The 282485-nt window shown below is 46.5% G+C and overlaps 10 protein-coding genes, 3 long non-coding RNA genes and 2 pseudogenes across 55 annotated transcripts; 7 read left to right on the top strand and 8 right to left on the bottom strand.

Annotated features, from left to right (window-relative positions):
* Positions 1 to 3263: 3263 nt before the first annotated feature.
* LOC144580808 (uncharacterized) lies at positions 3264 to 12301 on the top strand. The gene is made up of 3 exons (XR_013530979.1): positions 3264 to 3600; positions 8045 to 8054; positions 11773 to 12301. It is a non-coding gene; the product is annotated as an uncharacterized LOC144580808 (long non-coding RNA).
* A 3010-nt stretch (positions 12302 to 15311) lies between these two features.
* CEACAM16 (CEA cell adhesion molecule 16, tectorial membrane component) lies at positions 15312 to 27594 on the bottom strand. Of its 5 annotated transcripts, none has more exons than XM_078360102.1 (9): positions 27482 to 27594; positions 26462 to 26611; positions 24911 to 25087; positions 24059 to 24776; positions 21762 to 22106; positions 21188 to 21466; positions 19700 to 19978; positions 17427 to 17753; positions 15312 to 16191 (listed from the first exon to the last, which is right to left on the bottom strand). In XM_078360102.1, exons 4-9 carry the CDS (start codon positions 24093 to 24095, stop codon positions 16061 to 16063), a joined length of 1398 nt encoding a protein of 465 aa, XP_078216228.1. In that variant the 5' UTR covers positions 24096 to 24776; positions 24911 to 25087; positions 26462 to 26611; positions 27482 to 27594; the 3' UTR covers positions 15312 to 16060. The 5 variants fall into 5 exon arrangements, with proteins under 5 accessions (XP_078216228.1, XP_078216232.1, XP_078216233.1 ...); XM_078360106.1 differs by having other exon boundaries at positions 15312 to 15729; XM_078360107.1 differs by having other exon boundaries at positions 15312 to 15535.
* LOC144580807 (uncharacterized) lies at positions 25950 to 32476 on the top strand. The gene is made up of 3 exons (XR_013530978.1): positions 25950 to 26159; positions 29356 to 29468; positions 32309 to 32476. It is a non-coding gene; the product is annotated as an uncharacterized LOC144580807 (long non-coding RNA).
* Positions 32477 to 36934: 4458 nt separating this feature from the next.
* On the bottom strand, positions 36935 to 56262 carry CEACAM19 (CEA cell adhesion molecule 19). Of its 4 annotated transcripts, none has more exons than XM_035285122.3 (8): positions 56024 to 56262; positions 55051 to 55419; positions 44582 to 44732; positions 42782 to 42865; positions 41576 to 41622; positions 40228 to 40307; positions 38633 to 38686; positions 36935 to 37867 (listed from the first exon to the last, which is right to left on the bottom strand). In XM_035285122.3, exons 1-8 carry the CDS (start codon positions 56076 to 56078, stop codon positions 37811 to 37813), a joined length of 897 nt encoding a protein of 298 aa, XP_035141013.2. In that variant the 5' UTR covers positions 56079 to 56262; the 3' UTR covers positions 36935 to 37810. The 4 variants fall into 4 exon arrangements, with proteins under 4 accessions (XP_035141013.2, XP_035141014.2, XP_035141015.2 ...); XM_035285123.3 differs by having other exon boundaries at positions 36935 to 37864; XM_035285124.3 differs by lacking the exon at positions 42782 to 42865.
* Positions 56263 to 60614: 4352 nt separating this feature from the next.
* On the bottom strand, positions 60615 to 84162 carry PVR (PVR cell adhesion molecule). Of its 3 annotated transcripts, none has more exons than XR_013530962.1 (9): positions 83520 to 84162; positions 81745 to 81986; positions 77728 to 78075; positions 75158 to 75454; positions 71991 to 72108; positions 68348 to 68496; positions 67091 to 67487; positions 65480 to 65511; positions 60615 to 65081 (listed from the first exon to the last, which is right to left on the bottom strand). XR_013530962.1 is itself a non-coding variant. In XM_078360084.1 (9 exons), exons 1-9 carry the CDS (start codon positions 83537 to 83539, stop codon positions 65019 to 65021), a joined length of 1395 nt encoding a protein of 464 aa, XP_078216210.1. In that variant the 5' UTR covers positions 83540 to 84162; the 3' UTR covers positions 60615 to 65018. The 3 variants fall into 3 exon arrangements, 1 of the variants encoding a protein (XP_078216210.1); XR_013530961.1 differs by having other exon boundaries at positions 65480 to 65723; positions 67362 to 67487; XM_078360084.1 differs by having other exon boundaries at positions 67362 to 67487.
* Positions 83889 to 93403, bottom strand: LOC144580803 (uncharacterized). The gene is made up of 2 exons (XM_078360101.1): positions 88171 to 93403; positions 83889 to 84330 (listed from the first exon to the last, which is right to left on the bottom strand). The coding sequence occupies exon 2, from the start codon at positions 84219 to 84221 to the stop codon at positions 83889 to 83891; it is 333 nt and encodes a 110-aa protein (XP_078216227.1). The 5' UTR covers positions 84222 to 84330; positions 88171 to 93403.
* On the bottom strand, positions 93041 to 168468 carry IGSF23 (immunoglobulin superfamily member 23). Of its 6 annotated transcripts, none has more exons than XM_078360089.1 (7): positions 168390 to 168468; positions 107765 to 120515; positions 101105 to 101446; positions 98892 to 99161; positions 95995 to 96145; positions 94386 to 94435; positions 93041 to 93902 (listed from the first exon to the last, which is right to left on the bottom strand). In XM_078360089.1, exons 2-6 carry the CDS (start codon positions 108105 to 108107, stop codon positions 94390 to 94392), a joined length of 1152 nt encoding a protein of 383 aa, XP_078216215.1. In that variant the 5' UTR covers positions 108108 to 120515; positions 168390 to 168468; the 3' UTR covers positions 93041 to 93902; positions 94386 to 94389. The 6 variants fall into 6 exon arrangements, with proteins under 6 accessions (XP_078216215.1, XP_078216214.1, XP_078216212.1 ...); XM_078360088.1 differs by having other exon boundaries at positions 93041 to 93432; XM_078360086.1 differs by having other exon boundaries at positions 95995 to 96134.
* On the top strand, positions 138757 to 165859 carry CEACAM20 (CEA cell adhesion molecule 20). Of its 4 annotated transcripts, XM_078360056.1 has the most exons (13): positions 138757 to 138838; positions 138919 to 139086; positions 142951 to 143097; positions 143926 to 144201; positions 144966 to 145247; positions 146830 to 147108; positions 149863 to 150141; positions 155534 to 155651; positions 155866 to 155951; positions 156742 to 156803; positions 157147 to 157182; positions 157657 to 157785; positions 162678 to 165859. In XM_078360056.1, the coding sequence occupies exons 2-13, from the start codon at positions 139035 to 139037 to the stop codon at positions 162729 to 162731; spliced, it is 1800 nt and encodes a 599-aa protein (XP_078216182.1). In that variant the 5' UTR covers positions 138757 to 138838; positions 138919 to 139034; the 3' UTR covers positions 162732 to 165859. The 4 variants fall into 4 exon arrangements, with proteins under 4 accessions (XP_078216182.1, XP_035139794.2, XP_054106006.1 ...); XM_035283903.3 differs by lacking the exon at positions 138757 to 138838 and having other exon boundaries at positions 138873 to 139086; positions 142951 to 143028; XM_054250031.2 differs by lacking the exon at positions 138757 to 138838 and having other exon boundaries at positions 138873 to 139086; positions 164847 to 165859.
* A 56-nt stretch (positions 168469 to 168524) lies between the features above and the next one.
* On the top strand, positions 168525 to 190243 carry ZNF180 (zinc finger protein 180). 17 transcript variants are annotated; one of them, XM_054250015.2, is made up of 6 exons: positions 171632 to 171721; positions 172341 to 172458; positions 181432 to 181506; positions 186244 to 186338; positions 186440 to 186563; positions 187714 to 190243. In XM_054250015.2, the coding sequence occupies exon 6, from the start codon at positions 188202 to 188204 to the stop codon at positions 189453 to 189455; it is 1254 nt and encodes a 417-aa protein (XP_054105990.2). In that variant the 5' UTR covers positions 171632 to 171721; positions 172341 to 172458; positions 181432 to 181506; positions 186244 to 186338; positions 186440 to 186563; positions 187714 to 188201; the 3' UTR covers positions 189456 to 190243. The 17 variants fall into 17 exon arrangements, with proteins under 17 accessions (XP_008986446.4, XP_078216132.1, XP_008986447.4 ...); XM_008988198.5 differs by lacking the exons at positions 172341 to 172458; positions 186244 to 186338 and adding an exon at positions 168525 to 168837 and having other exon boundaries at positions 171633 to 171721; XM_078360006.1 differs by lacking the exons at positions 172341 to 172458; positions 186244 to 186338 and adding an exon at positions 168525 to 168837 and having other exon boundaries at positions 171628 to 171721; positions 186482 to 186563.
* Positions 189452 to 213574, bottom strand: LOC118150084 (uncharacterized). Its single transcript, XR_004737920.3, has 4 exons — positions 212785 to 213574; positions 199071 to 199305; positions 194937 to 195050; positions 189452 to 192847 (listed from the first exon to the last, which is right to left on the bottom strand). It is a non-coding gene; the product is annotated as an uncharacterized LOC118150084 (long non-coding RNA).
* A 1067-nt stretch (positions 213575 to 214641) lies between these two features.
* Positions 214642 to 215516, top strand: LOC100399190 (ribosomal protein S11 pseudogene; annotated as a pseudogene).
* A 3582-nt stretch (positions 215517 to 219098) lies between these two features.
* On the top strand, positions 219099 to 231639 carry ZNF285 (zinc finger protein 285). Of its 2 annotated transcripts, XM_078360055.1 has the most exons (5): positions 219099 to 219151; positions 223041 to 223098; positions 224664 to 224790; positions 226710 to 226875; positions 229224 to 231639. In XM_078360055.1, exons 1-4 carry the CDS (start codon positions 219099 to 219101, stop codon positions 226799 to 226801), a joined length of 330 nt encoding a protein of 109 aa, XP_078216181.1. In that variant the 3' UTR covers positions 226802 to 226875; positions 229224 to 231639. The 2 variants fall into 2 exon arrangements, with proteins under 2 accessions (XP_078216181.1, XP_017823666.2); XM_017968177.4 differs by lacking the exon at positions 226710 to 226875.
* A 2733-nt stretch (positions 231640 to 234372) lies between these two features.
* On the bottom strand, positions 234373 to 240198 carry LOC144580801 (uncharacterized). Of its 2 annotated transcripts, XM_078360093.1 has the most exons (3): positions 240095 to 240198; positions 239203 to 239978; positions 234373 to 236077 (listed from the first exon to the last, which is right to left on the bottom strand). In XM_078360093.1, exons 2-3 carry the CDS (start codon positions 239696 to 239698, stop codon positions 235503 to 235505), a joined length of 1071 nt encoding a protein of 356 aa, XP_078216219.1. In that variant the 5' UTR covers positions 239699 to 239978; positions 240095 to 240198; the 3' UTR covers positions 234373 to 235502. The 2 variants fall into 2 exon arrangements, 1 of the variants encoding a protein (XP_078216219.1); XR_013530963.1 differs by having other exon boundaries at positions 239749 to 240198.
* Positions 240199 to 244583: 4385 nt separating this feature from the next.
* Positions 244584 to 249910, bottom strand: LOC128930506 (small ribosomal subunit protein uS2 pseudogene; annotated as a pseudogene). The gene has a single exon (XR_013530964.1). The product of XR_013530964.1 is annotated as a small ribosomal subunit protein uS2 pseudogene (transcript).
* Positions 249911 to 250071: 161 nt separating this feature from the next.
* ZNF112 (zinc finger protein 112) lies at positions 250072 to 282261 on the top strand. 7 transcript variants are annotated; one of them, XM_078359963.1, is made up of 7 exons: positions 250072 to 250132; positions 265393 to 265545; positions 266445 to 266492; positions 269426 to 269552; positions 271314 to 271409; positions 273564 to 273675; positions 278875 to 279013. In XM_078359963.1, the coding sequence occupies exons 3-6, from the start codon at positions 266478 to 266480 to the stop codon at positions 273623 to 273625; spliced, it is 300 nt and encodes a 99-aa protein (XP_078216089.1). In that variant the 5' UTR covers positions 250072 to 250132; positions 265393 to 265545; positions 266445 to 266477; the 3' UTR covers positions 273626 to 273675; positions 278875 to 279013. The 7 variants fall into 7 exon arrangements, with proteins under 7 accessions (XP_078216089.1, XP_035139769.3, XP_054105984.2 ...); XM_035283878.3 differs by lacking the exon at positions 273564 to 273675 and having other exon boundaries at positions 278875 to 282261; XM_054250009.2 differs by lacking the exons at positions 265393 to 265545; positions 273564 to 273675 and adding an exon at positions 253621 to 254041 and having other exon boundaries at positions 278875 to 282261.
* Positions 282262 to 282485: the final 224 nt, after the last annotated feature.

Raw genomic sequence — 282485 nt, 5'->3', positions numbered from 1 at the left:
CATCCACGTGAGACACAGTCAACAGGACAAGGAAAATACAGCCAATGGTGGGTATTTGCTATGGAGAAAAATAAGGCTAGTGAGGGAAAGAGGGAGGTGGAAGGGAGGAAGTGAAAGCTATTAAATCCAGTGGCCAAGGGAGGCCCTGCAAGGAATGACGTTTGCGACAAGACTTGAGTGAGTGGGGGGCATGGGCCATGCGGACATCTGAGGGAACAGTGCTCTAGGCAGAGGGAACAGCAAGAACAGAGGCCCAGAGGTGGGTGGGAACACGTGTTCGAGGCCAATGTAGCTGCAGCAGAATGAGCTGGGGGAGAGTGGAAGGGAGGATGGGGAGACGGGGAGGGTGGCAAGCAGACGGCTCACGATCGTATGAGCCACTGTAGGGATGTAGGCTTTTACTCAGAGGGAGATGGGCGCCATGGAGGGTTCTGGGCAGGGCAAGGGTCATCTGCCTTTTTTTTTTTGAGCTGAAGTCTCGCTCTGTCACCCAGGCTGGAGTGCAGAGACCCCATCTCGGCTCACTGCAACTTCTGCTTCCTGGGTTCCAGCAATTCTCCTGCCTTAGCCTCCTGAGTAACTGGAATCACAGGCATGTGCCCGCACGCCGGATAATTTTTATATTTTTAAAGTAGAGACAGGGCTTCGCCATGTTGGCCAACTGCTGACCTCAGGTGATCCACCTGACTCAGCCTCCCAAAGTCCTGGAATTACACGGATGAGTCACCGTGCCCAGCCCAGGTTTTAATTTAATCTAATTCATTACTATTATTATTATTATTTAGAGACAGGATCTTGCTCTGTTGCCCAGGCTGGAATACAGTGGTGCCATCTTGGCTCACTGCAGCCTCGACCTTCTGGGCTCAAGCGATCCTCCTGCCTCAGCCTCCCTATGATTTATGTGTTAACAGGATCCCTGTGGCTGCATGTGGAAGACAGACAGGTCCTTGTGGGGGTGCGGCAAGGACCCAGGCGGGGAGCCCCGTGAGGAGGAGACTGAACAGTCCAGGCCTTCAGTGATGGTGGCTGGACCATAGTGGGGACTTTTTTTTTCTTCTTTTTGAGACAGAGTTGGCTGGGCGTGGTGGCTCATGCCTGTAATCCAAGCACTTTGGAGGCCAAGGTGGGTGGATCACCTGAGGTCGGGAGTTCAAGACCAGCCTGACCAACATGGTGAAACCCCGTCTTTAAAAAATAAATAAATAATAAAAAGATTTAAAAAAAGGAAAGAGACAGAGTCTCGCTCCGTCGCCCAGGCTGGAGTGCAGTGGCGTGATCTAAGCTCACCGAAACCTCCACATCCCGAGGTCAAGCAATTCTCATGCCTCAGCCTCCTGAGAAGCCAGGATTACAGGCCTGTGCCACCATGCCCGGCTCATTTTTGTATTTTTTATAGAGATGGGTTTTCACCATGTTGCTCATGCTGGTCTCAGACTCCTGAGCTCAAGTGATCTGCCAGCCTTGGCCTCCCAAAGTGCTGGGATTACAGGCGTGAGCTACCACACTTGACCTGATTTATTTATTTATTGAGACGGCGTCTTGCTCTGTCACACAGGCTGGAGTGAGATCTTGGCTCGCTGCAACCTCTGCCTCCTGGGTTCAAGTGATTCTCCTGCCTCAGCCTCCCGAGTAGCTGGATTACAGGTGCGGGCCACCACACCCAGCTAATTTTTGTATTTTTTAGTAGAGACAGGGTTTTGCCATGTTGACCGGGCTGGTCTCAAACTTCTGACCTCAGGTGATCCACCCACCTTGGCCTCCCAGAGTGCTGGGATTATAGGTGTGAGCCATTGTGCCCGGCCTTTTTTTTTTTTTTTTTGAGGCGGAGTCTCTCTGCCTCTGGGGTTCAATTGTCATGACCTCAGAAGATCCACCTGCCTCAGCCTCCCGGTGTGCTGGGAATTACAGGTGTGAGCCGTAACACCTGCCGTACATCTTCAGTTCTTTTGGTGGTGGGGGCTTTTGAAGAGGTTCAGGGAGCCAGGAGAGGGAGGACAGAGAGGACCCGGAGGACCAGGCCTGGCCTGTTTGAGCTGAGACCTGAAGGGCATGGGGAAGTGTTTGAAGGAGGTGAACAAAAGGCTTTAGTAGACAACCAGAAAAAAGGCTGGGCACAGTGGTACATACCTGTAGTCCTAGCACTTTGGGAGGCTAAGGCAGGAGGATCGCTTGAGCCTGGGAGCTCAGGACCAGCCTGGGCAATGAATGAGACCCTACAAATGAGTCTCTACAAAAAATAAAAATAAAAAATTTACCCAGGTGTGGTGGCATGTGCTTGTAGTCTCAGCTACTCAGACTGAGGTGGGAGGATCTCTTGAACCCAGGAGGTCGAGGCTTCAGTGAGCTATGATGGCGCCACTGCACTCCAGCCTGGGGCCAGAGCAAGACCGTGTCTTTAAAAAAAGAAAAGAAAGAAAATACAAGCCGTGAGTGGTCAGGCTGAGGCTCTGGCGCGGCACTTGACTTTCTCCCAGGGGCACTGAGGAGCTATGGCAGATTCTGAACGGGGGTCAGGGTTGGGTTTTGAAAGACTCCTCTGGCTGTGGGGTGGGCAGGGAGACCAGCTGTGCAGCAAGACACCAGGTGGCCTGTGTTAGGTGGTGGGTCCAAGAGGGAGGAGTGAATGTCACCAGTCGTAGATTTAGGAGGCGATCTTCTTGGAAGGGAAGGGCGGGGTGCGTGCTGACTTGCTGGCGCCACTGTAGGCCGCTGTCCCAAGGCTTTCTTGTGTGTGAACGCACTGAGCCTTCACCACCGCTCAGTGGATATCCTCACTGCACAGCTGGGGAAACTGAGGCTGAGAGAGACAGATCTCACACAGCAGGTTATAGGAGGCAGCATTCAAACTCCTAGAGTCTGACTACAGAGCTTTGAAGTTTTCACGCCCCCTGCTCCTTAGAGCTGAAGCAGCTGAGGGTCCCAGTGGGGGTGAAGTTCCAGGTTCAAGGCAGCGGGACTGAACCCACACCTTACCGGGGGACATGGCCCTGCCCATCCCTTCGCCTTTCAGCAGCATGAGGGCTTGACCTCTGGGGACTCCCCGTTGTGGGTTGGCTGTCACTCCTCCCTCCCTGTCCGATTTGAGCCCCGAGCTCCCTCCGGACTTTAACCCTGGGCCGCCACCGGTGGCAATGCTGCCGATAAAGGGAGGTGGTTGGTGCAGAGGCCAGCAGGGCAAAATTCCCCTGCTCCCGGTGCCAGGGGAGTTACCCAGGGCAGGGGTGGGGGCGGGGGAAGGCAGGGGCAGAGGAGCGGGAGGAGGGGGAGACGAGCATCTGCAGCACGACGTGGTACTTTGCTTTTCTGTGCCTCAGTTTCCCTGTTGGTAAAACAGGCATGGTTTTTCCCATGGATGTAAGAAGGACCCAGAAACCTTTGAAAGGGTGGAGGAGTCTGACCCTCTGGTCTGACTGGGACACAAGGAGTCTCCCAATCTGATAGTGGGGGACAAGGTTGCCCAGCACAGAGGGAAAAATAAAAAAACTGAGGCGCTGTCACCAAATCCGATGAGGGAGACAAGACTGCCCAAATCCAATGAAGAAGATAAGAAGCCCCAGCCCCGAGCAGCAGGAACCAGTGTCCAGTCTGTATTTCCGGTGTGTTGGGGAAGTAAGGAGCAACATTCTGATGTGTGAGACAATGTATTTATTTATTTATTTTTGAGTCAGAGCCTTGCTCCGTTGCCCAGGCTGGAGTGCAGTGGAACAATCTCGGCTCACTGCAACTTGCACCTCCTGGGTTCAAGCGATTCTCCTGCTTCAGCCTCCTGAGTAGCTGGAATTACAGGTGCCCACTGCCATGCCTGGCTGATTTTTGTATTTTTAGTAGAGATGGGGTTTCACCATATTGGCCAGGCTGGTCTCAAACTCCTGACCTTAGGCGATCTGGCTGCCTCGGCCTCCCAAAGTGCTGGGATTACAGGCGTGAGCCACCGCACCCGGCCAAGAGTAATACTTTGATGGGTGAGACAATACATCTAACCTGATGGGGGAGATGGGTAGTCCCAGTCTGATGGGGGTGTTGAAGGGCTCCCAGACCTTTTGGGAGAGCTGATGAGCTTCCGAATGAATGACAGAAATGGGGAGCCCCTCAAACTGGTGGGGAGACAGCCTGCTAGTCTGATGAGGGAGGTAAGAATCCCCCCTGTCTGAAGAGGGAGGCAAGGTACCCCAGTGTGAGATTCCAGGGTCAGAAAAGAGACAAACAATATGCTCCTTGCAGCTCAGCCAGCTCCTTCCTGAGCCCGGGAGTCAAATGGCCCCAGGATGCCTGGCCAGGGCGCCAGGATCGAAAGACTGAGAGGGATTTGCTCTCCTGACCCAGGGGCAGTTCTGCCCAGCTCTGGGCCTTATGTACTTTTGGCAAACAAAGACCTGGCGGGTGGTGTACGGGCACCATCTAGCGGTTGCCTTGGGCCACGCCTTCCATCCGGAGCTTGGGGAGAGCGCAGCCCTGGAAGACCAGAGGAGGGCTCCTCGGACTCTCTCCCAGGGAACCAGGTCCAAGTCCCACACGTCCGCTGACACTGGATTCTGTGCATCCAGTTCACCAGTTCTCCATTCACCGTGCATGTGGCAGCGGGGGAGTCCTTAGGAAGTACAAGCCTACCCCTGCCTCTCCCTTGCTCCAGACCCTCCGGCAGCTCCCCAGTGCCCTGGGAGGAAGTCCATGACCGGCCACAAGGCTGGCCTCTTCTGAATGACCCTATGCTTCAGCTCATCAATGAGTAGTTTCTCAAAGGTGTCATATGCAGAAGTTACCTTCAGGCCTTTGCACAGGCTGTTCCCTCTGCCAGTAACACCATTCCCTGCCTCTTCCCCAGCATCGCTCCTACTCCTCCTTCAGGTCTTAGATGTCTCCTCCTTCATGAGCCCCCTGGTCTGCATCGCAGTCAAGGAGGGGCTGTCGTGCTCACTGCTGTGTTCCCATGGGGCCTGACACTGACAATGCACTCCAGGGAATGTTTATTGAATGAATGAGTGAGTGAATGAATGAATGTATACCAAGCTAAAGAGTTTGCTAGGGCAGCTGTAGCAGAGTTTAATCAGGGCCAGGACACGGTCAGATTTAGAAGCCCCTAGGTTCCCTCTTTTTTTTTTGAAACAGCGTCTCGCTCTGTCACCCAGGCTAGAGTGCAGTGGCGTGGCTCACCGCAACCTCTGCCTCCCGGGTTCAAGCGATTCTCCTGCCTCAGCCTCCTGAGTAGCTGGGACTACAGGTGCACTCCACCACACCCGGCTAATTTTTGTATTTTTAGTAGAGACGGGTTTCATCATGTTGGCCAGGATGGTCTTGATCTCTTGACCTCGTAATCTGCCTGCCTCAGCCTCCCAAAGTGCTGGGATTTGCAGGCACCAGCCACCGCGCCCAGCCCTCTTTTTTTTTTTTGAGAGATGGAGTCTTACTTCGTCGCCCAGGCTGGAGTGCAGTGGCGCAATCTCAGCTCACTGCAACTTCCACCTCTTGAGTTCAGGCAATTCCCATGCTTCAGCCTCCCGAGTAGCTGGGATTATGGATGCATGCCACCATACCTGGCTAATTTTTGTATTTTAGTAGAGATAGAGTTTCTCCATGTTGCCCAAGCTGGTCTCGAACTCCTGCCCTCAGGTAATCTGCCCACCTCGGCCTCCCAAAGTGCTGGGATCACAGATGTGAGCCACTGTGCCTTGCTGGAAGCCCCTTGGTTCCATCTCAACCCTGGGCTTTTGGACATGCTCTTCCCTCTCTCTGCACCATTTGCACCTAGTAACCTAGTATCATCTTTAGATATCGGCTGAGCTGTCCTCTCCTCCAGGAAGCCTCCTTGACCCCAGGGTGGGTCAGGTACCTGCTCTGAGCTCCTGCAGCCTCCTGGGGCTCCTCTGTCCCAGGCTCTGACCACGGCTGGGCCATTATGACTTGGGGACAAGTCTGCCTCCCCACTGGATCTGGGAGGGCAGGGCTCGGTTCTGTTCTCTGTCTCTGCCTTCTCTTCTGAGCTTACAGCATCTGCCAGGGCCTGGGTTCAAATCCAGACGCCCCATCTTTGGAGCATCTTAGGTGAGTGTGGGCCTCCCTGGGAGCCCCTGTTTTCTCGTGTGAAATGTGGGGAGAATGAGAGACGGGCATGGAGAGCCTCCCTGGGCTGTGGTGGCGGTGAAGAGATGAGACCCTGAAGTGCTGGGCTGACCATGGGCCGGGTGACCGTGGGTGACCCACTTCCCCTTTTGGGGTTCATCTGGCTAGATGAACGGTAGCAGCAGCCCCATCCTGCTGGGACATTCTGGGAGGTTCGCTCGGGGCTTCCCGGGGTGGGAGGGTCAGGGACCGGCGGAGGAAGAGGTGTCTGCTGGGTTAGGGGAAAACCAGCCTTCCCCATCATGAAACGGATGATGGGAGGGAAACAAACAAAGCTGGCTCCACCGGGGCATGAGGGGAAGTTGGGGGAGAGGATGAGGGGCCCATGAGGCGGGTGAAAACCACAGTCCACGACTTGTTGCCAACTTCCCGCCTGGAGCCTGTGTGCCTTCGGTGAGGCTCCCAGCTCATTAGCCTCAAACAAGACAGGTCTTCATCCCAACCTCCCACCCAGCCCTGCCTGTAGCCTTTTGGACTCAGAAATGACAGCTTCATCCCTGCGACTGCTCATACTCACAGCTCGGAGACCCCTGACTCTTCCTGTCCCTTGCGGCATAATTCTGCCTCCAGTAGTCTCTTTTCACCTGGTGGCCAGAGGGATCCTGTTAGAACCTCAATCAGGGCCAGGCATGATTGCTCACACCTGGAATCCCAGCACTTTGGGAGGCCAATGCGGGTTGATCCCCTGAGGTCATGGGTTCGAGACCAGATTTGCCAACACGGCAAAACCCCGTCTCTACTAAAAATACAAAATTAGCTGGGTGTGGTGGTGCGCACCTGTAATCCCAGCTACTCAGGAGGCTGAGGCAGGATAATCGTTTGAACCTGGGAGGCAGAGGTTGCAGTGTCCTGAGATGGTGCCATTGGACTCCAGCCTGGGTGACAAGAGCAAAACTTTGTCTCAAAAAACAAAACAAAGCAACCAACAACAACAAAATTACTCAGGTGTGATGGCACATGCTTGGAATTCCAGTTACTTGGGAACCTGAGGCAGGAGAATTACTTGAACCCAGGAGGCGGAGACTGCAGTGAGCTGAGATTGCACCACTGCACTGCAGCCTGGGGGACAGAGCAAGACTCCATCTCAGAATAAAAAAACAACAACCTGAATGAGAACCCCTCCAGCCTCTGTGACTCCTGCCTCACTCGGGGCGATGGCCGAAGTCGTCCTCACCATGGCTCTCAAAGCTGCTGGATTCCTTTTTTTTTTTTCTTGAGAGGGAGTCTTGCTCTGTTGCCCAGGCTGGAATGCGATGGGGTGATCTCACTACTGCAACCTCCTCCCAGGTTCAAGCGATTCTGCTGCCTCAGCCTCCTGAGTAGCTGGGATTACAGGTATGCGCCACCAGACCCAGCTAATTTTGTATTTTTAGCAGAGACTGGGTTTCTCCATGTTGGTCAGGTTGGTCTCGAACTCCCGACCTCAGGTGATCTGCCCGCCTCGGCCTCCCGAAGTGCTGGGATCACAGGCGTGAGCCACCGTGCCCGGTCGTCATTTGTTTATTCTTGCTTTTGTTGCCTGTGCTTTTGAGGAGGTATTCATAAAATCTTTCCCCAGACCAACGTTCTGAGGCATATCTCCTATGTTTTCTTCTACTAGTTTATATTTTCCGGTCTTACATTTAGGTCTTTCATCCATTTTGAGTTGATTTTGTATAGGGTGAGAGGTGGGGGTCTAGTTTCCTTCTTCTGCATGCGAATATCCAGTTTACCCAGCATCATTTATGAAAGATATTGTCCTTTCCCCAGTGAGAGTTCCTGGCACCTTTGTCAAAAACCAGTTAGCAGAGGTGGGAGAATCGATTGAGGTCAGGAGTTTGAGACCAACATGGGCCACATAGAGAGACCCTGTCTCTACAAAATATAAAACAATCATTCTGCCTCATAGGTTATAGGTAGAAAGAAAAAATTAAAAAGTATAAAAAAGGCCAGGCGTGGTGGCTCACGCCTGTATTCCCAGCACTTTAGGAGGCCCAGGTGGGTGGATCACAAGGTCAGGACTTCAAGACCAGCCTGGCCAACATGTGAAACCCTGTCTCTACAAAAATAAGTTAAGGGGCGTGGTGGCGGGTGCCTGTAATCCCAGCTACTCGGGAGGCTGAGGCTGCAGAATCACTTGAACCCAAGAGGGGCAAGTTGCAGTGAGTAGAGGTTGCACCACTGCACTCCAGCCTGGGCGAGAGAACTGACTCCATCTCAAAAAAAATTCTCTCTCTCTCTCTTTCTCTCTTTCTCTCTCTCTCTCTCTCTCTCTCTCTCTCTCTCTCTCTCTATCTATCTCTCTGTCTCTCTACATATATAACATTAGCAGGTAATGGTGGTGAGCACTTGTAGTCCCAGCTACTCAGGAGACTGAGGCAGGAGGATTGCTTGAGCCTGGGAGTTGGAGGCTGCAGTGAGCTCTGATTGTGCCGCTGTATTCCAGCTGGGGCAATAGAGCAAGACTGTCTCAAAAAAAAAGACAGAAAAAAGAAAGAAATATGAAATGTCAAATTGACTTAGTTGTGTAAGCGCTAAATGCTGTGAAGAATAAGGCCAGACAACTTTGGGTGTGTAGGGTAGCCCTCTGGGGAGGTGACATTTGAGCGGAGACCTGGCTGGACTGAGGCAGGTGTCAGGGAGCCCATCCTGGCAGCGGGAGCAGCCAGTGCAAAGGCCCTGAGAAAGGAGTTGCTTCATCTGTTCGAACAATAGCCAGGAGGCCAGGTGGCTGCCGTGAGGGAAGGAGAGGAGGGGGTGCAGGGGATGCGGGGCGGGCAGGCCTCAGGCCATCGTAAGGACCCTGGACTCTGACCCAAAGAGGGGCTGCTCCAGGAATTGTGACTTTACCTCTGGGCGCTCAGTCTCCTCTTCTGAGAAATGTGCCAGATGACACCTGCGTCTGAAGGTCACTGTGGGGACTCAGGGAGCTCCTGCTTCCACAGGCAGGAGCAGCCGCGCAGGTGAGGCCCTTTGGCTGCACTGGTCCTGTGCAACCTTGCAGACTTGGGCACCCTCTCTGGACTCTGCATTCTCTGTATGGTGTGTCAGGACGGGCTGAAGCTAATAGGGCTCACTCCTTGGTTCCCAAGGACCCCCCTCCTCCATCCTCCTTGACACCCCCTCCTCCATCCTCCTCTTCTGTCTCCTTCCTCTTTCTTCTCCTCTTCCTCCCCCATCCCTCCTCCTCCTTCACCCCCTTTTTCTCCCTTCTTTCCCTGTTCCCCTTTTCACCGTCCTCCACCCTCCTTCTACTCCCTTGTCTTTCCTCCTCTTTTCCCCCCTCTCTCCCTCCTCCCCTTCCCTCCTCCCTGCTCTTCATCCTGAATCAACATTCCAGTCCATGGAAAAAACCAGGGCAGGCTTCCTTCCTCTTGCTGGGCTGGCGGGGCTCCAGAGAGGGACTGGGCCATTGTCTATTCTGGCCTCAAGGTCACCCCCACTCCCTGCCCTCCCCATCGTGGTCATTTGAGCAAAGGCCGCTTGGGTGAGGGGTAAGGGATGGGGGCTGAGAGGGGCGTGGTCTGCCTCCCCACTCATGGCTGGTGGAATCTGAGGGCCCCCAGTGCCACCAGAGCCTCGTGGCTTTATGGGGGAGGAGAGGAGCCGCTGTGGACCTACTGGGGACGGTGGAGGGCCCCAGTCTCAGCCCTCATCTGAAACCCGCTGTGTGACCCTGGACTAGTTCCTGCTCCTCTCTGGGCCAAATCCTGGCCCTGCTCCTTTTTGGCCAAGTAACTCTGGACGAGTCACCTCCTCTCTTTGTGTCTCACTTTCCTTTTTTTTTTTTTTTTTTGTCAAACAGTCTCTGCATCTGAGTCCCACAGCTTCCCAGCTGACAAAAATCCCCTAAACTCTTTTCCTCGGGAGTAACTGGGATTACAGACGCACACCGCCACACCCGGCTAAGTTTTTGTATTTTTAGTAGAGACGGGGTTTCACGGTGTTGGCTAGGATGGTCTCGATCTCCTGACCTCATGATCCGCCCACCTTGGCCTCCCAAAGTGCTGGGATTACAGGTGTGAGCCACTGTGCCTCGCCTAGACTCTGTTAAAAATTCTGCTTTCCAGGCGTGCTGGTGTTCCCCTGTAATCCCAGCTACTCGGGAGGCGGAGGCATGAGAATAGCTTGAACCTGGGAGGTGGAGGCTGCAGTGAGCTGAGATCGTGCCACTGCACTCCAGCCTGGACAGCAGAGCAAGACTCCATCTCAAAAAACAAAAAAATTCTGCTTTCAAGTTCCCACCCTTGAGAGAGAGGTTTTTCTGGGCCCAGGCAGGAGCCTGGGATATATATGATTTTATATTTTTTGAGACAGGGTCTTGTTCTGTCTCATAGGCTGGAGTGCAGTGACACCATCACAGCTCACTGCAGCCTCAAACTCCCAGGCTCAAGCAATCCTTCCATCTCAGCCTTCCAGGTAGCTGGGATGACAGACACATGCTACCATGCCTGGTTGATTCTGTTCTGTTTTGTAGAGACAGGGTCTTGCCATGTTGCCCAGGCTGGTCTTGAACTGCTGGCCTCAAGTGATCCTCCTGCCTCAGCTTCCCAAAGTGCTGGATAACAGGCATTAGCTAGTGCTCCTGGCGGGGATGTATATTTTAATACACAGCTAGGAGATGTGGGAAATGCATTAGTCATTCCATTTCAAAGGGAAGCTTTGAGGAGCAAGTCAGAGAATCTGTGCTGCGAGCACCTTACCCTGGAACCTGTGATGATGAGGATCATGTTTCTAAAAGCTCATAAACACTTATTGTTATTATTATTTTTGAGACGGAGTCTCGCTCTGTTGCCCAGGCTGGAGTGCAATGGCATGATCTCTGCTCACAGCAACTTCTGCCTCCCGGGTTCAAGTGATTCTTATGCCTCAGCCTCCCGAGTAGCTGGGACTACAGGCATGCACCATGACACCTGGCAATGTTTTGTATTTTTGGTAGAGACGAGGTTTCAGCATGTTGACTAGGCTGGTCTTGAACTCCTGACCTCAGGTGATCTGCCTGCCTCAGCCTCCCAAAGTGCTGGGATTACAGGCACGAGCCACTGCGCCTGGCCTATTATTACTTTTTGTAAGCAATTCTCAGTAATTGCAACTTAAAGAGCATCATATATTACATAAATTGAGGCAAACCTGCTTAGTAGGATTAAGTTTGCCAGGACAAATGTTATCTTTGAGGCTGAGTGCGGTGGTTTATGCCTGTAATCCCAGCACTTTGGGAGGCTGAGGTGAGAGGATTGCTTGAACCCAGGAGTTTGAGACCAGCCTGGCAATACAGCAAAGACTCTGACTCTACAAAAAATTCAAAAATTGCCAGGCATGGTGGCTCGTGCCTGTAGTCCCAGCTGCTTGGGAGGCTGCAGTGAGCCATGATTTCGTCACTGTACTCCAGCCTGAATAATAGTAAAGCCCTATCTGTAAAAAAAGAAAAAAAGAAAAATGTTACCTTTGCTTTTTCCATCTGCCTGTTGCTAAAAGCTCACATCTTAGTCTGGATCATAAGTGTTTATCGAGCATGCATGCGCCAGACTCTTTACTCGTATTAACTAATATAATCTTTTCAATAATTGTAGGAGGCAGGGGCAGTATTATCCTCTCCATTTTACAAGGAGGAAAAGCAGGCAATGAACCCAAGTTCCCACAGCTGAAAGAGGCCAATTCAGTTCTGTCTGACCTCAGAGCTATGACCTGAAACCCCCTGCCCTGCTGAAGAACAGAGAGGACGCCCCAACCAGCACCTCCACCCAGGAGCCATGGGAACTGTGGGGCCTGGAGCAAGGTTTTTAAGTCTCTGCCTCAGTTTCCTCACCTATAAATTAGGGGAATGGTAATAACTTCTCTTAAGAGCTGCTGTGGAAATTCATTGAGATCTTGCATGGAAAAGGAACAAACCAATTGATAGGCTTTAGCTCTGTGTCCCCACCCAAATCTCGTGATCCCGAGTTATTATCCTCAGTGTAGGAGGAGGGGCCTCGTGGGAAGTGATTGGATCACGGGGGCAGTTTTCAGTGTTTTAGCACCATCCCCCTAGTACTGCTTGTTTAAGAGTGTGTAGTACCTCACCTTCCTCTCTGCTGGCCATGTGAAGACATGCTTGCTTCCCTTTCACCTTTTGCCACGACTGTGTTTCCTGAGGTCTCCCCAGAAGGAGAAGCCTGCGTAGCCCACAGAATCATGAGCTGATTAAACCTCTTTTCTTTACAAATTACTGAGTCTCAGGTATCTTTTTAAATTTATTATTTTTTTTAATGTTTTTATAGAGATGGGGTGTCACCATGTTGGCCAGGCTGGTTTCGAACTCCGGACCTCAGGTGATCCACCCATCTTGGCCTCCCAAAGTGCTGGGATTACAGGTGTGAGCCACCGTGCCTGGCCTTCAGGTATGTCTTTATAGCAATCTGAGAATGGACTGATCTCTGATATAGGAGTGATTATTATTTTGTGGTTATTGTTATTATTCTTTCCCAGACTCTTTTTTTTTTTTTTTTGAGATAGAGTTTCGCTGTTGTTACCCAGACTGGAGTGCAATGGCACAATCTCGGCTCACCGCAACCTCTGCCTCCTGGGTTCAAGGAATTCTCCTGCCTCAGCCTCCCGAGTAGCTGAGACTACAGGTGCGCACCACCATGCACAGCTAATTTTTGTATTTTTAGTAGAGACGGGGTTTGTAGTCTCTACTACAAAAGAAGGGGATTGTACTATGTGGGAGGATTCAGCAAGAGCACAGAGATGCCCAGAGGGAGGAGGACCTGGTCTTTGAGCCTCCACCACACCCTGAGGCTATGGGATCTGGCTCGACCTAGAAACCTGAGCTGCTTCTCTTTCCCTCCCTCTGCCCCTCCTGCTGGCCTCATTCTGCATCAGCTGCACACAATCGCAGCTCAGACCAGCAGCTCCCATATTTCCCAAACCCCTGCTGCTGGGGCTGTGACTCTTACTCCTTGGGCTCAGGTAAGAAAGGCCATTTTGCCTAGCTGAGGAGATAGAAGTTCCAAGGCTTGGAGTGGCCAGCTGCCCACCAGAGACCCAGTCTCTCTGCCTTTCTTAAGACAAAAACCTTGATGCTGATTGGGGCAGCAACATACCCAAGGCAAGGACTGCAATTCCCTGCCTCCTTTGCAGCTACGGTGGCCATGTGACTCTTGGGCCAATCTAAACAGGAGTTGTTGGATGGTCCTTAGGTAAAATTCCCTTAACAGGGGCACAGTCCGTAAACTGGCAAGGGGGATTTGTTTGTTGTTGCTGTTGCCCTTTGTCCCCTTCTTTCTGCCTCTTGCCTGGAACGTGGATAAGGCAGCTGTAACGTCAGCAGCCATCTTGAGCCATGAGGTGATGGAGAGGATGGAAGCCCCAAGCTAAGGCTAATGGGACAGAAAAATAGAAAGAGCTGTGTCCCTGTTGACACTGCAGGGCCTCCATTCCAGCTCTGAACAATCTGCTTCAGAGATTCTTTATGCGTGAGAAAAATAATCTATCCGCATTAGCTACTCTCTGCACATCAAGCTGGAGTGCAGGAAGGAGTGTGATCACGGCTCACCACAGCCTCGATCTTCCAACTCCTGAGCTCAAGTACACGGTGGTACACGCCACCACATCTGGCTAATCCCAGCGTTATTTAAATTTAAGGAATCTTTTTTTTCAAGTCTTGCTTGTTTCCCTAGAAATTTTGGGGGAGACGAGTATAGCTATTGAATTGATATCTATATTTGGTTTTATTTATTTATTTGTTTTTAAAAATAGAGATGGAGTTTTGCCATGTTGCCCAGGCTGATCTCAAACTTTCGGGCTGAAGCGATTCTCTCACCTTAGCCTCCTAAAGTGCTGGGATTACAGGTGTGGGCCACAGTGCTGGGCCTATATTTGTTGCATTGCTATTTTAAATATTAATAATAAATTGACCTGCATTTATTATTTATAAATTGAGCTGCATTTGAAGAAAGGGCTCCGTGGCTTTTAAAAATGGTTTGGAAAAGTTGGGTCTACCTCAAGTCCACACCGATTTTACTGATGGGCAAACTGAAGCTCTAGTGAATCCACGGCAAATGCAGGATTACGATCCAGATTTTTTTTTTTTTTTGAGACAGAGTTTCACGCTTGTGCCCAGGCTGGAGTGCAGTGGCGCGATCTCGGCTCACTGCAACCTCTGCCTCCTGGGTTCAAGCGATTCTCCTGCCTCAGCCTCTCGAGTAGCTGGGATTAAAGGCGCCTGCCACCACGCCCAGCTAGTTTTTGTATTTTTAGTAGAGACGGGTTTCACCATGTTGATCAGGCTGGTCTTGAACTCCTGTCCTTAGACAATCCACCTGGCTCAGCCTCCCAAAGTGTTGGGATTACAGGCAGGAGCCACCGCGCCCGGCCTATGATCCGGATTTTATAACCCCCATTCTGGAGGTCTTTGACAATCAGTCACCCCAACTCAACACAATCATCCCCAAAAGGCCCTTTCTCTCCCTTGCCCTAGCTTGTCTTTCTGTTCTAAGCCTGGTCTCTGCCATCACCACTCCAGGCCAATGCTAATGGCCTCTCTCCAGTGGGGCATTGTGGCTGGGTGGGGCCTGTGGCTCCCACTAGTGAGAAGAGTTAGAAAACATATTCATTCTGGCTCCCACTTCCCAGCTCTGCACTCCTCGCCTAGATCCTTGCCCTGCTTGCATTCATCCATCCTCAGGGCCTTTTCTGTGGCTAGAGAAGGATGGAGATATTTTCAGGGTTGTGAAGGTGATGTTCGAGGGACATCCAGATAATCCCAGGACAATGGAAGACACAAAGGTGTGTCTTTGATTAAATTGATGAGGACTGCCAGAAGGTGATGGAAGTCTTCTTGAGAAATATGGTCATTTCCTGAGCACAGGCAGCCCTGTTTCAGGGTCCAGGTGACAAAGTGAGGTGCATTGTAGTCCCACAGAGGGCCATGTCCCACAGAATGCTGGTGCCCCAAGAGGGGAAGTTCTTGGCCAGCTGGGAGCAGGACTCTCACATATAAACTGAGGCACTGTGGGAGGGGCCTAACCTGGGGTACTGTGGGAGGGGCCTAACCTGGGGTACTGTGGAGGGGCTCAAGGCCCTGCCATCCAGCAGTAGGGTGTGGAGCACGGCGATCTGGGCTCATCCTCCTGCACCTGCACACCCAGACTGAGAAAAGTCTTGAGCAGGAAAGGAAGTGGCAACTGGGAAGTGGTGAGGGCTAGCAGTGGTGGAAGGAGAGGCTGACACACGTGTGCATTAACCAGATGTTTATGGACTTGGTGGCTCCCCAAAAGCTCAGCGAGGGAGTGGGGCCCCGTGGCTCTAGCTCTAGGGTGGAAGCAGGAGAACAGCAGGACCACAACCTCCCCCAGGACCACTGGGGGAGGGGTCCCCACCAGTGGGGGGCAAGGACGAGAGGATGACGTGAAGAGTTCTTCTCTCTGGACGTCTCCAGGATCACGCTGCTACCCCAGGGCTGTGGGGGCAGATGGGGAGGGGGGCAAAGGAGGCCATCAGGGAGGTGGAGGACCAGGTCCCCAGTGCCCCCACCCATTCTGCTCCCCTGCCCAGGCCGGGCCACCCAGTGGCCGGTTCCGCCCCACGCTCAGCCTGTGCCAGGTTCAGGTTCAGGAAGGTAGCGTTGGTCCTTGTGCGAGGGAGGGAGGCTGACTGTGAGAAGAGAGAATGGGTGAAAAGGAATCCCAGGCTTTGTCGCGGTGGCCTGCTGCCACTGAACAGCATTCTCTTCTAACACTGACCCAGAAAACCAGGGTTTCATCAGTGAATGGATGAAAGTGGGTGTCTGGCAGTGGTTCAGTCCTTGATCCTGGAAGTTTCCAGTGATAGAGGAGGCACCATCCCGGACTCAGGGACTTGGCTTCTGAGAGTGCTCAGTCTGATGCCAGACTTGGGGAATGATCTCATCCCCAAGTGTCTGAGAGCTAATGGGGGAAACCTGGCTCTGCTATAGAAACATGGACTCACAAATCCCTAGGGATGCTCAGTCTGATGGAGGAGACATGGTCCCTGATTCTGGGAGCTCCTGGTCTGATGGAGGAGACATGGTCCTTGATTCTGGGAGCTCCTGGTCTGATGGAGGAGACATGGTCCCTGATTCTGGGAGCTCCCGGTCTGATGGAGGAGACATGGTCCCTGAGTCTGGGAGCTCCCAGTCTGATGGAGGAGACATGGTCTCTGACTCTGGGAGCTCCCAGTCTGATGGAGGCGACATGGACCCTGACTCAGAGCTCCAAGTCTGATGGAGGAGACATGGTCCCTGAGTCTGGGAGCTCCCAGTCTGATGGAGGAGACATGGTCCCTGACTCTGGGAGCTCCCAGTCTGATGGAGGAGACATGGACTCTGACTCAGAGCTCCCAGTCTGATGGAGGAGACATGGTCCCTGAGTCTGGGAGCTCCCAGTCTGATGGAGGAGACATGGTCCCTGAGTCTGGGAGCTCCCAGTCTGACGGAGGAGACATGGTCCCTGATTCTAGGACCTCCAAGTCTGATGGAGGAGACATGGTCCCTGCCTCTGGGAGCTCTCAGTCTCATGGAGGAGACAGGGACCCTGACTCAAGGAGCTCCCAGTCTGATGGGGGAGACATGGACCCTGACTCTGAGAGCTCCCAGTCTGATGGAGGAGACATGGACCCTCACTCCTGGAGCTCCCAGTCGGATGGGGAGACATGGTCCCCAACATCTGGGAACTCCCAATCTGATGGAGGAGACACAACTTCCACACCTAGAAGCCTCCATCCCAATGAAGCAAACCATCCTTATTTCAGTTTGAAAGAGAAACTCCACCATCTGATGGTAGGAACTTTGCCCTCGCAATAATACAAAGGAGGAAACATGACCCCTTTTACATAGGATCTCCCAGTCTGAATAGGGAGGTCTGATTCATCCTTACTCTGTGCCTGCAGTCTGATAGGAGAGGTAAACTTCCTTCATTAACCCATTTCCCCAATATGGCGAAAGAGGTAATGTCTCCTATGTTTTAGGGTCTACCTGACTGCAGGAAAAAGGAGGCTCTGCCATCAGTCTATGCCTTCTCTTTTAAAACCTTCAGTCTGCTGTACCTCTTATTTGAGAGAGAAGGCATGGGGGTCCCCTTTGTCAACCCCCAGTCTGAGGGAGGAGGCCTGTCTACCCACAGTGTAGGTCATTAGTTTGATAGAAGAGGCAGAGCCCTATCTGGGGACCTCCAAGTCAGATGGAGGAGACAAGGCTTCCTTCAGTCTGACGGGGGAGGCATATCCATCTTTGGTCTATGTCCCCCAGCCTGATGGAGGAAGCAAAGACTCCTTTTGGAACCCCCTGCCCCCATCTAACAAGGGCCATGCCTTTCTCCTTCCTGCATACTCACGGGTCACCTGCAGCTCCACGTCCAGTGTCTCAGTCTTGCCCTGCAGTGTGACAGTCTTGAGTGTGTAGCGGCCAGTGTCCGTGAGGTTCAGCTTCTGCACCAACAGCGAGCAGTTGGGGAAGCCCACCTCCCGGCCTGTGTGTGCAGGGCCTGCAATCCAGGTCCCTGAAGGCAGCTGGCTGAGCAGCCGGTTGGGCTCAGAGGCAGGCCCACGGTACCAGGCGTAGACCAGCAGGTCCTTGGGGTAGCCCTGCACGGTCAGCGTCACGTCCTGGCCCTCCATTGGCTTGGTGGGCACGGGCACGATCATCATGGCAACTGCTGCAGCTGGGGAAAGAGCGAGGGGGGTGGGTCAACTTGGCCTGCATCTGGCATGGTGTCCCCCTTCCATCCCTGGCTGGCTTCCCCCCACTGGCTGGCACTCCCCATGTGGGGTGCTGGGAAGGAGACTGAGGAAGGAGGTGACTTGTGTGGTGATGGGGGTGGATTCTGGGTCTGAATAGTGTCTGCTAGGGGTCTGTGTCTCCCCTATCAGACTACAAATTCCCAGCCTTTGAGAGGTATCTTCCCATTAAACTGGAAGACCCTGGAGGGTTGGGTCATGTCTCCTCCATCAGATTGGAAATTCCCAAAATATAGGGGCCATGTCTCCCCTATCAGAGTGGAAATTCCAGAAAATGGGGACCATGTCTTCCGCATGAGATGGTTGGGACTTGTGTCTGTCTCACCGAGAGATCCCATAATGTGTAAGCTATAACTCCCCCATCAGATTGAAAGATTCTAGAAGGTGGGAGGCCATGTCTCCTCCGTCAGATTGGAAATTCCTATGAGGTGGCAGCCCTGTTTCCTCCATCAGATTGAGAAATTCTAAATTGTTGCTGAGTTTTTCCATTCAAGTTGGGGACCCTAGAAGTTAGAAGGAAATGCCTATTCCATCAGACTGGAAATTCCTAGAAAGCGGGGGCCTGTACTCCTCCATCAGATTAGGAGTACCCAAAAGGTAGGTACCCCACCAGACTAGGAATGCTCAAAAAACAGGGCCATGTCTCCTGGAGACCAAGTCTCCCCATCAGAAGAAAAATTCTCCCCAAGTGCAGGCTGTGTCTCCTCCATCTGACTAGGAGCTCACTGAGGGTGGGTTGCCATCTCTCATCATTACTGACTGGAAGCTCATGGAGGTTGAGGCATTGCCTCTTTTCTTTCACCAGGAATTCCTTGAATAAGGGAGCCATGTTTCCCTGTCCCAGGATCAGCTCTCCAAGGACAGAGGCCATGTCTCCTCCATCAGATTAGTCTCCCAAGGTGGAGGGAGGGTGGTGTCTCCTTTTCTTCTGTCTCTCTCCCAGCACCTACCACAGAGTTGCTGACGTACTAGAAGCCCGGGGGGCACTGTATCCACTCCCTGCACATACCTGCATACCTTGGACACCCCCCATGTTGGCCTGCACGGGCAGGGCTTGGGGTAGCGCCTGAGGTCATCTGGTCCATCCCCCTGTCTCCTGTCAAGACCAGCTGCCAAAGCCCCAGGTGAGTGGGGCGGGAGACGCACTTACCTCTGGGGATGCCATTTCTGCTTTGGGTGAAAATCCACCCCTTGGATGAGACCCAGCCTGTTAGTGGGAGGGAGGGAAGGACCATTCCCCACTGTCCCCTGGGGATGATGGCCACTTGGGAAGGAACCGAGGTGGAATTAATGAGGCCTTAATGTTCAAAGCCACCATCCCCTGAAGATGAGAAAATGTCACCTGAGGATCCCAATGGCTCTGAAATGCCAGCTGCCCTCGGGTCATTTTAGGACAGAAGCCAGGTGACAGTGCCTCCCCAGCTGTTTCTCCATTTGCCAGCAACTGGCTGTGATTCTCCAATTGTGTGTGTGTGTGTGCCCATCATCTGGGTCAGATAACTAGGTAGTCTAGTTGGCTGCACAGAATTTCAGCTGTCTGTGTGGCATGGGGTGGGTCAAGCCCAAAGCAGCTGGTGACTGAATTTAGAACAGCGGCACCCACCTGAAGTGACATGTGAGTGGTTTTCCACTCTGTCAACCCACGGTGCTTTGCCATTTGTTCTCCAGGCCGACAGGACATGGGCTGTATGGTCTCCCTTTAGACCCAGATGCAAAGGGATCCACCTGCTATGCCAATCTGTCACAGCTCATGAATCAGCTGTGAATCTACCATGTTCCAGTTCTCTGTTGGGCAAATGGTGGCCTAACCTTCACAGCCTGATGAGGCCTCTGTGGGGATTGCAGGGTGGCCAGGCTGGGGGTGACTCACCAGAGAGCTTGACCACCACTGAGGCAGATCCGGAGAGCAGGGTCTTGGTGTTCTTCACAATACACGTGTACGTCCCCTCCTGGGCCGCGGTCATGCTGCTGATGTTGAGGTGGTCTTGGCCGTTCCTTAGGGCCTGCCCGTTGAAGGCCCACACATACTCGGGCTCTGGGCAGGACCTGGACACGCACCACAGGGTGAGGGACGTGTTGAAGTCAACTTTGATGGTGCAGCCTGTGCGGGTGGTGGAATCCTGGAGGATGGCCACACGTTCTGGGCCAACTGTGGGGGTAGGAGGGAGAGACACGGAGCAGTAGAAGGAAAGGGGAGTGGAGGTGGGTACTCCTGGCTTTCTCTCTGCCAGGCTAGGTCCCTGGGAATATCTTGACCTAGAGGAGGGAAAAAAAGCTCTGGCCTTAACTCTAACTTGCTCTAGGATCTCAAGAATCACTCCCTCTCAGAGGATCGCAGCTTTCTCTTCTGTAAAAAGAATGTGCTGGGCCAGATAACATTTCAAGATATTTCTGAAATCTATGGCTCCATTAACAAAGCCATTCTGAGTGTAGGATTTTAGGGCTTCAAGAATTGGTGCTTCTAGGTTCTAAGGTGCTAAGATTCTAGAAATCTATGTTTCTAAGACTCTAGACTCTAAGATTTCATGACTAGATTCTAAGATTCTAAGAATCTCTGCATCTAGAGGTTCTAGGATTCTCAGAGTCTGGAATCCAGTGCTTCTGAAGTCCAGAGTTCTCTGGTTGTAGGAGTCTGCGGTTCCAGGCGCTACATCATGGGTTTTTCTACATCATGGGTCCTCATGCCCGGATTCCACACTGCGCACTGCTGCCCCCAGAATGACTGCATGCTTCTGTTATTTGTTCACATTTCATGTTCCCTCCCATTACACTATTCCCTCCCCTGCTCCTTTTTCAAACCAACTGGTCCTGTTTTGTTTCTCTGCAGGTCTTGCCCCTAACTGAAGGATTATTCAATAGCAAAGATGGTCTGTGGAAGTCCTTTAGGATATGGGGCAAGTGCATTATTATTATTTTGAGACAGCATCTCGCTCTGTTGCCCAGGCTGGAGTGCAGCGGTGCAGTCATAGCTCACTGCACCTGCAGCCTCAACCTCCCAGGCTCAAAGAATCCTCCCATCTCAGCCTCCTGAGTGGCTGTGACTACAGGCACGTGCCACCATTCCTGGCTAATTTTTATATTTTTGGTAGAGATGGGGTCTTGCTATGTTGCCCAGGGTGGTCTCAAACTTCTGAGTTCAAGTGATCCTCCTTCCTTGGCTGCCCAGAGTGCTGGGATTTACAGGCATGAGCCACTGCACCTGGCCAGAGCCAGTGCACTTTAAGAGAGAACCCCTGGTCCCCAACCCCAGCTTGCTTGCTGACTCGCTGTGTGCCCTTGGGCTCCCTCTCCTGGCCTCGGTTTCCCCATGCATGAGGTTTGGACACTAGGTATCTCTGGCGGGGCCAGGAGGACTCACAGTACACGGTCAGGTTGACGGGCTTGCTGCGGCTGACACTGACCGGGTTCCACACCTCACACTGATAGGTGCCGGCCTCCTCCCGGCGGATGCCATGCCTGCTTATCGTCCTCCCATCGGGGGACAGTCCCAGGCGGAGAGCGACAGGCAGGGCTCCACCGTTGAAGAACCAGCGGACCTCGGCAGTGGGGCTAGGGCTGCTGCACGTCAAACGCAGGGTGTCTCGACGCTCCACCAGTGCTGTGCTGTTGGCCAAGACTGTGGGCTGGGCCAAGATCTCTGTGGGAGCAAGAGACAGAGGGGGAGGGGGCCGGGCACCGTCTGCTCCAAGGGGCTTCCCCTCCCCAGACAAGGGGCATATCCGGGTTGTGGCTGTGCCCCTATACCCTAAAGAATGGTTTAGGAGGCAGGTCTAATCCTGGCAGTCTTCCTGAAGGAGGTGAGCATTTTGATGTTATTTTATAACCCTTTTCCCTGATGGTTTAAACATTTTTTGGATTTTTTTTTTAAGAAGGATTGAGAAGGAGGTGGGAAGGCCTGGCTGGGCAGAGGGGTGCCTTAGGGGGTGTCTCACCATAGACCTGCACGTGTCCGTAGCCCACCTCGGTCTGAAACTGCCTGTTGAAGGTCTGTAGGATGTAGGTGCCTGAGTGCCCGGGCAGGACGCCCTGGATGTCCAGGCTGCCGTCGGGGCGCACAGCCTCCCGCCCCGTGTAGACGGGGCCAGGTGTCTCATCGCCTGTGCTCACGATGTAGCTGGCCAGCAGGTACGACACGCTGAGCGTGGGCCCCGCGTACCAGTTGTAGGCGAGCAGTTCCCCTGAAAGCCCGTGGACGACCAGCGTGATGTTGTCCCCTTCGGTTGGCTGGGCAGGCTCCAGGGTGATAGAGATCTCGGCCCCCACATTCACGAATGTGGCTGAGGAAGAGGAGTCAGAGGGGTTGGATGAGGCAGGTTTGATCAGAAGAGACTCAGGCTCATGGCACGTCCCCAGCTCAATGTCCTCTGTGTAAATGAGGAGAGGCACAGCCAGGATTTGAACCCGTGACTCTCTGACTCTCCACATCTTAGCCACCTGATCTTTCTGGGAGTTTATCTGCATGGCTTCGAGTACACTGCCTTTCTCTGTGTCTCTGTTCTTTCATCTCTTATGTGGGGATGACAGGTCTACCTGCCTCGTAAGGTTGTAAGGACTCTGTACACATAACATGTTTAGAATGCCTGGCATACAGTAAGTGCCCAATACATGTTAGTCATATGCCTGGCATACAGTAAGTGCCCAATACATGTTATTCAGATGCCTGGCATACAGTAAGTGCCCAATACATGTTAGTCATATGCCTGGCATACAGTAAGTGCCCAATACATGTTATTCAGATGCCTGGCATACAGTAAGTGCCCAATATATGTTAGGGCTCAGTCCCAGGGAGGGGTGTGTGGTGAGGACTGGGTTTGATAAACTGTGCAAGGATCTAGCATCTCATCTTGCATACAGCAAGTGCAAAGCAAGTGCTCAGTCCATGGGACGGTGGCTTTAAGCCGGACCCAAGGGGTTTTCCCATCGTGACAGTCACCAAACCAAGTCTCACGAGATCTGGCGGTGTTTCCAGCCCAGATAATTGCCTGGCCCCATGTAGGACGTCAGGGCCTGTCCCTGAGTCCTGACTCCCAGTCTGGGGCTCTTCCTCGGCCTCTCCAAGCTCGCCTGTGGCAGAAAGCACGGGTAAGATGAAAACACTCCGCGCCTTTCCTTCTCAACCAAGCAGATCAGCCCCAAGCCTGATGAGCTGGTCAGGCTGCTTGGGTTTGACTGGCGGGCAGTTCCCTGGAGCTGGTGGCTGTGACAATGCTCACACGCCTGGCCAGCTTTCCGGAACTTTCCAGGCTGTCAGAGCATGGCTAGGAGCGAGGGACTCTGGGTCTAGCCCTCAGTCCTGCCACTTTCTGGCTGTGTGACAGCGGCCAGTGATTTCACCTTTCTGAGCCTCATTTTCTCCCTGGGAAGTGGGGTTCATGCGTGGTCCTCTATCGTAGGTGGCTTGGTTTTTTTTTTTTTTTTTTTTTTTGAGACGGATTCTTTCTCTGTCACCCAGGCTAGAGTGAGGTGGCACAATCTTGGCTCACTGCAACCTCCACCTCCTGGGTTCGATAAATTCTCCTGCCTCAGCCTCCTGAGTAGCTGGGACTACAAGGCTTGTGCCACCACGCTCGGCTAATTTTTGTATTTTAGTAGAGATGGGGTTTCACCATGTTGGCCAGGCCGGTCTCGAACTTCTGACCTCGGGTGATCCGCCTGCCTCAGCCTCCTGAAGTGCTGGGACTACTGGCGTGAACCACCATGCTCGGCTCCTCATAGGTGGTTTTAAACATATGAGAAGCTCTCAGAACAGCTCTAGGCACACAGCAGATATGGGAACCAGTGCTGCTGATAGTGACCTTCACACGACCCTGTCAGTGAGGCCCACTTCATAGAAAGGTACGTGGAGGCTGAGAAGGGAAAAGCAGCTGCCCCAAGCTACATCTTCTGGGAGAAATAGCTGCTGGGAAGAGCTCAGCCTTGTCAAGGCTTCTACAGCTGATAAAACACAGAAACCCGCAGGATGGAGGAGCAACAGCAGCTCCCTTGTCCTGGCTCATGCCCTGGGCTTAGAAATCTCCAAAGCCCACCCTAAAAACCTCTTTGGGTGGCTGTCCCCAGCCTGCCCCATGCAGGTGCCTCTTGGAGGGGTGAATGTGCCGGTGTGAAGCAGGGCTGCCCTCCCTCCCTAGCATGCTGGGGCTCACACCTTCCCTCTCTTGGACTGGGGATCCCCTCCCCTCCCTGGGGCCCCTGGGGGGCTGAGGTGCTGGGGGGTGCCATTCTTGCTCACCACTGAGGAGTAGCCAGCTGTACCCAGTCAGCGCCATCTGTCACCCCAAAACGAGTCCTGGAGATGGTGGTGTGGAAGTCCCAGTGCTCAGACTGCCTTCCTGGTTGGGGCTCAGCTCTGTCTGCCGCTGGACCTGGGAGGGTTTGGTGATTTGGAGCCAGGGGAGATCACCTGAATTTGGAGGGATCGAGTCACCAAGGATCTGGGGCCCAGTTTGGGTACCAGGGTGGGTGTGGCAGGCACCAGGCAGAGGCCATGACCTGGCCAGGCCTCCTGGGGCAGCTGCCTAACCCTCTTTGTGCTGAAGGCCGGGATTTGGTACTGGGAGAAGAACCAGGTCACCAAGGAGAAGGGAGAAGCGGGGGAAGATTTTTGGGTAGTTCTTACCGACCACCCAGGCCCATGGCCTCCTGGGAGAGCTTGGGAGTCTCCAAGGAAGAAAATCAGTAAAAAGTGACTTCGCCTTTCCCGGCCCCACCCCGTGCAGGGGACCTACAGTGTTATCTCCATGGATGGCAAAACAAACAACCTGGGAAAGTGGGCATCTTTAGGACGCCCCTTTGCAGATGGAGAAACTGACGCCCCCGGTGGGGACTCCTGCTTGTCCAGTTCCTGCAGAGAGGGGGTTTGAGCCCTGCTCTGTGTGCAAACCCAGACAGAAGGGCAGGAAGCTGTATAGCCACATGCTTTCTTCAGGGCTCTGCTTCTTGTTGGCTTCCTGCAAAGCGGTTGGAAATTCACATTCTCCTTCTCCCTCTCTGGAGACCTTGTTTTCCCCTCTCTGTCAAATGGGTGTATTCGGAGGCTTTGGGGCCAAAGAGAGCTGAGTTTTGACACTGGTTCTGCACTTACCCAAAGTGGGGCTGGGGAGACCCCCTTGTTGAGTCCCCATTTATGATTCTGAAAAATAGAGATGGTGGCCGGGTGTGGTGTTCACACCTGTCATCCAAAGCCCATCCAAAGCGGGCAGATCATTTGAGGTCAGGAGTTCAAGACCAGCTTGGCCAATATGTCGAAACCCTGTCTCCACTAAAAATAAAATTTAAAAAGTTAGTGAGGCATGGTGGTGGGTGCCTTTAGATAACCTGAGGTGATGAGTTTGCAACCAGCCTGACCAACATGGAGAAAGCTCGTCTCTATCAAAAACACAAAAATTTGTGGGTCATGGTGGCCCATGCCTGTCATCCCAGCCACTAGGGAGGCTGAGGCAGGAGAATTGCTTGAATTCAGGAGGTGGAGGTTGCAGTGAGCCGAGACCATGCCACTGCACCCCAGCCTGGGCGACAGAGGGAGACTCTTGCCTCAAAAACAAACAGACAAAAAAAATAGAGATGATATGGACCCTACTTCAGGGCTGCCGACAGCAGTTAGTGAGATGCCTCAAGTCAGGAATGGAAGCCAGGGCCTGGCGGACGTGACCCTGAACGTGAGGTCTGATTGGTGTGGCTGCTATAAAAAGTATAGGTTCTGGGCCGGGCGCGGTGGCTCCCGCCTGCAATCCCAGCTCTTTGGGAGGCCGAGACGGGTGGATCATTTAAGGTCAGGAGTTCGAGACCAGCCTGGCTAACATGGTGAAATCCCGCCTCTACTAAAAATACAAAAAAGTAGCTGTGTGTGGTGGCGAGCAGCTGTAGCGCCTGTAATCCAAGCTACTCGGGAGGCTGAGGCAGGAGAATTGCTTGAACCTGGGAGACAGAGGTTGCGGTGAGCCAAGTTCACACCACTGCATTCCAACCTGGGCAAGAAGGATGAGATTCTGTCTCATAGGAGTAAGCATCGGCTCTGGACATAGTTCCCTGGGCAATTTGTGGAATCTGCCAGGCCTGAGTTTCCTTATTTGTAAAATGGGAAAAACACGGTACTCATGTTACGGGGCTGTTGTAAGAATGAAGTAGACACATGTGTAAAGTACAGCGTTTACCATAATGACTGGCGCAGAGCAAATGCTCGGTAAATCACTCATTCATTTATTGGACGAATATTGAATGTGCTCCTGTTGTTTGCCAGGGACTGTTCTAGGCACTGAGGATGCATTAGTGCACAAGACAGATGAAACCCCTGCCCTCGGGAGGCCGACATTTCTGGAGCAAACCAAGGAAAGGTAAATATCTTACACGTCAGACTGAAAAATAAAGTCAGAAAGGGGATATGCCATTTTGTTTTTTTGTAGAGATGGGGTCTCGCTATGCTGCCCCGGCTGGTCTCAAACTCTTGGCCTCAAGTGATCTTCCCACCTTGGCCTCCCAAAGTGCTGGGATTACAGGCATAAGCCACTGTCCCTGGCCTGGTTTGCCACTTTAAATTGGGGTGGAGGGAGGGTACCAGGGAAGGTGTCTCTGAGATGCTGCTGGGCGGGAACTAGGGAGGCTGCGGGGCCAGAGTTGCTGGTGGCTGTGTTCTTACCGCCCACATCCTGATGGCTTCTGGGTCCTGGTTCCTCTGAGGCCTCAGCAGCCTGCTTCCGGGCAGGGGGCCACACCTGTGCTCACCTGTCCTGGTTTGCTCCTCCTGCACCATGTCCTGGGCTGACCTCGCTGGGCAGGGCTCTGAGCTCTGACAAGCAGGGGTTGGGGGGAAGGCCCGGAGGAGGCGAGGGTGAGGCCAGGTGAGAGGCTCGGAGGATGTCCTGGCGCCTCCTGCTCCCCCTCTTCACCTGCGACCTCACCTCACCCTTCTCCTTCCTGGCCCAGAGCCCTGGGACCTTGTCCCAGTATCAGTCAGGATGCCTCCCCCATGTCCCTGGGCACCTCTCATTCACCTTGTCCCAAACTGACCTTGGCGTCTTTCCCCAGAAGTCTTTCTTCCCCTGTCCCCTTATCAGGGAAGGTGCCACTGCCCACCTCATCACTGGGAAGAGAGACCCGGGGCTTCATCCCTGATGCTTCCCTTACTTCCCGAGGACGCCACTCCCTCTGGCAACTGACTCTAAGTATATCTTCTCTCCCTGCCTGCAGCCCCTCCACCCCCCGGTCTAGGTGACCACCCACCACCCCGCCTTGCTGGGTCTCCTGTCTCCCCAACAACCTCCTCTCTAGTCTCTGGCCCTGGTTTCACCCCTTCCCATTGCCCCTCCACATGGCAGACAGAGGCTCTTTCTAAAACAGAAACCTGGCCCTGCCCCTCCCTGCACAGAACCTGCTGTGGCTCCCCAATGCCCTTGGGAGGAAGCCCAGGTTCCTCTCTGTGGCCCAGGAGGCCCTGCCCAGCCTGACCCCTGCCCTGACCAGCTATATAGAACACCCCTTGCTTCCGAGAACCCTCTGCTTCCGTTCTTCTGTCTCACTTGCAGTCTACCCAGAATATTCCTGCTTTCCTCTGCTCTATTCCACTGCTTTCCCCAAACCCCCTCCTTCAGGAGGCCCTCCTGGACTCCAAGGCTGGGTCATGTACCCCCTGGATCCCCCTGTCCTAGCCCTGACTGACCTGGGTTCTTGCTGTCTGGGGCTGGGTCTTTTTCCCCCACTGGCCTGGGAGCCTCAGCTGGGCAGGGCTGGGCTGTCACCACTGTGTCCCCAGCACTGCCCAGCACAGCGCCTGGCACGGAGCAGGGGCTCAGAGCATGTTTGTGGAACTGGACACCAGGTGTGGATGACACAGAGAGAGGAGTCTTCAGAGAGGCTCAGGTTCCTGGTGATCCGCTATCTGCCTGCAGAGTGTGACCAGGCTGGGCTGTAGAGGCCCCGCAGCGTCACCCCCACCCTTCCCAGCCTGCTCCCATCCTCCACCTCCCTGGCCCCTCCTCTGGTGCTCCTGGCTATGAGCCCATATCCTTGGTTCAGTCAAGAGCTGCAGGCTCTTAGCACCTGCTATGCGACAGGCCCAGGGCTGGGCAGAAAGCAGACGGGGTTCTCGTGGGCAGGGGCTTTTGCCCGTTTGTGCAGTGGGTGTGGGCGGTCATGTCACTGACTTCCCTGGGACTCTTCTGAGGATTAAAATAGGCACATGGGGCTGGGCGAGGTGGCTCAAAATAGGTACATGGGGCCGGGTGCAGTGGCTCAAGTCTGTAATCCCAGTACTTTGGGAGGCAAAGGCAGGTGGATCATGAGGTCAGGAGTTCAAGACTAGCCTGGCCAAATGGTGAAACCCTGTCTGTACTGAAAATACAAAAATTAGCTGGACACAGTGGCGGGCACCTGTAATCCCAGCTACTCAGGAGGCTGAAGCAGAAGAATCGCTTGAACCCAGGAGGCAGAGGTTGTAGTGAGCTGAGATGGCAACACCGTACTCCAGCCTGGCGACAGAGCAAGACTCAGTCTCAAAACAAAAATCAAAAAACAGAAAAGCAAAACAGGCACACAGAGCACTCAGTGCTGGGCCTGCGTCAGAGCACACACTGGGTGCACAGTGGCTGCTGTTCCTCCACCATTTGACAAAGGACCACCTACTATGTGCCAGGGACTGTGCTAGGTGCGGTGGGGTTACCATGAATAAGATAGACATAGAGCTGACCTATTGACTGCAGAAGACAGTGAATAGACACAGTATTACAACAGGTGGTGACGACGCTGTGGAGAAAAATAAACAGGGGAGGGATGGAGGTGGTCGGGCACTGGTTTATGCAGGGCCGCAAGGCGACACTGTCAGAGCGAAGGGGAGCTAGGCACAGTGGCTCACTCCTATAATCCCAGCACTTTGGGAGGCTGAGGTGGGAGGGTGGCTTGAGTCCAGGAGTTTGAGACCAGCCTGGGCAACATGGCAAGTCGTCTCTACAAAAAGTTTAAAAATTAGCCAGGAGCGGCATCGCATGCCTGTGGAGCCAGCTATTTGGCAGGCTGAAGTAGGAGGATCGCTTGAGCCCAGGAGGTTGAGGCTGCAGTGAGCTGTGATCACACCACTGCACTCCAGCCTGGGTGGCAGAGCAAGACCTTGTCACACACACACAAAAAAAGGACACACATACAATAATGTAAAACAGATCATTATTTTTTATGTTGATTCCATACTGGGATGACATTTTGCATATGTTGTATTAAATACATTCATTTCACCTTTCTTTTTTTTGAGATGGAGTCTCGCTCTGTCTCCCAGGCTGGAGTGCCGTGGCGTGATCTCAGCTCACTGCAATCTCCACCTCCCGGGTTCAAGCAATTCTCCTTTGCTAGTCTCCTGAGTAGCTGGGATTACCAGCACATCCGCTTATTTTTGTATTATTAGTAGAGATGGGGTTTTGCAATGTTAGTGAGGCTGGTCTTGAACTCCCGACTTCGTGATCCTCCTGCCTTGGCCTCCAAAGTGCTGGGATTACAGGCATGAGCCACCTCGCCTGGTCCATGATTCTCCATGATTCTTTTTGACAGCGTCAGCTTTTCCTGTTATCTAATCCAGCTCCCCGCTCTCCACCCGCAAGAAAACTCATTTTGCAGACAAGGAAACTGAAGCCTTGGGCCATTGCCTCATGAGGTTGGAGCAGGTGAGTCTTATGCTCAGCACAGCCATCTGGGGACACGGTCTATGACCTTGTTTGGTCAGGGTCGCCCCTTGCCTGCCCAGCCCTCTTATCTCACCAGTCACTTTGTTCCCTAGGGAGCGGGAGGAGGCTGGGACTCCTTTATCTCCTCTTCAAGACCCCGCCCACTATCGAGATCATTAATATGTATTAGATGAAACGGTGGACTTGGGCCTCCATGGCAGAATCCTTGTCCTGTCCTCCCTGGGCAGGGATGGGGAGGCCTCGATACTGAGGTGTGGCTGGAGCTAATCTCTTGGGCGGAGGCAGGCTTCTGGACCCCTTTCAGCCTCTCCTTATCTTGGGTGGGGCAGAGGGGGCTGTAATATTTGCTCAGGGATCTGACCTCAGGGTGTGGCTTCCTGTGCAGGCCTGGCAAGGCCTGGAGCTGACTCAGGCTGGTCCTGGGGAGGTTGTTCTTGGGGAGAAACGACCAAACATCCCCTTCATTCCTGACCCTAGAAGGAGCACCCAGGAGGCCGGGCGTGGTGGCTTGCGCCTGTAATCTCAGCACTTTGGGAGGCTGAGGTGGGTGGATCATGAGGTCAGGAGTTCAAGACCAGCCTGGCCAAGATGGTGAAACCCTGTCTCAACTAAAAATACAGAAAAAAAAAAAAAAAAAAAAATTAGCTGAGTGTGGTGTCAGGTGTCTGTAATCCCAGCAACATCAGGAGCCTGAGGCAGGAGAATCACCATGTTGCCCAGGCTGGTCTCGAGCTCCTGACCTCAAGTGATCTGCTTGCCTCGGCCTCCCAAAGTGTCGGGATTACAGGCGTGAGCCACAGCACCAGGCTAATGGTTAAAAAAATTTAAAAACCACTTTTTATTTTGGGAAATGTTACATATCCATCAAAAGCAGAGAGAAGAATGGTGGTACTCAGGCTGGGCGCGGTGGCTCACACCTGTAATCGCCGCACTTTGGGAGGCTGAGGCGGGCAGATCACGAGGTCAGGAGATCGAGATTAGCCTGACCAACATGGTGAAACTCCATCTCTACTAAAAATACAAAAATTAGCTGGATGTGGTGGTGCACACCAGTACCCAGCTACTCAGGAGGCTGAGGCAGGAGAATGGCTTGAATCCGGGAGGCGGAGGTTGCAGTGAGCTGAGATCACGCCATTACACTCCAGCCTGGCGAGAGAGGAAGACTCCGTTTCTCGCGCCCGCGCGCATGTGCGTGCGCACACACAGACACACACACACACACACACACACAGAATGGTATCTCCCTTGAAACCACATACCCATCACTCAGCTGATGGCCAATCTGGTTTCCTCTCCTCACCCACGGCCCGTGTTATTTGAAAGCAAATCCCAGCCATCAGATCATTTCAGTCATAGCTATTTCCGCCTGTATCTTTAAAAGATAAAGACTCATTTAAAACACCTATTCACAATGCCATTGTTTCACCTAAACAGTGAAAATAGAAATGAGCAGTCCCTCAATACCTTCAAATGCTCCGTGTTCCAGTTTTCAGTTTTTTCAGCAAAGCCACGATTTCTTTAATAATACCATAATTCCTTTTGTGCGGCCCTCGCTCAAATCTAATTTTAGAACACTTTCATCACTCCAGGAAAACTCCCTTCTGCCAGGATCCAAAGGCAGTTCAGTATTTTGAAATTTCTATCTGAGCAGTGAAGGGCTTTCTTCTGATAGAAACTTACCTGGAATCCCAGTGTGTTTAACGTATAAACAACACCACAACCCACACCTGTCCACACCTCCCCCAGGCACAGGATCCGTCCAGGACTGCAGACCCACCCGGGGGCTGGGGAGCTGGCAGCGGGGTGGTGAGGGGCTGTCTAGACCTCTAGCGGTCTGCACACATCCACTGACCCTGTGATCCTAGGAAGCCGCACAAAGCCTTTTGCACAGAGGAGGGTTTTCCCCGTGAATCATAATGACTCTCGGTCATGGCCCAGCCCACTTCCTTCCCAGCCACCAACTTACTCATTTGTAAAACGAGGAGCCACAGCCCTGAGAATTCGGGGTGTACCAGGGCTCCTGGGGAGAGGATGAGGGAGAGGGGGAGAGGGAGGCAGTGAACTCTGGTGGAGAGAGCCTGGGAGCTGGGGGTGCGGGTGGGGTGGGGGACTCTTAGTTCCAGTCAGGGACACTAGTCTCATCCTAATTATGCCAGACGTAAACACAGTGCCTGAAATTCCACCATCAGCGAGACCTCCTTTGGGTGAAGCCTCACTCTCTTCTCTGTGGCCTTTGTAGTGGGCAGAGACCGCCGCTCAGACACACCGAGCCCACTTGAGTGGACGTGGGTTGCATCTTGGTTCACCTTCCTCTCAGGCTGGAATGAGCAGATGACAGAGTTCTGGCGTTAGAAAGACTTCGGTTTCTTTCTCAGCTTGTGCACTGATGCCCTGCGTGACCTCACCTTTTTCTGTTGTTGTTTTGAGACAGGGTCTCGGTCTGTCGCCCAGGCTGGAGTGTGGTGGCACAATCAGGGCTCACCGCAGCCCTGACCTCTGGGCTTAAGTAATCCTTCCACCTCGGTCTGCCAAGTATCTGGGGCCACAGGCAGGCACCGGCACGCCTGGCTAATTTTTAAATTTTTTTTGGCCCGGTGTGGTGGTTCATGCCTGTAATCCCAGCACTTTGAGAGGCCGACGTGGGTGGATCACTTGAGGTCAGGAGTTCCATGGAGACCAGCCTGGCCAACATGGTGAAACCCCATCTCTACTAAAAATACAAAAATAATCAGGAAATCGCTTGAACCCGGGAGGCAGAGAAACCTCTAAATAAATAGATCAATAAAAGCAAATAAACATGTTTCTTTTTGTGCCGACAGGTCTTGCTGTGCTACCCAGGCTCATCTTGGACTCCTGAGCTCAAGCAGTGCTTCTGCCTCTGCCTCCCAAGGTTCTCGGATTAAAGGCATGAGCCTCTGTGCCCGGCCAGCTTCACTTACTTAACCTCATTTTCCTTATCTGTAAAATGGGGATAACCACAGTCCTAGGTTGGTGCAAAAGTAATTGCGGTTTTTGCCATTACTTTTAATGGCCAAAGTTCCCTCACAGAACTGTTGTGAGGGTATCAGTGAATAAATGTCAAGCCCTTAGCACAGTGCACGGTGTATAGTAAGGGCTCGATAATGTTTATTATTCTTCTTATTTTGAGATGGAGTCTCGCTCTGTCACCAGGCTGGAGTGCAGTGGCACGATCTCGGCTCACTGCAACCTCTGCCTCCTGGGTTCAAGCGATTCTCCTGCCTCAGCCTCTGGAGTAGCTGGGATTACAGGTGCCTACCACCAAGCCCAGCTAATTTCTTTTGTATTTTTAGTAGAGACGGGGTTTCCCTATGTTGGCCAGGCTAGTCTCGAACTCCTGACCTCGTGATCTGCCCACCTCAGCCTGGGATTAGAAGCCTGAGCCACTGCGTCCAGCCAATTATTATTATTACATCGAGTTCCAGGTCATTTCCCCTAACAGACCTCAAGCTCCCTGAGCGTAGGAGCTGGGCTGGTTTATCTTTCCCTCTCTCATGCCAGTCAAGTTCATGTAACAGAGTTTGGTGATAGTAGTTGCTCAATAAACATTTGTCAATGAATGAATGGGGACTGCGAGGCTGGGAAAGGGAAGGATGTGTATAATGAGCATCCACACTCCGTGGGTCCCTGCCCTGTGCTGGTCAGTGCTGGAGCCCTCAGTGATGGAGATAGCACTTGTGCTTATCGGGCTCATAGTCCAGAGGGAGACAGACCCATCCCCAGACAGTGATGGCCCAGAGTGGGCAGGTCTGGGGTGGGTGAGCTCACAGGAGGTCAAGGAGGGCTTCCTGGAGGTAGAGGTGTGACTTGAGACTTGGAAGGTGAATGGAATGGGCAGGAAGAGTGGAGCTGTGTGCCTGGGGGTGTGCAAGGGCCTGGAAGTGAGATGGAACACAGTATGTAGGGAAACAGAAAGAAGTTAAATCCAGTGGACCAGGGCCAGGGGTGAGAGGGCAGTGGGTGCTGAGAGGTGAGACTGAGAGTCCCCTGGAGTTTGCAGGCGTTGGAGGCTGTGGTGAAGAGCTTGGACTCCAAGGGCACTGGGGAGCCATGGACGGTTCTGAGCGGGAAGGGTCTGGGTTGAGTTGGGCTTTAGAAAGATCTCTTGGGCTGCTTTGTGGTGGGAGAATGGGAGGAGGCAGGAGTCCAGGCGGGAGGCCGGGGCAGGGAGGGGACAGAAACTGCCTGGTCTGGAGCTGGGCCGCAGGGATGGGGGAAGGCCAAGTTCCAGAGGCCTGGAGGGCAGGCCCTGGTGCGCAGTGAGAGTGGGGAGGGCAGCGTCCAGGTTTCGGCTTGGGCAGCTGGATAGATTCTCTGTGTTCCTAGAGGGGTAAAGAAAGGGGCAGAGACGGGGTGGGTGCATGGGGAGGGGGGAGCTCCAGGTAGCTGCAGCACTTGTGAGTGGCTCTGTGCGGTCCTCTGCTGCCCCCTGCTGGCTCAGGGCTGACCCTGTCTCGCAGCAAGCGGCAATAGTGACGACCCAATCAACACAAACCCCAAACAGTGATAGAAGGTGACATTTCTGGAGTGACAATGAGTCAGGCGCTACAAGGCACACGCATGTTCACTGTCCCAACTCCCACACCCTGACTCCGGTCTCCAGCTGCCCTCTCCTGCTGACTCAGGACCGACCTCTCAAACCCACCTGCTTTCTCTGTCCACTCCCCCCTCCCTCCCTCCGCCCCTCCCTCCCTCCCTCCCCATCTTTCTTTCTCTCTCTTTTTTCATTCTCTTTTTCTTTCTCCACCTCCTTTCTCCCCAACTCCTCCTCCCTCCCCCACCCCATTTCTTTCTTTCTTTTCCTTTTCAAAAATATTTTGTGAATGCTGGGCACGGTGGCTCACGCCTGTAATCCTAACACTTCGGGGGGCTGAGGCAGGAGAACTGCTTGAACCTGAGGGGCTGGGGTTGCAGTGAGCCGAGATCATGCCACTGCACTCCAGCCTGGGCAGCAGAGCAAGACTCCGTCTCAAAACAAAACAAAAAACAAAAAACCCCAAAACCCAAACTCATCCATTTGTTGACTGGTATTTGGGCTGTTTCTGCTTTTGGCTGTTGTGAATAGTGCTGCTGTGGACACTCACATAGAAGTCTTCGTGTGGCCATGTCTTTTTTTTTTTTTTTTTTTTTTGAGACGGAGTCTTGCGCTGGAGTGCAGTGGTGAGATCTCGGCTCACTGCAACCTATGCCTCCCGGTTCAAGCGATTCTCCTTCCTCAACCTCCCGAGTAGCTGGGACTATAGGCACGAATCACCATGCCAGGCTAATTTTTGTATTTTAATAGAAATGGGGTTTCACCATGTTGGCCAGGCTGGTCTTGAACTCCTGACCTCAAGTGATCTGCCTGCTTCAGCCTCCCAAAGTGCTGGGATTACAGGCATGAGCCCCCACACCCAACCAGCCATGTCTTTTTCTCTTGCAGACCTGGCCCTGTTGCAGTGTGCTCCCTACCCTTCCACTGCTGGAAGCAGTCACCCGGGAGATGACCCTTTCTGGCACCACTTCAGCATGTGAGTTCCAGCATGTTCTCCGCACCTGCTCCATTCCTTCCCAGCGTCGTCACCCCTGACATTATGTTCTGTGCCCTTTGTTTGCCTGTGGTCTTTCTCCTACCAGGAGGTCAGCTTTCCAAAAGCAGGCATTGCTGTCCCATTCGTGGCTGTCTCCTTAGAGCCCAGAATAGGGCTGTCCATTTCTTGAGCAGATGCTCAATAAATGTTCAGTGAATTGGTGAACAAACCGATTATTGGCACACTCTTCTCTCTAATCCCCTGTATCCAAACCAGAACCAAATTCTGTCCATGTTTTGTTCTCGAGTGGCTCTGTTGCCCAGGTTGGAATGCAGTGATGTGATCTCAGCTCAATGCAACCTCTGCTTCCCCGATTCAAGCGATTCTCCTGTCTCAGCCTCCCAAAGCGTTGGGACTACAGGCATGCACCACCATGCCCGGCTAATTTTTGTATTTTTCGTAGAGGCAGTATTTCAGCATGTTGGCCAGGCTGGCCTCGAACTCCTGACCTCAAGTAATCTGCCTGCCTCGGTCTTTCAAAGTGCTGGGATTAGAGGTGCCTGCCACCACGGATTACAGCCCTCCTGCCTGCCAAGCCAGGAGTTTGAGACCAGCCTGGCCAGCATGGTGAAACTCATCTCTACTAAAAAAAAAAAAAAAAGTAGCTGGTTGAAGTGGTGTGCACCTGTAGTCCAGCTACTTGGTAGGCTGAGGCAGGAGAATTGCTCGAGCCTGGGAGGCATTGGTTCCAGTGAGGTGAGATCACGCCACTGCACTCCAGTCTGGGTGACAGAGCAAGACTCTGTCTCAAAAGAAAAAAAAAAAGAGAGAGAGAAAAAAGATGGAATCCCCTTTAGCCCTGCCCCCTGGCTACCCGGCTGACCGGGCTGACCTTACCCGGCTGATCTTAGCAAGGCAGTCCGAGGTCCAGGCAGTGGGTGTATGGCGCGGTTTGGGAATGGAGAAGTCTCCCAGGGAGTATCTGCCTACTGAGCCAGCACGAGACGTAACTTCTCCTTCTGTGACATCTTCCTCATCCTCTATGTTAGTTTCCCACTTCCTGTAACACCTTGCCACAAATTTAGTGGCTTAAAACAGCACAGATTTGTCATCTTACAGTTCTGGAGGTCGAGAGTCCAAAATGGGTCTCACTGCACTGAAGTCGGTCTCAGGGGACTGCACTGCTTTCTGGAGGTTCCAGGATGAGAATTCATTTTCTTGCCTTTTCCCAATTCTAATTTTTTTTTTTTTTTTTTTTTTTTTTTTTGAGACAGAGTCTTGCTCTGTCGCCCAGGCTGGAGTGTGGTGGCATGATGTTGGCTCACTGCAACCTCTACCTCCCAGGTTCGAGTGATTTTCCTGCGTCAGCCTCCCGAGTAGCTGGGATTACAGGCGCCTGCCACTGTGCCCAACTAAGTTTTGTATTTTTTTTTTTTTCTTTTTTTGAGACGGAGTTTCACTCTTGTTACCCAGGCTGGAGTGCAATGGCGCCATCTCGGCTCACCGCAACCTCTGCCTCCTGGGTTCAGGCAATTCTCCTGCCTCAGCCTCCCGAGTAGCTGGGACTACAGGCACGCACCACCATGCCCAGCTAATTTTTTGTATTTTGAGTAGAGACGGGGTTTCACCATGTTGACCAGGATGGTCTCGATCTCTTGACCTCATGATCCACCCGCCTCGGCCTCCCAAAGTGCTGGGATTACAGGCGTGAGCCACCGCGCCCAGCCTAAGTTTTGTATTTTTAGTAGAGATGGGGCTTCACTGTGTTGGTCAGGCTGGTCTGGAACTCCTGACCTCGAGCTTCGCCCTCCTCAGCTTCCCACAGCGCTGAGATTACAGGTATGAGCCACCGCGCCCCGCCAGGAGTTTTGGTTTTGTTTTCTACCAAGGCTGCAAGAGTCTGACCTGGACCCGGTGTACAGCAAAGGCTCATTTATTGCTGAATGAATGCATAGATTGGGGGAGTGACAAGCAGAGCCCACCTTTGGGACCAGGGGCTCGGGTGGGGTGGAGAAGGGAGCTGCTATGCCGAGGGACTTGATGGGATTTGGGGCAGGGGCCAAGGCTAGCAGCTGGCAGCAGGTTCTGAGAGGGGCAAGGGCATCCTGAACAGGGAATGGTCCGGCAGCCTTGGTCACCTTGCTGGAACTGGTGTGTGGGACCACAGGCCTGTGAGGCTGGGCCTCTCTGCCACCTGAGGCCTGCACGATGGGGGTCTGCCTTGTCTCCAGGGGAAAGACCCTGAGGGTCACTGGTGGAGTGGGGGTAGGGCATTGCAAGCAGCCAAGATCGTGCCCCTGTACTCCAGCCTGGATGATAAAGTGAGACTCCGTCTCAAAAATGAAAAGGAGCAGAAAGGTCAGTGTGGCGGAGACAGAGTGGGGAAGGAGGAAAGGGTGGGAGGTGGTGTTAGGGGACAGTTGGTAGCCCAGCCAACTGCCTGGGAAGCAGGCCTGAGGCCACCCCCTTGTCCCCAAACATCCAGATCCTGGGGGACTTTGGGATGGGAGGGTCCCAGAGCCTGCCTTTCTAGACACAGAGCCCAGGCCAGGTTTCTTGAAAGAACAGACTGAAGGCAGGGCGTGCACTCAGGGGCTGTGCAGGGAACCGGGCCTGTTACAGGCTCCTGTCCCTCTGCCAGGACACCTGCCCCACGTGCTGCTGAGCCTTTGGCCGAGTCCACCTCATCAGCCCCACAGCCCCTGATGGCCTCGTTCTGCTGGTCTTAGGCGTGAGGCTCCCAGAGGAGGCTGGGGCCTCGTCTTCTCCCCAGCTGGCCTGGCCCAGGACCTGTCAGGAGGTTGGCACCAGCTGGCAGTAGGGGGCAGGGTCGGGGTTTAGCAGGTCCTGCTTGGGGGGAAGAGAGAACAGAATGATGACTGGGTGGAGGGTGAGGGTCTGGGGGAGACACACAGGGACAGAGTGAGATGGAGAGAAAGAGCCACAGAGAGGACGGAAGAGCAACGCGGAGAGAGAGTGAGACACAGAGCCAGGAGGACCTGGAAGAGCCAGGGAATGAGGTGGACACAGTGACAGAGATGAAGAGGCAGGAGAGACTGAGGAAAGACAGATGCAGAGAAACAAAGACGTGTAAAGAGATGCGTCCTGGACAAGGCAGCAGGAGCAAACGGGAACCAGAGAGAGAGATGATAAGAACACAGCCAGAGAAGTGAGAGAGATAGAGAGAGAGGCTCCGAGAAAGGGGAAGACAGACACACACAGATCTGTAGGCCACTGAGAAAGAGACAGAGACACAGGGACAGACAGCAGACGGGAGGGGAGGGACAGGGACTGAGCCCTGCCATGGGGTTTCACTGGGTCCTTGACTGGCTGTGTGGCCCCCGGCAATTCCCTGTCCCTCTCTGGGCCTTGTTCCTCCTGTGCAAATTCAAGCTTCTTTTGCAAAGAAGGAAATTGAAGCCTTGGGAGGAAAAGGACTTGCTAGGATCTCTCAGGGAGGTGGTTTTGGGCCTCTTCGAGAGCTGAGACCATGAGACTTGGGGGGAGGAGGGGAGGAGAGCCCCAGTTTTGGTCATCTTGACCCCTCCCCACCCAGGCTTCAGGGGTCCTGTATCTGTGGGGTCCCCCCACCCCTCCAAGCTCCCAGCTCCATACCTGGTATTGGTGGTTCTCTGGCCCTGCCTGCAGGGGTGGGGGTGCGGGCAGGGGCTGCAAGGTAAGGACATGAGTTGGGTGGGCACCTGACACCCCCCCATCCTCTAACTGTTGACCTTTGATGCCAGGACAGTCCCAGATTCCAAGTCCCCATCACCGCTCCCAGACTTCAAGGCCCCCAGGCAGAGGGGATTAGTTTCCTTGTACCTCAGCGTTCTCTGACAAATGGGCACTGGGCCCAGCTTCATGTGGTACCCAGTGGCCTGTCAATCACCCCGTTAATGCTCAGTCCATCCCTGTCAACACCTCTGGTTCTAAGCTCTTAGCCTTAGAATTTTAAGTTTCTCTTATTTTTTACTTTTGAGAAACAGACAGGATCTAGCTCTGTCACCCAGGCCAGAGTGCAGGGGTGCAATCACAGCTCCCTGCAGCCTCAAACTCCTGGGCTCAAGCGATCCTCCTGCCTCAGCCTCCCTGGTAGTTGAGACTATAGGTGCGTGCATACCACCATGCCTGGCTAGTTTTTTGTAGAGATAGGGTCTCACTATGTTGCCCAGGCTGGTCTCAAATTCCCCTCCTCAAGCAATCCTCTCACCTCGGCCCCCCAAAGTGTTGGGATTTACAGGTGTGAGCCATCATGCCCAGCTAAGTTTCTCTTTTTATTTAATCTAAATAATATTTTTTTCTGAGATGGAGTCTTGCTCCCATTGCACAGGCTGGAGTGCAGTGGTGTGATCTCGGCTCACTGCAGCCTCTACCTCCCCAGTTCAAGTGATTCTCCTTCCTCAGCCTCCCGAGTAGCTGGCACTACAGGTGCATGCCACCATGCCCAGCTAATTTTTTGTGTTTTTAGTAGAGACAGGGTTTCACTGTGTTGGCCAGGCTGGTCTTGAACTCCTGATCTCAGGTGATCCACCTGCCTCGGTCTCCCAAAGTGCTAGGATTACAGGTGTGAGCCACCACCCCTGGCCTAAATAACTTACTTTTCTAAACTTTTCAGCCCAGTACAGTGGCTCACACCTGTAATCCCAGCACTTTGGGAGGCCGAGGCAGGTGAATCACAAGGTCAGGAGATTGAGACATCCTGGCTAACCGGTGAAGCCCTGTCTCTATTAAAAAATTAGCCGGGCATGGTGGCGGGCACCTGTAATCCCAGCCACTCAGGAGGCTGAGACAGGAGAATCGCATGATTCCAGGAGGCGGAGGTTGCAGTGAGCCCAGATCACACCACTACACTCCAGCCTGGTCGACAGCGAGACTCCGTCTCAAAAAAAAACAAAAAAAAACCCACAACCTTTCATCCCTGCTCTGCTCTCCATTATAAAGGGAGTAGCTGCTCAGTGCAGAAATATAGACAAGTATAAAAGAGAAGGTAAAAGCCACCCTCCACCCTCCACGGCCCAAAGACAAATACCGCCTCTGTTGTGCTGCTCCCTCCCAGTCTTTTCCTTAGGATTGTTAAAAACAGGGAACAGTATTGAGAGAGTTAAGGTTCCCAAACTTGGTGTCAGGGTGGCGTGGAGGACCACAGCCAGCTCAGAGAGGAGGCGCCTGTTAGCATCGGCTTCAGGGGAGAGGCCAGGGACGGGACTCACCAGGGCTGGGTTCATGGACCCCGAGTCACTGATGGGGGACACCAGGAGGATCGGAGAGGGCATCACTTCATAGATGTTGTCTGAAACGGGGGACGGGGAGGTGCCAGCTGACAGATGGGCCCCACAGGCCACTCTGGCTGCATGTTGATCTTCATTTATTTATTCATTCAACTAAACTCTTCTTCTAGTCAAACCCAGTGCTGGGGACACAGGGGTGACCAGTGTCCTGGGCCTGCCCTTCAGGGCTCACAGTCCAGTGGGGGAGGCAGACCAGTCTCCAGAGTGACAACCTGGAGTGTTTAGGGCTGGACTTGGAAGACTGGGGATGGGTGGGAGCCCAAGAGGGAGTGCCTAAGCAGCCTAGGAGTTAGTGAGGGCTTCCTGGAGGAGGAGGCATCTGAGATAGTAGAGAGAGGTGAGAGGTAAGAAAAGGCAGGAAAGGCCGGGCATGGTGACTAATGCTTGTAATCCCAGCAGTTTGGGAGGCCAAGGCAGGTGGATCACGGGGTCAGGAGTTCGAGACCAGCCTGGCCAACATGGTGAAACCCCATCTCTATTAAAATATAAAAATTAGCTTGGCATGGTGGTGCATGCCTGTAGTCCCAGCTACTCTGGAAGCTGAGGCAGGAGAATTGCTTGAACCCAGGAGGGGAGGTTGCAGTGAGCTGAGACTGTACCACTGCACTCCAGCCTGGGCAACAGAGCAAGAGTCCTTCTCAAAAAAAAAAAAAAAAAAAAAAAGGCAGGAGAGGGTGTGTGCGTGCAGAGGTCTGGTGAGAGAGCCAGCTGTGTTTGATCTGTCTTGACTGTGTGTGTGTGTGTGTGTGTGCGCGCGCAATTTAATTAATTATTTAGTTTTTTGAGGAGAGTAATGTTACATATGAGAGATGAAGCCAGGGAAGACAGTGGGAACCCGCTTATGAAGGGCCTTGAGAATGATGTTACGGAGCCTAAACTTTGTCCCAAGGGCCCTGGGGAGCCATGAGGGCCTTTGAGCAGAGGAGTAACAGGATCAGAATTTTAGAAAGAACTTGCCCCAAGATGGGTTGGAAGTGTCTGGAGGCTGAAACCAGTGAGGAGCTGGGAGTGGCCTGTGGGCGTGGATGGGATCCACCCGCATGGTGGGATGGGAGTGCCAGACACTGAAAAGAAGAGCAAAAAGCAGGTTTGGGGCAGGTGCGGATGTGCTCAGATGATGAGGGTGGAGTTCAGGGGGCCCCAGAGAGGTCTCGGGGCAGGTGCATTGGGAGGCCCCTGAGTGAGGGAGAATAAGGGGGTGTGTGGCTATGGGGGAGAAGGGAGGAGCTGACAGAAGGGCTGGGTCGAGAGATCTGGGCTCCTGCCTTACCAGCATCATGACCAGGGCCCAATTCTGGCTTCTCTGTGGTTGCCATCCTGGGGACACATGGAGGGAAACAATATTAGGCTAGAGACACTCAGGTGGGTGGAGAGAGACCCAGAGAAGCTGGAAATCCCACCAGGCCTCTGAAAGCCACATGGTCTCTCCTTCAGCGTGAGCCAGGATGAGGCCTGAACTACCCCAGGCTCTCCTTCCGTAATCCCCGTCCGCATTCCTTGTTTCCCTAACCACCGCCTTATGCCAAGGAGCAGCGTTCCCCAAACAGCATCATTTACAGAGATCACCTAAATGGTGCAGCTCCATGCACCTGTCTCAGGATTGCCTTACTATTTCTCTTTACATTGACTCATCTGCACACATTTGTTTATTTATTTAGATGCAGTTTTGCTCTTGTCCAGGCTGGAGTGCAATGGCATGATCTCAGCTCACTGCAACCTCAGGCAAGACCGTGGGAACCAGCTTGTGAAGTGCCTTGAGAACCACGTGAAAGAGCCTATACTTTATCCCAAGGGCACTGGGGAGCCATGGAGGGCCTCTGAGCAGAGGAGTAACAGGATCAGAATTTTAGAAAGACCTTGCCTCGGGATGGATTGGAGATGTCTGGAGGTTCAAGCAATTTTCCTGCCTCGGCCTCCCGAGTAGCTAGGATTACAGGTGTACACCACCACACCCGGCTAATTTTGTATTGTTAGTAGAGACAGGGTTTCCCCACGTTGGTCAGGTTGGTCTTGAATCCTGACCTCAAGGGATGCACCTGCCTTGTCCTCCCAAAGTGCTGGGATTACAGGCATGAGCCACCGCACCTGGTCTGAATACCCTTAATTTAAAAATTATACGGGGACCAAGTGAAGTGGCTCATGCCTATACTCCCAGCACATTGGGAGACCAAGGCAGGAGAATGTCTTGAGGCCAGGCATTTGAGACCTGTCTGACCCACAAAGTGACATCCCATCTCTACAAAAATTACAAAGATTAGGCAGGCGTGGTGGTGTGCACCCGGGGTCCCAGCTATTTGGGAGACTGGGGTGGGAGGTTGGTTTGAATCAGGGAGGTCGAGGCTACGGTGAGCTATATCGCGCCACTGCACCCCAATCTGGGCGACAGAGCGAGACTTTGACTGTGAGAACAAAAGTACTCTTGATAACGCTATAGCAAGTTTGTTAATTTACCAAACAAGTATTTACAAGCACCAACCATGTGCTGGGTGTCACTGAAGGCACTGGGGACACAGCCGGGCACAAGACTGACAGAGACCCCTGGCCTCCTGGAGCAGACACCCTAGCGGGGAGAGAGAGGGGAAGAAAGTTGTAGTAAAGCATTGACAGCAGATTATCAGGGAGCAACATTCCTTCCCTATGAAGGAAAATGGAGAGGGGGGAGAGAGTGGAAGGTGTGTGTACAGTTTTGAGTACAAAAAATAATAATCGGCCAGGTGCGGTGGCTCACACCTGTAATCCCAGAACTTTGAGGGGGCCGAGGCCGGCAGATTACCTGAGCTCAGGAGTTTGAGACGACCCAGAGCAACAGGGTGAAACCCCATCTCTACTAAAATACAAAAAATTAGCTGGGTGTGGTGGTGCACGCCTGTAATCCCAGCTACTTGGGAGGCTGAGGTCAAGAGAATCACTTGAGTCCTGGAGGCGGAGTTTGCAGGGAACTGAGATGCTCTACTGCACTGCAGCCTGGTGACAGAGCAAGACTCTGTCTCAGAAGAAGAAGAAGAAGGGGGGGAAGAGGAAGAAGAAGTAGAAAGAAGAGGAGAAAGAGGAGGAGGAGGAGAAAAAGAGGGGGAAGAAAAAAATTCATGGCACATAAGGAAGAGTTGAGAAAGGAGGGAAAACCGCTCTCATATTCTGGGAACGGTTGAGTGGCAGAAAAATTATCTACAATTAACTCAATCAATTTCAAGAGACAAAGTTCTGAAGACGCTGATGTCATAAGAAAGGAATTTTTCACCAACAGACTCTCCCTGGGGAAACAGGACCCCATCCCTCTCTCCGCACACAGAGGTAGGCAGCATCTGATGGCTCTGCTGCCGCTGTTTGACCATAGCATCCACTTTCCCTTTGGAGAGCCGGTCTACACTCTCAATCCGTTTGATTATACGGGGCTGGATCCATCCCAGGCTCCCGGGCTGCACAAATAGCCCAGGTTTATCCAATCAGAGCTTTCCTTAGCCAGCAACCCCTGGCCACAGTGGTTGGTTCATGAAAAGTCATGTGATCTGAGTTAAGCCAATGAGAGGTAGGTTTGGGCTTTCGCTAACCTACCAGGAACTAGGCGGTCTCCTCGCTAGGAGTTGCTAAATCGGTGGAGTATATACCTGCGCCCCCTGGGAGCGATGCTGTCACACCAGGGGAGAGCCGGCCTGAGAATGAAGCTACCGGAAAAAAGATACATGGAGAAGTTGCTTGAGAACATGGAGCGCCTGGATGCAGCATTACCTGAAGTTAATAAGTTATGTAGTATTAAACAATTCCTTGTTTTTGGGCGGAGAACAGTGGCTCATGCCTGTATTCTCAGCACTTTGGGAGATGGAGGGTGGAGGATCACCTGAGCCCAGGAGTTCGAGACCAACCAGCCTGGGCAACATGGCAAAACCCCATCTCTACAGAAAAAAAAAAAAAAAAAAGCCAGGCTTGGTGGTGCACACTTGTAGTCTCAGCTACCTGGGAGGCTGAGGTGAAAGAATCACCTGAGCCTGGAGAGGTCCAGGCTGCAGTGAGCCGTGACTGGGCCACTGCACTCCAGCCTGGGTGACAGAGACAGACCCTGTCTAAAATTCTTTTTGATAAGTCAGTTTAAGAGTAGGTTTCCTGTCCCTTGCAATGCAGAATTCTGTTTGATACAGGATAGAAAGATCCTTTTCACCCCAGGAGTTTCAAGATTTGATGAGATTGTGTATGAGCCAGATGATGTGACCTGTGGAAGAATCCATGGGGCTTGAGAAGACAGTGGGAGGAGACAGGGGAGGCATGCCTGGGGACCCTGTACCTGTGGCTCTGGCCCCTCCAGTTCCTTGTCACCAGAAGATAGGCAATGCAGCTGATGAGAAGGGCCCCAGCAGTAAGAGATCCAATGATGGTGGCCGCCAGGATCCCAGCATTGGTGGGCAGGTGTGTACTGGGCAGCTCTTTATTCCTTTCTAAGGGGTGAGAGAAAGAGAGACAGGGGGACTGTGCGATGTCTCCTGAGGGCTCCCCCCACCCCCCACCGACTGCATCAGTGACTGCATGGAGCACTGATATGCAGTTTCCTATTTCCAGCCCAGAGCTTTCTTGGGCTTTTCAAATCTGAGTATCCAACCATCTGGGTGGCACATAAAATTCAACATGTCCCAGTGGGCCAGACGCGGTGCTCACACCTGCAATCCCAGCAATTTGGGAGGCTGAGGTGAGAGGATCACTTGAGCCCAGGAGTTTGAGACCAGCCTGGGCAACACAGTGAGACCCCATCTTTATTAAAAACATTTTTTTGGGCCGTGTGCAGTGGCTCACGCCTGTAATCCCAGCACTTTGGGAGGCCAAGGCAGGCAGATCATGAGGTCAGGAGTTCGAGACCAGCCTGGCCAAGATGGTGAAACCCCTGTCTCAACTAAAAGTACAAAAATTAGTCCAGCGTAGTGGCGCGCACCTGTAATCCCAGCCACAGGCAGGAGACTCCTTGAACCCAGGAGGCGGAGGTGCAGTGAGCTTCGATCGTGCCACTGCACTCTAGCCTGGGCGACAAAGTGAGACTCCATCTCAAAAAAAAAAAAACAATTTGGCTGGGTGCGGTGGCTCACACCTGTAATCCTAGCACTTTGGGAAGCTGAGGCAGGCAAATCACCTGAAATTAGGAGTTCGAGACCAGCCTGACCAACACAGTGAAGCCCTGTCTCTACTAAAAGTACAAAAATTAGCCAGGCATGGTGGCGTGCACCTGTAATCCCAGCTACTTGGGAGGCTGAAGCAAGAGAATCACTTGAACCCAGGAGGCAGAGGTTGTAGTGAGCCAAGATTGTGCCACTGCACTCCAGCCTGGGCAACAGAACAAGGCTCAGTCTAAAAAAAAAAAAAAAAATTTCATCATGTCCCAGATGGAACTCCTCAGCTCTCCTATCTCAACGTCGCTGCTCCCTAGGATTTCATACAATCCTCACTCAGCACATCCAAAACCTGCTTGCTGACATGCTCCCCCATCCCGCCCCATCAAACTGATTCTTTTCTTTTTTGAAACGGGGTCTCACTCTGAAACTCTCTCGCTGGAGTGCAGTGGCGTGATCACGGTTCACTGCAGCCTTGACTTCCTGGGCTTAAGCCCTTCTCCCACCTCAGTCCCCCAAGTAGCTGGGACTACAGGCACACACCACCACTCCTGGCTGATTTTTAAACTTTTTGTAAAGAAGAGGTCTCACTAAATTACTCAGTCTGGTCGCAAATTCCTGGACTTAGGCTGTTCTCCTGCCCCGGCCTCCCAAAGTGTTGGGATTACAGACGAGAGCCACTGAGCCTGACCCAGTCCACTTTGCTTTTTCTCACCTCAGTTGATGATACTTGAATCCTTTTAGCAAAAGGATGAGGATCTGGTGTTGAGACACGTTAAGTGTGTGAATATTGAGAAATGCTGAGTGTGTGATAGACTATATTGTTTGCTAGGAAGAACGATGGCAAGGAAAACCTAGCCATCCCCCCAAGTAGAAGACTGCTCGGGGCATTCCAAAGTGGCAGGACAACGTATGAACATCATAAACCGGTTAAAACCATTTCTTGGCTATCTGACCCTGCCCCCGTGGCTCCCTCGTGGAGAATACTTTTGTGATCAGCAGTAAGCGGCATCAGCTGCCTACTTGGCGTGTTTGTGTTATGAGAAAACACCGAACACCTGCTTGTTAATTCTCATCACCTGTTCAGAGAGACTAACGGGGGTCAGAGGCTGCTTGGGGCTTTCAGCCTGGAATAGCTGTCAGTCCCTGAGGCTCTCAGTGTGGAAGGCTGCTGGCCCCCCGATAGTCCCACTTTGCTGTTCTATCTGGGTGTCTGCCTCTCAGTTCCTTCAGCCCAGCTGGGTGGGGGTCTCTATGGTCGAGCTGGTACTCGGTATTCTGGGCTGGGTTTTCCAGGAGATGGAGGGGACTTGGAGGATTCTTAAACTGGACTTGCCAGAATGAGGGCCACGCGTACCCAACTCTTACCCTCTGACCTCCCAGATTTAAAGCTGGACATCTGTTTTATCTCAGCTCTTCCTGGCAGCTAAGCTTATAGATGGTGAGGTCCTAATGCTGCCTACTGGCTGTGTGACCTTGGAAAAATGAATCTCTCTGTGACTTGGTTCATCTGTGAAACGAGAATAACATGAATACCTAGCTTTTAGGGTGCTTATGAAGTTTGAAATACACACACAGTGCTCTCTCAATGAACCCACAAAGAAGTAGGCTCCGTGCCATTTTACAGATAAGGAAACTGAGGCTCAGAGAAGTAAATCGACTTTCTGGCTCACGGTAAGTGCAGTGCTGTGACCATACCCAGGCCACCTGAACTCCTAAGGAACACACTGTGCAGCTTCCAAAAGAGGCGCCTGGGACCTGGGAGCCCTGAAAGTGTGGGGAGAAGCCACTTCAGGCTCCACGAGTGAAGGAAGGACTGTTATCTCCAACCAGACTAGAGAGTCATTTTATGCAGATTTGTGTAATCAAATTAATGCATAGGTTGAGTCAACTTTTGCCTATTTCATTCATTTCTCTAAAATTTTTTCCAGTCACTGTCCAAAACCCATTTTAAAATTGAATGAGGAGCCAGGCGTGGTGGCTCACACCTGATCCCTAACCAATCCCCAACGATCCTCCACTTACATTTAACCACCTTAAGGTCCCTCCCCCACGCCAACAGCCTCCAATCAGGGAGTACTTCAGGGTACCTGAAGCTTTTCCTGTTTTCCTCTGTGAGGCTCTCCCTCTCCTCTGCCTGCCTTTGAGTCTCTGCCTAAATACAAGTGACTATGGCTGACTCCCTTGCCACCGCAGGCTCTGAATGGTCTTAGCTTTGCCCATTTGGTTGGTCTTTGTTTATTTCCACAGCTTAAAAAACCCCAGCTTCTCATAGGTTTGTCAAGCCCACCTGTAATTCCAGCACTTTGGGAGGCCAGGGAGAGCAGATTGTTTGAGGCCAGGAGTTTGAGACCAGCCTGGACAGCAGGGTGAAAACCCTTCTCTACCAAAAATACAAAAATTAGACAGGCGTGGTGTCGGCTGCTTGTAATTCCAGCTACTCGGGAGGCTGAGGCAGGAGAATCACTTGAATATGGGAGGCAGAGGTTTCAGCGAATGGAGATTGAGCCACTGCACTCCAGCCTGGGCAACAGAGCGAGACTCCGTCTCAAAAGAAAAGAAAGATTGGAAAACCAAACCTCGTATCTTCTCACTGATGTCTGGGAGCTAAGCTATGAGGACACAAGGGATAAGAACGATACAGTGGACTTTGGGGACTTGGGAGGAAGAGTGCGAGGGGGGGACAAGGGATAAAAGACAACACATATGGTGCCGTGCGTACTGCTCGGGTGATGGCTGCGCCAGGGTCTCACAGATCACTGAAGAACTTACTCATGTAACCAAACACCACCTGCACCCCAATAATGCGTGGAAAATAAAATTGTAAAAATATAAATTGTATATAAAAATATTGTGTATTTTGTATTAAAATTATTAAAATATTGGTATATGTTATTAAAAATAAAGTTACACGCAGGCTATTTGTATAAGATGTCTATAAACAGGCCGGGCGTGGTGGCTCACGCCTGTAATCCCAGCACTTTGGGAGGCCGAGGCGGGTGGATCACGAGGTCAAGAGATCGAGACCATCCTAGTCAACCAAGTGAAACCCCGTCTTTACTAAAAATACAAAAATTAGCTGGGCATGGTGGCAGGTGCCTGTAGTCCCAGCTGCTTGGGAGGCTGAGGCAGGAGAAGTGCTTGAACCCAGGAGGTGGAGGTTGCGGTGAGCCGAGATTGTGCCATTGCATTCCAGCTTGGGTAACGAGCGAAACTCTGTCTCAAAAAAAAAAAAAAAAAGATGTCTATAAACATAAATAAATTTTATGTTTAGACTTGGGTTGTATTCCCCAAATATCCCATTATGTATATGCAAATATTTTTTAAAAATCCCAAGGCCGGGCGTGGTGGCTCATGTCTGTAATCCCAGCCCTTTGCGAGGCCGTGGCAGGCAGATCATCTGAGGTCAGGAGTTCGAGACTAGCCTAACCAACATGATGAACCATCATCTCTACTAAGTACAAAAATTATCTGGGCATGGTGGCGTGCGCCTATAATCCCAGCTACTCGGGAGGCCGAGGCAGGAGAATCTCTTGAACCCAGAAGGCGGAGGTTGCAGTGAGCCGAGATTGTGCCATTGCACTCCAGCCTGGGCAACAAGAGTGAAACTCTGTCTCAAAAAAAAAAAAAAAAAAAATCCCAAATCTGAAACCCTTTGGTCCCAAGCATTTCAGTTAAGGGACACTCAAGCTGAGCCTCCATGCCCGGGGCCTGGCTTGTGTTTCCAGGCTACCCAGTGCCTGTGGAGTCCTCTGCTTCGTGAGTCCTGCTGGAGACTTGCGTTCTTAGCTTCCTTCGCAGTCGGGAGCTGTCACGTGGCCCAGGCTCCCCCAGTCAGAGGCACCTCGTGAGACTTTGCTTTGGAAGCCAGAGACACAAGGGCGCAGCACCACACGAGGTGCATTGATGGTGAATATGGCGGCCAACACATCCACTAACATATGGACTCCATGAGGGCAGAGATCTCTGCGTGCTTCCTTCTTTCTTTATTTTGGGACAGAGTGTTGCTCTGTCACCCAGGCTGTAGTGCAGTGGCACCATCATAGCTCACTGAAACCTTGAATTCCTGGGTTCAAGAGGTCCTCCTACCTCAGCATCCCCAGTAGCTAGGACTATAGGCATTCACCGCCATGGCTGGTTAATTATTTTTATTTTTGACATAGAGTTTTGCTCTTGTTGCTCAGACTGGAGAGCAATAGCACGATCTCAGCTCACCGCAACCTCTGCCTCCCAGGTTCAAGCAATTCTCCTGCCTCAGCCTCCCAAGTAGCTGGGATTACAGGTGCCTGCCACCACACCCAGCTAATTTTGTATTTTCAGTAGAGACTGGGTTTCACTGTGTTGGTCAGGCTAATTTCGAACTCCTGACCTCATGATCCACCCACCTCGGCCTCCCAAAGTGCTGGGATTACAGCCGTGAGCCACTGCGCCCGGCCTTATTTTAATTTTTGTAGAGAAAGGGTCTCTGTTGCCCGGGCTTGTCTTGACCTTGTGGTCTCAAGCAATCTTCCTGCCTCAGCCTCCCAAAATGTTGGGTTGACAGGCACGGGCCACTGCTCCTGGCCTTTGTCTGGTCCCTTCTGTATATCCTCAGTGTCTGGCCTACAGCAGGTGCTCCACAGATGTTTGCTGAATGAATGAATGAACAAATGACTACAGCTCTCTGATGCCCCAGAGGCAGGAATTCCTTGCTCAGCACTGACATTGTGGGCAACACTTGCTCTTGTGGGAGGGAGCAGCCCTACCGAGTCATTGCAGCTTGTTCCTGGGTCTCAGCCTCGTGGAGATCCCATGAGCCTGCGGTGCCCTGGGTCTCAGCCTCGTGGAGATCCCATGAGCCTGTGGTGCCCTGGGTCTCAGCCTCTTGGAGATCCCATGAGCCTGCGGTGCCCTTTATTACACTCCTTTCTGCACATGCCAGCTGCACTCAGCTTCTGTTGCAGCCTCTAAAGACACCGCAGAACTCCTCACAATTAAGGGAGAGAAACAAGTGAGTCACATGGGATACAGGACATGCTCCCAGACATTTCCACTCCCCACCCACATGGAGGGACTGCTGGAAACAGAATGCTTGTATCCCCTTCCCATTTCTTTTCTTGTTTTGAGATGGAGTCTGACTCTTGTTGCCCAGGCTGGAGTGCGATGGTGCAATCTCAGCTCACCGCAACCTCTGCCTCCCAGGTTCAAGTGATTCTCCTGCCTCAGCCTCCCGAGTAGCTGGGATTACAGGCATGCACCACCATCCCTGGCTAATTTTGTATTTTTAATAGAGATGGGGTTTCTCCATTTGGGCAGGCTGGTCTTGAATTCCTGACCTCAGGTGATCTGCCCACCTTGGCCTCCCAAAGTTCTGGGAAACCAAGGGTGAGCCACCGTGCCCACTCCCCTTCTCATTTCATATGTTGAAACTCTAATCCCCTATGGGATGGTATCATATTTGGAGATGGGGTCTTTGGGAGGTGATTACATCATGAGGGTGCAGCCTTTAGGGTGGGTTGAGGGCCCTTATTAGAAGAGACATGAGAGGGCTTGCTGCCTCGATCTCTTATCTCAGCCATATGCAGACACAATGAGAAGATAGTGATTTGCGAATCAGAAAGTGCGCCCGCCTCAGACTGTACATCCGCTGGCACCTTGATCTTGGACTTCCTGGCCTTCAGAACTGTGAGCAATAGATGTTTGCTGTTTAAGACACCCACTCAGTAATAGTTTGCTATAGCAGCCAGAACTGACTAAGGCAGGGACTGAACTGGGGGCCACTGTCGCTTTTACATATTCAGAAATCATGACCTTCTATCCTTAAATGGCTTGGCTGCTGAGGACTGCCCAGTACAGGCTGGACACAGAGGAGGCCCTAGGTGGGGGGGTGTTTCCTGAAGGAACCAGTGAATGAGCGATTTAGCATCTGTGGGAGGCAGCTACGTGCCTTCGATTCAGGTGGTCCTATATTAGAATCCTGACTCTGCCACTGATTTGCTGATTTGTTGTCTGGTGCTCTAGAGATGTCTTAAACCACCTGAGTCTCTGTTCCCTCCTGGATAAAATGCTGATTCAACCTGCATGCCTCTCAGATCTTGTCTCCCTGCATGCTCCTTAATCAGTGTGTGAAGTAGAAAGGTTCCTCTTTAAAGTTTCACTTCTTGTTAAAGAATAAATCATACCTGTGCTAATAACTCTTTGTCAAGCCCTAGCCTATGTAGCTGTTGGACATGCCGTGCTTACAGGCACGTAGTACGTTCTATGTTCTTGTACTTTAACCAAGATATCTGTGCTGGACGTGCTCACAGGCATGTCCCAGCTCTCCATTGCTTTTACCTGTTTAGAAAAATTTTAAGTTATTAGCCAATTGGGTTTTAGTTTAGATTGTGAGGTCTGGCTCCAGCCAACGGAGATCAGACACTACAGTAAGGACGACCCCAAATGCACAAGGGATAAATATATCTGTTTTCCTTTGTTAAGTGTACTCTCATGGCAAGATGGCTAGCGAGGGTCCCCTTCCTGCAGTCCAGGAAGTAAAAATTGTGTTGCTGAAAAATCCTTTGTCTCCGTGCTGATTTTTCTTTGGGGCATGGAGCATCTGTTTCCAACACTCACCAACAAGCTAGTCTAGCCTCGGGGCCTTTGCACCTGCTGTTCCCTCTGCCAGGAGCTCTCCCCAGCTATCTACGTGGTTCCCTCTTGTCTTGGTCTGTTAGGGCTGCTATAACAAAACACCATAAACTGGTGGCTTATAAACAAAAATTTATTCCTTACAGTTCTGGAGGCTGGGAAGTCCAAGATCAGGGTGGCAGTGTGGTCAGGTTCTGGTGAGGACCCTCTTCTGGGTTGCAGATTGCTAACCTCTTGCTGTGTCCTCGAATGGTGGAGGGGTCAAATGAACTCCCTTGGGCCTCAGTTATAAGCACAAGAAGGGCCAGTGTATTAGTCAGAGTTCTCCAGAGGGACAGAACTTACAGGGTATATGTATAAATGTTAATAAAAAGGAGTTTAGTAAGGAGAATTGGCTCACATGATCACAAGGGGAAGGCCCATGATAGGCTGTCTGCAAGCCAGGGAAAAAAGACGCCAGCAGTGGCTCAGTCTGAGTCCAGAAGGCCCCAGACAGGGAAGCCAGTGGTGCAGCCTTCAGTCTGTGGCCAAAGGCCCCAGAGCCCCTGGGAAGCTACTTGTGCAAGCCCAAGAGTCCAAAGGCCAAAAACACTGGAGTCTGACGTCTAAGGCCAGGAGGAGCAGAAGAAAACACCCAGCAAAGGAATAAGAATGAAGCCAGAAGTCCCTGCAAACAAAACGATCCCATCTTCTGTCGCCTGTTCTGTTTTTTTGCCTGGATAAAATGCTGGCAGCCAATTGGATGGTACCCACCTGATATGGTTTGGCTGTGTCCCCACCCAAATCTCATCTTGAATTGTAGCTGTCATAATTCTGGTGCATTGTGGGAGGGATCTGGTGGAAGATAATTGAATCATGGGGCCAGTTTCCCCCATAGTGTTCTCATGGTAATTAATAAGTCTCATGAGATCTGATGGCTTTATAAGGGGAAACCCCTTTGGCTGGGTTCTCACTCTCTCTTGTCTGCCACCATGTAAGACGTGCCCTTTACCTTCTGCCATGATTGTAAGGCCTCCTCAGCCATGTGTAACTGTGAGTCCATTAAACCTCTTTTTCTTTACAGATTACTCAGTCTTGGGTATGTCTTTAACAGCAGTGTGAAAATGGACTAATACACCACCCACATTGAAGGTGGGTCTTCCTCGCCCAGTCCACCAAGTCAAATGTCAATCTCCCTTGGCAACACCCTCACAGACACACTCAGAAACAATACGTCACCAGCTATCTAGGCATCCTTCACTCCAATCCTGTGATGCCAAATATTAACCATCACAGCTGGGCATGGTGATTTACTCTTGTAATCCCAGGACTAGGAAGCCAAGGTGGGAGGATTGCTTGAGGCCAGTTGTTTGAGACAAGCCTGAGCAATACAGTAGACCCTGTCTCCACAGTCTTTTTTTTTTTTTTAATGAAAAAAAAAATATATATATAAGGGCATAAAATCCATTCACAAATGCTCTATCCTCATGATCCAATCACCTCCCACGAGCCCTATTTTTTTTTTTTTTGAGATGGAGTCTTGCTGTGTTGCCCAGCCTGGAGTGCAGTGGCACAATCTCAGTTCACTGCAACCTCTGCCTCCTGGGTTCAAGTGATTCTCTTGCCTCAGCCTCCCAAGTGGCTGGCACTATAGGTGCCTGCCACCATGCCCAGCTAATTTTTGTATTTTTAGCAGAGATGGTATTTTACCATGTTGGCCAGGCTGATCTTGAACTCCTGATTTCAGGTGATCCATCCTCCTTGGCCTCCCAGAATGCTGGGATTACAGGCATGAGCCACCATGCCTGGCCCGAGCTCCACTTTCTAATACCATCATCTCGGGGGTTAGGATTTCAACATATAAACTCTGGGGGGATGCAGACATCAGTCCACAGCACCTCCCTCCCTCTATCACCTTCTTCTGGTATCTCCTCTAAGGTCACTTCTTCAGTGAGGTCTCCCTGATGACCTCCCTTCCCACGTCACATCATCTGGTTCATATTCTTTACTCAGCAAGTCATAACCACTGCGTGCCTCCATTTTTCCATCTGTAAAATGGACACAATAATGGCACCCACCTCATGGAGTTGCTTTAAGGTAAAAATGAGTAAATATGGAGTAGTGGTTCTCAACCAGGGGTGATTCTTCTCTCAGGGTGGAGACATTTGGTAATATCCGAAGACATTTTTGGTTGTCACGACTATGAAGGTGCTACTGGTACCTAGTGAGTAGAGGCCAAGCGTGCTGCTGAAATCTCTGCAATGCACGAACCCTTTACTGGGAGGAATCGGCCAATACAAAACATCAGTGGTGCCGAAGCTGAGAAACTATGCTTTAGGGAAAATGTTTAAGACAGTGCCTGGCTCTTAACAAGCATCCAAGAAATGCCACCTGTCATTATTGTCCACCACTCTGTCCCTCACACTTTACCCTGAGTGGATTCATCAGTAAATACTCGCCTTATGAACATAAAGATTGAGGGATGCATGTCTTACAACCAGGTATACAGTAAGTGCTCAATAAAAATTTAGTGAGGCACGGTGGCTCACACTTGTAATCCCAGGACTTTGGGAGGCCGAGGTGGGCGGATCACCTGAGGTCAGGTGTTCGAGACCAGCCTGCCCAACATGCCAAAACCCCATCTATACTAAAAATACAAAAAGTAGCTGGGCGTGGTGTCGGGTGCCTGTAATCTCAGCTACTTGGGAGGCTGAGGCAGAAAAATTGCTTGAACCCCGGAGGTGGAGGTCGCAGTGAGCTGAGATTGTGCCACTGCACTCCAGCCTGGGCGACAAGAGAGGAACTCTGTCTAAAAAAAAATTTATTTTTTTGGTTAATGAGATGGTGCATTCTCCAGCGCCAAGCATGAGGCAGGCATTTCATAGATATTTTATTAGTTAATGCATGTGAGGGTTAAAAGCTATCTCTGGGGATTGGTATACAGTAGACACTCAATATGTGTGAATAAAAGAGAGAACCAAATGAAATGGTGTTTGCACAGGGCCTGGTGCATGGTAGCTGCTCAGGGCTCATTAGCTTCCCCATCTCATCCCCAGACCCTAACACTTACCAGCTACCTGGACCTCAGTCTTTGTCTTCATAGTCCAGTCAGAGTTGATGGTGATGGCTACTTGGTAGGTGCCGCTGTCTGTAGGCTGGGCACGGCGCAGCAGCATGGAACCATTGGGGAAGCCCACAATGTCTCGCTGTCCCATGGCGCTGCCATCCCTTTGGGGCCGTTGAATCCCGGGGATGTAGGTAAACAGCCTCGTGCCTCCATAGATCTCCTCCCCCAGGTACCAGTTGATGTCCTGGAAGGTGTCTGGGACACCCTGGACTGACAAGAGAAGGTCCTGGTTCTTTTGAGGCTGCTCTGGAATCTTCTGGATGTGGAGAGCTGCCTGGGAGCTTTGTAGCATCCAGAGGACCAGGATTGAGGCTGTGGGAAGTTATAGGGAAGGGCTGAGATCAGGAGTGTTGCCAGGGTCCATGGCATGCTCCTCTCTAGACAGAGATTTTCACTGGGGAGAAGCACTCTGAGTGCTGCTAATTGGAAACAGTGCTGGGATTGATTATCGATGCCTGCCGTGGGTGCAGGAGTGGGAACATACGCATGGATACCACAGATTTGCCATCCTACTGATCCAGAGGTTTTTCTACATTGAGATGCTCTGTGGCCTCCGTCTAAACACATGGACTCTCTGAATTCATTCATTCATTCATTCAATATTTGTAGGCATGTATAATATATAAGCTACAATACCAACTATATATAATACATCTATACTTCTTTCAGTGTTTAGACATTGGAGATGTAGCAGAGAACCAAACATACATAAATTCCTGCCTTCATTATCCCGACATTATAGAAAATTCCACAGATAAAACGGTGATGAGGACAGGATTCTGTTGCCTCTGTCCATCTTACTCTAATTTCATCCTCTCAGATCATCTTTCCCTACTTCTAAGAGGAAGCTTCAGTCCCTGGGCTGAGTCCCTCAACCCTTTTCCCCCTCGGCCTTTATGGTGTATTTCCTCCTTACCTGAGAGCAGGAGGCTCTTTGAGAAGCAGCCCTGGGTTCCCATGGGAATCTCCATCTTGGCGTCCTGTGGATATGCCAAGGGCCCAGAAGCTGAACACTAAGGGGGCCAGAGGGCTGGGCCTGGCTGTCTGAAGTAGGCAAGCTCAGTGGGGATACCAGGGGCACCTTAGAGACCCCGCTGAGGCTGGCCCAGCCCTAGCATCCCCTGTTCACGGGCTCTGGAGGCTCCACCTATACTCCCTGAGATGGGAGCACAAACACAGGTTGAACCAGTTTTTCAGGGTGGCTGGGGAACTTCCCAGGACTCCTCCCCTGACCCTCTTCAACCTCTTTTTCTCGTAACAATAGTCATAGCAGCCTCTGTTTGAACAACTCCCCTGGGTTTGCTCATTCAGCAGCCACCATAAATAACTGTTCCCATTGCACAGATGTGAAAACAGAGGCCCAGGAAGAGGCAAGTCTGCCAATAGACAGACATGGGATTTCACCTGTGGCTGACTCACTTGAAAGCTCTGAGACAAGCCAGGTGAGGTGGCTCATGCCTGTAATTCCAGCACTTTGGGAGGCCGGGGTGGGTGGATCATGCAGTCAGAAGTTCAAGACCAGCCTGGCCAACATGGTGAAACTCCGTCTCTACTAAAAATACAAAAATTAGTCAGGTGGGATAGCAGGCACCTGTAATCTCAGCAACTGGGGAGGCTGAGGCAGAAGAGTCGCTTGAACCTGGGAGATGGAGTTTGCAGTGAGCTGAGATCGCACCACTGCAGTCCAGCCTGGATGACAGAGTGAGACACTGTCTTCAAAAAAAAAAGAAGGAAGGAAAGAAAGAAAGAAAGCTCTGAGCCTAGTCTTCTAGCCTTGCTGTCTTTCCATTGAAATGTGTCACTTATAATTTCATGAATATTTATAGTTTTCAGAGATGTGTTATTATATATTTTTTGAGACTGAGTCTTGCTCTGTTGCCCAGGCTGGATTTCATTGTTCACCGCAGCTTCCAACTTCTGGGCTCAAGCAATCCTCCTGTCTCAGCCTCCTGAGTAGCTGGACTACAACTGTGTACCACCATGCCCGGCCAATTTTTTTATGTTTTGTAGAGATGAGATCTCACTATGTTGCCTCAGCCTGGTGTCGAACTCCTGGGCTCAAGTGATCCTCCCACCTTGGTCTCCCAAAGTACTGGGATTACAGATATGACTCACCACACCTGGCTTAGCCTAGTTTTTTAAAAAGCATCCTCCGTTCGTTCATTCATTCATTCATCCAGCACACATTCCCAGTGCCCAGTTGTGGGTGCTGGATGATGTTGACAACACAGTGATGATTGAGACCATCCTCTGTCCACAGTAGGGTACACAGTCCTGTAGCGTGTGGGGGGCAGATCCCTCCCCACACAATGATGATCCAGAGTGATCAGGGCTGGAATGGAGGAACCCAGGAGTCTGGGAGAGCCCAAGGGGACACACCTCATTCAACCTGAGGGGTAGGGAGGGCTTCCTGGAGGAGGGAGCATCTGAGCTGAGACCTGGAATAAGAGTAGAAGTGAGGCAGATGATGGGGTGAGGCTGGGTGAGGGTTACCAGGCAGCATAAACAGCAATGCAAGGGTGTGGAGGCTGATACAGTCATCAAGGCGAATTGAGGAGGTTGCAATATCCTGGGTGAGTGGAGCCAGGAAGGAGCGCGTGGGACATGTCTGTGTGAGGCTGGGTGGTGTACTCTGTTGGTTGGATCAACAGAGCTTGGGTGATGGAGAGTCTAGTGTCATGTTATTTAATATCGTAGGTATTAGTCATATGTGGCTATTTAAATATAAATTTAAGCCAGGCAAGGTAGCTCACACTTGCAATCCTACCCCTTTGAGAGGCTGAGATGGGAGGATTGCTTGAGCCTAGGAATTTGACACCAGCCTGGGCAACATAGAAGCTGGGATTGCAGGCATGCATCACCATGCCTACCTAAATTTTATATTTTTAGTAGAGACTGGGTTTTGCCATGTGGGCCAGGCTGGTCTTGAACTCCTGACCTCAGGTGATCCTCCTGCCTTGGCCTCTCAAAGTTCTTGGATTATAGGCACGATTCCATCTCTACACACAAAAAATTAACAAATTAGCTAGCTTTGGTGGCTCTTGACTGTAGTTCCAGCTACTTAGAAGGCTGAGGCAGGAGGATTACGAAGCCTGGGAGGTCGAGGCTGCAGTGAGCCTTGATCATGACACTGCACTGTAGCCTGGATGACAGAGTGAGAGAGACCCTGTCTCAAAAAGAAAATGTTGACCAGGCTAGGCACAGTGGCTCATGCCTATAATCCCAGCACTTTGGGAGGCAGAGACAGACGGATCACTCACTTGAGGTCAGGAGTTGAAGATCAGCCTGGCCAACATAATGAAACCCTGTCTCTACAAAAATTATCGGGGCGTGGTGGCGCACGCCTGTAATCCCAGTCACTCTCCACCAGGAGGTGGAGGTTACAGTGAGCCAAGACTATACCACTGCACTCCAGCCTGGGCAACAGAGCAAGACTCCATCTCAAAAAAAAAAAAAAAAAAGAATATATATATATATGTAAAAATGTATATACGTGTGTATAAATATGTATATACATGTGTGTATATATATTCAAAGGAATTAAAATTAAATACATTTAAAAATGCAGTTCTTCAAACTAGCCACTGTCAAGTGCTCACTAGCCTCGTGTGATCAGTGGCTCCTACACTGGACAGCACAGATGGAGAATGCTTTCATCATCATCTCAGAAAGTTCCATGTGGGAGTGAGAGCTGACCTAGGGATTTGAGGCAGGTGTGCCAGGCATTTCTACCTGGTGAGGGCCATCAGGAAGAGACAGCGAGGTCGGGGTGTGGTGTATCCATAGCACTTTGTGGGTGTCTGAGTGTTCTGGACACATGCCTTCAGCCTGTTGGGGGTGATGGTATCTTCCAGAGGCCTGAGGTTGAGGCAAATCAGGAATCTTTTGAGACGGAGTCTTGCTCTGTCACCCAGCTGGAGTGCAGTGGCGCAATCTTGGCTCACTGCAACCTCCACCGCCTGGGTTCAACCGATTCCCCTGCCTCAGCCTCCCCAGGGACTACAGGCACCCACCACCAAACCGGGCTACTTTTTTTGTATTTTAGTAGAGATGGCATTTCACCATGTTGGCCATGATGGTCTCGATCTCCTGACCTTGTGCTCCTCTCGCCTCAGCCTCCCAAAGTGCTGGGATTACAGGCAAATCAGGAATCTTGATGTCGAACCATCTTGAAGGATGGGGTGGACTGGCTATAGACGGATGGGCTGCAGACTCCAGGGAAGCTCTGCCGTGCGCTGGTGAGTCTGGCTGAAAATCTGGTTTTACTACCATTTGGCTGGGGGATCTTGTGGCAAATGACTTTACCTCTCAAGAATGGGGATAAGCATCACCACCTCACAGGGATGTTGGGAGAACAGTGTGCAAGAGGCCCGGCAAATAAGCGACAAATGCCCGCCATTCTTATTATTATTGGTGTTGACCTTGTCTTTGGACTTAACCCCACCTCCCACATTGCCCCCACCCTTGTGAACCTGCTCAAGAGAAGCATATTTTCCCTGGAGGGATTTTTAATCCTCCACATCCCCAATGTTTCTTAATGCTTGGAAGATTTTCTTTCTTCTTTCCCCTTCCTTCCTTCCTTACTTCCTTCCTTCTTTCCTTCCTTCCTCTCTCCCTCCCCTCCCTCCCTCCCTCCTTTTTCTTTCTTTTTTTCCCCCAGACAGAGTTTCACTCTTGTTGCCGAGGCTGGAATGCAGTGGCACAATCGGCTCACTGCAACCTCTGCCTCCCAGGTTCAAGCAATTCTCCTGCCTCAGCCTCCTGAGTAGCTGGGATTACAGGCATGCACCGCCACTTCCAACTATTTCTGTATTTTTAGTAGAGATGGGGTTTCTCTACGTTGGTAAGCTGGTCTCCAACTCCAGACCTCAGGTGATTCACCTGCCTTGGCCTCCCAAAGTGTTGGGATTACAGGCGTGAGCCACTGCGCCTGGCATGCCTGGAAGATTTTATGCTGGGTTCATGGGTCAGAGTACCCTCAGAATCTACCTTCAATCCTCCTTCTTTTTTTTGAGATGGAGTCTCGCTCTGTCGCCCAGGCTGGAGTATAGTGGCATGATCTCAGCTCACTGCAACCTCTGCCTCCCAGGTTTAAGGGATTCTCTTGCCTCAGCCTCCGCAGTAGCTGGGATTACAGGTGCCTGCCACCACGCCCGGCTTATTTTTGTATTTCTAGTAGAGACGAGATTTCACCATGTTGGCCAGGCTGGTCTCGAACTCCTTACCTCAGGTGATCCGCCCACCTTGGCCTCCTAAAGTGCTGAGATTGCAGGCATGAGCCACCGCACCCGGCCCTTCGATCCTTGCTGCAGTTTTGCAATTTCCTTGGTCTGTCTCCTGAAGAGCCGTTGCAAACCCAGCAATTATTTCCAGGCACGTAATGCAAAGCCAGCTATTCTCAATTTTCCGGTGGCTGGATTCTACTCTCTCTCCTGTCTCCCTCCCTGCCTCCCTCCCTCCCTCTCTCTCTCTTCTTCCTCTCCCTTTCAAATAATGACTTCGATTCCTTTTGCATTATTAAAATAAGAGTCAAAGTTTATTATAGAATATTTAGGCAGTACTTAAAAGAGAATAAACCCAGACATCTTCCAACTACTCAGAGGTAGGCACTGCTAGTAACAGAGGTCTAGGCGGCCCTGCAGCCTTCATCCGGGCCTCTCCCCAGCCCCAGAGGGCAGGTCCTGATTGGTCCAGCTTCCCAGGCGGTCCCATTCTTTTGGCCAGGGATTGGTTGAGCGGTGGGAGGCGCTGGTGAATGAGACCGGAAAAGACGCTGCTGGGTGAGGTTTCTCGTTCCCATGGAGGCTCACCCAGGTAGGGATGGGCAGCTTCTCTGGGTCTGAGTCTGGATGTGATGCCCGGAATGCATCAGCCATCTTGGCACCAGAGGGTGATGCCCGTATGTGGAGGAGAGCTGAACAAACAGCAGAGAAGTGGAGCCGTGCCCAGAGTAGACCAATTCTTTTTTTTTCTTTTCTTTTTTTTTTTTGAGACAGGGTCTCGCTCTTGTCACCCAGGCTGGAGTGCAGTGCCTGATCATGGCTCACTGCAGCCTCTGCCTCCCGGGTTGAAATGATTCTCCCACCTCAGCCTCCTGAGTAGCTGGGATTACAGGCATGCACCACCGTGATTGGCTAACTTTTTGGAGAGATGGGGTTTCACCATGTTGGCCAGGCTGGTCTTGAACTCCTGACCTCAAATGATCCCCCCGCTGCAACCTCCCAAAGTGCTGGGATTACAGGCCTGAGCCACCGTGCCCGGCTGTTTTCTTAAACTTATAACTTTATATAAGACCTATACCAAAATTCTGGGTCCTCTCTCCATTCCTAGCTCTGCGGACTCCAAGGATGCCCCATCCCTCCAGATAAAGGTCACCATCTACACGCTGGTGGGAACAGAGCTCAGCATGAATTCTGTGAGGGTTCATTTGTCAATATTAATCACAATGACAAGAAACATACTCTTTGGCCCAGCAATTCCACTTCCAGGAGTGTGTCCTACACTCAGGTGTCAACGTGAGCTCAATGACAGTGTGCCTTGGCCAGGCACGGTGGCTCATGCCTATAATGCCAGTACTTCAGGAGGCTGAGGCGGGAGGATTGCTTAAGCCTGGGAGTTTGAGACCAGCCTGGGCAAGATGGCAAGATCCCTGTCTCTAAATTAAAATAAAATAAATAAAATACACGACAGTGTGTAAAGTTATTCACTACAACACTGTAATAGTAAAAGGCTGGAAATGATACAAATGCCTGTCTTTTGGGGCCTGGTTAAAAAACCTGTATATCCCCGGCTAAAAAAATTTAGCCAAGTGGGGTGGTGCCCACCTCGGGAGGCTGAGACAGGAGGCTCACATGAGCCCAGCAGGTGGAGGCTGCAATATGAGGCTGAATATGAGGTAGAATAACTAAGGAGGCATTCTGTGAGTCACCAGAAACTGTGAGCAGCAAAAGTAAGGTCCAGGGCTGGGTGCAGTGGCTCATGTCTGTGATCCCAGCACTTTGGGAGGCCGAGGCAGGAGGAGCACTTGAACCTAGGGGTTCCAGACCAGCCTGGGCAATACAATGAGATGCCCATTTCTAAAAAAAAAAAAAAAAAATTTAGCCAGGTGGGGTGGTACCCACCTCGGGAGGCTGAGGCAGGAGGCTCACATGAGCCCAGCAGGTGGAGGCTGCAAGGAGCCATGATCAGGCCACTGCACTCCAGCCTGATCAACAAAGCAAGACTCTGTTTCTAAAATAACTAACTAACTAACTAACTAAATAAATAAATAAAGGGTACTATTCAGTGGTGTTTTTGGTACATAATATAATTAATTTTCAAAATTTGTGGTTAAAAAGAGATAACAGAAAATTTGCCATTTTAGCTACTTTTGAGTGTGTGATTCAGTGTGATTCATTGCATTCATAGTGTTGTGAAACTGGATGTCCACGTGCAAAAGAAGAGCTGGATCACTCCTCTAAACACACATTAACTCAGCATGGATCCCTGTCTTTTTGTAACTTCTAATTTGGGAAACTGAGGTACTATCTAATTTAAAAAATTGGCTTGGCCTGGTGAGGTGTGCCTGTTGTCCAGCTACTTGGGAGGCTGAGGTGGGAGGATTGCTTGAGCCCTGGAGTTACAGGGGCTGCAATGAGCTAGGGTAGTACCTCTGTACTCCAGCCTGAGTGACAGTAGACACTGTCTCTTCAAAATTTTTTTTGGAGAGAGGAAAAAAAAAAAAGAAAGACAAGCAAGCGGTTCCTAAGGTGCCTGGGAATCGCAGCCCTAATGGCCTCCTTCATTTAACGTCTTGCTTCCACACCCCTGGTTCCATCCCACGTGGCAACAGTACACCTGAAACCTGTCTCCGCCTTGATTTCCACAAGAGATCCCATTGCACACAGCCAGTGCAGGTGCAATAAATAAGCTTTAATGAGGTTCTGGAGGCTGGAGACGGACGAGGATCTTATGTGCCACCAAAGCAACCAATGCTCCTTTGTCTCCTCAACTCTGTAAGGTCCTATTGGCCTCGTCACCCCTTGAATCCCTTGCCCCCGCCATTCTGCCAGTTCTGGTCTCTTCTCCACACTTCCCTGTTCCCCACTCCTCCATCTCTGTCCAGAGCAAATCCTATGTCCCGTTTATTTTCTCTCCCAGAGCAGCTCAAGCTTTGCTTTCCCATTTAGCATCTTGGCCCAAGGTCTTCTCTCCCTCATGCTATTTTCCTAGACAGTTTTCTTTATAAGAGGAATTCTGGTGCCTGCCCTCATGATCATAGAATCTTTTTTTTTTTTTTTTTTTTTGAGATGAAGTCTTGCTTTGTCACCCAGGTTGGAGTGCAGTGGCGCGATCTCAGCTCACTGTAATCTCCACCTCCCGGGTTCAAGCCATTCTCCTGTTTCAGCCTCTGAGTAGCTGGGATTACAGATGCATGCCACCACGCACAGCTAATTTCTGTATTTTATTAGAGATGGGGTTTCACCATGTTGGCCAGGCTGGTCTTGAACTCCTGACCTTGTGATCCACCCATCTTGGCCTCCCAAAGTGCTGGGATTATAGGTGTGAGCCACCGCACTTGGCCGATTGTAGACCTTTATAAAGTAAATTTGTCAGTTGCATCTGAGCTCAGCTTCCTGGGTCTTGGGTCTCCTCCATCTTGGCCCTAAAGGAGAGTGTCCTGAGTGACCGCAACACCGCCTCTCCCTGCATTCCTCCCCCTTGTGCTGGAAATAGCATTTGCTTCTTTTGTGGGTTATTTCCTGCCAGCCCCAGCTTGCTGGCTGCAGATGCTGGCAGGAAGTGGCTGCGCTGACAACCTTCTCCAAGTTCATGTCTCTGCTCCTTGGACAACCCCCAGGCAGCTGCTTGTGGTCTGAGTTGCAGCCTCTGGTGACCAGGGTCAGTGGCTGTTTCTTGTAACCACAGAGATCTGACAGATACAGAGACTTAGAAGCTTAAGGCCAGAGGCCAGATTTTTACCCAGATTCTCTGGGGGCCACACCCTTCTGTGTGGTCCACTACGCAGTAAAGGCTCAGCCTTGCCCAAAGAAAGACCGGGCCCTTTATTCTCAGCTGCTGGGCATTCATCTCTTAGTTCCTGGAATACCCTGCCTGATAGCCCATCTGAGCTGATCATGCTAATGCTGTGATTTGTGGTGGGGGGGCCTGGCGCCACATGGTATTGGCTTGATGCATGAGGTCAGCCACGTGGATGGCGAGCTGTTTAATTCAGCACTTTGGGAGGCTGAGGCAGAAATAACACTTGAGGCCAAGAGTTTGAGACCAGCCTGGACAACATAGGGACTCTACAAATAATAAAAAGATTAGCCACGCATGGTGGCACATGCCTGTGGTCCTAGCTACTCAGGAGGCTGAGGTGGGAGGATGACTTGGACCTCAGAGGTCAAGGCTGCAATGAGCTGTGATCTCACCACTGCACTCCAGTCTGGCAACAGAGCCAGACCCTGCCTCAAGACCAACAGAGAAAAAACTCTGGGCACGAAGGTCTCGAGTGAACTGCTCTGGTTCGCAGTACTTCTTGCGTGTTGTCGCATGTCGTTGCTGTGAGAATCAGGTGCTGCCTACACGGCTCCACTGGGAGGGGACGGCTGGAAGCTGTCGGCTCGTCTCTCCCGGAACGTGTGCTGGGCAGCACCTTGCTTTGCTGATTTCGATCTCTGTCCTTTTGCTGTAATAAACTGTAACTGGGAGCTTAACAGCTTTCCTGAGTCCAGTGAGTCCTTCTAGCAAATGAGCTCAGGGTGGTCTTGGAGACCTCTGAACGTGCACCTACCACCTCGTTTTGAGGTCTGGCATGGGAAGGAGGCTGGTCTCTTTGGAGGGGTCTTCATCCGTTGGGGTGGGGTCTAACTCTGGAGGCCCATGTCCTTGTCAGCTCCAGTCTCTCTCCCCGCTCAGACCCGACGCTGTCACCTTGTGCCCTTTGTCTGTGGATCCTCGAAAGAGTTGGCCACAGGCGCATAGGAGACGGGCTGGAAGAGAGTTTTCAAACCTTAGCCTCAGGGCTCTTTTGAATAAAATCAAAGAACATCTTCCCACCGAAGACCAATGTGCAAAGAACTACAGGCCTATCCCCTCCCCTCTCCCTGGAAGCCAGGGCAGTGCTTCTCAAGGTGTGGCCCAGGGTGGAGTTGGTGGGGAGGGCTGATATTAAAATGCAGATTCCCTGGCCTCGGCAAAGCCCACACTGTCGGGGACTGCATCTTAGCAAACTCTACAGGGGATTCTGCCCAGCAGGAAGGGTGGGAAATGCTGCTCGAGGCAGCAGGAGAAAAGACCCAGAAGACCCAGGCTCCTGAGGCACCTGGAGACATCTGGTTTGTAGTTCGTGCAGACCCCACACCCTCCTCAGCTCCCACACTGCACTTACCCTATTAACCGAGGTGCTGGCAGCTGTCGGACCTGGGGAAATAGGAGGGGAAGTCGTCAGGAGGGAACAAGGCTGGGAAGAAGATATGCCCGGGTGTCGGGGTCCTGAAAACGCCAAGTTCTGCCTCCGCCGTTACATGGGGCGCCACTTCCCTTAACGCTATACACATCTGTCACACAGGGATGGCGGGTGTGCTTGTCAAGGATTTGAGACCAGCCTGAGCAAGACAGCAAGATCACTGCCTCTAAAATAAAAAATAAAATAAATGACAGTGTAGGCTGGGCACCGTGGCTCACACCTGTAATCCCAGCACTTTGGGAGTGTGAGGTGGGCGGATCACAAGGTCAAGAGTTCAGGACCAGCCTGGCCAACATGGTGAAACCCTGTCTCTACGAAAAATGCAAAAATTAGATTTTTAAAATATCCATTAATTAAATAAAGATCCATAAATATCAAGCCTGGGCTCTGGAACCAGATGGATGGGTTCAAATTCCATCTCTGTCCTTTAGGAGCTGTGTGACCTTAGACCAGTGACTTAACCTCTCTGGTTTCAGTTTCCTAAACTACTGAACAGGGGTTTATTTAGCAAACAGTAGTAGTATTCAGCAAATGGTAAATGTCTACTTTGTGCCAGGTACATTCTAGGTGCTGGGGACACAGCTGTGAACAAAACAGATAAAATCGCCTGCTCTTGGTCAAGCATGGTGGCTCATGCCTGTAATTCCAGTACTCTGGGAGGAATTCCCCAAGGTGGGTGGATTGCTGGAGTCCAGTTCAAGACCAGCCTGGGCAACACAGCGAAACTCCAACTTTACTAAAAATATGAAAAATTAGCCGGGCCTGGGAGTGCATGCCTATAATCCCAGCTACTTAGGAGGCTGAGGTGGGAGAATCACCTGAACCTGGGAGGGTGAGGTTGCAGTAAGCTGATATCATGCCACTGCACTCTAGTCTGGGCAAGAGAGAGAGAGAGAAAAAAAAAAAGCCAGGCATGGTGGCTCACGCCTGTAATCCCAGCACTTTGGGAGGCCGAGGCGGTGAATCACGAAGTCAGAAGTTGGAGACCAGCCTGACCAACATGGTGAAACCCCGTCTCTACTGAAAATACGAAACTTAGTTGGGCAGGGTGTTGCATGCCTGTAATCCCAGCTACTCGGAAGGCTGAGGCACGAGATTCACTTGAACCTGGGAGGCGGAGGCTGCAGTGGGCTGAGGCTGTGCCACTGCACTACAGCCTGGGTGACAGAGTGACAGCCTGCCTCAAAATAAATAAATAAACAAAATAAAACTAAAAATTAAAAATTAAAATCCAGGAGGTCGTACATATAAAGCAGCACATGGACAGTGCTCAGCAAAGTATCACTCCCCTGATTACAGAATTAGCTGGTGCACTTCTCCAGAAGGAGCCATGGGAGGGTGCTCCAGGCAGGGGAACGGCCTATGCAAATCTCTCAAGGTGTGAAAGCATCGGACCCTGTTAGAGCTGAGGATCAGAGATGCCAGTTCCTGCCACCTCCTCCTAGAGTCACTCCTGAACAAGGCAGATGGAGTAAGGCTGAGGGGTTCAGCATTATTTCACCCCCATCCTTCTGGCAGGGACTCCCACATCACCTGAATGAAGCGCCAAAGCCTCAGGCCTGATGCGATCTTCTTCCACTCCGTAAATACTTGTAAATGTAATCAAAGAAGCAGTGAACGGGATTCCCTGGTTCTGCACCCTGGTTGGTCAAATGGGGAAAACCTCATGGCACTGGAGTGAGGATTCAGTGAGAGGCACACGGGAAGGGTTTAGCACGGAGCCCAGCACACAGTAGGTGCTCCATTATGGCAGCTCTGGTGATGCTCACTCATGGAGACAGATGGCAATGCCAAAGGAACTTACGGGAACATCTGGACCGACAGAAATAAAGCCGAACCCCCAGCAGGGCCAGAAAAACCCCCAGGAGTCCCAGAATCAGGAAGAGGATGTTGTTCCTGGACATGCCTGGGGGTTCACTGGGAGGTCCCTCTGAAAGAGAAGGAAACAGGTATTTAGGTAAGGACACTCTTGGGGTTTATCCCTCATTCTTGAAGTGGCATCTCAAATTTCCTTATGGAGCCACCACTCCACCTGCCTCAGTCTATTTAACTCAGGTGGACTGGATCCTACCCTCTGGTTCCTAGGATGGGACTTTGACACAGGCCTGGCCAATCAGAACATTCCATTTTCCCTGGCTGCTGTGATTGGTTCATAGGTGGGCTGTGGCCTAAGCTGGGCGAATGAGAGCCAGTCCTGGGACTTTGGCTACAGTTATTTAAAATGGTGTTTTTTTCCTCCTCCTGTTGCTATTTTGGTAGGATGTGAGCCTGTCATTGCTGAGGGCTATCTTGCTTCCCTGAGGACAGAGCCTTCCTGAGAATCAAGCCAGTACAACAAAAAGCAGAGACAAGAGATGTATAAAATAAAAGATCCTGGATTACATAGTTGGAACCCCTGGATCTAACCATACCTGAAGGTGACATTTCAATAAACTCCTGGATTTTTTTTTTTCTTAGACTACTTTGAGTTATGTTTCTGACAACTGCAATTGATAGAGTTCTGCCTAATACATTTAGACAGGCCTGAGTCCCTGAGAGAGAGGGATTCCACATCTATCCCAACCTGGGTGTGCGGAGGGAGTGTATCCAGGCAGCTGAACAACGGTACCAGCGGTATAGGTATGGAGTTAACAGGGGAGTCAAGCTGGCCCCACTGGTCCTTTTGTGAGAAGGCTTAGGAGAAGGATGGGAGCCAGCTGCTGTGATCGGTTCATAGAGAGCATTGGAGAGGGAACCCTGCTGCGACCTCTTCCTTTGGTCCCTGTTCTCCCCACCCAGGGAGTTCCTCACCTTTGACCTGGACAGTCAGCTCTGCCTGGCGAGCTCCTAGGGCACTGGTGACGTTGCAGATGAAAGTCGTGTTGATTGACTTGTCCACAGGATGGATGAGGAGCTGGGCGCCCTGGGCCATAGCAGAGGGTGGCAGAGGACCCATGGTCCTGGGAGAGACAGAAGGGTGAGCCTCTGCTGCGAGTCCGGAGTGATAGTGATTGAGCACCCACTACTTGCCGAAAACCGTCACGCCCTCTATGGTATAAGCCGAGAGCAATTCTGGAAGACCACCCCCAAACCCCCCCACCCCAGCTCCCGACTCTTCCCTTCCTCTCATGCCCACACCCAACCCATCAGCCAATCCTTAGGCCCCGCCCTAAGATCTATCCAGAATCCCACCGCTCCTCAGGGCTTCCATGGCCGGCCGCCTCCCTGCTCTGACCTGGTACATCCTGGGCCCCCGGCAGCCGCCTCCACGCTGGGCTCCATTTCCGCCCTCGCCCCCCTCGTCTGTTCCCCACTTGGCCACCAGAGGTCGCCTATGAACCCTAAGTCAGTTCCCATCCCTCAGCTCAGCACCCTCTGGTGGCTCAGTCTGGCTCAGAGTAAAACCGAACTCTCCGCCGTGTCACAGGCCCCACGTGACCTGGCCCCTGCTACCTCTGCCCCTGTTTTCCAGGACCCTCCCCTTTGTTCCCGCCTCTGTATCCACAGTGGCCTTGCTGGTCCTCAAACTCTCCAGTTAGGTGTCCTGGGTGTTTGCTTATGCAGGGACTGATGGATAGAAATGGGTTTGCCTGGTCGGGCGCGGTGGCTCACGCCTGTAATCCCAGCACTTTGGGAGGCGGAGGCGGGTGGATTACGAAGTGAGGGCTTCAAGACCAGCCTGGCCAAGATGGTGAAACCCCGTCTCTACTAAAAATACAAAAATTAGCCGGGCGTGGTGGCCGGCACCTGTAACTCCAGCTATGCAGGAGGCTGAGGCAGAGAATTGCTTGAACCAGGGAGGTGGAGGTTGCAGTGAGCTGAGACTGCACCACTGCACTCCAGCCTGGGTGAGAGAGTGAGACTCTGTCTCAAAAGAAAAAAAGAAAAAAAAAAAAGAAATGGGTTTGCCTATACTGTTCCCTCTGCTAGAATGCTCTGCCCCCATGTTCCCACAGAGCTCACCCTCGCCTCCTTCACCTTAGTAACATGTCACTTGGCCACCCTATTTCAACTGTGATGACCACCCTTCCCATCCCCATTCTCTCTCTCTCTCTCTCTCTAATTTTATTATTTTTTGAGATAGGGCCTCATTCTGTCACCCGTGCTACAGTGCAGTGGCACCATCTTGGCTCACTGCAACCTCTACCACCTGGGTGCATGCAATCTTCCCATCTCAGCCTCCTGAGTAGGTGGGACTGCAGGTGCGTCCTCCCACACCCAGCTAAGTTTTGTATCATTTTTGGTAGAGATGGGGTTTCATTGTGTTGGCCAGGCTGGTTCCGAACTTCTGGCCTCAAGTGATCTTCCCATCTCAGCATCCCAAAGTGTTGGGATTACAGGCATGAGCCACGGCGCCTCGCCCCCATCCCCTTTCCTGCTTTATCTTCTCCATGGTATTTATCGCCATTGCACACACTCTACACACTTTACTACTTTATCTCGCTTCTTGTTTCTTTCCCCACTGGAATGGAAGCTCCATATGGGGAGGAAATCTGGTCTGTTTTATTGACTACGATGTGCAGCTTAATTGCACCTGGCGCACAGTAAGTAGTCAAGGAACACTAGTTTAATGAACAGAGGTAGAGTTGGGAGTATTGGGCTTTGGGCACTCTGCAAAGCTGGGATGCAAACGCAGCCATCTGGCTCAAGAGGCTGAATTGTGGTGCTTTGAGGCAGGACAGTAAAGTCACCGTCACACCATCAAAAACCTCTGACCGGCAGTTTCTTCCGCTGACAACTGACAAATGACCACGGGGGATGGTCACCACCACGCATTTGCAGAGTTGAAAATGGAAACTGACATCTGTGCCCTGTACAGGGCATGGTTAAATAACTGATGACATCAGTGTATGTTGGAATCTCTTCCCTGCACTTTAGGAGGCCCAGGTGGGAGGACTGCTTGAGTTCAGGAGTTCAAGACCAGCCTAGGCAACATAATGAGATCTCATCTCTATTTCTTACATTTTTTTTTCAAAGGTGATAAAATCCCAGCAACATTAAAAAAGGGGCCATGTTAGCCAGGCGTTGTGGTGTGTGCCTGTAGTCCCAGCTATCTGGGAGGCTGAGGCTGGAGGATCACTTGAGCCCAGGCGCTCAAGGCTCCAGTGAGCTGTGACTGTGCCACTGTACTCCAGCCTGAGCAACAGAGTGAGGCCTTGTTTAAAAAAAAAAAAAGAAGCAGGGGAGCTGAGGGTGCTTTGAAATGCATAATATGAATAGAGGGACGGAGGGAATCACAGAAATGTGATAAAGCAAGCACAGCAAAATGTTAGTGGGGGAGTCCACATGGTGGAATCTTAAGTGTTCACGGGAAAATTAGGATTTTTCTCTATGTTTGACAATCTTCCTCATACAATATGTGGGAAATGGGCTTGTGGACCTACGTGCTTTGAGATGGAAAGGTATTCACGAGATAGAGGACAAGTTTCAAAATTATATGTATAGCATAATTCCAGTTTTTGTTTAGAAACACAGAGAAAAAAGACAGAAGGGTGTATAATAAGGGCCACTGGGTATTTCTGGAAGTGGCTGGGTATACTTGACTAGAGATGCTGCTGTCTTGTTTTTGCTCATAACTCAATGGCCTGACAGTTCTACAGTGGACACGAGTTATTTTTATAATAAGGAAGAAGGCCTAAGGCTGGGTGAGGTGACTCACGCCTGTGATCACAGCATTTTGGGAGGCTGAGGTGGGTTGATTGCTTGAGCCCAGGAGATTGAGACCAGCCTGGGCAATGTGGCAAAACCCTGTCTCTGCAAAAAATACAACAAAATTAGCCGAGTGTGGTGGCCCGTGCCTGTAGTTCCAGCCACTCAGGAGGTTGAAGTGGGAGGATCACTGAGCCCAGGGAGGTTCAGGCTGCAGTGAGCTATGATCATGGCACTGCACTCCAGCCTGGGTGACAGAGCCCCAGCTCCTCCTCCCTCAGACCCAGGAGTCCAGACCCCCAGCCCCTCCTCCCTCAGACCCAGGAGTCCAGGCCCCAGCCCCTCCTCCCTCAGACCCAGGAGTCCAGGCCCCAGCCCCTCCTCCTTCAGACCCAGGAGTCCAGGCCCCCAGCCCCTCCTCCCTCAGACCCAGGAGTCCAGGCCCCAGCTCCTCCTCCCTGAGACCCAGGAGTCCACACCCCCAGCCCCTCCTCCCTCAGACCCAGGAGTCCAGACTCCAGCCCCTCCTCCCTCAGACCCAGGAGTCCAGACCCCCAGCCCCTCCTCCCTCAGACCCAGGAGTCCAGACTCCAGCCCCTCCTCCCTCAGACCCAGGAGTCCAGGCCCCAGCTCCTCCTCCCTGAGACCCAGGAGTCCACACCCCCACCCCCTCCTCCCTCAGACCCAGGAGTCCAGGTCCCCAGCCGCTCTTCCCTCAGACCCAGGAGTCCAGACTCCAGCCCCTCCTCCCTCAGACCCAGGAGTCTAGGCCTCCAACCCCTCCTCCCTCAGACCCAGGACTCACGTGCTCCACTCATAGCCTGTGGGCTCTGGGTTGCTGCGAGCATCGCAGGTCAGGCTGGCCTCAGTCTGGCCGAGGTACCAGTTGCCATCATAGCCAGAAATGGATACCTCTGGGGGATCTGCAGGAAGTGGACACAGAGGTTCAGAGACAGGGAGTCTTTGGTGGGACTAGGGCTATGTGGGATTCACATTACTACAGGAAAAGGTCTGGGCATGTTTGGGGAACAGTGGGAGCTGGAGAGGCCTAGGAGGGGTCTAGGGAGATGGGGTGCCACAGAGAGCAGAAGCCTGGGAGTCCCTGGTCAGTGGGGACATGGAGAGGGCTTCTGAGGACCTGCTTTTCTCCACTAGCTTTCCTAGGTAGCCTGGTCCAGGTATGTGTTGGGTGTCCTGTGGGAAAAGGCCTCCTTGTCTCACTAATAGGCAACTGTCACTCATAATACACAGCAGTGTATTCAAGCCTCTGACAAGTCCTGTGAGAAAGAGTCCTGGATAAATCCCCCTGCTCTGGGGTGCTGCTCAGCCATCCCAGACATGACCAACAGCAAAGATCCTTCAGCGTCCTCAGGAGGAAGGTCAGTGAGACAGGGTTTGTTGGGGGGTGAAGGGTAGGAGTTAGTGTAGAGGGACTCCAGTATAGACAGCCCCTGAGGGAATCTGTGTACCAATTGCCTGGCGGGAGAGCAGGCAGTATAAACGAAGATGAAAGGAACAGTATGGATGAGCCTAGAAGAGCTTGTGTGGGTATTAGTGACAGGCTCGGTGCAGACCTGGAGTTAGAATATCACAGCAGACGCTATAATGTCCGGCCAGTGTTCAAAATGCTGGGGTGGGGGTGAGATCACCCCCATATATACAATGTGTACCAGGGAGCTGGTGAAATTAAAACAGGCTGTGTGTGTGTGTAGACAGCATTTAGATGAGCCAGTGTAGATGATGTGGGAGCTTAGTCTAGATCTATGCTCTCCAATATGGCACCCATTGGCCACATGTGACCGCTGAGCCCTTGAAATATGGCCAGGCCGAAATACACACCAGATTTCAAAGGCTTACTAGGGCAAAATAAATGGGAGGGATCTCAAGAAAAAATTTTAGAAACGAATTACAAGTTAAAATAATATTTTGGGTGTATTGGGGTAAGTAAAGGAACTATTAAAATTAATTTTGGCCAGGCACAGTGGCTCATGCCTATAATCTCAGCACCTTGGGAGGTCGAGGCAGGAGGATCGCTTGAGCCCAGGAGTTTGAGACCAGTCTGGGTAATACAGGGAGATCCTGTCACTACAAAAAAATACACTAGGCTGGGTGCAGTGGCTCACGCTTATAATCCCAGCACTTTGGGAGGCCAAGGTGGGCAGATCACATCAGGAGTTCAAGACCAGCTTGGTCAAGATGGTGAAACCCTGTTTCTACTAACAATACAAAAATTATCCGGGCATGGTGGTGGGCACCTGTAATCCCAGCTACTGGGGAGGCTGAGGTAGGAGAATCACTTGAACCCGAGAGGCGGGTGTTGCAGTGAGCCAAGATTGCACCACTGCACTCAAGCCTGGGCAACAGAGCAAGACTCTGTCTCAAAATAAATAAATAAATAAACAAATAAAATAAATTAGCCGGGCATGGTGTCACATGCCTGTAGTCCCAGCTACTCAGGAGACTGAGGCTGAGGTGGGAGGATCGCCTGAGCCCAGGAGGTCAAGGCCGCAGTGAGTTGTGCCACCACACTCCAGCCTGGGTGACAGAATAAGAACCCATTTCAGATAAATAAATAGATAAGTAAATACACAGATAAATTTCATCTCTTTCTTGTAATTTTGTAATGGATGGCTGCCGGAGAATTTAAAGTCCTCTATGCAGCTTGCGTGCTATTTCTGTTAGACAGCACTGGTGAGGGAGCGCCTGGGCTGTCACTGGAGATAAATGTGTGGGTGTCAATGTCAATGGCACCATGAGGGAGCTAGTGGAGGTGACGCTGTGCAGGAGAACCAGTGTGGTTCTCCTGTGATGTGGGGCGAGACTGGACAGCCTGTAGATGAGCCAGTGTAGACAATACTGGGCAGAGGGATGTGTAGACTACACTGGGGGACTAGGCTGCAGACACTGCTCAGAGCAGCCAGCACACACAATGTGGGAAGATCAGTGTAGCCAGCACCCAGGGGAGACCATCGATCGTGGCTCAGGGGAACTGGTAGATACAGTGTGGGAGGTGAATGCAGACAGTTCCCCAGGGAGGCAGGGTAGATAATGGGAGGGGCACTTTAGAGAGTGCCTACGACTGGGCGCGGTGGCTCACGCCTGCAATCCCAACACTTTGGGAGGCTGAGGAGGGCAGATCATGAGGTCAGGAGATAGAGACCATCCTGGATACCACGGTGAAACGCCATCTCTACTAAAAATACAAAAAATTAGCTGGGCGTGGTGGCATGTGCCTGTAGTCCCAGCTACTTGGGAGGCTGAGGCAGGAGAATAGCTTGAGCATGGAAGGCGGAGGCTGCAGTGAGCCGAGGTCACCCCACTGCACTCCAGCCTGGGTGACAAAAGAACGAGACCCCGCCTCAAAAAAAAAGAAAAGAAAAGAAACAGACAAGGGTGTGGGAGCAGACAATGAGGGAGGCCGTGCTGACAGAGGCCAGGAGAGCCAACGTCGGGGAGGTCATTGTGAATAGTTGCCTGGGGAAGGGGGTGTAGCCAATGTTTGGGGGCAGCACAGACTGTGCTCAAGGGAGTCAGCAGAGTGTGCGGTATCAGTGTAGACAGTGGCTAGAGGAGCCACAGTCACACCAGTAATCCCAGTTACTCGGGAGGCTGAGGCAGGAGAATTGCTTGAACTCAAGAAGCAGAGGTTGCGGTGAGCCGAGACTGCACCGCTGCACTCCAGCCTGGGAACAGAGTGAGACTCTGTCTCAGAAAAAAAGAGAGAGGGCAGACAATCTGGGTGTCAGCCTTGACTGAGTGAGGCCCAATTAGCTGGTGTCGACAATAGGGGCAGTGTTGTTTATAGCCCAAGGGAGCTGGTGTAGACAGTGGGGGTGGGCCGTGCAGACAGGAGTCAGGGGAGCCTGTGCAGATGATGGAAGCAATGCCTACAGTGCCTTGGGGAGTCAGTGTAGACAGGGGTGGGGGCGGCCCGGCAGGGGTTCTTGCTGTGGCTGACTTGGGCACACTCACAGTACACGGTGAGGTTTACAGTCAGCAGCTGAGGCGTCTGGAAGCTCTCCTGCTCCACTTTGCAGGTCACATTCTTGCCGTCCACCTGGCTTGAGGGCACCAAAATCCAGAGGCTGGTGACAGTGACTGTGCCAGACAGGAGCCCTGGCTCCTGGCTCATATTGGCCATCCCGCTCAGGTCTGAGTGCCAGGTGATTCGGGCAGGCGGGCGACCCCCTGTGGAGACACATCGGGCCACGGGCACAGGCTCTCCGGTGAGCTGGACCTTCTGAGCCTCAGCTGTGTTCTGGGGCTTGGCTAGGAAGAGGAACAAAAGCAACAGGTCATCCAATGAACCCCTCCATGGTAGAAGAGGGGGATTTGTTAAGGGTACGGGATGGTATGGTGGTTGGGCATGGTGGCTGACACCTGTATTCCCAGCACTTTGGGAGGTTGAGGTGGGTGGATCACTTGAGGTCAAGAGTTCGAGACCAGCCTGGCCAACATAGTAAAAACTCTGTCTCTACTAAAAATACAAAAATTAGCCAGGGTATGGTGGCACACGCCAGTAATCCCAGTTCTCGGGAGGCTGAGACTGGATAATTGCTTGAACTCAGGAGACAGAGGTTGCAGTGAGCCAGGATTGCGACACTGCACTCCAGCTGGGCAACAGAGCAAGATTCTGTCTCAAAAAAAACCAAAAGTGTACAGGATGGCATGGTTCAAACCCCAGCTCTGTCCCTGAGCAGCTGGGTGGCCTTGGGCAAGTCTGTGCCTCAGTTTCCTTGTCTGTCAACAGGAGATAACGATGGGATCACAGGCATGAGAATATTCTGATAAAGGTCTAAGAGTGGTACTTGGCACATAATAAGTGCTCAATAAATATTATTTGGTGGAAAGTGCTGGGGCCCAGCAGTGACCAAAATAGCCCTGGTTCCGCCCTCATGGGTACTCAGTCCAAGGGGCAGAAATACTCTTTTCCAGGCAGTGATGACTTGGAGAAGGCAGGGCTGGGACGGGGAAACCCAGAGGGGGTTATCCTAGTCCGGGGCTCAGTGGAAGAGAGGAAGCCTGAGCTCTGAAGTTGAGGAGGGAAGTGACTTGCCCACGGTCACAGAGCTATAAGCAGCAGAGCTAGACTCTCACGTAAAGTCCGTTCGACTCCAAAACCACCTTGACCATCTCTTACTCATCATCCTGGTGATTCCCGAACCTGGGACTTCCTTCCCCATCATTACCTGTTTTATTATTTACCCAAGGTTTCTCCTTAACTTGACTCACTGTTTCTGTTTTACCTCATCCTATAAACCATGATACTCAGAATCCCAGGCTTGTTGGACTGACAAGAGTTGCCTTTGATTGGATGCTGTGTGCCGGTTCCAAACCCTTGAAATTTCATGAATTACTCATGTACAAGCCTGGAATCGTTCCTGGCACATAAACTTAAAAACCAAACATCAACAACAAAAAAGGCGGGCATGGGGGCACATTCCTGTAATTCCAGCTACAGGGAGGGCAGGAGCATTCCTAGAGCCCAGAAGTTCCTTGCTGCAGTGAGCTATGATCACGCCACTGCACTCCAGCCTGGGCGACAGAGCAAGACTCTGTCTCAAAAAAAAAAAAAGGCCGGGCACGGTGGCTCAAGCCTGTAATCCCAGCACTTTGGGAGGTCGAGGCGGGTGGATCACGAGGTCAAGAGATCGAGACCATCCTGGTCAACATGGTGAAACCCCGTCTCTACTAAAAATAAAAAAAAATTAGCTGGGCATGGTGGCGCGTGCCTGTAATCTCAGCTACTCCAGAGGCTGAGGCAGGAGAATTGCCTGAACCCAGGAGGCAGAGGTTGCGGTGAGCCGAGATCGCGCCATTGCACTCCAGCCTGGGTAACAAGAGTGAAACTCCGTCTCAAAAAAAAAAAAAGGGGGGGGTCAGTTATTTTGAATCCTTATGGTGATCCCCATCCCACAGATGAGGAAACTGAGGCACAGAGACTTCTTGCTCAAGTTCCAGGAAGAGGGCCTCATGGAGCTCACGAAAATGAAAGCATGACCCCCTCCTCTTTTGGGTATGAGGATCTTTGCTTTTCTGTCTGTTTCAACTTTCTCCTTCTTCACCAAATAAACAGTAACTGACAGCTCTAACTAACTCACATGGGCTATGAAGCACCTCTGCTCTAAGCCTTCACCTGGACACTCAGGACAGCTTTCCAAGGATGATGCTATTGTCACCAATCCTTTTACAGATTAGGAAAGGAGGGACCCAGAAGACGCCACCCAGGCCTCCTCCCTTCCCAGTGCCCTCCCAGCCCCCCTTTCCAATATACCCCTTCCCCTCCCTCAAGGTGATTCTAGGCTTGGAGGTCCTTACTCCCGGAGATCTCTCCTCTCTTCCTGCCCTGTAGTCCTTCCCCCACTAGCCTCCCCCACTCCACCCCTCATCATTGCCCTGCCCCTTCCTTTAGTCCCAGGGAATCTGCTGTGGAGGGAATCTCTCTCCCTCCCAGGACTTCCCGATCTTTACCTACCTCCCTGATCCTCCCACCAACTCTCCGCCTTGCATTCAGCCCCTGCACCCAAGGCGCCCCAGCTCACCGAACACTCGGAGCCAGGTAACCGCGCTCCTGCTGCCCTGAGGGAACATGACGAACAGGCAGGTGTAGTTGCCTTCATCCTCGGCGCGCAGCTCGAACACCCTCAGCGAGGCATCCCGCAGTTCCGCCCCTAGTCTGGCGGCCACGAATTCCAGCCGTTCGGACTCCGGGTAGTTGGGGCCCTGAGTATGGTGGAAGACGGCCACGCTGCGTGAGTCACTGAGCCGCGTCCAAGTCAGCTGCGACACGTGCGTCACCTCCGTGCTGGGCAGCTGCAGGTAGCAGGGCAGCGTCACGGAGTCGCCCAAGAAGCCGTGCACCTGGGTGGGCGCCTTCAGGACGATGTCTCCTGCAGAGAACCCAAAGGAAGGTGTCAGATCTGGGGCGTTCTGGGGCCAGATAGGGAGGGGCTGGCTGCGGGAGGCCTGGCACCCGGGCGTGCAGTGGAACGTTGGCACCCTGGAGCCCTGGTGGGCTGTGGGAGAGGGGGCACTGGGGCACGACTTGGGGTCATGACAGGTGAGGAGGGTAAGGGCGTCTGGGATGGTCGTGCCCTTTCACTTTTTGGATATTTATTATCCTATTTCCTCTATTATTACCGTATTTCCCTCAATCTCGACATAATCGAGTTTAAAAATTGTGGTAAATATTGTGGTTTAAAAAATTAAATTTACCGCCAGTGCGGTGGATCACGTCTGTAATGCCAGCACTTTGGGAAGCTGAGGTGGGCGACTCATAAGGTCAGGAGTTCTAGACCATCCTGGCCAACAGGGTGAAACCCAATCTCTACTAAAGATACAAAAAATTAGCTGGGTGTGGTGGCGAGAGCCTGGAATCTCAGCTCCTCGGGAGGCTGAGGCAGGAGTATCGCTTGAACCTGGGAGCCGGAGGTTGCAGTGAGCCTAGATCTCACCATTGCACTCCAGCCTGGGCGACAGGGCGAGACTCCATATTAAAAACAAACAACACCAGCACTTTGGGAGGCCGAGGCGGGTGGATCATGAGGTCAAGAGATCGAGACCATCCTGGTTAACATGATGAAACCCCGTCTCTACTAAAAATGCAAAAAATTAGCTGGGCATGGTGGCGTGTGCCTGTAATCCCAGCTACTCAGGAGGCTGAGGCAGGAGAATTGCCTGAACCCAGGAGGCAGAGGTTGAGGTGAGCTGAGATTGTGCCATTGCACTCCAGCCTGGGTAACAAGAGCGAAACTCCGTCTCAAAAACAAACAAACAAACAAACAAATAACAAACATACACACATGCGCACACACTAAATTTACCATTGAAGCCATTTAAAGCATACAATTCAGTGGCAATATGTACATTTCACAATGCTGTGCAACCATTACCACTACATAGCTCCAAAACTTTTTCTTTTCTTTCTTTTTTTTTTTTGAGACTGAGTCTCACTCTGATGCCAGGCTGCTGGACTACAGTGGCGAGATCTTGGCTCGCTGCAACCTCCAACACCTGGGTTCAAGCGATTCTCCTGCCTCAGCCTCCCGAGTAGCTGGGACTACAGGGGTGTGCCACCACACATGGCTAATTTTTTGTATTTTTAGCATAGATGGGGTTTCATCAATAGGCCAGGAAAATCTCATAATCTTGATCTCTTGACCTCATGATCCGCCCGCCTCTGCCTCCCAAAGTGCTGGGATTACAGGTGTGACCCACCGCACCCGGCCCAGAACTTTTTCATCACACCGGTGTTGTAGGTTTCACATACTATGACTGCTGTAATTTACAGCACAACTTGCTGTTCCCAATGTAGAAAATGGGGAGAACTCTTGGGTCTTCAAATCTGTGAAACACTGTATTACTCTGGGTGGGTCCTGGTTGGAAGAATGTAGGGGATCCTGGCACAAAAGGAAGGCAATTATAGCCCAGGAGTTTTGGGTTCCTTCAGATCTCTGCTGTGAGGCCTCAGGCAGGTTACTTACCCTCTCTGATTCTTTTTCCTAGTTAGTAAAATGAGACTTAGAACAGTGGACATTCACGGGGTGCTGACACAGCTCAGGGGCTCTTCTGGGCACTTTACATACCTCTTGGCATTTAGTCCCTGAGGCAAACACTACTGTTAGCATTTTACAGATAGGGAAACTGACACACAGAGTGCAGTGTCAGCCAAGTCATACGGAGGTCTAGTGGCAGAGGTGGGATTTGAACCTGGGTGGTCTGTAGTCAGTCTGACCTCTGATCCCCAGGTCCTATATGAAAATCTTTCTGCTAAGGGCCTTAGCACATAGTAGGTCTTAATATGTGTCAGCTCTTATTGAGACTAATAAACATAGTCCTATTCATTCTTTTTTATTTTTAAATGTTTATTTAATTATTTTTGTAGAGATGGGGTCTTGCCATGCTGCCCAGGCTGGTTTTGAATTCCTAAGCTCAAGTGATCCTCCCATCTCAGCCTCCCAAAGTGCTGGGATTGCAGGCGTGAGCCACTGTGCCTGGCTGCAATCAGCCTGGGGAGCATCGCAAAACTCCATCTCTAACTAAAACACAAAGAAATTAGCCAGGTGTGGTGGTGAGCACCTATTAGCCCAGCTACTCCAGAAGCCAAGGTGAGAGGATCACTTGAACCTGGGAAGTTGAGGTTGCAGTGAGCAGGGACTGTGTCACTGCACTCCAGCCTGGGTGACAGAGCAAGACCTGTTTCTCTCTCTCTCTGTCACACACACACACACATACACTATCTATTAAATATATAAAAACATACATTATTTATGTACTCATTAAATATTAATAAAATATATGATTATATAAATAATATATATGTTATAAATATGTAATATATTTAAAATGGTTAAATAAATATAATATATGTACTTATTAATAAATATATAACAAGTAATATATAATTATTATAATATATAATATATATACTTATATCAGGAGTTTGAGACCAGCCTGGCCAACATGATGAATCCCTGGCTCTACTAAATATACAAAAAAATGGCTGGGTGTGGTGGCTCACACCCATAATCCCAGCACTTCGGGAGGCCAAGGTGGGGCAATCATGAGGTCAGGAGTCCGAGACCAGCCTGGCCAACATGGCGAAACCCCGTCTCTACTAAAAATACAAAAAATTAGCTGGGTTTAGTGGCAGCTGCTTGTAATCCCAGCTACTCGAGAGGCTGAGACAGAAGAATCGCTTGAACCCGGGAGGTGGAGGTTGCAGAGAGCAGAGATAGCGCCACTGCACTCCAGCTGGGCGACAGAGTGAGACTCTGTCTCAAAAAAAAAAAAAAAAAGATAAGAAAAAATATTAGCCAGGTGTGGTAGCACATGCTACTCGGAAGGCTGAGGCAGGAGAATTGCTTGAACCCAGGAGGCGGAGGCTGCAGTGAGTGGGGATCAGGACACTGCACTCCAGCCTGGGTGATGGAGTGAGACTCTGTCTCAAAAAAACAAAACAAAACAAAATGAATGAATGGCCAGCCAGACTTTGGGGGTCAGAAGGGGAATGGTGTCAAGTGTCGCCCACTGTCCTCCTCCCCAACATCAACCACCTTCTCCGCCCAGACACAGCAGACTCAGCAGCATACCCAGCGGGGGTGTGACCTGAGTGTCGTTAAGCCGGAGCCTGTGAGGTAATTCGCTTGAATCACCGTCTGCTGATTTGTCATGATTCATTTGCCATTTTGGGAAAATTTCTGTACCCAACTCCATCCCCTTTCCCGGGGGGCCCAGCCGGTGTTCTTGCCAATTTCGAGGAATTTCTGTACCCAGTTAACCCCCACCACCATCCGGGTGGCTAAGAGGAGGGTCCTGCCTTGCCCCGTGTTCCCGCAGCTTTCCAGGAAGTTCTAAACCCAACTCAAGACTGCTATCCGGGTGGCCAAAAGGAGGGTCCTGCCCTCTCCTCCTGTTCCTTCCAACCCCGGGGCAGAGATGGGGGTTGGGTGGCGCCAGGCCGCGCCGTCACCTTCGGGGACTCGGGGTGCCGATCGCCCGGTCGGGTTGCGGAGCTGGGTGTGAGGACTGGGCCGCCGGACTGCGCGGGGGTCACTCACCGGTTCCCGGGCGTGACTGGGACAGCACCAGCAGAGCCAGCAGCAGCAGCGGCCACGCGGCGGCCATGGCTCTGGCCGTGCCAGCTACTCTGGGCATCTGGGCCCCGGCGGGGGCACCGCCTCCACGCTCCCCGGCGCGCTCGCTCTGCCGCAGCTGCTGCGAGTCCAGATCCGGGAGCTCGGGTCCTGGAATCCCCGCGGGGCGGCTCTGTCCGCGTCCTGGGAAGGGGGAATACCCGCTTCTTTTTTTTTTTTTTTTTTTTTTTTTTTGAGAGAAGGAAAGAAAAAGAAAAAAAGTAAAGGAGAGGAAGAAAGAGGAAGAGAAAGAGGGAGAGTAAATGGAAATATTGCTTTATTTTGAAAAAAATTGGGTATTAATAATGGCCAATCAATGTTTCATTTAAACTAATGGGTAGGTGTGATGTGGTATTGACAAGAATGTATATTTTGTGTATTTGAAGTGGAGGGCTCTATAAATATTTATTAAGTTTACTTGTTCTGGATCTGAGTTCGAGTCCTTGATATCCTTATTAATTTTCTGTCTCATTGAATCTAAGTCTCCTATCTGGGTGTTAGGATCATTAGCTCTTGTTGTTGCATTGATCCTTTTACCACTATATCTTTGTTGCTTTAAAATCTATTTTATCCGATACAAGAATTGCAACTCCTGCTTTTTATTTATTTATTATTTATTTTTGCTCTCCATTTGGTTGGTAAATCTTTCTCCATCCCTTTGTTTTGATTCTTTGTGTATCCTTGCATGTGAAACAGGTCTGGATGTAACATGCCGTTGGGTTTTGGCTGTGTCTTTTGATTGGGAATTTAGTCAATTTAAATTTAGGGTTACTGCCATTTGATGTTGACTGGCTGTTTTATCCATGTGTTGGTGTAAATTCTTCTTTATGTTGGTGCTCTTTACTTTTTGGTGTATTTTTAGAAAGTCTAATACTGGTTGTTTCTTTCTGTGTGTAATGCTTCTTTCAGAAGCTCTTGTAAAGCAGGCCTGGTGGTAATAAAATCTCTGAGTTCTTGCTTGTTCATAAAAGATTTTATTTTTCCTTCAGTTGTGAAGCTTAGTTTGGCTGGATATGAAATTCTGGGCTCAAGGTTTTGTTCTTTGAGGATGTTGAATATTGGCCCCCACTCTCTTCTGGCCTGTAGAGTTTCTGCAGAGAGATCTGCTGTAAGTCTGATAGGCTTGCCTTTGTGGGTTATCCGACCTTTCTCTCTGGCTGCCCTTAGTATCCTCTCCTTCGTTTCAACCCTGGTGAATCTAACGATTATGTGCCTTGGGGTTGCTCTTCTTGAGGAATATCTCTGTGGTGTTCTCTGTATTACCTGGGGTTGAATGTTGACCTGCTTTGCTAGTTTAGGAAAATTTTCCTGAATAATATCCTGAAGGGTATTTTCCAGCTTGGATTCATTCTCTCCGTTGCATTCAGGTACACCTATCAAACGTAAATTTGGTCTTTTCACATAGTCCCACATTTCTTGGAGACTTTGCTCATTCCTTTTTATCCTTTTTTCTCTAATCTTTTCTTCACGTTTTATTTCATTAAGTTGGACTTTGACCTCTGATATCCCTTCTTCTGCTTGAACAATTCGAGTGTTTAAACCTGTGCATACTTCTCGGAGTTCCTGTATTGTATTCTTCAGTTCCATTAATTCACTCATACTCCTCTCTAAGTTGTCTATTCTCAATAGGATTTCATCAAGCCTTTTGTCAAAGTTCCTAGTTTCTTTACGTTGGGCTACAACATGTTCTTTTAACTCACCGAAGTTTGTTATTATCCATTCCTTGAAGAGTGATTCTGTCATCAGGAGGCGCTCGTTCTCCATCAAGCCTTGTTCCATTGTTGATGTGGAACTGTGATCATCTTTAGAGGGAGAGGCGTTCTGACTTTGAGTATTCTCAGCTTTTTTACGCTGGTTTCTTCCCGTCATTGTAAATTTATCCTCCTCTCGTCTTTGAAATTACCAACTTTCAGATTAGGTCTCTTGAGTGGACGTCCAGGTTGTTAGTTCCCAGGGCCAGAGCAGCGGCGTTAAAACTGATGGTGCTTTTCTGCCCAGGATTCTCCTGTCGGGCTTCCTTCTTGTTTCCGTAGTAGGCGACTCTGCCTTTCCGGGGCTCCAAACCTCGGTCAGAAGGGGAAGCGGTCCCGTTTACTCTGCTCCGAGAGCTGCCGCGCCGAGGTGCCGGCGGAACCGCTGCGCCGACCACGAGAGTCGCGCTGGCGACCCGTGTGTTTCCACCACTGGGGGATCTTCTGCTCCGTGAGCGACCAGACTTTGTCTGAAAGTGTGGCGTCCTCTAGTTCTCCGCGCCTTCCCTGAGAGCTGCAATCCCGGGATGTTAGCGATCGGCCATCTTGGATCGTTCCAATACCCGCTTCTTTAAGCTCCAGACGAGTGACTGGCGAGGAGGCGAGTTGGGAGCCGGGTGCCTCCGGGCGCGGGGGCCCCAATCTGCGCATGTCTCTCCGGGCGCTCAGTCTGGAGACTGACGCTCTCTGGTTCCCTAGGTGTGCACGAGAGGAGATCCGGCCTCTGCACTCCAGCCTGGGCGACAGAGCGAGACTCCATCTCAAAAAGAAAAAAGAAAAAGCATACTAATAGTACTTGCCTCACATCGTGGTTTGTAAAAAGCTTAAACAAGAAACTGCTTAGCTCAATTTCAGGTCTGAACTAAATAAAAAGCAGGTATACCAACAACAGCGCAGTAGCAGTGGCGATTATTATTATTATTATTATTATTTTTTTTTTTTTTTGAGACGGAGTTTCGCTTGTGTTACCCAGGCTGGAGTGCAATGGCGCGATCTCGGCTCACCGAAACCTCCACCTCCTGGGTTCAGGCAATTCTTATATCCTTCTTATTTAAAATTATTTTTAGACAGGGTCTCACTATTTCACTGAGGCTGGAGTACAGTGGCACCATCATCGCTCATTGCAGCCTCCACCTCCTGGGGTCAACCACTCCTGCCTCCACCTCCCCGGTAGTTGGGACCATAGGCGTATGCAATAACTCCTAGCTAGTTTTTAAATTTATGGTAGAGACGGAGTCTCGTTATGTTGCTCAGGCTGGTCTTGAACACCTGGCTTTAAGCGATCCTTCCACCTTGGCCTCCCACAGTGCTGGAATTACAGGCGGGAGCCACTGTACCCGGCCCCACATTCCCGTAGCTTTCTGTAAAGTCCCTCCTTTGGGTTTTGGCTGGCGTGGAGGTTTCTGTCCCCGGGTGCTCTCTTTGACTTGGATCTGAGGCTTGCTCAGGACACATCTGATGGTTGGGGTCTCTCACCCTGGACGAATGTAGGTGAATTTCTTTCTTTTTTTAATTTTTTTTTTTGAGATGGAGTTTCACTGTTGTTACCCAGGCTGGAGTGCAATGGTGTGATCTTGGCTCACCGCAACCTCCACCTCCTGGGTTCAAGCAATTCTCCCACCTCAGCCTCCTGAGTAGCGGGATTACAGGCACGCGTCACCATGCCCAGCTAATTTTTTCTTTTATTTTTAGTAGAGACGAGGTTTCACCATGTTGACCAGGATGGTCTTGATCTCCTGACCTCGTGATCCACCTGCCTCGGCCTCCCAAAGTGCTGAGATTATAGGTGTGAGCCACCGCGCCCATCCAGAATGTAGGTGAATTTCTAAATGGAAACGTGGATGGAGGCTGGTCTCTTGGAAAGCTCTGAATTTTCTGTCACTCTTGTTCTGCTATTTCCAAATGGGGAATCTGTAGCCGTCATGTTCCTCCTCTGGATGATGCCGTCACCCTCTGGGGTTCCCCCACCTCTCAGGGCTCCCCAGCTCCTGTGGCTCCAGGGTATCCTCTCAGGTCCCAGAGGGTCAGAGGCTGCCCTGAAGCTTACAGAAACAGCAAGTTTGGTTTGGGGCATATCTGCTTGCTTCTGTTTTTCCCTGTCAAGAGTCTAAATTCCTTGAGTATTTGGACAAGTTGTAAATATTTTCTTCACTCAAGTGCTAAAATATCCTCTGAATAAATAGTGAATGGATATCTCCAGTGGGTATCCTCTTTTTTTGTATTTGTTTGTTTTGAGACAGAGTCTTTTGCCCGGCCTGGAGTGCAATGGCACGATCCCAGCTCACTGCAACCTCCGCCTCCCAGGCTCAAGCGATTCTTGCGCCTCCTCCCAAGTAACTGGGATTAGAGGCCTGCGCCACCATATCCAGCTAATTTTTTGTGTTTTTAGTAGAAACAGGGTTTCACCATGTTGGCCTGGCTGGTCTCAAACTCCTGAGCTCAGGTGATCCGCCCTCCTCAGCCTCCCAAAGTGCTGGGATTATAGGCGTGAGCCACCGCGCCCAGTGGGTATCCTTTTCATGCTGTGGTTTTCAAACCTCTGGATCCAAAGGATTGCCAAGAAGCTTGTAAAACTAAGCAAATATGAATCCATTTCCTTATTCTTCTCTCTCCCATTAAAAAAATAAAATGGTAGCATTGTTCTGTCTCTTTCTGTTTTTCACTTAGCAACATATCTTGGTGATTTTCCCATAGGCAGACATATTGAGCTACCTCATTCATTCATTCACAGATGTGTAGTAGGACATTGCGTGACTGCAGAGTCATTTTTGAAACTGTCCTCAGGGGATGGGCCTTTTTGGGTGTTTCCAGACACTTTTGTATTTGCAGTCTGTGCTTCCCTGGGTCACCATGTCCATGGCATTTCCCATCTATGTGACAGTGTCTGTCATATTTATTCCCAGAAACAGATTTGCTAGGTCAAAGGACATGCATTCCTGGTTTAGATTATATTGCTAAGTTGTCCAGCCCCCAGGCCAGCAAAGTAAGGGCATGGAGTGGCTTCTACCCAGGAATGCTCATGGCAGTGACTGAAAGTTTAAAAATTTCAGATGTGCAGCTGGGCATTGCGGTTCATGCCTGCAATCCTAGCACTTTGGGAGGCTGAGGTGGGAAGATTGCTGGGAGGCCAGGTGTTTGAGACCAGCCTGGGCAACATAGTGAGACCCCCCCCCCCGCCAACATCTCTACAAAAAATTAAAAAATGAGCCAGGTGGGTCGCACATGCCTGTAGTCCCAGCTCCTTGGGAGGCTGAGGTTGGAGGATCCCTCAAGCCCCGGAGTTTGAGGCTGCAGTGAGTGATGAGTGCGTCACTGCAGCCTGGGTGATAGAGTGAGACTCTGTCCACCCCAAAAAGGGAAATGTCAGATGTGAAGCTTTTTCCAGAAGGGTGCGATGTAGGAGGCCTGGGAGCAGGGAAGAAAGGGAGAAAGACCTGGAGAGCAAGAAGAGGAGACTGGGGACAAGGGCTCCAGCGACTCCCTTTGTTCAAATTCTGCTTCCACCCATTGGTAGCTGGGAATCTTAAGCAACCAGTATTGCTTCTCTTGCCTCTTTTATCTCATCCACAAAATAGGAGCTTTTAAAAACATGTGGTGATAATTAAGTAAGTTATTCAGAAATAAATTACATGTGGCTGCGCGTGGTGGCTCACATCTATAATCCCAGCACTTTGGGAAGCAGAGGTGGGTGGATCATTTGAGGTCAGGAGTTCAAGACCAGCCTGGCCAACATGGTGAAACCCCGTCTTTACAAAAAACACAAAAATTAGCTGGGCAGTAGTGGCAGGAACCTGTAATCCCATCTACTTGGGAGGCTGAATCACTTGAGCTGAGGAGGCGGACATTGCAGTTAGCCAAGATCACACCACTGCATTCCAGTCTGGGTGACAGAGTGAGATTCTGTCTAAAAAAAAAAATACTTACGTGGTTTAAAAAGTTATTTATTTAACTGCCAAACAAATGGCAGCAATTATTATTCATGTCTCCTGGGACTTATGATTCTTCATCCGAAAAGGGTTGGCATGGCATGGCATGGTGGCTCACACCTGAAATGTCAGCACTTTGGTAGGCTGAGGCAAGAGGACTGTTTGAGTCCAGGAGTTAGAGGCTGCAGTGAGCCACTAACTTATTTCTAATCAGGGGTGCCTTATTACCTTGCTGGGCACTCCTGATTAGGAACTATTGCCACAGGCAGTAGGGAGCTATAGAGAGTTTTATGCAGGGCAGAGGCTGCATCAGAGCTAAGCCTCATGTTGCTCACACAGAAAATGGTAGTGATGTCTGGGCGTGGGGGCTCACACCTGTAATCCCAGCACTTCGGGAGGCCAAGACGGGCAGATCACAAGGTTAAGAGAATGAGACCATCCTGGTCAACATGGTGAAACCCCAACTCTACTAAAATTATAAAAATTAGCCTGGCATGGTGGTGCCCGTGTACAGGGCACCTGTAGTAATCCCAGCTACTCGGGAGGCTGAGGCAGGAGAATCGCTTGAAGCACTCCAGCCTGGGCAACAGAGTGAGACTCTGTCTCAAAAAAACCAAAACAACAAGAAAATGGTAGTGAGTTTGTCATTCTGTAGGGATGAGACTGTCGCCTACCAGGCTGTAAGTTTCACGGCAGCTGGTCCAAGGCTGTGTAACTCATGTCCTGCCCTCTTTATGGCGCCACTGTGGTGAGAGATAGAGAATGGGGCTGGCGGTTTTGTCAGGGCAAAGCTTTCATCTTCTGTACTCTGAGGATACGCATGAAAGAGCTGGAAAAGAAAAGCCTGGAAACATAGGCTTGCCAGTCCTTCCCACAGCCCTGCCTCAGAGAAGCACGACCCCTCTCATTTCCCCACCGTCCGCACCGTGCCCGCACCTACCTGGGGTGTAGTGGTGCCTCACCATGGTTGTTTTCCTTCTTTCTCTCCTTCCACATCTCTGGTTCATTCTTTCTTTTCTTTTCTTTTTTTTTTGAGAAAGAGTCTTGCTCTCCAGGCTGGAGTACAGTGGCCAATCTCATCTCACTGCAACCTCCAACTCCTGGGTTCAAGTGACTCTCCTGCCTCAGCCTCCTGAGTAGCTGGGACTACAGGCACGTGCCACCATGCCCAGCTGATTTTTTGTAATTTTAGTAGAGACGGGGTTTCACCATGTTGACCAGGGTGGTCTCGATCGCTTGACCTCGTGATCCACCCGCCTCGGCCTCCCAAAGTGCTGGGATTACAGGCTTGAGCCACCGCGCCCGGCCCCAGGCTGTGAGTTTCATGGCAGCAGGGCCAAGGCTGCGTAACTCAAACTAGGAAGTTAAATGGAGCTGATAACAGCACCTGCTTTCTAGGGTTCAGAGAAATAAGTGAGGATGATACATTAAAGTTCTTTGGTGCAACGCCGGGTAAATATCACTCTGGAGACCTGGCTGCTCTTTTAAGAAATTTAAAAATATTTTTTTTGGGGACAGTCTTGCTGTGTCGCCCAGGCTGAAGTACAGTGGCATGATCTTGGTTCACTGCAACCTCTGCCTCCCAGGTTCAGGTGATTCTTGTGTCTCAGTCTCCCGCATAGCTGGAACTATAGGCACTTACCACCACGCCTGGCTAATTTTTGTATTTTTAGTAGAGATGAGGTTTCACCATGTTGGCCAGGCTGGTCTCGAACTCCGAACCTCAGGTGATCCACCCACCTCAGCCTCCCAAAGTGCTGGGATTACAGACGTGAGCTACCTCACCCTGCCAAAATTTCTCAATAACTCACCCCTTAATTAGCATGTCATTACAGTGGGTTTAAATAAAAAACCCTGCAAAAACTGCCCCTGAGCTGCTTACAGGGTATCTCTGCTCTGTGGGAAGTCACAGAGCTGTAACACAGCCACCTCAATACAGCTGTTTTCTTCTTTTTTTTTTTTGTTTTCTGTAAAGATAGGGTCTCACTATGTTGCCCAGGCTGGTCATGAACTCATGGGCTCAAGCACTCCTCCCACCTCAGCTTCTCATAAGTGCTGAGATTACAGGTGTGAGCCACTGTGCCCGGCCAAAGCTGTTTTCTTCTGCTACTGGCTCGCTCTTGGATTCTTTCCCAAGGAAAGCCAAGATCCTGCCCTGCATCAATACATCATAGCACATATGGCTGCCAGGGAGGCAGAGAATACCTGTGCCAGAGACATCATGGCACACATAGATGCCAGGGAGGCAGAGAATACCTGTGCCAGAGACGTCCTGGCACACACAGATGCCAGGGAGGCAGAGAGTACCTAGCCAGAGACGTCATGGCACACACAGATGCCAGGGAGGCAGAGAATACCTGTGCCAGAGACGTCATGGTACACATAGATGCCAGGGAGGCAGAGAATACCTGTGCCAGAGACGTCATGGCACACATAGATGCCAGGGAGGCAGAGAATACCTAGCCAGAGACGTCATGGCACACATAGATGCCAGGGAGGCAGAGAGTACCTAGCCAGAGACATCATGGCACACACAGATGCCAGGGAGGCAGAGAATACCTAGCCAGAGACATCATGGCACACACAGATGCCAGGGAGGCAGAGAATACCTGTGCCAGAGACGTCATGGCACACATAGATGCCAGGGAGGCAGAGAATACCTGTGCCAGAGACGTCATGGCACACATAGATGCCAGGGAGGCAGAGAGTACCTAGCCAGAGATGTCATGGCACACATAGATGCCAGGGAGGCAGAGAGTACCTAGCCAGAGTCATCATGGCACACACAGATGCCAGGGAGGCAGAGAATACCTAGCCAGAGACGTCATGGCACACACAGATGCCAGGGAGGCAGAGAATACCTAGCCAGAGACGTCATGGCACACACAGATGCCAGGGAGGCAGAGAGTACCTAGCCAGAGACGTCATGGCACACACAGATGCCAGGGAGGCAGAGAGTACCTAGCCAGAGACGTCCAAACCAGGGTGGCTCCATCTTAAATAAAGGCCAAGTAAGAAAAACCTTCTGAGTTACATTCCCAGGAAGTTGAACATTCTTGGTCCCAAGATATTTATCACTGAGGGAACAAGTTAATGGTACTTACTCACTAAACAAGACCAAGAACTTCAAGAAATGTCTTGGTGTCCTGATACCTTAAGCACAAAACACACTGCGAGATTAAGAATAGGTTTTGCTTGGGCTGAGCGTGGTGGCTCACGCCTGTAATCCCAGCACTTTGGGAGGCCAAGGTGGGTGGGTCATGAGGTCAGGAGTTCAAGACCAGCCTGGTCAACATAGTGAAACCCTGTCTCAACGAAAAAAAAAAAAATACAAAAAAATTAGCCAGGCATGGTGACGGGTGCCTGTAGTCCCAGCTACTAGGGAGGCTGAGGCAGGAAATCGCTTGAACCCAGCAGGTGGAGGTTACAGTGAGCCGAGATCGAGCCACAGCTCCCACAACAGAGTGAGACTTCGTATCAAAAAAAAAAAAAAAAGACTAGGTTTTGCTTGAAAGGTAATAGCATATCCATAAATTCTTGCTGAAATTAATAGTTACACAAAAGAATAACATGCTAATAACCTGTCACAAGCTGATCACAAGCCTTTGTAATAAAGCATGTAAGAATATTATTTGGCCCGGCATGGTGGCTCAGGCCTGTAATCCCAGCACTTTGGGAGGCCGAGGCAGGCAGATCGCTTGCGCCCAGGAGTTTGTGACTAGCCTGGGCAACATGGCAAAACCCTGTTTCTACAAAAAATACAAAAATGAGCCTGGCATGGTGGCACGTACCTACAGCTACGATCTCACCTACTCTGGAGGCAGAGGTGGGAGGATTGCTTGAGCCTGGGAGGTCGGGGCTGCGATGAGCTGAGATTGTGCCACTGCACTTCAGCCTGGATGACAGAGTGAGACTGTGTCTCAAAAAACAAAAACATAACCATCATTCTTAGCTCTGTTATCCTATATAAGCAAGTGTTGTATTTGAGGTGGGGGCGTTCCTCCTCTTTCTTTCTGAGGACATCCTGCTCTGTAATAGAATAGTCTCTAATAAGCTATTTTAACTTCACAGCATGCTGTGATTTGCCCTGAATTCTATCTTGTGTGAGACCCAAGAGCCTGCTCCTGGGGTCTGGGTTGAGATCAGTAATACCTAAAGACATCTATCTAGATGCAAATATGTGATATCTACTTAGTTACAGATTAACCAGAACAAGTGCCAGCTGTGGGCTTCTCAATTTTCTTTCTTTCCTTTTCTTTCTTTTCTTTTTTCTTTATTTCTTCCTTCCTTTCCTCTCTCTCTGTCTCTCTCTCTTTCTTTCTTGAGACAGGCTGGAGTGCAGTGGTGCAGTCTTGGCTCACTGCAACCTCCGCCTCCCGGGTTCAGGATATTCTCCTGCTTCAACCTCCTGAGTAGCTGGGATCACAGGCACCCACCATCACATCTGGCTAATTTTTGTATTTTTAGTAGAGACAAAGTTTCACCATGTTGGCCAGGCTGGCCTCGAACTCCTGACTTCAGGTGATCTACCTGCCTCAGCCTCCCAAAAGTGCTGGGATTACAGGCATGAGCCCAGCCCTCAATTTTCTTATGCTATGTCTCTTCCTTTTTGTTTTGAGACAGTCTTGCTTTGTCTCTTGGGCAAGAGTGCAGTGGCGTGATCTCTGCTCACTGCAACCTCTGCCTCTTGGGTTCAAGCTATTCTCATGCCTCAGTCTCCCAAGTACCTTGGACTGCAGATGCCCACTACCACACCCTGCTAATCTTTGTATTTCGATTAGAGATGGATTTTCACCATGGTGCCATGCTGGTCTTGAATTCCTGACCTCAAGTGATCCACCTGCCTTGGCCTTTCAAAATGCTGGGATTACAGGCATGAGCCACCACACCTAGCTAACGTCTCTTAATTTTTTTTTTTTTTTTAAGACAGACTCTCGCTCCGTCACCGAGGCTGGAGTGCAGTGGCCATGACCTCGTCCCACTGAAACCTCTGCCTCCTGGGTTCAAGTGATTCTCCTGCCTCAGCCTCCTGAGTAGCTGGGATTATAGACACATGCCTCCACATCTGGCTGATTTTTGCGTTTTTAGTAGAGATGGGGTTCCACTATGTTGGCCAGTCTGGTCTGAAACTCCTGACGTCAGGTGATCCACCTGCCTCGGCCTCCCAAAGTGCTGGGATTACAGGTGTGAGCCCCTGCGCCCAGCCGGCTCTGATACATTAATCACTTAAGGTGAATAGTCAATGGCGGGCACATGGAGAGCGCCCAACACACACGACGTGGACCGAGGTCCGCTACTATTACTGCTGAGCATAATGCTGTTTAGGTGGCTGTGTTGGCCACAGAAGCACCGAATGTTCCTCAGATGTGAGCTGTATCCCCGGAGGCATTTAACCACACCTGTGTGCTCCGTGCCTGCCATCTGTCTGGATCCTCTGCGAGAGGGGCATTAAACGTGAGCAACGCCAAGCTCCAAGGCTGATCTTATTTGCAAACATGCCATGGATTTCTGGGAACCATCTCCCCACTTCTCAGGAAGAGAGGCTTCATGAGAAACCACTCAGACGTGGTGGTGTTTTTATTTATGTTTTGGTTCTTTTTGAAAAAGAGCAAAAAGGAAAAAAAGAGCAGCATGTGTAATAGACATATTTTGGGGTCTGGGCAATTTCCCAGGTAAAACCTGCCACCTGTTTTCTAAGCACTGAGCTTCCACAGACAGGGATGAGACCCTGGTGCTTTGCTTGCACAATGTGTCACAGCGATGGGACCATGGATGGCTCCGGGTCAACCCATCAGATGCTTTCTTCAGGTGTTTCAGAAACAGGGCAAAGGGAGTCTGGTTAAGCTGGGTTGTTCCCTTGAACAGAGATGTTGTGGACTCAGAAGCTGTGGGATGGAGGCTTTTTCCATGTGGATAGAGAAGTACAAAGTGCCCAGCTGCAGAGAGAGACACAGACAACTATGAATTCCGCGTGTAGGGGGAAAAGACTTGTAAGAGCTTGGGGTGGGGGTGAAGTGTGTGTGGTGGGAGGCTGGGAGAGAGAGCGGTGTACTTCCACATTTGTTGGTAGATTGCAAAACAGGTCACAGGTTTTTCCCTTCCTAGTAAGAGGCGGAATCAACTTCCCCACCCCTTGAATTTGGCCAGGCACGTGACTTTCGCCAATGAAGTCCCTTCTGTGGCAGAAGTGATGGCATGCCAATTTTGAGATTGAGACTTGAGGTGCCTTGTGGTTTCTGCTCTTCCTCTTGGAATCCTGTCTCTGCCATGTGAACAAGCTTGGGTCACTCTGCTGGAGGATGAGAGACAATGTGGAGGAGAGGCCAGTTGTCCCAGCTATGAGGCTATCCTAGTCCAGATAGCCCCTGGGCAATCTGCCAACTGAGCCCAGATGCAGGAGGGAGCCCTGCAGAGAACAGAACTGCGCAGCTGAGGCCAGCCCGCATGGATGACCCATGAAATTGCAAGCTAATAAATGGCTGTTGTTTCAAGCCACTCAGTTTTGGGGAGGCCGGCTGTTACACAGCAGATGCTGACTGTCACACCCATGGATCTCCGGAAAATTTCATAGATCCTTATATTGAACTGTTCATTTTGTTTTTTCCTGAGCTACTTTAGGGAGTTTCTTTTGCAGGCAGCCCAAGGGGTTTATGAAATATAAACTGCTTGTTTAGGTGGATTCCAGGCATGTGCTGAGCTGGGCACAGGGGGTGCTGGCCGTTGGCAAAAGGAGAGAAAAGCACGTCCTGGAGCTTTCCACAGGAGGGGAACATCTCACAGACAAATGGCCAGGGAAGCAGCAGGGAGGAAGTCACATATGGAGTCTCTGCCCAGGAACCTCATTCTGTTCCCAAACCTAGGATTTCCTTCACACCCTTCCTGGTATTACCTCTTCAGCTGACGGGAGAGTTGCCCACGTTGCAGCTGGATATTCTCCGTCTGCAGTGGAGAGAGAGAGACAGAGAGAAACTATTATTAACTGAATTATTATCCACCCCCAAATTAATATGTAGTCTTAGCCCTCCAATGCGACCATATTTGGAGACAGGTTCTTCAGGCATAATAAAGTTCAATGAGGTCATAAGCGTGGAGCCTGGATCCACTAAGACTGGTGTCCTCATAAGAAGAGAAAGAGACACCAGGAATGAGCGCAGAGGAAAGGCCACGTGAGGACACAGCGAGAAGGTGGCCTTCTGCAAGCCACGGAGAGGGGCACCCAGGGACATCAAACTGGCTTCCACCTTAATCTGGGACTTGCAGCCTCCAGACCTGTGAGAAAATACACTTCTGTTGTTTAAGCCCCTCAGTCTGTGACATTTTGTTACAGCAGCTGGAGAAAACTAATACAATCATCTTCAGCATAGGCTGAGGTTTACTGAAGGCTCACCACGTTCCAGACACGGTTCACAGCTCATGACTCCCACCATTTTACTTAATCCTCACTCCTACCCTTGGAAGGAGGTATAATCATATTCCTGGGTTTTCTTTTCTTTTTTTCTTTTTTGGAGACAAAGTCTCACTCTGTCTCCCAGGCGAGAGTGTACGGGTGCTATCTTGGTTCACTGCAACCTCCGCCTCCCAGGTTCAAGCGATCCCATATCCTATATATAGAAATATAGGTAGTATATTGGCCCATCCAGTGTACTGTGTATATTTCACTTGTTCACTGTGTTTCCTGACGGTATCTGCGACCAGGATGCAAGTTCCATGAGGGCAGGGACTTTCCGCAGTTTCTTTCCTTGGTATCCTCAGTGCCTGGTCACTCTGCAGATATGTGTAGAGGGGACAAACATGTACTTACCACATTCCAGGCACTGCTTTAAGTTTCTCAGAAATATTCGGTCCCTAGCTGGGCGCAGTGGCTCACACCTGTAATCCCAGCACTTTGGGAGGCTGAGGCAGGCAGATCATGAGATCAGGAGTTCAAGAACAGCCTGACTAACGTGGAGAAACCCCGTCTCTACTAAAAATACAAAAATTAGCCAGCGTGGTGGCATACACCTGTAATCCCAGCTACTCAGGAGGCTGAGGCAGGAGAATTGCTTGAACCCAGGAGGCAGAGGTTGCTGTGAGCCGAGATGGTACCATTTCCAGCCCAGGTGACAGAGTGAGACTCTGTCTCAAAAAAAAAAAAAAAAAGAAGAAGAAATATTCATTCACAACAACCTTGAGTCAGGTGCCAGTATTATCATCACCATTTTGCGGATGAGCAAACTGAGGCACAGAGAAGGGAAGTGGCTTGCCCACAGCCTCACTGATGGTAAATTACGGAGCTGGGACTTGAACCCAGGCAGCCCAGCTCTAGTGTCCTCTTCTATCTCTTTGTTGCTGTGATCCCATTTTGGAAACCAATGAGTCAGATGGGCTCATCAGGGGTCCCTGTCACCCTCCTTGATGGGGCTGTCGGTTTAATCTCTGTTTCCTTGTTGGGCCAGCTCAGTGCCTCATGGGGGCTGAGTGGATGTTGCCCAGTGCAGGGGGGTGAGGGCTGGAAGTACCTTAGGCTCCGGATGATGGTGAAACACAAGCCTCCAATCAGCACCCCAGCTCCCAGGATTCCAGCCACGATGAGCGAAATGGCAGCACCTCCGGACAGGGACAGAGTGGGGTCTGGCTCCATGGGCTCTGGTTCTGTGGGCTGCACGATGGCTTCAGTGGACCAAGGAGGAGTGAGATTGGAGGAGCCATCTGCCCACCCTCCCTGTGCTCCCCTCCCTCCCGCCATTCCCCCTCCCAAGTGTCTCTTCAATCCATCCTTCTCTTCCATCCTCCAGCTCTCCAGCCCCCTCTCCTCCCTGCTCTCCTGCTCCAGTCCAGTGCCCACCCACCTGCCTTCCACCTGGAAGCCAGGAGGATCTTTCTAAAGCTCACACCTGACCCTGTTCCTCCCCTGCTCAGAACCCTGCTGTGGCTCCCCAGCACCCTGGAGCAGAAGTCATTTCCTCACGTCAGCCTTCAGGGCCCTGCCACCTGGCCAGCCTCATCTCTCTCATTGCCCTGCCTTTATAGCCCCCACCCTGGACTCCACTCAATTTCCCAAGCTCACTCTTTTCTTTCTCTTTTGCCTCCAGGCCTGTCCATGCTGCACTCTCTCTCTGGAATGCATTTATGTCATTTCTCCCCTTGGATTGCATAATTCCTTTTTTTATTGGAGACAGAGTTTCATTCTGTTGCCCAGGCTAGAGTAGAGTGGAATAATCTTCGCTAACCGCAACTTCCACCTCCTGGGTTCCAGTAATTCTTGTGTCTCAGCCACCCCGGTAGCTGTGATTACAGGTGTATGCCACCATGTCCAGCTAATTTTTGTATTTTTTTTTTTTTTTGAGACAGAGTTTTGCTCTTGTTACCCAGGCTGGAGTGCAATGGCGCGATCTTGGCTCACTACAACCTCCGCCTCCTGGGTTCAAGCAATTCTCCTGCTGCCTCAGCCTCTCAAGTAGCTGGGACTACAGGCGCGCACCACCATGCCCAGCTAATTTTTGTATTTTTAGTAGAGACGGTGTTTCACCTTGTTGACCAGCATGGTCTCGATCTCTTGACCTCGTGATCCACCCGCCTCAGCCTCCCAAAGTGCTGGGATTATAGGTGTGAGCCACCGCGCCCAGCCTAATTTTTGTATTTTTAATAAAGACGGGGTTTCACCATGTTGGCCAGGCTGGTCTTGAACTCCTAGCCTCAAGTAATCCACCCACTTCGACCTCCAAATGGCCTGCGCTAATTTTTTGTGTTTTTAATAGAGACGGGGTTTCTCCATGTTGGTCAGGCTGGTCTTGAACTCCTGATCTCAGGTGATCCGCCTGCCTCGGCCTCCCAAAGTGTTGAGATTACAGGTGTGAGCGACCACACCCGGCCTGTGTTTCTTCCAACAACCCTGCAGCGGTATATAGGATTACCCCCATTATACACACGAGGAAACGGGCTCAGAAAGGGGAAGTCACTTGCCCTAAGTTACCCAGCCAGGAAGGCATGGGAACAGGGACTGAACTAAGTTTTGACCGGGTCCCAAACCACTTCTCTGACCCCAACAACCTGCTGTCAGTTTGACTGCCACCCAGGTCTCCATATACCTACTGCATATGGTAACAGTTACAATTAATAATGACAATGTGAAATTCAACAGTGCTATTGGCTCACGGTTACCGAGCACCCATTAGTGTTCAGTAGTGCTAGGCATTATTGTTTCAAGCTATTCATCTGCTTATCTTATTGAATGTTCATAACTATACTCTGGGGCAGGCATGTTATCTTCCCAGTGTTATGGATGAGGAAACTGAGGCACAGAGCAGTCAAGACACTAGCCCAGAGTCACACAGCCAGGGATTCAAATTCCAAAGCCATTGCTTTGAACCACTCCTTAGAGGATGATGATTTTTTATTTTTATTTTTGGAGGCAGAGTCTTCCTCCGTTACTCAGGCTGGAGTGCAGTGGTGCGATCACAGCTCACTGCAGCCTTAAACTCCTGGGCTCAACTGATCCTCCCATCACAGCCTCCCAAATAGCTGGGACTACAGGTGGTGCCACAATGCCTAATTAATTTTTTAGTTTTTTTTTTTTTGTAGAGACAGAGTCTCACTATGTTGGCCAGGTTGGTCTCTAACTCCTGGGCTCGAGTGATCCTCCCACCTCAGCCTCCCCAAAGTGCTGGGATTACAGGTGTGAGCCACTGTGCCTGGCCCACTTCTTAGACTAGGATTTGCATTTTTTGCAGGTATGTGCTGAGACTCAGAGAGGCAAAGAGGCTTCCCATGTTCATGTAGCCAGCAAATGGTTGGAGCCAAGGACCCAGGTAGCCTGGTCCAGATCCTGAGCTGGGCTTTCATTGTGGTTAACCTCTTTGAGCCTGCCATCTGAAAATGGCCTAACTGGCTGGGCGTGGTGGCTCACTTCTGTAATCCCAGCTATTTGGGAGGCCAAGGTGGGCGGATCACTCAAGCCCAGGAGTTCGAGACCAGCCTGGCCAACACAGTGAAACTCCATCTCTCCTAAAAATACAAAACTAGGCCAGGTGTGGTGGCACACGCCTGTATTCCCAGCTACTCAGGAGGCTGAGGCATGAGAATCACTTAAACCTGGGAGGCAGGGGTTGCAGTGAGTTGAGATCGTGCCACTGCACTCCAGCCTGGGTGATGGAGCAGGACTCTGTTTCAAGAGGAAGAAGAAGAAGGAGAAGGAGGAGGAGGAGAAAGAAAAGGAGGAGGAGGAGGAGGAGAAGAAGGAGGAAGAAAGTGGCCTAATAATCCATAGCCCACCAGGTGGATGAAACATTGGAATGACATTTGCCTATAAAGGGTCTCACAGGGGCTGCTCATAGAAGGTGGCTAAATGGAATCAGCAAGGCTGCCCCGGGCTGGAGAGGGTGCAGGGCTCTTGGGTGGAGTGGGGTTGGGGACTCACTTGGCAGTGAGATGGTCACAGGCGCAGAGACCAGCTGTTCCTTGCTGTTTGTAGCTGTGCACATATAGGTGCCCAACTGCTCCATGGACAACCGCCGGATGAACAGCCTCTCTCCTATCCCGCAGGGCACCCCATTGAGGGTCCAGCTCACCACGGGCTCAGGGTTCATTATCACCATCCACTGCAGGATCACGGAATAGTTGAGCTCAGTCTGGATGACGCCCTGGAAAGCGTCTGGGAATGTCTTCAGCTGCGGTAGTGGGAAGCTGTCTGTGCAAACAGGGAACAAGGCCACAAGAGTGGAGACCACTCAGAAAAGCCGGGTATGTCTTCTGCCTACCATAGAGACGTTCATTCTTTCATGTGTTCATTCATTCATTCATCCAAGAATGTGTTTGAAGAGCCCAGTCTGTGCCGTGTCCCTAATCTAACCCTTTCCCCTTCCCACTTCCAGTGGCCAGCACCTGCATCCTTTGCCTGAGGGTCTTCACTGGTGGCCAAAGCCTATTCTGCCCACAGAGGCAGCAGGCTGGAAGTGCTGGGGAATGAGCACACCTGGGAGCAGCCTTCCACAATGCTGGGCACAGGTTGGTGTATAAATACCCCAGATCCCTCGCCGCCACGTGGGATAACTCTGCAGAGTCGTTCCACAGCAGGGCCCTGACTTCCCCAGTGGGACCGCGCTCTAGCTGCCCACAGTAACCAGGTTGGGAACACAGCTCTTATGATTTCCCACTTTCTCTGCCTGACTTCCTCATTCTCCAGTTCCTTGCACCTCCCAGACTATCTGACCTTAAATCCTCGGCTCTGGATCTAGATGAACCAAATCTAGGACTCTGAGGCTCTAGGGCTCGGGGGCTCAGCAGCGATGAAACAGACACAGTCACTGCCCTCATGAAACTTATGATTGAGTGACGAGAGAGTCAACAAACAGACCACTAAATACATATGGTGGTGGTAAGTGCTGTGAGGAAAACTGCAGAGGGCTGCGGGGTTGGACTGGGGGTGGGGTAGGCCCGTTTCAGGTAAAGCAGATCAAGGAGGGCCTCTTTGAGGAGCTAATGTTTGAGCAGAGTCCTGAAGAAGCAGAGGAAGGAGCCATGTGGATTCCTAAGGAAAATACCTCTCCTGGGTTCAAGCGATTCTCCTGCCTCTGCCTCCCTACAGCTGGGATTATAGGCACCCACCACCACGCCCAGCTAATTTTTGTATTTTTAGTAGGGATAAGGTTTCACCATGTTGGCCAGGCTGGTCTTGAACTCCTGACCTCAGGTGATCCACCCGCCTCGGCCTCCCAAAGTGCTGGGATTACAGGTGTGAGCCACTGCGCCTGACCATGGATTGGGCCCTTGCTATGAGCCGAGCGCACGTGGGTAAAGGTGTTTGGGCCACAGGGGCGGAGCTCTCATGGCTTGGTGCTGTCCTCATGGTAGTGAGTTCTGGTGAGATCTGATTGTTGTAAAATGCAGCAGTTCCCCTCTGACTCTCTTGCTCCTGTTCTCACCACGAGAGACACCTGCTCCTCCTTTGCCTTCCGCTGTGAGTAAAAGTTCCCTGGGGACTCCCCAGAAACTGAGCAGATGCTGGCACCATGCTTCCAGCTGTGAAACCATGAGCCAATTAAACCTTTTTTAAAAAAATCATAAAATAAATAACCCAGTCTTAAGTATGTCTTTATAGCAATGCAAGAACAACCTAACACAATGTCAATGACAAAAAATAGCTACGACACATTATAACTCCTCTCCTTGAGAGGTGGGACCTATTTTCCTCCTGTTGAAGCTGGGCTGGCCATGTGACTTGCTTTGGTCAATAGAAGGTGGCGGAAGTGATGGCAGTCAGTTTCCAGCCTGGGCCTGAAGGAGTTTTGCAGCCTCACCTCTTGTTCCTCTTTCATTGCTGAGTGAACAAGCCCGGGACAGCTGGCTGAAGACAGCAGGCTCTGTGGCCCACTCACCGCCATCACTCTAGCCACCAGCCAGGCCATCGCCAGGCACATGAAGGAGGCCATTCTGGACCAGCCAACACCCAGACACCCCAACAGCTGACCACAAGAACTATCCAGCTAGATAAGTGATTGATATTTTAAGTTTTGGTGGTTTGTTGGGGAGCGATTGATAACTAGCACAGAATGTGTGCTGGTGGGCTCTTCTGGGGTCCAGTGGGTCCGCTTTCTGAGAAGTCAGTCCCTCCCACGGTGGGGCCCCACTCACTCTTGACATGGATCTGCTCCGTCACACTCCTGCGCCCCCTGCTGGTTTCCAGCACGACGGTGTAGCTGCCCGAGTCCAGAGCCGTCACGTTTCGAATGACCAGGCTGCCTTGGGTGCCCAGCATCTCCCGGCCAGTGTGAGCAGGTCCTGGGAGGCCCTCCGGGGAGAATATCATGGCTGCTGGCTGGGCATCATGCCCTCGGAACCAAGACGTGGTGAGAATGCCATCAAGGCTTCCGGGGACAGGAAGGTGGACACTGGCTCCTTCGGTCCAGGTGTTCAGCTGTGTCGAGAAGGGCAGCTCCGAGAAGGCAGAGCAGGTGCACGATGTGAGCAGGATGCCTTGGAGGAGCAGGGAAGGAGGAGACAAGGGGGGCAAGTGAGACCAAAGGCGAAATGCTGTCCCTGCCAGTGACCGTTCCAAGCCGCTGAGAGTGAGTGTGGGGCATGGAGAGCTGACGATGACAGTGACGCTAATGATGACAGTGGAGGAGAACACTCACAGACAAGCCTGACTCTGTTCTGAGTGCTGGGTGTGTATCACCTCACTGGTTCCTCTCCTTGACCCTGTGAAGCACACAGTTGTATTACACTGGATGTTGCAAAAAGTGGTTTTCTACCTTCTCTGCTCCACTCTGCTGCCTGAACGGCTGACTTCTCTGAGCTGTGTTGCTGGGGTCCCCTTACCTTTTGCTGCTGGTTTGTTTCTGTCAGCGGTGCATTGGCAGAAGAGAGGGCAGCAGGGGAGTGAGCTTGAAGGGAGCAGTCCCACAGTTGCCTGGGTCCTTCTGTTCCAGCCCACAGCTCCCGCTGAGTGGCCCTCTCCATACACTACTGATGTCTTCCGGTTCTGGGATCTGCTTTTCTCCTTATGGCTTCCAGCCTGAGGGAGTCAATAGCTCCCTGCTGTTGCTGGGCCCTGGGCGCTACATCGTCCCATGTTCTTCCTATCCCTCACCTACGCCTCTGCTGCAAACAGTCCCTGTCTCAAACTTAAACTCTCCTTACCACTCCCTTAGAGTAGACCGACTTTTCTTGCCTCAACCCTGACTGATACGACTGTGGTACCCCATTTACAGATGAGGAAGCAGAGGCCAAGAGAATCTAAAATATTTTCCCAGGATGTTACAGGTGGCGAGCAGCAGAACCGTGATCCACATGCAGGCAGTCAAAATTCTCAGCCACGAAACTATCCTGCCCGACTCCCGCCTTAGTTTCTCTCTCGTCCTCTCATTCAATGTCCATATTGCTTGGAACTTGGAGTTTGGTTCCAGATCCCACGCAGTTACCCAACCTGTTCTTTCTCTCACTGCAATGGTGTGGTAGGAATACAAGCTCTAGCCATAAAAGACTAAAAAAAATTGGTGTAAAATGAAAAAAAAAAAAAAACCCAAAACGCCTGAAAGGTTAAAAAAATCCCCATCACTCACGAGGTCAAAAGAACGACAACCAGGAGAAACATTCTAACTGATGTCACAGACAAAGAGCTCGTTTCACTCATATATAAAAAGCTCCTGGAAATTAATAAGAAAAATATCAGCAACCCAACAGAAAAATACACATAGCATAGGAATAGGCAGTTCATAGAAAAGAAAACTTAACTCTCTCTCAACGTAGGGAAAATGCTCGGTTCTATGCATAGTAAGAGAAAAGTAAATGAAAACGACGAGATAACCTTTTCAGCAAAGATCCAAAAGTTTAATGATGACTTGTTGTGTTGGTGATGCTGAGGGCAACAGGAATGCCTATACGTTGCTGGTACATGCCCCGCAGAGGGCAATCTGGTAAAGTCTTTCGAAATTACAAATTCTTGTATCCTTTGACCCTCTAATTAAATGTAGGGATGTGTTCTATAGATAGACTTTCACAGAACAAAATGACCAGTACAGAGTGTTACCACGCCCTATTTACAATAGCAAAAGATTGGAAATACCCAACTCTTCAACAATAGGGAACTGATGAAATAAATAATGGTTCGTTTATTTCGTAAATGTAATCACTTATTTTAAAGTTCTCTTAAAAAAGCAATATAATAGATGGTAACTTTTAAGGATCAGAAATTTACAGAGTGCGTGTTAAAACATCAGCTTTCTTCTTGGTTAAACGAATGAGATGTGGTGGCTGGAGATACCCACTTAGTTACAAACACACTGCACTCTGGAAGGGGGTGTGAGGTCTCAGAAGCAGCTTCGGGTGATCGGCTGACACCGCTGGCTGAGGCTGAGTGCCAGGGAGCATGCCAAGCCCTTCCAACTTGGTATCCTGACCAGGATACCTCATTGAGCCCCTCAACAACTTTAGAGTTGGTGCTGGTCTGTTTTACAGGAAAAGCAGTTTCAGTCTTAGATTCAGAGTCATAGTGGAGAGCTGGGAGTTGTGGGGGTCACTTGTTGCCCACCCCCCACCTCCACTGAGCTAATCTCCAAGTCAGCATCTGGTGTGACCTTCCTTCCTTCTTTCCTTCCTTCCTTCCCTTCCTCCCTCCCTCCTTCCTTCCTTCCTTCCTTCCTTCCTTCCTTCCTTCCTTCCTTCCTTCCTTCCTTCCTTCTTCCCTCCCTCCCTTCCCTCCCTTCCTCCCTCCCTCCCTCCCTCCCTCCTTCCTTCCTTCCTTCCTTCCTTCCTTCCTTCCTTCTTCCCTCCCTCCCTTCCCTCCCTTCCTCCCTCCTTCCTTCCTTCCTCCCTCCCTCCCTTCCCTCCCTCCCTCCCTCCCTCCCTCCCTCCCTCCTTCCTTCCTTCCTTCCTTCCTTCCTTCCTTCCTTCTTCCCTCCCTCCCTTCCCTCCCTTCCTCCCTCCCTCCCTCCTCCCTTCCTTCCTTCCTCCCTCCCTCCCTTCCCTCCCTCCCTCCCTCCCTCCCTCCCTCCCTCCTTCCTTCCTTCCTTCCTTCCTTCCTTCCTTCCTTCCTTCCTTCCTTCCTTCCTTCTTCCCTCCCTTCCTTCTTCCCTCCCTTCCTCCCTCCCTCCCTCCCTCCCTCCTTCCTTCCTTCCTTCCATCTCTTTTTTTTTTTTCTTCAAACAAGGTCTCACTCTGTGGCCCAGGCTGGAGTGCAGTGGTGTGATCACAGCTCGCTGCAGCCTTGAACTCCTGGGTTCAAGCAATCCTCCCACCTCAGCCTTTCAAGTCTCTGGGATTTTAGGGGCACACCACCATGCTCAGCCAATTTTTAAACCTTTTTTGTAGATATGGTGGTCTTGCTATGTTGCCCAGGCTGGCCTTTGTGAATCTCTGGCCTTAAGTGATTCTCTCACCTCAGCCTCTGAAAGTGCTGGGATTACAGGCATGGATTATTTGAAAAGGATGACATAATATTTGCTCTGGACACTCTGAAGTTATAACCTTGCCTCTACTTTTTCTTTTAAAAATTAACAAATACAAATTGTGTGTATTTATGTTGTACAATGTGATGTTTTAAAATACGAATACATTGTGGAATTGAGTGAATTAACATGTGCATTACTTCATGTACTTATTTTTTTTGTAGTGAGAACACATAAAATCTATTTTTTATACCAGCTCATAAGAGCAAAACTCTACTTTCTTAGCCGATAATTTACTCATTTAAAGTGTACAATTCAAGAGCTTTTAGTACTCAAAGGATTGTGCAACCATCACCACAGTCAATTTTAGAACATTTTCATCACCCCAAAAAGAAACCCTGCCTCTCTTAGGCACCACACCCTAATCTTTCCACACCTGATGGAATTTTTTTTTTTTTTTTTGATGTGGAGTTTCACTCTTATCGCCCGGGCTGGAGTGCAATGGCGCAACCTCCCCTCACTGTCATCTCTGCCTCCGGTGTTCGAGCCATTCTCCTGCCTCAGCCTCCTGAGTAGCTGGGACTACGGGCACGCGCCATCATGCCCAGCTACATTTTGTATTTTTAGTAGAGATGGGGTTTCACAATGTTGGCCAGGATGGTCTCAATCTCTTGACATCGTGATCCGCCCACCTCAGCCTCCCAAAGTGCTGGATTCCAGACATGAGCCACTGGGCCCAGCCCAATTTTTTTTTTTAATATAAGAGTAGGCCAGTGTGTTGGCTCGCACCTGTAATCCTAGCATTTGAGGGGCCAAGGCTGGAGGATTACTTGAGTCAGGAGTTCAAGACTAGCCTGGGCAACAGAGTGAGGCTTTGTCTCTACAAAAATAAAAAATTATCTGGGCACGGTGCATGTGCCTGCAGTCCCAGCTACTTAGGAAGGAGGCTGAGGTGGGAAGATTCCCTGGAGCCCAGGAGTTCGAAGTTGCAGTGAGCTATGATCCCACCACTGCACTCCAGCCTGGGTGACAGAGCAAGACCTTTCTCCTTCTCTCTCTCTCTTCTCTCCCTCACTCTCTCTCTCTATATGGTATTCCTCATACATACTCACATATATACATATATATATATATAAATCCATTTTTATAGCATAAAACTTAAGACACCTAAACATTATGTTTTGAAAACTTTTACTATTTTTTTCAAGCTTTATGCTTCTTATTGTTTCTATTTCTTTTACACAAAAAGTAGAGTTATATTCAGCAATTCTTACAAGACATCACAAAAACAACTTCTCCTCATTCCAGAATAATTTGGAATGTACAATAAAAAGCAGTAAAACAAATCCTTAAGCCTAATACTCAGATAACCATTTGGGGAGCATATTTTCTTTGAAGGTTTTTCATAATTTTTAAAATGAATTTTTAATCACACAAGTGTTTCTCCTTAGAAAAAAAAAATAGACCCATCTAAAGCCAAATCTCCCTTTGACCTCCACCCCTGAGCTTGTCCTGGTCACACTCTCCAGGCACCCGCTGTTATCAAGAGAGCATGTTGTGTTTACAGAGTTGAAGTTTGTCACACAGTTGCTTTGTGTTCCTTTGGATAATGTTTTGTAAGCACCCCCCATCACTCTACAAACCCCTTCCTTCCTTCCTTCCTTCCTTCCTTCCTTCCTTCCTTCCTTCCTTCCTTCCTTCCTTCCTTCCCTTCTTTCTCTTTCTCCTTCCCTCCTTTCTTTCTTTCCTTCTCTCTCTCTCTCTCTCCCCCCTGCTCCCTCCCTTCCTCTCTCTGTGTCTCTCTTTCTCTCTTCCTTGACGGACTCTTGCTCTGTTGCCAGGCTGGAGTACAGTGGTGTGATCTTGGCTCACTGCAGCCTCTACCTCCTGGGTTCCAGTGATTCTCCTGCCTCAGCCTCCCAAGTGGCTGGGACTACAAGCGTGTGCCAACACACTCAGCTAATTTCTGTTTTTTTAGGAGAGACAGGGTTTCACCACGTTGGCCAGGATGGTCTCGATCTCTTGACCTCGTGATCCACCCGCCTCGGCCTCCCAAAGTGCTGGGATCACAGGCGGGAGCCACCGCACCTGGCCTTGAAAAACAGCTTTCTAAAAGCTGGTTGCCATTTTATTCAGTGGCATAGCCAATTCCCAAAGTGCCCCGCCCTCTCTGCCCCCACCCCAGGAAGATCCAGCAGCACACAGCATGCCTTTTTTCCAACTGACAACGACAGCAGCCAAGGAGAAACTTTCCCACCTGCTTTTCTTTCCTTCCTCCCCTCTGCCCCCCCCCCCCCGCCCCGAGAGGCCTCAGACAACAGCTCTGATGAAATAGGGAAGAGGCCCACCACGTCCCTTTCCTCCTTCCAGGGTGACACAGGCCTGAGCTGGGGACACAGCAAAGCTCTGAACTGGGTGGACTTTGGGTTTTAAAACTACACAGAACTGAACTTTTAAGACCTGGAACGGGAAGTAATTCAGTCACTGTCTGAGAGGCAGGTGTGTGTGGTCTCTGGCAAGTGTCGCCTGGCAAGCCAGCCCCCCTGCCTTCAAATCTTCATTCTGCCACTTCCATGTGTGCGACCCGGGGAGGGCACATGGCCTCTCTGAACCTCAGTTTCCCCTTCTGTGACATAGGGATATCCAGCCCTGATCTCAAAGGGTTGTGATATCAGTTAAATGTTACTACATGACAGCACTTAGAGCGGGCTGACAGGCTGGGTGCAGTGTCTCGCACCTGTAATCCTGACACTCGGGGAGGCTGAGGCAAGAGGATCGCTTGAGCCCAGGAGTTCAAGGCTAGCCTGGGCAACACAGTAAGACCTCATCTCTACTAAAGATAAAAAAAAAATATAGCTGGGTTTGGTGGCATACCTGTGGTCCCAGCTACACAGGACACTGAGGCAGGAGAATGGCTTGAGCCCAGCAGGTGGAAGCTGCATTCTAGCCTGGACAACGGAGCAAGACCTTGTCACAAACAACGCAAGTGGGCTGGCATGCAGACCTATTCGGTCACGGCGAGCTTCTATTACGGCTGTTATTATTTTATTATTGTTATTACTTATATTGATTATTACTAGGTTGTGGATTGCTGGAGTGAGACAGGGCACCTGGTGGAAGGGGGCTGGGCTGGGGTCCCGAATTCTGATCCTGCCTCTTGCCAGTCCTGAGATCTTGGGTAGGTGATCTGGTCCCCTCTTTGCGCCTCACTTCCCTTCTTCCTAAAAGAAGCCAATAGGATCATCTCTTGCGGCGGGGTGACCTTCAAGAGTTCCCATAGGTTGGGAGCCTGAGCTTCTTGGGCCTCAAATTGCTCAGGGTGGAAGCTCTGAGTGGGGCGACTTGGATTTGGACAGACACTCTCTCCTTGTCCCTCCCCGCGATGAAGCCGCTGTCTCCAACGCACCTGTTAAGAGCAGCTTCCTCCAGGCAGGGGTGTGGCCGGAGCTGACGTCCAGAGGACTCCTCATCTCGTATTCTGTCCAGGGACTGTGCGGAGAAGGTCTCTTCATCACACGTGGCGTCTTTATAGACCTGCGCAGTCGCGTCTGCAGCTTCGGCCCCGCCCTGCAGGACCCCGGCCACAATGACCACGCCCACCCTGGCCACGTCCCCATGTGACTTTTTGAGTTGGCTGGGAAGTCACCTCTAGTGGCATCCTTCTCTAGCACTGGGTCAATGGTGGTGGTGGGTGGGGACCAGAGCGGGACAGGGTTTCTGGGGAGGAGGCCCTGAGGTTTTGCTCTCATTCCTTCACCCTACAACCCCTGCCAGGAGACGGAGGGAGGAGCAGAATCGCCCGATCATTCACATCAAAGGCAAGGAATGGCCAAAGGTCACCCGGTAGGAGGTGACGGGGCCTTCTGCTGGCCTCCTGGGTTCTTTCCTGGACTCTGAACCCCTACTTTTTTCCTCTGTAAGGAGAAAATGTTTATTTCATGTGTACATTAAAAATTTCCAGAGAAGCCAGAAAGAAGTATTCACTCCCTGCCTTGTCATTTCTGGAAAGATTGTGGGGAGATACTTTATTGCATATTCATTAATAAATTGTTCTGCTAAGAAAATTTAAAACAAAATGAAGGTGTTATCAACAGTGCATGCGCCAGAGTCAGAGGGGACCGTGGACACAAGGTGGCTGGTGTTGTGCCTAGTCCCACAGTAGGTGCTCAATGAATGTCAGTCACTATGAAGTAAGTGCTAATTAGAATTTGATATCTAAAATGTCCTGGAGGCGTGTTCAGAATCCCGGTATCAGGACGTTGCTCAGACTATACCCCGAATTTTAGATTCTAGAAGGATAAGCCACACTTCACTAACTAGCCCCTGTTTCCTCACCCTTCTCACTCCCCAGGCCCGTTTTCCACCTCGATTAATAATTATATTGCTCGAACCAATCGCTGGTGTTTACTCAACACCTACTATATGCGGGCACAGCATTAGCCCTGTAATAGCGTTGCCTAATGGAATCCTCATACTAACCTCGAGGAGTAGATATGAGCGTCCTCATTTTCCAGCGGTGCACAGGCGCTGAGTCACTCGCCTACCGTCACAGCCGCTCACAGGGGCTTTCCGCCAGTTTTTGGAAGGCGCCAGCGCAGGACCTTTGCACGCCCTCTTCCCTCTTCTTTTCTTTTTCCGAGACGGAGTTTCGCTCTTGTTATCCAGGCTGGAGTGCAATGGCGCGATCTCGGCTCACCACAACCTCCGCCTCCTGGGTTCAGGCAATTCTCCTGCCTCAGCCTCCCAAGTAGCTGGGATTACAGGCATACGCCACCATGCCCAGCTAATTTTTTGTATCTTTAGTAGAGATGGGGTTTCACCATTTTGACCAGGATGGTCTTGATCTCTTGACCTCGTGATCCACCTGCCTCGGCCTCCCAAAGTGCTGGGATTACAGGCTTGAGCCACCGCGCCCAGCCCCCTCTCCTTAGAACCTTACTCATGTAATCTCAAAGCCGACTGTATCTCATCATTTTGGCTTAATTCATTCATTAGGCCTGCTGCAACTCAGGCCCCCAGCTCTTTGCTAGCAAGCCACACTGTTCGTTCTCTTCTCGACATCATTTACCGCTCTCTTAGATGATTTCTTTGTCCACTTGTGTTATCTGTCTCTCCTCCTTAGTCTCACCTCTCCAACTTCAACGTCAGATCCAGGAGGGCAGGGCTGTTAATCTGGTGTGCGGCTGTGCCCCTGGTGACTAGAACAGTGCCTTGCATGTAACAAGTGCTCAATACACTTTTTTTTTTTGAGATGGGGTCTCACTCTATCAGCTAGGCTGGAGTGCAGTGGCACAATCATAGCTCTCTGCAGCCTCAACCTTCTGGATTCAAGCAATAATCCTGCCTCGGTCTCCTGAGTAGCTGGGACTTGTCCTTCCATCTTGGAACCACTCCGAAACCATGTGCCCAACTTCAAGCAGACCCTGAGCAATCTCTGGAAATCCATTTATTTCTCTTTGGTCAGTTCCTGGTTCCAATTTTCTCAGCAGCCTTTCCAGCTTTTACTGCCATATGCAAAGCCTAGGTCACTCTCATAATCATACCTGAGAACCAGCTCGCTTTTCTCTGGTTAAATTTCACTCATTGGGTCTGAACTACCACTCCCAGCTCATTTTAACATTTTTTTTCTTGTAGAGACAGGGTCTCACTGTATTACCCAGGCTGCTCTCAAACTTCTGGGCTCAAGTGATCCTCCTGCCTCAGCCTCCCAGAGTGCTGGGATTACAGGCATTAGCCACCGTGCCAGCCGACGTGTTTTCTTTTTAGTGAATAAATGGATGAAGGGCAAGTGAGTGAAATGGAGTGTCCAGACTTGAACTCAGATCTGTCTGACTCAGAAGCTCATGCTTTTCCCTCCCAGAGAGGTTCAGGTTCCACCCAGGGGCTAAGGTTCACCCATGAGTTGTCGATAATAGTCATCATCAGGTGACACAGTATTTCTTATTAGCATTTGCTGACGTGCTTCTTTTACGGTTGGTCTGAAGGCCTCTGCTGGCGTGATGAGCTAGGCCAGGAGACCAATGATAGGCAAAAAGTAAATATTTGCAATGCAGTTAATAGCCATTATGCTGTAAGGTTCCGGGGTTTCTGCCCAGCCAGCATTCACTCTCTTTTATCCAGGTAACAGCACCTGGAGTTCCCTTTGGAAACCAACCTCCTCACGGCTCCAGGGAGGTGAGAGGCCTCGGACTGGCCAATCAGAGCACTGCATCCCCTGACAACAGTGATTTATGGAGAATTGCTTGGGTTCAAACAGTTCCCTGCCTCAGCCTCCTGAGTAGCTGGAATTACAGGCACCTGCCACTACACTTGACTAATTTTTGTATTTTTAGTAGAGATGAGGTTTCACCATCTTGAACTCCTGACCTGGGCTTGGTACCCAGAACAGGCCAAGGAGAAAGCAGTCTTAGAAATTTTATTGGAACACTGGGGAATAAAGCATTTTTTCTATTTAAAATTTTTTATTTTTATTTATTTATTTTTGAGATGAGTCTTGCTCTGTTGCCCAGGCTGGAGTACAGTGCCATGATCTTGGCTCACGGCAACGTCCGCCTCTCAGGTTTAAGCAATTCCCTGCCTCAGCCTCCCCAGTAGCTGGGACTACAGGCACTAGCCACCACACTCAACTAATTTTTGTATTTTTAATAGAGATGAGGTTTTACCATCTTGGCCAGGCTGATCTTGAACTCCTGACCTTGTGATCCATCTACTTTGGCCTCCCAAATTTCTGGGATTACAGGCATGAGCCACCACGCCCAGCCCTGTTTTTAAAATTTTATTTATTTATTTAGAGACAGAGTCTTGCTCTGTCACTCAAGCTGGAGTGCAGTGGTGTGATTTTGGCTCACTGCAACCTCCATCTCTCGAGTTTAAGAGATTCTCATGCCTCAGCCTCCAGATTAGCTGGGATTACAGGCATGTGCCACGATGCCTGGCTAAGTTTTTTGTATTTTTAGTAGAGACAGTCTTTCACTATGTTGCCCAGGCTCATCTTGGACTCCTGGCCTTCAGTGATCCGCCTGCCTTGGCCTCCCAAAGTGGTGGGATTATAGGCGTGAGCCACTGCCCCCAGCCTAAAAGCATCTTTTTCCTTCTTCTGGGTTTGTTGAGCTGCAGAGATCTCAATGTGCAGCTGCTGGGGCCATCTTTCTATCATGGGTAGAGAGGCTGCCTAAGAATGAGGCCAACACATACGAAAGCATAGTCGGTGCATGGAAAGAGAGATTTCTGATGGCATCATTTAAACACCTAGATTCAGCTGTGCCTGATGTCCACGCTGATCCTTCAGCTGTGTGCCACGCTGCTCTATGTATTCTTATCGTTTCCCCCGAGTCAGTTTGTTTGGGGATTCAGTTACTTTAAATCCCAAAAGAGCTTTGATTGAAAGGAAAGATGAATGTTAGAAACAGACGCTCGGTGCTGCAAAGAAAAATCAGCACCGAGACAAAGGATCTTTCAGCAACGCAGTTTTTACTTCCTGGACTGCAGGACAGGGACCCTCTCTAGCCATCATGCCATGAGAGTACAATGAACAAACGAAAACACACAAATTTATCCCTTATACATTTGGGGTCATCGTTATTGCTGTGTCTGATCTCTGTTGGCTGGAGACAGACCTCACAATCTAAACTAAAACCTGATTGGCTAACAACTTAAAACTGTTCTAAACAGGTATAAGTAATGGAGAGTTGGGACATGCCTGTGAGCACACCCAGCACAGATATCTTGGTTAAAGTACAAGGACATAGAATGTACCATGTGCCTGTAAGTGTGGCATGTATAATAGCTACACAGGATAGGACTTAATAAAGTTATTAGCACACTTATTCTTTAACAAGAAAGGCAACTTTAAAAAGGATCATTTCTACTTCCCACAATGAAGAACAGAGTTTTGAAAGGATCTGACTCTCAATCTAGCTGAGACTCAGGCTGGATAAGGGAAGACTCTGGGGAAGAGACGGTGAAGCTGACCACCGCGGGAGGAGAACTTAGCAGGTCACTGTTTCGGAGAACTGCTGGACTCCATGTAAACCTCTGCACTAAGAGGTGATCAAGGCCAGGCATAGTGGCTCATGCCTGTAATCCCAGCATTTAGGGAGGCCGAAGCGGGAGGATTGCTTGAGGCCAGGTGTTTGAGACCAGGCTGGGAAACAGGATAAGACTTCATTTCATTTTTTTTTTTTTTTGAGGCGGAGTTTCGCTCTTGTTACCCAGGCTGGAGTGCAATGGCACGATCTCGGCTCACTGCAACCTCCGCCTCCTGGGTTCAGGCAATTCTCCTGCCTCAGCCTCCCGAGTAGCTGGGATTACAGGCACGCGCCACCATGCCCAGCTAATTTTTTGTATCTTTAGTAGAGACGGGGTTTCACCATGTTGACCAGGATGGTCTCGATCTCTTGACCTCGTGATCCACCCGCCTCGGCCTCCCAAAGTGCTGGAATTACAGGCGTGAGCCACCGCTCCCGGCCTAGACTTCATTTCTTAAAAAAAAAAAGTAAACAAATCAGCTGGGGCTTGGTGGCATGCTTGTGCCTGTAATCTTAGCTACTTGGGAGGCTGAGGTGGGAGGATTGCTTGTGCTCAGGAGTTCGAGGCTGCAGTGAATTATTATTGAGCCACTGTACTCCAGCCTGGGCAACAGAGCAAGACTCTGTCTCAAAAAAAAAAAAGGAAAGACAAAGAAAGAGAGAAAGAAAGAAAGAAAGGAAGGAAAGAAAGAAAGAAAGAAAGAAGATTAAACTTTAGCAGGGCTTCTAGTAGCAAAGGCATGTTCTTAGGATGATTCCAGCCCCCCAGTAAAATGCCACCCCAGAGAGCTCTACCTTGCCAGGATAATTGCTGTTTGGCTTAGCCAACATCTGGCAATATAGCCCTATTGTCTTTTCAGACATTTACTACAAAGGGCCTACAATTGTGAATCCTCCCTCTTTCTCTTTGAGATGTGTGTGTACATGTATTTATATTCCACAACTCAGGGTGGTTTTTTTTTTTTTTTTTTTGAGACCAAGTCTTGCTCTTGTCCCCCAAGCTGGGGTGCAATGGTGCGATCTTGGCCCACTGCAACCTCCGCCTCCCAGGTTCAAGTGATTCTCCTGCCTCAGCCTCCCGAGTAGCTGGGATTACAGGCACCTGCCACAATGCCTAGCTAAATTTGTATTTTTATTAGAGATGGGGTTTCACCCCCTGTTGGCTAGGTTGGTCTCAAACTCCTGACCTCAGGTGATCCACCCGCCTTGGTCTCCCAAAGTGCTGGGATTACAGGTGTGAGCCACTGCACCCGGACCCACTTTTCTTTACTCAATATTTTTATTTAAAATGACTCATCTAATGGATTAAAGATCTAAACCTAAGACCTAACACCATAAAAACCCTGGAAGAAAACCTAGGCAAAACCATTCAGGACATAGGCAGAGGCAAGGACTTCATGACTAAAACACCAAAAGCAATGGCAACAAAAGCCAAAATAGACAAATGGGATCTAACTAAACTTAAGAGCTTCTGCACAGCAAAAGAAACAATCATTAGAGTGAACCGGCAACCAACAGAATGGGAAAAGATATTTGTAATCTACCCATCTGACAAAGGGCTCATATCCAGAATCTACAAAGAACTAAAACAGATTTATAAGAAAAAAACAAACAAGCCCATTCAAAAGTGGGTGTAGGATATGAACAGACACTTTACAAAAGAAGACATACATGAGGCCAACAAACATATGAAAAAATGCTCATCATCACTGGTCATTGGAGAAATGCAGATTGAAACCACATTGAGATACCATGTCACGCCAGTTAGAATGGCGATCATTAAAAAGTCTAGAGACAGATGCTGGAGAGGATGTGGGGAAATAGGACACTTTTACACTGTTGGTGGGAGTGTAAATGAGTTCAAACATTGTGGAAGACAGTGAGGTGGTTCCTCAAGGATCTAGAACTAGAAATACCATTTGATCCAGCAATCCCATTACTAAGTATATATCCAAAGGATCATAAAGCGTTCTATTATAAAGACACATGCACACATATGTTCATTGCAGCACTGTTTACAATAGCAAAGACTTGGAACCAACCCAGATGCCCATCAATGACAGACTGGAGAAAGAAAATGTGGCACATATACACCATGGAATACTATGCAGCCATTAAAAGGATGAGTTCCTGTCCTTGCAAAGGACATGAGAACACATGGACACGGAGGAGAACATCACACACTGGGGTCTGTTGTGGGGTGAGAGGCTAGGGGAGGGATAGCAGGAGGTGGGGAGATTGGGGAGGGATAATATTAGGAGAAAGGCCTAATATAGGTGACGGGGGGATGGAGGCAGCAAAGCACCATGGCTGTATACCCATGTAACAATCCTGCAAGATCTGCACACATACTACAGAACTTCAAGTATTAAAAAAAAAAAGCTGAAAAAAAAGACTCACCTAAAATAAGTTCACTCAGTTTTTAAACAATAGCATCCACAAAATTATATATGCATATGATAATGACATTTAAATGGTGACGATGGTAGAAAAAAAAAGAAAAGAAAACATATCTGTCCACATACCTTGTGGAATTTTTTGATGTGTAACGAAAAAAACAGGAGCCCCATATGGAGGAAATAGTCGTGACAATTGCTAGTATTTATGGAGAAGCTGGCTCTGAGCCCGGTCCTACTCTTCGCATAGATGAGCTCTACATTTACTCATTTATGTAACTTCGCACTTTATATCAATTAGCTCTTTTATCCTTTCAGCAACACTATGAGGCAAGTGCTGCCATTCTCCTACTGCAGAGGAGGAAACTGAGGCACAGAGAGGTTAAGTGACTTACCCAGGCCACACAGCTGCTGAAGAGCTGGGCAGACCCAGGGATCAGGCTCTGGAGCCTGTGGTCTCAAGTGCAGCAACCTTCTAAAGTCATTTGGGTCTCCTAACCTCCCTAGCTGGTAAATCGCTTCCATTTTTTCACATGAGGAAACAGAGAATCCTGGAGGTGAAATAAACTGCCCAAGGTCACATGCAATTAAGTGGCAGAACCAGGATTTGGACTTCGGGATTTGGACCTGGGCTTCTGAGTCTGGCTCTGCGATAGGTGAAGAAGGTCAGTGTTGGGTGAGAGTATGGGGTTGTGGGGAAGAACATTCTAGGTTGAAGGAAAAGACAGGTTGAACTTGTCCTTCCATCCTGGAACCACTTCGAATCCATGTATCCAACCTCGAGCAGACCCTGAGCAGTTTCTGGGAATCCACTGATTTCTCCTTGGTCAGTTCCTGGTCCCAATTTTCTCAGCAGCCTTCCCAGCCTTTACTGCCATATACAAAGCCTAGATTACTCTCATAATTATTCCCAAGAACCAGCTCAGCTTTCTCTGGTTAAATTTCACTCATTGGGTCTAAACACATTTTATTTCCTGCCCCCACCCGTGAACTTGTGAGCCAGCCTCACTTCCTTCCTCCCATCCTCAGACAATGAATTTACTGACGTTCAAGGTCAAGACCTGTTCTCCTGGCTCCTCGAGTCCCTGTACCATCAGTCATCATTTCTCTTGCCCTGTGTGGGGGAGTCACACATTTTTCACATCTCTATGAGAAGGACGTGACATCGAACTGAAGTGGGTCTGAATCAGTCTTTCAGGTTAAATTTGGAGTGGCCTGGCCGAGGAGGGAGTCCATTCATATGGCTTAGGTGTGTGGTAGGGGGCAGCTTTGAATTGTATTTATGGTTTACAAGCACAGCATCATAGGTATAGCAGAGAACAAGATGGAAGAGCACGACTCATGATACCTTCACAAAGCAGAGCTGCATACCAGCTAGGACTGTTACAGGAGAGAGAGAGGCATTTCTATGGAATTTAAGCCGTTGTTATTTTTATTATTTATTTATTTTGGAGATGGAGTTTCACTCTTGTTGCCCAGGCTGGAGTGCAATAGCACTATCTCGGTTCACTACAACCTCCACCTTCTGGGTTCAAGCGATTCTCCTGCCTCAGCCCCCTGAGTAGCTGGGACTACAGACATGTGCCACCACGTCCAGCTAATTTTGTATTTTTTAGTAGAGATGGGGTTTCTCTACTAAAGAGAAACCCCATCTGGTCTCAAACTCCCGACCTCAGGTGATCTGCTTGCCTCGGCCTCCCAAAGTGCTGGGATTACAGGCAAGAGTGACCACGCCCGGCCCCATTGTTATTTTTAATCTATCACCAGCATCTAAACTTATATCCTAAATTAAGATGTTTAGATCACAGGTGACAGGAGGCAAGGGAGGTCATGACAAACCCACTGGGCTACACAGCTTGGTTACATTCTCTGATATTGCATATTGCTTAGGAAATACTGATGACATGCTGGTCCGTCTCTCTCTTAATTGGTTCTGACTTCAGGCCAGGACTAAGGATGCCATTTGTTGATGGGAGAAGCTCAGCTCTGTAAAATATTTCAAGATATTTATTCTTAGCCAAATGTGAGGACGATGACCTGTGACACAGCCTCAGGAAATCCTGAGAATGTGTGCCCAAGATGGTTGGACTACAGCTTGATTTTGTACATTTTAAGGGACAGAAGTTACAGGCAGACATCAATCTGCACACATAAGGTATACACTGGTTCAGCCCGGAAAGGTGGGACAACTTGAAATGGGGCAGAGGAGTTACAGGTCATAAGTGGATTCAAAGATTTTCTGATTGGTAATTCTGGGATAAGCTACTGTGGAGACTAAGGTTCTTATTGCGTAGATGAATCTCATAGGTACCCACCCTTCGAGGCAGCGGATGGCAAATGTTTCCTATCAGACTTTAAAAGGTACTAGACTCTCAGCTAATCTCTTCAGGATCTGAAAAAGATCCAGAAAGGGAAGAGGAACCTCTACAGAATGTAAATTTCACCCACAAGAGGCAGCTTTGGAGGACTATTTCAAAAATATGTCAAAAAATTTATTTTGGGATAAAATATTTTGGTTTCCTCAGAGCCTGCTGTTATGTGATGCTATACTCTGGTTGAAATTTGGTATCTCAATACTACAGTCTGTTTTGTCAGTCTTTTTTTTTTTTTTGAGATGGAGTCTCACTCTGTCACCCGGGCTGGAGTGCTGTGGTGCTATGTCGGCTCACTGCAACCTCCATCTCCCGGGTTCAAGCGATTCTTCTGCCTCAGCCTCCCAGGTAACTGGGACAACAGGTGTCTGCCACCATGCCTGGCTAATTTTTTTTCTTTTCTTTTTTTTTTTCCTATAAAATGTATCTAGCTACACAATTTAAAAAAAAAAAAAAACATTTTTAGTAGAGTTGGGGTTTCACCATATTGGTCTCAAACTCCCGACCTTGTGATCCGCCTGCCTCGGCCTCCCAAAGTTCTGGGATTACAGCATGAGCCACTGGGCCCGGCCCTGTTTTGTCATTCTTAAGGTCTCTGTTTTAATGTTGCCGCTCAGTCGTGCCTGAATTCCAAAGGGAAGAGAGTATAAGGAGACACAACTGACCCCAATCATGGCCTGAATTAGTTTTTCAGCTTTCTTTGGAATCCTCTTGGCTGAGAGGAGGGGGTCCAACCAGTTGGTTTTGGGGCTTAGAATTTTCTTTTTGGTTGACACATTGATTGGGATCTGAAACCTCCACCTAGCGGAGAGTTAGGTGAAGAGAAACCAGAAGTTTTATTTCGACTATCGTCTGAAAAGCAGCCCCTACCTGCACAGGGGAAAGAGCAGCTGCAGGGTTCCCGTGGACACGGGAGGCTCGGGAGAAACCGTCCAGGGGGTTTTCTGTTGAGGACTGGCTTGCTCAGCTGGGTGCCTGCTTCCTTCTGGTGGCTTTCCTGCACTGCAGAGACTGGCAAGCTGAAAATGATACTTCCTCACTGCCTGTGAATCCGGGTTTCTGCCAATCTGACGTATTTGTGTGCGATTAGGAAAGTGGAAGTGATGCTTATGACGTCGGAAAAGTGGAGCTTGTGGTTATGACGTTTTTGCCACTTTATCTGGCAAACACTGTTGTGGAGGGTTTTTTTTTTTTTTTTTTTTTAAGAGTCTCACTCTGTTGCCCAGGCTGGAGTGTAGTGGCACAATCTTGGCTCACTGCAACCTCTGCCTCCCGAGTTCAAACAATTCTCCTGCTTCAGCCTCCTGAGTAGCTGGAATTACCTGCCCACGCCCAGTTAATTTTATGTATTTTTAGTAGAGATGGGGTTTTGCCATTTTGGCCAGGCTGGTCTCGAACTCCTGACCTCAGGTGATCTGTCTGCGTTGGCCTCCCAAAATGCTGGAATTACAAGTGTGAGCCATCATACCTGGCTTAGATTGTTTTTGTTTTAGATGGAGTCTTGCTCTGTCGCCCAAGCTGGAATGCAATGATGCGATCTTGGCTCGTTGCAACCTTTGCCTCCCAGTTTCAAGCTTTTCTCCTGTCTTAGCCTCCTGAGTAGCTGGGATTACAGGCAACTGCCACCATGCCCAGTTAATTTTATATATCTTTAGTAGAGATGGTGTTTTGCCTTCCCCTCTGGGGTCCCCTTCCACACTCTCCTGGAAGCCGGTCTTCCCCTCCTAAACTCCATCTCTCTATTCCTTTCCACTCAGTGTGGAAGCTGCTTTCCTCTCCTGGATCCTATCTTTCTGGATTCTCTCACTCATTGTGAGAGTTAGCTGTTTCTTTCTCTCTCCTCCTCCTGTTTCTCTCTCTGTCTCTAAAAAAAATCACTTTCTACAAACAAATAAACAAAAGAGATGGGGTTTTGCCATTTTGGCCAGGCTGGTCTCGAATTTCTGACCTCAGGTGATCTGCCTGCCTTGGCCTCCCAAAGTGTTGGGATTATAGGTGTAAGCCACCACACCTGGCTTAGATTTTTTTTTTTTTTTTTTTTTTTTGATGGAGTCTTGCTCTGTCGCCCAGGCTGGAATGCAATGATGTGATCTTGGCTCATTGCAACCTCTGCCTCCCAGCTTCAAGCGATTCTCCTGTTTTAGCCTCCTGAGTAGCTGGGATTATAGGCACCTGCCACCACGCCTGGCTAATTTTTTATATTTTTAGTAGAGATGGGGTTTTGCCATTTTGGCCAGTCTGGTGTGGAACTCCTGACCTCAGGTGATCCGCCTGCCTTGGCCTCCCAGGTGTAAGCCACCTCATCTGGTTTAGAGTTTGTTTTTGAGATTCCACTGAAGCAGTGTCATTGTCTGGAGTAAATATCTGAGATTCGTTGTCTCACGGCTCCAGAAAGTAGGCTGTGGACCACCAGAGTGAGGTTAAGAGCAGAAGTTGAATAGGTGAAAGAGAAGAGCTCTCTGTGCAGAGAGGGGGTCCTGGAGAAAATGGGTTGCCACTTCCGCAGTGAACTGCAGAATGTTTTATAGATGAGCTTGAGGAGGCAGTGTCTGATTTACACAGGCCACGAAAGATCAGTGGGACCAGGTGTGGCATTTGCATAGCACGTGATGAACTGGTTAGGACTAAGGGTGCTGTTTGCGTGGTGTCCAAAGAAGCTTGCTGCCCCATCCAGCTTTATCATGCAGATGGGTTTTCTACCTGGCCAGTGCCATGTTGCCTGTGTTTTTACTGCACACGTGGTAACAAAGAAAAGGGAAGATGGAGCCTCCATGCTGAACATACCCGGCTTCCAGGTAGCCCTTTTCTGTTGGTACAGCTGCTGGCATCCACCTTTGCACACTTCCAGCTTGCTTATCTATGTCTGCAGCCCAATTTTTCAGACTGCTCTTTCTTTAGAAAAGAAATTATTTTTTAGGGTTGCTTTTTGTTAAAGGAGAAATTCCACCAAGTGTATCACCACCAGTGACTAGCTCGTGTGTCTTGAGAGGCTCTTGCCTGTGTGAACTCAGCGGGCACAGCATAGGTCGGAGCCGACAAGTCCAGCAGCAGCAAGAGCAGCAGCTTTTCTGTTCCCCACGGCCTGTGATGGTGAAGACAACAGCTCCTCTGATGGGTCCGTTTTGCAGCTTCAGGTCATCCTGGGGGCCTAATGGAGTCAGAGTCCTTTCTCTTTTCCATCAGAGGACACCCAGATGTCTTTCCCAGGGATGGATCTGTCTCCTTTGCCTTCCTCAGAAATCGAATAGAGGCCAGGTGCAGGGGCTCACACCTGTAATCCCAGTACTTTGGGAGGCCAAAGTGGGAGGATTGCTTGAGGCCGGGAGTTCCCGACAGGCCTGGGCAACATAGTGAGACTTCATCTGTTAAAAAAAAAAAAAAAAAGTTAGCTGGGCATGGTGTGTGCCGGTAGTTCCAGCTGCTCAGGAGGCCGAGGTGGGAGGATGCTTGAGCCCATGAGTTGAAGACTGCAGTGAGTTACGATTCCTGCCACCGCACTCCTCTCCCAGTCAATCCCAGGAGACAGAGTGGGACCCTGTCTTTAAAAAAAGAAAGAATTTGAATTAATTCAATCTTTAGTCAAATCAGATGCAAAAGAATGTCATAACATTCTTTTGCATCTGATTTGACTGCCCCTGAAATATCTTAGGAAATGCAAATGCAATTGCATTCCAAATGAAAGTGTTGGAAACGGGTTTATGATGTCGGGAAGAATCCACTCCGAGACAATGGTTGACTCAGCGAGGCTCGTTCACTTCCTACAGGAAGCGTGCACCTCACCGGCAGTCTTGCCACGAGAGCACACCTGAACAAGGGAGACACAGACATTTATAGCTTTCCTAATCTGACGCAATCGCCCTACTATTGTGTTCAGTTTCCATTGGCCGGAATGGGACCTCACATTCTATGCTTGACCCGATTGGCTAAACACTTGGAAATTTCCTGAATAGATAAGGAGGAAGAAGAGGAAGCTAGTCAGGAGAAAGTCAGGAGGGTTTCTAAATAAGGAATGGCATGCACCAGGGTTTGGAGCTTGCCCAGTTCTGTTCAGACATGCCAGAGCAAGTCAAGGTAGCTGATTTAGAGAATACATACACGTGGGTATATGTTTATGCTCATAGTGGATAATGGCCATAGAGCAAAAGATTGGAACTCCTTATAATGTAGTCTAAGATATAAACTTTGAAGAACTTTCCCATATCTCACAGAAAGCAATTTTCTCCTCTTGCTGCTTTCAGCCACCGCCCATAAATCAGCAGGAAGGAAAATATTCATTTAAATGAGACAAGACTGTTACATTACCTCTCTGTTTTAATAAAAATGTCTAGCAGAGTCCTGGGTGGTCTTTCTAGCTCCATGACGGTGGGGGGAAGAGAGAATGGCCAACGAAAACTCATAATTCTTTGTACTTTTCAGGAAAATGGAGTGTCATTACCAGGTTTCACCATCTTGGCCAGGCTGGTCTTGAACTCCTGACCTTGTAATCTGCCCACCTTGGCCTCCCAGAGTGTTTGGATTACAGGCATGAGCCACCGCGCCTGGCCGACAACCGCAGTCTTTAAATTTTACTTGGGTTTCCCTTCTGTGTCTTGGTGTCCTTCCCACATTTACAAACTTTTTCAGGGACATTCCTCCTTGTCTCCTGTGTTCTTGTTCCTCATCCCATCCTATGCTTAACTGAGCCTGGGCTATGTCTAGATGATCAAACCAGCCCCCTATGCCAGGCGTGGTGGCTCAAGCCTGTAATCCCAGCACTTTGGGAGGCTGAGGCGGGTGGATCACGAAGTCAAGAGATCGAGACCGAGAACGATCCAAGATGGCCGATCGCTAACATCCCGGGATTGCAGCTCTCAGGGAAGGCGCGGAGAACTAGAGGACGCCACACTTTCAGACAGTCTGGTCGCTCACGGAGCAGAAGATCCCCCAGTGGTGGAAACACACGGGTCGCCAGCGCGACTCTCGCGGTCGGCGCAGCGGTTCCGCCGGCACCTCGGCGCGGCAGCGCTCAGCGCAGAGTAAACGGGACCGCTTCCCCTTCTGACCGAGGTTTGGAGCCCCGGGAAGGCAGAGTCGCCTACTACGGACACAAGAAGGAAGCCCGACAGGAGAATCCTGGGCAGAAAAGCACCATCAGTTTTAATGCCGCTGCTCTGGCCCTGGGAACTAACAACCTGGACGTCCACTCAAGAGACCTAATCTGAAAGTTGGTAATTTCAAAGACGACAGGAGGATAAATTTACAATGACGGGAAGAAACCAGCGTAAAAAGGCTGAGAATAGGGCCGGGCGCGGTGGCTCAAGCCTGTAATCCCAGCACTTTGGGAGGCCGAGGCGGGTGGATCACGAGGTCAACAGATCGAGACCATCCAGGTCAACATGGTGAAACCCCGTCTCTACTAAAAATTACAAAAAGTTAGCTGGGCACGGTGGCGCGTGCCTGTAATCCCAGCTACTCAGGAGGCTGAGGCAGGAGAATTGCCTGAACCCAGGGGGCGGAGGTTGCGGTGAGCCGAGATTGCGCCATTGCACTCCAGCCTGGGTAACAAGAGCGAAACTCCGTCTCAAAAAAAAAAAAAAAAAAAAAGGCTGAGAATACTCGAAGTCAGAACGCCTCCCCCTCTAAAGATGATCACAGTTCCACATCGACAATGGAACAAGGCTTGACGGAGAACGAGCGCCTCCTGATGACAGAATCACTCTTCAAGGAATGGATAATAACAAACTTCGGTGAGTTAAAAGAACATGTTGTAGCCCAACGTAAAGAAACTAGGAACTTTGAAAAAAGGTTTGATGAAATCCTATTGAGAATAGACAACTTAGAGAGGAGTATGAGTGAATTAATGGAACTGAAGAATACAATACAGGAACTCCGAGAAGTATGCACAGGTTTAAACACTCGAATTGTTCAAGCAGAAGAAGGGATATCAGAGGTCAAAGTCCAACTTAATGAAATAAAACGTGAAGAAAAGATTAGAGAAAAAAGGATAAAAAGGAATGAGCAAAGTCTCCAAGAAATGTGGGACTATGTGAAAAGACCAAATTTACGTTTGATAGGTGTACCTGAATGCGTCGGAGAGAATGAATCCAAGCTGGAAAATACCCTTCAGGATATTATTCAGGAAAATTTTCCTAAACTAGCAAAGCAGGTCAACATTCAACCCCAGGTAATACAGAGAACACCACAAAGATATTCCTCAAGAAGACCAACCCCAAGGCACATAGTCGTTAGATTCACCAGGGTTGAAACGAAGGAGAGGATACTAAGGGCAGCCAGAGAGAAAGGTCAGATTACCCACAAAGGCAAGCCTATCAGACTTACAGCAGAGCTCTCGGCAGAAACTCTACAGGCCAGAAGAGAGTGGGGGCCAATATTCAACATCCTCAAAGAACAGAACCTTCAGCCCAGAATTTCATATCCAGCCAAACTAAGCTTCACAACTGAAGGAAAAATAAAATCTTTTATGAACAAGCAAGAACTCAGAGATTTTATTACCACCAGGCCTGCTTTACAAGAGCTTCTGAAAGAAGCATTACACACAGAAAGAAACAACCAGTATTAGCCTTTCTAAAAATATACCAAAAAGTAAAGAGCACCAACATAAAGAAGAATTTACACCAACAAATGGATAAAACAGCCAGTCAACATCAAATGGCAGTAACCCTAAATTTAAATTGACTAAATTCCCAATCAAGAGACACAGCCAAAACCCAACGGCATGTTACATCCAGACCTGTTTCACATGCAAGGATACACAAAGACTCAAAACGGAGGGATGGAGAGGGATTTGCCAACCAAATGGAGAGCAAAAATAAATAATAAATAAATAAAAAGCAGGAGTTGCAATTCTTGTATCGGATAAGGTAGATTTTAAAGCAACAAAGATATAGTGGTAAAAGGATCAATGCAACAACAAGAGCTAACGATCCTAACACCCAGATAGGAGACTTAGATTCAATGAGACAGAAAATTAATAAGGATATCAAGGACTCGAACTCAGATCCAGAACAAGTAAACTTGATAAATATTTATAGAGCTCTCCACTTCAAATACACAAAATATACATTCTTGTCAATACCACATCACACCTACCCATTAGTTTAAATGAAACATTGATTGGCCATTATTAATACCCAATTTTTTTCAAAATAAAGCAATATTTCCATTTACTCTCCCTCTTTCTTCCTCTCCTTTACTTATTTTTTTTTTTCTTTCCTTCTCTCAAAAAAAAAGAAATCAACTTGTAAACCTCTAGATCCAGGTCGGCAATGTCTCTTTCATTGCTTGATTTCCTTTCTTCCCTTCCCTCCCTCCCTCCCTCCCTCCCCACTTCCTCCCTTCCTTCCTTCCTTCATCCCTTCCTTCCTCCCTACCGTCCTTCTTCCCTTCCTTCCTGCCTTCCTCCCCCCTCAAAAAAAAAAAAAAAAAAAAAGAGATCGAGACCATCCTGGTCAACATGGTGAAACCCTATCTCTACTAAAAATACAAAAAATTAGCTGGGCATGGTGGCGCGTGCCTGTAATCACAGCTACTCGGGAGGCTAAGGCAGGAGAATTGCCTGAACCCAGGAGGCAGAGGTTGCGGTGAGCTGAGATCGTACCATTGCACTCCAGCCTGGGTAACAAGAGCGAAACTCCGTCTCAAAACAAACAAACAAACAAATAAACCAGCCCCCTAGACATCACTTTGGATGCTTTTGGCCATAAAAAATGGATAACTCAACTCAAAGTGGTTTAAAATACTGTATTATCCTATGTAGCAGGGATTCCAATGACAGGGCAGTTCCTGGGTTGGTTGATATGGTGGCTCAGTAGTAACACCAAAGGTCCAGGTTCTTCATCTTCCTACCCAGCCTCGGCAGGCTGTCCTCTCATGGTGACTTCCCTCCCAGTCCAAGATGGTGACCAGCCACATCCAGAGACACAAAAGGGGAATTGTTGCTCCTAGTTCTCTTCAAGATCCAATAAAAATCTCTCCTGGCTGGGCGCGGTGGTTCACACCTGTAATCTCAGCACTTTGGGAGGCCGTGGTGGGTGGATCATGAGGTGAAGAGTTCAAGACCAGCCTGGCCAAGATGGTGAAACCCCATCTCTGCTAAAATACAAAAATTAGTTGGGTGTGGTGGTGCTTGCCTGTAATCCCAGCTATTCCAGAGGCTGAGGCAGAGAATTGCTTGAACCCAAGGGGCGAAGGTTGCAATGAGCTGAGATTGTGCCACTGCACTCCAGCCTGGGCAAAGAATCCAGACTCCATCTCAAACAAACAAACAAACAAACAAACAAACAAACAAACAATCTCTCCCATCAGCACGAGCAGACTTCTCACTCAGCATCGGCCAGAACCAGGTCTCATGCCCATTCTTTCCCCTTTTCTCCAACGTCCAAAGAATACCCAAAGCCCCCAGTTCCCACTCATCTAGAGAGCTGGTCAGGACCCTAACAGGTGCCTGAAAGAACAGTTTTGATAGTTCAGGATGTGCTACCCGGGCCAGGTTGCCCTCTGCTCTTCTGCTAGACTGTCCTCCATTTGCCACCAAATGCTTCCTTTTGCTTATCTATGACCCTGTCATTTGGGCTGTAACAAGAGTAATCTATTTTGTGTGAATGATATATAGAAGCTATTATTACTTTCTACCTTATCCTGCTCCACCTTGCCCTGTCCTTCTCTAGAAGTGGATTTGGGGGGAGATACCCCCGACTCAATCTAGTTCTCACATGCACCTCTCATCCCAGGTGGCTGTGGATCAGAATCAGGGCCACTGTCTTGCCCACATTGGTAGGAGCCATTTATTGTGCTCTGCGCGAATGGCGTCCCCTGGCGGTGGAGGTGTGTACTTTGGGTGAGGACAATGGTGGGATGAGGGCTTGTCTAGAACCGGTGCAAGACTGGACCTTTCATCACTGGGCTGGGGAAGTGAAGAAGATTAGAACCCACCCCATTTACAGTTCCTGAACATCACCAGGTAAATACTCTCTGTGGCTGCCGCATGGGAAGAGTGGATTATTGATTCACATTGGCTCCCAGCTGGGCAGGGCAGGGCAGGGCAGGGACTTTGTCTTATCAAGAGTTTCTTTTGACTGTGCTCCAAGAGGAGATTAATGGCTGCTTTGCCTTGTGCCTGTTTCCCAGGTCCCCATCTGCCCCAGGTGAGTGACATCCACTGGCACACTGTGGATAGGTTTTGGTGGAATCAGTTCTCCAAATGACTGTCAGGAAACTTTTCAGTTTAGAGACCCTCAGGGGGTGAACGTTTAGGATGCCCACCATCTCTAGACAAGGCATAAGGTTTAGGAAAATATGCTTCTGATGTTCACATCCTCTTCCTTGGTAATACATACCTTGATTTTTTTTTTTTTTTTTTTTTGAGACAGTTTCGCTCTTGTTTTCCAGGCTGGAGTGCAGTGGTGTGATCTCAGCTCACTGTAACCTCCACCTCCCAGGTTCAGGCAATTCTCTTGCCTCAGCTTCCCAAGTAGCTGGGACTACAGGCGCCCACCATCACATCCAGCTAAGTTTTGTACTTTTAGTAGAGATGGAGTTTCTCCATGTTGGTCAGGCTGATCTTGAACTCCCAACCTCAGGTGATCCACCCGCCTCAGCCTCCCAAAGTGCTGAGATTACAGGCATTAGCCACTGCGCCCAGCCCATACCTTGATTTTTAAATGGATGCATAAAGAGTCCAGCCAAAAATATTATATTCTCTGCATTCCCTGAAGCTAAGTGTGGCCATGTCCTGACTTTTGGCCAATAGATACAAGTAGAAGTGTTGTATGAGACTACCAGGAGCTGGCCTTAAAGATGGCTTTTGTTCCTAACCCTTCACTGCTGACCAGGATGTGGTTATGATGGCTGGAGCTCCAGCAGCCATCTTGGACCACAAGTTATATACTGAAGATGACGGAGCAATAATCATAGAAGGAGGCTGTGTCCCCAGGATTATGAAACTGCCACATTCGTCCTGAACTCTCTACCTCCAGACTCCATTTATGTCAAAGAGAAACCTCCAACTTGTTGAGGCCATTTGATTTTGGGGTTTTCTGTTACTTGCAGCTGGACCTAGTCTTGACAAAATGTGTAGGGGGGAGATCCCATAAGCGCAGAGGCAGAAGCCAGAATCCTCAGCCTATTTCCATATAAATAATGAAGAAGAAAATAACAAGAAATATAATTGTAGTAGTTATTAGCTATTCATACATGATCTTAGTTATTCATTAGTGATATTCATTCTTTTACTAATGCCTCTCAGGTCAGAAATGTGAACCTGGGCAACACTGTGAAATGAATGACCCTAAGGCAAGACGCTTTAAGCCCTCTGTCACACCTGTGTAAGGGATGCAGGAGGGCGCCTTGGCTGGGCAGCCTCGCCAGCACTGGGAAAGCGCCCTCTGTTTAGCCAGCTAGGGAAGGAGACGTCCAAAATAGCTGAGACATCTCCTTCCTTGGAGGAATTAGGAGAAAACTCCACTCCTCCAAAATCCTGTGGTAGGCCTGACGCTGTCAGGGAGGCCCACAGACATCCAGGGGCTTAATTGTCTCTATGTGATGCTGTGCTTCAGTGGTCACGTTCCACGTCCACGCTCATGCTCCACTTATGCACCTGGTTCCTTTTTACTTAGAAGAGACCATCAGTAAAAGTTTTATAAATCTTAATGTCTTTGTTCTTTTCTAACAAGTATGGAAAAAGTGCTGACGAATTACGCTCCTTACCTCATCTCGGCTACTAGAAATTCTTGAGCCCCTACATATATGACACGTGCTGTGCTCTACTTGACCCTGTCACTGACATACCCTATCTACCCTGCCCCCCACCCCCCCGTCGACGACCATCAAGGCCACACCCTGCCTACCCTTTCCCCAGATTTGCAACTCAATAAAAGTCAGAGAGTCCAGTCACTCGGGGCCACTGCTGGTCTCCGCGCTTTGGTTGGCAGTGGACCCCTTGACCCAAACTTTCTTTTCTCTATCTCTGTGTCTTGTGTCTTTTATTTCTACAATTTCTCGTCTCCATACCAGCAGAGAGGGGCTCACAGAACGCTGTAGGGCTGGACCCTACAAAAATGCTCTCTCTGGGAGGAGGAATGCAGGGTGCATCCTGTCAGGGCAGGTGTAGCTCTTAATGTTCTTTTTTTTTTGAGATGGAGTCTCGCTCTGTCACCCAAGCTGGAATGAGACTACTCTCAGGATCTCGGCTCACTGCAGCCTCTGCCTCCTGGGTTCAAGCAATTCTCCTGCCTCAGCCTCCCGAGTAGCTGGGACACCAGGTGCCCACCACCACCAGCCCTGGCTAATTTTTTGTATTTTTAGTAGAGATGGGATTTCATCATGTTGGTCAGGCTGGTCTCGAACTTCTGACTTCAGGTGATCCACCGCCTCAGCCTCCCAAAGTGCTGGGATTACAGGCGTGAGCCACTGCACCCGGCCAGAATACATGTTCTTCTGGGGCTCCACATCAATGTCCTATGCTTACACCTGCATCCTCCCTCCATCTCAGTCTTGGGCAGGTAACTTTGTGTACATGATCCTGTTTCTTCCTCTGTGGAATGACAACGTGTCACTGTGGAATGTTGCTGTGTCACTGTGAGGACTCTGTGTCACTGTAAAGTCCCTGGCACAGAAAAGAAATTCAGTAAGAGGGGGACGTCCACATGAGTCAGGCCTTCTGTTTGTGATGGGGAAATTTATGGTGAATAAAGGAGATAAGACTGATGCTGTCAGTGTTCTGGCAGGGACTTCCTGCTTGAAGCAGGAAGCTGGGTCTTCGATTATTCATTCATCCATTCACTCATTGTTCCGCTATGAAGGCTCAGCTGAGTTCCAACCAGCAGGAGTGGGTGGGGAGTGGGTGGGGAGCTCTCAATGTTCTGGGTGGATTTTAAATGTCAGAAGGGGTGAGGGTCTCCCTGGGGTCTCTTTTATAAGAGTGTACCAATCCCACAATGAGAGCTCCTCCCTCATGATCTAATCACTGCCCTGACCCTCATCTCCTAATACCATCACCTTGGGCATTAGGATTTCAATATATACAATCTTTTTTTTTTTTTTTTTTTGTAAAGAGATGGGGTTTCACCATGTTGACCAGGCTGGTCTTGAGCTCCTGACCTCAGGTGATCCACCAACCTCGACCTCCCAAAGTGCTGGGATTACAGGCATGAGCCACCACACACAGCCAATCTTTTTATTTCAACATATAAAATAAAATAATTTATTTTTATTTTATTTATTCATTTTCATTTTACATTATTTTATATTTTTATTTATTTTATTTTATATATTTATTTATTTTATTTTGCATTTATTTTTATTTTATTATTTTATATTTTTATTTTATTTTATTTTTATGACCTCACCAGAACAGCTGAGGGCATTACCCCAACTTCTTCCATTGGTCAAAGCAATCCATACATTTATTTTTATTTTATTATTATTTATTTATTTATTTTTGAGACGGAGTTTCACTCTTGTTACCCAGGCTAGAGTGCAATGGCGCGATCTTGGCTCACTGCAACCTCCGCCTCCTGGGTTCAGGCAATTCTCCTGCCTCAGCCTCCCGAGTAGCTGGGATTACAGGCACGCGCCACCATTCCCAGCTAATTTTTTGGATTTTTGGTAGAGACGGGGTTTCCCCATGTTGACCAGGATGGTCTCGATCTTTTGACCTTGTGATCCACCCGCCTCGCCCTCCCAAAGTGTTATTTTTATTTTTTGAGACAGAGTCTCACTCTATCTCCCAGGCTGGAGTGCAGTGGCACAATCTTGGCTCACTGCAACCTCCACCGCCTGGGTTCAAGCGATTCTCCTGCCTCAGACTCCTGAGTAGCTTAGATTACTGGTGCGCGCCACCACACCCGGCTAATTTTTGTATTTTTAGTAGAGGTGGGGTTTCACCATGTTGGCCAGTCTGGTCTCAAACTCCTGACCTAAGTGATTCACCTGCTTTGGCCTCCCAAAGTGCTGGGATTATAGGTGTGAGCCACTGCACCCAGCCTGTTTTTATTTTATTTATTTTATATATATATATATATATATATATATATATATATATATATATATATATATATATATATTTAACACTGTGAGCTGCATTTATTGTAGTGTGTATAAACCACTCACAGCCAGCACCTGTTAGGGGCCCAGGACACTGCTAGGCAGGATCAAGGAACCGCGATGCTGGGCGCTTAGCCCACACCCTGGCCACCTGGCAGCAGTACCCAGCATCCCTGAACGGCAGAGCAGCCAGGGCCCCAGTGGTGACTGTTCCAGAGGGACCTACAGGGGCGTGGGGCCAAAGCTGGGCCCTGCACCTTGTTTGGCCTACAGATTTAATTTCTGAATTAATTTAGTTTCTGCCAACAATTTAAAAATCAGGACATCTCACATACAAATCTGTATTTCTGGCTTCTCCAGATTTCTGGCATTAGGCATCCATTCCCACATCAGAGCAATCAGAGCAATTAGCTACACCTGAATATGGCAGCGGCCACGGTCAGATGGGGACCCACCACACTCTACTGCTCTCAAGGAAGGCTGCAGTTATCCACTAGGCTGTGCGAATTTTCTCTCAGCACGCTGTCTTTGTCTCCAGCAACACTGGAAAGTCAAAGTGAAGCAGGCTCCCAACTGCTTCATCCATTTTATACGACCTACGTGGCCGCAGGGGCATCCAAGTTTGAGATCTCTGGACAAACCCAGGGAGGGGGCGGCAGGGTAACTCCACACATATCCCTTGCATAGCTGATGAGGCAGGGCTGAGGGCAGCAGCCAGCCTTCCCAAGCTCTTGAGAAGTTCCCAAACTCGCGGAACCTGGAAAGGCTAGCAGGCCCGCACAGGCTCTACTGGCGTGAGGTTGCGGGGGGGGTAGCCAGACCCAGGGAGTGTGGGGCCGGCGCGCCCTCTAGTGCACATCAGGGAGCTCTGCAGCCACGGCGAAGATGCTGAACTTAATTCCTAGGAGTCAACCATCCAGACCCCCCCCAAACAGGCTCCCCCGGGTCCCTTGGCTTCCAGCTACTTCTTTCACTCTGAGGAGCTGAGCAATGTTCCAATTCTACCCTTGAACTCCAGAATCAATTCAATCTGCAGCCAGAATGATCGTTTCAGAATATGAGGCACAGCGTGTTAATCTTTAACTCAAAATTCTTCAGTCGTTCTCTGACTCCCTCAGAATACAATTAAAAGTCCTTATGGGCAGGCACAGTGGCTCCTGCCTGTAATCCCAGCACTTTGGGAAGCCGAGGCAGGAGGGTCACTAGAGCCAGGAGTTTAAGACCAGCCCGGTCAACGTGGCAACACCCTAGCTCTACAAAAAAGTACAAAAATTAACTGGGCATGGAGGCACATGCCTGTGGTCCCAGCTACTCGGGAGGCTGAGGCACAAGAATCACCTTGTAGATAAATGTTCTGTTCTTACTTTTCAGACTTCTGAAATATTCCATCAAATGGATTCACCCCATTTTCATGAATACCTTACTTAAGTTTTGCGATGGTTTATTTTATAAGTCAACTTGGGTAGGGCATGGTGCCCAGATATTTGGTCAAAGAACAGTCTAAACGTCAGGGTAAAGTATTTTTTTTTTTTTCAGATGAAATTAACATTTAAATCAGTAGACATTGAGTAAAGCAGATGAGATTACCCTCCATGATGTGGTGGGCCTCAACCCGGGAGGCAGAGGTTGCAGTGAACCATGGTCATGCTGGTGCACTCCAGCCTGGGTGAAGGAGCGAGATTCTGCCGCCAAAAAAAAAAAAAAAAGCCCTTATAATCATCTGCAAGATCCTACATGATGTTCCCAACAAGGGCTAATACTGCCCCCTAGCGGCTATTTGGTAATGTGTGGGAAGGTTCTCTGGTCTCAATGCCTGGAGGGAGCTGCTGCCGTTGTTGCAGGGAGAGCAAGTGGTGCTGAACTCCTTGCAATGCACAGGACGGAACCACAGCATGAATAACTGTCTTGCCAAAAATGCCAATGCCTTGTAACTTACCTGTCTCTCCTACCTCTCTGACTTTATCTCAGACCTCTTTCATTTTCACTTACTCAACTCCGACCACGCCGATTTCTCTCCTTTTCCCTCCAAAACAATGATCTCTCTCCTGCCCCAGGGCCTTTGCACATGCGGTTCCCACTCCCACAGTTTAATTCCAATGAGTGAGTCCCTGGCAGTGGCTGAGTCTAGCGTGCAGTGCTGCTAAGTGCCCTCTGTGATCGTGCTCTTTGCTTCCTTTCCTCCCTTAGCCTTCTTCCTGAGCCTCTGCAGGGAGCAGGTGTCTGCTCAGCTGACGATCACATCCATCCCTCCCCGGGCCATAGAGGGGGGCAACGTCACCCTGTCTGTCCAGGGGATCCCTCAGAATCTCATCTCCTACCATTGGCTCCAAGGAGCAACCACCAGTCAGGTTACCCGGATCCTCAATTTTAACTTCTTCAGCCATGGCTACACCCCAGGACCAGCCCACACTGGCAGGGAAACAGGCAGTGCTGATGGTTCCCTGACCATTATTGATGCACCTGCATTGGACGATGGCATCTACACCCTGCATCTCATCTCTTCTGGTGAAAACAGTTACCATCGTGCTATGCTACTTGTCTCTTGTCTTGTCATCGTGCTATGCTACATCGTGCTTCTTGGGAAGCAGCGGGGAGGCTCTCTGGTAGCACAATAAACAGTAACATTTAGAAAGTGCTTTCTGCGTATTAAGTATTGCATATCCTCTGCAGATAGAATGCCATGGGCTCTTCACTACAACTTTTAGATAAGACTCATGAGTAGAGGAGCTAAGGCTCAGGGAGCCTAACAACATGGCCAGTGGCACCCATGGAGCTGGGATTTGAACCCAGTCTCTGCTTAACCCTAAAGCCCATGTTCTTGAGTGCTACATTAATGTATTTAAATATTACCACCCCCACCCTGTTATTACAGTAACAGTGCTCAAATCATCCTTCTTCTAATTATTTTGTATCCTTCCCTGTACTAATCCTTTTACTTATCACATAAAATCTGTGTATAATACATACACTATATAAAGAGTTTCCACCAATCAATAAGAAAAAAATGCTTCAATAGAAAAAACAGGAGAAAGATCTGGATAATCAGTTTGCAGAGGAAGAAATAGAAATGGTCAGTAATGATATAAAAAGATGTTCAACCTCACTAATAATAAAGGCAATCCCTTACTCATAAGCCTCCTAAAACTTTTCAAGTGTGATTCTAATCAATGTTGCCAAAGGTGTGAAAAGCGAGCGCTCCTAAGTGGTTGATGGGAGTATAGGGGCAAAACATTTTCTGAGGGCTACTTGGTCTTTTCTATAATAACATTTTGAAACATTTTATTTGGAAATAATTTCAAATTTACAAAAAGTTGCAAAAATAAAGAGTACAAAGAACACCAATATGCCCTTTATTCAGAATCACCTATTGTTAATACTTATTCTTATTTATCATTTGTGCTCTCTCCCCCGCTTCCCTCCATTTGAGAGTAAATTACAAACATCACGGCTCTTTACCTGTAAATGTATCAGTGTGTGTTTCCTAAGAACAGAGGTATTCTCTTACATACCCACAATGATCACCGTTGTAAATGTCCAGGGTTATAACACTTTTATGTAATCTATCATCCATATTCCAACTTTGTCAATTGGCACAGGAAAGTCCTTTATAGCCTATTCCCCCATCCAATTCAGGATCCAGTCTCTAGTCAGATACTGCATTTTGTGTCCTGTCTCTTTTTTTTTTTTTTGAGACGGAGTTTCGCTCTTGTTACCGAGGCTGGAGTGCAATGGCACGATCTCGGCTCACTGCAACCTCCGCCTCCTGGGTTCAGGCAATTCTCCTGCCTCAGCCTCCCGAGTAGCTGGGATTACAGGCACATGCCACCATGCCCAGCTAATTTTTTATATTTTTTAGTAGAGACGGGGTTTCACCATGTTGACCAGGATGGTCTCGATCTCTTGACCTCGTGATCCACCCGCCTCAGCCTCCCAAAGTGCTGGGATTATAGGCTTGAGCCACCGCACCCGGCCTCCTGTCTCTTTACCCTCTTTTAATTTGATACTTTCCCACAGTCTTTCTTTTTTAAAATGAATCTTTTAAAAAAAATTTAGAGATAAGGTATTGCTCTGTTAGCTGGGCTGGAGTGCTGTGGTGTGATCACAGCACATTGCAGCCTCCAACTCCTGAGCTTAAGAGATCCTCCTGCCTCAGTCTCCAGAGTAACTGGGACCACAGGCATGTACCACCACACCCACCTAATTTCGAAAATTTTTCTTTTTTTTTCAAGACAGAGTCTTGCTCTGTCACCCAGGCTGGAGTGCAGTGGTGCTATATAGACTCACTGCAACCCACACCTCCTGGATTCAAGAGTCTCCTGCCTAAGCCTCCAAAGTAGCTGGGATTACAGGTGCCCACCACCATGCCCAGTTAATTTTTGTATTTTTAGTAGAGATAGGGTTTTGCCATGTTGCCCAGGCTGGTCTTAAACTCCTGGACTCCAGTAAGCCTCCAGCCTTAGCCTACTGAGTAGCGGGAGTACAGGCACACACCACCGTACTCAGCTAACTTTTTAATCTTGTGTAGAGATGGGGTCTCCCTATGTTGTCCAGGCTGGTCTTGAATTCCTGGGCTCAAGTGATTTTCCCGCCTCAGCCTCCCAAAGCACTGGGATTACAGGCATGAACCACTGTGCCCGGCCACATTTTCTAATTTTTTAAAATTTATTTTAAATATTTTTACATTTTTTTTAAAAACATTTATTTACTTTGGGGTGGGGTCTTGCTATGTTGCCCAGGCTGGTCTTAAATTCCTGGATTCGAGTGATCCACCTGCCTCAGCCTCCCAAAGTGTTGAGATTACAGGCTTCAGCCACCATGACGCCAAGTTATTTTCCACATATCTCGCTTACTGTCTCCCTCCTCCCCTCCTGGCACTGCAAAACATGTCATTTCTATGAAGGCAGAGCTCTCTGTTTCATTTGCTGGCATTCCCTGAAACCTGAAACAGTGCCTGGCACATAGTAGGGCCATATAAATCTTTGCTAAGGACTTGGGAAGGTACAGTCATAGGGTGGCAGCCTGGGCTGGGAGGTCAGTCCCGCCGGGGAAGACACAGTTTTGAGCCAGCCTGCATGGCTGAGACTTGGTAGGTGAGAATGGGAAGTAAAGAGGACCTGGTTTATTTTCACCTGTTGGAAATAAATTGAAAGTTGTGATACAGGGAGGGACCCAAAAAGTCCCTTTCTCTCCTTGGGGCAGCAAAAGACGGAATCTGCCCTGGGGGCTTGGTGGGTGAGTTGGTGGGGATTTCAGGAGAGAAAAACCCCACTTCTGCATGAAGGGGCAGATTTGGGAAGTCCACTCCAGCAGCTGCTCTATCCTCTTGGGTGTGGAGGGAACCTGGTTTAGGAGAAGGAGGCTGGTCACAAGGTTCAGACATTCTGGGAAGAACGAGGTAGGTGGCAGAGGCCTTGAATGCTGGGCTGGCCTGGGTCTCAGCACGGGGAGCCATAGAGTTTGAGGGTGTGGCAGGGTGATGTGGCCACAGGTGTTCATTGATCTTAGTGTACACAAAGGTGGGGCTGGGGGCAATCCAACGGCCCTTGGAAAGGGGAACACGGAGGTTGAGGGCCGGGACCGGAGACACTCTGTGACTCTATCCAGGTCATCTCACTTCTGTGAGCTTCAGTGTTTTTAACTATGGGATGGAATAATCATATTCCTTACCCTACTCTTTTTTTTCTATTTCCTTCCTTCCTTCTTCCTTCCCTTCTTCTTTCCCTCCCTTCCTTCTTTCTTTCTTCCTTCCTTTTCCTTTCTGTTTCTTTCTTTCCCTTCCTTCCTTTCCTCATTTTTTTTTTCTTTCTTTCTTTTTTTAGAGACAGGGTCTTGGGCCGTCACCCAGGCCAGAGCACAGTGGTGCGATCATGGCTCACTGCAGCCTCAAACTCCTGGACTCAAGCAATCCTCCCACTTCTGCCTCCGGAGTCCTGCAACTACAGATACACACCATCATGCCTGCTATTTTTTTCTTTTTTTTGTAGAGATGAGGGCCCAGGCTGGTCTCAAACTCCTGGGCTCAAGCAATTATCCCACCTTGGCCTCCCAAAGTGTTGGATTTATGGGCTTGAACCACTGCATCCAGCCTCGTCTGATGGTCTCATGACTTGCTATGTCCCCAGCACCTAGAACAGGCACAGTAGGCACTCAGGAAATGTGTGATGAGTGGCTCTTGGTCAGTTTGGGCTGCTGTAACAGACCAGCGTGTGGGTGACTTATAAAGAACAGAAGGCTACTTCATGCAGTTCTGGAGGCTGGAAGTCCTATATCACGGTGCTAGCATCATCACGTTCTGGTGGGGACTCCTTTCCCAGTGGCAGACTGCTGTCTTCTGGTTACATTCCCCACGTGGTGGAAAGTGAATGAGAGCGATCTCGGAGATCCCTTTTATAAAGGCACTAATCCCACTGGGAGGGACTTGATTCCCTCCCAAAATTTCCACCTCCTAAAACCATTACACGAAGGGTCAGGATTTCAACATCTGGAATGGCAGAGGCACAAACGTTCCGTCCACAGCAGTGATGGAGCGAGTGAACGCACACCCACTCCTAGCGCTGCAGTGAGATTCCACGCAGGGCGGTCACGACATCCAGCGGGAATTCCGCACTTGCCGATGGCTCGTGCTGTGCCAAGTGTTGTTCTGAGCACTTTCCTGCACAGACTCATTCGACCCTCACGACCGTCTTGTGCGGGGTGACTGATTTCTCCAGTCTGCACGAGGCACAAGGAAGCATGCAAGGGTGATGAAATTTTCCCAACAAACCACGGCTGGGGTGTAAAGGACTGAGCTGCCAGCCCAGGCAGTCAGATAGCCTTGTGCTTGTGACCAGGGCTTGTGCCACAAGCCAGGGTGACAGATGGCCTGGCACACTGAAGGCAGGTGCTCATAACCACAGAGCCTCCTAGGAGGCAAAAGTATCATAATCTATTTTACTTTATTTTATTTTAATTGAGATGGGGGGGTCTCACTATGTTGTCCAGGCTGGTCTTGAACTCTTGGGCTCAAGTGATTCTCCCATTTAGACTCCTGAAGTGCTGGGATTACAGGTGTGAGCCACCATGCGTGGGCATCATCTCCATTTTAGAGCTGAGGAAAGTGGTCTCTAGAGAGGGGAGCTGACCTGCTGAGGCCACCCAGTTAGCAAGTGGGGGAGTCAGGATTTGAACCCATGCAGTCTGGCTCCAGAGCCAGCTGGCTTAGCTTCATGCTTTATCAGGGCAGATACTTTGTGACTGCCTGTAGCAGGAGCAAGACACAAGCAGGGCAGCAAGACAAGGCAGCTGAGTCATAATCTCTTTCTTGCAATGCCAAACTGGCCCTTACACCCTAAGTAACACTTCTAGAATTTTCTAAGACTCTTGTTGAATCCCATCCTCCCTCACTGCCTCTACTCCAGACCTACCTGACCTTCCTTCTGTGCCTCAAATTCAAAAACTTTAAATATGCTGCTCCCCCTGGCTCTTCCCTATGCCCCTCAGGTTTCAGCTACTATGTCCCCTCCCCCAGGAAGCTTTCCCTGATCTTGAGGCTGAGTCAGGTGCCACCTTTGAATTTCTCCATCCCAGCCCTGCCTCCTGTCTAGGGACAGGTCTGTCTCTCCCACTGGACTGTGAGCCTCTGTGAGAAGAGGATTGGGGCTGTCTTAGTCAGCGCTGTGTCCCTAGTACCACCAGGAGCAGGAGTCGGCACAGAAGAGAATTCAGGACCGTGTGCAGTGGCTCATGCCTGTAATCCCAGCACTTTGGGAGGCTGAGGCAGGCAGATCACTTGAGGTCATGAGTTCAAGACCAGCCTGGGCTACATGGTGAAATTCCCTCTCTACTAAAAATACAAAAATTAGCTGGGTGTGGTGGCACATGCCTGCGTCCAAGCTACTAGGGAGGCTGAGGCAGGGGAACCACTTGAGTCCAGGAGGTGGAGGCTGCAGTAAACTGAAATCATGCCACTGCACTCCAGCTTGGGAACAGAGTAAGACTCTGTCGCCAAGAAAATAAAAGAAGAGAAAGAAAAAGAAAGAAGAAAAGAAGGAAGAAGAAGAAGAGGAGGAGAAGGAGGAGGAGGAGGAATCAGGGAGCATTTGTTAAACGAATGGATGGATGGATGGATGGATACATGGATTAATGATATTTCTCTCAGCTGGTAGGTTCTGTTAAATCTTCTGGGTCTGAGTATACATAATCTCAAAGAATAACAGCTTGTCTTGCTCATAGAGATGTTTTTTAAAGTAATTTTTATATATTGAAACTTTACTATGTTCTCTTAAGTTTCAGCTCAGATGTCCACTCCTCCAGGAAGCCCTCCCTGCCCCCTCCCCCAAGACCATGTCAGGCTCCTCCTGGAGTTCCCCCAGCCCTGCTCAGTCTGTGATCCCTGCCCGTCTGACTCCAGAGCTTTTGTTTATGACCAGGATCTAGATCACAAACATGATTTCAGCTCATTTAATATTTACTGGCTGTTTACAATGAACTTGGCACTGGGCCTGTTTTATTAAGCTCTAGGGAGCTTAATTAAGGGGCTGGCCATTGTTTTTTATTATCTTTGGTATTGACCATCCTAATCTCAGTTCTCGGTCTCCAGGGTTCCTGGAGTTGCTCTCTGCACTAGGCAGGGAAGGAAAGTGAGCTCTGGGGGTGGAGAGCAGAGGTAGGGTCAAAGTTGCTTCCCTGCCGCCACCCCTGTCTGTCCTGGGAGCCACAGTTACTTCACTGTGTGTTCGTTTGTAGCAGGGCGGGAGAGGAGAGAAGGCAGGTGGAGGAGCTGCAGCTGGAGTTGGGACTGTCTGTGTGTGCAAGCCGGGGGGACAGACAGCCTGGCACACTGAAGTCAGGTGCTGGGACCCATGGGGCCTGCTGACTTATGGGGACACCACTGGATGGGAATCCTGTTCTCAGGTGAGTGCCCTGCTTCCTTCAGATGGGGGTGGAGGGAGTTGTATGCATCTGTTTGTCAGTGATGTGTGTGTATGTATGTATGTGTGTATGTGCACTTGAGGAAAGAGAGACAGAAGCAGGGGAAAAAATAGAGCGACAGCAATAAGGACAGATGCAGATATAAAGATAGGGCTGGGCATGGTGGCTCATGCCTGTAATCCCAGCACTTTGGGAGGCCAAGGTAGGCGGATCACTTGAGGCCAGGGGTTCGAGAGCAGCCTGACCAACATGGCAAAACGCCATCTCCACTAAAAATACAAAAATTAGCTGGGCTTGGTGACACAGACCTGTAGTCCCAGCTATTTGGGAGGCTGAGGTAGGAGAATTATTTGAACTCGGAACTCGGGAGGCGGAGGTTGCAGTGAGCTGAGATCACACCACAGCACTCCAGTCCGAATGACACAGCAAGACCCTGTCGAAAGAAAAAAAGAAAGAAAGAAAGAAAGAAAAGAAAGAAAGAAAGAAAGAGAAAGAAAGAAAGAAAGAGAAAGAAAGAAAGAAAGAAAGAAAGAAAGAAAGAAAGAAAGAAAGAAAGAAACTAGAGGTACAGAAATAAAGACAGATACAAAAGAGATTGACAGAAGGACACACAAACAGAGACCAGAGAGACACAGATAAATGTTTATTTGCCAGTGTGTGTGTATGTGTGTGTGTGCAGAGAAAGAGAGAGAGAAAGACAGAGTCAGAGCCACAGAACCAGAGACCAAGAGAGAAAGAGAGATAGGGAAATACAGGGAGAGAAAGATACACAGAAAGACAGAAAAAGGGTGAAAAAGTAACTTTAGAAATGACACCAGTGGGTGCCAGGGTGGTGGCTCACATCTGTAATCCCAGCACTTGGGGAGGCTGAGGCAGGTGGATCATGAGGTCAGGAGTTAAGACCAGCCTGGCCAAGATGGTGAAACCCTTTCTCTACTAAAAATACAAAAATTAGCCAGGTGTGGTGGCAGGTGCCTGTAATCCCAGCTACTTAGGAGGTCAAGGCAGAGAATCAGTTGAACCTGGAAGGTGGAGGCTGCAGTGAACCGAGATCACACCACTACACTCCAGCCTGGACGACAGAGCAAGACTGTCTCACACACACACACAAACACACACACACACACATACACACACACACGAAAGGAAATGATACAGTGAGAAAAACAGGGAGGGGCAGAAAGGAGAGAGAGGGAGACAGAAGACAAAGAGACAGGGAGAGAACTGTGAAAAGACACAATTAGATTTAGAGAGACGAGGAGAGAATTGGAGCATCACAGGGACAGACAAGCAGAGGAGGGCGAGACAGGCGGAGGGAGGCTGAGGCTGTGCAGCCAGGAGCGGCCAGGTCCATGGATCAGGATGGATGTGAAATTTCTGCCTCAAAGGCATCTGAGACAAAAGGCATAAACTAGAATATTTTGATGAAAAAAGTATTTTGTAAGTGAAGACATGATTTTGCAACAACTCATGTGCAGAGGTGAGGGCTCAGCCCGGTCCTGCTGTGTGTCTCGGGGACCAGCTTCTCCTTCTCTGGGCCTACGCTTCCTGGCTGACCCTAGAAGGCTGCAGGAACTCTGTCGTCCTGGGGGGCTGAGAGTTATCAGCCGCATCCACAGGTGTCTCTGTAAGCGTTGCCTCTTCCTGGTGGGACAGAAGGCAGGACCCTGCGAGAAGAAAGACAGAGGGAAAGGGCCAGGGCAGGCATTCCACAGAGGGAGGCTTCTTGTCTCGGGTGGGTATGATGAGACTCCCATCAGTGCTTTCGCTCACATGATGCCACTTATCCTTTCGACAGTTCAGTGAGGCTGGAACTGTTACTACCTCCATTTTTCAAATGGGGAAACCGAGGCTCAGATAGGGAACATCACTTGTCCAAATAAATGGCAAAGATGGGATTCAAACCCAGGTGGTCAGGCTCTGAGCCTGTGGACCTAACCTCTAATAGCATTTGAGGCAGAGAAACCACAGACACAAGAACCTGTCATCAAGACCACTGCCATCATCATCATCATTGTCATTATGGTGGCTAAATATTTGCTATGAGCTGTTTTAAGCATGTCACATCCAATGTCTCATTCAGACCTCACAACCACCAGATGAACTAAGTTCTACTGTTCTCATCATTTTGCAGTTGAAGAAACTGAGGCTCACAAAGTCCCTTACCCATGACAGTAGGGCTAGTGACAGAGTTTGTATTTGTTCCTAAGAGCTCATGCCCGTATTCACTGACTGGCAGGGAATGGGAGTGTTTGGGCCACACTGGGGCCCTTTTGAGAGGTTTAGAGGGGCATGGTGTCCCGTCTGTGTTAAGTGGGCTTACGGGAGAGACGAGGTCAGTTGCATGTGAGCACAGCTGCTGGGGTTGGGCCCTGGCACAGTCTGTCTCTTTCCTTTTTTTTTTTGAGACAAGGTCTAGCTAGCTGTGTCACCCAGGCTGGAGTGCAGTGGCGCGATCTCGGCTCACCGCAACTTTCCCCTCTTGGGTTCAAGCGATTCTCATGCCTCAGCCTCCCAAGTAGCTGGGATTACAGGCACACGTCACCATGCCCAGCTAATGTTTGTAGTTTTTTTAGAGGCGGAGGTTTCACCATGTTGACCAGGATGGTCTCAAATCCTTGGCCTCAAGTGATCCACCCGCCTCAGCCTCCCAAAGTGTCGGGATTACCAGCATGATCCACCGTGCCAGATCCCAGTCTCTTGCAGCCCCCGCAATGGTGTGCAGAATGATCAAATGGAAAACTGGGAACTTGTTCTTTGGTTTGTATTTTTTTTTTTTTGAGATGGGATCTTGCTCTGTTGCCCAGGCTGGTCTCAAATTCCTTAGCCCAAGTGATCCTCCCACTTCAGCCTCCAAAGAACTGAGATTACAGGCATGAGCCACCACACAGGGCTGTAAACTGGAAGCTTCTGTTCCCTTGTTCCTCTTTCCTCCCCATGCAAGTGAAATCTTGCCTGAGGAAGTGACAAAAGTCAGTATTTCACACCAAGATCACAGAAGTACCTGTGAATCAAGGGTTGGGTCTGTGGCCATTTCTAGGCTGACAGGAGGAATTAGTGTTGAGAGCAGTCTTCAGGCCCTGGCAGGCCAGGTTCAAGTTCAGCTTCTGCCTCTGACAGTAAGGACTTATTGTCAGTCAGTGACATCACCTCTCTGAGCATTGGTTTCCCTCTATGTGGAATGGGGAAGCCATCTTGTGTCTCCACTAGAGGCCACATCATTGGAGAGAACACGGTGACTGGGGGCCCAGTTAATGTTTGCCAGTATTCATTACCACCCCCACAACGACCCTAGGATGCAGGTGATAGTATTCCCATGTTATAGCTGAGGAGACTGAAGCTCAGAGAGGACAAAAACATGCTGCAGCCGGGCGTGGCGGCTCACGCCAGTAACCCGGCACTTTGGGAGGCCGAGGAGGCCGATCACTTGAGGTAAGGAGTTGGAGACCAGCCTTGGCAACAGACTCCATCTCTACTAACAATACAAAAATTATCTGGGTGTGGTGGCCCGTGCCTGTGATCCCAGCTACTCGGGAGGCTGAGGCTGGAGAATCCCTTGAACCTGGGAAGCAGAGGTTGTGGTGAACTGAGATTGTGCCACTGCATTCCAGCCTGGGCAACAGAGCCAGACTCTGCCTCAAAATACAAAAACAAAAACACACACACAGAAACCAGACAAACAAACATGATGCAAGTCATGTAGCTGGTAAGTACTGAGTAGGACAAGTCTCTATGGGTGAGATGCCAGCTCTTTGACCTCAGAATTCCTTCTGCTTCTGAAGACCCTAACCGGGCACCCGCCAACACACCTCTCCCTCCCCAAATGTCTCCTCTCTCCCCTTCTAGTCTCGCTTTGGATCGTATGGAGTCCTCCAGCTGCAGCCCAGTTCACCTTCAATGCCAACCCACATGGCGCCACGCAAAGTGAGAAGGCTGTTGTTCTGTCTGTGTCTGGGACCCCCGGGACACCCCAGGCTCATGGCACAACCAGAGGTGTGGGCCCTGAAAACAAGACAGCCATTCTGATCTCTGCCTCCATGGAGATCCACCATCTGGGCCTCACGCCCAAAGTCCCAAGAGGACGAATCTGATTGGCTCAGCCAGGGTGTGGCAAGGACTGGTTCAGCCATCTATGCCAGGGGTGGGGGGTAAAGGGGGAGGGCTGTGGTTGTCATGGCTGGGGTGGGCAAAGTTAGCTAAAAAGCGGGCAGGGTGACTGGGTGCAGGCCCTTACACCTGTCATTCCAGCACTTTGGAAGGCTGAGGTGGGTGGATTACTTGAACTCAGGAGTTTGTGACCCACCTGGGCAACATAGGAAGACCCCATGTCTCCAAAAATAATCGCCAGGTATGGTAGTGCACACCTGTAGTCCTAGCTATTGGGAGGCTGAGGTAGGAGGATTGCTTGAGCCCATGAAATCAAGGCTGCCGTGAGCTGTGATTGCACCACTGCACTCCAGCCTGGGTGACAGAGTGAAATCCTGTTTCAATAAAGAAAAAGAGTGGGTAGTGGCCCTTGCTGGCACCCAGGTGGCAAGCTTGATTGTTGTTGCAGCTGACATTGACTGACCTCGTCAGGTCCCAGATCCTCTGACTCACTTGCACAATGGCTTTCAATGGGGCTTGGAGAGGGGAAGTAACTTGCCCTAGATGCCACCTACGACAAGCAGTAGATCCAGCACTTAAGCCCAGGCAGCCAACTCCAGTGTGCCTTCTGGCAGTTCCAATCTAGTCCTGTTTCTCTGGGTCCCTCTGGAACTATGTCTTGTTTGTTCTTCCTCTACCTGTGTCTCTGCCTCTGTCTCCGTCTCTTGCTTTCAGGGCTGGCCAAGCCCACCATTCAGGTCAGCTCCGGCACTGCCATAGAGCAGAAGGAAATGGTGACCTTCTACTGCAACACCAGTGATGTCAACATTACCATCCACTGGGTTTCCAACAACCTCCCCCTCATGTTCCGTGAGCGTATGCAGCTGTCCAAGGATGGCAAGACCCTCACCATTCTCATTGTCCAGCGGGAGGACTCAGGGACTTACCAATGTGAAGCTCGAGATGCCTATGGGAGTCAGAGCAGCGACCCCACCTTCCTGGAAGTGAATTGTGAGTCCCTTTCCATTCTTTCCAACTCCTCACCGACACTCATTTCCTTAGTGCCTGATTCAGTCTCGCAATACCACCCAGATGTGGACTTGTCTACCTTTGAACTTCAGACATGTAACTGTTTGACATCTCTACTTGGATTCCACTGGAAACCTCCAACTTAATGTGTCTAAAAATTGAGCTCCCAAACCTCAGACGTTTGATCCAAAACCTTGCCTGGATAGGGGTGAGCAGAGCATTAGCTGGCTCACTTTATTTATTCATTCATTCGAGACAAGATTGTTGTCCAGGTTGGAGCGCAGTGGTGCAGACATAGCTCAATGCAGACTCGACCTCCTGGGCTCAAGTGATCTTCCTGCCTCAGCCTCCTGAGTAGCTGGGACTACAGGCATGAGCCATTGCAACTGGCTAATTTTTAAATTTTTTGTAGAGATGGCATCTTGCTACGCTGCCCTGACTGGTCTTAAACTCCTTGCTCCAAGCAATCCTCTTGCCTCAGTCTCCCAAAGTGCTGGGATTACAGGTGTGAGCTACCAGCTACCATGTCCGGTCAGTTGGCATACTTCAGATGTGTCTTTCAATCTTGCTTTACCCTGAGATTAGGCTGACATTTCATCTCCATGTGACTGCTGTACCTCCTTTGTAATGGATATAGCCTTTGAGTGGGGAGGAGGGAAACAGTATTTCTTGATCCACTAAAGGCCTCCATAAGGGACCTGTTGCTGATGCTATTGTTACTGTTGTAATTGTTCCTGTCCTCTCAGATGGTCCTGACCCTGCTGACATCAAATTGGAGTCTGGTGTTGCCAGTGGGGAGGTGGTTGAGGTGATGGAGGGCTCCAACGTGACCTTCTTGGTGGAAACAAAGTCTCGTCCACCCCCCTCCTACATGTGGTTTCTCCCTGACTCCTCCAATCTGTCTCTCACCATGAGAACATTCGCCATCCATGCTGTGTCCAGAGAACATGAGGGCCTGTACAAGTGCTTGGTGTCCAACGGTGCCACCCACCTGTCCCGCCTGGGTACTCTGAAGGTCCAAGTCCTTGGTAAGTCTCCTTTCCTGGTTCCTCTCCTTTGTTCTTTTGAGAGTCAGACAGTGGCTATGTCAGAAGGATCTAGGAGTTCTTAATCCGGGGCCTTTGGATACTGCTTGAGGGAGTCATTTCTGCATGGTATTGAGTTGCAGGCAAGATGTTTGTGCTGTGTTCTAGAGACAGGGTCAAGGATTGTCATCAGATTTTTGAAGGAATCTTAAACTCTTAAAGAGCCACTGAGCTATTCTAATACCCCAGAGTTTGAGGAGGACCCGGGGGGATTTCCAATGTAGCTGGTGGTTGAGCAGGGTTCCAACTGCAGGGAAGGCTGGGCACACTGGCCTCTAGCTTGGAACGTCCTGCAAAAGACCCTGGTGGCTCTCTAGGGGGTGCCCATGATTTGATTCTCTGGAGGTGGGGGGTTAACTGTCTACATTTAAAAACACTAACACAACACTCACACACTCCATACACACACAGATAACCCCACATTCACGGCACACTCACATACAATATACATAGTAAACATAACTCATACCTTGCAATAACACATACACATACCGTGTAATACCATAAACATACAGCACTCACTCACACAAAACATACACACATATAGCATGCACACCACAGAGGTGTACAACTCACCCATCACAAAGTATATAGCACATCAGACATATGACATATACACACAAACCCGCAACACACACACACAAACCCACAACACATACAAAATGCTCACACATATTCACAACACATACAACACACACTCACACAAAACATACACACATATAGCATGCACACATCAAAGGTGTTCAACTCACAAAGTCCATAACACATCAGACACACACACATACACACAAACCCACAGCACATACACACGAACCCACAACACATACACACAATATGCTCACACACATACAACACATGACATACAAAACACAGACACACATATCTTACATACGTCTACCAACAAACAAGATCACAGATACATGACACAGTCACATAAAAAATATATATATTCTTAATATGTACCAGTGGACACACACAACACATCACAGACACTCAGCACCCACTAAACATTACAAACATCCAACATCAGACACTCAAGATGTACAACATGAAAAACACACCACATACCATACATTCAACACCCTTAACACATATATACAACAGAAACACAATGCACACACAAAATGCATACACATACCACATGCAGCAGAGACCGAGCATATATACACAACACAAACAATACCACAGACATAGAACATACACTCATATACAAAAGATATATACATATAACATATGCTCACGTAGAAAGTGCGCATTCAACACATACACCCAGCACACGAGAGATGCAAAACACACAAACACCACACACTATGCACACAACCCATTGCATATTCACCTAATAATCACACAACACACATTCATCCACAAAAGACATATATGTACCCGTCAGTCACATGCAAATAACACACAAGCACACACACACACACACACACACACACACCTGGAAAAACCTTGTGGGCCCCACATAGGCAGGAGACGGGGGAAATCTCCCTGAACTTGATCCTGTATCTCTGTGTGTTTCCAGAAACACTGACCACACCTCAAGTCATGTCTTCAAGCCCAAACCTTGTGGAGAATGCCAGGTCTGTGGCCCTGACCTGCCAAACTGACCATGAGAGGGTGAATGTCCAGTGGTTCCTGAGTGGCCAGCCCCTCCTGCCCAGTGAGCACCTGGAGCTGTCGGCTGACAACAGGACCCTGACCATCCATGGCCTCCAGCGGAACGACACAGGGCCCTATGCTTGTGAGGTCTGGAACTGGGGCAGCCAGGCCCGGAGTGAGCCCCTTGAGCTGACCATCAACTGTGAGTCACCTGGGGCCTGGACCTTCCCCTTCTCCCTGCCTCTCTAAGTCCTTCCTTCCAGTAGTTGATGTGATTATTGAGCTCCTGCTCTGTGTCAGGCATGAATCTGAGCACTGGACAAAGCCAAGTCCCTGCCCTCAGGGGGCTTATGTTCTAGTGTAGAAGCCAGACCATAAACAGAGAAGTAGGTAATAAGGTTTAGGGACAGCACCAGATTTAGGCTCTCACAGGGTCTCACTGGCCCTTGTCTACAGGGAGGCAAACATAGAAGCGGGAGAGAGGAAAAGTGAAAGAAGGAGTTGTATTTGTCCGGATCCTTGGAGAAGCAGACTCCAAGATGGGATTAACAGGATTATTCATGCAAGGGTTTTATTGGGGGAAATGTGCCTGTGAGGATAACTAGGGAGGCAGTTGTAGGAAGTCTGGGAGAGCCATCAGACTGGGAGACTGGGATGCAAATGTGACCCCGAGTGACAGGGAGAGGGACAGGGACTTGAATGGATGCACCTGGATAACCATGCAGTTGAAGGAACACCCATCAAGGCTGCTGGGACCTTCCATGTCCCCAGGAAGGGGCCTGCCTTAGTTTCCTGGATGTACCCAGATACTGGCAGGGTGCAGCCTGTGGGAGGACTGGGAGCGGATTTGGGGACACAGCACTTAAGCCCTTGGTCAATTATATTTCTGCCATTGGAGGTCTTTGAAGAGCTTCTCCTGGTGGCCACAATTGCCCGGCGAAAGATAATGAGGTGACCCAGAGCGGCAACTGTCAGGTGATGAGAAATGGGTGCACTGTGGATATATTTTGAATATGCTGCTGACTGATATTAGGTGAAAGAGAAAGAAAGGGGTTGAGAATGACTCTAAGGTTTATTGCCTGAGCCACTGAAAGGATGTAGGAATCATGAACCAATATGGAGAAGACTGGGGGAGAAACCAGTCTTCTGCAGGAAGGGAATGGGGGAGTGCACTTTTGTACATGCGAAGTAGCAGGGAACACAGAGGTAGGGGCTATTAAGTACATGTCTTTGCTCCTCTTTCCCTTTCTCTGTTGCTCTCTCCTCTTTCTTTCTCAATTCAGTCATTAAACCAAAAATATTTATTTTGTGCTGTCTCTGTGCTAAGCAACGTGTTGGGCATCTGATACTTGCCATGATTTTCAGCTCTCACAGCCTGCTGGGGATGGGGAGGTCACTAAGCAGGCAAATAAAACACAGCATGATAAATGGGGCCTTGGGAGACAAAGGGAGGGTCTGGGAAGCCCAAAGGAAGCCTCTATCTGGGGGATGTTGCAAAGGGTCATTATGAGCGGGAATGTCTACCATGAGAGCTGAAGGATGAGTAGGAGTAGCTGGTTACAGCAAAGTCAGGGAAGGGCATTCCAGGCAGCAGGAAGAGTATGCAATGGCTTTAAGGGAGGAGAGAGGGTAACAGGGATAGAATCTCTGAATGAGATTTAACTCCTGAATGAGAGCAGGAGGGGTGGGAAGGTGGCAGGGCTAGAGGGGTCTGTAAGAGTCAAATTGTAAATGGCCTCATCAGCCATTGGCTTTGTCCCAAGGGCACTGGGGAGTCACAGAAGGTTCTGAACACTGGAGGGATAGTGACAATTTAGTACATAGGAAGACTTTTCTGGCTGCTGTGTGGAGGATGAACCTGGGATGGGGAGACCAGGAGGGGCTAGGATGCAGGTGAGGGATCTAAGTGGCCATGGGGTTAGAATGAAGAGAAACGAACAGGTTCAAAGGATGTTTAGGAGGGAGCAGAGATAGGGTATTCCTCCCCTCCTGAAATGTCTCGATTAGCAACCTTTGCATCCTTTCCAGTATTTTACATTAATTTAAATAAAGTATGACTCTCAAACTCTTTCAGGTTTTTTAAAAAATAGAGACAAGGTCTTACTATTTTGCCTAGGCTTGTGTTGAACTCCTGAGCTCAAGCAATCTCCCTGCCTCACCCTCCCAAAGTGCTGGGATTACAGGCGTGAACCACAGCTCCAGGCCCAAACTCTTTTAATTTATATGAGAAATCCAACAGCTACTTTCGTCTGTTTCCTTCTTGTATGTGGTAGAAGAGGAAAGTGACAATGATTCCCTCTGACATTACAAATAAAATGTATACCATTGAACAGCACTAGAAGTTAGAAGTTAGGGTTATGTGCACAGGACACAGTAACAATTTCTATTCTTTTTCTTTCTTTTTGAGGCGGTCTCACTCTGTCACCTAGGCTGGAGCGCAGGGATGCAATCTTGGCTTACTACAACTTTGGCCTGCCAGGTTCAAGCTATTCTTAGGCACCTGAGTAGCTGTGATTACAGATATGTGCCACCACACCCAGCTAATTTTATTTTTCTTTTTTCAGTAGAGATGGGACTCGCCATGTTGGCCAGGCTGCTCTTAAACTCCTGGCCTCAGGAGTTCCACCCTGACATCCACCTACCTCGGCCTCCCAGAGTGCTGGGATTACAGATGTGAGCCACTGTGCTTGGCTGAGCAACAATTTCTGATGCCTGGGTAACTTAGAATACTCATTTAAATTCACTTTTGCAAAGGCAGAGTTTTCGGTTTTTGTTTTTGTTCCGATCTCCTCCATCCCCATTGTTGTCGAGCACACTCTGCTTGTCAGACAGCTTAGCAGGAAAAAGGAACATGTTCTCTTTCTCTTACTGAGATTCCAAGGTGAAAGTGAGTGGGGCAGAATGGGATGACTTGCCGATGGGGGCCAGGGTGCCTCATGTTTGGCTTTGCACACAGATGGTCCTGACCAAGTGAACATCACCAAGGAGTCAGCGTCTGGGGTGGTCAGCACCATCAAGGCAGAGCTCAACTCCAGCCTCACCCTGCAGTGTTGGTCCGAGTCCAAGCCAAGTGCTGAGTATCGCTGGACTCTTGAACACTCCACCGGGGAGCACACAGGGGAGCAGCTGATCATCAGGGCTCTGACCTGGGAACACAACGGGATCTACAACTGCACAGCCACCAACCCACTCACCGGCCTGGCCCGCTCTGCTTCTGTCCTAGTCAAGGTGGTAGGTGAGTCTCTCAGGGTTGCCTTCTCCTGGGACACAAGGGGCCTTTCCTGATGCTGGTCCTGGCCACATAGTCTATCCCCACCGAGGGCTGGAGTATGGCAGTCTCCACACTGCCTGAACAGGTTCTCCGTCCACAGCTGTTGAATCCCAACCCCTCATGCTCAGGGGAACACAGAACATCCACTTCCTGCTGTGTTCCCTGGAAAACTCTCCAGGCTATTCTAAGCCTCAGTTTGCTTACCTGTAAATTGGGTCTGTGATGTGTTTTAGCCCGTTTTCATACTGCTGATAAAGATGTGCCCAAGATTGGGTAATTTATAAAGAAAAAGAGGTTTAATGGACTGACAGTTCCACATGGCTAGGAAGGCCACACAACCATGGCGGAAGGCAAAAGGCGTGTCTCACATGGCGGCAGACAAGAAAGAATGGGAACCAAGTGAAAGGGGAAACCCTTTATAAAATCATCAGATCTCATGAGACTTATTCACTACCATGAGAACAGTATGGGAGAACTGCCCCCATGATTCAATTATCTCCCACTGGGTCCCGCCTACAACACATGGGAATTATGGGAGCTGCAATTCAAGATGAGATTTGGCTGGGGACATAGCCAAACCATACTGTGATACCTATCTTTCAGAGTTGTTTAGAAGGACGATGAGTCGGGGACATACCCAGGGAGGGAAGGACTGAGCTATATGGGGAATCAGAAATGATGTTAATAACAACCAGGCATGACTGGCAGGGAGTCCCTGTATCTCTATCTTTAGTTTAGTTTTTTTTGTTTTGTTTTGTTTTTGTTTTGAGACGGAGTCTCACTCTGTTGCCAGGCTGGAGCACAATGGTGTAATCTCGGCTCACTGCAACCTCCGCCTCCCGGGTTCAAGCGATTCTCCTGCTTCAGCCTCCCAAGTAGCTGGGACTACAGGTGCTTGCCACCACACCCAGAAAATTTTTTGTATTTTTAGTAGAGACAGGGTTTCATCATGTTGGCCAGGATGGCCTTAATCTCTTGACCTCGTGATCCACCCGCCTCGGCCTCCCAAAGTGCTGGGATTACAGGCATGAGCCACTGCACCTGGCCTGTCTTTAGTTTTTTGTAGGGCTGATGGCCCCACAGGGTCATGGGGTGAGCCTTATGCTGTGCTGAGGCGCAGGATCTGAGAAATAAAGAGACAGGACACAGAAGTACAAGAAAAACGCAGCTGGGCTCGGGGGGCCACATCACCTATAAGCAGAGTCAGGCGAGGCCCCGAATGTCCAGAAGCATGAGTATTTATTGTGTATAGGTTAGGAGGCAGGGCAGTGAGTGAAATCATCTTTAAGGATAGTGATAGGGTCGTGAGCAATAAAACATGGGGTCCACCCCCATTAGGTCACCTAGGCCAGGAGGTGGACAGTGCACAGTAAGGGGCCCATTCCCACAAAGGCAAGGGCCGTGTGCAGTAAGGGGTCCACCCCCATTAGGTCACCTAGGCCAGGAGGTGGACAGTGCACAGCAAGGGGCCCATTCCCACGAAGGCAAGGGCCGTGTGCAGTAAGGGGTCCACCTCCATTAGGTCACCGAGGTTTGAAAGTGGGCTGTGCTCAGTGTGCAATACTTCTATCTATGGTCAAACTACTTCTAAGAAGATTTATAGGAGGATGCTTTAAGTCACATAGCAGTGACAGAGCTGTCAAGGTTACCGCCACCTTCTGGCAGCTTCCAACAGGTTCTATGGGAAGATGCTTTTCAAGCAGCACAGCAGCAAGAGCTGATAAAGTTCACAGTGACCAAGGTGGATTGCCGTTCTGAGGGCAGCCTTCCCCAAGAACTGGAGCAAGGTCCTACAACTCCTTTATCAGGAGGAGTGGCTCTCGCCCCAAGCCTGCCATACAGCAGGTATCTTTACGATACTGAACGCTGCCACCTGGGCCATGGATTCTTGTCCTGGCATAACTGTTTTTCCCTTAAATCATGCTCTGCCCTGTGTCTGCTCTAGGCATTCCTCCGATTATAAGCTGCTTATTCCTTAATTCATGCTCTGTACCGTGTCCACTCTAGGCATTCCTCCAATTATAAACTAAGATATAATTATAGGTATATATGTAGGGAAATATTCTTTAGGCACTCATACTATTAACTATTATATGATTATATATAGAGGATTATAGAAAGGGATTCTTCAAGCCCTATTTCTATAAACTAATATATGATTATGTAAAGGATTATATAAAAGGAAATAGCTGAGTAGTAACACTATAAAGTGAGATATTCCTCAAGCCCTAACTGTGCCAGGGTTCTGCTTAGCTCTCATTCCTCGGTGCCTATATGGGGGGTTACTCACAGTTCTTGAGAAGGCAACAGTGTCACTCTTCACCAGGGTTTACATCCTTCTCCAATGCTTATTAGCTGTGTGACCTTGGGCAAGTTATTTATCCTCTCTGGGCCTCTGACTTATTATCTGTAAAATATAATACTTCTGCTTGTTTCTTAGGATTGTTGAAGATGGGTTAACATTTGTGAAGTTCTTAGGGCAGTGCTTGGCATATTGTGTTTGGTAAACAAACAAAATTATTCCTTTTTTTTTTTTGAGATGGTCTCACTGTGTCACCCCGGCTGGAGTGCAGTGTCATTATCATGGGTCACTGAAGCCTCAACCTCACAGGCTCAAGTCATCCTCCCATCTCAGCCTCCTGAGTAGCTGGAACTACAGGTGTGTGCCACCACACACAGCTAATTTTTTATTTTTATTTTTTGTAGAGATGGGGCCTCCCTATGTTGCACAGGCTGGTCTCAAACTCCTGGACTCAAGTAATCCTCCTGCTTTGGCCTCCCAAAGTGCTGAGACGACAGGCTTGAGCCACCACACCCAGCCTAAAATAATGATCATAAATCAACACATCATTATTTGCTGAACCTGTGCCACATGTCTGAATCCAACTTTCTCATATATCATATCAATAAACAATTCTTGGGTACTCTCTGTCAGCCAGTTTTGAGGTGAGCCTGTTGGTTTATTCATTGTACAGGAAGGGAAACAGAGCTTTGGACTCAAATCCTGCCACCGGGGTTTGAAACCAGGTCCTCAAGTTGTTCACTAAGCCTAGGACAGCATTTATGTCAACTTCCAAGTTGCCTCATTTAACCTTCAGAACAACCCTGTGGTCTTGTTAAGACCATTTGACAGGATAGATGGAGCAATGGAGGCTCCGGGGAGGAAGCAGTGAGTGCAGTTGATGCTCATGGGGATATTGTAGGATTTGAATGAGATAATCTATGAAGGGCTCTTGATGCTGTAGCTTGCTAGACAGCAGCTTCTGTCATTGGCATCATCATTTGTCAACCATCTGCCATGTATCAGGCACTGTGCTGGTAGTTTTATACATGATCTCATTAATCCCTTAAAAAGTGTAGAGGCCGGGCACAGTGGCTCATGCCTGTAATCCCAGCGCTTTGGAAGGGTGAGGCAGGTGGATCACATAAGGTCAGGAGTTCAAGACCAGCCTGGCAACATGGTGAAACCCTGTCTCTAAAAATTAGCCGGGCATGGTGGTGGGCACCTGTAATCACACTACTTGGGAGGCTGATATAAAAGAATTGCTTGGGAGGCAGGCAGTAAGGTTGCAGTGGTTTCAGAGAAAGCAGAAGTTGCGGTGAGCCAAGATGGTGCCTCAAAAAATTTTTTTAAAGTCTATAAAGTTTGGAATTCTTATCCTTGCTCAACATATAAAGAAATGGAATGTGGCTAGGCACTGTGGATCATGCCTATAATCCCAGCAGTTTGGGAGGCCAAGGTGGGCGGATCACCTGAGGTCAGGAGTTCAAGACCAGCCTGGCCAACATTGTAAAACCCAGTCTCTACTAAAAATACAACAATGATAATAACAACAACAAAATTAGCCTGATGTGGCAGTGCATGTCTGTAATTCCAGCTACTCGGGAGGCTGAAGCAGGAGAATTGCTTGAACTCAGTGGGTGGAGGTTGCAGTGAGCCAAGATTGTGCCATTGCACTCCAGCCTGGGTGACAGAGTCAGACTCCATCTTAAAAGAAGGAAACAAAAGAAATGAAAGAAAGAGAGAGAGAGAGAGAGAAAAAAAGAGGGAGGGAGGGAAGGAAGGAAGAAAGGAAGGAAGGAGAAAGAGAGAAAAGAAAGGGAGGGAGAGAGAGAGAAAGACAAAAGAAAGAAAGAAAGAAGAAAGAGAGGAAGGAAGGGAGGGAGGGAGGGAAGGAGGGAGGGAGGGAGGGAAAGGAAGGAAGGGAGATGCAGAGAATAAAACTAAGAAGCCCTGAAGCACCCTAAGAAGTTCCCTCCTGCCCCTCCAAAGCAGAACTCCTTCCTCACACTCCTGACCCTTGTGGCTGTGTCCTTCATCCCACTGGCTGGATTTCACCCTTTTGAGAAAGGTTCCGGCAGAAGTGAGATGGGCAAACAGCAGGCCAATACTAATGAAAGCAATGGCCATTTATTAATCACCTACTATGTGCCAAGGTGTTAACATTCATGATTTCATCTCACCTTTGCAAACATTCTGTGCTATTTACAGATGAAAAAATGAGACTCAGAAATGAATTCACTTGTCCAGGGTCACACGGCCCCAGTGAGTCAAGGAACTCTGAGTGAAAGCCAGGTTTCTGGTTGCCAAAGCTCCTTTCTTTGGCCTGTGCCTCCTCTCTGGGAGGGATGAAAGGCAAAGCCATGTTTGATCCATTATCCTAATTGGCGTCATCATCATGGGCAATATTTACCGATCATTTTCCATGATCCCAAACAAACACTATATATATAGAACATGAATACATATATGCGTAACCTTTCCAAAAAACCCTAGAAGGCCTCATGGGAAACCTATTGTTCCCATTTTACAAAGGTAACACGCTCAAAGTCACACAGCTGAAATTTGGACCCAGAAACTGGATATTTCAGTTTACAAATGATACTCTTAATACCACTGACTGAGGCTGGGCGCGGTGGCTCATGCCTGTAATTCCAGCACTTCGGGAGGCTGAGGTGGGCAGATCACTTGAGGTCAAGAGTTCCAGACCAGCCTGGGCAACATGGTGAAACCCTGTCTCTACCAAAGAATACAAAGAATTAGCCTGGCATGGTGGCGAGTGCCTGTAGTCCCAGCTACTCGGAGAGGCTGAGGTGGGAGGATCGCTTGAACCTGGGGGCGGAGGTTGCAGTGAGCCGAGGTTGTGCCACTCCAGTCTGGGTGACAGAGTGAGACTTTGTCTCAGGGGAAAAAAAAAAAAGCAAAAACAAAAAAATCACAATTTTATACCTCCCAAAGACTGGAAAACAAGTGCTCACAAAATATCAGCAGAGAAAAAGCTGCGAGCTTGGGAAGGTGCTGGGGCAGGAATGAGGGTGTGTGAGGCCTGGATCTTGATTCTCTCTCCTTGCCCAGGTCCCCAGTCCTCCTCCCTGTCCTCAGGGGCCATCGCTGGTATTGTCGTCGGGATCCTGGCTGTCATTGCTCTGGCCACAGAAATGGTCTATTTTCGCTACATCAGAAATGCCAGACGGTAACACAGGGACACAGGGGGGGAAATGGGGGCATGGCCAACAGGGGGCGCGTCTGCCAGGCTTGTTGCTGACCATGGTGCTGAGTCGTGTCTGGCACCTGGGGAATTCAGAGGGTTGGGGGCATTGTCCAAGAATGGACACAGGATATGGGCAGAACCTGTGGAGATGGGCAAGGACTAGAGGCACAGAAGAATGAGGGCTTTGGGGTTTCAGGCCCTCAAGGAAAACAGCAGATGACCCCATTCATGAGACTTCACAACCCACCCCTAAGGAGGAGCACCCTACAGAGCCCAGTTCCAGTAAGTGACTCTACGGCTGATGCCTGGGTCAGGGGTGAGGGCTGGGGAAGAGGCCGGTGCTGGGGGCTCCCAGCTTTGCCACCAGGTCACTGTATGATCAGGGCAAACCCTGTCTACTCTAAGCCTCTGTGTTGCCATCTGGAATATGGATGAGATTGGAGTCAAGCCCTCTGATGGGTTCTGCCTGTTCCAACAGTCATGGCAAAAGCAAGACACCATGCTGGAATTCTCTCCTTTCTCAATCTCAGAAAACATTGTTAATTGATTGTTGTACACAGAGTGAATCAATCACAACACTCCTTCCTGTTGAATCCAAATCCAGTCTCATAACATATTTCAACATAGTGCCTGGAGTGCCCTCTACTCGTGGGTTAGAGTTAACCAAAGACAAAATGATACATATTTGCCATGTCTGCATCTGGGATTCTGGAAGGAGAAGCCTTTTGATATGGAAGGTTTTCTAGAAACTGTTCAATCCAGCCCCATTTAACAGAGAGGAAAACCAAGGCCATGAGGGATGAAGAGCTAAACCCAGGCTACAGACGACCCAGTGTCAAAACTGGGACTAAAACTTAGATTTCCCCCCTCATCTGTGTTACCATACAGCCTTCCTAACCCAGAACCTGATTTCCAGGACATTCCCAGGACAGGCTCACTGGAAATGTGACAGGGAGTCCTGGGAAGAAAGATTTCTGCACTTCCTTCCTGGGGAGAGGGGTCCTAGAAAAACAGCCCCTTGCCCCATATCTCCTTCTGACTCCAGCTCCTGACTGAGATTCACTTTTCCTAGAAAGCCTGAGGCCTGAGTATTGCAACACATCCCAGCTCCAGGGATGGAGCAGAGTTGAAAAGGTGAGTTATGCTGCAGAGGGATCTTCCTTGGTCCTCCGACCAGGCTGCTATAGTCCTACCTCTTAGGGTGGGAGCTGGCATGATCTCTTGAGAAAACCCAGTGCCAGGACAAGTCTCTCTGCATCTCCCTCCCTGACTTCTCTGATGGTCTCAAGACCCTCCTGGGTTTTTTCATCTCTTCTCCTCGTCTTCTTACTCTTTGACATGATAATCCCTAGCTTTGAGCCCCCTGGAAATCACAAGGGCTATAGCTGCCTCTGAGGCCAAAGCTATTTCTGAGAATCTCTTGGGGTAGCCCCCATTCCAAGCCCTATGACCTCTCTGCAACTTTGTTTTTCCCCAGATGCAACCACCAGACCCTCCAGAGAAGACCTATGAGGTACCTTGCCCCTGCTGGGTTTGGTTAAAGAATCTATAGAGGAAATACAATCTGAGTTTAAATGTGACAATCGTGAGAGATCATCTTGTCTAAACCTTTTATTGCACATCACGGGACCAGGGATGGGAAGAGAGAAGCCTAGGGCCTCAAAAGGAGCTGGGTCAGATGCCAAGAACCTGGATCCTCTTTTGTCCCTTCCACCTCCAGGGCTAGGAATTGGACTGCCAGTGAGGTGGTACTGGAACAGCACATGCCGGGGTGAAAAGGAGGCTGGGAGTAGGGGTTGCAGAGCCAGCAAGGAAAAGGAGAGTCCTGGGCCAGGGACAGAGCCTGTGTTCTAACTCTGCTTCCACCTCTGATTCTCTGCAAGAACCTGAACAGATTCCTTCCACTCTGGGTCTCTGAAGACTAAGTTGGTACATTCCTGGCAATCTGTGTTTGCGGGCCCTACCTGATTTCTCTGCTTACTTGCAGATGAAGCTGCCTTCAGAAAGCCCTGGAGGCAATTCTTTCAGCCCCTGCAAGCCACCACCCAAAGCTCTGATGCCCCCACTCAGATTGCTCTCCATTCGGCCAAAGAGTAACATGGAGTCAATCTATGAGGTATGTTGATGCCACATTGAGTCTTTGGGCAGGTGGAAATCTATCACCAATCTGCTTTTTCTTCCCTACTAAAGAGTCTGTAGGATGAACTATGAAAAACAATTCCCTTTAAAAAATCTCAAATCCATCCTATCCATTTCCATCTTGTCATTTTCTACTCAGTTTTACTTCATTCCTTTCCAGTGCACTCCATTTTATTGCATTCCATTTCACTCCATCCATTTCCTTTTGGTCCATTTAGCTTTATTCAGTTTCTGTATTTCTGTATCACTTCACTCTGCCATTTTCTTTCCATTCCACTCTATTTCCGCCCATCCCATTTCTTCCCATTCACTCTACTCCATTCCATGCCTTTTCTTTTCTCTCCATCCTTTTCGTCTTCTTCCTTTTTCTTTGTTTCTTTCCTCTTCCCCTTCCCTCCCCTCTCCTCTCTCCCTCCCTCCCTCCCTTTCTTCTTCTATTTTTTGAGACAGGGTCTTTCTCCGTCATCCAGGCTGGAGTGCGGTGGCTCAATCTCTGATCACTGCAACCTTCACCTTCCGGTTCAAGGGATTCTCTCACTTCAGCCTACCAAGTAGGCATCAGCCATCACGCCCATCTAATTTTTTTATATTTTTTGGTAGAGACAGGGTTTCACCATGTTGGCCAGGCTGTTCTCAAAACTCCTGACCTCAACTGATCTGCCCACCTTGGCCACCCAAAGTGCTGGGATTACAGGAGTGAAGCCACCGTGCCTGGCTCATTCCATGCCTTTTCATTCCATCCCACTCAACTCTGTTTGATCCCATTACACTCCTTTCCATCTCTTTCTTATTTCATTCCTTTTCGTTCTTTTCCATTTCTATTACTTTTATCCATTTCTTCTTTTAATTCCTTTCAATTCATTGATTTTACATTCCATTACACTCTATTTTATTCCAGCTTCTCAATTTCCCTCCCACCATTTTATTTCATTTCCATTCTTATTCTTCCCATCCCATTGCATTCCTCTTATTTCCATCCTTAAATTGAATCCATTTCATCCATTCTATTTCCTACCTCTCCATTCCTTCCTAGTCAATGTCCCTATTTACATTCATTTCCATTTGATTGGTTTTCATTTCATTCCACTGCATGCCAGCTTTTTTCTGTTTCTTTTCCATTCACTTTTGTTCCCATTCCCGTTCTTCTTTTTCACTCACTTTCTCTTCTCCATCCCTTCCCTTACATTCAGTTCTATTTAACTGTTTTCCATTCCCTTCTCTCTGTGGTCTTCTCCTTTTCCTTTCTTTCCAATCCATTCCACTCTATTCTATTCCATTCAATTCTACTCCATGTTTTTTCACTTTCATCCTCTCCCTTCATGCCCTGTATGGCACTTCATTCCCTTGTCTTTATTACTTTCCTTTTCAAGCTTCCCATTTAAGTTCTTTTCTTTCTTTCTTTCTTTCTCTCTCTCTCTCTCTCCTCTCTCTCTCCCTCCCTCCCTCCCTCTCCCTCCCTCCCTCCCTCTCTCTCTCCCCCTCCCTCCCTCCCTCCCTCCCTCTCTCTCTCCCCCTCCCTCCCTCCCTCCCTCCCTCGCTCCCTCGCTCGCGCTCTCTCTCTCTCTCTCTCTCTCTCTCTCTCTCTCTCTCTCTCTTTCGAGACGGAGTTTCGCTCTTGTTATCCAGGCTGGAGCGCAATGGCGCCATCTCGGCTCACTTCAACCTCCGCCTCCCGGGTTCAGGCAATTCTCCTGCCTCAGCCTCCTGAGTAGCTGGGATTACAGGCACGCACCACCATGCCCAGCTAATTTTTTGTATTTTTAGTAGAGTCGGGGTTTCACCATGTTGACCAGGATGGTCTCAATCTCTTGACCTCATGATCCACCTGCCTCGGCCTCCCAAAGTGCTGGGATTACAGGCGTGAGCCACTGCGCCCGGCCTTAAGTTCTTTTCAAGTCATTCCATCCCACTCCTTTCCATTTCTTTCCAGCCTTTTGCATTTCCTACGCTTAGTGACATTGATTTCAGTTTCATTATTTTATATTCCATGGCATTCCATTCCACCTCTTTTTGGGTTTTTAAAATTTTGTTTATTATTTAATGTTATACTTTCTTTCTACTATATTACTTTTCTGTCATTTCCTTTCCATTTCTTTCCCCTCATTACCTTATTTTATTACTCTCCTTCCCACTCCATTTTATTTTATTTATTTCCACTACAATTTTCCTTTTCAGTCAATTTCTTTCCCTTGCATTTCTTTGGAAATCATGCCATTTTATTTGACTCCATTCTCTGCCTTTAATTTTTATTTTATTCCTTTTTGTTCTAGTCAATTTCCCTCCATTCCATTTATGCCTTTGCCATCTCTTTCAATTGTATTCCTAAACAGTCTATTCCTTTTCATTCGTTTCCTTTGTAAGTTTTCATTTCATTCATATTTACTTCCCCACATTTTTCCCATGGGAGATTTGAAGCAGTTTATATACAACACTACAAAATGGTGTTAAGTTAGAAATAGAAATTACAATAAAAATGTTTTTAACAATAGTAAGAAGCCAAGATATGTGTAAAAAGTAAAAATATATGCAAGGCTTACATTACATCTGCCCCTATATCTCTTATGTGTTTCTAAGCTTCCTGGTAACAATAAAACAGAGAGGTACAATTAGTTACATCATTCAAAAAGAAGAAAACTGGGCCAGGCATGAATGCCTGTAATCTCAGCACTTTGGGAGATGGAGATGAAATCACTCAAGGTCAGGAGTTTGAGACCATCCTGGCCAACATGGTGAAACCCCGTCTCTACTAAAAATACAAAATTTAGCTGGGCATGGTGGCAGGCACCTGTAATCCCAGCTGCTCAGGAGACTAAGGCAGGAGAATCACTTGAATGTAGGAGGTAGAGGTTGCAGTGAGCTGAGACTGAGCCACTGCACTCCATCCTGGGCAATGGAGTAAGACCCTGTCTCAAAAAGAAAAAAATGAAAAGAGAAAAGGAAAGGAAAGGAGGAAGGAAGGGAAGAAGGAAGGAAGGAAGGAAAAATAAGAAAGAAAGGGAGGAAGGGGATGGGGAGGGGGAGAGGAGGAGGAGGAGGAGGAGGAGGAGGAGGAGGAGGAGGAGATGACTATTAGTTCATCTAGGCATAAGCAAAGATTCCCAAAACAAGTTCAGAGCAGTCAGGCGATAGCTCCATAGTTCTAAGGACTAGTGATCACAACCTTGTCATCAGGACTAGCCAGATTATATACCTTTTAATTTTTTTGAGACAAGGTATTGCTCTTTCGCCCAGGTTGTGTGCAGTAGTGCCATCATGGCCAATGGCAGCTTCAGATTCCTGGGCTCAAGTGATCATCCCACCTTGGCCTTCCAGAGTGTTGGGATTACAGATATGAGCCACTACACCTGGCTGAATGTCTCATATAGTAATATCTTAGTCAAGAATTTTTAATGTTAAGAAAGTTAAACCTTTGGAATGTAGTTCAAATGGGGGTTAATTGAGAGAACACTGAGAGATATCAGATAACTCAATTTCAGAAATTACTCCTGGGCCTCTTGGGGACTGGAATGCTATCAAGAAGCTGTTTCTCTCTTATTATAAAGTTTCTCATTTTCATTCATCTATGAATTCATTTCATTCTTCTCAATCCAGATTGAATTCCTATGTAAGTCTCCTGGTCATTGCTTCTCTGTAACTTCAGATTATATATAATATTTTCTGCTGCCCTTCAAGCATTTCTAGGTTAAATTCTCCATAGGAGAGTCAAGTTGGTTCAGGCTATGGTATGGAACACATTTAGGTTTGTCAGCTCTCTAATCAGCTTTGAACTGATAAAAACTTAGCCACCTAGTCCGTCTCTTCACCAGTATCTGGGTAGGGGAGCCATGTTTGTTCCCTATTATTAGTAGGGCAAAAGGTCTTCCCAGAAATCACACCCAGTAAGCTCCCTCTTATATCTCATTAGCCAGAATAAGATCAGATGGTGCTCCTTGTTGCAACAGAGGCTGAGAAAGTGACATATTAACATTCCCAGTCTCTTCAGTAGAGACAAGCAAGGGAAGTGGTGTGGGGAAGAGCATTAGGTCAGTTAACTCAGTCTCTGCTACATTATGGAGGGATTAAAAGGAGCAAGCCATGCAAACAGTATGGAGGGATACATTCCAAGTTGAAAGACATCAGGAAGAAAGGCCCTGAAGTGGGTGTAGAGTTGTCAGTTGCTTGTGTGATGAATTACCACGGACTTTGCAGCTTAAAACAACATTAATTTATTATCTCACAGTTTCTGTGGGTCAGAAGTTCAGGCATTGCTTAGACAGGTCTTCTGAAAGGCTATATAATCAAGATGTCACTCAAAGCTCAGGTCTCATCTGAGGCTCAACTGGTGATGGATTTACTTCCAAGCTCACATGGTTATTAGCAGCATTCAGTTCCTTGCAGACTGTCACAATGAGAGCCTCAGTTTCTTAATGACAGCCGGAGGTCATCCTCAGTTCTTTGCCATGTGGCCCTTTCCATAGGCAGTGCACAACATTGCATCTTGCTTCTTCAAAGCCAAGACAGAATTCATAAACTTATGTAACAGCATCACATACATGCAATCATGTCTATCTTGCCACCTTTGCCATATTCGGTTGATTAGATGCAAGTCACAGGTCTTGCCCTCAAGGGGAGAAGATTACATAAGGGAATGAATACCTGGAGGCAGGGATTATGGGGAACATTTTAGAGTCTGTTTACCACAATGGGGAAGTAGACGGGTCATCCCAGGAACAGAGAGGTGCCAGTGTGACTAAAGTGTGATGAGAAGGGAGGATCTTTGGAATTTCCAAAGAAACGAAAGTGTCAGGCTGTTTGGTCTCCAGACTACAGTGGGTAGACTGGGAGGGTCCACCCAGCAAATGGAGCTCACATTTTCTTTTTGTTTAACAGGAGCTTGTGAATCCAGAGCCCAACACTTACACCCAAATCAATCCTTCGGTCTAATGGAAGCAGTGATCTTTTCTCCAGGAGTCCTAGAGAAACCACACTTGGTCATATATTTAATGACATTTATTAAGTGTATATTATAACTCAGTCATTCTCTGTCATCTCTGTAGACCTTGTAGATGTTCTACTGCAATGGGTTGGTCAGGCCCTGGCTCCTGAGGAGAGGTAGGCATGAAATGCTTAGAATCCTGAGAAGTGCAGGGGTGGAGAGAGTCAGAATGAGATTTTCTGAAGGTAAAGAAAGTGAGGAGACAAGGATATCTCCACGGTTTCTTGCCAGGGCAACTGGATGATTGGCAGGTCACTTTCGAAGCAACTTTGGGACAAGGAGAGAAATAAGAATTTGCTTCATGTCAAGAATTTAGACATCTCAAGAATCAGTTGGAGAATCAAGTAGGCAATTGTTCATAAAAGCCTAGATAGCTGATGGCTAGAGATACACATTTGAGAGTTGTCAGTGGGATTTAAAGTTATAGGGCTGGATGAGCTCCTCTGTTAGGGGGATCCCCAAGACCACCTCATGCTCAATGATTTTCTAGAATTCACAGGAGCCAGTTGCTATACTCATGATTATAGTTTATTACAGCAAAAGGATGGAGAATAAAATCAGCAAACGGAAAGGGTTCATGGGTGAAGTCTGAAGGATACCCCTGCACAAGCTTCCAAGTGTTCTCTTTCAGTGGAGAACTGTAAGAAATAAATTGCCCTTTTAAAACAAATTACCCAGATTTAGATATTCTGTTATAGGCAACAGAAAGTTCTGTTTATTTATTTATAATGAAGGGCAATTTATTTCTTACAGTTATGGAGGCTTGGAAGTCAAGGTCAAGGGGTGGCACCTTGTAAGAGCCTTCTTGCTGGTGGGGACTCTCTGTAGAGTCCTGAAGTGGTGCAGGGAATCACATGCCAAGGGGACTGAGTGTGGTAACATGTTAGCTCAGGTTTCTCTTCCTTCTGTTATGAAGCTACCAGTTCCACTACCATGATAACCCATTAATCCATTAGTCCATGAATGGATTAATCCATTCATGAGGGCAAAGCCCTCCTGAGCCAATCACCTCTTAAAAGCCTCCATCTCTCAATATTGCCACATAGAGGATTATGTTTCAACATGAGTTTTAGAGGAGACAAATATTCAAACCACAGCACATGGAAAATCCCCCAGCAATGATGTGTGACATGTATGAAGCACTGCCATCGAGGGAAGGTCACCTAAACCTGATGTCCACAGTTTTTTTGTAGAGGGTCAGCCACTGAAGTTACAGACTCCTAGAAGCAAAGCAGATGTTCCCTCATAAATCACATTATTAGTATAAACCATCTAGACACACTGCTATAGCAAGGCTCAAGCCTCAGGCATACAAAAGTACTCTTACCAGATAGAATGTCATGAGAGCTCAGTTCCCAGAGCTGCCCAAAGGCTAGTCAGGAAAACAGGACTTTCATGGGAACTTACAGGGTTTGAGCAACCTAGGCCTGTCATGTCAACCCCAAGGAGAGTGGATGAAAATAAGGCAAAGGAACAGACTGACAGCTGATTGCTGGGTCCCTCTGATGTTTACAGGAGAGATCAAGCAAAGGAGACAGAAAAGGACGGAAAACACAGAGGAGGCACCAACATAGTAAACTCCTGGAAACAAAGAAAGGGTTTTCAGAATGGGTTGCTGCTATCTTTGGAGATGAATAGCTACGATGATGATGATAATGTTAATTGAGATTTTAAAAATTAATCATTAGATGTGATACAAGAGTCCAGAGTTATAATCCGAAGGGTTGCACTAAGTAGCACCAGAGACACCTACCTATTTGAACCCTGGGAACTTTCCTCTTCCCTGCCAAGGAATGTCCCTCTCCCCTGACATCCTAGAGACAGATCATGCCCTTCTACCCTCTAGTGACTTATTTGTCTTCTAGTATTTAAATAGATTCATAGCCTTCTTGCTCTTCACTGTATCTTGAGCCCTTACCCAATTCCTGGACAATACACAGGACCTTAATATTGAACTTTGGTCTCAGCTCTTCCCCAGACAGTTGATAGATAAATCTTTAGGTTAGATGGGCATCTTTCTAGAACGTTCCTGAGTGGTAATTCTTTTCTTTTTTTTTTTTTAGACACAATCTGGCTCTGTTTGCTGAGGCTGGAGTACAGCAGCATGATCTCAGTTCATGGCGACCTCTGCCTCCGGGGCTCAAGCGATCCTTCCTGCCTCAGCCTCCTGAGTAGCTGGGACTACAGGCTTGTGCCACCATGGCCAGCTAATTTTTATATTTTTTGCAGAGACAGGGTTTTGCCATGTTGCCCAGGCTGGTCTTGAACTCCTCGGCTCAAGTGACCCTCCTGCCTTGGCTTCCCAAAATGCTGGGATTATAGGCAAGAGCCACTGCCTGGAAATGGTAACTCTTCTAAAGTCCCTGCAATATTCAGGTTAAGTCAGGATGTATGGGTTCTTGGAACCCATTACCACCTTGTTCATTTTGAAAGAAAAAAAAAAGACCAAACAGAAGACAGCAAGAGAAAGTCAGTTTTACATTACATAGTACTTATGTTGTTATTTTCTGAATATCTTTTTTTTTTTTTTTTTTTGAGATGGAGTCTTACTCTGTTGCCCAGGTTGGAGTGCAGTGGGACAATCTTGGCTCACTGCAGCCTCTGCCTCTGATGGTCCAGTGATTCTCCTACCTCAGAATCCCGAGTAGCTGGGATTGCAGGTGGCACACCACCATGCCTGGCTAATTTTTGTATTTTTTTTAGTAGAGACAGGGTTTCACCATGTTGCCCAGGCTGGTCTCAAACTCTTGACCTCGCCCACCTCAGCCTCCCAAAGTGCTGGGATTACAGGTGTGAGCCACTACACCCAGCCCATTTTATGAATATCTTAAAAAATTAACACAAAAATAAGTGAAAAAAGGAAGATGAGCTAACACTGAAACCATCCCATTGTTATTTTGTCATCTTTGTATTTGCAGATCAATCTGCGAGATTTTATATCTTTACAGCACAGCTATTTGTCCATTTTCTCTCTCTCAGTAAGGTTTTGAGGGTTTCTTCAGATGACTTATATCTATCTTACTAAATTGATTTATAAGGCTTTTTCTTGCTTTTTTGTGAATAAATATGAACTTTTTCTGTCTTGTTTCCAAACTTAGTATTGCTTGCATGTAGAGGAAAGATACTGATGTGTAGACAAGGGGCAACCTAAGGTAAAACTTAAGAGCATGGACAAGAGTTCAACTTCTTGGTCTCAAATCCCAACTCTATCCTAACAATACACTCTGGGGAAAGTTACTTATCTCTGGGATTCAGTTTTATCTTCTGTAAAATGTAAACAACAGTCTCATTTCACAAGAGTTGTGGTGAGGACTACATAAGTAAATATATATATATATATATATATATATATATATGTATCTTACAAGACTGCTTAGCACAGAGTTTCACATGAAGATTTATTATTAGCATAGAGTGTTACATAAATGTTTATTATTACTTGTTTCACATTTAATTACTTTTAAACTCTCCTTGATGTTAATTGCTTTTAGTTAACTCTCTAAGGTCTGCTAGTAATATCTGCTAATAATTTTGTCTTCTTTGTACCTAATAGTTATAACATATATCTATTTGGTATTGAAGTTTTCTTTTTAAAACCAGTTCTTCAATGAGAATGCATGAACATAGGGAGGGGAACATCACACACCAGGGCCTGCTGGGGGTTGGGGAGCTAGGGGAGGGATAGCATTAGGAGAAATACAATGTAGATGACGGGTTGATGGGTGTAGCAAACCACCATGGCATGTGTATATCTATGTAACAAACCTGCATGTTCTGCACATGTATCCCAGAACTTAAAGTATAATAATAATAATTTTAAAAACCAGTTCTTGTTAGACATATGCTGAAATATAGCATTTCATAGACAAAATTAAATAATATGTAGAATTTGCTTCAAAATCACTGGGAGATGAGGCGAGGGGAAAGCACAACATAGGTGGAAATATAGATGAAACAAGACTGAGTGAAAATATTTAAGTCAGATGACAGAGGTCATGGGGGTTCATTAATTGAGTCCCTGCTTTTGTTTTGAATTTTAAAAATAAAAGGTAAAAAAAAATATAAGCTACCTACTTCGATTTAGGAACCAATGTCACATTTAACCCTCAAACTTTAGAGATATGCCCATTAAAAGAACACAAACAGGAATAGCTCTTTTACTAACATTGTTTTGGAAATGGCAGCCAATATTATCCAACATGAAAGAGAATGTCTAGTCTAAAATACTGGTAAGGAAAAGATGAAATTGTAGATAACTGTCTCAATAGAAAAGCCAAGAGAATCTACTGGAGTATAAGAATTAATAACATTGCACTAGGTTAACCAGATACAAAACAAATACTCTAGGCTGGGCGCGGTGCCTCATACCTGTAATCCCTGCACTTTGGGAGGCCAAGGCGGGCAGATCACAAGGTCAGGAGTTGGAGATCAGCCTGGCCCCGTCTCTACCAAAAATACAAAAATTAGCCAGGCATGGTGGTGCGTGCCTGTAGTCCCAGCTCTTGGGAGGCTGAGGCAGGAGAATCGCTTGAACCGGTGAGGTGGAGGTTGTGGTGAGCCGAGATCACTCACGCCACTGCACTCCAGCCTGGGCAACAGAGTGAGACAAAAACAAAACAAAACAAAACAAAAAAGAAACTATGGGGATAGAGATTACATTTCAAATAGCAATAATTCATTGTTGTTAAAGGTCGGAATTTACGTGAGGAAACTTACAGGAGTGCTTTGACAAGCATTTTTAAAAACTAAAAAATTATGTATTTTCATATAGCAGGACTCTAATTTCCAGCTACCTCCCCGGTGGGTTGAAAATAACATCATAATTACTTAATAGGGTGATTGGGCTGGGTAATGAGATATTAAAGTGTTTAATATAGAAAGGGGAACCTTTATTTAGTCAAAACAGATTGAGCATCTATTATGTGCCAGGTCTCTTTATTTTAGGTGTTGAGGATGCAGCAGTGATCAACATCGATAGAAATGCTTTTCCTTATGGAACTGACATTGTAGTGGGGAAGGCAGGCAGTAGACCATATAAATACTTAAAATACATAGTGTGCTAGATAGCGAAAAGTTCTCTAGAGAAAAAATAAAAGATGAAGTGGGAGGCACGGAGCCTATGGGGAGGGAAGGGGTTGCTGGCAAGTTCACAACAGGTGGTTCATTCACAATGGGCAATGCCTCACAAGAAGGTGATATTCCCCTAATGACCAGACGGTGAGAGCCAAATGAATCCCTCAGGAGAGGCTGCCAGGGAGTGCAAATAAAATGATTCTTTATATTCCACTATTAAGTGTAAAAACATAGATTCCTGAAGGGTTCGGTAGATGCTCCCTCAACTGTAAAATAGGGATGTCGCAAATGTCTAACAGGTTTCCCCAAGACTAGAGGAGACACTGGGTCGCGCGCAGCGTCTGACAGGGGGCACCCAAGAAGGGTCCCCGCCATTTCTATTGGATTCCGACGTCACGTCAGAGCGACTCCCCACCCGTCGCTGCCCTGGCCTCGGCCACCCGGTCCTGTTGCTGGTCTTAGGGCTTCCTCCAAGACCTGCACAAGCACAGTCGCGATGTCCCACCAGCCCTCGGACGCTGACGCTCGCTTACCTTCTGCCTGGGTCCTCCGCCCCACTTCCCCGGAAGAGCCGGAATCTCTCCCATTCACCGCCCGCGCCGCTGAGGCTTCAGGGAATTGTAGTTCCGGCCGCCGAACCCAAATGCACTTCCGGGTTCTGCCACAGCACAACCATTGTTCCGCGCGCCGACGCTCGCAGTTGCTGAGCAGTTGGGCCCTTCGGCATTAACCCCCAGCGGCCTTGCGGTTGCTGACTAGGGGTGGGGACCGAACAAGCTTAACCCGAGTCGACCGTATTGCAGGATCGGGGCCAGGGTTTGCTTAAGCCGAGTTCGTCCTGCCGCAGAGCCTGCCAGGGACTGAGGCGGTGACAGGCCCAGCATGGGCTGCGGGCCAGCGGACGCTCGGTAGCGGCACGGGACAGCTCCTAGTGTCCGATGCGCGCATGCGCAGGGTCTCGGCGCGAAGCTGGAAGCGGTGGTGAGTGTAGCGGAGAGACCTGGTCTCTGTGCGGTGGCGCTTTAGCCTGAGGTCACCGAGGTTGATGGAGTTACTGAGACAGCTGTGTGCTGCGCGGGTGCTTGGTCAGGTGGTGCTCTTGTCTGGGGACCAAGGATACCCAGGTTGGTGAAAAATAGGGCATATGCATTGATGTAAGGGGGCATCCTGAGAACTCCCCTCCTCCAATGCCGGGCTTATTTAGTGGAGGTCCTTGAGGATGTCCTGGTTGATGGAGTACTCCATTGCAGATTGTGGTTTCTGGAGAAGAGGGGCTGTGCCACTGTCCCTTTACGCTTGAGCAAGCATTTGAGTAGGAAGCAAAAGGTGGTAGATAAGATTCTGAGCAGGTGACTCTGGGCCCCTGGAGCAAAAGATTCTGATCAGGTGGCTCTGGGCTCCTGGAGCAGACAACGCGCTTCTCGAAGGTCTAGGGGCGCTGTGGTTGGTGGAGACCAGGTTGGAGTTGCAGATTCTTGTCCCAGAAGAGGCAGTGTTGCTACTGCTAGTGAACCCTTGGTGGGAGTTACCCATGGGCAGCAAACTCCCAGGCTGAAGGAGAGTATCAGCGCCTAGAAACAGGTTCTGGGCAGAAGGCACCCTGCACGTCCTGGGGGTGTCTGAATGGAAAACAGAAACTTGAACTGATAGTAGGGACCTTTGTAGGATAGTGCAGAGCTCTAGGACATTCAAGATGGCAGACTCTGGGTTGAAGACACAGAGTCTCAGTCCAGGAACGACAGAGCTGCAACAGCTGCCATCAAATTGGTAGCTGGGAGGACGCTGTATACTGCCAGCATCCTTATGAAGCAGATGTTCCTGAGACCTTTACTTGGGCTACCCTACTTGCAGGCACAAGAATGTGCAGATTAGTAGAGGGACAGAGTCTGTGCTGCAGATTTGGTCCTGGAAAGAGCTGACTGCACGACACCCACGCCCTCCTGTTTGGGCAAGAGAAGGCCAAAAGGCCCAGTTCCCTTGGAGCTGCTGTATCATGGGCTTGAGAACCCTCACGCCGGCGAATGCCCAAGTCCTGAGGCTGATCGTGGAGCCGTATGCTCAAGCTACAGTATAGTTGTTCTGGCTGCAGGCAAATAGTGGGGCAGGTGACCCCAGAACCCACACAGAGGCTATGGGTGCCTGAGATGTCCCAGGAAGGGTGAGGGATGTAGATTCTTGTCTCAGGAGCAGAATGTGCCCCAGACTGGCAGAGGATCCAGGTCCTGGATTCAGATTGTGAGCGTGAACCTGCTCTGGCTGTGTCAGTGGGAGGAGGAAGCCTAGGTGGGTAGCCCATGTGCAGTGGCTGTGGAATAGAGGCTTGGGTGCCCCAGTTTGAATCTGGTCTTAGGAGGCATGGGGCTACTCCAGCTGCACTCTGCATGTATGCTGGCATTTGGGGAGGCATGGGCAGTATTAGGACCCTGGTTCTGCCTAAGGATGTTCAGGTGTGTGGAGGAAGCAGCTGCAGAGGGGTGGGACTGTGTCAGGCACTCCTTGTGCACACACACAGGTGTTTGGTTGGGAAACAGGAGGCTGGAGATGAGTTTTAGGCAGAGGGTGCTGGGGTCTTTGTGTGGTTGGAACCCTGATCACAGCCTGGTGGTGCCCAGGTTGACAGGATCTTCCTGAGCCACAGGTGCCCAGGAAGGTGTTTGGCCGGGAATCTGGGCAGGGACTCCAGCAGGGCTGTGGAGGAAAGTGAGGAAACAGTTTGGGTGCAGGTTCAGGAAACAGCTGCATTGTGAGCCTACACTGTGCTACATGAGTGAGAATATGGTGGAAGCAGGGGAGAGAGTAAGAAGGAGAGATAGGGTGCAAGGAGTGGGGTGCCTAAGGTGGGATTTGCTAGGGGCTGCTCTAGTCTCAGACCCCAGAACACCTAGTTGGTACAGAGGCACCTGAGCTTCTGAGACACACATTTAGAGCCTGGGTAGGGCTGCTTTTGTCTGGCTTATGTTGGTGTCTGCTGGAGGCCCCTAGTCCTATGCAGGCCCTGTTGTAGTTTCAGGCCTGAGGATGCCCAAGCTGTAGAGGGACTGGTTTAGAGCTACAAATTCAGGGCCTGGGAGGGTGTTAGGGTAGAAATCTGGCTGGTGCTGTTGGAGTAGGAGCCAGTGGACTCCAGAATGGTGGAGGGAACAGGATGTGGGTGCAGCTGAGCTCTGTGCATATGCTTGGCTATTTGAGCAGGAAGTGGGTGGCCCTCTGCTGGGTTGCTGGAGGGACAGGCCTGGCTGATGGAAGGGTAGGATCAGTCTTAGTTGCTGAATCAGTTCCTGGGAGCAGTGGAGCTGTGTCACCAGCTTCATGCAGTTAGGCAGTGAGTATGATTCTGGCCCTAGGAAGAAGTGCTGGTTTGGAGCTGTAGATTGAGGCTGGTAGGGGTAGGATGGGGTGAACACCAAGGGGTCTTTGATATGTCTGATATTTGTGGGGAATCGCAGGGCCCAGTGGAATAAGAGAGTGATGGACTGGTGCTGCAGACTTTGTTGGTGGGCAGGAGGCCATGTTTGGCATAAGCTGGGCTTACAGGTGGGGATGGTCCTGGGGCCCAAGATAGTGGAGGAACCAGAAGCTTGGTCTGGGAGAGGGACTGAGGGACTCTCAGTACATGCACAAATATTTGGGCAGGAAGTTGGCAGGAACCTCTAGAAGTGCATTTGCTATGGGAATGCATCCTGCATCCTGTGAGCAGGGGCTAACGGGGTTGGGGGCCACAGCAGATCTGACAGACCTGCATCTTCATGCTGTACCTGGGACTTCTCTCAGTGCAGCTCAGGACCTCAGCACCCTGCTGTGCCTGGAGGAGAGCATGGAAGAGCAGGATGAGAAGCCCCCAGAGCCCCCGAAGGCCTGTGCACAGGTGAGTGGAGCCAATTTTCCCAGAGGGACCCAGACCTTGCTCCCACATAAGCCCTGAAGCCTGACCCTCTGGGCTTGGGAGGCTATGGCCCTCTCGACTCTCTTTGCAGCCTTTAAGGGGGTTGGGGCCCTCATGGCCATCAGGCTTTAACACTTAACACACTTGGAATTTATAAATCTTCCGGGTAGTTGCCTCACCTTTTTGGCCCACATAACTCTTTCTGGGAGGAATTTGGCATCCTAAATCAAAAGCCCTTAGAATGCTGATTCCCCTTTGGCCAGCAATTCACAGCTTTGTTTGAGAAGGAACAATTGAAAATATACTAAATGTACAATGCAAGAGGATAGGTGAGTGAATTATGGTAAGACCATGAAATGGAATACACTGTAGCCATGGAAACTGATATGATAATGCAAATTTAATGACAGAAAGAGTTACTTATTACCTATGTTAAGTAAATAACACTTAGAAATCATCACCTTTTAAAAAGTGATATAGTTCTTGTGTATATAGAAAATACATTAGAAGACTATAAATATACCAAACATCATCTGGAGTTACTTTACAAGTGACTTTGTTTTATCATTCATTTATCTGTATTTTCTTTTTTTGGAGACAGGGTCTTGCTCTGTCGTCCAGGTTGGAGTGCAGTGACACAATCCTAGCTCACCGTAGCCTCAAACTCTTGGGCTCAAGCCATCTTCCTGCCTCAGCCTCCTGAGTAGCTGGGACTACAGGTGGGCACCACTAAGCCTGGCTAATATTTTTGTGTGTGTATTTTTAAAATTTTTTCTAGAGACGACATCTCACTATGTTTGCCAGGCCTGTCTTAAACTTCTGGTCTCAAGCCATTCTCCCACCTCAGCCTCCCAAAGAGCTAGGATTACAGATATGAGCTACCACACCTGGCCTGTATTTTCACATTTTTGTACAGTGCGTTTTAAGGTAAAAATATTAACAATTGGCCAAGCACAGTGATTCATGCCTATAATCCCAGCCCTTTGGGAGGTCAAGTTGGGAGGATTGCTTGAGGCCAGGAGTATAGGACCAGCCTGGGCAACATAATGAGACCCTGTCTCTACAAAAACCTTTAGAAATTAGCCAGCATAGTGGTGCCCATCTCTAGTCCCAGTTACTTGAGGGGGTGAGGTGGGAGGATTGCCTGAGCCCAGGAGGTCTAGGATGTAGTCAGCTATGATTGTGCAACTGCACTCAAGCCTGGACAACAGAGTAGGATTCTGTCTCTAAGAAAAGAAAGTTAACAATGTAGACCATTTCCTACCGCAAATATTCTTTGAAAATGCTGAATTTCTTAAAACTGTTAAATTAGGGCTTCTCCTTTCTCTTCCTGAATAATTCAGCCCTGAAGCCATGAGGTGGGACAGTGTGAGGTAGGCACCTACAGTTGTCAGGGCTGCCTGCTGTGAAGAGAGTGCCCATGTGCAGGATGTCAGTGACCAAGTAAGGTGAGGAGAGCATCTGCACAGGATGACATCCCCGCATAGTCAGAGCCCAAGTGGAATAGTGGAATGAAGAAGTCGCTTGTGTACCGGGGGGAGCCCAAGTGGGTGAGGCCCGTCTCCGTATCCAGCTATCTGGTGTGGGGTGATGGGGTCAGAGCAGGTAAACAGGGCATCCAGAGAGGGGGTGCCCCACTGGGGACAGTTGGAGCCCAAGTGCAGCAAGCAGGTGTCCATGGTAGATGGGTGTTGGAGCCAGAGCAGGGTAGGATGTACACACCTGTGTTAGGGATAGGGTGCAGCCTGATGTAGCATGTCAGAGCATGGGCATGTTGAGGGCATCATGCATGAGGGTGGCCTGCAGGGGTGTCAGAGCCCAGCAGCATGTGGAGGGCACCCACATAGTGGGGCGGCCTGACGAGGGCTGTCCAAGTCCAAGTGGCAAAGTGAATCTGAGAGCTGAGGCAGTCTAGCCTGGGGAGTCAAAGCCTAAGCAGGGTGAGGAGCGCCCCTGGGCGGAGGGTGGCCTTGTGTGGAGTGGCAGAGCCCAGGGATCTGGGGAGGACATCCATGGGGAGAGGGCGTGGTTGTGGAAATGAGAGGGGAGCTACCTACAGGGGGATAGATCATATAAGAAATGTATAATAAGGGACTGGAGCCAGGTGTCTTGCCATCAAATCAGGGAGGTACCGATAGGGCAAGAGAGAACATTTGAGTGGACTCTGGTGTGCAGTGGGAATTGGAGGTTTTAATGTGGGCTCACGGTTTTCAGTACACATTAATCTAGAAATATATAGAGATGTGTGCCTGTATCTGTGTGCATCTGTAAACACACAGATTCGGCCGGGCGCGGTGGCTCAAGCCTGTAATCCCAGCACTTTGGGAGGCCGAGACGGGTGGATCACAAGGTCATGAGATCGAGACCATCCTGGTCAACATGGTGAAACCCCGTCTCTACTAAACATACAAAAAATTAGCTGGGCATGGTGGCACGTGCCTATAATCCCAGCTACTCAGGAGGCTGAGGCAGGAGAATTGCCTGAACCCAGGAGGCGGAGGTTGCAGTGAGCCGAGATCGCGCCATTGCACTCCAGCCTGGGTAACAAGTGCAAAACTCCGTCTCTAAAAAAAAAAAAAACAAAAAAACCACACAGATTCCCAGTCTGTCCACGGAGGACTGGGAGCAGTGACACCCCAGTACCACTGTGCACACCTAGTGTCCAGACTTCACCTTCTGAATATGTTGTGGGTTTTACGGGTGTGTTAATGGCGCTTTAGTGTTAAATTTTTTGCTGTTACAAATAACATTGATATAAATGTTTTATATGTGATTTCTTGTACACATGTGCAGTTGTTTTAGGAGTTAAGCAAACAGAAGTTTACACATATGTCCTTATCAAAACTACAGGTAAAATGTATGGGTTTTTGTTATTTTGTTGTTGTTTTTTAAGAGACCGGGTCTCACTCTGTCACCCAGTCTGGAGTACATGGCACACCAACATAGATCACTGCAGCCTAGAATTCCTGGACTCAAGTGACCCTCCCACCTCAGCCTCCTGAGTAGCTGGGACTGCAGGTGCACATCGCCATGCCCGCTGATTTTTTTATTTTTTATTGTTTATTTTTTGTAGAGAGAGGTTCTCAAACTCCTGGGATCGAGCCATCCTCCTACCTTGGTCTCCCAAAGTGCTGAGATTACAGGGTGAGCCACAGTGCCTGGCTGGAAAAACGTGTTTTGATGTGGCCATTGGTGTTCTAATTTAATCGAGGGACTAGGTGTTTTCTGGGAATCATAATGGTCCTTTTGCCATTTTCTTTTCTGTGAACTGAATTAGAAGTCTGTTCAATATATTCCTTGTGTCACATATTTAGTGACTGCCTAACTAGGCCCTTTGCAAAGCACTGGGAGGAAAGATGAGGCAGGCTGCACTGCCCTCCACAACTTAGTTCTCACATCCAGAAATGTGCTTCTTATATTTTCCAAGGCTGCATAGGAAAAGCAAAAACATCCTGTTTCTTGTATTAGTTATCTGTTATTACCCCAAAACTTTGCAGCTTAGAATAGCCAATGTTTATTTTGTCACACAATTTCTGAAGGTCAGGAATCCCAGTCGGCTTAACTGGTTGTTTCTATTGCTCACGGCCCCTGATGAGGTTGCAGGCAAGTTGTTGTCTGGGGCTGCTGCCTTCTGAAGGCTTGACTAGGCGGGAGGATCTTGTGGCACACTCAGGTAGCTGTTGGCAAGAGGTGCTCTACACCACATAGGCCTCCCTCCAGGGCTGTTCACAGCATAGCAGTGGATTTCTGCCAGAGCCAATGATCGAGAGAGAGAGAGAGGGGGAGAGAGCAGGAGATAGCAAGAGCACTTAGTTGCATGCAGTCAAAGTGAAGCTACAGTGTCTTTTATCATCTGATTTCAGAAGTGATACACCGTCACTTCTTCCTCGGTACCATTGGGCTAGGATTGCACAAAGGCATGAATACTAGGAAGTAAGGGTCTTTGGGAGCCACCTCAGAGTCTGGCTACCATTCTTCTCAACTCTGAATGTTCTCTAGTTCATTTTAATTATTTCAAAAGATGAACAAGTACTTGATTTGGACCTGAAGGATATTAGAACCCTGGAAGGGAGAGAAAAATCAAGGGAGCCCAAGTCTTTGCTTTGAATGAAGGCCATGAATTCAGTGAGCCAATCTAGGAAGAAACCATCGGATATTGGGACATCACCTTAGAGATTTTAGCGGCTCATACACAGAGAAGTAGCTGGTCCAGGGAAGGCCTTGAGCCAACTTTGAGCTCTACCTGCCTTCAGGGACTGCAACCAAAACTACTGCCAAGTAGCTGGTAGAATCTCACCATCCACTGTCATTCTCAGCGTTCAAAGCTGTGCAGGCTGTCGGTGGCCCTATGTGGATGGTCTGTTTTCTGTATTTGAGGACAGTGAGAATTATTCGTGGATGATAATGTGGGGCAGGAGAGGGAATTTGCTTGTGCATGAGAACTAAAGGATCCTCTTGTCAGGATGATCTCAAAAAATGAGGCAGGGGAACCTTCTTCCCAGTGCTGTAGTTTGTAGAGGTTGGTTTTATGCTTTCTAGATTTGGTGATTAAGAAACCTCAGGGCCTCCCACATGGGCCCCTGTGGACACCACATCCCTTGAACTGAAATGTGAGCTCCACCTTCCATCTCCCTGGGCAGGAAGAGATGGACACACACCAAGAAGTCGTCTGCTTGTGTGACGCTTGTGTTTTCTAAATATCCTCACAAATATAGAGGGTTTCCTGTCAGTACACCCCAAAGCAAAGCTCTGAGAATTGAGTCCAGTAATACTTCTGTGATTTGATTAGAAACTCATTTTATTGCTTCAAGAATGCCTCATCTTGGGAAAGGTATATTTGGTCATCTCTGTTTATAGGTGAGCAAATATTCATAGCCCTAGGTCTGATTTTACCACTGTCTCTCTTTGAGGTCACTCCACAATAGTTCTGCTTATCTCTTTTCCCCTGCTTTGGGTCCCATGGGGTCCCACCTGTGTTACAGAAGGAACAGTTATTATCTCCTGCCCACAACCCTTTTCTGTGTGGAAGTCAACATTCTGATTCCTGTTTCCATTTTGTAAAGTCTGCAAAGAAAAAGGGAAATGCTCCTTTATGATATAGGTGACTGTTGAACAAGAGGGTAATTTTAAAATGCTCCAGAGCATACAGAAAGTAGAGTAAAGGTTTTCAATTTTGTTCCTATGTCCCAAATGCTGTATGTGTCTCTAGTCTTGTCAAATTCAGAAAACTTGTATTGTGCTTCTACTCAATACTGAGGAGAATACAAAGATTAAAAAATATACAGTGCTTTATAATATAGAATTCAGGACCCAGCAGGGAGGTATATAGAAATGGAAGTAATATGAAGAGAATAATTTTACTGGTATAGTAAAGGGCCAGCAAACTTAAGAAGTCCTGAGAGAAAAAGAGATGAAACTTTCTGCTATCTGGGAACACTTCATGGAGGAGGTGGCATTTGATCTGGGTCTTGGGTGATTAGACAGACTTTGGTAAGACAATGGAAAGGAGAAGAGTTTGTGTCAGGCAATCAATGGACTAAAATGAGCTTACTAAACTTTATTACCATTAATTTCTACATTGGTGAAATAGACATATTACTCTTTTCTTCAAAATGTGTTTAGGCCAGGTACAGTGGCTCACACCTATAATCCTAGCACTTTGGGAGGCTAAGGTGGGAGGATCACTTGAGGCCAGGAGTTCAAGACCAGCCTGGGCAACATAGTGAGACTCCCACCTCTACAAAAAATGAAAACAGAAAAATTAGCCAGCTGGGCCAGGCACGGTGGCTCACACCTGTAATCCCAGCACTTTGGGAGGCCGAGGTGGACAGATCATGAGGTCAAGAGATGGAGACCATCTTGGCCGATATGGTGAAACCCAGTCTCTACTAAAAATACAAAAATTAGCTGGGCATGGTCGCGCGCGCCTATAGTCCCAGCTATTCAGAAGGCTGAGGTAGAAGAATCGCTTGAACCCGGGAGGTGGAGGTTGCAGTGAGCTGAGATTGTGCCACTTCACTCTAGCCTGGTGACAGAGCCTGACTCCATCTCAAAAAAAAAAAAAATTAGCCAGCTGTGGTGGCATGCATCTGTAGCCCCAGCTGTTTGGGAGGGTGAGGCAGTAGATAGCTTGAGCCCAGGAGTTAAAGACTATAGTAGGCTATGATGGTGCCACTGTACTCCAGCCTGGGTGACAGAATGAGACCCTATCTCTTTTTTTTTTTTTTGAGACAGAGTTTCGCTATTATTACCCAGACTGGAGTGCAATGGTAAGATCTCGGCTCACCGCAACCTCTGCCTTCTGGGTTCAAGCAATTCTCCTGCCTCAGCCTCCCGAGTAGCTGGGACTACAGGGGTGTACCACCATGCCCAGCTAATTTTTGTATTTTTAGTAGAGACGGGGTTTCACCTTGTTGACCAGGATGGTCTCAATCTCTTGACATCATGATCCACCCGCCTCAGCCTCCCAAAGTGCTGGGATTATAGGCGTGAGCCACTGCGCCCGGCCGACCCTATCGCTTAAAAAAAAAAAAGGTTTAAATGATTTTGTGAGATGGAAATTCTGTGTTGAAGTACTCTATGTATTACTAAAAATACTAGGCAAATGATAGATTATATTGACATTATCTGTAGGAAACTAAGGAAGCTAAGATGTAAATTCAGGAGATATTCCTAAAATGGTCAGTAATTTAAAGTGAGTAGAACCTAGGGGAAGAGTCAGGGTATGTGGGTGTGCATGCATTCACGGGCTCACATGCGTTTGTCGCAAGCTTGTTTCTGAGCATTTAGTTTGTAAGAGTAAGTTGGGAGCAGGTTCTGGAGGCTGACACTTTGAATTTCTGAGAAGAAAAGGTACCCAACAGAGGTTTACTCTAACCAGGGGAGGGGCTTGAGCTGAACTATACTTTAGTGCCTCCAGGGACCCCAGGGACAAATGCAAAGGTACAGGTAGCACATTCCATGTCCCTTCTAGTGGCTGTTTTATAGTCAGCATACATTTATGAAGAGCCTACTATGTGTCAGTAGTGATCTAAGCATGGGGGAACCATGGTAAACAGGACAGACAAGACCTCAGCTCTTAAGAAATTCAGTCTATTGGAAGAGGTAAATAAAAAACCAAAGATACAAGAATATATGTGATGTGAAGATAGGAAAGCAGGGTAAAGTGATATAGTGTTCTGCTGGGGTCAGGGCAAGAAAGGACATTTCCTCCAGAGTCTACTCTGGAGGAAAGATGAGCTTTCTTTTGTTTTCTTGTGAAAACTTTTAAACAAAAAGGTGCTGAAAACAGTTCTCATTCGAGAGGAGGTGCAATCACATTCTCCAAGTAAACAACAGATGGAGAAACATTCCATGCTCATGGTTAGGAAGAATCAATATCATGAAAATGGCCATACTGCCCAAAGTAATTTATAGATTCAACGCTATCCCCATCAAGCTACCAATGACCTTCTTCACAGATCTGGAAAAAACCACCTTAAACTTCATATGGAACCAAAAGAGAGCCTGCATAGCCAAGTCAATTCTAAGCAAAAAGAACAAAGCTGGAGGCATCATGCTACCTGACTTCAAACTATACTATAAGGCTACAGTAGTCAAAACAGCATGGTACTGGTACCAAAACAGAGATATAGACCAGTGGAACAGAACAGAGGCCTCAGAGGCAATGCCACACATCTACAACAATCTGATATTTGACAAACCTGAGAAAAACAAGCAATGGGGAAAGGATTCCCTGTTTAATAAATGATGTTGGGAAAACTGGCTAGCCATATGCAGAAAGCAGAAACGGGACCCCTTCCTGACTCCTTACACTAAAATTAACACCAGATGGATTAAAGACTTAAACATAAGACCTAACACCATAAAAACCTTAGAAGAAAACTTAATTCTTTTCGGAACATCTTTCCAGATTTTTCTGTGCATATTTATATTTCATAGAAATCTATTCATCTTCTGTATACTGTTCTTATTTTTTCACTCAGCAGTGTACTACAGATATCTTTCTATTATGTGTATCAGTACATGCAAATTTATTTCTTCTCTTGGCTGTTAAATAGTATTCAGTCATCTAAGTAAAGCATAATTTATTTGACCAAGCACTTCTTAGTGGACATTTAATCTCCCTTCCCATGTTGCTATGATAATGTAACCTGCTAATGAGATTTCTTGTACATGCATCCCAGTGTACTTCATGTTATTTCCTAAGGATAAGTACTTACAAGTAGGCTAATGGATGTTACATTACACTTTTAAAAATATTGCCTTTAAAAAAACTAAAACAAAAATATACATAAAAATAGAATAAACTCTGCACTCGAATTAATAATATTGTACCAAAATCTCAATTTCCCAGTTTTGACAGTGTACTGTGGTTGTATATGATATTACCAGGGAAAGCTTAGTGTGGCTTTATTTTTGCCATTTCTTATGAATCTTTAAGAATTTCCAAATAAAGCGATATTTGTAAATACAAATATTTAATATATAGCAAATACAGGGTGATTGTATCAACTTACACTTCTTCTAAGAATATATGAAGCTCTTGGCCAGTGGGTTGCCAGAGCTGGAGTCATTAGCAACAGACTAATGACTGTGACTTGTCACAGAAACATCCTGTGTGGTCAGGATGTTGATTACATACAGGGAATGAGCGAATAAGTAAATATAAAGAGGAAAATGGGAGCCAGAGAAAGAAGGTATACATAAAGAAAGGAGAAAGGTTAGATAGAATGAGATGTGTTACTGAATTGTAGTTGGAGGTATCCATGTGAATTTATGATCTTTAATATATACAGACATAGAAATAGGTGTTTGATTTTGACATAAAGAGGTGAGCATCTGGTTTGTATATTCACAGCAGTTTCTTCATGGTTGCATGTGCATTTTTCTTTGTCCATTTTTCTGTTGAGGCTACCTTTTACTGTTTTGGAAGAAGTCTTGATAGTATAGATTCTTACTGATAATGCCTTTATTAGTGGTACTTTTTGCTAAACTTTTTTTTTTTTTTTTGACAAGGAGTCTTGCTCTGTTGCCTAGGCTAGAGTGCAGTGGCATGATCTCAGCTCACTGCAACTTCTGCCTCCTGTGTTCAAGTGATTCTCCTGCCTCAGCCTCCCAAGTAGCTGTGACTACAGGAGCCTGCCACCATGCCCAGCTAGTATTTTTATTTTTAGTAGAGACAGGGTTTTATCATGTTGGCCAGGCTGGTCTCAAACTCCTGGTCTCAAGTGGTCTGCCTGCCTCGGCCTCCCAAAGTGTTGGTGTGAGCCACCACACCCGGCCTGCGAAATGTCTTAAAAAATTAATTTGTTGATCTTTTTCTTTATGATTTTGGCATTGGTCATGCTGTATTCCATTTTATCTGCTTATAATTTTGTGACCCAGGAATTTTGGCATGGCCTGCCAGACAGTTCTTTGCTCTTTGGTGTCTTGAATGCACTCGTTCTGCTGCATTTAACTGCAACTGGGTTGGCCCAGAAGTCCCCAAAGACCTCATGCCCAGTTCTCTGTGGGCCTTGGTGGTCCTCCAGTTATCTCCTTTCTCTCCACATGGTTAGCCCAGCTTACCAATGGGAGGATGAGGATGTGTTAAAACAGATGGTATGTCAAATCCTAGCCACTGACAGGAGATTTGAGCTGCCACTTAGCTCCCTGATTATTTTACTTTTTCTCATGTTTTGCCTTCTCAGGATTCTCTCCTTCCTCAGGAGATTATCATCAAAGTTGAGGGAGAAGACACTGAGTCACTGACCATCCCATCGCAAGTAAGTTGGGCAAGCCTCTGTCTTTACATTGAGAAATGTGCATGGCTGGGAAGTGAGTAGAAAGAGAGGAAACGGAGATGAGAGTGGACAACTTTTTCAAGGAGTTTGGTTATTGTGTGAAAGGTTGAAGAAAGTAAGAACTTTGGCCAGGCACGGTGGCTCAAGCCTGTAATTCCAGCACTTTGGGAGGATGAGGCGGGTGGATCACGAGGTCAACAGATCGAGACCATCCTGGTCAACATGGTGAAACCCCGTCTCTACTAAAAATAAAAAAAATTAGCTGGGCATGGTGGCACGTGCCTGTAATCCCAGCTACTCAGGAGGCTGAGGCAGGAGAATTGCCTGAACCCAGGAGGCAGAGGTTGCGGTGAGCCGAGATTGCGCCATTGCACTCCAGCCTGGGTAACAAGAGTGAAACTCCGTCTCAAAAAAAAAGAAAGTGAGAACTTCAAGGACTTTTGAGATTGAGGAACTTTTTTTTTTAAGGGATTGAAAAGACTCAACTCAGTTTAAGTGATTACAGGAGGGAGTTAGTGGAGGAAAAAAGTTAATGATCAGGAGATAAGAGAAACTATAAAGCAGAGTCCTTGATTAGCACTAGAGAAATTAATTCAGAGCATCTTAAATAAATTTGCTCTATATGAGGAGAAGGATTTATGTAGGAACAGTGAGGTTGAGGGGATTATTTGAAAGCTTGATTTTTGTTTACTGTGAAAAATCAGATAAGCATGATGGTGGGAATTTGGAATGGAGAGATGTATCATAAGGATAGAGAAGGCTTAAAATAACAATTTTGGATTATGAGAGAAAACAGGCTTCTCCAATAGGTGTAATAGGATTGCTGGTCAATCTGAAAGGTTTATTCAGAGATAGTGGCCATTAATTTATAATACTCTGTGCTGCTGCTTTTGTGGATTTTTTTCCTGCAGTGTCATTTTGTAGCCCACTTTCCACAGATAGCAGATTGACATTCAAGTTCATTTAGTTTTTGTAATTTGCCAGGTCCACTTCCTGTGGAGTGGACATTCCAAAGGTCAAGGAAATATTTGAAAGAGAATTTTAAAATATCTCAAATAGGAAGATTAAAATGAATGATTCATGGACCTTAAATTGAGTAATTAATATGAAAGAGATAAAGAGGCCGCTAAGTAGAAATGAAAAGAATATCGGCTGGTAGTAGTAATAGTAGACATTTCTGTAGCATATGGCCCTAATCCATTGAGGGACAAGAGTAAAGGGAGAAAATTGAGCTAATGCAGTGGAGCAATCTGACATTGTAGCGAAAGATGGGCAGTTTCGTATTTGTGATTCAAAAGGTGTAGTGCTTTATGGAGATTTTAAAGTCTGGTGTCCCCCTAAGAGTGAGCTGATGAAGAGCAGCTTCAGGATATGAGACTTGGGTTAGCCATATGAATTGATGACTGATAACACAGTCTCTGATGTGTGCGAGCTTGAGGTTGTATCCTAACTACTAACCTTAGGCATGTGTCTTAATTTCTCTGACTGTCTTGTTCTTCATAAGAAAAAAATGGTACTGCTATAGTGTTTTCTCACAGGAGCTCTGTGAGAGTTAAATGAATGATAATCCATGTGACGTGTTAGTGCAATGCCTGACACCATGATGGTGCTTCATGAAAACTCATAAGTGCTTCATTAAAGTCTGTTATTTTTACATTCTCATCAGCTAACTATACAAGTGGATGCTATAGACAACATGAGACAAGACAATACAATTTCTTATATTAGAGTATAAATCCCAGGTATGAATCTTCAGTGAATGGGGGTGGGGGTGGTGTGCAGTAGGTGGGTAGGACAGAGCTCCAAGAAGTGAGGTAAATGGCATGAGTTTCAGAGTAACTGGGAGGATGTGCACTTTCTCTTTGATACTGAGATCCCTAGGATGGGAGAGCATGAGCATTCTTAGATTCTGAGGACTGAGGGGGACAGAAGTCCTCAGTAGGAAGTGTAGGTCACCATTAACACAGGGATACATAGGGAATATTTGGTGAAGGATATTGAAACTGCATTATTTTATTATTATTTGGAGACAGGTTCTCACTTCAGTCACCCAAGCTGCATTGTAGTGGTGTGATCATGGCTCACTGCAGCCTTGACTTCCCAGGCTCAGGTGATTCTTCAAACCTCAGCCTCTCCTGAGTGCTGCAACTATAGGCATGCACGAGGACACCTGCCTAATTTTTTGTATATTTTTAGTAGAAATAGGGTATCACCATGTTGCTCAGGCTGGTCTTGAACTCCTGGGCTGAAATGATCCACCTTGGTCTCCCAAAGTGCTGGGATTATAGGCATGAGCCATCATACCCAGCCTATTTTATTGTTACAAATGACAAGTTTCAAGAGCACAGTTGAAAATTTTGGGAAAGAGTTTTTGGGAATGGGAACTTTGGGAAAAGTGAGAAGAACAGTAGAATAAGTGGGATAGAAGTCCGGAAAAGCTAGTATCTGCACATTGAAGGGCCTTTTCAAACATGGGTATGTGGTACAGCTTGTGAGATTCAGGTAAGGGGAGATGACTTAAATCAATTTGGGTTATTTTGATATATTAGCTTTGTTGAGACTGTTGATTCACTTACTGAAATAATTTATTAAATATAAATTTAATATGTACTATATATAAACACTATGCTAAGCCTCGGAGTTACATTTGCAAACTGTAAACACCTTGTCCCTGCCTTCATGGATCATGGCCTAGTGACAGAGATGACCGTTATGCAAATAAGGAAGTGTGATGATGGAAGCCCACGGAGCTTTGAGAATATGTAGTTAGGAGTGGAGTGCGGTGCTCATCTAGTTTAGTACTATCTGTTTGACATTTGAGCAAGCTTTATACTAAAGAGACCTATATTAAACAGGAAGGGGGAGTGTTTATTAAAAGGAAGCGTGCATTACAGGTTGAAAGACAGTCCCTTAGATGTTAACGTTAAATGCAGGTAGCAGTTTGGCAAGTTCTTTTTCTGAATTTCACATTGGGCTAATCATGAAAACATTTTAGGTTTTGGTGAAATTTTTAGGCTCAAACTTAGAGGCATGTACAGCAGTGTTTTGCATGTGTTTTCATGGCATTCAGGATCCTGTATCCTATTCATGAACTGCAGTTCAAGAATGCCTGGTCTATTTAAAGAGCCTTTAGTGGCAAGAGGCATTTGAGTTCCCCTTGCCTTTGCTGCTTCTGGGTAAGGACAGATCATACTTAGCACTTCTTTTTTGGACTAAAATTCTTGCCCAATTATCTTAAGAACAGGCCCTTTCCTGCTCAGAGGAGACAGCCCAAGAGACCCTGTTTATATGTCGGTAATAACAGCGAATATGTCCTAAAAGGCTCTGCCATGCAGTTGGATGTGGACAGAAACAGAACTGTTATTTGCAGACTGAGCATTCAGCATAAAGTTTGCTTTGGCTCTCAGTTAATCTTTCAGGATTCTGAGACCTACTAATAGTAGCAGTACAGGCTAAGCACTCCTAATCCAAAAATCTGAAATTGTCCAAAATTTGAAGGTTTTGGACCCATGGCATGATGCCACAAGTGGAAAATTCTATACCTGACCTCCTGTGACTGGTCACAGTCAAAACTTTGTTTCATACACAAAAATTTATTTAAAATATTGCAAAAAATTACCTTTAGGCTATATGTTTAAGGTGTATATGAAACATAAATGAATTTGTGTTTAGACTTGGATTTCATCCTCAAGGCATCTCATCATGTAAGTGCAAATATTTTAAAATCTGAAATCCAAAATTCTTCCAGTCCTAAGTATTTTTGTTGTGGGATACCCAGCCTGTAATTACTAGCCTTTGTTGTTTTCATCAGTAAACTCTGCTAGTGGCTTTTCATAGATCTTCATAATTATTTATTCAACCCAATGAGTTAGGTATTATTAGGCCTAATAAATAGAAATGGAACAAAGTCACCATTAAAAGACAGATTGGGTCAGGTGTGGTGGTTCATGCCTGCAATTCCAGCACTGTGGGAGTCTGAGACAGGAGGATCACTTGAACACAGGAGTGTGAGACCAGCCTAAGCAATATAATGAGGGTCTATCTCGACAAAAAATTTAAAAATTAGCAAGGCATGGTAGTGCACATGTGTAGTCGCAGCTACTCAGAAGACCAGGTGGGAGGATCACTTGAGCCCAGAAGGTAGAGGCCGCAGTGAGCCATGATTGTGCCACTGCACTCCAGCCTGGGCAACAGAGTGAGGCCCTGTCTCAAAAAAAAAAAAAAGACAAGTTGTCAGATTAGATATATTTTTAAATCCAGATATATGCTCTTTATAGGTGAGAAGACCAAGTCTTTTTATTGTCTACATCCAGTGCTCTTCACCTATTCATACTGCTTTTCATTGAGGTCCACATTTCATTTCCTATCTCATTCATTAGCAAAGTCCAGCCTGTGGCTGTTTTTTGTAAATAAAGATCTATTGTAATATAGCCACACCCATTTGTTTATATATTTTCTGTGGCTAATTTCTTGCTATAGCAGCAGCGTTGAGTAGTGTGATAGAGACTGTGTGGCTGGCAAAGTGTAAAATATTTACTGTCTGGCTTTTGACAGAAAAAAAGTAACCACCTGTTTCATTAGTTTCTTGGTAATTTGGAGGGAATTCTTAGGTAAGAATTCTGTAATCACTATTGCAAAACTCAGAATAAGCATCAAGACAAGATAAGATAGTTTATGTCAGTTCTTATCTTGTGTTCCTCTTTGGAGTTGTAAAAACAGGTCCAGCATCCAAAACCCAAAGAGTTCACCCAGAAGGCACCTGTACATCTTGGCTGGAATCTTCTGGGCACTGACAATCTCAGGACAACTCCCAGGTCACCAGATTTTCCTTTTTCCATCTGTTAGACTTTTCTTCCTCCATGAACTTTGGAAGGAAATGGTGTTCAGCTGAGCAGGAATGTGTGTATTTTTTTAGGAAGGAGTGAACTTCAAAATTGTGACTGTGGACTTCACACAGGAGGAACGGGGCACTTGGAACCCTGCTCAGAGGAACCTGGACAGAGATATCCTGGAGAGCCACAGAGACCTAGTCTCTTGGGGTAAGAATATGCTCCTCTTTAATGAAGATCCATGTACTGAAATGATTTCACATTCTCATTGATTAAGAACTGTGTGATTCAGCAGCCACAATGATATTGGCTGCATATAGATTGTATTTGTGCTCTTTATTCCCCAGTGGATTAATTTTAATTTGTAAGGTAGAAACAGTGCAGCTTCTTGGGCTTGAGATTTTCATTCTTCATGTTCCTAAAGACCAAAGGCTGGGACCAGATTCTGCAGTAATTTTCATTTGTCCTCCGCTTTGATCCCTCAAATTCCTGTATCTTCCTCATCAGCTTTTCAAAACAGATACAATCTCCTAGTTGGAGCAAGGGAAAGAATATAAAAAGAATTTTCCAATACATGTGTTTAAGTGAGAACCAGACACATAGGGATCATTGCGGGTATAGAAGGTTTGTTTGAAAAAAATCCCCATAGAAGATGCCACATTTTTCTTCATTTCATACCTTTTGATGGATTGTATATATGACCACTTTTTCCATCTATACTCTGTATTGCTTGACCTAGTAGCCACCCAGGCTACTAAGAGCAACTCTAGTCTCTCTCAGTTGGAATCACAGAAATTCATGGGGCTGTATTAGGGAACTGGGATAATAATGCCCCGTTTAGGGAACTGGGATTAATAATGCCCCATTCCTTTTCTTTTGTTCACAAAAGTACTTTTCTCATGTCTCACTGACACAGAGTAGAACATTTAACAAGTTTTATGCCTTCAGAAATTCCTAGATATGTAGACACTAATCTCTTAGTGAACAGCTGTATAGCACTAACGAGTGGAAAAGAAGCTCTATTCTTTACATATTGCAAAATTGGATTACAATTCTGTAGGTTCTATGTAGATGATCTTATTTTGGAATATGCAGGTATTTGACATCCAAAGTCTTGTTTATTCAGACTAAGATTAAACCAATTTTATGATAGTTACATTTTAATGCTCTATTATAATATTAGGCTGTGGTAGTTTTGTACTTAATGGTTTATCTCACCCTTTTGCTTTTTCAACCTAGATTATTGGTCAGTATTTGAAAACAAATCCACGTGCATTTTTCATACTTTCTTGTTAACTTTATTCCATTTTTCCAGCTCTAATTTTTTTGGCTAAGATGTCTTTATTTTGCTTTCTTTCAGACTTGGCAACTGCAGTTGGAAAAGAAGATTCAACTTCAAAGCAGAACATTTTTGATGAAGAACCAGCTAATGGAGTGAAGATAGAATGTTTTACAAGGGATGATCCTTGGTTATCTTCATGTGAAGAAGCTGGTGACTATAAAGATCACTTGGAGGAGCAACAGGAAAAAGAAGAGATATTTTTGCAGGAAGTGGCTTTCACTCAAAGGAAAGCAATTATTCATGAGAGAGTCTGCAAAAGTGATGAACCTGGGGAGAAGAGTGGTCTGAATTCCAGCCTATTTTCATCCCCATTTATACCCATAATAAACCATTTTCATAAACATGTACCACATGCTGAAAAATGGTATCTTAATTCTGCTGTAAACAGTCATCAGAAGATTGATGACAATGGGACACTATGTGAAAATAATGAATGTGGAAAGCCCCCTCAGAGCATTCACCTTATTCAGTTTACAAGAACTCAAACAAAAGATAAATCCTGTGGAATGCATAACAGTATTCAATCTTTTTGCCATGGTACACCCCTACAGATACATGAAAAAATTCATGGAGGAGGAAAAACCTTTGATTTTAAAGAATGTGGGCAAGTTTTGAACCACAGCATATCCCATAATGAACAGAGAATTCCTGTTGAAGAGTGTCTATATAAATGTAGTAAAACCTCTCAGAGTTCCTCCCTAACTCAAAGCATGAGAAATAATTCTGAAGAGAAACCTTTTGAATGTAATCAATGTGGGAAATCCTTCAGTTGGAGCTCTCATCTTGTTGCACATCAGAGAACGCATACAGGAGAGAAACCTTATGAATGTAATGAATGTGGAAAATCCTTTAGCCGGAGCTCGCACCTTGTTTCCCATCAGAGAACTCATACTGGAGAGAAGCCTTACAGGTGTAATCAGTGTGGGAAATCCTTTAGCCAGAGTTATGTCCTTGTTGTGCATCAAAGAACTCATACTGGAGAGAAGCCTTATGAGTGCAATCAATGTGGAAAGTCATTCAGGCAGAGCTATAAACTTATTGCACATCAAAGAACACATACTGGAGAGAAGCCCTATGAATGTAATCAATGTGGGAAATCATTTATCCAGAGCTATAAACTTATTGCACATCAAAGAATTCATACTGGAGAAAAACCCTATGAATGCAATCAGTGTGGCAAATCCTTTAGTCAAAGTTATAAACTTGTTGCTCATCAGAGAACTCACACAGGAGAAAAACCCTTCGAATGTAATCAGTGTGGGAAATCCTTCAGCTGGAGCTCTCAGCTTGTTGCACATCAAAGAACTCACACTGGAGAGAAACCGTATGAATGCAATGAGTGTGGAAAATCTTTTAACCGCAGTTCTCACCTTGTTATGCATCAGAGAATTCACACTGGGGAAAAACCATATGAATGTAATCAGTGTGGGAAATCCTTCAGCCAGAGTTATGTTCTTGTTGTACATCAGAGAACTCATACTGGAGAAAAGCCCTATGAATGCAGTCAATGTGGGAAGTCCTTCAGGCAGAGTTCATGTCTTACTCAACATCAGAGAACGCATACTGGAGAGAAACCGTTTGAATGTAATCAGTGTGGAAAAACATTTAGTTTGAGTGCTCGACTTATTGTACATCAAAGAACTCATACTGGAGAGAAACCCTTTACATGTATTCAGTGTGGAAAAGCTTTCATTAATAGCTATAAACTTATTAGGCATCAGGCAACTCATACTGAAGAGAAACTCTATGAATGTAACTAGTTTGGAAATCTCTCAGCTGGAATTTATTCCTTTTTATTTCATTCTTTTAAAGAATTTATTTTAAGGTAGTACATGTAGTGGGAAGAGCTGCTATAAAAACAATACATGTGGGAAAACTTCCAGTCAGTCCTCTATTACTGTGTATCTGAAATTTGTTCTGGAAAAGGGAGAAATCTAAGAATGAAATTTCAACCTAGCAATTCCATATACAACATTAAACTTGGTTCTTATGACATATTCCTATGAAAATAATAAGTATTGGCACTTTTCCTTGCAGAAAGCACTCAGACCTGAATCAGATCACTTTTCAGCCTTTTGGCTAAGATCAAGTGCAGACCTGAATCAGAAAAAAATCATGCCAAAGCCATCTGCCAGTGTGTTAGACCTCATTTTCCATAAAGAGTAAATGGAATGCTAACACTAGTGGGCTTATTGAGAAGATTGAAAGATTGCTGTAGTGTTTAGAACTTAGGCTGGAAAACCATGTTTTAGTGCATCATTTTACTACATGATGTTCCAATTAGATAGCTCATAATCTGTTCCATACAGCACTTGCTGTTGTTAACATGTGAAGATTTTGTAAAATTTAGGAAAGTGTCTATGATACATAGTGAAAAATGTGAGTCAAGAATATAGAAATAATACTTATATATTATGATAAAGTATGTACAGATTGAAAGGGATAATGGGTGTATCTATTCAATTTTTCAGTTTATGTTGTGCCTTTTTGGAATGTATGCTGTTGTGCTATAATAAATGATATACGTAAAATTATTCAAAAACAAAAATGAAATACAAAGATTTCCTTTTTTGACTATTTAGGAAAGACTAAGCAATCAGATAGCAAAGATCCCTCAGGATAATGAGATTTATGTTTGGATTAGCATGAGCATGTTACTATTTAAGATATAGATTCCTAGGGACATTTCCTCCTTGAATATAAAACAGATCCCTGGAAATAGGTGTCTAGAAATTTTGGCCAGAAATGGTTCGATATGAATTGGGAATGCATGGGAAGTATAGAGGGCAAGTGACCTTATTTTCATATATCCAAAGCAATATTAAGGAGCTCTATTTTCACGTTTTTGTTTTTCCCCTTATATAGTATTCTCTTTCCTCTGGGATATGTTCCCTGAAGTGAGAGTCCTCTGAATGGAAGCGTGCTTCCCTGGCTCAGCGCTGACCACCTAAATTACACCTGCAAGAATGCTTTCATGAGGTAAGCTTTTCGTTACTCTTTGATATTTAAGATTTGATTAACATGTCTTGCTGACCTTGCCCCTGAATCATGAATTTGAATCCTGTGGATTACCATGTATTGAAGCCTCTGATCCCAGAAAGGTAATAAGTTGAAAGTTGAACTGAGAGACCAGATAACAGAGGTTGATACCCTGGGAATAGGAAGGAAAACTTAAGGTACATCTAAGTGTGTAGATCCTCTTATATGTGGACATTTCTCAATCAAACACTGATCAAAAATACAGATTTTGCAGGATGCAAAGCTCAAATATATGGAGGGCCAACTTTTTATATACATGCGTACACAGGGCCAACTGTGGGACTTGAGTATGCATAGATTTAGGTGTACGTAGGGTTCTGGCACAAATTCCCCAAATATGCTGAGGGATGACTGGATGGTGACTTACGGTGGCCAAGACATAGTTTCGATAATTTAAAATATTAGAGTAATTTCTATCATTTGCTCAATAATTTTCCTTTGCAGAAAAGATTATAATTAGAAAGTGGTCAATGAAAACTAAAAAGAAGTTAAAGCATCAACAGGCCAAAAATTTGTAATTAAACTTTTGAGCCTAAAATTTGGGGTTAAAAAGGAGGATCAATAACTAGATTTTAATTACATATGACACATGAATATATATATATTCATAACATTTTATGAGTAAACATTTGTATAAACATTTTTAGCTGTGTGTAAAATTCGCAAAAAAACAAACTATACCATAGAAAAATTTATAGAGATTTTATAGGCCAGATTTAACCCTACTGCAGTAAAATTATAAATCAAAAGTGCCAAAATATTTTTAATACCTGGATGTTAAGGAATGCTCTCCTGAAACCAATTTTTTAAGAGAGTAAATCAAAACTGAACTTTAACATCACCTTGGAAGTACCACATCAGACCACTTAATGCCCAAACCTGTGGGATACAGAAAATGCTGTTCTCAGAATAAAATAGAAAGGCTATCGCTTAAAATGACTTCTTTATCAAAAGAGAAAGAAAAAATAAACATGAGGACCCATGGTGACATTATGGAAACTATAACATAAATGAACGTCAAGAGAAACAACAAAAACTAACAAATGGAAATATGTAAAATCTTAAGGTGATCAAGAGTTGAATTCTTCTAGGGGGTTTCTATTCAACATTGTTTATTTTTTTCCTGTCTTCCTTCTATGCTCACTTTTCTTCTTGACGTGTAACCTTTAGCATTCCCTTAACTGCAGTGTATGTGTGGTGACCTCTCAAAACTTCTGTGCCTGAAAGTGTCCTCAGTGGTCATGAACTCTTGAATGGTAACTTGGCTAAGGAAGACAATTTTAGGCCAACATTGATTTTGCTATATTATTTTGAAAATATATTTTCTTCTGGCATTTAATGCCAAAGATAATTTTTTTGGATAATCTTGTTTCTTTATAGAGTAATCCAAGCTGTGGATTACTTTCTGCTCAGTTTCTCAGAATATGTTTTTAATAGGAGGAATTTGGTATAATTTCTAGGTTATATAGAATTCCTAGCAGGGACCTCTCAGTTTTCTATTGCTTTTCTTTGTATTCTCTCTGAAATGCTGTTTGACAAGTGTTGGAGCCCCACATTCTACCTTTCATAACTCTTAATCACTTTTCTCTTAGTTTCAGTCATTTAGGAAAAAGTCTTTAGAGTTACTACTGTTTCCTATCTTTTCTGTTTATTTTTAAATAATATTTTTCATTGTCAGTATTTTATATTGGTGCTTTTCCACATCTCTCCACCCTAGGCAGCTTTCCCAAGCCTTGGGGGACCAGCTTATAATGACTCAGGAATCTGATGCCTCTTGCTGCCTGTATATAAGTAATAAACCCACCTCATGTAACTTGTTGCATGTGAGTGTGTTCTGTCTTAATGAATTCAGATCTAAGTTGGTAATCAGTGCTGTGAACTTGCCTCCCAGTCTTCCCAAGTGAAATTAAGTCCATTTGCAACTTCTATCAACAAACTGGAAAAATACTGATTTTTCGAGATATAATTCTGTGGGCCTAAGATTAATAGGATTTAGCAAGTTCACTTTACTGCATCCACTTCCAAGGACAGGATCTCTGGGCGATGGCCATTCCTCTTTTGAAAAATTCCTCGTGTAGGAAGATGGTTCAGATGTTGATTATAAGTTTTAAAGCTGAAAATAATAAAACCAGGTCAAATTACCAAGCTGATACTCAGAAACTTTGGTTGTTAGTAAATAAAGCTTTCTAAAACTGCTTTTGTAAAACAACCATCAAGGTGGTGATGTAGGAAGTTATTACTGAGATATACAGAATAGATGTATTTTGTACAAAATCCACTAAAGTTTTTTAAATATACAAGATGTATCTAAAAACAACATCATAAAGTCTAGATTTCCCTCTCCTAGCTGAAATCTCAAAAATATAAATAAAAGCATATTTAATTTTGTTAAACCTAGATATAAAGTGAAGGATAAAAATCACAAAATAAAGTGGAAACAGTGCAAAATCATTAACAACTGAGCAGGAGTGTGGGTGAAAATAGATATCCTCAGCAGGTACATTTCTCTGAAGTGAGGTGGACCCCCCTTAACTACAGACTGAGATCCTTCACAATAAAGAGAACAAAGTACATTATCTATCCTGGAGTCATTCTGTCTCCAAGAAAAGGCTGGAAATGACTGCGAGAAAAACATATTTGCATGAAGCAGTCACCTCCATGGCACAGTAACAAATGCTAGACTGCATAGTGAGCAGCCCTATAGCTGACTTCACTGTTGAGTAGGAAGGAGTTAAAGATAAAATACTTCTACACGTCAACTATAAGAACTATAAGAGCCTAAGAATATAGCTGTTCAAGGAAGAACTTGTTAGGGAAAGTGAATAGATGAAAATGAGTGAGTACCCGGCTTGTACAAAGACTACTGGCCCTACAATTATTATTTAGAACTATAAGCAAGAAAGATGGGAAAACTTGGGCCAATCCAAGGCCACCAAGAAAAATGTCCTGCAAAGGATTGATGGCTCACATCCAAAAATAGCATATATTGGCCAGGTGCAGTGGCTTATGCCTGTAATTCCATCATGTTGGGAGGCTGAGGTGGGCAGATCACCTGAGGTCAGGAGTTTGAGACCAGCCTGGCCAACATGGCAAAACCCCGTCTCTACTAAAAATACAAAAATTAGCCAGGCCTGGTGGCACATGCCTGTATTCCAGCTACTTGGGAGGCTGAGGCAGGAGAATTACTTGAACCCAGAAGGTGGAGATTTCAGTGAGCCAAGATCACACCACTGCACTCCAGCTTGGGTGACAGAGCAAGACTCCATCTCAAAGAAAAAAAAAAGGAAAGGAAAGAAAAATAAATAGCATATAGCTCTCTACAAATTGTAGCAGCCTGGGTTCTTAGTTGGAAAGCACATGAGCCACCTCTAGCCAGTTGATTCAGAAAAGGAGTTTATTAAGAGGACATGTGGCTCCAAGAATTGGCAAGAACCTGTTACGACCACAGTTATGGCTATACAGAAAGAAACAAGTGCCAGAATCCTGGTCTGGAGCCCTTAAAAATTTTGCAGTCACGTCTCTGACTAATTTTCTTTTTTGGGATTCCAGGGCTGAGGCAGGTACCTGGGTCTGGTGGATCCTAAGTTGTGACTGGGCCTTAGCTTTCAGGAAGGTTGGAAGTCAAGGGCACTAGTGCCTGGCATTTTCCGGAGAGCCTTGTGGTAGGTGGACTCTACCTTCCAGTCACACCAGTTAAGTGGACAATTTGTCATTCATACAATTGGTACTCAATAACCAGCACTAAAGGAAAAACTAAGCCACCTTTTGCTCAGCCAATCTATCAACATTTTCTTCACTTTTTAAAATGTTTATTTTTGGCTGGGCGCAGTGGCTCACGCCTGTAATCCCAGCACTTTGGGAGGCCAAGGCGGGTGGATCACGAGGTCAAGAGATCGAGACCATCCTGGTCAACATGGTGAAACCCCATCTCTACTAAAAATACAAAAATTTAGCTGGGCATGGTGGCACGTGCCTGTAATCCCAGCTACTCAGAAGGCTGAGGCAGGAGAATTGCCTGAACCCAGGAGGCGGAGGTTGCGGTGAGCCGAGATCGCATCATTGCACTCCAGCCTGGGTAACAAGAGTGAAACTCCGTCTCAAAAAAAAAAAAAGGGTTTATTTTTAAAGATATGTATATATAACCTCCTACCTAATTTAACACAGCTATCTCACAACCAAAGACACACAGGGGGAGTCCAAACCTTCACTTTACTGCATCCACTTCCAAGGACAGGATCTCTGGGCGATGGCCATTCCTCTTTTGAAAAATTCCTCGTGTAGGAAGATGGTTCAGATGTTGATTATAAGTTTTAAAACTGAAAATAATAAAACCAGGTCAAATTACCAAGCTGATACTCAGAAACTTTGGTTGTTAGTAAATAAAGCTTTCTTAAACTGCTTTTGTAAAACAACCATCAAGGTGGTGATGTAGGAAGTTATCACTGTTTAGGGTAATTCAATCTGTATTTGGATTTATTTGGGGTCTACCTATAACAATGACTTTGTTTGATCAACCTTGCAGTAAAAATGGTGTTGTTATATTTAAAAAATGCTGCTTTAGTTATTTGCCAAGTGGATCTTGATGTTGGAACAGCAAAGTTAGATTTTCTGTTTTATTGGCAGTGTGATAATGTTTTGTAATCCGCTGGGGATGACATTTCAATGGACATACGTTATTGACTGATAAATCTTTCTGTATTATTTTATATCACCCATCTGGATTCCTTTATGTCTTCTGTGGTCTATTGAATTTTTATTCTGAAGTCAAGACAATTTTCATGATCATTTCTTGTTTTCCTCAAGGACAATTTCTGGAATTTTCTATCAGGTTAAGTTCTTGAAACTTGGATTTTTTTTTTTTTTGGGATATTGTTCCTCTTGCTTGCCCAAGTTCTATTAGTCTATTCCTTGACAGTGTTTACTTACGTCTGAATTGTTGGTATCTATGCACTTGCATCACTGAAGATCTATTAGGTTGGTGATTTTTGTAACCATGGTATCTTTCTCTTATTCTATATTTGGTTTGTTCACATTTTTCTTCACCACATCACTTGCCTTATGAGAGGGCAAAGGCCACACTATGCCTACAGGACACTTTGTGGCAGTCTGAAACTTTCTAGAGGTGGCAGTTTATGGATTTTCTGTACTTTCGAAAAACTTCAAGGACATGTCATTAACCTGAATTGGTAGTTTGTATAAAAATAATGATTATGTGTAGATGTGATAATAGGTAGAATGTGCTGAAGATTTAGTAGTTGGAAATAGGCTAAAAAAGAACAAAACCTATGGCAAAGCCAGAGTTCTTTTTTCTAAAGAAACCTCAAAGCCATTTATTATTTTCTCTGTTATTACTATTCTCTACTAATTATATGGGGAGTCCCTTATTGATAGCAGGTATACGTTGCACTGGGCAGAGGGAGTTGGGGCATCTTTTCATAATCTCGTGCTTTAATGCAATGTCGCTGGTAGTGTTGATCATTTAGACTTGCATATAATACAGCCAGTTCCAAGATGTATCTTCGATTTGGGGCATCTTTTTATAATCCAGTGCTTTAATTTGATATTGCTGGTAGTGTTGATCATCTAGACCTGTATCTAATACAGCCAGTTACAAGATGTATCCTCGAGAAATTGGATGCCCAATCACCATAGCATCACTGTGTGGTGTAGCCTCTACCTGTGCATGAATATTCAGTATCCAATTATCTCTCCTGTGTCAAATGGGAAGATGCAGTGATTACTGTGTTTTGAACATTGGAATTTTTTGAACATTGTCCTCAGATATCAATGGTACAGTTCAGTTGCATTTTTGTTATAAAAAGAAAACTAAAGTTTCTGTCTTTAAGTAAAATGTTAGGGGTTAAATAAAATAAACTAATTAAAATTAAGTTGTAGGGTTTTGTGATTATTTGTGTTAACATTCAAACTCATTAACAAACATTGAATTAGGAAAAATTTAAAGAATATTGAGCAGAGATTAAAACTAGAATTAAATCGGATGTAGCATTACTTCATAGTCTTAAAGGCTGAGCAGCTTCTTGGGTTGCACCATTATCCTGTGGATCCATCAGTACATAGTAACAATGTGGATTAGGGATTTTGGTGAGTAGCTTACCTAAGGCAGAAAAATTAAAATGGGCTTGTAACATACTGTGGCCAATAGATAAAAACACCTTCAGAGTCATAATAATAGAAGATCTGTGTATAGTGGTATGTGCCAGATGGCGTTTGAAGTACTCTACAGATATTAATCGTAAAATCCTCACAACAACCCTATGAGGTAATAACTATAATCTCCACTTTAAAATGGAAGAGACTGGGGCAAAGAGAGGTTCACAATTAAAAACTAGAGGGGGGCTGGGTGCAGTGGCTCACACCTGTAATCCCAGCACTTTGGGAGGGCAAGGTGGGTGGATCACGAGGTCAAGAGATCGAGACCATCCTGGTCAACATGGTGAAACCCCGTCTCTACTAAAAATACAGAAAATCAGCTGGGCATGGTGGCGCGTGCCTGTAATCCCAGCTACTGAGGAAGCTGAGGCAGGAGAATTGCCTGAACCCAGGAGGCGGAGGTTGCAGTGAGCCAAGATCGCGCCATTGCACTCCGGCCTGGGTAACAAGCACAAAACTCCATCTCAAAAAAAAAACTAGAGGGAACTGCGGTTTGAATCCATTAAATGGGGTGGTTCTAGAGGCCATGCTCAAAACCACTACAGGGTACCAAACTGCTGCAGATTAGATAAGATTCACAGCCCTTTCCCGTGAACTTCATAGGATCTGCATGGACCATGGCGCATCCCACATACTGTTGACGTTAGGCCCTTAAAATCTCTTTGATTATAAAAGACTTTCTCTTGTGTCTAGAAGTTTTAGAAGCCAGAGGACACTTCTCCAAGGCAGTAGCCTCCTTTGAACCCAAGAAAAAAACCTTTAAGAACTCTTTATCTTCACATTTCAAGTACAGAGGCCAAAGCAACTCCATCTTGGATGCTAATGTGCCATGTTGACTTCTGATTCACTCCTGTTCGGGAAGACCTCTAAGATGTCCAGTTTATCTATTGTTTCTTGTATAAGGGCATGTAGTTACTGTAAATCCTGCCCTTAGGTTAAAACTATCTGGAAATTACTATGCTTCATTTATCCTACATACTCCTTCTTAAGCACATATACCCTTTCCCTGTGGTATATAAGTCCTCAGTCTGGAGGGTAATGGCATTGGATTCACCATCTTGTTTCACTGCCACTGGAGACTTAGACATAGCTTCTGATCACAAAGTCCTGTTAAATTTCTTTTTTCTCAGAAACCAGATGTGTCACTTCTTTCTTTAGCCTTTCAGCTTCCTCAGATTTTTGCATAGACCCGTCCGCTGTGAAACATAAAGGTCTGGTTGTCTTCAGAAGCTGCCAGGCAGAGTAAGTGAGGGGATCTCCTAACCAGCATCGTAGAGACAGGACACTAGCAAGAAAAATAAATGCCTTTGAGGACCTTCACAAATGGAAACAGAACCTATTTTGTATGACTGCCAAAGATTACTTTCTCCAATCAAGTTCTGCTTCAGAGACAAACCCAGAAGGCTCTGCTCAGCATGATTTTTTACATTGAAAATACTGCCTACCCACTTACACATGCAGACAACATAACTCAGAACAGATTCAGTGATTCATGTGTGTGGAAAAAAGGTTTAACCTCATTGATGATATCAAATCAGAAAAGTTGTTCTGGTTTTCTTTTAAGTCTACAGCATCTGGTATTCTCAGATGTTCTCCCATCCAAGTATTAATGAGGCCTGACCCTGCTTAGTTTTTGAGATTGGACACATTCCGGATGGTACAGCTATAGACAGAAAATGTATCTTTTTAATTGTATAATACAACCTGATGGACAAAGAAAGAACAAGCCATGGGTGGATGGATAAATCTCTCACTTTCATTCATTGTTAAGAGCATAAATTCAGATAGCTTTTCTAGAAAGTAATTTCTATATATCAAGAGTCATCTAAATACTTAGACCTCTTGCTTCATATTTTTAAAAAACATTGTCTCTGACATGGACAAAAATGAATGCCAATGGAGTATTACTGCATTATAATTATGTAAAATTGTTTAAGAAAAAGAAAAATCTTAGCAGAATAAATAGAAAAAAATGAGGCTTATCCATAATGAAATAGTATGCAGATATGTAAAATGTTTTACTAAGAATTTGTGATGGTATTGTCTTATCAACAATTGACATTAGATCCAACCCATATGCCTACAGGATAAAAACCTTAGCTTAGCAGAGAAACAGGAAAAAAATTGTATATATGGAGCAGTTACTTCTCTGTGCAAACAGTTACCTTCTGCTCCTGGTGGAACAGGATTCTAATGGCCTCATGTCCAAGATATACCATTATAATCTGAGATCTTATTTCTGCCCCTATTTCCCCTTATTCTCTGTGATCCAGTGGTTTTCAATCAGAAGAGAGTGCTTTCTCAGGAAGATGCATCAGGATCCATGGTAGAATCTTACACATATGGAATCTGCAATCCTAATATATAGTCCTCAAAGGAAGCAAGTGAAACTGTGCAGCCCTGATGGAGAGAGATTGATGAGAGAGTGTTAGGCACGTGAATGATTTGGAAGTAGGATATGTTTAAAAGGAAAAGCTCTCTGCAGATAAGAGAAAAGAACCAATCACGATAATGCCCATCTGCTATTAAACTGTACCTTGTACCTAGCAAAGCCTGAGAAAAAGAAGCTATTTCTACATCCCCAGAGATGCCCACTCTGCCAACACATTGACTGATTGATTGATTGATCGATCGAGATGGAGTCTCACTCTATCGCCCAAGCTGGAGTCAAGTGGCACAATCTCAGCTCACTGCAGCCTCCACCTCCCGGGTTCAGGCTGTTTTTGCATCTCAGACTCCTGAGTAGCTAAGACTGTAGGTGTGTGGCACTATGCTCAGATAATCTTTTGTATTTTTAGTAGAGATGGGGTTTCACCATGTTGGCCAGGGTGGTCTTAAACTCCTGAGCTCAGGCAATCACAAAGTGCTTGGATTACAGGGGTGAGCCACTGCGTCTGGCCTGCCGCCACATAACCAGCACATTCCCCAAATAGTTACTGAGTATTTTCCTCTTTTGGTCCTTATCCAGACCACAGTGTCAGACCTGTGGTAGTCCTGTTGGAGCACACACATCACTTCACATAATTATGAAAATACTACAGTCATTTCTAACTAGAAGTCTGGGTAGTGTTAGCAGTGCAGCACCACTGAATTTTGAGGAAAAAAAAATGTTGGAATCAGAAAGGATGGCAGGGATTGCCCTCACCCATTACAGTCACAGGGCTATTTTTCATAAACCATGGATATGCTCCATGGTCTTAATCCCATTAAGTCCAAGCATTTAAATGATCTCCCCTCCTTTAAAAATACAGTAAAATACTCAGGGAAAGTTGAGGACATTGTTGTCAGTACTGGAAAACACAACAAAGCATCATTATTGCAAATTATCTTTGAAACATTTCTGCTGCATTATACAAATGTGTGTGGTTGTCAGTAGCAGAGGAGCAGAACAGAGAGCACTTACTACCAGTCCCAGAGGAGGACTCTGGACACTCACGCCCATTGCATTTTGTCATGGGAGTCACCAAGGAAGGCACAAGGCAGAAAAGCACTGGATGGAACATTTTACTTACACAGAGAAGAAGCAGAAAAGTATCAGTTTCAGTAATATACCTCAGTCCCCCATGGTACCCCTGCAACCCTGGAACCAGTGCAGCTCAGTTTGCCTATTTGCACCCATCTCTTGAAGCCACCTTTGAAGGATCTTGGCCCTTTCCATAAAGTGTGAAATGCTGAACATTGCAGGCATCCCTTGGAGACCACTGACCCACACTTTGAAGGCATCCCTTGGAGACCACTGACCCACACTTTGAAGGCATCCCTTGGAGACCACTGACCCACACTTTGAAGGAACACTCAGTGAGTCTGAAACAGGTTAAGTATCTCTTTGGAAAGACATATTTCAGGCTCCAGGCCTAGTCTTACATGGCCCAGTGGGGTTGAAAGACTGTGCCCATGAAACGGTCTTTTCCTAAGAAAGACGGTTGAGCAAAGTTCCAAGTCTGACTGGTTTTGCCCATCTTCAAGAAGCACAAAGGGGATGTGAAAAAAACACGCTCAAATGAAAATTTAGCTGACATCTTATCTTACAAGTCATGTAAAGAAAGAAATGATATAGCTGAATAATAGACTAGATGGTTTAATTACGTTTTGAGTGTTACATATGAGCCATGATGAGAACTAGAAAATAAGGTAAAAATAAAAAATACGTAAGCCATGAACATTTCATATCGGTGACTGTCTGTCACCCAGGAATTACTTATAGAAACTCACAGACCTCACTGGGGTCCTCCCCTATGTCTCCCATCTCTTCACTCCCAGCCCTCAGGGACTCTCTCAAGTCTCCAGGTTACTCTCCAACCATCCCTAAATCTCTGCAACAGTCAGGCCTCAACACCCATGTAACAACTCAGGGACTTCACAGGGCTCTGGCCCCATGTCTTCCAGCTCTTTACTCCAGGTCCTCGGCTACTCTCCTGTGTCTCCCAGCTCCTCTCCAATCATCACCAGATTTCTATCGCAGTCAGCCTCTCACAGGTAGGAATCACCTGGCAACTCAGAGACCTCCCTGTGTACCTCCCACATGCCTCATCTCTTCAGCCCCATCCCTCAGAGACTCTCCGGTTTCTCCCAGCTCCTCTCCAGCCAGCCCCAGATTTCTGCAGCAGTCAACCTGACACACACAGGAAACACCCAGAAATTCAGAGACCTCACTGCACTCCTCCCCGTCTCCTATCACTTCACGCCTTGCCCTCAGGGACACACCCATGTCTCCCAGTTACTCTCTACACCTCCCCAGATTTCTCCACCAGTCAGCCCCCACACCCAGGAAGCACTTGAAAACTCAGGCCCCTCACGGGGCCACACCCACATGTCTCCCAACTCTCCACACCTCAGCTTTCTCCACCAGTCAGCCCCTCATACCCAAGAAACACCTGGACACTCAGAGTCCTCACAGAGCTCCACCCCCATGTCTCCCAACTCTTTACTCCAGCCCCTCGGCCACTCTCCTGTATGGCCCAGGTACTCTCCCATCATCTCAAGAGTTCTGCAACAGCAGCCCCCCACACTGAGGGATCACCTACAGACTGACCAATCTCAGTGCCCTCCTCAATCATGTCTCCCATTTCGTCACCTGCAGCCCTCAGGGACTCTGCTGTGTATCCCAGCTCCCCTCAAGCCATCCCCACATTTCTCTAGGACTTAGCCTTTCACACGCAGAAATCACCTAGAAACACAGACCTCCCCATGCTCCTCCCCCATGTCTCCCATCTCTGCATCCCCATCCCTTGAAGACTCTCCAGTGTCTCCCCACTCCTCTCAGCCATCCCCAGATTTCTCCTGGGGTTGGCCCCTAACACACAAGTGTCACCCTAACCTCTCTGTGCTCCTCCCCCACCTCTCACTTCTATACCACCATTCCTTAAAGCCTCATCTGTGCCTCCCAGCTACTCTGCAACCATTCATAGTTTTCTGCAAGAGTCACCCTTTTGCACTCAGGAGACCCCTAAAAACTTACAGAGCTCACCTGATTATTACTCAGTGACCTCCATCTACACAGCAACGGCTCCCACATATTCCCCAAGGGGACTGAACCCATCTTGTTTTACACTCAGACACTCCCAGGGCTTCACAGTTACTCCCCGCTGTCATCATTTAGCTCTAAGTCCTTGAAAATCTGGGCAACATGATGCACTTAGCTGCTCATTTCTCCACATTCCTGGTCAGGGTCCACACCCAGCCCCTCTTGCGTTCCAGGCTCAGACACAGGCTTGTCCTTCTACTTTCTACTGTCACACACTTGCTGGTAGAAGAGGCCTGTCTAAAGGCCAACATCAGCAGGACCGTCCTGCCTGCTGACATGGCTGCAGGTGCCCATGCCAGTGCAAATACCCAGCCTGTCAGCGTTCCTGTGGGCGACACTACTGGCAATATCACTAGCTTCACCCTCCTTCCTGGCAGTGGCACTTGGTGTGAACCGCCATTATCAGATCTCTGATTTGTACATATGACCATTTTCCCTGCTCTCAGCTTCTTTCATTCACAGGCCCTCTCATTGTTTCTGCCTCCAATTCAGACATTTACTCATCCTTTCCCCCTATGTCTGCCCCTGTCTCCATGGTAATGAATTGTATGACCTTTTGTATATTCATAATTGTACACAGTTTTAAATCAAAATTTGAAACTTTTAATTACATTACAATTTATAACATTCCAATTAACCCCCTAAGAAAAGCCCTGTAAACATTAGTCACTTCCTCTTTCTATCTCCAAGCCCCAACCCCAACCACAGCCACAACCGTCGCTCCAGGTAACGGCTACGTAGAAAGCTCTATGCTATCTGCATATATTTATTTAGTCTGGATAGTTCCTATAAACAGAATGGCACAACATGTGAGCCTGGGCAAATTTAGCCTATCAAACTGGGAAAAATTTAAGAACATGCTTAGGTCTACCTTGGATATGCTGAAATTGAAAATGTAAGTTCATTGGAGATTAAGGTGGTAACATCCCTAAAAACTAAAGAATCCTAGGCAAGCATTGCAAATAATTTGATTGTCTATTCATGTAGACAACTATCCGTGATATATGACCTGCGAGGAAAGAAACGGTTACCAAATATTATGCCATTTGGGGGAATGGGATTTTTAAGAATGTACATTGACTCGTGTAAATCAAGGGTCAAGTATGAGTTTAATTTTTCCTTACGTGTCTTTATGTGAAATATGCACCATGCTTGAAATAAACATTTGAAGGGCTTTTACACTAAAACCAATAATGCTTTATATCCCTGGTGAGTGATAATGGAATGGTCTGAGAATATGGGCAGTTTTGCTACATTGTTAATATAAATGAGATTTGGAATACACATTCAATATGGCATCACTTAAGTGAAAACACACACGCAAATGCTCTAAGTCTATTTGTAACCATACACGAATATGTAGAAACTGATCTGAGACAACAATGGCAAAATTGTTAATGATGCTCATTCTGGAAGAGAAATGGAATGAACGAGGAAGAGGAGGTTGGTGTAGAAATGGGGGCTTGCATTTTCACTGTTTTGTCAAAACCTAAGAAAACCTTATCTTAAGCATATGTATCATTTTCATCAGGAAAAATAAATAAAGTCATAGCAATATGCAGACATTATTAAAGAAACTAGCTGTGAAACAAAGTGTTAAACTGAAAAAGGGACACACGGATTTTTTTGTTAAAACAATGCTTCTCAACCTAGGTGTGATGAGGGCAAGTCTGTGAATTTGATCGCATATTAAAAGAAGAACAGATAGCAAATTACTGGAGAAAATTATCCTCAACTCATATAACAGATAGTAGCTAATTTTTTAAAGAGAGTGTGGTCAGGAAACACGGAGAAAGGAGGAATGAACAACTGAAAAATGAGTGAACAGCCAGGCCTTGGTGATGTGTGACTGTGATCCAAGGTACTCAGGAGGTCGATTCCAGAATTCTTGGTTTAACCTAGATATTAAAGACTATAACAAGCACTGACTGAGCCACCACACTTCAAACTGAGTGACACAGAGACCCTGTATCTAAAACGACTTCTTAAAATAAAAACTTTGAGAAATGAGCGAAATATTTTCAAAGGCTATAAACCGAAAAATGATGAAAACATATCAATATCAACTAGGAAATGAGATTAATGCAAATATCCTTCTCGTATTTCTAGCTGACCAAAAGCAAACATTTCTATCAATCTGGTGATCGTCAATAGTGTGAGAAGATCGACCTCTTTTCCACTATAGGTTGAGTGGCAAAAACAAAAGCAAAATGTGTTTTCCTTGGCTCTCACACCGCAGCAGTCGACACGGAAGACTTCGGTGACCACCTCTGTGGTGATTTCTCTCCATCAAGCAAGCACACAAGCAATTCTGCTGTGGACAGTAGCTGTGTGTTCATAAAATGAAAGGGAAGACTATCCACCTGGGCATAGCATGAGATCCCATGGGTCCAGGGCACAGCCACAGAGGATTGGCCTCCACTGCAATGACAGTGGGAAGCCCCTGGTTGTTTTACCCATGCTTCTGACTGGCTGGCTGTCAATCAGTTTTCTACCACTATTTTGTTTTTCTTGTATATGTGTGTGTGTGTGTTTTGTTTTGTTTTGTTTTGTTTTGAATTCCATTAATCTGCCTAGAGCAGCTGACAGGACTCAGGGAAATTCTTATATTTACCAGTTTGTTATGAAGGAAATAGCAGGGCATTCAGGTGAAGAGATGCATAGGACCAGGTTTTGGGGAAAGGGCGCACCACTTTCCCAAGTGTTACATCCAGAAGGTCTGTCTGTAAACCCAGTCCTTTTAGGGTTCGATGGAGGCTTCATTTGATAGGCCTAATGGATGAATCCCTAGGCTATTGGTGATCAGTTCAACCTTCTGTCTCTCTGCCCTCCCCAGAAACTGGGCATGGGGCTGAAAATCCCACCCCTCTAGTGTTGGCGTAATCTTTCCTGTGAGGAGCCCCAGCCTCATCCTGAAGGCACCCAGGGGCTGCCAGCCACCAGTCAACCCATTAGCATATATCCCCCAAAACCCACATCACTTTGAAGATTGCTAAAATTTTAGGCCATGTTGCCCAGGATGGTCTCGAACTACTGGGCTCATGAGTCAACCTGGGCAAGACCACTTGGCTCCCTGACTGCAGTCCCCTTTTAAGGGTGAATGGTATGTGTGTATATATGTATGTATATTCCTCAAAAAAACATATTGAGAACCTGTTAACTGCAGTTGCCACAGAGAAGGGGTCCAAATGATGGATGAGGGGGAATGGTTTTATTGGATTTTTTCAGTAATGTCTAATATTTTATATCAGTCATGTTATTTACAGTTAATACCAATAACCTCATAAAGATTTAACATCAATGGGGAGACAAGGCCTCTCCTGCAATGTTGGTAGGAAGATTGAGAGTGACAGTTACTTGGAAGACTCTGAGACATGGCACTTACCAGGACAGACTCTGGAGCCAGGAAACCCCTGTTTAAATTTCGGCTCCACCACTTCCTAAAATATTTCCATTCTTTGTCATTTGTTTTCCTTATCTTTAAGATGTGGAGGCCGGGCACAGTGGCGGATGCCTGTAATCCCAGCACCTTGGGAGGCCGAGGCGGGTGGATGACGAGGTCAAGAGATTGAGACCATCCTGGTCAACATGGTGAAACCCCATCTCTATTAAAAATACAAAAATTAGCTGGGCATGGTGGCACATGCCTGTAGTCCCAGCTCCTCGGGAGGCTGAGACAGGAGAGTTGCTTGAACCCAGGAGGCGGAGTTTGTGGTGAGCCGAGATTGCGCCATTGCACTCCAGCCTGGGCAACAAGAGCGAAAACTCCGTCTCAAAAAAAGTATGGATAATTATACTTTCCATTTTTTTTTCCTTTTAATTGCATTTTAGGTTTTGGGGTACATGTGAAGAACATGCAAGATTGTTACATAGGTACACACACGACAGCGTAATGTGCTGCCTTCCTCCCCTTCACCTATATCTGGCATTTCTCCCCATGCTATCTCTCCTCAACTCCCCACCCCCCTCTGTCCCTCCCCTATTTCCCCCCAACAGACCCAGTGTGTGATGCTCCCCTCCCTGTGTCCATGTGTTCTGACTGTTCAACACACGCCTATGAGTGAGAACATGCGGTGTTTGATTTTCTGTTCTTGTGTCAGTTTGCTGAGAATGATGGTTTCAAGGTTCCTCCATGTCCCTACAAAGGACCCGAAGTCATCATTTTTGATGGCTGCATAATATTCTATGGTGTTATACTTTCTATTTTATACTGTCCTTGGAACTAAATGATTTACTATGTCTTAAGTTCTTGGAACAGTGAAAGAAATATATGAAATATTATACAAATTGAGCCCTAAAGGTGCTTGTTGAATAAATGAGTAATATCCAGTAAATGTTAAGCATCGCCTTTTACTCATCTCCTCTGTTTCTAGAAATAAAGGCTTCAGAATTTAGTAGTTCACATGGACTCTCAATTTGAATCTACTTTGATTCTTTTTACATGTGACCCACAAGTGTAGGATCAAGGCAGAAACAAGTTTACTTAGCAGGAAACTAAAATTTTAAACTCCATCTAGCATAGCAGGAGCTCAACTTACAATACAAGCTTCAAAATTGCAAACGCAAATGGGCACAGCTGGTGAACCATTGAAGTTGAAGGAATTTAGTAGGACAAGATGACTTCAACAACCCACATAATGAGGGTTAACCTCCTAGGGTGTCATGGTCAACATGGTAGCCAGTAACTATATGTGACTCCGATGGAGCATCCCTAATCTGAGATCTGAAATGAACCAACATCTGAAATTTTCTGAGCACTAACAAGAGGACACAAGACTAGAATTCAGCACATTAGTGCTCAACACAAACACTGTTTTATGCACAAGATGATTTTAAATAATGTATAAAAACATCTTCACACTATGTGCACATCTTTGTATATAAAACATAAATGGGCTGAGCAAGGTGGCTCACACCTGTCATCCCAGCACTTTGGGAGGCCAAGGTAGGTGGATCACCTGAAGTCAGGAGTTAGAGACCAGCCTGACCAACATGGTGAAACCGTATCTCTACTAAAAATACAAAAATTAGTTGGGCGTGGTGGCACACACCTGTAATCCCTGCTACTCAGGAGGCTGAGGCAGGAGAATCCCTTGATCCTGGAAGGCGGATGTTGCAGTGAACTGGGATCATACCACTGCACTGTAGCCTGGGCAACACAACAAGACTCCATCTCAAAACAACCACCTCCCTTAAAAAAATCGTAAATGAATTTTGTGCTTAGAACCGGTTACCACACCCAAGATATCTCAGTCTGTTTATGCAAATACTCAAAAAATCAAAACGTTTCAAAATCGGAAACACTTCCACTCCTAAGCATATGAGACAAGGGATTTTCAACTTGTACTGACTACTTCACTATGATAAGTCGAAATAGAGATAGATAGGCTGTAAGTGTAAAACATTGTGTTTTGAAGACTTACTACATAAACAAAAAAGGTAAGTTGTCTTATTAGTAAAATTTTATGATGATTTCATGTGGAAATGATAATGTATTGGATGTGGTACTTAAATAAAAAGTTATTAAGGGGCTGGGTGAGGTGGCTCAGGCCTGTAATCCCAGCTCTTTACAAGACCAAGGCAGGCGGATCACGAGGTCAAGACATCGAGACCAACCTGGCCAACAAGGCGACACCCTGTCTTTACTAAAAGTACAGAACTTAGCTGGGCATGCTGGAGCATGCTTGTAATTCCAGCTACTCAGGAGGCTGTGGCAGGAGAATTGCTTGAACCTGGGAGACGGAGGTTGCAGCGAGCCATGATTGCTCCACTGCATTCCAGCCTGGCAACAGACCGAGACTCCGTCTCAAAAAGAAGAAAAAACTATTAGGGTTAACTTCATGTGTTTGTACTCTTTAACATATGGTTCTAGAAATGTTCAAATCTCATCTGGAGCTTGCATTTCTATTTCTGTTGGACAGCACATTCCTAGAGCAACAAGAGCTGTATTGCCAATGACTATGTGACCTGTAGTTCACCTCAGATGCACCCAACCAGCTTCTCTGTTGAGGCTCCTGCGCTTTAGTGGGCAGAACATGAATTTGCCCCTCTCAGGACTGTTGTCAAATCACAGCAACCCCCGCGTGGGAATATTATGTTTTTTCCCTGATCCTGGACACTCTAGAATTCAGGTTGAGTTCAGGTTGATCTCCTGCACTTCAGTTTCTAGATAATGAGCCTTAAGAGTTGTGCCAGTGTCTGGGAAAAGATTATGTTCTTCTTCAGTCATCTGATCACTCCTTCATCAGCAGCTGGGCCACCCCTGCCCTTTGCTGTCACAGCCCCTTCCCTTCCCCCTTCCACATCCTTGAAAAGGGGCTTCCATGTCAACAACTGACAGAAAGGAGCTAATGTGTAATTATGCCACCATCTCCTCTGCCAGATTAAGACCTCAAAAATAGCATTTTGAATCAAGAAGTTTCAAAATATGCTGCGTCATCCTCAGCTATGAACCTGTGTTTTAAAGCTAATTGTTCCCGCCCAGTGAGGCAAAATGGCACTCATTTCTTCTACAATACAGAGATCCACAAAATATTCCTGTGATAACATCACTGTCTTCATTGGGACTGAGAGACATCAACTCTGGTAACAGAAAGCTATTGACCCTGAATAGGGCAAGTGAGAGTAGAACAGAAGATCCATTTTGATGTAAATGTTTACATAAAATGAAGTATTTGTCATGACTGAGCATTGCCACTCTCAGTCTGAGTAACAGAATTTACACAAACGGAATTCTAAACCAGATTAGCATAACTGACAGCTTAATTAGATAATCTAATTATCTGGAGCCAGCGCCTTGATGTTTCTCACCACTCTCATCCAGTGAATGCACCACTCTTGGAGACCTGGCCTCCAAGTCTCCAGATGGTTCCAGAGCAGAAAGTTTATACAATGCATATCTCCACTTGTTTCTAAAAGTGTTTTCACTTACACAGGTTCTCCTTCTGAAACTGCCATGCATCAGGGTCGGGGGAGGGCTTGTTACCACACAGACCTGTGGATCTCGGGTTTGAGGGTTGCAAGGATGCAGCTGTCTCAACAGCACAATGTGAGAACCCCAGCACTAGATGGTTTTCAGTGTTAAAGTGCGCTGAGTTCATAACCTATTTGGCCAAGGAAACTTGTAAGTTCTTAGATTGTCCCAAATGTTTCACGGGACATCAAATCAGAAGAGCAGGTTCTAAGAGGTGGAGCCTGGGAAACTTGGGTGAGACTCCTAGAAAGGGGGAGTGAAGCTCCGCCCTTTCCGCTGCCAGGCCACGCCCTAAGGCTACTTAAGGACGCCCAGGCCGCCCTGTGCTCATATCTTCGCAGAATCAAGCAGCGGCTGGAGCGTTCTGCAGACTCTGCGTGAACTTCGAGCTTACAGCGTCTTCTGACCTGGAAGCGGACTCAGAGGACAGGACGGAACACTTGCGTAAGTGAACCTCTTTCTGTCTGTCACACTGGTTTGTTTATTCCCATTTTCTTAAGGAGCATATAGCACACACACACCCACACAAAGACGCATACACGCACACACACATTCTTGCGCCAGCACGCGCAGGGGCGCGCGCGCACACACATACACACACACACGCACACTACCCTTCGTTGTGGAGGGTCAGAAAATTGGTAGGGGGCCTGGGAGCTGCGGGTTTCCTAATCATGTCTGCATCAAAGAACACTGGGGTCTCATCTGGCTCCTCCTATGAGCGGTCCCCCAGCCTGGCCTCCTCAAGATCCATGCCAGCCTCACACAGCTTCTCCCTCTCCCCTCCCAGAAGCTCAGACTTAAGAGGAAGCTCCTCACCAGGAATCTGGAGCTGCTCTTCACCATTCTCTAGTGTTTCACCACACTCACCTCCGTCGTCGCCACAATCCCACAGGCTCCCATCTCCCTTTCCTAATCCTGATGGACACTCCATGAAGCCATTATGCTCTCCTGTGTCCTCCTCTGGGGATTCTTTAGAGTCACCATGTTCATCAGAAATATACCACATATTCTTACTGCCATCACCCAGAAGCTCACCCCTAGCCCTTAGGGACTTTCCTGTGTCTCCCAGCTACTCTCCTAACCACTCCAGATTTCAGCTGGAGTCAGCCCCCCAGACTCAGGAGTTACCTACAAACTCACAAACCTCACTGCACTCCTCCCCTATGTCTTTCATCTCTTCACCCCCTGCCCTCAGCGACTCTTCTGTGTCTCTCGGTCACTCTCAAACTACCCCCAGGTTTCTGCCGGAGTCAGCCCCACACACCCAGGAGTCCCCCAGAAACTCACAGGTCTCAGGAGATTATGAGTGGCCCCCCAGCCCTGACTCCTCCAGATCCATGCCTGCCTCGCCCAGCTTCTCCCTCTCCCCTGCCAGAAACTCAGACCCAAGGGGCAGCTCCTCACCGGGGACGTGGAGGTACTCTTCACCATCGCTTGGAACTTCAGCACGCTCACATCCATCATCAGCAGAATATCACAACTTTGCGTTTCCCTTTCCTAACCAAGCAGGACAATCGCTTATGCCATTGTGCTCTCCCGTGTCCTCCTCTGGAGATTCTCCACAGTCACCCTGTTCAACAGTATACCATATGTTCTTCCTGCCATCACCCAGCAGCTCACCCCCAGCCCTCAGGGACTCTCCTGTCTGTTCCAGCTACTCTCCAACCACACCGAGATCTCAGCGAGAGTCAGCCTCCCGCACCCCAGAATCACCTACAAACTTGCAGACCTCAGCGAAATCCTCCCCAGTCTCTATCTTGTCTTCACCCCCAGTGCTCAGGCACTCTTGTGTCTCAGTTAGTTACCCTCCAGCCATCTCTAGATTTCAGCTGGAGTCAGTTCCAGGCACCCAGGGCTCACCACCAAACTCACCAGTTTCGCTGAGTTACTCCACAGTGTCTCTCACTTCTCTATCCCCAGACCACAGGGACTCTTCTGTCTCTCGCAGCTGTCCTCCAACCGTCTCTAAATTTCAGCTGGAGTCAGTTCCAGGCACCCAGGGCTCACCGCCAAACTCACCAGTTTCCCTGAATTACTCCCTAGTCTCTCTCACTTCTCTCTCCCCAGACCACAGGGACGCTTCTGTCTCTCCTAACTGCGCTCCAACCCTCTTTAGATTTCAGCTGGAGACAGTTCCAGGCACTCAGGACTCACCACCACGCTCACCAGTTTCACTGCATTACTCCCCACTCACTCTGATGTCTTCACCCCCAGCCCTCAGGGACTCTTCTGTCAGCTACTCTCCAACCATCTCTAGATGCCAGCTCGAGTCAGTTCCAGCCACCCAGCACTCACCACCAAGCTCACCAATTTCACTGAGTTACTCCCCAGTCTCTCTGATGTCTTCACCCCCAGCCTTCAGGGACTCTTGTGACTCTCTCAGCTGCTCTCCGGCCATTTCTAGATTTCAGTGGGAGTCAGTTCCAGGCACCCAGGACACACCACCAGACTCACCAGTTTCTCTCAGTTCCTCCCCAGGCTCTTTAATGTCTTCACTGCAGCCTTCAGAGACCCTCCTGTCTGTCTCAGCTACTCTCCAACCATCTCCAGATTTCAACTGGAATCAGCTCTCCACACCCAGGAGTCACCTCCAAGCTCTCAGACCTTACTGCAGTCCTCCCCCATTTTTTTCAACTCTTCATCCCCAGCCTTCAGGGCCTCCCCTGTGTCTCCCAGCCTGTGGCTCCTCTCCAGCCATCCCCAGATTTCTGCAGCAGTCAGCCCCAGGCACCCAGGAAAGCCCTAGACACTCAGAGGCTTCACCAGATTATTTCCCTGTGACTTGTATTTCTACAGCGATGGCTCCCACGTGTCCCTCAGTGACCCCGAACCCATCTCCTTTTACACTCAGACAGTCCCAGGGCCTGACAGCTACTCCTCATTATTGCCCTTCTGTTCGAAGCCCTGGCCAGTCTACTAGCCAACATGCCACAGTGACCGGGCCATTTCTCCACATTTCTGGTGAGGGTCCCGCACCCAGCCGCAGCAGAGCCCCTCCCGCATCCCGTTATCACACACAGGCCTGTCCCTCTACTTGCTACTGTCACACTCTTGCCAGCCGAATAGACCCCTCTAATGGCCGACATCACCACCCAGCCTATCATCACCCCTCAGCTGTGCAGCGGGACCCTCCTGCCTGCCAACATGGCTGCTGGTGCCCGTGCCAGTGAGAACCTCCAGCATGTCGGCGTCCCCTCGGGCGACACCACTGGTGAAATGGCTAGCGTGGCCCTCCGGCCTGGCAGTGACACTGTTGATGTGAGCCCCCGTTTCAGATCCGTGATTTGTAAACCGGACCATTTCCCCTTAGCTCCCTTTCTTCCATTCACGGGGGTTTTCATTCTCTCTGTTCCTGCCTCCATTTCAGACATTTACTCACCCTTTTTCTCTTTTTCACTGTGTTGGTGGTGGTCTCAACGAGATTGTGCTACATATGATTCCCCGGTTAAAGCTGATGAATTTTCCTGGTTAGAAATTCTGGTAAAATCTTGAATAAATATGGCAAGAGTAGACATCTTTGTCTTGTTTTTTTATTAAACTGATTTTTCATAATTTTTGTTTATTGTAGAGATTGGTTATCACTCTGTTGCCTAGGCTGGTCTCATCCTCCTCAGCTCAAGCGATCCTCCCAACTAGTGAAATTACATTCATGAGGCACTGCACCTGGCCCTTTGTCTTGTTTGTGATGTCAAGTGGAAAGCATTTACATATTTTGCCATGAAACATAATGTTTACTCTGGGATTTTGGTAGATGTTCTTTGCCAGGTTAGAGACGTTTCCTTCTCTTCTTAGTTTCTAGATTCTTATCGTGAATAATGTTGGATTTTGTCAAATGCTCTTTTATGTCTGTTGAAATCATCATGTGTTTTTTGTTTTGATAATCTAGTATGTATATTTCACATTGAGGTCTCCAAAAGCTCTCAGGATTCATATTTTTGGTTACAATGAATTCTGTTTGTGTTTTGACTGTTTATAGATATTCCTTTTATTGGATCTTGCAGTCTACACATCATTGAAATATGCAAAAATGCACATTTTCCCCTTTCCATGGAGAAAGTGATATTTCACGTTGGGTCATGAATTCTGAGCAATAGTTCAAAAACAAAGGAAAGGATAACCTTACAGACAAAAGAGCAATAGCGGCAAAATCAGAGACCTGTAAAAGTGAAAGACTGGGCTGAAAACTAGGACTGTTCATATTCAAGCAAAAACGGGTGGGTGTGTGACCAAATGCCCAGAGGCTTTGGATGCTGTGGAGCCCCAGACAGTTTTTGAGAATGTATCAAAACAATTAGTCTATTTGGAAGAGAGAGTCCTGGAACTTCTAAGATACAATTTTTGAACAATAATGAGAATGGAGAAATAAGGAAATGTGTTATCACTCTAATTGAAACCTCTCCTGATGGCACAGAAAAAGACATGTTTATCTTGAGAACAGAACTGTATTCCAGAAAATATCTAATTATAAAGAGTAATGTTGTAAGTGATTAAAATAGCATTTCATTTTATAGGGAAAGAATCAGAAAACAGGAGTTTCTTTTGATACTACTCACAGTGATTAAAAAACAGTAAAAGCAGGCCAGGCGTGGTGGCTCACACCAGTAATCCAAGCACTTTGGAGGCCAAGGTGGGCAGATCACCTGAGGTCGGGAGTTCAAGACCAGTCCGACCAACATGGTGAAACCCAGTATTTAAAAACGAAAGAAACATTTAATAAACAAAACAAAACAACAAAAGCATTAGAAGTGAATATAGACATATGTTTATTGGGAGTCAGGGTGAGGAAAGTCTTTATGCTCCTACAGGAAAATGCAGAATCCAGAATAAACAGACAGAAAATTTTGGGCAAATCAACGTGTTTCTATTTTAAGCTTCTTTATTGTATAACATTTCAACCTGGGAAATAATTCATCATTTATAACAGAGTCAATACCATTAGTGTAGACAGAATTTAAAATAAATGAATGAAGAAAGTGGGCAAAGGATATGAACAGAAAGTTCACCACCAGTGACATATCAACACTTATTCAGCATTTCCATGATCAAGGAAATGCAGTCAATACTAAGTCAGCATGTTTAGTCTGTCAAATAGGATAAAATTAAGGAAATGGTCAATTCTAGTTTAGCGACACTGAAATTGGAAATAGAGTTTACTGAAAGACAAGGTTGTAGTATGGAACCTAAAAACTAAGTGATCCTGCAGTCGATAAGGAAACCCGGACGGCACCGCCACTTTCCTTTTTGCAGGCTGTCGGGAAGATGGCGGACATTCAGACCGAGCGTGCCTACCAAAAGCAGCCGACTATCTTTCAAAACAAGAAGAGGGTCCTGCTGGGAGAAACTGGCAAGGAGAAGCTCCCGCGGTACTACAAGAACATCGTTCTGGGCTTCAAGACACCCAAAGAGGCTATTGAGGGCACCTACATTGACAAGAAATGCCCCTTCACTGGTAACGTCTCCATTCGTGGGCGGATCCTCTCTGGCGCAGTGACAAAGATGAAGATGCAGAGGACCATTGTCATCCGCCGAGACTACCTGCACTACATCCGCAAGCACAACCGCTTCGAGAAGCGCCACAAGAACATGTCCGTACACCTGTCCCCCTGCTTCAGGGACATCCAGATTGGTGACATCGTGACGGTGGGCGAGTGCCGACCCCTGAGCAAGACTGTGCGCTTCAACGTGCTCAAGGTCACCAAGGCCGCCGGCACCAAGAAGCAGTTCCAGAAGTTCTGAGGCTGGACGTCAGCCCACTCCCCACAATCAAATAAAGTTATTTTCTCATTCAAAAAAAAAAAAAAAAAAAACAAAAAAAACTAAGTGATCCTAGGCAACCGTTACAAACGATCTCATTACGTAGTCAAAAACCATCTACAATATATGATCTGTGATTGAAAACAGATGGTTACAAGCTATTATGAGCCATTGAGGAGAAGGGATTTAAAAAAATGTATATAGACTCACAAACATCAGAAAATAAGCCAAGATATTAGTGTGTTCATGTGTGTTAGGATTACAGAAGGCTTTAAATTCGTTGTTAGAATTTTTCCATTTTTATATTGAATATGCACACCTTTTCAAATAAACCTTTCAACGTAATTTACACGAAAACAACCAGTAATACTTCATATCCAGTGGTGATGGGAGCATGAATTTGTTTGAGAATATTGTAAGGTTTTCTTTAACACGAATATGTCAACAGTGAGTAAAATGTTGCTGAGAGACAAGGAAGGTGTGGTGGTGCCAAAACCTGACCACAGGACACCATGCAGGGCCGCCTCTCCTCGGTGGGTAGTGAGCGAGACTCGAGGGGGCGCACACTGATGACCAGACCTTGACTCTAATTCAAACCTCCCTGCGGAGGGTTCTGGGAAATGCCGGCCGACCGGAATCACTCATTTCCGCACTCACTCACTTCCGCTTCCGTCGGGCACCCCACCGAGCTTGTCTCAGAAGATAGCTGGCATGGGGCATGGGGCGGGGCCCAGGCGGGCAGCACCCTCATCCCAGGCTTGGAAACAGCTGTGTGAGGCCAGCAGCTGTAGCTTTGACATGACATCTCTCAGCATGGGAGACTCTCGACACAGCAGTCTCTGATCCACAATCCGTTCTCTCAGGATACCGCTCACCCATTTCTGTACTAATTTAAGACTTTTGGGTCTGTGCAGTCATTTTTGCAAAGAGTTGATTCCTTGTGCTCTCTTTTTATTCATTTGAAATTTACTAAGTACTGTATAAGTCATGAGAGATGGTTTTCTGTATTGTTGCTGGCTCTGCTTTTGTGGCCGCCTAGGCACCCACAGGGAATACTCCACTCTTAAGTGCCACACAGCATATGAGAGTCACGGCTCTGAGTTCATATTTTGAGTTTGTGTGTTCTGATTGTCACCTGAAGGGTGTAGTGCAAGTAGGTTCGTAGACAGCCTGCACTGGGCAGCAACAGTGGCGTGCCCTTTGTCCCTCAGTCCTGTAGGGAGGGAGGTAGCTTTCCTAGAATCTTGAAGTGAGGAGGAGGGGTAGATTACAGAATCAGGTAGATTACATCCAGCTGGCACTGAGAGATTTCACCCTGTGGTGTGTGGGGAACTGTGATTCAATCCTGTTATCTCACTGCTCATTTTTCTTTCACGGCCTTGCCTTATTGGGACTGTTTCTCTCTCAGAGAGAGCTGTGCAGAAGAGGGAGAAATAACCTCGGTACTAGACCTCCAGTTGAGTGATCTTTGGTTTCTTGCATTTTGTGGCAATGCCAGCTCTCATTATGACCTCCTTCTTTATCACATGGTTTACAAATGTCCATCCAGTCTGCTTAGCTGCAGCCGCTTTCCACCAGAAATGTTTTTTTTGTTGTTGTTGTTTTTTGCTAAGGGTCGAGGAATTTCCCAGTTTCTTTATTTAGTGTATTCTCTCTTTGTCTCCTAGTAGAGGGTCGTTGAGTCAGTAGGTCACTCAGGTTTCCACCATTTCAGGTCCATGTTAGGATGAAACAGGGTAGAAGTAATTACAGTAACTGGGATGGTGTGTATAACTGAGTGCTTCTTATATGCCAGGTATCATGATTATCATGACGAGGCTTTCACTGCTGTGCATCGGGTGCCTGGAACAATGCCTGGCATAAAGTTTCTCGTGAATAAATATTTGAGTGAATAAATATCATGCTATTGTATTTTCTGAGCAACACTGTTAGATATTATTAGCCTGTCACAGATGAGAATGCTGAAGCTTAAAAAGGTAAAGAAACTGAACAATTAAGATATGTCTAGGAAGTGTTATAAATAGAAGTCAGGGCCTTTGCAGTTGCACTTCCTTCTCAACTCTTTTCATCGCAGATCTTTGCACAGCTGATTATTTTCATGCGGCTTCTAGAGACTGTTCCTGACCACCTGCTTAATGATGCCCCTCCCACTGCTGGCACTTATGTTTCACATGTTCCATTCTCCTTGGGAAACAGGAATCTGTCATGTTTGCTTCATTTTCTTCATAGTCCTTTTTGCAATGAAAGGTCACCTCATCTGTAGACTGGTTTACCCAGCAGAACACAAGCACTGTCAGACCAAGCCCTTGTGCTTATTTACTGCTGTATCCCTACTGTTTCCTGTAGTGTTCAAGGCATTGATAGACCCTGAATATGAATGTATTAAATAAATGCCTTTCTGGATTCCTGGATTAGTTCTGGGATGGATGAAGAATGCAAATGATAGTTGTTTATTGGAAGTGTTCTATGTGCCTTGTAATAGGCTATGAGCTGTTTTCAAATAGCTACGTTTCTTCTGGGAAATAAGCAACCATCACTTCTTTCAGCTTTTCAAATAAGGATTATCATCTTTATTTAATAGAAATACAGACTATGGAAAATACTGTGGTCCAGTCAAATGACAGGAAGCACTAGGGTAGGGACCGAGCACAGGGATCACAGGGCAGAGTGGCCAAAATTCCAGTGACTGCAAATGCATTCCTGGGTGTGCCCAGTGTCAGCCTGCCCCAGCTACATACTACAGTTATATACTTAATGGTGGGAAAATAACTAAAATGAAGAAGCGGAGATGGAGTCTGTCTGGCTCAAGAAGCTAACATGAGCCTGAACAGCTCTTAGTCTGAGAAATAGTCAGTTTTAGCTGGCAAAAACCAGGTTATCACAAGATGAGAGGGGAAGAAAGCTTATTAAAAATTAAATCAAGTAATCCTTCAATTTAGAGCAGTATATAAGAACATCCTACCTGTAAATATAACAAGAGATAAGCCAAAAGAATTTCACTTTTCTTTTATGTGCCATAAAATACAATGTCAAGCTATAGTTGGATATTATTCAACCATCTTCTGCCCATTGCCTAGAGGTAGGGGTCTTCACTTATCTGTCTAGTCTAGGACTGGAACTGCCTCATGACCCCTACAGCTTAAGGGTGTGTAGAAAAGGGAATGCTAGCCAGATATTCCAAACAGAGCCTCTGCCAGCAGGACGGGGCAACAATTCCTAGACGAGAGATTGTTCTCACCTGTTATCAACTGTGGGCCTCTTATGGAATTCTTATTCAATTTTCTTACACCACTAGGGTACTCAAATTTTTCTTAATAGAAATTTTAAAATACAATAACATAAAGTAAAAGAAAGCCTAAGTCCCAACAAGGGGAAATTTTCAAAAATCTGAAAACTTCCTGTATTTTCTTAATTTGTTGTAATGTGTCACTTTCAGGAGACCCTCAATACTCCTGCAATTCCCCTACTAAAGATTCAGACAATGGTTGTTCATTCTTTCTGCTTCTCCTGAGACTAGAAAACAAATTACGGACAGGGCTATGTTACATCGCCAAATGTAGATTATCCAAAGTCTTCATCAACTGAAACAAAATATGGTGGGGGGCTGGGAGGGAAATATTTAAGTGGATTTTGATTGAAAAGTTTCGTGATTATAATATTAAAGGACATGCCTATAAAATAACCTATAAAAATCTTCACTAAAATGGTAAAGCTCATTTCCAAGTGGCAAAATGTTGAAACTTTTTCTTTTCATCGTTGCTAGACAGTGATTTATTTAAATTTCATTATTTTGTCGCCATTAAGAGTGTTATTATTTTAGACGAATGCACGAAGTCAAAGGACTTCCGCGCAATCCCTGACTTCAGCCGGGTACCGTGCGAGTGGCGACCGCAGCGCGCGGGTCTTTCTGGGGATTGTAGTCCATAGGCTTTCTTGCGCATGCGCCATGGTCGCGGACGCGCGCTGCGAGCGACATTGTTTGGGATGCTGAGGTGAGTCCCGCCTGGACCGCGTCCCCATTGGAGGCGTAGCCTGGAGTGGGGGTGTAGGGTGTGCGGCTTTCACCTGGCTCTTTGGACTGGAGTAGGAGGAGTTTGGTGACCAATGATAGGGCCTCGTGGGTGTGCTGGGGGCTTTCAGAGGCCCGCCCTACCTGGGATGGGAAGGGGAGAGCTTGGGCTTGGTTTGGGGAGCAGCCTTGGGTTTGACAAAATAGTGCATCTTCACCTTTCATGACGGCGACTTGCCCTGGGCATCCTCGGGTCGAAGCTCAGGATCAGTCTTGGGATGTGCATCTCTGAATGAGGTTAGGGGATCGCTGGCTCAGGGTTTGGAAGTAATGGCTGGGGCTGTGGGTCCCTGAATGGGATGTGGGGTTTGCCTAAGCAGTTTATCTCTGGGTATGGAGGATGACTTGGGCTTTTCTCGCTCAGTTTGGTGGGGGTGATTCTGGCTCAGCGTCCCTAGCTTATTGGAAGAGGAATTGTCTTGGATCTGAACTCTGGGTTTTGTCAGCTCTGACTTTAGCGGGGCATTTCTGACTTCAGGGCGGAGGTTCTGCCTTCTGGCAACAAAGAAAAAACTCAGACTGTAATAAGTGTGGAGTCTAATGTCACCGAATATATTTTGAAAAGAACTGCCCCAAATTAACTCCATTCTCACCTCACATGCTGTGAACCAGTGAGTAGGGACTTGGAGGATTATAAAGCACATGAGCAAATGTAAGTTGTTAAGTTGCAGTCAACAAATTTGAAGTTTGAATGCTCTCTGTATATTTGATAAAGTTAGAGAACTAGTATTCATTACTTTAGATGTAATAGCAGCATTTATTACATTTCTGATTGTGTTTCTGGGCAGTTGCAGTTCTAGATTCAGCTGCACTTTTCCTCCAGGTCCTCGTTCCCTGAAGAGGTTGATATGGGCACCTGGTCTCATTCCTAATGCATTCCTCAGATCAGGGTAGTTGTCAGGTTGATGGATGAGAAAGGCATTCGTGTGAGAGAGCTGTGTGGATTTTTGGCAGATAGGGAAAAAACAAGTCCTGGGGTGTCATGTGCCACATGCCTTTCATTCCCCACCTTTTCCACCCTGCTGTCTGCCCTGAAACGCTGCTGTTGCCTCCTGGCCTTACTTGTCTTTGGCCAATGAGAAGTCTCAACTGGGAAGTTTGGAGAGAGGAAGAAGTATGAATTGGAGTATCTTGTCCCCCAGTTCTCTCTGCAGGATTGTCACAGATTAGCTGCCCTTCTAAACAACATGGTTTGGGTGGTCCAGGCCACATAGCCCTCTCGGTTCCAGGCTCCAGGGACTGCTCCCTCCCCTTATCTCTTAAGGCTCAAGTATTGTAATGGCACCTCCCTGTCACTTCCCAGGATAGAGCCTTATCCACTGTGGTTTCCTTATCCTCAGCCAACACCGTTGGAAGCCGCCTGTTTATTAAACTCCCCTCAAATTTGAATGTGGCATCTGGTTCCTGCCAGGGCCTTGACTTGATACAGGCAGGGAGTGTCTGAAGCCAGAGATTCAGGAAACCAAATCCTCAACTATATGTGTGTTGTGCATGTGTTTAGATGTGTGCTTGTAAACAAACCTGTCCCATTATTGGCTCTTAAGTGAGAACAGGTTCTGGAAAAAGAGGGTGAGTTTGTGTCTTTGCACGTGTATCTAATGTATAATATCAAAACCATTCTACTGGAGCATTTATTAATATCAAGAAACATTGAGTACTTGCTAAATGATAAGATCCTTACCAAGTACAGTGGATAAAGGACTAAAGCTTGGTTATGTTTTAGGATTTGTAGTTTTTGACAGGGGAAAGGAGGAGTATTTTCTTGGTAGGTTTTAACTATTGTAAAATGACGTAATTTGTGCTGTGCTAATGAGTTGAACACTCCTTATTATTGGGCTTTGTTAGGGCCCATAAGAAGAAGTGATTAATGATGTCTCTTACAGATAGGAAAGGAGTCCAAGGATTTACCAAAAAAACATTTCATATCCTATTAACCTGATCCTATAATTCAAAGGGTAGCCCACAGATCAGTGCCAATCAGAGAACTAAATGATATTGGTCTGTGACCAGATAATTTGAGAACTTGAGTGCAGATGTTGAAAAATTTGTCTTACTGATTAAAATAATAACAACAATTGGGCTTTAATTTGCATACCTTCTTAATTTCCTTTTTCTAGTAATTTCCTTTTACTGTATCTTACCAAAATATCAGTTTGTGATAGACTGAAAGTAATAGTAATAATAAAAACTAGTCCTTTATCACAGGTAGTGTGAGAAGCACTATCTGAGAAGGCAGAGACGCGGTTTAGGGCTTTTATTTTTTAATCTTTGGAGTTTCCACAGTGCCTAAAGTGGCAATTTTATGCAGTAAGTTTCTCCACAAAGGCCAGAAGCAAGTGGGTTTACAGGGTTTATCAGATGGAATCCCAATAAAAAATAAACAGCGCACTCAAATTGGGTAGTTTGAGAAGAGCTTAATAAAGGGACAATCTATAAAGTTGTAGGCAGGCTGTGGTAATCAACAAAGGATATTGCAAGATTTCAGAGCTGGTGATAGCAGGGTAGCTTACTGCCTTTAGGACTGAAGGGCTAAGGGAGGAGGCAGTCACTAAAACCTGAAGAAAGAGCTATGAGATGACAGATTCCTGATGGAGGCCATGACCTTTGGTCAGTGGATATGGAACATAGCCATTCTGTAGCAACCTCTAGGGAAAAACCTGGGGGGGTAAGTGTTCTGACTTCACTCTTGTCCCTTTCCTGGATTTCTTGCTGGCTTTCTTCATTGGCTGAACCCAGCTGGAAGGTAATTGGTAAGGGAATCCACTGATATAAGCAGAACAAAAAGGGGCTTTAGGATATATGAAGTGGCAATCTTAGAAGGTCTCTGTCTACCGACTTCAGTCTCCCTGCAGTCTGAGAACATTCATAGCTCAGTATATTGTGAGTATTTCCAGACCAGAGGATGTGTCTTAAAAGTAATAGGTTAAAAATCAATATTTGCAAAAGCAGGGGATAGAATGGGTGCTGGAGAGAGAGTTTTGGAAGCCAAGAGTCAAGATGTAGATGTTTTAAAAATTGTGTTACTGATTAACATAGTAATAAAAATTGGGGTTTAATTTGTATGTCTTGGCTAACTGTAAGTTCTTCAGACTACAGGCTCTGGCCTGTATAAGATCAAGTCTCACATGCAAAACTGGAAACAGCAAAAGGTCCCTCTCATCCTGAGATTGCTTTTTTTTTTTTTTTTAGACGAAGTCTCTCTTTGTCACCCAGGCTGGAGTGCAGTGGCACAATCACAGTTCACTGCAACCTCTGCCTCCCGGTTCAAGTAATTGTCCTGCCTCAGCCTCCTGAGTAGCTGGGATTACAGGCGGCTGCCACCATGCCCAGCTAATTTTGTATTTTTAGTACAGACAGGGTTTCACCATGTTAGCCAGGCTGGTCTTGAACTCCTGGCCTCAAGTGATCAATCTGCCTCTGCCTCCCAAAGTGCTGGGATTATAGGCGTGAGCCATCGTGCCCTGCCCTGAGATTGCTCTCTTAATCAGCAATTCTGAAGCTTCTTTTCCAGCATAATTCAGATGTAGATTATATCAGTTCATTCACAAGTCTGAGAAAAGGAAAAGAATGTGCAGGTTTTGACCCAAAAGCTTGAGGAGAGTGATAGGAGTTACACAGTGGTCTGAAATTGAGGGACGGGGGTCAAATCAAGGGAAGGTTTGAGGAGGTGGGAGTTGAGTCTGTTCCGAGGGAGAAGAGACAATATCTAGGGAGAGGATAAAGTGTGAGAAACTTGTACACATAAGGAAGGAACCAATGTTCATTCACAACTTGTTGAATACATGATCTCATGGATTCTTTCTTCTTTGCAGTTCTGATTTTCCAGAATCCTGCCCTTTCCGAAAGGAAAACAATATGATTAAATTGCAGGTAAGCTAGGGGTTTCTCTCTCTTTAAATCTACTGTCCATTCTGAGGAACCAGACACTTCTGTTTTCTGAAAGGAGGTCAGCATTTTTTGAGTGACTACTATGTATTAGGTACTTTATCTTGCTTATAATGACTGTGTGAGGCAGGTGGTGTGACTCCGTTTATAGAAGCGAAGCATACACACAGATTTCAAGCTGTCTACTTTGGTGCTACTCCAAGTGTGGTTCGTGTGTTGTACTGGCCCGAGCATAGAAAGTCAACACCAAGACAAAAGTATGCCAAATTGCAGGGTCTTTATTGCCAGCGGCCACGGAGGACTAACGTCTCTCCAACCTGTGGCCTCGAAAGGAGAGTGTCAAGACCTTTATACCAGTAAAACCACTTCAGGAGTGAGGCTGAGTGGATTCTGTTTTGTTATTTTTATTTTTTTATTTTTTGAGACAGAGTTTCGCTCTTGTTACCCAGGCTGGAGTGCAATGGCATGATCTCGGCTCACCACAACCTCTGCCTCCTGGGTTCAGGCAATTCTCCTGCCTCAGCCTCCTGAGTAGCTGGGATTACAGGCACGCCCCACCATGCCCAGCTAATTTTTTGTATTTTTAGTAGAGACGGGGTTTTACCATGTTGACCAGGATGGTCTCGATCTCTTGACCTCGTGATCCATCCGCCTCGGCCTCCCAAAGTGCTGGGATTACAGGCGTGAGCCACCGAGCTCCTGGGTGGAGAGGAGGGTGAGGGACTCCGGACATTCCAAGGGCCAGGGGACTTTTGACATTCTGATTGTTACGAAAGTGGTTCACAAAAGTCAAGATTAGCGTTTGTTTACACATTGTCTGGGTAGGGTGGAAATTACAGTCCTTGATTACAAGGCTCAGGGGCCAAGATGGCATGGGTTTGGACTGCTTGCCTGTCACATTTGGGTTACAGAGAGCAGTTTCAATAGAAAGCCGAGGTATGGTTGAGGAATGCAGTTTTATGGGGCTTTTACCATGTCACACATGTACCAGTACCAGTGCATGAACTGCTTATCACTGCCCCATGAGGAAAAAAGACAGAATCAAGAGTAAGTTCAGAAACTTTTATAGCAGTTTGGTGTTGCCATAGCATCTGAGTGCATGGGTGGCCTATACAAGACCATACTCTAAATATCACTGGTCTAGTTCAATAAGTAGCAAGGTTTGAAAGGCTACGTATTGGTCTGAGTTCAATCTGGGCCTGTGTTCTGGGCCATATTTTATAATTTGATTAATATTGTCCTTTGGGAATCCCTGATCCGATAGGATTAGTGTCCTTACAGGAAGAGACTCAACAGAGCTTGCTCTCATTCTCCCTTTACCATGTAAGGACACAGTGAGAGGGCAGCTGTCTACAAACCAGGAGAAGAAACCTGAGTGAAACCTATCTTCGTGGTACTTGATCTTAGACTTTCCAACCTCCTGAACTGTGAGAAATAAGTTTCTTTTGTTTACTCTAACCCAGACTATGATATTTTATTAAGGCAGCCCAAACAGACTAAGACCAGTCATTTGTGTGGATGATTGACATGGCATGTGGTTGATGTTTTAGGAAGGGGTGACATTCAAGGATGTGGCTGTTGTCTTCACCAAGGAAGAGCTGGCACTACTGGATAAAACCCAGATAAACCTGTATCAAGATGTGATGCTGGAAAACTTCAGGAACCTTATCTCAGTGGGTGAGTAACTGAGCATCAGACCACTGGACCTGTTTCCTCAAACCATCATTTCGAACCAGAGAGAATATTCCAGTTAGATCATAAAGAGAAACTTTGGCCACTGGAGAGAAAACTCCTAAGAGATGCATGTGCAGGTTAGAACCCTGCAGTTAATGGGCTTTTAAAGATCAATGTGAGGATGTGGCCCCCTGTGACAGGCTGGTGAGGGAGCTCTCCCTGAATCTCACACTCCTGGCTGTGGGCATTCAGTGCAGGTAGTAAGCCCTCCCTCCCCTCTTCACACAATTAGGCCCTCATTCTTTCCTCATATTTCTCAGAATGAGACTGATAAAATTTACACACCACCAAGAGCCTTGATCTATTGGTTGCTTCTGGAAAAAAATGTTTTTATCCAGTGTTTGGGATAAACCAGTGTTAAAGGAACCAAGGGAGAACTTTGGGGTTTTGTTGGCAGTTATAATAGCCAACACTTACTGGTGTGTAGTAAGTGTAATCTAAGTGTTGGCTTCTTTTATTACTTTTTGATAAATATCTAACCTCATGTTCATTTCTCAGAGGTTCATATACAGTTATGTGTTACCTAAGTTTAATTTATGAGATAGTGATATGGTTTGGCTGTGTCCCTACCCAAGTCTCATCTTGAATTGTAGCTCCCGTAATTCCCACATGTTGTGGGAGGGGCCTGTTAAGAGGTAACTGAATCATGGTGGGGGGGGTCTTTCTTGTGTTCGCATGATAGTGAATAAGTTTCATAAGATCTGATGGTTTTATTAAATGGGCGTTCCCCTGCACAAGGTTTCTCTTTGCCTGCTGTCATGTAAAAACATCCCTTTGTTCTTCCTTCACATTCTGCCATGATTGTGAGGCCTCCCCAGCCATATGGAATTGTGAGTCAATTAAAGCTCTTTCCTTTATAAGTTACCCAGTCTCAGGTATGTCTTTATTATCAACATGAGAACCGACTAAAACAGATAGTTGCTGTTATTATCTCCCTTTTATGAATGTATTAGTCAGTCTTTAAATTGCTGATAATGACATACCCAAGACTGGGCAATTTACAAAAGATAGAGGTTTATTGGACTTAACACTTCCATGTGGCTGGGGAGGCCTCACAATCACGGTGGAAGGTGAAAGTCATGTCTCATATGGTGGCAGATAAGAGAAGAAAGCTTGTGCAGGGAAATGCCCCTTTTTAAAACTATCAGATCTCATGAGATTCGTTCACTATTGTGAGAACAACACAGGAAAGACCCACCCTTATAATTCAATCATCTCCCACCAGGTTCTTTGTATGAAACATGGGAATTGTGGGAGTTACAATTCAAGATGAGATCTGGGTGGGAACACAGCCAAACCTTATCATTCTGCCCCTGGCCCCTCCCAAATCTTACGTCCTCACATTTCAAATCCAATCATGCCTCCCATCAGTTTCCCAAAGTCTTAACTCATTTCAGCATTAACTCAGAAGTCTACAGTCCAGTGTCTCATGTGAGATAAGCCAAGTCTCTTCCATCTATGAGCCTGTAAAATCAAAAGCAAGTTAATTACTCCTTAGACACAGTGCAAGTATAGGCATTGTATAAATACAGCTGTTTCAAATGGGAGAAATTAGGCAAAATGAAGGGGCTACAGGCCTCATGCAAGTCTGAAATCCAGCAGGGCAGTCAAATCTTAAAGCTCAAAATGATCTTCTTTGACTCCGTGTCTCACTTCCTGGTCACGCTGATGCAAGAGATGGGCTCCCATGGTCTTAGGCAGCTCCGCCCCTCTGGCTCTGCAGAGTATAGCCTCCCTTTCAGCTGCTTTTATGGGCTGGTATTGAGTTTCTGTGGCTTTTCTAGGCACACATTGCAAGCTGTCAGTGAATCTAGCATTCTGGGGTCTGAAGGATGATGGCCCTCTTCTTATATCTCCACTAGGCAGTGCCCCAGTAGGGACTCAATGTGGAAACTCCAACACATGGGAATTATGGGACACGACACGGAATTATGGGAGTTACAATTCAAGATGAGATTTGGATGAGGACATAGCTAAACCATATCAATGGATGAAACAGCTGGTCACAGAATTAAGAACATGCCAAAGGTAACATAGCTTTTAAGAAGAACAATCCCAGCACTTTGGGAGGCCGAGGCGGGTGGATCACGAGGTCAAGAGATCGAGACCATCCTGATCAACAAGGTGAAACCCCGTCTCTACTAAAAATACAAAAATTAGCGGGGCATGGTGGTGCGTGCCTGTAGTCCCAGCTACTCGGGAGGCTGAGGCAGGAGAATTGCTTGAACACAGAAGGCGGAGGTTGCGGTGAGCCAAGATCGTGCCATTGCACTCCAGCCTGGGGTAACGAGCGAAACTCAGTCTCAATTAAAAAAAAAAAAAAAAAAGAACTAAGATTTGACCCTTCCTAATCTGGCCCTAGGTCCTGTGTTTTTAATAAATAACCTCAGGAGGCCAGGCGTGGTGGCTCATGCCTGTAATCCCAGCACTTTGGGAGGCCGAGGCGGGTGGATCACAAGGTCAAAAGATCGAGACCATCCTGGTCAACATGGTGAAACCCCGTCTCTACTAAAAATACAAAAAATTAGCTGGGCATGGTGGCGCGTGCCTGTAATCCCAGCTACTCAGGAGGCTGAGGCAGGAGAATTGCCTGAACCCAGGAGGCGGAGGTTGCGGTGAGCCAAGATGGCGCCATTGCACTCCAGCCTGGGTAACAAGAGTGAAACTCCATCTCAAAAAAATAAATAAATGACCTCAGGAAACCAAAGTGTAAACTGAAGACACAGGGCTTTTTTGCGTAACTGTGCATATCCCTTCAGTTGTTTCTCAAACTGCAGGATAAAACCCTCTTGGTGAGTCCTGAAATCATATTATCGTGTCATAAGTAGCAATTTTTAAAAAGCGAAAGAGATTAATAGAACAGAAAACAAAATAATTTGTCAAAGTGCATTGCACATAGTATGTAAGGGTCAGCTGATAAAACTTCTGTTTTAGTGAACAATCTGTGTTGATATCTGTGCCTGTGCATACTGAGTCACAGTGGAAATGCTGCTTTTATTGTGGATTACAATAAAAACAATTGGGAAACCACTGCTTTAAGCCCATTCTGGGCAGCTCATGGTCTCCCTTTCCCTGGTACTGTCTTAGAAACTAAAGTCACTTTCAATAAAACAACCCAGAAAGGACCTTGAACCAGAAGCAGTATCCAGTGGGACTTGACCATGATGTTTATGCCATTTTGAAACCCATCTCAGGGTCCCAAGAATATGACCATCCTCGTCTGCCTCAGCCCCCTGTTTGTTACACCATAGTCTTGCTTCCCTGGGTACCAGGCCATTGACAGTGCCACAGTATCTGTTCCCCATGCTCATAGTCATGGCTGTTTGAGATTCTGCAATATGTTAAAAGGGCAGAACTTAAGAAAATGGATTGTAGGATCTGAGTGGTCTCTATCTTTTCATGAAGACAAAGAACCTCAGGGAAAATAAAAAGGATGTCTCTCAAACCTTGCTTCAGAGGTTTACATACGGATCCCCGCACAACACTGATGCCATATTTCACAATGCTTATCCCCATTTCAACCCCCATTGCCTTTTCATCCGCAGCCCCTTTTGGCTCACCATGTACAGCTGTGCAGGTTGTACACAAACATATGTTATAGTCTTCCATATGACAGTGATGTAGAGGAAGGGAAATTATCAGGAGTAGGACTTGTTGTTTCTGAAACTTCTTATGACCCTTTGGGTCCCTGTCTCTGCCCAACATATAACAGACACTCCATCAATATGTATTATTCATGTACACACATATACTACATAAAATTGGAGCCTTTCCCATACCTTTTGTATCAAGATGACTAAAGGCCTTTTATCAACTTCTCTTATAGCAGGGAGGTGAATTTCTTCCTTTACAAATTTTTCCTGAGATTTCCATTTTTTCATTTTTGCAGTGTGAGGGTAGAAAGGTCTTGCTCTGTCACCCAGAGTGGAGTGCAGCGGCACAATCTTGGCTCACTGCAGTCTCTGCCTCCCAGGATTAAGCAATCCTCCAACCTTAGATTTACAAGTAGCTGGGATCATAGGCATGCACCACTACACTGAGCCAATTTTTAATTTTTTTTTTGTAGAGATGAGCTCTTATTATATTGCCCAGCCTGGTCTTGATCTCTTGGGTTTGAGTAATCCTTCCACCTCAGCCTCTCAAATTGTTAGTATTACAGGCCGGAGCCACTGCACGTGGCCAAGATTTCTCTTCATTTCCCTACAAAACTTGATTTCTAATTAGCAGGTCACAGGTTAGAATTACTACGGCTCTAATTGTTTCACATGTCAATAAAAGCCAGGGACAACTTCCCACCCCATCATATTTCATTTTCTCAAAACCTCTGGGCAGATGATTGACTTGTTCTCTTAGCCAAATTCTCTTTCTTCTCATAGGAGATAGGATTGAAAACAATATTTTGAATCTTCAGGAAAAGGGGTTGAGTTACCTTTCACAAGAAGTACTTCATTGCTGGCAGATTTGGAAACAAAGGATCTGGGATTTAACTGTGAGTCAGGATTATATCATGAATCTTCAAGAAGAGTGTTCCCCATATTTAAAAGGAGATGTCTCCCTCTGTGAAGAATGGGCAGGCATGTCTCTTCAGATTTCTGAAAATGAAAACTATGTAGTAAATGCCACTATCAGAAATCAAGATATCACAGCATGGCAAGGCCTGACACAGGTCCTTACCCCACAATCGTGGAGGAAAGTCAACATAATGACCAAGCCCCAGAACTCTCAGGGAAGATTTAAGGGAATTTATATGGAAGAGAAACTATACAGACGTGTTTGGCATGATGACTACCTCAATTGGACCTCACATGACCATGAGGAGTCCCAAGAATGTAAAGGAGAAGACCCTGGTAGACTCCCCAACTGTGGGAAGAACTTGGGTGTGAAATCAACAGTTGAACAACATAATGCGTCCCATGCAATACGACAGCCTTTCACATGTAGTAACTGTGGGGTGGCCTTTGCAGATGATATAGATCCTCGTGTCCATCACAGCGCTCACCTAGGAGAAAAATGTTATACATGTGGCCAGTATGGAAAGAACTTTCGTGAGAGCCAAGATCTTATTGTTCATTGTGAAACCCACTCAGGTGAGACTCCCTGTGAATATCACAAATTGCCTGCAGGCTGCAAACAAATCTCAGACCTTCCCAGATATCAGAAAGACCCCTCAGGAGACAAACCCTACAAATGTAAAGAATGTGGCAAGGGCTTTGGGCGCAAGTCCTCCCTTCTCAACCATCATCGAGTCCACACAGGGGAGATGCCATACAAATGCAACGTATGTGGGAGGGGGTTTGGATTCAGGTCACTTCTTTGTATTCATCAGGGAGTACACACAGGGAAAAAGCCCTATAAATGTGAAGAGTGTGGGAAGGGCTTTGATCAGAGCTCTAACCTTCTTGTCCATCAGAGAGTCCACACTGGAGAGAAACCCTACAAATGCAGTGAGTGTGGCAAGTGCTTTAGTTCAAGCTCCGTTCTTCAAGTCCACTGGAGGTTGCACACAGGGGAGAAACCTTATAGGTGTGGTGAATGTGGAAAGGGCTTCAGCCAAAGTACACACCTTCACATTCACCAGAGAGTCCACACAGGGGAGAAACCATACAAATGCAATGTGTGTGGAAAGGATTTTGCATATAGCTCTGTTCTTCACACTCATCAGAGAGTTCACACTGGAGAAAAACCATATAAATGCGAAGTGTGTGGGAAGTGCTTTAGTTACAGCTCGTATTTTCACTTACATCAAAGAGATCACACCAGAGAGAAACCATATAAATGTGATGAGTGTGGTAAAGGCTTCAGTCGGAATTCAGATCTTCATGTTCATCTCAGAGTCCACACAGGAGAAAGGCCCTATAAGTGTAAGGCATGTGGTAAGGGCTTCAGTCGTAATTCCTACCTCCTTACCCATCAGAGAGTGCATATAGATAAGACACAGAATGCATGTTATGAGCGGCAAGGACCTTCTGACTCATCAAAGACTACATGAGCAGAGAGAAACATTATAAATGTAGTAAGAGTTCAACTAGGAAAACAGAAGCCACACTGTATTCCAGATGATAGAGGCTTACTCAGCATTTGGGATAGCTCAGGGAGCAAAAGACAGGGATACTACCATTGATGACATCAACCTGCAGCACTGGAGTGTGCCAGGCAATGACTGTGGATTTCAAGAACTTCTGTGAAGCTCCCGTCAGCTGCGGTATGCTGCAGTGGCAAAGTAGGTGACTTGACAAATGGGTAATTTTGTGGTAGTGGTTGTAGTTAGAGGTCAAATTTCCATTAAAGGATGTGTGCAGGAAGGAAATTGATGATTATGGTAAGGTCTTCAGTTCAGCCAAAGTCTTTAGATTTTTTTAGTCCCCACTAGAAAGATACTCTCAGTATGAAGAACATTCAAAAGTGTGCTCAGAAATGAAACCCATGCTAGTGTGAAAGAACGTTAGTCCATACTCAGGTTTTCCCTGAGATTCTCTACACAGGTGAGAAGCTCTAGAGAAGTGGCATTTGAAGGGTGTGGACAGAGGCAGTGCTGTGTTTATCACACTGGTTCCTTTTTCTTGCAAATAAGAAGACCCTATTTCCCAGTAATGCTTACAGTTAAGAGTATGCCCATGTGATTGAGTTTTAGCCAATGGAGTGTGAGCAAAAGTGATATAAGCCAGTTTCAGGTCTAGCCTTCACAAACATCCTCAGGCTTCTCTATCCCTGCCTGAGTTGATAGAAGGTCACCATCTGATCTGTGTTGGACATCTTTTTAGAGTAAGAAATAAAAACTCACTGTGTCTCACCGCTGAGATTTTTGGTGGTTTATTTGTTACTGCAGCATTACCCAGGCTATCCTGACTAGCGCAGAGGGATTTTATATCAATATGTTTCATTGTTGTTGGAGTCCACGTAAGGAAGTAACATTATAATTCAGAGTTCAAAACTTTTAAGTCTTTAAGGCTTGATGTGGCAGTGCAACCATCTAAAATGGTATGGATGGGACTTCTTCAGTGGTAACCTTCATTTATTGGTGTGTACACCAAAGAGAAATGTTCCAGATGATATGCCTGTGGTAAAACTTTACTGAAAAGTACAGTCCACGGATGTAAGAAATCTCATGCAGTAGAGAAGCTCTGTAATGTGGGATGCTGGAATAAGTTTGTCTGCTCACACCTTAAATGTGATTAAAAATTAACTAGAATAGGTATCCTGCAGTTAGTCTTAATAAAATTTATTGAATAAACTAACATTTACTGAAGTGAGCAACAACATGTTAAAAACCCAACAGTGTTCATTAGGACCGATGCAGCCTTCTTCCCAGCAGGCCTGTATAATAATGGGTTTTTAGAGGGTTCCCTTTCTGTCAGTTTCCTCCCAAAATCGTCATTTAACTGGGGATAATAGATGAATTTGGGAAGAGATCTCTTTGCATTATTTTTTCTTTTCTTTTTTTTTTTGAAACAGAGTTTCGCTCTTGTTACCCAGGCTGGAGTGCAATGGCGCTATCTCTGCTCACCGCAACCTCCACCTCCTGGGTTCAAGCAATTCTCCTGCCTCAGCCTCCCAAGTAACTGGGACTACAGGCACGCGCCACCATGCCCAGCTAATTTTTTGTATTTTTAGTAGAGACGGGGTTTCACCATGTTGACCAGGATGGTCTCGATCTCCTGACCTCGTGATCCACCTGCCTCGGCCTCCCAAAGTGCTGGGATTACAGGCTTGAGCCACCATGCCCAGCCTATTTTTTTCTTTTCTTTTCTTTTTTTTTAGAAACAGGATTTTGCTCTGTCCCCCAGGTGGCTGGAGTGCAGTGGCCTGATCATGGCTTGCTGTAGCCTTGAACTGAGTAGCTGGAACTACAGGCCTGCACCACCATGCTCAGCTAATTGTTTTTAATTTCTCTTAGAGATAGGGTCTTACTTTGTTGCACAGCCCCGTCTCAAACTTCTAGCTTCAAGCGATCCTCCTACCTAGCTTCCCAACATGCTGGGATTGCAGGTGTGGGCCACTGCACTCGGCCCACAATGTCTTTCTTTTTTCTTCAAAAATAATGCCCTTTTTTTTGTTTTGACTTATACTTTTCTTTATTTGGATCATGTTTTATTCCTAGTTTTTCTTGCATTCCATTTTCCTGGTAGTTACAGTTTGTATACAGAACAGCCATTCAAGTGCAAGTAAAAGCATCCCTGAAGTGTCATTTTCTTACTGGTCAGGTGGATAATAGTGAAACATTTTAAAAATTCCGTGTCAGTAGAAATGGGGAAGTGAGTGTTCTTACGGAAGTTGGTGGGGAGGAAAACAGGTACAGAGTTGCTGGAGAGGATCTTGTGTACATGTATTAGATGTACAATGTGCATTGTCTTTGAGCCAATGATCTTGCTTCCCAGAATGTATTTTTAGGATGTAATTTCATGAGTCAGAAAATACGGTTTCAGAAAGAAATATGCTCTAAAAATTTTGCAATAATAAAACTGTAAACAACCTGAAGGTTCATGTATAAGAGACTAAGTGACCTCGGCTGGGAAGCATTGCTTTAGAGATACAGAGATCAGAGATCAGATGACTTTAATAAGTCAGTATGTGCAATGGTACAAGTATTTTAAACATCCCAGGCAAGGGGATATTTCAATTCATGGCATATATTTTGGGGAAAAAGGCTCCCAAATACTATTGGCTCAATCAGATAATTGTTTTGGGATAGTGTTGGTAATATGAGTCTATGCACTGTGCATACTCTTAGATCCAAGGGTTCCCATTCAAGGAATTTCTATTATGGTAACACTCATGTAGAGAACAAGAACAAATAGACACGGGTGTTCATCGAAGCATACTTTTGTGAACCCAAAAGTACGTGAGACAGGTCTCAATCAATTTAGAAAAGTTAGTTTGCCAAGGTTAAGTACGTGCCTGTGACACAGCCTTAGGAGGTCCTGATGATATGTGTCCAAAGTAGTCAGAGCACTGCTTGATTTTATACATTTCTCCTAATGATATCCATCCCAATCTCCCCACCCCCTGCTATTCCTTTCCTAGCCCCCCACCCCCCAGGCCCCAGTGTGTGATGTTCCCCTCCCTGTGTCTGTGTTCTCGTTGTTCAACACTCGCTTATGAGAGAGAACATGCTGTGTTTGGTTTTGTTTTTTGTGTTAGTTTGCTGAGAATGATGGTTTCCAGTTTCATTCATGTCCCTGCAAAGGACATGAAATCCTTTTTTATGGCTGCATAGTGTTCCATTGTGTATATGTGCCACATTTTCTTTATCCGGTCTATCATTGATGGGTATTTGGGTTGGTTCTGTCTTCGCTGTTGTGAACAGTGCTGCAATAAGCATACAGGTGCATGTATCTTTATAATAGAATGATTTGTAATCCTTTGGGAATATACCCAGTAATGCGATTGCTGGGTCAAATTGTCGGGGTCCGGCACGTCTGCCGGGGGACTACCGACCCGCGGGAGTCCCCGAGACCGCCAACGTAGATGTCTCGTTCAACCTGAGAGAGACAGTGCGCGGAAAAGAAAGAATATAGAAAAGTAGAGTCTGGAGGGCTGCGTGAAGATTATGGCCAAAACGCAGCAAATTTATTTTTGTGGGTTACAGCTTTTATACCTTTTGTCTTGTTTACATTTACGTCATCTCAGCAGAAAGAAACAAAGGGGAAAACAGAAAGGAAACAAAAACTCCATAAAATAGATATCCGGGGCTTGATATCCTGCTCAGGAAGCAGTTTAAGGGGGCTAGTGGTAGTAGTTTACATTTCAATGATTTTACATTCCAAAGATACAATAGCACCCTTAAGGTGGCTGGTTAAACCTGTTTTGCATCAGGAGCTAAAACAAAGGCTTGGCTCCAGGGAAAATATGGGCAGAGGTCTCTGCTCCTCTTAGACATTTCAATTGCAGCAAGTTTATTGCTTACACAGAGACTGAAGGGGGACATGGAAGCAGACAGCACAATGTCCTCATAAACTGCAGGCCTTTGCTTTACATTCTGTTGTTGCTTTTAGTGAGTCAGCTTACGGCCCTGTCTCACTCGACAGCCCTCGAGGTGAGGAAATGCAGTACAGGTCCAGCAGCCAAACTGAGACGAATCAACTAACTGTCTCGAGCTTTTGGCGCGAACACCACATCTCCCGTTTTTTTACTTTGCAAATGAAGTGTAAACAGCTTCAGTTGCATCTCTCGGAGGGTGGAGAACACAAGATGGAAGACACATGGCAGGCACAACATTAAGCATTACTATTATTAATATGTAGGGTGTAGTACATTGAAACAGACCACACAGGAATTTCATGTCCGAGCAGCAGTCAGTGGCAGCTGTCACCTTCACTAGGAAGACAAGCTAGATGGACAGCATTGTGGGGTAATGCTCAAAAGCCTCAGGAGGGATTGCCGGCTGGGCACATTTCCGGTGTATGCTGGCCTTACTGCGGCTGTGCCTGTCTTAGGTTGTCCTCCCCTGAGGATCTTACCCGTCATTGACTAACCAGCCATCCCTTCAGGTCCAGCATCATAGTCAATATTATCTTTAGAGGCTAATGGCCTTGCAAGTGATATTAGATTATATGTCACTGAGGAGCACATGCACCCACATTTCTTCAGCTTGAGTCCGCCACCTCTGCTAGGACTGACATTCTGTGTGCATCTTTTTTGTACAAACACCTCAAATGTTAGCTAACGCCTATTTTACTGTCTAACTTTAAATGATGCAGTTTAGCTTCTAACTTGTCATCAATAGACATTTGAGATCCCATAGCAATAGAAACATTTTTGGCTAAATGATTTGCATATACAGCAGTATTAATGGATTTTGAAAGACTAACAGCAGCTGTAGCTGTAGAAGTTATCACAGACACAATGGCTGTAATTGCCGACGTAGAATCACAAGAAAAAATGGCTAGCATGGCTAAAAATAGAGTAACCGGATTAAGAGAATGTCCTTGCTGACGAACAATGTGTGACGCATCAGCCACTAGGTGTCGCATCTGGGTCCAGGTCGGGACTGGAACCTTTTGAGGAGGTGTCAGCTGGTGCCGCTGGCGATGGACACGGCGGGATGTCATCTTCCGTAGGCGTAGACATCGGATTCTCAGGGGAAGGGAGTTCGGTGAAGTCATCTGAGGGCTCGGCTGACGAGGAGATGTCAGTCGAGGAAGAGGGCTGGTCACTGGCCTTAGAGAGGACTGTCTTCTTCGGGGCATGCTTGACGTGTCGCTCAGGCACCCAGATAGGTGAGGGGGCAGACCTAGGAAAAACACAAACGTGACCTCTGCCCCAAACTAATACAGGGTCAGGGCCATTCCATTGATTAGAAAATAAATCTCTCCATAACACCATAGGCGTGGCTGAGCTCTTTGGGTGCCAGAAACGATCAGCTGATGAGTGACCTTCTGCATCAAGGGTTAAAAAATTTAGAACATAAAGAGCATGTCGAAGTACATCATGTGGAGACTTGTAAAAGGAAGGAGGTGAATTATTTAGTTTAAGTAATAAAGTTTTAAGGGTGGCATGAGCACGTTCAACAATTCCCTGTCCTTGAGGATTATAGGGAATTCCTGTTTTATGAATCACCTGAAATTGAGAACAAAAGGTTTGGAATGAAGAGCTGGTGTAAGCTGGAGCATTATCAGTCTTCAAAATTTTTGGTGCACCTAGGTTGGAGAACACTAGTAGACAATGAGCAGTCACGTCCTTGACTGCCTCTCCTGTATGGGCTGAAGCTATTATGAAATGAGAAAAAGTGTCAATAGTTACATGCACATATTTTAAACGACCAAAAGAAGCAATATGGGTGACATCCATCTGAAAGATGTGGCCAGGTTGTAGACCACGAGGGTTTACTCCGGTATGTGTGGGTTGAGGTAAATGAGTCACACAGGCAGGGCACTGCTTAACAATGGCACGAGCTTGTTCTCTGGTGATCTGAAACTGCAGCCGCAGGCTACGGGAGCCCTGGTGGTGCAGGGCATGGGACATCTCAGCCTGTCTTAGAGGAGAGAGGGCAGAAGCGATTACTGGGCGTGTGAGAGCATCAGCATTCCTGTTGCCTGCAGAGAGAGGACCGGGTAAATCAGTATGTGCACGAATGTGACCAATAAAGAATTGATGAGTCTGCTTGTGGATAGTCTGCTGTAAAGGAAGAAGTAGGTGTATTATAGCAGAACTGTCAGAAAATGACAAGGGTGCTGTCTCTAGCAGATTGATCAGGTTAACTACATATTGACTGTCAGAGTATATATTAACTGATTGACCACAGGTGGAGAGCACATGTTGAACAGCAAGCAATTCTACCCTTTGGGCGGAAGTTTCAGGTGTCTGGAAAGAAAAGGGAACATCATCAATTTGTCCAGCAGCAAGTCCGTTTGAGGAACCGTCTGTGAATGCCAAAGCGGCCTGAGAAATCAGCTGCAAAGAACATGTCTTGGGGAAAATAAGATTACATCTGGAATAAAAATGCAGTATTTTGTCTTTGGGATAGTGGCAGGAAAGCTGCCCTGTGAAATTTGCAAGAGCTAATTGCCATGAGTCAGAAAATGACCACAACCAAGATTGTTCTTGGGTGGTGTAAGGAACAATCACAACAATAGGTGGGTCAGAGCCAGAGAGTGAGTGCCCTGAGGCGGCCTTTGGCGATTAGCATAGATACTAAATCGTGATAAGGAGTGGCAATAGGAGGCCAACTGGCAGACAGATGGAGCCACTCTAAGATTCCTTTTTGCCAGAAAAGACCTGTGGGGGTGTAAGAGGTGCGTAAAATGCATAAACACCAAGACACTACAGTAGTGACACGGTTTAGTTTTTGTTCTGAGAAAGCATCTTGCACCAATTGCAAGGCATGTCTAGCTTCATTAATAAGTGTCCGGGGAGACTTTGGGTCTGCGGGGCCTCTGAGCATATCAAAAAGAGGCTTAAGCTGACCAGTAGTTAATTTAAGACTAGGCCTGATCCAGTTAATGTCTCCCAAAAACTTTTGGAAATCATTCAGCGTACTGAGATGGGCAGTTGATAAGACAGGAGTCTTATGGGACACTTGATTGGAGTCAATGAGGCGACCCAAATAATGGAAAGGAGTTACCTTTTGGACTTTGTCAGGAGATATAACTAAGTTTGAATTTGTAAGGAGGTCACTTAAATCCTGAAAGGCTTCCTGTAGGAGGCCAGGGGAAGGAGCTGCCAAAAGGAGATCATCCATATAATGTAACAAAAGGACATCCGGATAGCGCTCATGGACGGGTGCAATTACCTGAGCAACAAATTTCTGACACAAGGTAGGGCTGTTCGCCATACCTTGAGGAAGAACTGTCCATTCATAGCGCTCAAAAGGCCTGTCAAAATTGGTTGCAGGAACACTGAAGGCAAACCTGCAGCAATCTTGAGGTGCCAAGGGGATGGAAAAGAAGCAATCTTTCAAATCAATGACTAGTAATTCCCAATTTTGAGGAACAACAACAGGCGAAGGGAGACCAGGTTGCAGTGGTCCCATGACTTCCATAATTTCATTCACTTTCCTAAGGTCTTGTAAAAGTCTCCATTTACCAGATTTCTTTCTAATGACAAAAATAGGAGTATTCCATGGACTGGCAAGTAGTATTAGCATTTTCATAGGCCAATTGTTTTGTAAATAATTGAGCTGACTCGCTATCTCCAAATTGCCGTTTGACTGCCTGCATTAATCGAGAGATAAAATTTTGGTAGGGTTCCTCATTTCCCTGTTTAATTTTGGTAATTTCATCAGTAAATTCTCCATGAGTGGGAAGCTTTCTCCAGGCACGCAAAGCTAAAGCGTTTACCTGCCCAAATGCCGCTTCTGGGAGGGCAACTTGTGCCTGAACACTTTCATAATCACCTGTACCTTTTAACATCTGTAAATTAACTCCCACTCTTTGTCTCTCATTCTTTTCCGCCAACTCAAAAGCGGCATCATCATAATAAGCTTTCCACAATAAGTAGTCGCCACCTGAAAGGCAGGCATTGGCGATGCGATGCCAATCTGCAGGGGTCATGGCCTGAGTACCAAAATTTTCGAGTAAAGAGAGTATAAGGTGCAGTGGGTCCATAATTAGTCACTGCCTCCTTGAAATCTTTCATGAATTTTGGTGGAATAGGTTCATAATGGCGAACAATCTCGCCGTTCTGATTGGTCACCTCTATAACAGGACAGACGAGGTGAAGGTCAGAATCGGGAAATCCCTGTTTCATAGACTCAAAGGCATAAGTAGTTGCAACGATAGGTTCTCGTGGCGTAGAGCACACCACAGGCTTAGAGGAAAGCGTAGTAACAACAGGGAAAGCTTGAGGTTTGGAAAGCGAAGCCAGAAGCCTGGATAATTCCTCGAGGGTAGAAATTGAGGGCACAGCTGAAGCCCTTACCTGCGCACTCTGAAGCGCTGATTTCTGCTCCGGCTTCGATCTTTTCGTCCGAAGCTCCCCCATTTCTGGCTTCAGGTCCGACTCCAAGAGCGGAATCGGGCTCGTTTAGAGGATTGCAAGGTGGTAAATTACCGCCGCCCCCTCCACCATCAGGGTTAGATTTGCTAGAGAAAGAAGAGGAACTAGAAGCAAGAGAAACACCAGGGGAGCAGTGAGGCAGGCAGATAGCCTGGCGCAGGTGAGGCCAGACCGAGAGAAGCAATTCTGCCTGCGGAGAAAATTGATGAGCGGCGGCATATTCCTCAATCTTAGTTCCTATTTTACTCCACGTCGATTTATCTAACGATCCCTCCTCAGGGACCCACGGACACAATACATAAACAATCTCTAAAAACTTAGAAACATGCTTCTTTTTTACGTCAACACCTCTATTTCTTAACATTTGATGTAATAACTTCGTGAACATTAACTTATTTTTGGACTCAGACTGCCCCATTTTACTCCAGATGAATTTTGAGTCCAGAACTACAAGAACCGCGGCTTTACCTTGTCTCCTTTGATTTGTGGTGCGTCACTGTACCTCTCGTACTCAGGTCCCTGTTCCCAGGTGCCAGATTCACCTCTCGTACTCAGGTCCCTGTTCCAAGGCGCCAGATTCACCTCTCGTACTCAGGTCCCTGTTCCAAGGCGCCAGATGTCGGGGTCCGGCACGTCTGCCGGGGGACTACCGACCCGCGGGAGTCCCTGAGACCGCCAACGTAGATGTCTCGTTCAACCTGAGAGAGACAGTGCGCGGAAAAGAAAGAATATAGAAAAGTAGAGTCTGGAGGGCTGCGTGAAGATTATGGCCAAAACGCAGCAAATTTATTTTTGTGGGTTACAGCTTTTATACCTTTTGTCTTGTTTACATTTACGTCATCTCAGCAGAAAGAAACAAAGGGGAAAACAGAAAGGAAACAAAAACTCCATAAAATAGATATCCGGGGCTTGATATCCGCTCAGGAAGCAGTTTAAGGGGGCTAGTGGTAGTAGTTTACATTTCAATGATTTTACATTCCAAAGATACAATAGCACCCTTAAGGTGGCTGGTTAAACCTGTTTTGCATCAGGAGCTAAAACAAAGGCTTGGCTCCAGGGAAAATATGGGCAGAGGTCTCTGCTCCTCTTAGACATTTCAATTGCAGCAAGTTTATTGCTTACACAGAGACTGAAGGGGGACATGGAAGCAGACAGCACAATGTCCTCATAAACTGCAGGCCTTTGCTTTACATTCTGTTGTTGCTTTTAGTGAGTCAGCTTACGGCCCTGTCTCACTCGACAGCCCTCGAGGTGAGGAAATGCAGTACAGGTCCAGCAGCCAAACTGAGACGAATCAACTAACTGTCTCGAGCTTTTGGCGCGAACACCACATCAAATGGTATTTATATTTCTAGATCCTCCATGAATTGCCACACTATCTTCCACAATTGTTGAATTAATTTATACTTTGCATGACCTTCTTGTGGGTTCTTGTGTCTTGGAAAGAATAGCTAAGATCAGGTAAAACTGCCAAGAGTTCTAGATGCATCCAACACATACGGAATGAAGTAGGAAATCCAGTCAAAGTAGGTTTCAGATCTTGTGTTCCTTGCATTTGTGCCCAGTTTCTAAGTTCTGCATTTTTAGCTTGCACATATCTTTCCCTTACATTAAATGGTCTAGGCACACCAATTAAAAACAGACTGTCGGATTGAAAAAGGAAGCATCCACTATTATATGCTATCTAAATGAAACTTTAAACAGAAAGAGAATAGATTAAAAGGGTAGGAAAGGATATACCACACAAACAAAATAAAAGTGTGGCTATTTTAGCATCAGACAAGTAAACTTCAGAACAAGGGATATTACCATGTGTAAAGAGGGACATTATAAAATGATGATAATGGGGTCAATTTACCAAGAACTCACACAATTCTAAATGTACACACAAACTGACAAGTTTGCTTCTAATTTTATGAAACAAACATGGGTAAAACAAAGGATAAATAGACATATCCACAAATACAATTGAAGATTCAACACTCTTCTGTCAGTACTTAATAGAACTAGTATACTGAAAATCAATAAAGATATATAACAGAGGTCAGAAACCACCTACTTTTGTTTACAAAAGTTTTATTGGGACATAAACTCATTTGTTTACCTCTTGTGTATAGTTCCTCTCGTACTATATGACAGAATTTAATAGTTGCAAGGGAGACTGTGTTACCCAGCAAGACTGAAATATTTACAATCCGGCTCTTTACAGAAAAAGACTGCCAACTCCTGATATAGAAGACCTGAATAATATCAGTCCCCATGACCAATTTACAAATAGCGTATCTCTCAATGGCAGGATACACATTCTTTTCAAGCACACATGAAATATGACAAACTGTATTATGAAACAATAAAGTAATTAAATACATTTTTTTTAATTGAAACAGAGGCTCGCACTATCACCAGGCTGAAGTGCAGTGGCGCGATCCCGGCTCACTGCAACTTCTGTTTTCCAGTTTCAGGCAATTTTCCGGCCTCAGCCTCCCAAGTAGCTGGGACTACAGGCATGCACCACCACGCCTGGCTAATTTGTTGTACTTTTAGTAGAGACGGGGTTTCACCATGTTAGCCGGCATGGTCTCGATCTCTTGACCTCGTGATCTGCCTGCCTCGGCCTCCCAAAGTGCTGGGATTACAGGTGTGAGCCACCGAGCCCGGCCAAAATACCTAAATAAATTTAAAAGAGTTAAATCATAGAATATGTTCTGTGACTATAACAGAATTTATCTCCAAAAACAAAATCTTGTCTGGAAACTTCCAAAACATTAGAAAAATTAAAGACGCTTCATATTATCCCATGGGTCAAAGAGGAAATCATAAAACATTTTTAATTCAATAAAATGAAAACAAGGTATCAAAATATATGGAATGCAGCTAAATAACTGGAAGCAAATTTGTTGGATTAAATGCTTATATTAGAAAACAAAAAAGATATAAAATTAAGCTTTATATTTAAGAAAATAAAGAGGCCGGGCGCGGTGGCTCATGCCTGTACTCCCAGCACTTTGGGAGGCCGAGGCGGGTGGATCACGAGGTCAAGAGATTGAGACTATCCTGGTTAACAAGGTGAAACGCCGTCTCTATTAAAAATTCAAAAATTAGCTGGGCATGGTGGTGCGTGCCTGTAGTCCCAGCTACTCGGGAGGCTGAGGCAGGAGAATTGCTTGAACCCAGGAGGCAGAGGTTGCGGTGAGCCAAGATCGTGCCATTGCACTCCAGCCTGGGGTAACAAGAGCGAAACTCTGTCTCAAAAAAAAAAAAAGAAAAGAAAGGGAAATTGAAACCAAAGCAAGCAGAATGAAGGAAAAAACAAGTGAGTTAATATACCACTCTGGTATACTAAGTTAAAGGCACTTGGAAAATAGCAGGTGCAAAAAGATCACTGTGATGTTTGTACCAGTTCTTAAAAACAGAAAATAAATTTCCCTTGTGAAAGACACCCTCTTGGATGGGTGCGGTGGCTCACACCCGTAATCCCAGTGCTTTTGGGAGGTCCAGGTGAGAGCCTTGAGACTAAGAGCTCAAGACCAGCCTGGGCAACATGGCAAGGCCCCATCTCTTAAAAAAAAAAAAATGCCAAGTGTTTACCTGTAGTCCCAGCTCTTCCAGAAGCTGAGGCAGGAGAATCGTTTGACCACAGGAATTCAACACTGCAGTTTAGTGAGTTTTGATTGTGACTTTTTCCCTTTATTTTCTTTCTTCTTTCAAGACAGGGCCTCACACAGCCTGTCTTGAAAGAAGAAGAAAGAAAAGAAAGTGAAATGGTAAGAAGGAAGGAAGGAGGGAGGGTGGGAAGGAAGGAAGGAAAATACCTTCCTTATAGTAGAAAAAAGGAGCAACATGCTTTTCCTCAAAATGAGAAGTCAAGCCCAAAAGAATTTCACACAGACCACCTTAAAATAACATCTTTCAAGCCTCTCCACATGATCTAGTTGCTTCTTCTTTAAAAAATAATATTTTTTATTTTTAACTTATTTTTATTTTGTAGAGATGCAGTCTCACTGTGTTGCCCAGGATGGTCTCAAACTCCTGGTTTCAAGCTATCCTCTTGCCTCTGTCTCCCAAAGTGCTTGGATTACAAGCATGAGCCACCAGGCCCGGCCTAATGGCTTCTTAACAACGTACTATTCTTTGTTCACTACAGTATATACATAACTGACTGTTTCTTTGGAGCTTCATTTTCTATTTTCTTTTTCTTTTTTTTTTTTTTTGAGACAGAGTTTCGCTCTTGTTACCCAGGCTGGAGTACAGTGGCACGATCTCAGCTCACTGCAACCTCTGCCTTGTGGGTTCAGGCAATTCTCCTGCCTCAGCCTCCTGAGTAGCTGGGATTACAGGCACGTGCCACCATGCCCAGCTAATTTTTTGTATTTTTAGTAGAGACAGGGTTTCACCATGTTGACCAGGATGGTCTCGATCTCTTGACCTCATGATCCCCTGCCTTGGCCTCCCAAAGTGCTGGGATTGCAGGCTTGAGCCACCGCGCCCGGCTGGAGCTTCATTCTCTTATGAAGGCTCTGGTCCCATGTAAAACTTGTATTAAATAAATTTTCATGCTGTTCTCCTGTTAATCTATGTTATGTTAACTTAATTCTTGAGCCCAGCTCGGTCCCTGAGAGGACAGTGACGTTTTGTGATGTCTACATAAGTCAACGAAATTGGAAACAGGAAAACGATATTTAAAAATCAGTAAACTCATAACCTGATTCTTTGAGAAGATCAATATAGTTGATAAACCTTTCAAGTAACTGACCAACAGGGAAAAAGAAAACAAAAATCAGGAGGGAGGGAACGTTATTGCAGTTTTTACAGGTATTAAAAGGATTATAAGGGAACATTACGAACAACTCTGTTCATCAGTTCATCAATTTGTATGACATGGAATCTTACTTGAAAGGCACAAACTACCAAAGCTCACTCAAAAAGAATGGATAACCTAGATAGTTCTGTGTATGTATGTGTGTATATATAATTTTTACATACATATAAATGTATAAATTTTTTTTGAGACAGGGTCTTGCTCTGTCACCCAGGCTGGAGTGCAGAGGCACGACCATGGCTCACTGAGCCTCAAACTCCCAGATTCAGTTGATTCTCCCGCCCCACCTCAGCATCCTGAGTAGCTGGGACTAGAGGCTTACACCACCATGCACGGCTAATTTTTTGTATCTTTTGTAGAGATGGGGTTTTACCATGTTGCCTGGGCTGGTCTTGAACTCCTGGGCTCAAGCGCGCTGCCTGCCTTGGCCTCCCAAAGTGCTAGGAGTACAGGCGTGAGCCATTGCAACTGTCTGGCCTGAGACATATTTCGAAACGGATTTAATGGATAAAGCCTTCCAACAACAATAATAACAACAGCAAAACAATATTGAGATTACTTCATTGGATGTCTTGGTCCATTCAAACAAACAAACAAAACGAACGAAGAGATTACTTCATTGGTAGATTCTACTAAACATGTAAAGAGTAAAGATGTGAATTGTAAATAAACCCAGAAACAAAAAGAGACACCCACCCACCTCTGGCTTGTTTCATGAGGCCAGCATTAATCTGATAATACCAAACCAGACAAAGAAATTACAAGGAAAGAAAACTACAGATGAATATTCTTCATGAACTAGATGAAAAAATCCTGGATACAGTAGTCCCTTGGTATAGGTGGGGAACTGGTTCAGGGACCCTTATGGATATCAAAGTCCATGGATGCTCAAGTTCGTTATGTAAAATGGCCATAAAATTCTCATGTAACCTTTGCATATCATCCTGTATATATCAAATTATTTCTATCCTTATACGATAAAAATGCCATGTAAATAGTTTTTTACTGTATTGGGTTTTTTACTTGTGTTGTTTTTACTGTTGTGTTGCTAAATTTTATTGTTTTTTTCCTGAATATTTTTGATCCCTGTTTCCTTGAACCCGTGGATGCTTCTGCAGTGTCCACTGGCTTGAAGAGCTAGGTGACAGAGGACCTGGAAAGTGAGAGACGAAATCCAGGGAAAAAGATGTCAAGCAAAGGGTTTTGCCTAAGGGCCTAAGTATCGTCTACCTTATACTCTGCCCAAATTTCAGGCCGACTGACATCGAAAATATATAAAGATTTCTACAATACAATATTAAAGAGTCCAACATCTCAATTATAATGGGCAAAATTTGAACCGTTACTTTACAACAGAAGACATGCAAATTGTTAATATAGCCCATGAAGAAGTGTGTTTGATATCATTGGTCATCAGGGAAAAGCAAATGAAAACTGCAGTGAGATACAACTACACAACCACCAGAATGGCAGATATTAAAAATACTGATAACAGGCTGGGCGCGGTGGCTCCTGCCTGTAATCCCAGGACTTTGGGAGGCTGAGATAGGCGATCACCCAAGGTCAGGAATTCGAGACCAGCCTGGCCAACGTGGAGAAACTCTGTTTCTATTAAAAATACAAAAATTAGCTAGGCATGGTGTCAAGTTCCTATAATCCCAGCTACTCAGGATGCAAAGGCAGGAGAATCGCTTGAACCCAGGAGGTGGAGGTTGCAATGAGCCAAGATCATGGCACTGCACTCCAGCCTGGATGACAAGAGTGAAACTCTTTCTCAAAAAAAAAAAAAATTCACATGTACCCCAAAACCTAAAATACAAAAAAAAAAAAAGAAAAAGAAAAAGAAGTTTAATATGAAAAAAAAAAAATACTGGCCGGGTGTGGTGGTGTGGTGGCTCACGCCTATAGTCCCAGCACTTCAGGAGGCCGAGGCGGGTGGATCACGAGGTCAAGAGATCGAGACCATCCTGGTCAACAAGGTGAAACCCCATCTCTATTAAAAGTACAAAAATTAGCTGGGCATGGTGGTGCGCACCTGTAGTCCCAGCTACTCGGGAGGCTGAGGCATGAGAATTGCTTGAACCCAGGAGGCGGAGGTTGCGGTGAGCCGAGATCCTGCCATTGCACTCCAGCCTGGGTAACAACAGTGAAACTCCGTCTAAAAAAAAAAGATACTGATAACAATAAATGCTTATTAGGATTCAAAACAATCAGAAATTGCATGTATTTTGGGAGGCAGTGTGAAATTAATCTGGGAAATGATCTGGTGGTTTCTTTTTCTTTTAGAAACTCAATGTTTATTTTCCATGAACCTTATATGTTGTTTAAGCGGCCACACAAGAACAGCTTAAGACCATTCAGTGGTTGCTGCTACCCATTCAGTGGCCTGAGCAGTGGGAGCTGCAGACCAGTCTTCCATGGCAGGCTGGGCGCGCCAGTCTTCAGTAGGGAACTGCTGGATAGGCACAGAGGGCACCTGCACCCCTTCAGACCAGTCGGCAACCTCAGGCTGAGTAGCAGTGAACTCAGGAGCTGGAGCAGTCCATTCGCCCTGAAATTCCTCCTTGGTCACAGCCTTTTCAGCAGCAGCCTGCTCTTCTTTTTCAATCTCTTCAGGATCTCTGTAGAAGTAGAGATCAGGCATCACCTCCCACGGGTGTTCACAGGAAATGGTGCCACGCATGCGCAGAACTTCCCGAGCCAGCATCCACCACATCAAACCCACTGAGTGAGCTCCCTTGTTGTTGCATGGGACGGCAATGTCCACATAGCACAGAGGAGAATCTGCGCTATTGTTACACAGAGGAATGGTAGGTTGGTTAACATAAGACGCCTCTGTGAGAGGCTGGTGGTCAGCCCTTGGGTCAGTAACCACAAGCAGCCATGGCTCCCGGAAGGCTGCCTGGATCTGGTTGGTGAAGATTCCAGGAGTGAAGCGGCCAGCAATTGGCGTGGCTCCAGTGGCAGCAGCAAACTTCAGCACGGCCCTCTGGCCAGTATTCCTGGAAGATGTAACACTGACATCAGCAGGGTTTTCAATGGCAACAATGGCACGAGCTGCCAGGAGAAGATTCTCCCAGGTCCTCTTCAGATTTATGATGTAGATGCCATCACTTTTCCTTTTATAGATATACTGTTCCATCTGGAAGTCAAGGTTGGTGCTACCTAAATGGGTTCCTGCTGCCAGGAACTTAAGGACATCCTCCATTTGCAGGACAGCAAGGGCTCCGGACATTGTGAAAGTTTCCCTTTAAGTTACGACGGGAATCCAGAACAACGCCGTTTGGAGCCCTCGGCAGGTAGCGTGGAAAGCGATCTGGTAGTTTCTTAAGTTAAACACATCAAACAATTCTAATAATAGATGTTTATTCCAGAGAAAAGAAAGCATATGCCTGTAAAAAGACTTTTATAAGTATGCTGCAGGAGCTTTATTCCTAATAGTTAAAAAAATTAAAATGTAAGCAGGTTTCCAAAAAAACACATATTCATGCATTAAACATCACTCAGTAATAAAATGGATCAAATGACTGATAGTGCATCAACATGGATGCATCTGAAAAACACTATACTCAAAAGAATTGGAATGCAGAAGAGTACTTACCATATGGTTCCGTATATTTAATGTTCTAAAATTATTTAAATGTATGGTGAAAAAATAGAACAGTGGTTGCCACCAGGGGAAGGGGTTAGAGACTGACAGGGAAGTGTCATGAGGGAATTTGGAGGGTAATGTTAATGTTCTGATGAATAGATAACTGATAAGTAACATGGCTAGGTGAACGGCTAAGAAATACATGTTGCTAATTTTAGAATCTAAGCTGAGAATATATGGGTCAACACTGTATAACTCTTCTGACTCTTCTTTATGTTAAAAAATTTCAGGGCTAGGCACAGTGGCTCCTGCCTGTAAGGCCAGCACTTTGGGAGGCCAAGGTGGGAAGATCACTTGAGGCCAGGAGTTTGAGACCAGCCTGGCCAACATAGTGGGACCCCATCTTTGAAAAAAAAAATGCCAGATGTGGTTGGGCACACCAATAGTCCCAGCTACTTTGGAGGCTGAGGTTGGAAGATTGCTTGAGCCCAGTGGTCAAGGCTGCAGTGAACTGTGATCATGCCAGTACTCCAGCCAAGGTGACAAGGTGAGACCCTGTCTCAAAAAAATTTTGTAGTAAAATATTGAGAAAAACATAGTTTTGAGTGAAAAAGTTTAAGAGTTTTATAACACAAACCATACATATGCACCCCAAATTCCACACATTTTGCCAAAAGGCCATACCAACAACAGGCACACATTAAAGAGATCAGCCTAGCTACTGATGTAGCAGGGAGAAAATGAGAGTGGGTAGTGGAGGATATAATGGAAAAAATAAATTATGTTGTTTTTTATTTTTAATATGTGCCCTCAAACATTCTCCTATTCAAATAAATGATATTTTTAGGTTGTCTTTTGATGCCTTGTGACATTTGAAAAATTTGCCCACCTTTCGTCTGCCAGATATTTGTTCCACATCACTCATTTTATTATTACTGGAAGTGGAAGTACTCAAAGCATCATTCTGTCCCTTGTATTTTTAAATTTTCCTTTCATTTTATCAAAAAATTTCATCTATTATCAGATTGATCTACTTTAATATGTAAACCATATGTATTTTCAAAACCATTTCCTTGGAAAGGACTCATTAAATAATCAAATAGTCTCATCTCTTAATAGTGTCTTTTAAGCCACTGAGCATTTTCACAGATTGGCCGTTATATCTTTTTATTTTCCTCTTACTTCTCTGGATCGTGTCAACCCATTCACCATCTTCCCTGAATGATTCTGTCTTCCATAAGACAACTTACAGTATTTAAGATAATAAGGGCAGGGTGAAAATAGGTGATGTAATAGATTTTCCCAAGGAAGAAAAAAAAATGCAGGATGTTATAAGGGACTTACGCCTTCCCATAATAATATTCTGTCTGTATTGATACAGTCCTTCCATTTGCCTTATGAGTAGCATTTCATCATCAGTAAAGTCAAGGAAACGTGGGAACCATCTGCTTATGGCCTCATCAGCGGTTGCATCTGTTTTTTGTGGATTCTTGGCAGCCACGTTCTTGTGGATCTTGCAACAAATACATTATGGCAAGTAGCAACAGCACTATCAGTTTCAGACGCGTCCACACCGAAATGGAATAAAAAGGTAATCCAGTTAAAGAAAGGTTGAGATTTTTTATTCCTTAAATTCGGTGTCCAGTATACATCAGCCCAATTTCCTTTCAGTACCTGCATTTTTAGCGTACCCATCACTTCCATTCTGTAATTTTTTGTTATTTTTTTCGTATTGCAACCTTCTCCGTTCTCTCCTTTATGGGGTATTTTCTTGGTTGGTTGGTTGGTTGATCGGTAGGTAGGTCGGTAGGTAGGTAAGTAGAGTCCGCTTTGGTCAAGTTTGTTTGGGTTTGTGTCGCGTTTAAGAAAAAAAAAACTTTAGGGGGAAGGCAGTAAAGCTGGCCTTAGTATAAAGTTAGACTAACGAAAAGAGAATAGTGTCTATGCAAATACTGACTGTCCAAACGAGAAAGAGACTACTTAAGGGGAAGTGCTGCCCTGAAAGCGATTCTGGGAATTGTCCAGAAGATCCACAGGGTCAGAGACACCCGCTCCAGGAAAGACGCCTTTCATGCACGGTCCGCTGGGGCAAATAGAGAAATATATACACGAGCTCTCTGTCTTTGGAAGCATTTCGGTTCCAGGAAGGGCGAATTAAGGAATTCCTCTGGGAGCGGCACAGGTGAAACACAATCCAGGCTCTCAGCTTAGCCGACTGCACTTGCGTCCCAGTCAGGCAAAGAGGTAAAGAGTTTTCCCAGGAATTCTGGGAAGTGTAGTTTGGGAGCCTCGTGTAGTCGGGTAACTTCCGCTGTAGGCAGCTGAGGCTGTGTCTCTGATCCCATCGGCAGTTCTGGGAAGCGTAGTCCGGGAGGTCTCTGTAGTCAGAGCCACTTCCGGCCCAGGAACGCTAGGCCGCGGCCTTCGTTCCTCCCAGAAAGGTGAGCCCTCCCCGCTCTGCGTCCCGCTCCTTCCGTCCGTACCGGTGTTCGTTTTGCTGGAGGCCGGTAGCAACCTGACGGTCACTCTCGGGGAGGAGAATCCACTTGGGGCAAAGGGCGGGATTTGTGTTTTCTTTGAATGAGCCTTCTCCAGTGTGGGGCGGCTGGCGCATCTCCACTTAGGGCCAGGGGGCAGGATCTTACATCGCAAGGACTGGGGGTCTCTTGGGTTCTGTACTCCCCCAGCCCTTTCCCCTGACCATCAGCCAGCTCTGCCACTTCCTAGCAGTATAATAACAGGCGAGTATCTTAATCTCTCTGCCTATATTTCTTTTTCTTTAAAATGGTATTCGTATCTATCTAATAGAGTTCTTTTCAGAGTTAAATAAAAAGACTTAGAACATAGCCTGACAGTGGTAGAAGATGGGTCTCTTGTTAGGACTTTTTCATTTTCTGAGAAGCACTCAATACCGTGAAAGCTTCTGTGAACCCAGGATGGGGGTCAGAGCTCCAGCTGCAGTATCCCTGGTCCTTCTTTGATCACTGAGAGATTTTTCTTTAGGAGAGGGTCACTCCTGGCTGTCTGGGGAGTCCACTGTAATTCATGCGGGAGTTCTGATTTCTCCCAGCCTCCTTTCCTTCGTTAGCCTTGGCTTCTTGAAAAAAGCCTGCAGGGAGAAGGAGGGAATGACCCTTTGGCACCTGGCAGCAGATTCTCACCTGAATAGTGCTTATCATCCTTTCTTTTCAGGGGAGACGATATTTCCTTCATTCATTGGCAAATTCTGCTCAAAGATGCCCTGATATTTGTCGAATAAATGCAGGAACGGATGAGGGAGTACTTGTTCATGAGTAATAATGATAGTATTTAAACATTTAGTGCTGATCATTCTAAGAGTTTTATATGAATTAACATATTTAATCCTCACAAGAGCCCTATGAGGCTGGGTTGGGTACTACCATTCCCATTTTAAAGATAAGCAAACAGACACAGAGCATAGGTTGTTTATCTTAGGTCACTGAGGTAGTAAGATCCTGAGCTGGGATTTGAATTCAGATAGTTTCCATCCACTGCCTTAGTTCTTGATGTGTTTAGTATCAGATTGAGAAGACATGTTTGGATTTTTCTAGAGGACCATGAAAGTTAGGTTAATGAGCTTTGACTTTTTGATCAGTTTATTAAGTCATCTTAATTTTTAAAAAAAATATTTATAGTTCATATTCTGATTATAGAAATGATTGCATATTGTAAAGGATTAAGAAAGTATAGAAAGTATAAAAGAAAAAATTTATGCTAACCACAGGATATAACAATAACAATATTAATATTTTAATCTTTTCCTTTTCAGTGATCTTCTTTTTGGATTTTTACCCATGTTTAACAAAATAGGCTTCAGAGTTTTTTGGTTTTTTTTTTTTGCAGGAAGGGAGGGAGGAAGGAGGGGATGAAGGAAGGAAGGAAGGAAGGGAGGAAGGGGGGAGGGAGGGAGGGAGGGAGGGGAGGGAAGGGAAGGGAAGGGAAGGGAAGGGAAGGGAAGGGAAGGGAAGGAAGGAAATCAAGCAATAAGAGAGACATTGCCAACCTGGATCTAGAGGTTTACAAGTTGATTTTTTTTTTTTTTTTTGAGAGAAGGAAAGAAAAAAAAAATGAGTAAAGGAGAGGAAGAAAGAGGAAGAGAAAGAGGGAGGGTGAACGGAAATATTGCTTTATTCTGAAAAAAAAATGGGTATTAATAATGGCCAATCAATGTTTCATTTAAACCTATGAGTAGGTGTGATGTGGTATTGACAAGAATGTATATTTTGTGTATTTCAAGTGGAGAGCTCTATAAATATTTATTAAGTTTACTTGTTCCGGATCTGAGTTTGAGTCCTTGATATCCTTATTAATTTTCTGTCTCATTGAATCTAAGTCTCTGTGTATCTGGGTGTTAGGATCGTTAGCTCTTGTTGTTGCATTGATCCTTGTACCGCTATATCTTTGTTGCTTTAAAATCTATTTTATCCAATATGAGAATTGCAACTCCTGCTTTTTATTTATTTATTTATTTATTTATTTATTTATTTATTTATTTTTGCTCTCCATTTCGTTGGTAAATGTTTCTCCATTCCTTTGTTTTGGGTCTTTGTGTATCCTTGCATGTGAAACAGGTCTGGATTTAACATGCCGTTAGGTTTTGACTGTGTCTTTTGATTGGGGGATTTAGTCGATTTAAATTTAGGGTTACTGCCATTTGATGTTAACTGGCTGTTTGATCCATTTGTTGATGAAAATTCTTCTTTATGTTGGTGCTCTTTACTTTTTGGTATATTTTTAGAAAGGCTAATACTGGTTGTTTCTGTGTGTAATGCTTCTTTCAGAAGCTCTTGTAAAGCAGGTCTGGTGGTAATAAAATCTCTGAGTACTTGCTTGTTCATAAAAGATTTTATTTTTCCTTCAGCTGTGAAGCTTAGTTTGGCTGGATATGAAATTCTGGGCTGAAGGTTCTGTTCTTTGAGGATGTTGAATATTGGTCCCTACTCTCTTCTGGCTTGTAGAGTTTCTGCTGAGAGATCTGCTGTAAGTCTGATAGTCTTGCCTTTGTGGGTAACCTGACCTTTCTCTCTGGCTGCCCTTAGTATTTTCTCCTTCGTTTCAACCCTGGTGAATCTAATGATTATGTGCCTTGGGGTTGCTCCTCTTGAGGAATATCTTTGTGGTGTTCTCTGTATTACCTTGGGTTGAATATTGACCTGCTTTGCTAGTTTAGGAAAATTTTCCTGAATAATATCCTGAAGGGTATTTTCCAGCTTGGATTCATTCTCTCCATCGCATTCAGGTACACCTATCGAACGTAAATTTGATCTTTTCACATAGTCCCACATTTCTTGGAGACTTTGCTCATTCCTTTTTATCCTTTTTTCTCTAATCTCGTCTTTTTGTTTTATTTCATTAAGTTGAACTTTGACCTCTGATATCCTTTCTTCTGCTTGAACAATTCGAGTGTTTAAACCTGTGCATACTTCTCGGAGTTCCTGTATTGTATTCTTCAGTTCCATTAATTCACTTATACTCCTCTCTAAGTTGTCTATTCTCAATAGGATTTCGTCAAACCTTTTTTCAAAGTTCTTAGTTTCTTTACGTTGGGCTACAACAGGTTCTTTTAACTCACAGAAGTTTCCTATTATCCATTCCCTGAAGCATGATTCTGTTATTGGGATGCGCTCGCTCTCCATCAAGCCTTGTTCCATTGTTGATGTGGAACTGTGATCATCTTTAGAGGGAGAGGCGTTCTGATTTTGAGTATTCTCAGCCTTTTTACGCTGGTTTCTTCCCATCATTGTAAATTTATCCTCCTGTCGTCTTTGAAATTACCAACTTTCATATTAGGTCTCTTGAGTGGACGTCCAAGTTATTAGCTCCCAGGGCCAGAACAGCGGCGTTAAGATTGATGGTGCTTTTCTGCCCTGGATTCTCCTGTCTGGCTTCCGTCTTGTGTCCATAATAGGCGACTCTGCCTTCCCGGGGCTCCAAACCTTGGTCAGAAGGGGAACCAGTCTCGTTTACTCTGCGCTGAGAGCTGCCGCACCAAGGTGCCGTCACAACTGCTGTGCTGGCCTCAGGAGTCGTGCTGGGGACCCGTGTGGGTCCTCCAAACCTCAGTCAGAAGGGGAGCCAGCCCTGTTTACTCTGCTCCGAGAGCTGCCGCGCCGAGGTGCCAGCGAAACCACTACGCCGGCCACAAGAGTCGCACTGGCGACCCGTGTGGCTCCTCCACTGGGAATCTTCTGCTCCGTGAGCGACCAGAATTTGTCTGAAAGTGTGGCGTCCTCTAGTTCTCTGCACTTTCACTGAGAGCTGCAATCCCAAGATGTTAGCGATCAGCCATCTTGGATCGTTCCTCGGCTTCATAGCTTTGTACAAAGTTGGTAAGTGTTTATGGTTAGAGTAGCTACTCAACAGACATCTGGCATCAAGGATTTGCAGTGTAGAATTGAAATTAGTTATCAAAATAGAATAGAAATAACCCCTGGAGATATTTGTTAATTTCACTTAATATTGGTAGATTATATAAACCACCACCAAGCATTTCAGAGTGTTGAAGAGTTGAAGAGCAATGATTGGTTATGTTTTGATAATCTAAAAAAAATTTCTAAGAAACAAATTGTTAGAAATGATAATATTTATAGATCATGCCTTATAACTGAGGTCATATTTCCAATGATTTACATATGTTAACTTATTTCTTCTAACAAACCTATTATTGCCCTCATTTTACAGATAAGGAAACAGATTTTTAAAAAATGTTCCTACAGTAAAATTGACTACTTTATTATTTTGGTGTAGAATTCTATTACACCACAGGCATAGTTTGTATAATGACTAACGTAGTCAGAAACAAACCGTTCCAGCACCTTAAACTCCCAGTATCCCTTATAATTGTCCCTCATCATACCTGTAACCACTGGCAACTACCCTAACCACTAAAACTCTATAGTTTTGTCTTTTTGAGAATGTCATATAAATTAACTGATGCTATATGTAACATTTGAGACTGGATTCTTTGACTCGGCAAATTGCCTTTGACATTCATTTATCCGAGTTGTTGTATGTTATCAGTACTTCAGTTCTGTTTACTTCTGGTTCACATTCCACTTTATGGATATACCACAGTTTATTCACCAATTGATAGACTTTTCCCCCCACTTTTTGGCATTTATAAATAGAGCTGCTATAAACATTCATGTACAGGTTTTTGTGCTTATTTCTTTAGGGTACAAAGCCAGGAGTGGGGTTACTGGGTCATATGAGAAATTTATGTATATAAGAAACTACCAAACTGTTCTTCAGAATATCTGTACCATTTTGCATTCCCACTAATGATGTAGAGAGTTCCAGTTTATTTACATCTTTATCAGCACTTAGTATTTTCCTTACTTTTTAAATTTTAGCCATTCTAAGCATTGTGACTTTAATTTACATTTCCCTAATGGCTAATGGTGTTTAGCAGATATTTCTTTTGTTTCTTTGCCATCCTTATATGTTCTTTGCTGAAGTATCTGTATGCATGCTTTGCCCAGTTTTAAATTGGGTTGTATTTTCCCTATTGTTGATTTTTGAGAGCTATTTGTATATTCTGGATATAAGTCATTTGTTGGATGTGTGATTTGCAAATATTTCTTCTCAGCCTGTAGCTTGTCTTTTCATTCTTTTAATAGTATCTTTTGCAGAGCAAAAGTTTCTAATTTTAATGAAGTCTGATTTATCAATGTTATCTTTTTTGGATTGTGCTTTTGATGTCATGTCTACGAAGTCTGCCTAGCTCCAGGTCATGAAGATTTTCTCTTGTTCTAGAAGTTTTACGGTTTTACACTTAAATCTGTGATCCATTTTGAGTTAACTTTTTTTTTTTTTTTTTTTGAGACAGAGTTTCGCTCTTGTTACCCAGGCTGGAGTGCAATGGCGCAATCTCGGCTCACCGCAACCTCCATCTCCTGGGTTCAGGCAGTTCTCCTGCCTCAGCATCCTGAGTAGCTGGGATTACAGGCACATGCCACCATGCCCAGCTAATTTTTTTTTTATTTTATGGTAGAGACGGGGTTTCACCATGTTGACCAGGATGGTCTCGATCTCTTGACCTTGTGATCCACTCGCGTTGGCCTCCCAAAGTGCTGGGATTACAGGCTTGAGCCACCACGGCTGGCCAAATTAACTTTTAATAATATGTGATGGTTAAGTTGGGGTTCATTTCTTTGATATGAATGACCAACCATCCCAACATCACTTGTTTGGGTTTATTTATATACCGTGTTCTGTTGAATAGAACTATATGTATAGCTCTTCACCAGTACCAAGATACCATATTTACTGTAGCTTGATAGTAGTAAGACTGGATATTTTGATTCCTCCAAATTCATTCTTTTTTTCAAAATTGTTTTTAGCTATTCTGGTTCCTTTGCCTTTCCATATGCATTTTAGAATCAGCTTATTTATATCTACCAAAATTTCAGCTGGGATTTTCATTGATATTGTGTTAAATCAGTAGATCTATCTTTATCATATTGAGTTTTCCAATTCATGAATATAACATGTCCCTTCATTTATGTATTCTTTAACTTCTTTTTTTTTTTTTTTTTGAGACGGAGTTTCACTCTTGTTACCCAGGCTGGAGTGCAATGGCGCAATCTTGGCTCACCGCAACCTCCGCCTCCTGGGTTCAGGCAATTCTCCTGCCTCAGCCTCCTGAGTAGCTGGGATTACAGGTACGCACCACCATGCCCAGCTAATTTTTTGTATTTTTAGTAGAGACGGGGTTTCACCATGTTGACCAGGATGGTCTCGATATCTTGACCTTGTGATCCACCCGCCTCGGCCTCCCAAAGTGCTGGGATTACAGGCTTGAGCCACCGCGCCCGGCCTGTATTCTTTAACTTCTTACATCAGTCTTTTATTATTTTCTCCATACAGATCTATGCATGTTTTGTTTAGACATATGCCCAAGTATAATATATAATTTATTGTAGAGCCATTTTAAATCATGTTGTTTTAAAATTTTGGTTCTCAATTGTAAATTGTTAGTGTATAGAAATATACCTGATTTTTGTGCATTGACCTCATATTCTGTGACTTTGCTATATTCACTAGAAGTTTGTTTTTTGGTAGATTCCTTGGGATTTTCCATAGACACAAATGTTGTATATTAATAGGGTAAGTTTTATTTTTTTCCTTCCTAATCTGTATGCTTTTTATTTATTTTTCTTGCCTCACTTACACTGGTTGATTTTCAGTACAGTGTTGAATAGGTATGGCAAGGGTACACATCTCTGCCTTGTTCCTGATCATAGGGGAAAGCATTTTTATAAGTTCCATTATATTTTTAGTTTGGGAGTGGATGTTGTATTTTATCAAAGGCTTTTTCTGCTTCACTTTTACTGCAGCTGGAATTATTGTGCACTTGAAAGTTTGACAAGTACCTGTAAAACAGCCTCATTTAAGTTTTTAACATTTATTTATTTATTTTTTTTTTGAGACGGAATTTCGCTGTTGTTACCCAGACTGGAGTGCAATGGCGCGATCTCGGCTCACCGCAACCTCCGCCTTCTGGGTTCAAGCAATTCTCCTGCCTCAGCCTCCCGAGTAGCTGGGACTACAGGCGCGCACCACCATGCCCAGCTAATTTTTTTGTATTTATAGTAGAGACGGGGTTTCACCTTGTTGACCAGGAGGGTTTCGATCTCTTGACCTCGTGATCCACCCGCGTCGGCCTCCTAAAGTGCTGGGATTACAGGCGTGAGCCACCGCGCCCGGCCTTATTTTTTTAACGTCTCTACTTACAGTAGAATTTCTTTTTGGTGTACGTTTCTGAGTTTTGACAGTTGCTTTGTCATGTAGACTTCACCACCACAATCAAGATTCACAACAGTTGCCTCACCCAGAAACATTCCCTTCTGGTACCTTTTTGTAGTAAAACTCTTCCTCGACTCTTAACCACAGGAAGCCCCTGGTTTACTCACCAACCCAATTGCCTCTATTAGAATGTTACATGAATGAAATCAATACAGTATATAGAATTATGAGTGATTTTTTTCATTTCTGTCTTGATTTCTCATCAGTATTTTGTATTTTGTATCTTTTAAGGAATTAAACCATTTCATCTATCACTTTGAATTCACTAATGATAATTTATTTGTATTTCTAACATCTGTTAAGTCTGTAGTGATATCCCTTCTTTTATTCTTAATTTTGGTGATTTGTCTTTTCTCTCTTGTTCTTCATCAGGAGTTTAATTTTTATTAATCTTTGCAAAGAACCTCCTGTAGGTTTAGTTACTTTTGTTTAGGAGTGAGCAAACCTATTTTTTTAGGCCTAGATTGTAAATATTTCAGTTTTTCCAGTTAATCAGAAATATCAGGGCCAGGCGCAGTGGCTTACGCCTGTAATCCCGGTGCTTTGGGAGGCCGAGGCAGGTGGATCATGAGGTCAAGAGATCAAAACCATTCTGGCCAAAATGGTGAAACCCCCATTCTACTAAAAAATACAAAAATTAGCCGGGCGTGGTGGTGCCCCTCTGTAGTCCCAGCTACTCAGGAGGCTGAGGTAGGAGAATTGCTTGAACACAGGTGGCGGAGGTTGCAGTGAGCCAAGATTGCGCCACTGTACTCTAGCCTGGCACCTGGCAACAGAACAGACTGTCTCAAAAAAAAAAAAAAATCAGTACTATCATTTAGGTATTTATATATTAAGAGAAAACTTTAATTGACAAAATTTAAGAGATAATGATTGAGTACAACTTAATTGAAGTTCAGGGTTGCTATTCCCTGTCATTAAAATTGACTGCAAATGTTCATCTGATTTGTAATGAGATTTTATGTATTTTATCTTTGAAAAGGACTTTTTTAAACAAATAGGTCCTACCAAATACTGATACCAATCTACAAGCAAATTATTTTAATTGTGCATATTAATGAGTTGAAAGATTTGGGAAGTTGAATAATGACTCCCCAAAGATATCCATATCCTAATTCTCAGAGCTTATGAATGTTACTTTACATGGTATGAGAGATTTATAGGTGTGATTAAATTTATTTTAAGATGTGTAAGTTATCCTGGATTATCTGGTTGGGCCCAGTGTAATTACAAGTCCTTACAAGAGAAAAGCAGAAGGATCAAAGTTAGAAGAAAATGATATGGTAACAGGCTGAAATTGGGCTGGGCACAGTGGCTCACACCTATAATCCCAGCACTTTGGGAGGCCGAGGTGGGAGGATCACCTGAGGTCGGGAGTTCAAGACCAGTCTGACCAACATGGAGAAACTCCATCTCTACTAAAAATACAAAATTAGCCAGGCATGGTGGTGCATGCCAGTAATCTCAGCTACTCGGGAGGCTGAGGCAGGAGAATCGCTTGAACCCGGGAGGCGGAGGTTGTGGTGAGCCAAGATCATGCTATTGCACTCCAGTCTGGGCAACAAGAGTGAAACTCCGACCCCAAAAAATAAAACAATTTTTAAAAGGGAGAAATTGGAGTGCTGCAGCCATAAGGCAAGGAATTCCAGCAGCCTCTAGAAACTGAAAAGGCAAAGAAATTGATTCCCAGGAGAAGGAACCAGACCTGCTTACACCTTGACTTTAACCCAAGGAAACTGATTTTAGACTTCTGATCTCCATAACCAATAATAAATTGCATTGTTTTAAGCCACTAAGTTTGTGGTAATTTGTTATAGCAGCAATAAAAACTAATACAGAAGACATTTAAAGAATTCTTGTAGACTCTCGATATTTAACTTTTAGTATGTCACTACATTTCAGAATAATCACTTCGAGGGGAGGGTTAGGAGAATCATGCAGCACACAATGCAATGGACTTTCAGATGTGGAAAGGTTGTTTGCACTTACATCAAGGTCTGAAGTTTAGGCTCAGAAAATATATATGCTACAAATTTGTGTAGGAATTGAGATATCACTTGTTTTAACTTTTGACAACACTGGAAATTTGTAAAGTAGCTTGGCATTACCAGTGATTCAAACATTAATTGTCTTTGAAATAACTCACCAACACTATAAGCTTCACAAATAAATACTGTTTCACCTTCTAATTTTAGGTTGAATTCGTTAGGAAACATTATCGAGTCTCAGCTAAAGCTTATTTCCAGTGTCATTCAGTATCATATAAATAGTACTGCTGAGAGCAGTTCTTATCATTCTGAAATATTTCAGTCTCAGCCCTGAGATTTTTAAAAATCACAATAAAACTTTATTGCTGCTCAGACACTGAACTCTCATATGGTAAAGTAAGTCAGGATTGTCTGTTTCTCATGAAATTCATGAAACTGATGATGGTTAAATCCATGAGATTGAATGAAGTTCACTGTTGCCACTACTGGTTCAGTAGCACATGATAGATTACAATATTTTCTGCAGAGTACCTGCTGATGAATAATACAATGAGTAACCATAGGCTTTAAACACGGGTTTTTATAAATCCAACCTCTGCCTTTTTCTGCTCCAACATATCTTTTACCACTGTCAATTTTAACACATCTTAGCAGATTATACTGCCTCAGGTTTACTGAATTAATATTTGTACCTTCTTCGGTAATATTTTCACCTGTAGTTGTTCCATACAGACTGTTCCTAGAGGCTAATTATTCAGCCACTTCAAACTTGCCATTGATTTCTTGATTACACAACATCTGAGCAACATTAGTAACATCTGTGAAATTAACGCGAGCCAAATAAAATGTATTAGACTCATTTCCCTTGTATTTTAATGGACCATAATATTGTTCCTATTGCCCTCAACTCTTAGAACAGTTGATCTTCCCCAAAGTCTAATCATCATAAAGAAATTTATTTTCTCTGGACACATTTCTTTGCCTTCTGCAATCAAACATGATTTGATTAACTCATCACTGGTAAATTACTATCCTTGCTTGGCGCAGACATAGAAGCTGGATATTTGAATATAAAAATGTACTGTAGTTGCTACCTCATTTTCAGTACTTTTTGTGTGGGGGAGAAATTCTGCTCTCAGATGAGACATTTTATTTAAAATTTTCTAATTTTTTTTTTTTTTAGCATAGATGTGTTGTCACTGCATAGGAAGCACAATAATCATAATAAGCTTTGTCATCTAATTCATTAACAAAGTATTTCACCACCATTGTGCCTTAAAAGTGTAACAAAGTCTGTTTTTCTGGTTTTTTTTTCTTGTGTTTGGTTGATGAGAATGTACTAGTAACACAAAATTTAAAATGTTGTGGTATAGCAGTACATATGGCACTGGAAATGCTGTTCTTGTTCCCATTGCCCTCAACAGGGCAATTAACAGCATTTAACCCAACTAAGTTAACCCAATGCTGAGTCACTGTGATTTAAATTATGCTTAGCAACAATACAAAGAAATGAGAGTGCCACCTATAGCCCTGCTGCTGTAATGCAAAAGCAGCCATAGGCCATATGAAAACAAACGAGCATGGCTGTTACAGTAAAATTTTATGGACGCTGAAATTTGAATTGCATGTAATTGTCACATCACAAAATAATTTTTTAGGATTTTTTTTCAACCATTGAAAAGTGAACAAACATTCTTAGCTTACATCCTGTACAAAAACAAGCAGTGGGCTGGATTTGGCCCAGCCATATTTTGCTAGCGTTGATTTTGTCTAGTGTTTTGTGTTTTCAGTTTCATTGATTTCTGTCTTAGATTTATTATATTCTTTTTCTGTTTGCCTTTAAGACCTCTTTTCTAATATAGGCATCATCGCTATATATTGCTCTATAGTATCTGCTTTAGCTGCATCTTTTACATTTTGATATGTTGCATTTAAGTCTTGATTCCGCTTAAAATATGCTCTAATTTATTTTCTTAAAAGATTTCCACTTCACTGCATCTAAATTCTTTTGTGGCTAATTTCACTGGTTGCCTAGAAGTATGCTGCTTAATTTCCAAACATTTGGAGATTGTCCAGATACCTTTTTTCTTGTTCATTTCTAGCTTAAATCTATTATAGTTAGAGATAATATCAGAAAAGTCTGATTTGAGTTCTTATGAAATTAAGATTTGTTTTATGAAAAAAACAACATCTGAAATAAAAAATTTATTCAGTGGGCTCAGTAGCAGACTGGAGATGACAGAAGAAAGAATCAGTGGACTTAAAGATAGATGAGTATAAAAATGTGATTTGAGCTTGAGCGACAGTGAAAAAAAAAATGAGCAGAGCCTTAGGAACCTGTGGGACAATATCAGAAGTCTTTGGAGTCTCAGGAGAAGAGGAGAGAAATGTTCATTTGGAAGTACTGGCTAAAATTGCCCATATTTGGTGAGAGACATAAATTTACAGATTTCAGAAACTTGGTAAATACCAGATACAGTAAACTCAGAGAAAATCATTTCTGGATACATCATAATTAAAGTTCTGAAAATTAAAAATATAGCTATAGTAAATGACATTACATATCTGGTAGAGCAATGACAGAAATATGTGGATTTCTCATGGGAGCCATAAAGGACAGAAAACATTGGAACAACATCTTTAAGATTCTTAAAGGACTTGTCAACACAAAATTCTATATCCAATGAGAATGTTCTTCAGGAATGAATGGAAAAAATGCCACACCTGTGCTAAAGGGAGCACTAAAGGAAGTTCTTTATATAGAAATGATACTAAATGGAAACTAGGAACTTCAGAAGTGATGAAAGAGCTCCAAAGGTAGTAAGTTTTTTGGCAAATATAAAATACTGTTTTTCTACTTTTTAAAATATACATGACTTTAAATAAAAATTATAACTTTCAGGCCGGGCGTGGTGGCTCACGCCTATAATCCCAGCACTTTGGGAGGCCGAGGCAGGTGGATCACGAGGTCAAGAGATCGAGACCATCCTGGTCAACAAGGTGAAACCCTGTCTCTACTAAAAATACAAAAATTAGCTGGGCATGGTGGTGCGTGCCTGTAATCCCAGCTACTCGGGAGGCTGAGGCAGGAGAATTGCTTGAATCCAGAAGGCGGAGGTTGCGGTGAGCCGAGATCGTGCCATTGCACTCCAGCCTGGGTAACAACAGCGAAACTCCATCTCAGAAAAAAAAAAAAATTATAACTTTCTTGGATAGAGGTTTTTGTGTATATAGAGTAGTATATGCTAATGAAACAAAGTGGAGAGGTAGTGGGAACTATTTGTTGGTAAAGCATCTGCATTTTACAAAAAAGTAGTGAAAACAGTAATACTAAATACACTGTGAAAGATGACATGTGTATTACAACTGTAGAGTAACCACTGGGAAAAAAAGAGGACATATAACCAAAAGCTGATAGATAAAATGAATGGAATATTAAAAAAAAATCAAATAACCCAAAAGAAGGCAGAAAAGGAATAGAGGAACAAAATCAGGGAGGACAAAGAGGAAAAACGATAATAAAATGGTAGACAGAAATCCAGCTATCTCAATAATTACATGAAATGCTCATGGTTTGAATATGTCAGTTAAAGGAGATTGTAATATTGGATACAAGGCAAGAACCAAGTATGTGCAGTCTAAAAGAACTCCATTTAAATATAAGGACATACATAATCTGAAAGTTAGAAAGAGAAAAGGAGCTATACTATGGAGTAGCTATATTAATATGAATGTAGACTTCACACCAAGGCCAGGGATGCCAAGGGACACTACATCAAGGGTCCATGCCCCAACCAGATATGTAATCCTAAATGTGTACCCACAAAACAACAGTTACGTGTAGAAAAACTGACAGAATTAAAAGAAAAAATAGAGAAACCCACAGTTCTATGTAGAAGTCTCAACATTCTTACAGTAATCAGTAGAACAAGAAGATTGCAAACCAGTAAGGATTCAAAAGACCTAAATAATACCATTAACCAGCTTGACCTCATTGACATTTCTAGAGCCCTCTATCAACAACAGAATACACACAGTTTTCATGTGCCTCAGTTTTGATTGTTGCTGTTGACCTGTCTTTGAGTTCGCCAATGTTTCTGCTGCTTATTTCTGATCTATCTTTCCCACTTGGTTGCAGATTTCTACGTAGTGAGAACTGTGTCAGATTCTCCGTTTGCTTGGCAGAGAGCCACTATTCGGTACCTAACTGTGGTTGGTGCAGCTTTCCAGCAGGCAGCAGGAAGTAGGGACCTTCAATTCAGTGAGAGTGTACTCAGATTTTCTGGAAATAGATGTGAGCGAAATAAAAGATGTGAATGTTCTCTGTCCTTATCTCTGATCAGTTTTGGTGGGTTGCTGAAATCAATAGATTTTTCAGAACGTTGTAAAGGTGATGTATACCTATTATTATTACTGACCTAAAATAAATAAAATAAAACCAGGGCCAATGAGATTTATTTCCTAGTGATAATGAGGATAGTAGTAACAATAGCTGACATTGATCACTGATTTTCTAGTATTTTGATGCATTGAACTCGTTTATCTAGACTTTATCCCAAAGGCAGCTATGCACATGTTTTTACCAAGAAAAAAAAAAATCAAACTTTTAATTCTGTCAAACATGCAGAAGCAACAATAGTCTATAGGATGACCACTGTGTGAATTCATATTGAACAAGAGTTGCCTTTTCTTTTGAATTCTCAATACCCCTTGGCTAATTAGTGACCCTCAGCTTGACACAGGCGGTCAGAGAGATCTAAACTGGAAGGTTGCCTTCACGCGGAGTGCGTGCCTGCGCAGACATCCGCAGCACGTGTTGCTGCGGCTTCCCCTTAGTGACAGCTCCAAGGGCATCTTTTAAAAGAGAGAAATGGGGATCTGGGAATCAGGATGCCTGGCTCCCAGGCCCTTCTCTCCTCCTGGCTTGAGTGTTCTCTGGCAATTTTCTTGAGAGGCCAAATGGCCTAGTGGCTAATTGCATGCAGGCAGTTTGCCTGCAAACTGCCTCTATTTATGTCCTGGTCTGTGGTTTGCAATCCTCTCTGCACACGGTAGCCATCTGAGGGATTTTGTAAAAACTCTTCTTTCTCAGATCCTGATTTATAGGTCCTGGCCCTGGGTCTGGACATTGGTTTTATTTTTTAAAGCTCCCAATTGAGACCAGTGAGGTGGCAGATTAAGAGCCACTGTGCTAGTTAATTGAGAACACAGACCCTGGGCTAATGGTCCTGGCCGTTCTAGCTAAAATGAGAAAGTAGCTTAAAATATTGATGCCTCAGTATTCTGAACTGTAAAAGGAGTACAAATTGTAACTTCTTGGGTGGCTGTGGGATTAAATGAGGGAGTTCCTCCAAAGCATATGAGTTGGTCTCACCACATTTTCTGCTTCCTCTCTTGCCCTAGGTACCCTCTAACTCTCATTCTGTTTCAATAGTCTGATGATGCCTTTCTCTTTGAGTGGCAAAGATAGCTCCGTCATCTTCCAGCACTGAGATCAGCCCTCATTTTCTCCACTGAGCCCGTCCATCCTCTCTCATCATATATGGGTGTGAGGGCCCTTCCATGCCCTGTCAAAAAACCCCATGTACCCTCTACCCTGGTGTCTATCTGGGTACTATATTCCTTTTAGAAGGTGACCCATAAATACTGGATAAGTGAAAGGAAACTCAGCTCTTTTACTGCTGATGATGCAGCCAAGTTCATACTTGTCCTTGGTCGTTGTGCTTACATCCTCTGCATTCTACAGCAGTGGCCAGGTAGAGGAGGAGGGAGCAGGGGTGTCTGCTGGACTAGTGGACCTCTGAGGCAGTGCTAAAAGGCTCTGCCTTATCCACAGTTCATGTTCAGTTCCTTTTTTATTGTTTTGAGTTCTTTCTCTTCCACAGATAGCCTTAAAGCTGCCTGAGAACAGTAAATAAAGTAACAAACCTTGGGGAAGAACCATGAAATTAAACTCCTGATCTCCAGTCCTCCCCAGGGTCAGGCACTGAGCTGCTTTTCGCAGAGGAGCACACGAAGCCCCACAAACAACCCTGCAGGTTAGGCGTTCTCATCACCAATGAGATTTTGTCAAATCTAGACGGAGGATCATTTTTGTTTAACATGAGAAATGTAGTAGTATCACAGGTTTCATTAGTCTTTTGTTATATCCCTGTGGGAAGACGGATGTACCGCTGAGCTTCCACTGAGCTCAGGAAGAATATTTACTAGCCACTGTATTTTTCATAAGGGTAGTCTCAATGTATATAGTATACCGTGGCAGCAAATAAAAGTAAGAAGCCAGAGCAGACACAACCAGAAGTTAAGGGTGACTTTCCTGGGACAGAGCAGTAATCTCTGCTCTCCAGATGTCTTACAAAATACATTTGCAAGGGCAATTTTTATGATACAAAATATCATCTGCATCTCTGCAGTTGCAAGGAAAGAGAGATCCCTGGTGCTGTTATAACAGGTTTTCACTGTGCACACAGAGAATCCTAATAACAATCATATATTGTTGGCACCGTGTGATCTGAATTTTGCAGATGACAGAACTGAAACATTTGAAAGGTTCATGAATTTAACCATGGTCACTCAGCAAGTATATAATAGCACCAGGTTTTGAACGTAGACATTTTGTCCCCAGAGTCCACTTTTAACCGGTACATGACATGCCACCGCCTTTCCTTTCCCACATCTCCCAGGATGAGAAGGAGCATGCTGGGAGCTGTAAGGCATGTGAGGCTGCTGGGTACAGCTGTACAGGTTGCTCCATGCATGAGAGCTCCCTGCCAGGAGAGCACAGTGGTAGCTGGAATCTAGCCCATGCTACCTGCTCCTTAACACATGTCTGTGGCCACATTTGCTGGAGGAAGGGACACCTTTTTCTAATTTGCACAAAGATATATTTCCCTCTTAATCATGGCTTCTGTCGTATTACCCTGTTCTGCCTTCTCAGGTCTCTGCCTTTCCCTAGAAAAAGAAGGAGAAAATGATCAAATTTCAGGTGAGTTGGTTTTCATTTCTGCCGTTTTACATGTGACCCCATTTTACAGTGAGTGGACACATCTTTTTCCCCCTTCTTTGCCAAGAGTAAAGAATGACTACAGGCATTCAGTATCATTTATGTGTCAGGCTCTTGCTTTTGTGTTTGTCCTTTTCTGAAATTTCCTTTTAGTTTTAAATGTCTTTTATGATTTATTTCATAAATAATAGTATTAAAAAAATAGAAATTTTAAAATCCCACACCCCATTACCCTGCTTACAAATCTGTTTTTGTTCATGGTCTTTTTTTTTAAATTTATTTTTATTTTTTTATTTTTTTTGAGATGGAGTTTCGCTCTTGTTACCCAGGCTGGAGTGCAATGGCACGATCTCAGCTCACCGCAACCTCCGCCTCCTGGGTTCAGGCAATTCTCCTGCCTCAGCCTCCTGAGTAGCTGGGATTACAGGCACGCGCCACCATGCGCAGCTAATTTGTATTTTTAGTAGAGACGGGGTTTCACCATGTTGACCAGGATGGTCTCAATCTCTTAACCTCGTGATCTACCCGCCTCGGCCTCCCAAAGTGCGGGGATTACAGGCGTGAGCCACCGTGCCCGGCCCTTGTTCATGGTCATTTTTAAAAAATATAACTGTTCTTGTAGTAATACATAGCAATTTTGAATTAGGCTTTTAATCTGCTTAAAATAATAGCAGTTAATTTTTATCATCTTTTACAATTGAAGTGAACAGTTGTTATCCCTCTCCCTACTTTTCTTGAAATTATTTCCAACTCACGAGCTTTTAAGTTCTGAAAGATTATTTCAGTTATGCCAGTTTTACATGGCAGCATCAGTTTCCTACACATAATCTTGACTCAAAAAGCAGTTCTGAGAGAATTTTGATATTATTTGTCCATAATGTTCTAGGGACACAAACCTAAAAATATTTTCTCTGAAGTGATGTCTCAGTGGAAAACATAAAATAAGGTTTGGTCTAACAAGATTATATTGCAGGTAAAATTGGGGTAAAAATAGATGTTTTTGTACAAGAAGAGCTAGATTCTTCTTAGTACCTGAAGCTATGTGTGTACCTGTATATGTTTGTATGTGTGTGTGTTTCATTATTCATGTATTAATTTTATTAAAGTAATACAGGCATTGCTGGGCGCGGTGGCTCACGCCTGTAATCCCAGCACTTTGGGAGGCCGAGGCGGGTGGATCACGAGGTCAAGAGATCGAGACCATCCTGGTCAACATGGTGAAACCCCATCTCTACTAAAAATACAAAAAATTAGCTGGGCATGGTGGCGCGTGCCTGTAATCCCAGCTACTCAGGAGGCTGAGGCAGGAGAATTGCTTGAACCCAGGAGGCGGAGGTTGGGGTGAGCCGAGATCGCGCCATTGCACTCCAGCCTGGGTAACAAGAGCAAAACTCCGTCTCAAAAAACAAAAAACAAAAGTAATACAGGCACTTAGTTTAAAATTTAGTCACGCCATAGGATGTATAGGTGCTTTCTATCTGTCACACTATTCATGGCCCCAGATGACTATCAGAGAGGGACTTGGGTGGAAATGCAGACCGGAAAAGCAAAGCAAACTAAAGCAGAGTTCTACATTCAGAGCTGAAGTTGTTATGCTCAGAACTGCAACCAGAAGAAATATGGGACTGAATTGGTGTTCATTTAAAAATTTAAAATTATCCTACAGCAAAAACGTTACAAGACAGCAAAATGGAACGAAAAAATATTTACAATGTCCATGGAAGAAAAGACCTCAGTGTCCTCCAAATTATTATCACAAAACAAGAAATAGAGATGAACAGCAAATGTGTGTAAAGGGAATGAGCTTCATTACTAATAAATTTTTGAGAATTTTTTTTAATAACTGGTTTTTATTTCCCAGATTTACTTCTGAGATTACGAAAGATTTCCTTAAAAGCTTTTGTATCCAGTATTGACTAGGATTTATGCTTCCTTGGAAGTGGGCTAAGGTGGAAAAATCTGTTTTGAGAAAACACCTGCCATTATGATTTCAAAATTTTAAAGGTTATTATTCTTCAACATTGCCATTTCTACTTTTTGGTGTTTGTTTTGAGGAGGTAATCAACAGAATTCCAAGGGCTAAGGTCTATGAAAAGGATTGTTTTTGCAATATTGTTCATATAGGTAACCTAAAACCAGTGTGCATTAGCCGGATCAAATCATTATATTCTAGATCATTAGTTCCTTGAATTACTTTGCAGGCCAGAAATGGGAGAGAAGAGACGATGAAAATATTCATAATGTGGCTAACATTTTTTGGGCACCTACTGTTTGCCAGGCACTGTTTTTCAGTGCTTTACCTGTGGTCACTCATTTTATTACTAGGACTCTATGGTGTAAATCTCACCATACAAATGAGAAGACAGGAAACCTTTCCAAGATGATAGGGCTAGCACTGGGCAGAGCGCCCAGATCCAGACACAGGCAGTCAGGCTCCAGAGCTGTGCCCATCACTGCAACAGCATGCACACTACCGTCTCCAGATGGGCACAGAGAATGAGCCACATATTTGAGTAGTAAGCATGACTGCTACCCTGTAAATTTGGCAGATTAAAGAAGTGATGTGTGTGTGTAAACGAGGAGAAACAGCGTCAGTCACTGCCAGAACTAAAGCTTTTGTGGAGCAAATGACATTATTAATACAATTTAAAATATTGGTAACCTAGGACACAACAGAGTTCTAGGGGCTAACACAACTAAGTCCTAGTTCTAACAAAAGGAAGTAATTTGAAGTGCAAGGATTTCTTTTCTTGCAGCCCTTGGTGAATGGTATTAGCATTATAGAAAGCAAACAGAAAAGAACTATGTAAATTTGACTCGAGTTGCCCAGAGTCCAGAACAGCTTCTCATCCTTTATATTTTCTCAGCACTGCCCCTCTTCTGTAAACACAGTGTGTATGTGTTTGGTATTGTAGGAGATGGTGACATTCAAGGACGTTGCTGTGGTCTTCACCGAGGAGGAGCTGGGGCTGCTGGACTGTGTTCAGAGAAAGCTGTACCGAGATGTGATGCTGGAGAACTTCAGGAACCTGCTCTTAGTAGGTGAGGTTAGGTGCCTTTAGTAACAACAGCAGCCTCCTAGGGTGTGCTCAATTGTTAAAAACTCTGAAGCCCCTGAAGTTATTCTCTGAGCTTAGGTACTGAGAGTCCTAATAATCCCTGTGCAACACAGACAAGATGGTTCTCTCCAGTCTATCCTTGGAATAGTAAAAATGATCCTGTTTCATTGATTTGCCATCAAACAGTTTAATAAGTTGTTCCAGGTTAGTAAGTTTATAAAAAATAACTTTTCAGGGCACCAGTAACTGTTGATGAAGTTTAGAGGTTTTTTTTTTTTTTTTTTTAAATAATGTATTTGTAAATAACTGTAAATTCACAGAAAACTTACAAAAGTAAAAGGACAAGAACACCCATATAGATTCACTGAAATTCTACCTAGATTCACCTCTAATAACATGTTATCCTATTTGCTCTATCATTTATGTTCATGTTCTTTCTCTCTGTATACATACTATATGTGTATATGAAAATATATATGTGGTCATAATAACTTTTTCTGAAACACTTGAAGGTAAGTTAATATACCATGGCTGTATTATATATATATATATTTGGCTTTATGTATAAATATGTATATATATATATATTTGGCTTTATGTATAAATATGTATAAATATATATATTTATACATATAAACATATCTTTTTAATAAAGCATATAATTTTTGTATAAAATACATTTTATACAAAATATATAAAATATAAATAAAAAATATATAATATAAATATAAAATATTTTGTATATTATAAATAAAAGCCATATATGCATGTGTGTATATACATACAAATATACACCCATATAAATATGTATACATATGAATAGATGTTCAGTTTTATTCAAAATAAGAGAAATGTTCATTAAAATTATACTGAAATGCCATTTCTCACCCATGAGATTGGCAAAAATTCAAAAACTTGACACTATACATTTTCCAGCAAAGCTATGGGGAATGAAGAACTCTCATGCACTGAAAGGAAGAATGCAAAATGACACGGCCCTTAGGGAGGGGAAGTTGACAATATCTAATAGAGTAACGTATTTACCCTTCCCCAGCAATCCATGTCTAGGAATTGTCCCTAAAAATAGCCATGTGCAAAAGAGTATTAATAGTATACTAAAATTCATGTAAGAAATAAGGCAAAATAAGTAAATAGAGAGTGTGTGGGTACAGATATATATACTCTTGCACATGGCTATATATATGTATATATATATAGATACATATAAATAAAATAAGCATGTACATGCTTATTTTTACAAGAATAAATACAAGAAGGAAGGTTTAGTCAAAATCATGGGTAGGCGTGGTAGCTCACACCTGTAATCGCAGCACTTTGGGAGGCCAAAGTGAGAGGATTGCTTGAATCCAAGAGTTCAAGACCACCCTGGGCAACATCGGGAGACCCTGTCTCTACAAAAAAAGTATCTGGGCTTAATGATGTGCACCCATAGTCCCAGCTACTGTAGAGGCTGAGGTGGGAGAATTGCTTGAACCTGGGAGGTTGGGGCTGCAGTTTTAGTGAGCCATGATCATGCCACTGCATGCTGGCGTGGGCAGAAGAGTAAGAGCCTGTTTCAAAAAAAAAAAAGGAAATCATGAAGTTAGTTTCTTATAGTGGATGGAAGGTAACAGTGGAAGGGACGTGGGAGAAAGTCACACTTGTCTGTATATACCTTTTTGTCTAGTGACAAATTAAACGTTATCAAACATAAAGACTTTAGCTCTCCTTGCCTTCTTTACAGCACATCAGCCCTTCAAGCCAGACCTGATATCCCAGTTGGAGAGAGAAGAAAAGCTTTTGATGGTGGAGACAGAAACACCAAGAGATGGGTGTTCAGGTGAGAACTGTGATGCAGGAACACAGCAGCCAGAGAGCCCCTTCGTGAACATGAGTTAGAACACATCACTTCGCTGTTTAAACTTTCCTGTGGCTCCCCACTTCACACATACTAAGTTTAAAGTACTTAAAGTGGCCTATTCGGTCCTAAGGTATTTGTCCCCTTAAGCCCTTCTCACTTTCTATATTCACCTACTATTGTTAGTTTTTGCTCATTCAGTCTGTTTCAGAGGCACTGCCCCTCAGACCTCTCAATTATGGTTTTGTGTCACTTTCTTTGACTTGCTTTTCTCTCTAAATGAATTGAGTAATAGATACATGATATTTGCTCTCTTCATTTCACCTTGAGACAGCTAATATAGGTGTATAATAAATCTATGTAATTGAAGGGTATTCCAGAATATTGTTTCTCATCTAATGGATGCCTGTTCTAACTGCTTAGCTGTCCTTGGGTATTCATAGATAGGTAGCCATTAATCCCAAAAGATAAGAATAGCCAGTAAGCTAAAGTAAGTATCAAAAATGACCAATGCCAACATTACAACTGGTCTTCCTCATGCAACATTTTCAAGTGAGATACCCTTGTATTCATATGTCCAGATTCTTTTTTTTTTTGAGATGGAGTGTTTCGCTCTTGTTACCCAGGCTGGAGTGCAATGGCGTGATCTCAGCTCACTGCAACCTCTGCCTCCTGGGTTCAGGCAATTCTCCTGCCTCAGCTTCCCGAGTAGCTGGGATTACAGGCACGCGCCACCATGCCCAGCTAATTTTTTGTATTTTCAGTAGAGACGGGGTTTCATCGTGTTGACCAGGATGGTTTCGATCTCTTGACCTTGTGATCCACCTGCCTCGGCCTCCCAAAGTGCTGGAATTACAGGCTTGAGCCACCGCGCCCAGCCAATGTCCACCTTCTTATCCTCCCATTCTGTCCCATCCTCTCACACAAAGTCTCTTGACATAGCCACAGTCTTAAAGTAGAGTTTTCAAGTTGGACGTTTATGTGAATCCAAACATTTTGATAGTTTCTTGAGTCCTCAAAACTCTGATATCAAAAGCCACTGTCGAAACTGTGTAGCTAAGGATGCTGCTGGGTAAGAAGAAAGAATCAACAGAAAATTCAGAACAAATTAACTCACTTCTATAATTGTTTGTTTCCATCTTGATTAAGATTCAGGGTACTACATGGTACCCTAAGTAGAAGTTAAACTTTTTCTCTAAAGATCCCAGTAGTAAATACTTTAGGTTTTGCTGGCCACCGATGCTCTTTGTCACATGGTCTTTGTTTTCCTTACATCACTTCAAAAATGTAGAAAGTATTCTTGGCTCCTGGGTTGTACAAAAACAGGCCAAGGCGGTGCCAGTCTCCCTTCCTGATACTATCAGCTGGAACATAATATCACCTTTTAAAATACCTTAATTTTTTTTTACCTATACTAACATGGTCATATACCTTATATTAATGTAAAAATTTTGTATGCATTCTTATTTTTAATATACTATTTTTTCTTCTTTGCTATTACCTTGAGGAAATCCCTCCCGGTCTAAGATTATAACTCTTGTTTTTGTACTGGATGTATAATATTCTAATAAACAAACTATTTACTTCCAAGATACAAGGGGGTACAGCCACTGCGTAAATGCCACCATCCAAAAGGGAGAAATCAGCCAAAACAAAGGGGCTACAGGCCCCATGCAAGTCTGAAACCAGCAGGGCAGTCATTAAATCTCAAAGCTCCAAAATAATCTCCTTTGACTTCATGTCTCACATCCAGGCCATGCTGGTGCAAGGGGTGGGTTCCCAAGGCCTTGGGCATCTCTTCCCCTGTGGCTCTGCAGGGTATAGCCTACTTGGCTATTTTTATGGGCTGGTGTCAAGTGATTGCAGCTTTTCCAGGCACATGTTGCAAGATGTTGGTGGTTCTAGGGTCTGGGGGACAGTGGCTCTCTTCTCACAGCTCCACTAGGCAGTGCCTCAGTGGGGACTCTGGGGTTTCAAACCCCACATTTCTCCTCAGCATTGACCTAGTAGAGGGTCTTCCTGAGGGCTCCACCCCTGCAGCAGACTTCTACCTGGACATCCAGGTGTTTCTATACATCCTTTAAAATCTGGGTGGAGGTTCCCAAGCCTCATCTCTTGCCCTCTGCACACCCACAGGCCCAACACCATGTGGAAGCTGCCAAGTCTTGGGGCTTGCACCCTTTGAAACAACAGCCTGAGTCTTGCTCCCTTTTAGCCATGGATTGAACTAGAGCGGCTACAATGCAAGGTACCATGTTCTTAAGCTATACAAAACAGCGGAGCCCTGGGCCTGGCCAACAAAACTATTTTTCCCTCCTGGGCCTTAAGGCCTGTGATGGGAGGGGCTGCCATGAATGTCTGTGAAATGCCCTGGAGGCATTTTCCCCATTGTCTTGGCTGTTAACATTCTGCTCCTCTTAGGAAAATTTCTGCAGCCTTGAATTTCTCCCCAGAAAATGGGTTTTTCTTTTCTACCACATGGTCAGGCTATAAATTTTCCAAACTTTTATGCTCTTTTTTTGTTGTTGTTAATATAAGTTCCAGTTTCAGATAATTTCTTTGCTCATGAATGAGCGTATGTTGTGAGAAGCAGCCAGACCACATCTTGAATGCTTTGCTGCTTAGAAATTTCTTCCACCAAATACCCTAAATCATCTCTCTCTAGTTCAAAGTTTCACAGATCTTTAGAGCAGGGGCATAATGCTGCCAATCTCTTTGATAAAGCATAGCATCAATATTGGGAAAATGTATAAATGCATTTACAATCCTAAAGATATCTAAATATATCACCAGTTTCATTTCCCAGTAACTTTCTCATCTTCATCTGAGACTGCCTCAGCCTAGACTTCACTGTCCATATCATTATCAGCATTTTGGTCAAAACCATTTACAATTCTCTAGGAGGTTCCAAACTTTCTCTCATCATTATATCTTTTTCTGAGCTCTCCAAATTATTCCAACCTCTGCCCATTACCCATTTCCAAACACTTCCACATTTTCAGGTATCTTTATAACAATGCCCCACCTTTCCAGTACCAATTTTCTTTATTCATATGTTCTCCCATTGTTATAAAGAACTACCTGAAACTGGGTAATTCATAAAGAAAAGAGGTTTAATTGACTCACAGTTCCATAGGCTGTACAGGAAGCATGGCTGGGGAGGTCTCAGGAAAGTTAGAATTATGGTGGAAGGTGAAGAGGAAGGAGGCATATTTTACATGGCAGAGAAAGAGGAAGAGAAACAGAGTAGGGAAGTGCTACACACTTTCATACGACCAGAGCTCATGAGACTCTATCATGAGACAGCACTGGGGGATGGTGCTAAACCATTAGAAAGCACCTTCCTGATCCAATCACTTCCCACGAGGCCTCAATGCCAACATTGGGAATTATAATTCAACATGAGATTTGGGTGGGGACACAGAGCCAAACCATATTATTGGTTAAGAGAGGAGTCAGCAAAGCAGCTTAAATATTTGTGATCAAAACATTATCACCACTATACCTTGTAGTGTCCACAAAAATGCCTTAGTTTCTTTTTCTGAAAGCAAAGTAAGAATGGAAGGTGATCTCTGCCTGGGTTACCTGAGCTGATGTTCTCACGTAGCTTTTATTAATGGAGAAAAAAAAATTAAGATTTTTTTTTTCTGAGTTCATTATAGCTAACTATTAAATTCAAAGAATTATTCATTTTCATAACAAATATAGCACCTTTGTTATTGAATTGATTGATTTAGGATACTTGAATGATTGGCTTTCTCAACCTCTAAGTGCTAAAGCAGGATTGCTATGAAGAAGTAATAAATTCTCAATCTTCTTACCTCAAGTGACATCTTCAGCATCTTTTGTCATGCTTTTTTTCTCCATCAAATAAAGTTCATTTATAAACTTAACACAATTTCTTATCACACTCTACCATTGATACTGAAATAGAACTTAAATGTTGATATATGAAAATGAAATAACAAGGTGTTTCATTCTATACCATTCACTAAAGGAAATTAATGTTATTACATGTGTGGTCTTTTTTAGAAGAGTTTGAAACAAAATGAAGTGACCTTTTTTTTCTTCCTCTGTGTCCTTAACATTGCAAAACCCACTGGTCAGGGAGAAACTTTAATCTTTTATATATTTGAGAGATTTTTATATCATGACTTATGTACTAATTTGCATTGAAACAGTTGCTTGTAAGAAATTTGGTTTTGACTAACAAGCTGCTTTTATGTTCTCAAGCCACATCAGTCCCAAAAGACAGGACATATGAAACTGTATCTTTATCGATGTATATTGAGTGTTTTTTTTACTAGTAAAACCAAACTACAAGCATTATAATTAACCGTTGCTGGAAGCCCAAACTTCTCACATATAAGCTATATTCTTTATCTGCCTCTATTCATATATCCCTTCATTTCATCATTGTATGATAAAATAGCATTATAACTGAAAGCTTCACTTTTGAGAAGGCAAAGACATCACTAAATGTGCTTTTAAAGTACCAAGATGCATACCTATGGTTATACCTTCAAGTGTTATCCCACAGTCAGTGTGCTGCCTCAGAGCCTAGTGACACAGAGTCATCAGTATGACCTTTTCTTTTTTCCCATTTTAAAAGTTAGGATAGGGCCGGGCACGGTGGCTCATGCCTGTAATCCCAGCACTTTGGGAGGCCGAGGCTGGTGGATCACGAGGTCAAGAGATTGCGACCATCCTGGTCAACATGGTGAAATCCCGTCTCTACTAAAAATACAAAAAATTAACCGGGTATGGTGGCGCATGCCTACAATCCCAGCTACTCGGGAGGCTGAAGCAGGAGAATTGCCTGAACCCAGGAGGTGGAGGTTGCGGTGAGCCGAGATCGCGCCATTGCGCTCCAGCCTGGGTAACAAGAGCGAAACTCCGTCTCAAAAAAAAAAAAAAAAAAAAGTTAGGATAGGGTAGGGCTTACAGATAAGATTTTGTTCAGGAAAAATGACACCATTTTGGGTTTTTTTGAGACAGAGTCTTGCCATGTTGCCCAGGCTGGAGTGCAGTGGCTGTTTATAAGTGCGATAATATTAATAGCTCACTGCAGCCTAAGACTCCTGGGCTCAAGCATTCCTGCTGCCTCAGCTTTCTGAGTAGCTAGTATACAGGATTGCATCACCATGCCTGGCTCAAAGTTACACCATTTAAAAAGTTACTTTAAAAATGAGAAAGACTAAATTCACAGGCCCTGCCTATGGGTCTTTTTGATCTTACATTTTTATTTCATCCACAGTAGAGTCTTGTGATCTTTGCTTTTCTTATCAGCAGTACCACTATGAATTGTCACCCTCCTCTCATATAGTTTTCCAGCAAAGTTTCCACCATCACCAGTTCCTTGCCCATTAAAAAAAGCTACATTACATGCCTTTTTAGTTCTGTGAGTGAGAGCAGCTCAAACTCTGATTTATTCATCAGTGTTTATCGAGCAACTGCTGTTCGCTTAGCAGTGAGAGGAATGCAGTGCACAAAACACCGTTTGTCTTCATGGATAATACATTCCAGTATGGAGAGGCAGGCAAATGCAAGGAAATAAGGCAGAATGATGTTTGAGGGTAATATTTATGAAAAAATATTCCTTTTACTGCTTTTTTTCTGGATATTATAGAGACTTAATCTACTTCCAGATGTTAGCAGAGTGCATGTTGTTAGCCTGTTTAACCAGTGGTCCTTAGTCTGCTTATAACCTGAGCTTTAATGACTAGGTAACAGGCTATTTCTACCCAAATATCCTGACTTCAGCCCTTTCAGGTGCCTCAAATTTCCTAAATATGAACATAATTTTCCAGTAAAATGGCACAAACAAAAGTCAGTATTCATTGACTTTTGTTCCAGACTGATGAGCACCTCAGAGGACACTACAGGTGCCGTAATGTCTTTCTGATTTTTCTTAGTTGAATTCTCTCACAGTCTTTCACATTTTGACCTGCGTCATGGCTGTTGATAATTGTAAAATATTTTTTGAAAAGAGTTAAAATTTGTAATGGTTTACAGAGACTTAGAAGAGCTTATTACGGCCGGGCACGGTGGCTCAAGCCTGTAATCCCAGCACTTTGGGAGGCTGAGGCGGGTGGATCACGAGGTCAAGAGATCGAGACCATCCTGGTCAACATGGTGAAACCCTGTCTCTACTAAAAATACAAAAAATTAACTGGGCATGGATTACAGGCGCATGCCTGTAATCCCAGCTACTCAGGAGGCTGAGGCAGGAGAATTGCCTGAACCCAGGGGGCGGAGGTTGCGGTGAGCCGAGATCGCGCCATTGCACTCCAGCCTGGGTAACAAGAGCGAAACTCCGTCTCAAAGAAAAAAAAAAGAAGAAGAGCTTATGATTCTCATGAGGATAAACAGCTCATTTGTGACAGGATGCGTGATGCCTCAAGCCTACAGTAAAGGTCTGAGTTTACTCTTCGGCATGTCCTTTAACGCAGCACCCTTTCAGATGAACAACATTATCATGCTCATGTGCCACACAAAAAAGAAAAAACAAATTAGGACAAAAGGCATTTGTGCATTTGCAACTGTATTTTTTTGATTTAAGAACGTCCTTTTTTCACTTTCAGATCTCCAGGAAACCCATGATAAACCCATAATAACATGTTTATGGTTGTTTTGTTTTGTTTTTCGAGACAGCTGTCATTCTGTCGCCCAGGCTGGAGTGCAGTGGCGTGATCTCGGCTCACTGCAGCCTCTGCCTCATGGGTTCAAGTGATTCTCCTGCCTCAGCCTCCCCAGTAGCTGGGATTACAGGTGCCTGCCACCATGCCTGGCTAATTTTTGTATTTTTAGTAGAATTGGGATTTCACCATTTTGGCCAGGCTGGTCTCACACTCCTGACTTCAGGTGATCCACCCGACTTGGCCTCCCGAAGTGCTGGGATTACAGGCATGAGCCACTGTGCCTGGCCATGTGTATGGTTATACTAGGCCTTTTGAACACAGCCGTCATGTTCAGTGTCCAGGTAGTGCTGCAAAGTCCTGATTTTGAGGCATACGGATATCCTGAATCATGCAGATGCTACTTATATGTAGTTTGAGTATGCCTTATCCAAAATGCTTGGGACCAGAAGGGTTTTGTATTTCAAATATTGTTAGATTTTGGAATTTTGCATTATACTTACCAGTTGAGCATCCCTAATCAGAGATCTGAAATGCTCCAATGCGCATTTCCTTTGAACATCGTGTCGAGCATTCAAAACGTTTTGGATTCTGGAGCATTTCAGGTTTCAGATTTTTGGATTGAGAATACTCAACCTGTACCTGGTATAGCCAAAGAAGAGGCATTTTCTAAGTATTCTTAGGAATAGTGACATGAATTTTCCTCTGATTCATTCAAGTTTCATGTTACCACCTAAGCTGTAAAAATCTTCAAATCTCTTGAATAAAACATTCAATTGTGCGCATCTGAATTCTCCTTATCTTTACAGGAAGGAAGAATCAACAAATGATGGAGACTATTCAGGAAGTAAGAGTAAGCTACCTTCCCCCCAGAGAGCTTTCCTCCGGTCAGACCTGGCAACGAAGTGCAGGTGGGTTAATCAGGTGTCAAGATTTCCTGAAAGTTTTTCAAGGGAAGAATTATCAGTTGCAAGAACAAGGTGATTCCCTCTGCAAGGTTTGGGCAGGAATACCAGTTCAGATTTCTGAAGATGAGAACTATATGTTGACTCATATAGGGAATGGCTCCAATTATATAAAAAGTCAAGAGTATCCTTCTTGGAGGGCACAGCATTCTTGGAGGAAAATGTATCTGAAAGAGTCACATAATTATCACTGTAGATGTCAGCAAATTTCTGTGAAAAATAATTTCTGTAAGTGTGACAGCGTCAGCTGGATCCCACATCACAGTGATAAACTGGAAGTGCACAGAAAAGAAACCTACAGCTGCCACGACTGTGGAGAAGACATCATGACGGCATCGTTGCTTCAGCAGGATTCAATTCAAACAGGGGAGAAGCCCTGGCCACGTACTGGGTATAGAAAAGGCTTCAGTAACGACTCCAGCTCTGAGGTTCATCAGCAGTTCCAGTTGGAAGGGAGGTCCTATACGTGCAATTCATGTGGAAAGGGCTGTAGTTACAGTTCCCTTCTTCATATTCATCAAAATATGCAGAGAGAAGACGATGTTATTGAGAATTCACATCTGAAATCCTATCAGAGAGTGCACACAGAGGAGAAATCATGCAAATGTGGTGAATATGGAGAGAACTTCAATCACTGTTCCCCTCTTAACACTTACGAACTTATCCACACAGGTGAGATGTCCTATAGGCACAACATTTATGAGAAAGCCTTCAGTCATAGCTTCAACCTTAATGGTATTTTTAGGGTCCAAACTAGGGATGAACCCCATGAATATGAGGAAAATGAGAATGTCTTTAGTCAGAGTTCATGTCTTCAAGTCCATCAAAAGATCCACAGTGAAGAGAAACTCTGCAGAGATGTAGAGTATGGAAAGAGCCTCATTTGTAGTCCCAATTTTGACGTTCAGCACACGGTACACATGGAAGAGAATCCCTGTCATTCTGAGGAACGTGGTAATGGCTTCAGTCTGACCTCACACTTTCAAGACCTTCAGGTAGTCCACAATGAGGAACAACCATATAAACGCTATGTGTGTGGTAACGGCTTCGGCCATAATGTGTATTTTCAAGGTCATCAGAAAATTCACATAGGAGAGAAGCCGCATAAGGAGTGTGGGAATGGCTTCAGCTGGAGCTCAAAACTTAAAGATCATCTGAGAGTCCACAGTGGACAGAAGCCATACAAATGCGGTGCATGCGGCAAAGGTTTCAATCATAGATCAGTTCTGAATGTTCATCAGAGAGTCCACACTGGAGAGAAACCTTATAAATGTGAGGAATGTGATAAGGGATTCAGCCGGAGTTCATATCTTCAAGCCCATCAGAGAGTCCACACTGGAGAAAAACCTTATAAATGTGAGGAATGTGGGAAGGGCTTCAGTCGAAATTCATACCTTCAAGGCCATCAGAGAGTTCACACTGGAGAAAAACCATACAAGTGTGAGGAGTGCGGGAAGGGCTTCAGTCGGAGTTCACACCTTCAAGGCCATCAGAGAGTCCACACTGGAGAAAAACCATTCAAGTGTGAGGAGTGCGGGAAGGGGTTTAGTTGGAGTTTTAATCTTCAAATCCATCAGAGGGTTCACACAGGAGAAAAACCGTATAAATGTGGAGAATGTGGTAAAGGTTTCAGTAAGGCCTCAACTCTTTTGGCCCATCAGAGAGTCCATACGGGAGAAAAGCCATACCAATGTGATGAGTGTGGTAAGAGTTTCAGTCAGAGATCATACCTTCAGAGTCATCAGAGTGTCCATTCTGGAGAGAGACCGTATATATGTGAGGTGTGCGGAAAGGGCTTCAGCCAAAGGGCATATCTTCAAGGTCATCAGAGAGTGCACACTAGAGTGAAACCGTATAAGTGTGAGATATGTGGGAAGGGCTTTAGTCAGAGTTCCCGCCTTGAAGCACATCGGAGGGTTCACACGGGAGGGAAACCATACAAATGTGAGGTGTGTACAAAGGGTTTCAGTGACAGTTCTCGCCTTCAAGCACACCAAAGGGTTCATGCAGAAGGGAGACCCTATAAATGTGAGCAGTGCGGTAAGGGTTTCAGTGGGTATTCAAGTCTTCAAGCACATCACAGAGTCCACACTGGGGAGAAACCATACAAATGTGAGGTATGTGGAAAAGGGTTCAGTCAGAGATCAAATCTTCAGGCTCATCAGAGAGTCCACACAGGAGAGAAACCATACAAATGTGATGCGTGTGGTAAGGGTTTCCGTTGGAGCTCAGGTCTTCTAATTCATCAAAGAGTCCATAGTAGTGATAAATTCTATAAAAGCGAAGACTATGGGAAGGACTACCCTTCATCAGAGAATCTACACAGAAATGAAGATTGTTTTGTTTTGAAGTCTTCAAATGGGAGCTGAAATTTTCCAGTCACTAGAGTTCTTTCAGTAGAAAAAGAATTTTTTAAAATTAAAATGTACTGTTTCTGCCCAATTTCAACATTCATAATGGCCAGGAGACCACAGAACAGAGACATTTAATGAGAGGGGTTTCATGAGGGATTTTGTTAGAACTTTAGCATCAGTCATTGCACAGGAGGTAAGGCTTATAAAACGTGAGTGTGGTCAGAAATTTAATAAAAGTACAGTGAAGAACATGCCTAAATCCATGTTCTCTAGAATGTAAGCTTGGTGAGAGAAGGGACTTTGTTCATTTCTAGTCTACAAAACTATGACATTTCATAACTCAACGAAGGTGTTTAGTACTTTTTGCTAAATGAGTAAAAGTATGTAAAGGTACAATGTTTGAAATTTTTTAAGCTCATTTTCTAAAACTTGACTTAAAATGTATTTGGAAGAGGAATCCTACAAGTAATCTTAATGAAAGCATTTCAGGTAAATATTATTTGAAATGTAGAACATTAAGCATTACTATGATCTGAAATAACATTAATTTGGTTGTAACCCTATTGGGGTTGGTTCCCATCCTTTGTTCCATGTTGAGCAGAGATGCATTTCTTAACATTCGGTCTCTGTACATCATACCATCCATCGAAGTTTAGCTTTGTGCGTAGGTGTATGTCCACATGTGTGCACTTTAAGTATCAGTACAAACTGATAAGCGATGTTTCTGGTTAATGTTGCAAAATGGAACACTGTATTTTACCTAATTGATTTTCTACTCCTGCCCTGTAATTTAAGGCAGAGTTTTACTATAATATTCGCAAAGTATCCAAAATGGTTACTGATGACAAATACTTTTTAATAAACGTCAAAGTCACAATACTTGTTTTATTCTTCATATTTCTCTCAAGGCCATTTGATCTGACTGATTTCTAAATGTTGTAGCCTTTGTCCAATCCACACCTCCTTAAGCAGGGTCAAGTTTGAAGCATTTTGTCAAGTTTTCAATTCCCATACTTCTCCCACTCACACACAAAAAAGGGGAAAATCTTGAATTTTTCTAAGCATTTTTATCAATGTATTGACCAGTAGGGTAGGATTGCC

The sequence above is a fragment of the Callithrix jacchus genome, chromosome 22, assembly GCF_049354715.1.
Source record: "Callithrix jacchus isolate 240 chromosome 22, calJac240_pri, whole genome shotgun sequence".
Taxonomy (NCBI): domain Eukaryota; kingdom Metazoa; phylum Chordata; class Mammalia; order Primates; family Cebidae; genus Callithrix; species Callithrix jacchus.
The sequence above is the reverse complement of the archived record's forward strand: the minus strand, read 5'-3'. Positions and strand labels throughout refer to the sequence as shown.

Coding starts and splice junctions, on each gene's coding strand:
- PVR (XM_078360084.1), bottom strand. CDS start 83,539: ATGGATAATAACAAACTTCG. Junction 81,987..83,519: donor ATGGATAATAACAAACTTCG/GTGAGTTAAAAG, acceptor AAAAAAAAAAAG/AAGCGGGTATTCCCCCTTCC. Junction 72,109..75,157: donor TGTAAACCTCACCGTGTACT/GTGAGTGTGCCC, acceptor CACTTCCTGCAG/ATCCCCCAGAGGTATCCATT.
- IGSF23 (XM_078360086.1), bottom strand. CDS start 108,107: ATGAGAGCAAAACCTCAGGGCCTCCTCCCCAGAAACCCTGTCCCGCTC. Junction 99,162..101,104: donor GGAGCAGATCCATGTCAAGA/GTGAGTGGGGCC, acceptor CTGTTTGCACAG/ACAGCTTCCCACTACCGCAG. Junction 94,436..95,994: donor ACCATCATCCGGAGCCTAAG/GTACTTCCAGCC, acceptor TCTCCACTGCAG/ACGGAGAATATCCAGCTGCA.
- ZNF180 (XM_035283894.3), top strand. CDS start 168,902: ATGGAGTTACTGAGACAGCTGTGTGCTGCGCGGGTGCTTGGTCAGGTG. Junction 168,981..171,632: donor TGGGGACCAAGGATACCCAG/GTTGGTGAAAAA, acceptor CTCTCAGTGCAG/CTCAGGACCTCAGCACCCTG. Junction 186,564..187,713: donor CAGAGACCTAGTCTCTTGGG/GTAAGAATATGC, acceptor GCTTTCTTTCAG/ACTTGGCAACTGCAGTTGGA.
- CEACAM16 (XM_078360102.1), bottom strand. CDS start 24,095: ATGGCGCTGACTGGGTACAGCTGGCTACTCCTCAGTG. Junction 21,467..21,761: donor CGGACACGTGCAGGTCTATG/GTGAGACACCCC, acceptor TTGCTCCCACAG/AGATCTTGGCCCAGCCCACA. Junction 16,192..17,426: donor CGTGGAGCTGCAGGTGACCC/GTGAGTATGCAG, acceptor CTCCTCCATCAG/ACCGGGAGCTCCCAGAATCA.
- ZNF285 (XM_017968177.4), top strand. CDS start 219,099: ATGCGCCATGGTCGCGGACGCGCGCTGCGAGCGACATTGTTTGGGATG. Junction 223,099..224,663: donor ACAATATGATTAAATTGCAG/GTAAGCTAGGGG, acceptor TTGATGTTTTAG/GAAGGGGTGACATTCAAGGA. Junction 224,791..229,223: donor CAGGAACCTTATCTCAGTGG/GTGAGTAACTGA, acceptor TTCTTCTCATAG/GAGATAGGATTGAAAACAAT.
- CEACAM20 (XM_078360056.1), top strand. CDS start 139,035: ATGGGGCCTGCTGACTTATGGGGACACCACTGGATGGGAATCCTGTTC. Junction 139,087..142,950: donor GATGGGAATCCTGTTCTCAG/GTGAGTGCCCTG, acceptor CTCCCCTTCTAG/TCTCGCTTTGGATCGTATGG. Junction 145,248..146,829: donor TCTGAAGGTCCAAGTCCTTG/GTAAGTCTCCTT, acceptor GTGTGTTTCCAG/AAACACTGACCACACCTCAA.
- LOC144580803 (XM_078360101.1), bottom strand. CDS start 84,221: ATGCGCAGATTGGGGCCCCCGCGCCCGGAGGCACCCGGCTCCCAACTC.
- ZNF112 (XM_008988194.5), top strand. Junction 269,553..271,313: donor CAGGAACCTGCTCTTAGTAG/GTGAGGTTAGGT, acceptor CCTTCTTTACAG/CACATCAGCCCTTCAAGCCA. Junction 271,410..278,874: donor ACCAAGAGATGGGTGTTCAG/GTGAGAACTGTG, acceptor TTATCTTTACAG/GAAGGAAGAATCAACAAATG.
- LOC144580801 (XM_078360093.1), bottom strand. CDS start 239,698: ATGGGGCAGTCTGAGTCCAAAAATAAGTTAATGTTCACGAAGTTATTA. Junction 236,078..239,202: donor CAGCGCTTCAGAGTGCGCAG/GTAAGGGCTTCA, acceptor TGTTTTTCCTAG/GTCTGCCCCCTCACCTATCT.
- CEACAM19 (XM_035285122.3), bottom strand. CDS start 56,078: ATGGAGATTCCCATGGGAACCCAGGGCTGCTTCTCAAAGAGCCTCCTG. Junction 55,420..56,023: donor AAAGAGCCTCCTGCTCTCAG/GTAAGGAGGAAA, acceptor AACTTCCCACAG/CCTCAATCCTGGTCCTCTGG. Junction 38,687..40,227: donor GGTCCATGAACCCAGCCCTG/GTGAGTCCCGTC, acceptor CTTACCTTGCAG/CCCCTGCCCGCACCCCCACC.